At 42.0% G+C, this 235,564-nt stretch overlaps 6 protein-coding genes across 15 annotated transcripts; 4 read left to right on the plus strand and 2 right to left on the minus strand.

Annotated features, from left to right (window-relative positions):
- The first annotated feature begins 57,566 nt into the window (after positions 1 to 57,566).
- Positions 57,567 to 86,677, plus strand: LOC140994879 (tetraspanin-18B-like). Of its 2 annotated transcripts, none has more exons than XM_073464705.1 (9): positions 57,567 to 57,688; positions 69,009 to 69,097; positions 80,637 to 80,732; positions 81,564 to 81,758; positions 82,478 to 82,552; positions 82,638 to 82,736; positions 82,849 to 83,016; positions 84,520 to 84,603; positions 85,142 to 86,677. In XM_073464705.1, exons 2-9 carry the CDS (start codon positions 69,095 to 69,097, stop codon positions 85,187 to 85,189), a joined length of 768 nt encoding a protein of 255 aa, XP_073320806.1. In that variant the 5' UTR covers positions 57,567 to 57,688; positions 69,009 to 69,094; the 3' UTR covers positions 85,190 to 86,677. The 2 variants fall into 2 exon arrangements, with proteins under 2 accessions (XP_073320806.1, XP_073320807.1); XM_073464706.1 differs by having other exon boundaries at positions 69,009 to 69,088.
- An 8,433-nt stretch (positions 86,678 to 95,110) lies between these two features.
- On the plus strand, positions 95,111 to 137,373 carry LOC140994419 (uncharacterized). Of its 8 annotated transcripts, none has more exons than XM_073464034.1 (8): positions 95,111 to 95,262; positions 97,329 to 97,740; positions 99,427 to 99,510; positions 108,533 to 109,008; positions 111,615 to 111,690; positions 126,896 to 126,974; positions 133,420 to 133,534; positions 135,447 to 137,373. In XM_073464034.1, exons 4-8 carry the CDS (start codon positions 108,571 to 108,573, stop codon positions 135,861 to 135,863), a joined length of 1,125 nt encoding a protein of 374 aa, XP_073320135.1. In that variant the 5' UTR covers positions 95,111 to 95,262; positions 97,329 to 97,740; positions 99,427 to 99,510; positions 108,533 to 108,570; the 3' UTR covers positions 135,864 to 137,373. The 8 variants fall into 8 exon arrangements, with proteins under 8 accessions (XP_073320135.1, XP_073320136.1, XP_073320137.1 ...); XM_073464035.1 differs by having other exon boundaries at positions 97,329 to 97,497; XM_073464036.1 differs by lacking the exon at positions 97,329 to 97,740.
- A 367-nt stretch (positions 137,374 to 137,740) lies between these two features.
- Positions 137,741 to 201,003, minus strand: herc1 (HECT and RLD domain containing E3 ubiquitin protein ligase family member 1). Its single transcript, XM_073464037.1, is given in 80 exon segments — positions 137,741 to 138,443; positions 138,862 to 139,167; positions 140,500 to 140,652; positions 144,674 to 144,926; positions 145,046 to 145,122; positions 145,208 to 145,373; positions 145,505 to 145,674; positions 146,027 to 146,196; positions 147,059 to 147,197; positions 148,628 to 148,797; positions 149,165 to 149,267; positions 149,379 to 149,501; positions 149,697 to 149,852; positions 149,949 to 150,130; positions 150,486 to 150,624; positions 150,994 to 151,119; positions 151,232 to 151,297; positions 151,404 to 151,703; positions 152,571 to 152,744; positions 152,836 to 152,937; positions 153,222 to 153,368; positions 154,087 to 154,128; positions 154,131 to 154,188; positions 154,346 to 154,557; positions 154,636 to 154,766; positions 154,848 to 155,048; positions 155,650 to 155,786; positions 156,278 to 156,405; positions 156,495 to 156,703; positions 157,374 to 157,587; positions 158,210 to 158,477; positions 159,088 to 159,262; positions 159,409 to 159,609; positions 159,699 to 159,751; positions 160,881 to 161,149; positions 161,594 to 161,820; positions 161,907 to 162,028; positions 162,241 to 162,496; positions 162,755 to 162,871; positions 163,636 to 163,802; positions 163,917 to 164,154; positions 164,240 to 164,513; positions 164,887 to 165,523; positions 166,737 to 167,293; positions 167,719 to 167,802; positions 168,273 to 168,512; positions 168,655 to 168,825; positions 168,914 to 169,024; positions 169,115 to 169,221; positions 169,308 to 169,463; positions 169,873 to 170,045; positions 170,140 to 170,377; positions 170,624 to 170,744; positions 171,416 to 171,631; positions 172,362 to 172,633; positions 173,669 to 173,720; positions 173,850 to 173,970; positions 176,782 to 177,124; positions 178,450 to 178,621; positions 178,754 to 178,874; positions 178,965 to 179,079; positions 179,165 to 179,338; positions 179,522 to 179,746; positions 181,701 to 181,892; positions 182,202 to 182,334; positions 182,807 to 182,959; positions 184,425 to 184,646; positions 186,224 to 186,349; positions 187,456 to 187,621; positions 187,829 to 187,963; positions 188,975 to 189,146; positions 189,501 to 189,645; positions 189,957 to 190,084; positions 190,324 to 190,467; positions 191,655 to 191,751; positions 192,071 to 192,382; positions 193,497 to 193,691; positions 194,383 to 194,478; positions 195,120 to 196,096; positions 200,824 to 201,003. Coding segments are annotated over 79 exon segments (14,880 nt in total). The 5' UTR covers positions 196,071 to 196,096; positions 200,824 to 201,003; the 3' UTR covers positions 137,741 to 138,257.
- Positions 201,004 to 203,412: 2,409 nt separating this feature from the next.
- On the minus strand, positions 203,413 to 214,111 carry dapk2a (death-associated protein kinase 2a). Of its 2 annotated transcripts, XM_073465239.1 has the most exons (9): positions 214,044 to 214,111; positions 212,053 to 212,274; positions 211,707 to 211,845; positions 209,359 to 209,488; positions 209,100 to 209,175; positions 208,837 to 208,989; positions 208,364 to 208,409; positions 205,226 to 206,691; positions 203,413 to 203,939 (listed from the first exon to the last, which is right to left on the minus strand). In XM_073465239.1, the coding sequence occupies exons 1-8, from the start codon at positions 214,103 to 214,105 to the stop codon at positions 206,038 to 206,040; spliced, it is 1,482 nt and encodes a 493-aa protein (XP_073321340.1). In that variant the 5' UTR covers positions 214,106 to 214,111; the 3' UTR covers positions 203,413 to 203,939; positions 205,226 to 206,037. The 2 variants fall into 2 exon arrangements, with proteins under 2 accessions (XP_073321340.1, XP_073321339.1); XM_073465238.1 differs by lacking the exon at positions 203,413 to 203,939 and having other exon boundaries at positions 204,574 to 206,691; positions 214,044 to 214,105.
- Positions 214,112 to 215,849: 1,738 nt separating this feature from the next.
- sh2d7 (SH2 domain containing 7) lies at positions 215,850 to 221,194 on the plus strand. The gene is made up of 6 exons (XM_073463878.1): positions 215,850 to 216,121; positions 218,055 to 218,144; positions 218,235 to 218,400; positions 219,011 to 219,247; positions 220,371 to 221,024; positions 221,109 to 221,194. Exons 1-6 carry the CDS (start codon positions 215,850 to 215,852, stop codon positions 221,151 to 221,153), a joined length of 1,464 nt encoding a protein of 487 aa, XP_073319979.1. The 3' UTR covers positions 221,154 to 221,194.
- A 4,109-nt stretch (positions 221,195 to 225,303) lies between these two features.
- On the plus strand, positions 225,304 to 234,014 carry rab11a (RAB11a, member RAS oncogene family). Its single transcript, XM_073464154.1, has 5 exons — positions 225,304 to 225,481; positions 227,276 to 227,471; positions 227,880 to 228,073; positions 229,402 to 229,482; positions 231,176 to 234,014. The coding sequence occupies exons 1-5, from the start codon at positions 225,442 to 225,444 to the stop codon at positions 231,310 to 231,312; spliced, it is 648 nt and encodes a 215-aa protein (XP_073320255.1). The 5' UTR covers positions 225,304 to 225,441; the 3' UTR covers positions 231,313 to 234,014.
- Positions 234,015 to 235,564: the final 1,550 nt, after the last annotated feature.

Here is a 235,564-nt window from a genome sequence, read left to right on the forward strand (position 1 = left end):
ATTAAAAAAAGTCAAATTAGTTCAGGCTGCATAACAATGAGAACATCAGCACGACTCAGATAGCAAAATTGTTGCAGCCCAGATCTGGCCTACACCATCTGTGTTCATCCAGCCCACATCCCACCTGGAATGATGGCACTTGGACAGTCCACTCCTGTTTGCCAGATCTGAGCCACGAGCAGGCCATATGAAGGACTACTCCTCGAGTGTAAAACTGACCCTGGTCCGCACAAATATACACACACACCCAGCCATCCGTGGAGAGGGGATCTCTCTTTGAGTTGCCTTTCCCGAGGTTTCTTCCCGTGTCCTTTCAAGGTTGTTCCTTGTCTTCTTAGAGAGCTTGGGCTGGGTACCTGTTCCTGATCCTTCAGTGGCATCCAACACGACCAAGTCATCCTGCAACTATCTTGTTACCCCCAACTCCCTCCATCCTACCGAGATAGCAACACAGTCAAAAAACTGGAACTAGCCCAAGTTTCCGCTCCATTTTTGCTATCTGGGTTTCCCTGAGCTACTATGGGTTTTCTCCGGGTGTTCCGGTTAACCTATTTTCAGCGAAGAAGAAATTCTTCAATGAATTTAAAAAAGTCAAATTAGTTCAGGCTGCATAAAAATGAGAACATCAGCACGACTCAGATAGCAAAATTATTGCAGCCCAGATCTGGCCTACACCATCTGTGTTCATCCAGCCCACATACCACCTGGATCTGAGCCACGAGCAGGCCATATGAAGGACTACTTCTCGAGTGTAAAACTGACCCTGGTCCGCACAAATATACACGCACAAATGCGCATAAACACCCAGCCATCCGTGGAGAGGGGATCTCTCTTTGAATTGCCTTTCCCGAGGTTTCTTCCCGTGTCCTTTCAAGGTTGTTCTGAGGTTCACGGGGAGTTTTTCCTCGTCTTCTTAGAGAGCTTGGGCTGGGTACCTGTTCCTGATCCTTCAGTGGCATCCAACACGACCAAGTCATCCTGCAACTATCTTGTTACCCCCAACTCCCTCCATCCTACCGAGATAGCAACACAGTCAAAAAACTGGAATTGGCCCAAGTTTCCGCTCCATTTTTGCTATCTGGGTTTCCCTGAGCTTCTATGGGTTTTCTCCGGGTGTTCCGGTTAACCTATTTTCAGCGAAGAAGAAATTCTTCAATGAATTAAAAAAAGTTAAATTAGTTCAGGCTGCATAACAATGAGGACATCAGCACGACTCAGATAGCAAAATTGTTGCAGCCCAGATCTGGCCTACACCATCTGTGTTCATCCAGCCCACATCCCACCTGGAACGATGGCGCTTGGACAGTCCACTCCTGTTTGCCAGATCTGAGCCACGAGCAGGCCATATGAAGGACTACTTCTCGAGTGTAAAACTGACCCTGGTCCGCACAAATGTGCATACACACCCAGCCATCCGAGGAGAGGGGATCTCTCTTTGAATTGCCTTTCCCGAGGTTTCTTCCCGTGTCCTTTCAAGGTTGTTCTGAGGTTCACGGGGAGTTTTTCCTCGTCTTCCTAGAGAGCTTGGGCTGGGTACCTGTTCCTGATCCTTCAGTGACATCCAACACACGCTGGAGGTTGAGGATAAAACTCGGGAGACAAAATTGAATGATATGGCGGAGAGGGTCCGCATCCTAGTGGATCAAATGAAGAAGCCGAAAAAACCTTCTGTGTGGAAAAGAGTCAAAGGGTTATTTAAGAGATCCTGAGGACAATTTGCCAGCCTACATCATACACGACCAAGTCATCCTGCAACTACTACTACCCCCAACTCCCTCCATCCTACCGAGATAGCAACACAGTCAAAAAACTGGAACTGGCCCAAGTTTCCGCTCCATTTTTGCTATCTGGGTTTCCCTGAGCTACTATGGGTTTTCTCCGGGTGTTCCGGTTAACCTATTTTCAGCGAAGAAGAAATTCTTCAATGAATTTAAAAAAGTCAAATTAGTTAAGGCTGCATAACAATGAGAACATCAGCACGTCTCAGATAGCAAAATTGTTGCAGCCCAGATCTGGCCTACACCATCTGTGTTCATCCAGCCCACATCCCACCTGGAACAATGGCACTTGGACAGCCCACTCCTGTTTGCCAGATCTGAGCCACGAGCAGGCCATATGAAGGACTACTCCTCGAGTGTAAAACTGACCCTGGTCCGCACAAATATACACACACAAATGCGCATAAACACCCAGCCATCCGTGGAGAGGGGATCTCTCTTTGAATTGCCTTTCCCGAGGTTTCTTCCCGTGTCCTTTCAAGGTTCACGGGGAGTTGTTCCTCGTCTTCTTAGAGAGCTTGGGCTGGGTCCTGGTCTGCAAGGCCTACTGGAACACCATCATCAACAAAAATAATACCATCATTAAGTCGGCATAACAAAAAATAGCATGCAATAAAAGCAAATAAAATTATTAAAATAAATTATAAACAGTTTTAAGTATAACTATCTCACATTCAGTACAGTCTGTTACTGTGTTCTGTCTGTACAGTTAAAAAGAAGACTACTATCTAAAAATGTCTGATCCAACAATATTCTCATCCTTCATGTTTAATTCACAAATCTGACAATGTTCGACATCTTCAATCAAATAAATATTGTGCAAATGATGATTTAAGTGTGTTCTGATGTTCCTTTAACTCAAAGATTTTACTGTTATAACTTTGAGCTGTGGGATTTTTAATCATTTGATCAAGGAGTTAATTACTGTAAATGTGCTCTATTTATATACTTTTCTGTCTGCACTGCAATTGTTTGACTGGTTTGGTGTTTTGTGGCTTATCTTAGTCCTCTGTTGTGGAGAAACAGAAACACTTGACACCGGGTCACATTAGAACATACAAACATTTTATAGGAGCTCCACAGGCTCCTATAGGCTCGGTTCTGAAACGTTCCCGCTGGGTTCTCTCCAATGGTTTTCACAGAGAACACAGACTTGTTCTGTATTCATAGACTCCTCTCCCTCTGCTGGTTTTGTCAGGGGTGCAAATATTTCATGTTTGCTTTCAGTAATGTTCAAGTTTTTTCAGAGATGAGTTTTTCTGACAGTTTAATATTAATAGTAAGTTTGCTATTTATGTTCTAAAACTAAAATGTGACTTTCTGTAAGTGTTTTCAGTGTCTGTTCGGAACATGGCGGCTTATGTTATGTTGGTAATTGTCATGTTTGTGCTGGTTTATAGTTTAACATAAACCATTAGTGAGGCAGCTGTTACATTTCCTGACACCAGCTGTTTTATCCCCCATTGAAGCGAACTCTGCTGGACAAACTATGTCATTACACCAATCTTAAATTAGCCCAAGCATGTTTTTCTGCATTATAGTTTTTAAATATAAGGTTTTCATATCTGTGCGTACCGGACAATATTACGGCGATACCGATATATCTGTGAAAGGCTAATATCGGCCGATAAAATCTGGTCTATCAGAGCTCCTGAGGGCAGCTGTGGATCCTCCAGCAGGGGGCGCTGCTGGACTCTTTCCACTGCAGCCTTGTAGTTGTGCAGGAATGAGACGTCTTCAGCTCTCAGCTCCTCCTCTGTGGCTCTGATTGTGTCTGAAAGCACTGCTGTGTCTTTACCCAGAGCTTCAGTCTTCTTCTTCATCATCATCTGACTCTTCTGCTCCTCCTCCTCCCTCAGAGCAGAGATCCTGGCCTCCTCTTCCTCATGTAGAAACTGATGAAGCTCCTTAAACTGCTCTTTGATCTGACTCTCTGTGTGTCGGGCCTGGACCTTCATGTGTTCTGCTGTTTGATCACAGTTTCCTTTAACTTGTTCAAAGACCTCCAGTTTCTCCTGTAAGAGCTTCAGGGACTTCTGGACCTCTTCTTTAAGATCCTGTGCAGCTTCATCGATGGGTCTGAATCTGTGGTTGTTGTGTGTCTTTGAGTCTCTGCAGACGAGACACACCAGCTGCTGATGGTCCAGACAGAAGAGTTTGAGTTTCTCACCGTGCAGACTGCAGAGATCCTCTTTATCACCAAACCAACAGGTGGTTCAAACCTTCTCTTATAAATGGGACACTCCTGTACAGGTTTACTTCTCCACCAGCTCTGCACACAGTCTTTACAGAAGCTGTGGCTGCATGTCAGGACAACAGGATCTCTGAAGATGTCATAGCACGCAGGACAGGAGACATCAGCCTCTGATTGGGATGAAAAACGGCCTGTGTATCTTTTATAGACAAACAAATGAAGGAATAGGGTTAAATAAATAACCAGTAGAGATCACCATGACGTCCTCAGTTACATTAGGACAATAATCTTTGTATGGAAATATGCAAATCTAATTATACATTGACTGATTTACATGAATGTCCAGATCAGATTTTGAACTACAATTAACACCTAAATGTGTATTTTGGAAGTTTTTTCACCACTAGTCTGAAAGAAGATGTTATGGTCACAAATAAATCACAAAATTAATTATTTTATGAATTGAATGAACTCACATTCAGTGTTTGGAGTTGTAGCAGGTTGACGAGGAGGTGGAGGTTTGCTGTGAAATCTTCCCATCTGTTTGTGTGTCTCTCTGTGGAAAAACAAATCTTTCCTTGTTTGTTCTGATGAGTCAGGTGAAAGCTGGAGCCACTGTTACCTCTGTAACACATCAAGTGTTTGTCTCTCTTTGACAGTTAAGACTGAAAGACATTTATATGTTTCTCATATTTCACATTGAACAATTCATGTGGAACTGATATAAAGTGCGATTGATGGTCATTACGAAGAAATTTAAATGGGGAAAATGATTAAAGACATTTTAATTTGATATTTAAATGTAATTTGTCTTTGTAAGAATTCAAAGTACATATTTAAAGCACACAGATCAAAGCCTTTTTCTATTGTCAGTTGCTGCCTCTGGCCAGCAGGTGTCACTGTTGTCATACGGTTATCTATCTATCTATCTATCTATCTATCTATCTATCTATCTATCTATCTATCTATCTATCTATCTATCTATCAATCAATCAATCACAGGCTCACCAAAACTGTAAACAACCAAAACTGGACAATAGAAGATTGGACAAACGTTGCCTGATGATAGGGTCAGAATTTGGCGTAAACAACATGAAAGCACTGATCCATCCAGCCTTGTACCAACGGTTCAGGCTGGTGCTGGTGGTGTAATGGTGTGGGGGATATTTTCTTGGCACACTTTGGGCCCCTTAGTACCAACTGAGCATCATTTAAACGCCACAGCCTCCCTGAGTATTGCTGCTGACCGTGTCCATCCCTTTATGACCACAGTGTACCCATCTTCTGATGGATACTTCCAGCAGGATAATGCACCATGTCACAAAGCTCAACTCATTTCAAACTGGTTTCTTGAACATGGCAATGAGTTCACTGTAGTCCAATGGCCTCCACAGTCACCGGATCTCAACCCAACAGAGCACCTTTGGGATGTGGTGGAGCAGGAGATTCCCATCATGGATGTGCAGCCGACAAATCTGCAGCAACTGCTGATGCTATCGTGTCAACGTGGACCAAAGTCTCTGAGGAACGTTTCCAGCACCTTGTTGAAAATGTGCCACGAAGAATTAAGGCAGTACTGAAGGATAAATGGGGTCCAACCCGGTACTAGCAAGGTTTACCTAATAAAGTGGCCAGTGAGTGAACACCTGAGTGAATGGACCAACAATACTGAGCTGCACACCTCCTGCAGTTCCTGTCCACACCACCAGAGGTCAGTGTCACTGTGCACAAGAACCACATCAGCAGCAGAAAGAGAGAAAAGAGCCAAAATGGATGAAGAGCTGCTTCTCTGAGTGAAGTGAAGTGAAGTGAAGGGAAGCAGAGCTGTAAGAAGAAGGGTTACAACAACATGTTCAACATCACAATGTGACTTTAAAAGATTTTTAAAAATAATATTAAACAAAGAAGAGTTACCGTGTGAATCTTCTTATAGCTAAATGGAAAACTGGTTTTATTTGACTGTTTATTGACACTTTATAAACAGAGAACGATGTCTCTGTCTCATGTTGTTTATTTTTAGTTGTTGAAAAATTCATGTTGAGGTATTAAAAAAAAAAAATCTCTGATCTGACTCCTAAATTAGGAATCACAGATTTATATAATTGATCAAATGAATCGAGGTGTCAGGAGTGATTGTGGCTGCTGTGAGTCATGAGAGCAGCTCGCTCGTACTATTCAGATGACTGTATCACACACACACACACCACACACACACACACACACACACACACACACACACCACACACACACACTGTGGTCAGAGGGACACTCCCACGACTGTCCAACTGCTGCCGGGAGCGAAGGGATCTTTGGCAAAAACAACTTACACATTTCTTCTGTTTCTGCTCTAATTTTTCACAGGTGGTTGGTTGGTGAAGATGTTTATCAAACATACTAATATTAAAACTGGAATGAGACGCAAATAAAGTCGCCTGAACGAAGAAAAATCATGATAATAAATGACGGATAGTGTTTGAACAGCTCCACTCATTTGGTCGAGGGATAAAGATTCATGTTAAGGCAGTCTCATGAAACATTGTCTCTTCTCACTAAAATATTCACCAAAAATACAAATTTCACCGGAATCCGATGGGGACTGCTGTGTCTCGTTCAGCCAGTATAGGAGCACATTTGGGAGCGATTTCGAGTCAATCGGTCCAAAGACCTGGAAGCTATTGAAAAAATGGGCCACTTTTTTCTCTAAAATATTCACCAAAAATACAAATTTGACCGGAATCTGATGGGGACTGCTGTGTCTCATTCAGCGAGTAGAGGACCACATTCGTGACGAATTTCGAGTCAATCGGTCAAAAGACGACCGTAACCCTAACCCTAGCTCCATAACCCTAACCCTAACCCTAACCCTAATGCCAGCCTTAAGGCAGTCTCATGAAACATTGTCTCTTTTCACTAAAATATTCACCAAAAATACAAATTTGACCGGAATCCGATGGGGACTGCTGTGTCTCGTTCAGCCAGTATAGGAGCACATTTGGGAGCGATTTCGAGTCAATCGGTCCAAAGACCTGGAAGCTATTGAAAAAATGGGCCACTTTTTTATCTAAAATATTCACCACAAATACAAATTTCACCGGAATCCGATGGGGACTGCTGTGTCTCATTCAGCGAGTAGAGGACCACATTCGTGACGAATTTCGAGTCAATCGGTCCAAAGACCTGGAAGCTATTGAAAAAATGGGCCACTTTTTTCTCTAAAATATTCACCAAAAATACAAATTTCACCGGAATCCGATGGGGACTGCTGTGTCTCGTTCAGCCAGTATAGGAGCACATTTGGGAGCGATTTCGAGTCAATCGGTCAAAAGACGACCGTAACCCTAACCCTAGCTCCATAACCCTAACCCTAACCCTAACCCTAACCCTAATGCCAGCCTTAAGGCAGTCTCATGAAACAGTGTCTCTTTTCACTAAAATATTCACCAAAAATACAAATTTCACCGGAATCCGATGGGGACTGCTGTGTCTCATTCAGCAAGTAGAGGACCACATTCGTGACGAATTTCGAGTCAATCGGTCAAAAGACGACCGTAACCCTAACCCTAGCTCCATAACCCTAACCCTAACCCTAACCCTAATGCCAGCCTTAAGGCAGTCTTAATCCGCAGTCCCCATCGGATTCCGGTGAAATTTGTATTTTTGGTGAATATTTTAGTGAAAAGAGACAATGTTTCATGAGACTGCCGTAAGGCTGGCATTAGGGTTAGGGTTAGGGTTAGGGTTATGGAGCTAGGGTTAGGGTTACGGTCGTCTTTTGACCGATTTACTCGAAATTCGTCACGAATGTGGTCCTCTACTCGCTGAATGAGACACAGCAGTCCCCATCGGATTCCGGTGAAATTTGTATTTTTGGTGAATATTTTAAAGAAAAAAGTGGCCCATTTTTTCAATAGCTTCCAGGTCTTTGGACCGATTGACTCGAAATCGCTCCCAAATGTGCTCCTATACTGGCTGAACGAGACACAGCAGTCCCCATCGGATTCCGGTCAAATTTGTATTTTTGGTGAATATTTTAGTGAAAAGAGACAATGTTTCATGAGACTGCCTTAAGGCTGGCATTAGGGTTAGGGATAGGGTTATGGAGCTAGGGTTAGGGTTACGGTCGTCTTTTGACCGATTGACTCGAAATTCGTCACGAATGTGGTCCTCTACTCGCTGAATGAGACACAGCAGTCCCCATCAGATTCCGGTGAAATTTGTATTTTTGGTGAATATTTTAAAGAAAAAAGTGGCCCATTTTTTCAATAGCTTCCAGGTCTTTGGACCGATTGACTCGAAATCGCTCCCAAATGTGCTCCTATACTGGCTGAACGAGACACAGCAGTCCCCATCGGATTCCGGTGAAATTTGTATTTTTGGTGAATATTTTAGAGAAAAAAGTGGCCCATTTTTTCAATAGCTTCCAGGTCTTTGGACCGATTGACTCGAAATCGCTCCCAAATGTGCTCCTATACTGGCTGAACGAGACACAGCAGTCCCCATCGGATTCCGGTGAAATTTGTATTTTTGGTGAATATTTTAGTGAAAAGAGACAATGTTTCATGAGACTGCCTTAACGCTGGCATTAGGGTTAGGGTTAGGGTTAGGGTTATGGAGCTAGGGTTAGGGTTACGGTCGTCTTTTGACCGATTGACTCGAAATTCGTCACGAATGTGGTCCTCTACTCGCTGAATGAGACACAGCAGTCCCCATCGGATTCCGGTGAAATTTGTATTTTTGGTGAATATTTTAAAGAAAAAAGTGGCCCATTTTTTCAATAGCTTCCAGGTCTTTGGACCGATTGACTCGAAATCGCTCCCAAATGTACTCCTATACTGGCTGAACGAGACACAGCAGTCCCCATCGGATTCCGGTGAAATTTGTATTTTTGGTGAATATTTTAGAGAAAAAAGTGGCCCATTTTTTCAATAGCTTCCAGGTCTTTGGACCGATTGACTCGAAATCGCTCCCAAATGTGCTCCGATACTGGATGAACGAGACACAGCAGTCCCCATCGGATTCCGGTGAAATTTGTATTTTTGGTGAATATTTTAGTGAAAAGAGACAATGTTTCATGAGACTGCCTTAAGGCTGGCATTAGGGTTAGGGTTAGGGTTATGGAGCTAGGGTTAGGGTTACGGTCGTCTTTTGACCGATTGACTCGAAATTCGTCACGAATGTAGTCCTCTACTCGCTGAATGAGACACAGCAGTCCGCATCAGATTCCGGTCAAATTTGTATTTTTGGTGAATATTTTAGAGAAAAAAGTGGCCCATTTTTTCAATAGCGTCCAGGTCTTTGGACCGATTGACTCGAAATCGCTCCCAAATGTGCTCCTATACTGGCTGAACGAGACACAGCAGTCCCCATCGGATTCCGGTGAAATTTGTATTTTTGGTGAATATTTTAGTGAAAAGAGACAATGTTTCATGAGACTGCCTTAAGGCTGGCATTAGGGTTAGGGTTAGGGTTAGGGTTATGGAGCTAGGGTTAGGGTTACGGTCGTCTTTTGACCGATTGACTCGAAATTCGTCACGAATGTGGTCCTCTACTCGCTGAATGAGACACAGCAGTCCGCATCAGATTCCGGTGAAATTTGTATTTTTGGTGAATATTTTAGTGAAAAGAGACAATGTTTCATGAGACTGCCTTAAGGCTGGCATTAGGGTTAGGGTTAGGGTTAGGGTTATGGAGCTAGGGTTAGGGTTACGGTCGTCTTTTGACCGATTGACTCGAAATTCGTCACGAATGTGGTCCTCTACTCGCTGAATGAGACACAGCAGTCCGCATCAGATTCCGGTGAAATTTGTATTTTTGGTGAATATTTTAGAGAAAAAAGTGGCCCATTTTTTCAATAGCTTCCAGGTCTTTGGACCGATTGACTCGAAATCGCTCCCAAATGTGCTCCTATACAGGCTGAACGAGACACAGCAGTCCCCATCGGATTCCGGTGAAATTTGTATTTTTGGTGAATATTTTAGAGAAAAAAGTGGCCCATTTTTTCAATAGCTTCCAGGTCTTTGGACCGATTGACTCGAAATCGCTCCCAAATGTGCTCCTATACTGGCTGAACGAGACACAGCAGTCCCCATCGGATTCCGGTGAAATTTGTATTTTTGGTGAATATTTTAGTGAAAAGAGACAATGTTTCATGAGACTGCCTTAAGGCTGGCATTAGGGTTAGGGTTAGGGTTAGGGTTATGGAGCTAGGGTTAGGGTTACGGTCGTCTTTTGACCGATTGACTCGAAATTCGTCACGAATGTGGTCCTCTACTCGCTGAATGAGACACAGCAGTCCGCATCAGATTCCGGTGAAATTTGTATTTTTGGTGAATATTTTAGTGAAAAGAGACAATGTTTCATGAGACTGCCTTAAGGCTGGCATTAGGGTTAGGGTTAGGGTTAGGGTTATGGAGCTAGGGTTAGGGTTACGGTCGTCTTTTGACCGATTGACTCGAAATTCGTCACGAATGTGGTCCTCTACTCGCTGAATGAGACACAGCAGTCCGCATCAGATTCCGGTGAAATTTGTATTTTTGGTGAATATTTTAGAGAAAAAAGTGGCCCATTTTTTCAATAGCTTCCAGGTCTTTGGACCGATTGACTCGAAATCGCTCCCAAATGTGCTCCTATACAGGCTGAACGAGACACAGCAGTCCCCATCGGATTCCGGTGAAATTTGTATTTTTGGTGAATATTTTAGAGAAAAAAGTGGCCCATTTTTTCAATAGCTTCCAGGTCTTTGGACCGATTGACTCGAAATCGCTCCCAAATGTGCTCCTATACTGGCTGAACGAGACACAGCAGTCCCTATCGGATTCCGGTGAAATTTGTATTTTTGGTGAATATTTTAGTGAAAAGAGACAATGTTTCATGAGACTGCCTTAAGGCTGGCATTAGGGTTAGGGTTAGGGTTATGGAGCTAGGGTTAGGGTTACGGTCGTCTTTTGACCGATTGACTCGAAATTCGTCACGAATGTGGTCCTCTACTCGCTGAATGAGACACAGCAGTCCCCATCGGATTCCGGTGAAATTTGTATTTTTGGTGAATATTTTAAAGAAAAAAGTGGCCCATTTTTTCAATAGCTTCCAGGTCTTTGGACCGATTGACTCGAAATCGCTCCCAAATGTGCTCCTATACTGGCTGAACGAGACACAGCAGTCCCCATCGGATTCCGGTGAAATTTGTATTTTTGGTGAATATTTTAGAGAAAAAAGTGGCCCATTTTTTCAATAGCTTCCAGGTCTTTGGACCGATTGACTCGAAATCGCTCCCAAATGTGCTCCTATACTGGCTGAACGAGACACAGCAGTCCCTATCGGATTCCGGTGAAATTTGTATTTTTGGTGAATATTTTAGTGAAAAGAGACAATGTTTCATGAGACTGCCTTAAGGCTGGCATTAGGGTTAGGGTTAGGGTTAGGGTTATGGAGCTAGGGTTAGGGTTAGGGTTGTCTTTTGACCGATTGACTCGAAATTCGTCACGAATGTGGTCCTCTACTCGCTGAATGAGACACAGCAGTCCCCATCGGATTCCGGTGAAATTTGTATTTTTGGTGAATATTTTAGTGAAAAGAGACACTGTTTCATGAGACTGCCTTAACGCTGGCATTAGGGTTAGGGTTAGGCTTATGTAGCTAGGGTTAGGGTTACGGTCGTCTTTTGACCGATTGACTCGAAATTTGTCACGAATGTGGTCCTCTACTCGCTGAATGAGACACAGCAGTCCCCATCAGATTCCGGTCAAATTTGTATTTTTGGTGAATATTTTAGAGAAAAAAGTGGCCCATTTTTTCAATAGCTTCCAGGTCTTTGGACCGATTGACTCGAAATCGCTCCCAAATGTGCTCCTATACTGGCTGAACGAGACACAGCAGTCCCCATCAGATTCCGGTGAAATTTGTATTTTTGGTGAATATTTTAGTGAAAAGAGACAATGTTTCATGAGACTGCCTTAAGGCTGGCATTAGGGTTAGGGTTAGGGTTAGGGTTATGGAGCTAGGGTTAGGGTTAGGGTTGTCTTTTGACCGATTGACTCGAAATTCGTCACGAATGTGGTCCTCTACTCGGTGAATGAGACACAGCAGTCCCCATCGGATTCCGGTGAAATTTGTATTTTTGGTGAATATTTTAGTGAAAAGAGACACTGTTTCATGAGACTGCCTTAACGCTGGCATTAGGGTTAGGGTTAGGGTTATGTAGCTAGGGTTAGGGTTACGGTCGTCTTTTGACCGATTGACTCGAAATTCGTCACGAATGTGGTCCTCTACTTGCTGAATGAGACACAGCAGTCCCCATCGGATTCCGGTGAAATTTGTATTTTTGATGAATATTTTAGTGAAAAGAGACAATGTTTCATGAGACTGCCTTAAGGCTGGCATTAGGGTTAGGGTTAGGGATAGGGTTATGGAGCTAGGGTTAGGGTTGTCTTTTGACCGATTGACTCGAAATTCGTCACGAATGTGGTCCTCTACTCGCTGAATGAGACACAGCAGTCCCCATCGGATTCCGGTGAAATTTGTATTTTTGGTGAATATTTTAGTGAAAAGAGACACTGTTTCATGAGACTGCCTTAAGGCTGGCATTAGGGTTAGGGTTAGGGTTATGTAGCTAGGGTTAGGGTTACGGTCGTCTTTTGACCGATTGACTCGAAATTTGTCACGAATGTGGTCCTCTACTCGCTGAATGAGACACAGAAGTCCCCATCAGATTCTGGTCAAATTTGTATTTTTGGTGAATATTTTAAAGAAAAAAGTCGCCCATTTTTTCAATAGCTTCCAGCTCTTTGGACCGATTGACTCGAAATCGCTCCCAAATGTGCTCCTATACTGGATGAAAGAGACACAGCAGTCCCCATCGGATTCCGGTGAAATTTGTATTTTTGGTGAATATTTTAGAGAAAAAAGTGGCCCATTTTTTCAATAGCTTCCAGGTCTTTGGACCGATTGACTCGAAATCGCTCCCAAATGTGCTCCTATACTGGCTGAACGAGACACAGCAGTCCCCATCGGATTCCGGTGAAATTTGTATTTTTGGTGAATATTTTAGTGAAAAGAGACAATGTTTCATGAGACTGCCTTAAGGCTGGCATTAGGGTTAGGGTTAGGGTTAGGGTTATGGAGCTAGGGTTAGGGTTACGGTCGTCTTTTGACCGATTGACTCGAAATTCGTCACGAATGTGGTCCTCTACTCGCTGAATGAGACACAGCAGTCCCCATCGGATTCCGGTGAAATTTGTATTTTTGGTGAATATTTTAAAGAAAAAAGTGGCCCATTTTTTCAATAGCTTCCAGGTCTTTGGACCGATTGACTCGAAATCGCTCCCAAATGTGCTCCTATACTGGATGAACGAGACACAGCAGTCCCCATCGGATTCCGGTGAAATTTGTATTTTTGGTGAATATTTTAGTGAAAAGAGACAATGTTTCATGAGACTGCCTTAAGGCTGGCATTAGGGTTAGGGTTAGGGTTAGGGTTATGGAGCTAGGGTTAGGGTTAGGGTTGTCTTTTGACCGATTGACTCGAAATTCGTCACGAATGTGGTCCTCTACTCGCTGAATGAGACACAGCAGTCCCCATCGGATTCCGGTGAAATTTGTATTTTTGGTGAATATTTTAGTGAAAAGAGACACTGTTTCATGAGACTGCCTTAACGCTGGCATTAGGGTTAGGGTTAGGCTTATGTAGCTAGGGTTAGGGTTACGGTCGTCTTTTGACCGATTGACTCGAAATTTGTCACGAATGTGGTCCTCTACTCGCTGAATGAGACACAGCAGTCCCCATCAGATTCCGGTCAAATTTGTATTTTTGGTGAATATTTTAGAGAAAAAAGTGGCCCATTTTTTCAATAGCTTCCAGGTCTTTGGACCGATTGACTCGAAATCGCTCCCAAATGTGCTCCTATACTTGCTGAATGAGACACAGCAGTCCCCATCGGATTCCGGTGAAATTTGTATTTTTGATGAATATTTTAGTGAAAAGAGACAATGTTTCATGAGACTGCCTTAAGGCTGGCATTAGGGTTAGGGTTAGGGATAGGGTTATGGAGCTAGGGTTAGGGTTGTCTTTTGACCGATTGACTCGAAATTCGTCACGAATGTGGTCCTCTACTCGCTGAATGAGACACAGCAGTCCCCATCGGATTCCGGTGAAATTTGTATTTTTGGTGAATATTTTAGTGAAAAGAGACACTGTTTCATGAGACTGCCTTAAGGCTGGCATTAGGGTTAGGGTTAGGGTTAGGGTTATGGAGCTAGGGTTAGGGTTACGGTCGTCTTTTGACCGATTGACTCGAAATTTGTCACGAATGTGGTCCTCTACTCGCTGAATGAGACACAGAAGTCCCCATCAGATTCTGGTCAAATTTGTATTTTTGGTGAATATTTTAAAGAAAAAAGTCGCCCATTTTTTCAATAGCTTCCAGCTCTTTGGACCGATTGACTCGAAATCGCTCCCAAATGTGCTCCTATACTGGATGAAAGAGACACAGCAGTCCCCATCGGATTCCGGTGAAATTTGTATTTTTGGTGAATATTTTAGAGAAAAAAGTGGCCCATTTTTTCAATAGCTTCCAGGTCTTTGGACCGATTGACTCGAAATCGCTCCCAAATGTGCTCCTATACTGGCTGAACGAGACACAGCAGTCCCCATCGGATTCCGGTGAAATTTGTATTTTTGGTGAATATTTTAGTGAAAAGAGACAATGTTTCATGAGACTGCCTTAAGGCTGGCATTAGGGTTAGGGTTAGGGTTAGGGTTATGGAGCTAGGGTTAGGGTTACGGTCGTCTTTTGACCGATTGACTCGAAATTCGTCACGAATGTGGTCCTCTACTCGCTGAATGAGACACAGCAGTCCCCATCGGATTCCGGTGAAATTTGTATTTTTGGTGAATATTTTAGTGAAAAGAGACACTGTTTCATGAGACTGCCTTAAGGCTGGCATTAGGGTTAGGGTTAGGGTTATGGAGCTAGGGTTAGGGTTACGGTCGTCTTTTGACCGATTGACTCGAAATTTGTCACGAATGTGGTCCTCTACTCGCTGAATGAGACACAGAAGTCCCCATCAGATTCTGGTCAAATTTGTATTTTTGGTGAATATTTTAAAGAAAAAAGTGGCCCATTTTTTCAATAGCTTCCAGGTCTTTGGACCGATTGACTCGAAATCGCTCCCAAATGTGCTCCTATACTGGCTGAACGAGACACAGCAATCCACATCGGATTCCGGTGAAATTTGTATTTTTGGTGAATATTTTAGAGAAAAAAGTGGCCCATTTTTTCAATAGCTTCCAGGTCTTTGGACCGATTGACTCGAAATCGCTCCCAAATGTGCTCCTATACTGGCTGAACGAGACACAGCAGTCCCCATCGGATTCCGGTGAAATTTGTATTTTTGATGAATATTTTAGTGAAAAGAGACAATGTTTCATGAGACTGCCTTAAGGCTGGCATTAGGGTTAGGGTTAGGGTTAGGGTTATGGAGCTAGGGTTAGGGTTAGGGTTGTCTTTTGACCGATTGACTCGAAATTCGTCACGAATGTGGTCCTCTACTCGCTGAATGAGACACAGCAGTCCCCATCGGATTCCGGTGAAATTTGTATTTTTGGTGAATATTTTAGTGAAAAGAGACACTGTTTCATGAGACTGCCTTAAGGCTGGCATTAGGGTTAGGGTTAGGGTTATGTAGCTAGGGTTAGGGTTACGGTCGTCTTTTGACCGATTGACTCGAAATTTGTCACGAATGTGGTCCTCTACTCGCTGAATGAGACACAGAAGTCCCCATCAGATTCCGGTGAAATTTGTATTTTTGGTGAATATTTTAGAGAAAAAAGTGGCCCATTTTTTCAATAGCTTCCAGCTCTTTGGACCGATTGACTCGAAATCGCTCCCAAATGTGCTCCTATACTGGATGAAAGAGACACAGCAGTCCCCATCGGATTCCGGTGAAATTTGTATTTTTGATGAATATTTTAGTGAAAAGAGACAATGTTTCATGAGACTGCCTTAAGGCTGGCATTAGGGTTAGGGTTAGGGTTAGGGTTATGGAGCTAGGGTTAGGGTTAGGGTTGTCTTTTGACCGATTGACTCGAAATTCGTCACGAATGTGGTCCTCTACTCGCTGAATGAGACACAGCAGTCCCCATCGGATTCCGGTGAAATTTGTATTTTTGGTGAATATTTTAGTGAAAAGAGACACTGTTTCATGAGACTGCCTTAAGGCTGGCATTAGGGTTAGGGTTAGGGTTATGTAGCTAGGGTTAGGGTTACGGTCGTCTTTTGACCGATTGACTCGAAATTTGTCACGAATGTGGTCCTCTACTCGCTGAATGAGACACAGAAGTCCCCATCAGATTCTGGTCAAATTTGTATTTTTGGTGAATATTTTAAAGAAAAAAGTCGCCCATTTTTTCAATAGCTTCCAGGTCTTTGGACCGATTGACTCGAAATCGCTCCCAAATGTGCTCCTATACTGGCTGAACGAGACACAGCAGTCCCCATCGGATTCCGGTGAAATTTGTATTTTTGGTGAATATTTTAGTGAAAAGAGACAATGTTTCATGAGACTGCCTTAAGGCTGGCATTAGGGTTAGGGTTAGGGTTAGGGTTATGGAGCTAGGGTTAGGGTTATGGTCGTCTTTTGACCGATTGACTCGAAATTCGTCACGAATGTGGTCCTCTACTCGCTGAATGAGACACAGCAGTCCCCATCGGATTCCGGTGAAATTTGTATTTTTGGTGAATATTTTAGAGAAAAAAGTGGCCCATTTTTTCAATAGCTTCCAGGTCTTTGGACCGATTGACTCGAAATCGCTCCCAAATGTGCTCCTATACAGGCTGAACGAGACACAGCAGTCCCCATCGGATTCCGGTGAAATTTGTATTTTTGGTGAATATTTTAGTGAAAAGAGACAATGTTTCATGAGACTGCCTTAAGGCTGGCATTAGGGTTAAGGTTAGGGTTAGGGTTATGGAGCTAGGGTTAGGGTTAGGGTTGTCTTTTGACCGATTGACTCGAAATTCGTCACGAATGTGGTCCTCTACTCGCTGAATGAGACACAGCAGTCCCCATCGGATTCCGGTGAAATTTGTATTTTTGGTGAATATTTTAAAGAAAAAAGTCGCCCATTTTTTCAATAGCTTCCAGCTCTTTGGACCGATTGACTCGAAATCGCTCCCAAATGTGCTCCTATACAGGCTGAACGAGACACAGCAGTCCCCATCGGATTCCGGTGAAATTTGTATTTTTGGTGAATATTTTAGAGAAAAAAGTGGCCCATTTTTTCAATAGCTTCCAGGTCTTTGGACCGATTGACTCGAAATCGCTCCCAAATGTGCTCCTATACTGGCTGAACGAGACACAGCAGTCCCCATCGGATTCCGGTGAAATTTGTATTTTTGGTGAATATTTTAGTGAAAAGAGACAATGTTTCATGAGACTGCCTTAAGGCTGGCATTAGGGTTAGGGTTAGGGTTAGGGTTATGGAGCTAGGGTTAGGGTTACGGTCGTCTTTTGACCGATTGACTCGAAATTCGTCACGAATGTGGTCCTCTACTCGCTGAATGAGACACAGCAGTCCCCATCGGATTCCGGTGAAATTTGTATTTTTGGTGAATATTTTAAAGAAAAAAGTGGCCCATTTTTTCAATAGCTTCCAGGTCTTTGGACCGATTGACTCGAAATCGCTCCCAAATGTGCTCCTATACTGGATGAACGAGACACAGCAGTCCCCATCGGATTCCGGTGAAATTTGTATTTTTGGTGAATATTTTAGTGAAAAGAGACAATGTTTCATGAGACTGCCTTAAGGCTGGCATTAGGGTTAGGGTTAGGGTTAGGGTTATGGAGCTAGGGTTAGGGTTAGGGTTGTCTTTTGACCGATTGACTCGAAATTCGTCACGAATGTGGTCCTCTACTCGCTGAATGAGACACAGCAGTCCCCATCGGATTCCGGTGAAATTTGTATTTTTGGTGAATATTTTAGTGAAAAGAGACACTGTTTCATGAGACTGCCTTAACGCTGGCATTAGGGTTAGGGTTAGGGTTATGTAGCTAGGGTTAGGGTTACGGTCGTCTTTTGACCGATTGACTCGAAATTTGTCACGAATGTGGTCCTCTACTCGCTGAATGAGACACAGCAGTCCCCATCAGATTCCGGTCAAATTTGTATTTTTGGTGAATATTTTAGAGAAAAAAGTGGCCCATTTTTTCAATAGCTTCCAGGTCTTTGGACCGATTGACTCGAAATCGCTCCCAAATGTGCTCCTATACTGGCTGAACGAGACACAGCAGTCCCCATCGGATTCCGGTGAAATTTGTATTTTTGGTGAATATTTTAGTGAAAAGAGACAATGTTTCATGAGACTGCCTTAAGGCTGGCATTAGGGTTAGGGTTAGGGTTAGGGTTATGGAGCTAGGGTTAGGGTTAGGGTTGTCTTTTGACCGATTGACTCGAAATTCGTCACGAATGTGGTCCTCTACTCGCTGAATGAGACACAGCAGTCCCCATCGGATTCCGGTGAAATTTGTATTTTTGGTGAATATTTTAAAGAAAAAAGTGGCCCATTTTTTCAATAGCTTCCAGGTCTTTGGACCGATTGACTCGAAATCGCTCCCAAATGTGCTCCTATACTGGCTGAACGAGACACAGCAGTCCCCATCGGATTCCGGTGAAATTTGTATTTTTGGTGAATATTTTAGTGAAAAGAGACAATGTTTCATGAGACTGCCTTAAGGCTGGCATTAGGGTTAGGGTTAGGGTTAGGGTTATGGAGCTAGGGTTAGGGTTACGGTCGTCTTTTGACCGATTGACTCGAAATTCGTCACGAATGTGGTCCTCTACTCGCTGAATGAGACACAGCAGTCCCCATCGGATTCCGGTGAAATTTGTATTTTTGGTGAATATTTTAAAGAAAAAAGTGGCCCATTTTTTCAATAGCTTCCAGGTCTTTGGACCGATTGACTCGAAATCGCTCCCAAATGTGCTCCTATACTGGATGAACGAGACACAGCAGTCCCCATCGGATTCCGGTGAAATTTGTATTTTTGGTGAATATTTTAGTGAAAAGAGACAATGTTTCATGAGACTGCCTTAAGGCTGGCATTAGGGTTAGGGTTAGGGTTAGGGTTATGGAGCTAGGGTTAGGGTTAGGGTTGTCTTTTGACCGATTGACTCGAAATTCGTCACGAATGTGGTCCTCTACTCGCTGAATGAGACACAGCAGTCCCCATCGGATTCCGGTGAAATTTGTATTTTTGGTGAATATTTTAGTGAAAAGAGACACTGTTTCATGAGACTGCCTTAACGCTGGCATTAGGGTTAGGGTTAGGGTTATGTAGCTAGGGTTAGGGTTACGGTCGTCTTTTGACCGATTGACTCGAAATTTGTCACGAATGTGGTCCTCTACTCGCTGAATGAGACACAGCAGTCCCCATCAGATTCCGGTCAAATTTGTATTTTTGGTGAATATTTTAGAGAAAAAAGTGGCCCATTTTTTCAATAGCTTCCAGGTCTTTGGACCGATTGACTCGAAATCGCTCCCAAATGTGCTCCTATACTGGCTGAACGAGACACAGCAGTCCCCATCGGATTCCGGTGAAATTTGTATTTTTGGTGAATATTTTAGTGAAAAGAGACAATGTTTCATGAGACTGCCTTAAGGCTGGCATTAGGGTTAGGGTTAGGGTTAGGGTTATGGAGCTAGGGTTAGGGTTAGGGTTGTCTTTTGACCGATTGACTCGAAATTCGTCACGAATGTGGTCCTCTACTCGGTGAATGAGACACAGCAGTCCCCATCGGATTCCGGTGAAATTTGTATTTTTGGTGAATATTTTAGTGAAAAGAGACACTGTTTCATGAGACTGCCTTAACGCTGGCATTAGGGTTAGGGTTAGGGTTATGTAGCTAGGGTTAGGGTTACGGTCGTCTTTTGACCGATTGACTCGAAATTCGTCACGAATGTGGTCCTCTACTTGCTGAACGAGACACAGCAGTCCCCATCGGATTCCGGTGAAATTTGTATTTTTGGTGAATATTTTAAAGAAAAAAGTGGCCCATTTTTTCAATAGCTTCCAGGTCTTTGGACCGATTGACTCGAAATCGCTCCCAAATGTGCTCCTATACTGGATGAACGAGACACAGCAGTCCCCATCGGATTCCGGTGAAATTTGTATTTTTGGTGAATATTTTAGTGAAAAGAGACAATGTTTCATGAGACTGCCTTAAGGCTGGCATTAGGGTTAGGGTTAGGGTTAGGGTTATGGAGCTAGGGTTAGGGTTAGGGTTGTCTTTTGACCGATTGACTCGAAATTCGTCACGAATGTGGTCCTCTACTCGCTGAATGAGACACAGCAGTCCCCATCGGATTCCGGTGAAATTTGTATTTTTGGTGAATATTTTAAAGAAAAAAGTGGCCCATTTTTTCAATAGCTTCCAGGTCTTTGGACCGATTGACTCGAAATCGCTCCCAAATGTGCTCCTATACTGGATGAACGAGACACAGCAGTCCCCATCGGATTCCGGTGAAATTTGTATTTTTGGTGAATATTTTAGTGAAAAGAGACAATGTTTCATGAGACTGCCTTAAGGCTGGCATTAGGGTTAGGGATAGGGTTAGGGTTATGGAGCTAGGGTTAGGGTTAGGGTTGTCTTTTGACCGATTGACTCGAAATTCGTCACGAATGTGGTCCTCTACTCGCTGAATGAGACACAGCAGTCCCCATCGGATTCCGGTGAAATTTGTATTTTTGGTGAATATTTTAGTGAAAAGAGACACTGTTTCATGAGACTGCCTTAACGCTGGCATTAGGGTTAGGGTTAGGGTTATGTAGCTAGGGTTAGGGTTACGGTCGTCTTTTGACCGATTGACTCGAAATTTGTCACGAATGTGGTCCTCTACTCGCTGAATGAGACACAGCAGTCCCCATCAGATTCTGGTCAAATTTGTATTTTTGGTGAATATTTTAAAGAAAAAAGTCGCCCATTTTTTCAATAGCTTCCAGCTCTTTGGACCGATTGACTCGAAATCGCTCCCAAATGTGCTCCTATACTGGATGAACGAGACACAGCAGTCCCCATCGGATTCCGGTGAAATTTGTATTTTTGGTGAATATTTTAGTGAAAAGAGACAATGTTTCATGAGACTGCCTTAAGGCTGGCATTAGGGTTAGGGTTAGGGTTAGGGTTATGGAGCTAGGGTTAGGGTTAGGGTTGTCTTTTGACCGATTGACTCGAAATTCGTCACGAATGTGGTCCTCTACTCGCTGAATGAGACACAGCAGTCCCCATCGGATTCCGGTGAAATTTGTATTTTTGGTGAATATTTTAGTGAAAAGAGACACTGTTTCATGAGACTGCCTTAACGCTGGCATTAGGGTTAGGGTTAGGGTTATGTAGCTAGGGTTAGGGTTACGGTCGTCTTTTGACCGATTGACTCGAAATTCGTCACGAATGTGGTCCTCTACTTGCTGAATGAGACACAGCAGTCCCCATCGGATTCCGGTCAAATTTGTATTTTTGGTGAATATTTTAAAGAAAAAAGTGGCCCATTTTTTCAATAGCTTCCAGGTCTTTGGACCGATTGACTCGAAATCGCTCCCAAATGTGCTCCTATACTGGCTGAACGAGACACAGCAGTCCCCATCGGATTCCGGTGAAATTTGTATTTTTGGTGAATATTTTAGTGAAAAGAGACAATGTTTCATGAGACTGCCTTAAGGCTGGCATTAGGGTTAGGGTTATGGAGCTAGGGTTAGGGTTACGGTCGTCTTTTGACCGATTGACTCGAAATTCGTCACGAATGTGGTCCTCTACTCGCTGAATGAGACACAGCAGTCCCCATCGGATTCCGGTGAAATTTGTATTTTTGGTGAATATTTTAGAGAAAAAAGTGGCCCATTTTTTCAATAGCTTCCAGGTCTTTGGACCGACTGACTCGAAATCGCTCCCAAATGTGCTCCTATACTGGCTGAACGAGACACAGCAGTCCCCATCGGATTCCGGTGAAATTTGTATTTTTGGTGAATATTTTAGTGAAAAGAGACAATGTTTCATGAGACTGCCTTAAGGCTGGCATTAGGGTTAGGGTTAGGGTTAGGGTTATGGAGCTAGGGTTAGGGTTAGGGTTGTCTTTTGACCGATTGACTCGAAATTCGTCACGAATGTGGTCCTCTACTCGCTGAATGAGACACAGCAGTCCCCATCGGATTCCGGTGAAATTTGTATTTTTGGTGAATATTTTAGTGAAAAGAGACACTGTTTCATGAGACTGCCTTAACGCTGGCATTAGGGTTAGGGTTAGGGTTAGGGTTATGGAGCTAGGGTTAGGGTTACGGTCGTCTTTTGACCGATTGACTCGAAATTCATCACGAATGTGGTCCTCTACTCGCTGAATGAGACACAGCAGTCCCCATCGGATTCCGGTGAAATTTGTATTTTTGGTGAATATTTTAGTGAAAAGAGACAATGTTTCATGAGACTGCCTTAAGGCTGGCATTAGGGTTAGGGTTAGGGTTAGGGTTATGGAGCTAGGGTTAGGGTTACGGTCGTCTTTTGACCGATTGACTCGAAATTCGTCACGAATGTGGTCCTCTACTCGCTGAATGAGACACAGCAGTCCCCATCAGATTCCGGTCAAATTTGTATTTTTGGTGAATATTTTAAAGAAAAAAGTCGCCCATTTTTTCAATAGCTTCCAGCTCTTTGGACCGATTGACTCGAAATCGCTCCCAAATGTGCTCCTATACAGGCTGAACGAGACACAGCAGTTCCCATCGGATTCCGGTGAAATTTGTATTTTTGGTGAATATTTTAGAGAAAAAAGTGGCCCATTTTTTCAATAGCTTCCAGGTCTTTGGACCGATTGACTCGAAATCGCTCCCAAATGTGCTCCTATACTGGCTGAACGAGACACAGCAGTCCCCATCGGATTCCGGTGAAATTTGTATTTTTGGTGAATATTTTAGTGAAAAGAGACAATGTTTCATGAGACTGCCTTAAGGCTGGCATTAGGGTTAGGGTTAGGGTTAGGGTTATGGAGCTAGGGTTAGGGTTACGGTCGTCTTTTGACCGATTGACTCGAAATTCGTCACGAATGTGGTCCTCTACTCGCTGAATGAGACACAGCAGTCCCCATCGGATTCCGGTGAAATTTGTATTTTTGGTGAATATTTTAGATAAAAAAGTGGCCCATTTTTTCAATAGCTTCCAGGTCTTTGGACCGATTGACTCGAAATCGCTCCCAAATGTGCTCCTATACTGGCTGAACGAGACACAGCAGTCCCCATCGGATTCCGGTGAAATTTGTATTTTTGGTGAATATTTTAGTGAAAAGAGACAATGTTTCATGAGACTGCCTTAAGGCTGGCATTAGGGTTAGGGTTAGGGTTAGGGTTATGGAGCTAGGGTTAGGGTTACGGTCGTCTTTTGATCGATTGACTCGAAATTCGTCACAAATGTGGTCCTCTACTTGCTGAATGAGACACAGCAGTCCCCATCGGATTCCGGTGAAATTTGTATTTTTGGTGAATATTTTAGAGAAAAAAGTGGCCCATTTTTTCAATAGCTTCCAGGTCTTTGGACCGATTGACTCGAAATCGCTCCCAAATATGCTCCTATACTGGCTGAACGAGACACAGCAGTCCCCATCGGATTCCGGTGAAATTTGTATTTTTGGTGAATATTTTAGAGAAAAAAGTGGCCCATTTTTTCAATAGCTTCCAGGTCTTTGGACCGACTGACTCGAAATCGCTCCCAAATGTGCTCCTATACTGGCTGAACGAGACACAGCAGTCCCCATCGGATTCCGGTGAAATTTGTATTTTTGGTGAATATTTTAGTGAAAAGAGACAATGTTTCATGAGACTGCCTTAAGGCTGGCATTAGGGTTAGGGTTAGGGTTAGGGTTATGGAGCTAGGGTTAGGGTTAGGGTTGTCTTTTGACCGATTGACTCGAAATTCGTCACGAATGTGGTCCTCTACTCGCTGAATGAGACACAGCAGTCCCCATCGGATTCCGGTGAAATTTGTATTTTTGGTGAATATTTTAGTGAAAAGAGACAATGTTTCATGAGACTGCCGTAAGGCTGGCATTAGGGTTAGGGTTAGGGTTAGGGTTATGTAGCTAGGGTTAGGGTTACGGTCGTCTTTTGACCGATTGACTCGAAATTCGTCACAAATGTGGTCCTCTACTTGCTGAATGAGACACAGCAGTCCCCATCGGATTCCGGTCAAATTTGTATTTTTGGTGAATATTTTAAAGAAAAAAGTGGCCCATTTTTTCAATAGCTTCCAGGTCTTTGGACCGATTGACTCGAAATCGCTCCCAAATGTGCTCCTATACTGGCTGAACGAGACACAGCAATCCCCATCGGATTCCGGTGAAATTTGTATTTTTGGTGAATATTTTAGTGAAAAGAGACAATGTTTCATGAGACTGCCTTAAGGCTGGCATTAGGGTTAGGGTTAGGGTTAGGGTTATGGAGCTAGGGTTAGGGTTAGGGTTGTCTTTTGACCGATTGACTCGAAATTCGTCACGAATGTGGTCCTCTACTCGCTGAATGAGACACAGCAGTCCCCATCGGATTCCGGTGAAATTTGTATTTTTGGTGAATATTTTAGTGAAAAGAGACACTGTTTCATGAGACTGCCTTAAGGCTGGCATTAGGGTTAGGGTTAGGGTTAGGGTTATGGAGCTAGGGTTAGGGTTACGGTCGTCTTTTGACCGATTGACTCGAAATTCGTCACGAATGTGGTCCTCTACTCGCTGAATGAGACACAGCAGTCCCCATCAGATTCCGGTCAAATTTGTATTTTTGGTGAATATTTTAAAGAAAAAAGTCGCCCATTTTTTCAATAGCTTCCAGCTCTTTGGACCGATTGACTCGAAATCGCTCCCAAATGTGCTCCTATACAGGCTGAACGAGACACAGCAGTTCCCATCGGATTCCGGTGAAATTTGTATTTTTGGTGAATATTTTAGAGAAAAAAGTGGCCCATTTTTTCAATAGCTTCCAGGTCTTTGGACCGATTGACTCGAAATCGCTCCCAAATGTGCTCCTATACTGGCTGAACGAGACACAGCAGTCCCCATCGGATTCCGGTGAAATTTGTATTTTTGGTGAATATTTTAGTGAAAAGAGACAATGTTTCATGAGACTGCCTTAAGGCTGGCATTAGGGTTAGGGTTAGGGTTAGGGTTATGGAGCTAGGGTTAGGGTTACGGTCGTCTTTTGACCGATTGACTCGAAATTCGTCACGAATGTGGTCCTCTACTCGCTGAATGAGACACAGCAGTCCCCATCGGATTCCGGTGAAATTTGTATTTTTGGTGAATATTTTAGAGAAAAAAGTGGCCCATTTTTTCAATAGCTTCCAGGTCTTTGGACCGATTGACTCGAAATCGCTCCCAAATGTGCTCCTATACTGGCTGAACGAGACACAGCAGTCCCCATCGGATTCCGGTGAAATTTGTATTTTTGGTGAATATTTTAGAGAAAAAAGTGGCCCATTTTTTCAATAGCTTCCAGGTCTTTGGACCGACTGACTCGAAATCGCTCCCAAATGTGCTCCTATACTGGCTGAACGAGACACAGCAATCCCCATCGGATTCCGGTGAAATTTGTATTTTTGGTGAATATTTTAGTGAAAAGAGACAATGTTTCATGAGACTGCCTTAAGGCTGGCATTAGGGTTAGGGTTATGGAGCTAGGGTTAGGGTTGCGGTCGTCTTTTGACCGATTGACTCGAAATTCGTCACGAATGTGGTCCTCTACTCGCTGAATGAGACACAGCAGTCCGCATCAGATTCCGGTCAAATTTGTATTTTTGGTGAATATTTTAAAGAAAAAAGTCGCCCATTTTTTCAATAGCTTCCAGCTCTTTGGACCGATTGACTCGAAATCGCTCCCAAATGTGCTCCTATACAGGCTGAACGAGACACAGCAGTCCCCATCGGATTCCGGTGAAATTTGTATTTTTGGTGAATATTTTAGAGAAAAAAGTGGCCCATTTTTTCAATAGCTTCCAGGTCTTTGGACCGATTGACTCGAAATCGCTCCCAAATGTGCTCCTATACTGGCTGAACGAGACACAGCAGTCCCCATCGGATTCTGGTCAAATTTGTATTTTTGGTGAATATTTTAAAGAAAAAAGTCGCCCATTTTTTCAATAGCTTCCAGCTCTTTGGACCGATTGACTCGAAATCGCTCCCAAATGTGCTCCTATACAGGCTGAACGAGACACAGCAGTCCCCATCGGATTCCGGTGAAATTTGTATTTTTGGTGAATATTTTAGTGAAAAGAGACAATGTTTCATGAGACTGCCTTAAGGCTGGCATTAGGGTTAGGGTTAGGGTTATGTAGCTAGGGTTAGGGTTACGGTCGTCTTTTGACCGATTGACTCGAAATTCGTCACGAATGTGGTCCTCTACTCGCTGAATGAGACACAGCAGTCCGCATCAGATTCCGGTCAAATTTGTATTTTTGGTGAATATTTTAAAGAAAAAAGTCGCCCATTTTTTCAATAGCTTCCAGCTCTTTGGACCGATTGACTCGAAATCGCTCCCAAATGTGCTCCTATACAGGCTGAACGAGACACAGCAGTCCCCATCGGATTCCGGTGAAATTTGTATTTTTGGTGAATATTTTAGAGAAAAAAGTGGCCCATTTTTTCAATAGCTTCCAGGTCTTTGGACCGATTGACTCGAAATCGCTCCCAAATGTGCTCCTATACTGGCTGAACGAGACACAGCAGTCCCCATCGGATTCTGGTCAAATTTGTATTTTTGGTGAATATTTTAAAGAAAAAAGTCGCCCATTTTTTCAATAGCTTCCAGCTCTTTGGACCGATTGACTCGAAATCGCTCCCAAATGTGCTCCTATACAGGCTGAACGAGACACAGCAGTCCCCATCGGATTCCGGTGAAATTTGTATTTTTGGTGAATATTTTAGTGAAAAGAGACAATGTTTCATGAGACTGCCTTAAGGCTGGCATTAGGGTTAGGGTTAGGGTTAGGGTTAGGGTTATGTAGCTAGGGTTAGGGTTACGGTCGTCTTTTGACCGATTGACTCGAAATTCGTCACGAATGTGGTCCTCTACTTGCTGAATGAGACACAGCAGTCCCCATCGGATTCCGGTGAAATTTGTATTTTTGGTGAATATTTTAGAGAAAAAAGTGGCCCATTTTTTCAATAGCTTCCAGGTCTTTGGACCGATTGACTCGAAATCGCTCCCAAATGTGCTCCTATACTGGCTGAACGAGACACAGCAGTCCCCATCGGATTCCGGTGAAATTTGTATTTTTGGTGAATATTTTAGTGAAAAGAGACAATGTTTCATGAGACTGCCTTAAGGCTGGCATTAGGGTTAGGGTTAGGGTTAGGGTTATGGAGCTAGGGTTAGGGTTAGGGTTGTCTTTTGACCGATTGACTCGAAATTCGTCACGAATGTGGTCCTCTACTCGCTGAATGAGACACAGCAGTCCCCATCGGATTCCGGTGAAATTTGTATTTTTGGTGAATATTTTAGTGAAAAGAGACACTGTTTCATGAGACTGCCTTAACGCTGGCATTAGGGTTAGGGTTAGGCTTATGTAGCTAGGGTTAGGGTTACGGTCGTCTTTTGACCGATTGACTCGAAATTCGTCACGAATGTGGTCCTCTACTTGCTGAATGAGACACAGCAGTCCCCATCGGATTCCGGTCAAATTTGTATTTTTGGTGAATATTTTAAAGAAAAAAGTGGCCCATTTTTTCAATAGCTTCCAGGTCTTTGGACCGATTGACTCGAAATCGCTCCCAAATGTGCTCCTATACTGGCTGAACGAGACACAGCAATCCCCATCGGATTCCGGTGAAATTTGTATTTTTGGTGAATATTTTAGTGAAAAGAGACAATGTTTCATGAGACTGCCTTAAGGCTGGCATTAGGGTTAGGGTTAGGGTTAGGGTTATGGAGCTAGGGTTAGGGTTAGGGTTGTCTTTTGACCGATTGACTCGAAATTCGTCACGAATGTGGTCCTCTACTCGCTGAATGAGACACAGCAGTCCCCATCGGATTCCGGTGAAATTTGTATTTTTGGTGAATATTTTAGTGAAAAGAGACACTGTTTCATGAGACTGCCTTAAGGCTGGCATTAGGGTTAGGGTTAGGGTTAGGGTTATGGAGCTAGGGTTAGGGTTACGGTCGTCTTTTGACCGATTGACTCGAAATTCGTCACGAATGTGGTCCTCTACTCGCTGAATGAGACACAGCAGTCCCCATCAGATTCCGGTCAAATTTGTATTTTTGGTGAATATTTTAAAGAAAAAAGTCGCCCATTTTTTCAATAGCTTCCAGCTCTTTGGACCGATTGACTCGAAATCGCTCCCAAATGTGCTCCTATACAGGCTGAACGAGACACAGCAGTTCCCATCGGATTCCGGTGAAATTTGTATTTTTGGTGAATATTTTAGAGAAAAAAGTGGCCCATTTTTTCAATAGCTTCCAGGTCTTTGGACCGATTGACTCGAAATCGCTCCCAAATGTGCTCCTATACTGGCTGAACGAGACACAGCAGTCCCCATCGGATTCCGGTGAAATTTGTATTTTTGGTGAATATTTTAGTGAAAAGAGACAATGTTTCATGAGACTGCCTTAAGGCTGGCATTAGGGTTAGGGTTAGGGTTAGGGTTATGGAGCTAGGGTTAGGGTTACGGTCGTCTTTTGACCGATTGACTCGAAATTCGTCACGAATGTGGTCCTCTACTCGCTGAATGAGACACAGCAGTCCCCATCGGATTCCGGTGAAATTTGTATTTTTGGTGAATATTTTAGAGAAAAAAGTGGCCCATTTTTTCAATAGCTTCCAGGTCTTTGGACCGATTGACTCGAAATCGCTCCCAAATGTGCTCCTATACTGGCTGAACGAGACACAGCAGTCCCCATCGGATTCCGGTGAAATTTGTATTTTTGGTGAATATTTTAGTGAAAAGAGACAATGTTTCATGAGACTGCCTTAAGGCTGGCATTAGGGTTAGGGTTAGGGTTAGGGTTATGGAGCTAGGGTTAGGGTTAGGGTTGTCTTTTGACCGATTGACTCGAAATTCGTCACGAATGTGGTCCTCTACTCGCTGAATGAGACACAGCAGTCCCCATCGGATTCCGGTGAAATTTGTATTTTTGGTGAATATTTTAGTGAAAAGAGACAATGTTTCATGAGACTGCCGTAAGGCTGGCATTAGGGTTAGGGTTAGGGTTAGGGTTATGTAGCTAGGGTTAGGGTTACGGTCGTCTTTTGACCGATTGACTCGAAATTCGTCACGAATGTGGTCCTCTACTTGCTGAATGAGACACAGCAGTCCCCATCGGATTCCGGTCAAATTTGTATTTTTGGTGAATATTTTAAAGAAAAAAGTGGCCCATTTTTTCAATAGCTTCCAGGTCTTTGGACCGATTGACTCGAAATCGCTCCCAAATGTGCTCCTATACTGGCTGAACGAGACACAGCAATCCCCATCGGATTCCGGTGAAATTTGTATTTTTGGTGAATATTTTAGTGAAAAGAGACAATGTTTCATGAGACTGCCTTAAGGCTGGCATTAGGGTTAGGGTTAGGGTTATGGAGCTAGGGTTAGGGTTACAGTCGTCTTTTGACCGATTGACTCGAAATTCGTCACGAATGTGGTCCTCTACTCGCTGAATGAGACACAGCAGTCCCCATCAGATTCCGGTGAAATTTGTATTTTTGGTGAATATTTTAAAGAAAAAAGTGGCCCATTTTTTCAATAGCTTCCAGGTCTTTGGACCGATTGACTCGAAATCGCTCCCAAATGTGCTCCTATACTGGCTGAACGAGACACAGCAGTCCCCATCGGATTCCGGTGAAATTTGTATTTTTGGTGAATATTTTAGTGAAAAGAGACAATGTTTCATGAGACTGCCTTAAGGCTGGCATTAGGGTTAGGGTTAGGGTTAGGGTTATGGAGCTAGGGTTAGGGTTACGGTCGTCTTTTGACCGATTGACTCGAAATTCGTCACGAATGTGGTCCTCTACTCGCTGAATGAGACACAGCAGTCCCCATCGGATTCCGGTGAAATTTGTATTTTTGGTGAATATTTTAGTGAAAAGAGACACTGTTTCATGAGACTGCCTTAAGGCTGGCATTAGGGTTAGGGTTAGGGTTAGGGTTATGTAGCTAGGGTTAGGGTTACGGTCGTCTTTTGACCGATTGACTCGAAATTCGTCACGAATGTGGTCCTCTACTAGCTGAATGAGACACAGCAGTCCCCATCGGATTCCGGTGAAATTTGTATTTTTGGTGAATATTTTAAAGAAAAAAGTGGCCCATTTTTTCAATAGCTTCCAGGTTTTTGGACCGATTGACTCGAAATCGCTCCCAAATGTGCTCCTATACAGGCTGAACGAGACACAGCAGTCCCCATCGGATTCCGGTGAAATTTGTATTTTTGGTGAATATTTTAGAGAAAAAAGTGGCCCATTTTTTCAATAGCTTCCAGGTCTTTGGACCGATTGACTCGAAATCGCTACCAAATGTGCTCCTATACTGGCTGAACGAGACACAGCAGTCCCCATCGGATTCCGGTGAAATTTGTATTTTTGGTGAATATTTTAGTGAAAAGAGACACTGTTTCATGAGACTGCCTTAAGGCTGGCATTAGGGTTAGGGTTAGGGTTAGGGTTATGTAGCTAGGGTTAGGGTTACGGTCGTCTTTTGACCGATTGACTCGAAATTCGTCACGAATGTGGTCCTCTACTTGCTGAATGAGACACAGCAGTCCCCATCGGATTCCGGTGAAATTTGTATTTTTGGTGAATATTTTAAAGAAAAAAGTGGCCCATTTTTTCAATAGCTTCCAGGTCTTTGGACCGATTGACTCGAAATCGCTCCCAAATGTGCTCCTATACTGGCTGAACGAGACACAGCAGTACCCATCGGATTCCGGTGAAATTTGTATTTTTGGTGAATATTTTAGTGAAAAGAGACAATGTTTCATGAGACTGCCTTAAGGCTGGCATTAGGGTTAGGGTTAGGGTTAGGGTTATGGAGCTAGGGTTAGGGTTACGGTCGTCTTTTGACCGATTGACTCGAAATTCGTCACGAATGTGGTCCTCTACTCGCTGAATGAGACACAGCAGTCCCCATCGGATTCCGGTGAAATTTGTATTTTTGGTGAATATTTTAGTGAAAAGAGACAATGTTTCATGAGACTGCCGTAAGGCTGGCATTAGGGTTAGGGTTAGGGTTAGGGTTATGTAGCTAGGGTTAGGGTTACGGTCGTCTTTTGACCGATTGACTCGAAATTCGTCACGAATGTGGTCCTCTACTTGCTGAATGAGACACAGCACTCCCCATCGGATTCCGGTCAAATTTGTATTTTTGGTGAATATTTTAAAGAAAAAAGTGGCCCATTTTTTCAATAGCTTCCAGGTCTTTGGACCGATTGACTCGAAATCGCTCCCAAATGTGCTCCTATACTGGCTGAACGAGACACAGCAATCCCCATCGGATTCCGGTGAAATTTGTATTTTTGGTGAATATTTTAGTGAAAAGAGACAATGTTTCATGAGACTGCCTTAAGGCTGGCATTAGGGTTAGGGTTAGGGTTAGGGTTATGTAGCTAGGGTTAGGGTTACGGTCGTCTTTTGACCGATTGACTCGAAATTCGTCACGAATGTGGTCCTCTACTTGCTGAATGAGACACAGCAGTCCCCATCGGATTCCGGTGAAATTTGTATTTTTGGTGAATATTTTAGAGAAAAAAGTGGCCCATTTTTTCAATAGCTTCCAGGTCTTTGGACCGATTGACTCGAAATCGCTCCCAAATGTGCTCCTATACAGGCTGAACGAGACACAGCAGGCCCCATCGGATTCTGGTCAAATTTGTATTTTTGGTGAATATTTTAAAGAAAAAAGTCGCCCATTTTTTCAATAGCTTCCAGCTCTTTGGACCGATTGACTCGAAATCGCTCCCAAATGTGCTCCTATACAGGCTGAACGAGACACAGCAGTCCCCATCGGATTCCGGTGAAATTTGTATTTTTGGTGAATATTTTAGTGAAAAGAGACAATGTTTCATGAGACTGCCTTAAGGCTGGCATTAGGGTTAGGGTTAGGGTGAGGGTTATGTAGCTAGGGTTAGGGTTACGGTCGTCTTTTGACCGATTGAATCGAAATTCGTCACGAATGTGGTCCTCTACTTGCTGAATGAAACACAGCAGTCCCCATCGGATTCCGGTCAAATTTGTATTTTTGGTGAATATTTTAAAGAAAAAAGTCGCCCATTTTTTCAATAGCTTCCAGCTCTTTGGACCGATTGACTCGAAATCGCTCCCAAATGTGCTCCTATACAGGCTGAACGAGACACAGCAGTCCCCATCGGATTCCGGTGAAATTTGTATTTTTGGTGAATATTTTAGAGAAAAAAGTGGCCCATTTTTTCAATAGCTTCCAGGTCTTTGGACCGATTGACTCGAAATCGCTCCCAAATGTGCTCCTATACTGGCTGAACGAGACACAGCAGTCCCCATCGGATTCCGGTGAAATTTGTATTTTTGGTGAATATTTTAGTGAAAAGAGACAATGTTTCATGAGACTGCCTTAAGGCTGGCATTAGGGTTAGGGTTAGGGTTATGGAGCTAGGGTTAGGGTTACGGTCGTCTTTTGACCGATTGACTCGAAATTCGTCACGAATGTGGTCCTCTACTCGCTGAATGAGACACAGCAGTCCCCATCGGATTCCGGTGAAATTTGTATTTTTGGTGAATATTTTAGAGAAAAAAGTGGCCCATTTTTTCAATAGCTTCCAGGTCTTTGGACCGATTGACTCGAAATCGCTCCCAAATGTGCTCCTATACTGGCTGAACGAGACACAGCAGTCCCCATCGGATTCCGGTGAAATTTGTATTTTTGGTGAATATTTTAGTGAAAAGAGACAATGTTTCATGAGACTGCCTTAAGGCTGGCATTAGGGTTAGGGTTAGGGTTAGGGTTATGGAGCTAGGGTTAGGGTTACGGTCGTCTTTTGATCGATTGGCTCGAAATTCGTCACGAATGTGGTCCTCTACTTGCTGAATGAGACACAGCAGTCCCCATCGGATTCCGGTGAAATTTGTATTTTTGGTGAATATTTTAGAGAAAAAAGTGGCCCATTTTTTCAATAGCTTCCAGGTCTTTGGACCGATTGACTCGAAATCGCTCCCAAATATGCTCCTATACTGGCTGAACGAGACACAGCAGTCCCCATCGGATTCCGGTGAAATTTGTATTTTTGGTGAATATTTTAGAGAAAAAAGTGGCCCATTTTTTCAATAGCTTCCAGGTCTTTGGACCGACTGACTCGAAATCGCTCCCAAATGTGCTCCTATACTGGCTGAACGAGACACAGCAGTCCCCATCGGATTCCGGTGAAATTTGTATTTTTGGTGAATATTTTAGTGAAAAGAGACAATGTTTCATGAGACTGCCTTAAGGCTGGCATTAGGGTTAGGGTTAGGGTTAGGGTTAGGGTTATGTAGCTAAGGTTAGGGTTACGGTCGTCTTTTGACCGATTGACTCGAAATTCGTCACGAATGTGGTCCTCTACTTGCTGAATGAGACACAGCAGTCCCCATCGGATTCCGGTGAAATTTGTATTTTTGGTGAATATTTTAAAGAAAAAAGTAGCCCATTTTTTCAATAGCTTCCAGGTCTTTGGACCGATTGACTCGAAATCGCTCCCAAATGTGCTCCTATACTGGCTGAACGAGACACAGCAGTCCCCATCGGATTCCGGTGAAATTTGTATTTTTGGTGAACATTTTAGAGAAAAAAGTGGCCCATTTTTTCAATAGCTTCCAGGTCTTTGGACCGATTGACTCGAAATCGCTCCCAAATGTGCTCCTATACTGGCTGAACGAGACACACCAGTCCCCATCGGATTCCGGTGAAATTTGTATTTTTGGTGAATATTTTAGATAAAAAAGTGGCCCATTTTTTCAATAGCTTCCAGGTCTTTGGACCGATTGACTCGAAATCGCTCCCAAATGTGCTCCTATACTGGCTGAACGAGACACAGCAGTCCCCATCGGATTCCGGTGAAATTTGTATTTTTGGTGAATATTTTAGTGAAAAGAGACAATGTTTCATGAGACTGACTTAAGGCTGGCATTAGGGTTAGGGTTAGGGTTATGGAGCTAGGGTTAGGGTTACGGTTGTCTTTTGACCGATTGACTCGAAATTCGTCACGAATGTGGTCCTCTACTCGCTGAATGAGACACAGCAGTCCCCATCGGATTCCGGTGAAATTTGTATTTTTGGTGAATATTTTAGTGAAAAGAGACACTGTTTCATGAGACTGCCTTAAGGCTGGCACTAGGGTTAGGGTTAGGGTTAGGGTTATGGAGCTAGGGTTAGGGTTACGGTCGTCTTTTGACCGATTGACTCGAAATTCGTCACGAATGTGGTCCTCTACTCGCTGAATGAGACACAGCAGTCCCCATCGGATTCCGGTGAAATTTGTATTTTTGGTGAATATTTTAAAGAAAAAAGTGGCCCATTTTTTCAATAGCTTCCAGGTCTTTGGACCGATTGACTCGAAATCGCTCCCAAATGTGCTCCTATACTGGCTGAACGAGACACAGCAGTCCCCATCGGATTCCGGTGAAATTTGTATTTTTGGTGAATATTTTAGAGAAAAAAGTGGCCCATTTTTTCAATAGCTTCCAGGTCTTTGGACCGATTGACTCGAAATCGCTCCCAAATGTGCTCCTATACTGGCTGAACGAGACACACCAGTCCCCATCGGATTCCGGTGAAATTTGTATTTTTGGTGAATAGTTTAGTGAAAAGAGACAATGTTTCATGAGACTGCCTTAAGGCTGGCATTAGGGTTAGGGTTAGGGTTATGGAGCTAGGGTTAGGGTTACGGTTGTCTTTTGACCGATTGACTCGAAATTCGTCACGAATGTGGTCCTCTACTCGCTGAATGAGACACAGCAGTCCCCATCGGATTCCGGTGAAATTTGTATTTTTGGTGAATATTTTAGTGAAAAGAGACAATGTTTCATGAGACTGCCTTAAGGCTGGCATTAGGGTTAGGGTTAGGGTTAGGGTTATGTAGCTAGGGTTAGGGTTACGGTCGTCTTTTGACCGATTGACTCGAAATTCGTCACGAATGTGGTCCTCTACTTGCTGAATGAGACACAGCAGTCCCCATCGGATTCCGGTGAAATTTGTATTTTTGGTGAATATTTTAAAGAAAAAAGTGGCCCATTTTTTCAATAGCTTCCAGGTCTTTGGACCGATTGACTCGAAATCGCTCCCAAATGTGCTCCTATACTGGCTGAACGAGACACAGCAGTCCCCATCGGATTCCGGTGAAATTTGTATTTTTGGTGAATATTTTAGTGAAAAGAGACAATGTTTCATGAGACTGCCTTAAGGCTGGCATTAGGGTTAGGGTTAGGGTTATGGAGCTAGGGTTAGGGTTAGGGTTGTCTTTTGACCGATTGACTCGAAATTCGTCACGAATGTGGTCCTCTACTCGCTGAATGAGACACAGCAGTCCCCATCGGATTCCGGTGAAATTTGTATTTTTGGTGAATATTTTAGTGAAAAGAGACACTGTTTCATGAGACTGCCTTAAGGCTGGCATTAGGGTTAGGGTTAGGGTTAGGGTTATGGAGCTAGGGTTAGGGTTACGGTCGTCTTTTGACCGATTGACTCGAAATTCGTCACGAATGTGGTCCTCTACTCGCTGAATGAGACACAGCAGTCCCCATCGGATTCCGGTGAAATTTGTATTTTTGGTGAATATTTTAGTGAAAAGAGACAATGTTTCATGAGACTGCCTTAAGGCTGGCATTAGGGTTAGGGTTAGGGTTAGGGTTATGGAGCTAGGGTTAGGGTTACGGTCGTCTTTTGACCGATTGACTCGAAATTCGTCACGAATGTGTTCCTCTACTCGCTGAATGAGACACAGCAGTCCCCATCGGATTCCGGTGAAATTTGTATTTTTGGTGAATATTTTAGATAAAAAAGTGGCCCATTTTTTCAATAGCTTCCAGGTCTTTGGACCGATTGACTCGAAATCGCTCCCAAATGTGCTCCTATACTGGCTGAACGAGACACAGCAGTCCCCATCGGATTCCGGTGAAATTTGTATTTTTGGTGAATATTTTAAAGAAAAAAGTGGCCCATTTTTTCAATAGCTTCCAGGTCTTTGGACCGATTGACTCGAAATCGCTCCCAAATGTGCTCCTATACTGGCTGAACGAGACACAGCAGTCCCCATCGGATTCCGGTGAAATTTGTATTTTTGGTGAATATTTTAAAGAAAAAAGTGGCCCATTTTTTCAATAGCTTCCAGGTCTTTGGACCGACTGACTCGAAATCGCTCCCAAATGTGCTCCTATACTGGCTGAACGAGACACAGCAGTCCCCATCGGATTCCGGTGAAATTTGTATTTTTGGTGAATATTTTAGTGAAAAGAGACACTGTTTCATGAGACTGCCTTAAGGCTGGCATTAGGGTTAGGGTTAGGGTTAGGGTTATGTAGCTAGGGTTAGGGTTACGGTCGTCTTTTGACCGATTGACTCGAAATTCGTCACGAATGTGGTCCTCTACTTGCTGAATGAGACACAGCAGTCCCCATCGGATTCCGGTGAAATTTGTATTTTTGGTGAATATTTTAGTGAAAAGAGACACTGTTTCATGAGACTGCCTTAAGGCTGGCATTAGGGTTAGGGTTAGGGTTAGGGTTATGTAGCTAGGGTTAGGGTTACGGTCGTCTTTTGACCGATTGACTCGAAATTCGTCACGAATGTGGTCCTCTACTTGCTGAATGAGACACAGCAGTCCCCATCGGATTCCGGTGAAATTTGTATTTTTGGTGAATATTTTAAAGAAAAAAGTGGCCCATTTTTTCAATAGCTTCCAGGTCTTTGGACCGATTGACTCGAAATCGCTCCCAAATGTGCTCCTATACTGGCTGAACGAGACACAGCAGTCCCCATCGGATTCCGGTGAAATTTGTATTTTTGGTGAATATTTTAGTGAAAAGAGACAATGTTTCATGAGACTGCCTTAAGGCTGGCATTAGGGTTAGGGTTAGGGTTAGGGTTATGGAGCTAGGGTTAGGGTTACGGTTGTCTTTTGACCGATTGACTCGAAATTCGTCACGAATGTGGTCCTCTACTCGCTGAATGAGACACAGCAGTCCCCATCGGATTCCGGTGAAATTTGTATTTTTGGTGAATATTTTAAAGAAAAAAGTGGCCCATTTTTTCAATAGCTTCCAGGTCTTTGGACCGATTGACTCGAAATCGCTCCCAAATGTGCTCCTATACTGGCTGAACGAGACACAGCAGTCCCCATCGGATTCCGGTGAAATTTGTATTTTTGGTGAATATTTTAGTGAAAAGAGACAATGTTTCATGAGACTGCCTTAAGGCTGGCATTAGGGTTAGGGTTAGGGTTAGGGTTATGGAGCTAGGGTTAGGGTTAGGGTTGTCTTTTGACCGATTGACTCGAAATTCGTCACGAATGTGGTCCTCTACTCGCTGAATGAGACACAGCAGTCCCCATCGGATTCCGGTGAAATTTGTATTTTTGGTGAATATTTTAGTGAAAAGAGACACTGTTTCATGAGACTGCCTTAACGCTGGCATTAGGGTTAGGGTTAGGGTTATGTAGCTAGGGTGAGGGTTACGGTCGTCTTTTGACCGATTGACTCGAAATTCGTCACGAATGTGGTCCTCTACTTGCTGAATGAAACACAGCAGTCCCCATCGGATTCCGGTGAAATTTGTATTTTTGGTGAATATTTTAAAGAAAAAAGTGGCCCATTTTTTCAATAGCTTCCAGGTCTTTGGACCGATTGACTCAAAATCGCTCCCAAATGTGCTCCTATACAGGCTGAACGAGACACAGCAGTCCCCATCGGATTCCGGTGAAATTTGTATTTTTGGTGAATATTTTAAAGAAAAAAGTGGCCCATTTTTTCAATAGCTTCCAGGTCTTTGGACCGATTGACTCGAAATCGCTCCCAAATGTGCTCCTATACTGGCTGAACGAGACACAGCAGTCCCCATCGGATTCCGGTGAAATTTGTATTTTTGGTGAATATTTTAGTGAAAAGAGACAATGTTTCATGAGACTGCCTTAAGGCTGGCATTAGGGTTAGGGTTAGGGTTATGGAGCTAGGGTTAGGGTTAGGGTTGTCTTTTGACCGATTGACTCGAAATTCGTCACGAATGTGGTCCTCTACTCGCTGAATGAGACACAGCAGTCCCCATCGGATTCCGGTGAAATTTGTATTTTTGGTGAATATTTTAGTGAAAAGAGACACTGTTTCATGAGACTGCCTTAATGCTGGCATTAGGGTTAGGGTTAGGGTTAGGGTTATGGAGCTAGGGTTAGGGTTACGGTTGTCTTTTGACCGATTGACTCGAAATTCGTCACGAATGTGGTCCTCTACTCGCTGAATGAGACACAGCAGTCCCCATCGGATTCCGGTGAAATTTGTATTTTTGGTGAATATTTTAGATAAAAAAGTGGCCCATTTTTTCAATAGCTTCCAGGTCTTTGGACCGATTGACTCGAAATCGCTCCCAAATGTGCTCCTATACTGGCTGAACGAGACACAGCAGTCCCCATCGGATTCCGGTGAAATTTGTATTTTTGGTGAATATTTTAGTGAAAAGAGACACTGTTTCATGAGACTGCCTTAAGGCTGGCATTAGGGTTAGGGTTAGGGTTAGGGTTATGTAGCTAGGGTTAGGGTTACGGTTGTCTTTTGACCGATTGACTCGAAATTCGTCACGAATGTGGTCCTCTACTCGCTGAATGAGACACAGCAGTCCCCATCGGATTCCGGTGAAATTTGTATTTTTGGTGAATATTTTAGTGAAAAGAGACACTGTTTCATGAGACTGCCTTAAGGCTGGCATTAGGGTTAGGGTTAGGGTTAGGGTTATGTAGCTAGGGTTAGGGTTACGGTCGTCTTTTGACCGATTGACTCGAAATTCGTCACGAATGTGGTCCTCTACTTGCTGAATGAGACACAGCAGTCCCCATCGGATTCCGGTGAAATTTGTATTTTTGGTGAATATTTTAAAGAAAAAAGTGGCCCATTTTTTCAATAGCTTCCAGGTCTTTGGACCGATTGACTCGAAATCGCTCCCAAATGTGCTCCTATACTGGCTGAACGAGACACAGCAGTCCCCATCGGATTCCGGTGAAATTTGTATTTTTGGTGAATATTTTAGAGAAAAAAGTGGCCCATTTTTTCAATAGCTTCCAGGTCTTTGGACCGATTGACTCGAAATCGCTCCCAAATGTGCTCCTATACTGGCTGAACGAGACACAGCAGTCCCCATCGGATTCCGGTCAAATTTGTATTTTTGGTGAATAGTTTAGTGAAAAGAGACAATGTTTCATGAGACTGCCTTAAGGCTGGCATTAGGGTTAGGGTTAGGGTTATGGAGCTAGGGTTAGGGTTACGGTTGTCTTTTGACCGATTGACTCGAAATTCGTCACGAATGTGGTCCTCTACTCGCTGAATGAGACACAGCAGTCCCCATCGGATTCCGGTCAAATTTGTATTTTTGGTGAATATTTTAAAGAAAAAAGTGGCCCATTTTTTCAATAGCTTCCAGGTCTTTGGACCGATTGACTCGAAATCGCTCCCAAATGTGCTCCTATACTGGCTGAACGAGACACAGCAGTCCCCATCAGATTCCGGTGAAATTTGTATTTTTGGTGAATATTTTAGAGAAAAAAGTGGCCCATTTTTTCAATAGCTTCCAGGTCTTTGGACCGATTGACTCGAAATCGCTCCCAAATGTGCTCCTATACTGGCTGAACGAGACACAGCAGTCCCCATCGGATTCCGGTGAAATTTGTATTTTTGGTGAATATTTTAGTGAAAAGAGACAATGTTTCATGAGACTGCCTTAAGGCTGGCATTAGGGTTAGGGTTAGGGTTAGGGTTATGGAGCTAGGGTTAGGGTTAGGGTTGTCTTTTGACCGATTGACTCGAAATTCGTCACGAATGTGGTCCTCTACTCGCTGAATGAGACACAGCAGTCCCCATCGGATTCCGGTGAAATTTGTATTTTTGGTGAATATTTTAGTGAAAAGAGACACTGTTTCATGAGACTGCCTTAACGCTGGCATTAGGGTTAGGGTTAGGGTTATGTAGCTAGGGTGAGGGTTACGGTCGTCTTTTGACCGATTGACTCGAAATTCGTCACGAATGTGGTCCTCTACTTGCTGAATGAAACGCAGCAGTCCCCATCGGATTCCGGTGAAATTTGTATTTTTGGTGAATATTTTAAAGAAAAAAGTGGCCCATTTTTTCAATAGCTTCCAGGTCTTTGGACCGATTGACTCAAAATCGCTCCCAAATGTGCTCCTATACAGGCTGAACGAGACACAGCAGTCCCCATCGGATTCCGGTGAAATTTATATTTTTGGTGAATATTTTAGAGAAAAAAGTGGCCCATTTTTTCAATAGCTTCCAGGTCTTTGGACCGATTGACTCGAAATCGCTCCTAAATGTGCTCCTATACTGGCTGAACGAGACACAGCAGTCCCCATCGGATTCCGGTGAAATTTGTATTTTTGGTGAATATTTTAGTGAAAAGAGACAATGTTTCATGAGACTGCCTTAAGGCTGGCATTAGGGTTAGGGTTAGGGTTATGGAGCTAGGGTTAGGGTTACGGTCGTCTTTTGACCGATTGACTCGAAATTCGTCACGAATGTGGTCCTCTACTCGCTGAATGAGACACAGCAGTCCCCATCGGATTCCGGTGAAATTTGTATTTTTGGTGAATATTTTAGATAAAAAAGTGGCCCATTTTTTCAATAGCTTCCAGGTCTTTGGACCGATTGACTCGAAATCGCTCCCAAATGTGCTCCTATACTGGCTGAACGAGACACAGCAGTCCCCATCGGATTCCGGTGAAATTTGTATTTTTGGTGAATATTTTAGTGAAAAGAGACAATGTTTCATGAGACTGCCTTAAGGCTGGCATTAGGGTTAGGGTTAGGGTTAGGGTTATGGAGCTAGGGTTAGGGTTACGGTTGTCTTTTGACCGATTGACTCGAAATTCGTCACGAATGTGGTCCTCTACTCGCTGAATGAGACAGAGCAGTCCCCATCGGATTCCGGTGAAATTTGTATTTTTGGTGAATATTTTAGTGAAAAGAGACAATGTTTCATGAGACTGCCTTAAGGCTGGCATTAGGATTAGGGTTAGGGTTAGGGTTATGGAGCTAGGGTTAGGGTTAGGGTTGTCTTTTGACCGATTGACTCGAAATTCGTCACGAATGTGGTCCTCTACTCGCTGAATGAGACACAGCAGTCCCCATCGGATTCCGGTGAAATTTGTATTTTTGGTGAATATTTTAGTGAAAAGAGACACTGTTTCATGAGACTGCCTTAAGGCTGGCATTAGGGTTAGGGTTAGGGTTAGGGTTATGTAGCTAGGGTTAGGGTTACGGTCGTCTTTTGACCGATTGACTCGAAATTCGTCACGAATGTGGTCCTCTACTTGCTGAATGAGACACAGCAGTCCCCATCGGATTCCGGTGAAATTTGTATTTTTGGTGAATATTTTAAAGAAAAAAGTGGCCCATTTTTTCAATAGCTTCCAGGTCTTTGGACCGATTGACTCAAAATCGCTCCCAAATGTGCTCCTATACAGGCTGAACGAGACACAGCAGTCCCCATCGGATTCCGGTGAAATTTGTATTTTTGGTGAATATTTTAGAGAAAAAAGTGGCCCATTTTTTCAATAGCTTCCAGGTCTTTGGACCGATTGACTCGAAATCGCTCCTAAATGTGCTCCTATACTGGCTGAACGAGACACAGCAGTCCCCATCGGATTCCGGTGAAATTTGTATTTTTGGTGAATATTTTAGTGAAAAGAGACAATGTTTCATGAGACTGCCTTAAGGCTGGCATTAGGGTTAGGGTTAGGGTTATGGAGCTAGGGTTAGGGTTACGGTCGTCTTTTGACCGATTGACTCGAAATTCGTCACGAATGTGGTCCTCTACTCGCTGAATGAGACACAGCAGTCCCCATCGGATTCCGGTGAAATTTGTATTTTTGGTGAATATTTTAGATAAAAAAGTGGCCCATTTTTTCAATAGCTTCCAGGTCTTTGGACCGATTGACTCGAAATCGCTCCCAAATGTGCTCCTATACTGGCTGAACGAGACACAGCAGTCCCCATCGGATTCCGGTGAAATTTGTATTTTTGGTGAATATTTTAGTGAAAAGAGACAATGTTTCATGAGACTGCCTTAAGGCTGGCATTAGGGTTAGGGTTAGGGTTAGGGTTATGGAGCTAGGGTTAGGGTTACGGTTGTCTTTTGACCGATTGACTCGAAATTCGTCACGAATGTGGTCCTCTACTCGCTGAATGAGACACAGCAGTCCCCATCGGATTCCGGTGAAATTTGTATTTTTGGTGCATATTTTAGTGAAAAGAGACAATGTTTCATGAGACTGCCTTAAGGCTGGCATTAGGGTTAGGGTTAGGGTTATGGAGCTAGGGTTAGGGTTACGGTCGTCTTTTGACCGATTGACTCGAAATTCGTCACGAATGTGGTCCTCTACTCGCTGAATGAGACACAGCAGTCCCCATCGGATTCCGGTGAAATTTGTATTTTTGGTGAATATTTTAGATAAAAAAGTGGCCCATTTTTTCAATAGCTTCCAGGTCTTTGGACCGATTGACTCGAAATCGCTCCCAAATGTGCTCCTATACTGGCTGAACGAGACACAGCAGTCCCCATCGGATTCCGGTGAAATTTGTATTTTTGGTGAATATTTTAGTGAAAAGAGACAATGTTTCATGAGACTGCCTTAAGGCTGGCATTAGGGTTAGGGTTAGGGTTAGGGTTATGGAGCTAGGGTTAGGGTTACGGTTGTCTTTTGACCGATTGACTCGAAATTCGTCACGAATGTGGTCCTCTACTCGCTGAATGAGACACAGCAGTCCCCATCGGATTCCGGTGAAATTTGTATTTTTGGTGCATATTTTAGTGAAAAGAGACACTGTTTCATGAGACTGCCTTAAGGCTGGCATTAGGGTTAGGGTTAGGGTTAGGGTTATGTAGCTAGGGTTAGGGTTACGGTCGTCTTTTGACCGATTGACTCGAAATTCGTCACGAATGTGGTCCTCTACTTTCTGAATGAGACACAGCAGTCCCCATCGGATTCCGGTGAAATTTGTATTTTTGGTGAATATTTTAAAGAAAAAAGTGGCCCATTTTTTCAATAGCTTCCAGGTCTTTGGACCGATTGACTCGAAATCGCTCCCAAATGTGCTCCTATACTGGCTGAACGAGACACAGCAGTCCCCATCGGATTCCGGTGAAATTTGTATTTTTGGTGAATATTTTAGTGAAAAGAGACAATGTTTCATGAGACTGCCTTAAGGCTGGCATTAGGGTTAGGGTTAGGGTTAGGGTTATGGAGCTAGGGTTAGGGTTACGGTTGTCTTTTGACCGATTGACTCGAAATTCGTCACGAATGTGGTCCTCTACTCGCTGAATGAGACACAGCAGTCCCCATCGGATTCCGGTGAAATTTGTATTTTTGGTGAATATTTTAAAGAAAAAAGTGGCCCATTTTTTCAATAGCTTCCAGGTCTTTGGACCGATTGACTCGAAATCGCTCCCAAATGTGCTCCTATACTGGCTGAACGAGACACAGCAGTCCCCATCGGATTCCGGTGAAATTTGTATTTTTGGTGAATATTTTAGTGAAAAGAGACAATGTTTCATGAGACTGCCTTAAGGCTGGCATTAGGATTAGGGTTAGGGTTATGGAGCTAGGGTTAGGGTTAGGGTTGTCTTTTGACCGATTGACTCGAAATTCGTCACGAATGTGGTCCTCTACTCGCTGAATGAGACACAGCAGTCCCCATCGGATTCCGGTGAAATTTGTATTTTTGGTGAATATTTTAGTGAAAAGAGACACTGTTTCATGAGACTGCCTTAACGCTGGCATTAGGGTTAGGGTTAGGGTTATGTAGCTAGGGTTAGGGTTACGGTCGTCTTTTGACCGATTGACTCGAAATTCGTCACGAATGTGGTCCTCTACTTGCTGAATGAAACACAGCAGTCCCCATCGGATTCCGGTGAAATTTGTATTTTTGGTGAATATTTTAAAGAAAAAAGTCGCCCATTTTTTCAATAGCTTCCAGGTCTTTGGACCGATTGACTCGAAATCGCTCCCAAATGTGCTCCTATACTGGCTGAACGAGACACAGCAGTCCCCATCGGATTCCGGTGAAATTTGTATTTTTGGTGAATATTTTAAAGAAAAAAGTGGCCCATTTTTTCAATAGCTTCCAGGTCTTTGGACCGACTGACTCGAAATCGCTCCCAAATGTGCTCCTATACTGGCTGAACGAGACACAGCAGTCCCCATCGGATTCCGGTGAAATTTGTATTTTTGGTGAATATTTTAGTGAAAAGAGACACTGTTTCATGAGACTGCCTTAAGGCTGGCATTAGGGTTAGGGTTAGGGTTAGGGTTATGGAGCTAGGGTTAGGGTTAGGGTTGTCTTTTGACCGATTGACTCGAAATTCGTCACGAATGTGGTCCTCTACTCGCTGAATGAGACACAGCAGTCCCCATCGGATTCCGGTGAAATTTGTATTTTTGGTGAATATTTTAAAGAAAAAAGTGGCCCATTTTTTCAATAGCTTCCAGGTCTTTGGACCGATTGACTCGAAATCGCTCCCAAATGTGCTCCTATACTGGCTGAACGAGACACAGCAGTCCCCATCGGATTCCGGTGAAATTTGTATTTTTGGTGAATATTTTAGTGAAAAGAGACAATGTTTCATGAGACTGCCTTAAGGCTGGCATTAGGATTAGGGTTAGGGTTAGGGTTATGGAGCTAGGGTTAGGGTTAGGGTTGTCTTTTGACCGATTGACTCGAAATTCGTCACGAATGTGGTCCTCTACTCGCTGAATGAGACACAGCAGTCCCCATCGGATTCCGGTGAAATTTGTATTTTTGGTGAATATTTTAGTGAAAAGAGACACTGTTTCATGAGACTGCCTTAACGCTGGCATTAGGGTTAGGGTTAGGGTTATGTAGCTAGGGTTAGGGTTACGGTCGTCTTTTGACCGATTGACTCGAAATTCGTCACGAATGTGGTCCTCTACTTGCTGAATGAAACACAGCAGTCCCCATCGGATTCCGGTGAAATTTGTATTTTTGGTGAATATTTTAAAGAAAAAAGTCGCCCATTTTTTCAATAGCTTCCAGGTCTTTGGACCGATTGACTCGAAATCGCTCCCAAATGTGCTCCTATACTGGCTGAACGAGACACAGCAGTCCCCATCAGATTCCGGTGAAATTTGTATTTTTGGTGAATATTTTAAAGAAAAAAGTGGCCCATTTTTTCAATAGCTTCCAGGTCTTTGGACCGACTGACTCGAAATCGCTCCCAAATGTGCTCCTATACTGGCTGAACGAGACACAGCAGTCCCCATCGGATTCCGGTGAAATTTGTATTTTTGGTGAATATTTTAGTGAAAAGAGACACTGTTTCATGAGACTGCCTTAAGGCTGGCATTAGGGTTAGGGTTAGGGTTAGGGTTATGGAGCTAGGGTTAGGGTTAGGGTTGTCTTTTGACCGATTGACTCGAAATTCGTCACGAATGTGGTCCTCTACTCGCTGAATGAGACACAGCAGTCCCCATCGGATTCCGGTGAAATTTGTATTTTTGGTGAATATTTTAGATAAAAAAGTGGCCCATTTTTTCAATAGCTTCCAGGTCTTTGGACCGATTGACTCGAAATCGCTCCCAATTGTGCTCCTATACTGGCTGAACGAGACACAGCAGTCCCCATCGGATTCCGGTGAAATTTGTATTTTTGGTGAATATTTTAGTGAAAAGAGACAATGTTTCATGAGACTGCCTTAAGGCTGGCATTAGGGTTAGGGTTAGGGTTAGGGTTATGGAGCTAGGGTTAGGGTTAGGGTTGTCTTTTGACCGATTGACTCGAAATTCGTCACGAATGTGGTCCTCTACTCGCTGAATGAGACACAGCAATCCCCATCGGATTCCGGTCAAATTTGTATTTTTGGTGAATATTTTAGTGAAAAGAGACACTGTTTCATGAGACTGCCTTAAGGCTGGCATTAGGGTTAGGGTTAGGGTTAGGGTTATGGAGCTAGGGTTAGGGTTAGGGTTGTCTTTTGACCGATTGACTCGAAATTCGTCACGAATGTGGTCCTCTACTCGCTGAATGACACACAGCAGTCCCCATCGGATTCCGGTGAAATTTGTATTTTTGGTGAATATTTTAGTGAAAAGAGACACTGTTTCATGAGACTGCCTTAACGCTGGCATTAGGGTTAGGGTTAGGGTTATGTAGCTAGGGTTAGGGTTACGGTCGTCTTTTGACCGATTGACTCGAAATTCGTCACGAATGTGGTCCTCTACTTGCTGAATGAAACACAGCAGTCCCCATCGGATTCCGGTGAAATTTGTATTTTTGGTGAATATTTTAAAGAAAAAAGTGGCCCATTTTTTCAATAGCTTCCAGGTCTTTGGACCGATTGACTCGAAATCGCTCCCAAATGTGCTCCTATACAGGCTGAACGAGACACAGCAGTCCCCATCGGGTTCCGGTGAAATTTGTATTTTTGGTGAATATTTTAGTGAAAAGAGACAATGTTTCATGAGACTGCCTTAAGGCTGGCATTAGGGTTAGGGTTAGGGTTATGGAGCTAGGGTTAGGGTTACGGTCGTCTTTTGACCGATTGACTCGAAATTCGTCACGAATGTGGTCCTCTACTCGCTGAATGAGACACAGCAGTCCCCATCGGATTCCGGTGAAATTTGTATTTTTGGTGAATATTTTAAAGAAAAAAGTGGCCCATTTTTTCAATAGCTTCCAGGTCTTTGGACCGATTGACTCGAAATCGCTCCCAAATGTGCTCCTATACTGGCTGAACGAGACACAGCAGTCCCCATCGGATTCCGGTGAAATTTGTATTTTTGGTGAATATTTTAGTGAAAAGAGACAATGTTTCATGAGACTGCCTTAAGGCTGGCATTAGGGTTAGGGTTAGGGTTAGGGTTATGGAGCTAGGGTTAGGGTTAGGGTTGTCTTTTGACCGATTGACTCGAAATTCGTCACGAATGTGGTCCTCTACTCGCTGAATGAGACACAGCAATCCCCATCGGATTCCGGTCAAATTTGTATTTTTGGTGAATATTTTAGTGAAAAGAGACACTGTTTCATGAGACTGCCTTAAGGCTGGCATTAGGGTTAGGGTTAGGGTTATGGAGCTAGGGTTAGGGTTAGGGTTGTCTTTTGACCGATTGACTCGAAATTCGTCACGAATGTGGTCCTCTACTCGCTGAATGACACACAGCAGTCCCCATCGGATTCCGGTGAAATTTGTATTTTTGGTGAATATTTTAGTGAAAAGAGACACTGTTTCATGAGACTGCCTTAACGCTGGCATTAGGGTTAGGGTTAGGGTTATGTAGCTAGGGTTAGGGTTACGGTCGTCTTTTGACCGATTGACTCGAAATTCGTCACGAATGTGGTCCTCTACTCGCTGAATGAGACACAGCAGTCCCCATCGGTTTCCGGTGAAATTTGTATTTTTGGTGAATATTTTAGATAAAAAAGTGGCCCATTTTTTCAATAGCTTCCAGGTCTTTGGACCGATTGACTCGAAATCGCTCCCAAATGTGCTCCTATACTGGCTGAACGAGACACAGCAGTCCCCATCGGATTCCGGTGAAATTTGTATTTTTGGTGAATATTTTAGTGAAAAGAGACAATGTTTCATGAGACTGCCTTAAGGCTGGCATTAGGGTTAGGGTTAGGGTTAGGGTTATGGAGCTAGGGTTAGGGTTAGGGTTGTCTTTTGACCGATTGACTCGAAATTCGTCACGAATGTGGTCCTCTACTCGCTGAATGAGACACAGCAGTCCCCATCGGATTCCGGTGAAATTTGTATTTTTGGTGAATATTTTAGTGAAAAGAGACACTGTTTCATGAGACTGCCTTAAGGCTGGCATTAGGGTTAGGGTTAGGGTTAGGGTTATGTAGCTAGGGTTAGGGTTACGGTCGTCTTTTGACCGATTGACTCGAAATTCGTCACGAATGTGGTCCTCTACTTGTTGAATGAGACACAGCAGTCCCCATCGGATTCCGGTGAAATTTGTATTTTTGGTGAATATTTTAAAGAAAAAAGTGGCCCATTTTTTCAATAGCTTCCAGGTCTTTGGACCGATTGACTCGAAATCGCTCCCAAATGTGCTCCTATACTGGCTGAACGAGACACAGCAGTCCCCATCGGATTCTGGTGAAATTTGTATTTTTGGTGAATATTTTAGTGAAAAGAGACAATGTTTCATGAGACTGCCTTAAGGCTGGCATTAGGGTTAGGGTTAGGGTTAGGGTTATGGAGCTAGGGTTAGGGTTACGGTTGTCTTTTGACCGATTGACTCGAAATTCGTCACGAATGTGGTCCTCTACTCGCTGAATGAGACAGAGCAGTCCCCATCGGATTCCGGTGAAATTTGTATTTTTGGTGAATATTTTAGTGAAAAGAGACAATGTTTCATGAGACTGCCTTAAGGCTGGCATTAGGATTAGGGTTAGGGTTAGGGTTATGGAGCTAGGGTTAGGGTTAGGGTTGTCTTTTGACCGATTGACTCGAAATTCGTCACGAATGTGGTCCTCTACTCGCTGAATGAGACACAGCAGTCCCCATCGGATTCCGGTGAAATTTGTATTTTTGGTGAATATTTTAGTGAAAAGAGACAATGTTTCATGAGACTGCCTTAAGGCTGGCATTAGGATTAGGGTTAGGGTTAGGGTTATGGAGCTAGGGTCAGGGTTAGGGTTGTCCTTTGTCCGATTGACTCGAAATTCGTCACGAATGTGGTCCTCTACTCGCTGAATGAGACACAGCAGTGCCTATCGGATTCCGGTGAAATTTGTATTTTTGGTGAATATTTTAAAGAAAAAAGTGTCCATTTTTCATGAAAACCTCGGCCCATTTTTTCAATAGCTTCCAGGTCTTTGGACCGATTGACTCGAAATCACTCCCAAATGAGACTGGCTTAAGGCAGTCTCATGAAACATTGTCTCTTTTCACTAAAATATTCACCAAAAATACAAATTTCACCGGAATCCGATAGGGATTGCTGTGTCTCATTCAGCGAGTAGAGAACCACATTCGTGACGAATTTCGAGTCAATCGGTCAAAAGACGACCGTAACCCTAACCCTAGCTCCATAACCCTAACCCTAACCCTAACCCTAATGCCAGCCTTAAATTATCCTGAACGTCTAAAAGTTTCTCAGTCCTGCCCAAACTAAATCCTCTTTGAACACAGAGTTATTTATTCATTTTCAAAATAAGCCTACAGATGAGCCGTAACTGCCCCTGTTAGCTGGAAAACACAATGGGTCACATTGCACCTCTCACTACGTGGTCCAAGTTCAAATTTAATAAAAATATCAGCGATAATAAACACAATATTCAGACGCCTGGTTAAAAAAAGCCATTTTGTGAGCTCAGACTCATTAAAGTTCTTTATTTCCTTATTTACACAAACTTAGTGCAAATAAAATAATCAAAAACAAAATGCTGAGGAGGAAAAACAGTCTACTCAAACAGAAACAAGCATAAAGCTACATCAACGCTCACATCTGCTCCACTGAGCTGCCAATCAATAGTTCAGAGGTCGGCAGCCATCTTGGTTCCACCATGTTGCTGTTTATTGCCGTTTTGCTTTGATGTAGTTTGTTTCTGGACGGATAAAAGAGTGAATAATAAGAGAAGACAGCTGTTGTTGGAGTTTGATGCACAACTAAACATCCAGATGCTTCACTGATGAGTTGTCAAAACTTTGTACGTGTTTGTTCCTCAGCTAGTTTGTTTTGTTTGTTGATTGTACCTGATGTGGTTTGTATCTTGAAATAGTTTGCACAAGAATCTGAGCTTTCTAAAGTCAGCCTCGTCCCTTAGCTGTGATTTTATTGTCATATCATTTATCTCAACAGTCTGGAGATCAAATCTGCTGAGTAAAAATATTAATAAACTTTATTCTTGTAGCACTTTTCTGAGCAAAATTACAGATAAAACTAAACATTTGATTAAATCAAAAGTCTGATTTCTTCTTCCACAGTTACCTGTAAGACGCGACGGCCTGACTGGACGCTGGTACCGGTGCCGTGTTGAAGACCGCGGGTCTCACTGGGTGATTGATTATCGGCTGTTTGTTCCAACATGTGAACTCTTCTCCTCCTGTAACGTGTGAAAACATGTTGCTGAGGAAACGACTGAAATGACACTCGATCACATCAGACGTCCTTCAGCACAGACGTGAGAAACAGCAGCTGACAGGAAACAGGCAGGACACACACACACACACACACACACACACACACACACACAGTCCAGGCCGGTGAGATCATCGTCAGCCATGTTGAGCGTAATGTAATTTCACCTCACAATGAGGGGCGTTGAGGAGGAAGTCATCAGTGATGAGAGTCTGTGTGGGGTCCAAGTTTCATTCACAACGTTGGTGAGGAGGTTTAAACTCTGTCGAAGCTTCTCTTTAATTAACTTCTTCAAACTGAAACACTTTGATTAAAGTTTTCACTCAGACATGTTTTGTGTTCGGCTGAGACTCAAATCAAATATATTTAATTTAATGTTTTATCTATTTATATATATATATATTTTAATTCTTATTCTGTGAATTGAGGATTAATTTGGACCAAACCAGAGGAGATTGTGGAAAGACAAACCAACACTGTTTCAGTGAGTTTGATTTAGGTTACGTCCTGTTTGAATAAATTGTGCTTTACGATGAGTTAACCAAGAGGTTGAGCTCGTCTCAGTTCAGTAAAAGAGAGACGCTGGCTTAATATACTTGTTTTGGTCGCCATGGTCACGGATGTAGATGGTCCGACATCCCGTGAAAAGTAGCTGGTTTTGTTGCCACGATGTCGCGTTTGGTACAAAAGTCAACCTGGGATGTATCTGTGGTTTGCAGGAACGTTAACTGCTAACGTTGTGTCCTGGAGACTGAGCTGCAGATCATCAGTCAGAACATTTTAATCATCACCTCCTTTATGGCAACGACACCAGAGTCCAAACACACCTTTACAACAAACCGCAGGTGTATTGCTGTTGTATTACAAATGACATTTTTCTGAACCGATTATCAGGCAGGAAAAACACAAAATGTTTATGATCGCACAATTACAGCGAGTTTCTGTGAATCAAAGTGAAATCAGGGACTAGTTTTGCAAAACAGATGTTTTAAGTGTGTCGTTCTCGTAAAGATTTACTTTGTCTTCAAATTAATAGTTTGAAAACTGGTGTCAAACTTCTTCAGAACCTGCCTGCTTTGATTGGACTCCTTGTGGACTTTGTTGTTTCTTCCTCTAATATCAAGCTAATTAGTAAAACTGTCATCACAAACATAAATGATGGATGCATTTATAAAAAAAAAGAAGCTGCAGGTTGTGAAAACACATCCAGCTCTGGACTTCCTGCTGCTTCACGTAGGTGTGTTTTCATAGATCGGTCCTTGAAATGCTGCGTGAGTCATGTGTTTCGTGTCCTCTGGGCTTTCAGCTCGCTGCTCCTCGTGTCTCCGTCATGTACAGGAGGCCATTGTAGCGTGGAGGAGCTCACCTGGAGTTATTGACATAGCGGTAAATGTCCACAGGACGGTCCCAGGTGTGTTTCCCCAGCAGCAGGCAGCGTGTTTGTTATTCTGCATGTGCTGAGACCCAGGAGCCTTCCTCCTCCTCCTCCTCCTCCTCCTCCTCCTCGTCCTCCTCCTCCTCCTCCTCCTCCTCCTCCTCCTCGTCCTCCTCGTCCTCCTCGTGCAGTATCGCAGATCACAACAAGAGTACTCATTCTCAGTGTGAAGGTTTGAGTTCCTGTATTTTCCCACCACACGCTCAATAATTTACATCCTTAATATTATCAATTATATTATATTTCTATACAGTACAATTCTCCGTCTAAAGATATCTGAAGTGTGTTTTCGTTCCTCCGTCTCGTCAGCCTGAACCTCATCGAGCAGCCGAGCTTCACTTCCCTCCATCACCTGCAGTGAAACATCAACGCTGACGGAGAATTCATTCATTTTTTAAGCCGAGCGTCTCGTAGCATCGCACAGCTCTGATGGCTGTGAATGATTTTTATCAGACAGACGGTGACGGTGCGTTACGTAACAGAGACCTGACCGGAAAACTGACGTAAAAGCAGAGTTATGGGTCCGATTTTTTATCTTTTAACCACCTTAATATATGAATATTGATTCATAAAACAAAGTTATATTCCTTAAAGCTGCATCACTATCATTGTAAGCAGTTGCAGAAAAGCTCTACACAGTGTTTCTTTTAGCGTCTTTTAGCTCATTGTTTTGGTTTTATGGTCAACAGCTTCTCTGTTTTGTAAGTAATATTGTTGTTTTAACCCTTACCACGTTTGTTTCCTAAAAACCTCACCAAACTGTGAGCGTACGGCAAAGATCCAGTCCGCCTGGCGCTGGTACGCCGCAGCAGTCATGTTGTTTTGGGACTCGCAGACAGTCGATCTATTGAGTCGTTCAGGTGTGAGGATGTGTTGGATCGTGACGAGGAATTCAGTGCAGTGATGTGAAGTAAACCCTGACACGTTCTCCCTCTCATTAACATCGGCTTGATGAGTGTACTAAAGAAACGTTCAAGACTCAACAGTTCAAAAGCCATCAAAACATTTCAGCACAACATCAGACCGACTGTTTCCAGCACTCTTTCAATCACAACAGCTCTCAGAGACACAAATCTACCCCCCGCCTGTGTGAAGCCCCAGTGGGCGACCTTTCTTTCCCCAAAGTCCTTCGTGCCTGCAGCTCCTCCGGAGGCCTGTCAGGGTTTATACATCAGGCACCTGCAGCGGGGATCGCTGCGCCCATCACATGTGACAGGGGACCACGCTGAGGTAATGGACAGCGACAGAGCACGAACCGACTCAACTCACAACCCACTGCTCCAACGTCTGCAGCCAACAAGACAGGGAGGGCTTCTGTTATATCTCTGAAAATGTCTTTCTACCGAGGACGACACACAGCAAGAATCTCAATTTCACTGCTGCTCGACGGATTGGTGATGTGAGATGGAGAAGCTGTCAGGCTGGATGGCAGGTGGTGAAATCAGAGGGAAAAAAGAGTGATTTGTATGCAGAGTGTTTTTATTGTTTGACTTCTGAGAGAAGGCTGAAATGTTTTATCTCGTCTGAGCAGTCTGACATTTCTGTTCTTTACACAAAGCAGCTGCTCGGTTTGTCCGCAGCGTATGTGTCTCTGTGTTAACCATATGTTTCTGTGACCTTGACACGGAGACACAGCAGGACGCTTTTCTTCAGTTACAGTCCGTCTCAGAGAGCTGAGTCTGTATCTGGATGTAACTGACTGTAAAAGTGAGTGTCAACAACTATACAACTATAAACATCCAGAGTCTCATCAGGTTCTGCTCTGATCCGACGGGAGGAGAGCTCAGAGATTACTGTTTAACTTCTGGGATTAAAAAGTGGGTTTATCTTCACTCCTGTTTATCAGCCTGACTGCAGCAGTGATCCGGAGGTGACCTCCAGGTTCTGTAATGTTGACTGCTGACTGGAGCTGGAGGGGAAATGTACTTTACTTCATGAACGTAACTTTACAGAGAGGAGACAGAGAACCAGAACCAGAACCACAGTCTCTGCTGAGTGCTGAGTTCAGTCAGAGGTTGACCTGAATTCAAACAAACAGTGTTTGCTGTTGCTCGCTAGTTTAAAATAACATGAAAATGCTCTTTGTTGACTAAAAATGACCATGTTGGAACTTGGAATGGATAATTGATTATTATAATTGATTGTTAAAGCAGTGATCGCCTGGTTAAACAATAGCGCAGCGTTTTGTCTCCAATGTTGCTATGGCTTCTTCTCCATAGCAACATGGGCAGCATCCATCTTAACAAACACGTGGGAAAACAACATCCTTTTTGTGCCTTTATTTCTATTATTTTCCAAATTAGTGTAACTTCTCCACAATCTTTCCACACGTCTTAAGAAGTAACAACCACCAGAGCAAACTGCTGTTGTCTCCCAGCTTCACTGCTTTCTTACGAGCCTTTACATGAAACGGTTGTAATCATGGAGACTGTTATTGGAAACAGATTTCCATCATCATGTTTGCAACTGGTTTTAGCACATTTAGTAACATTCAAAACTTTTTTTTACAAGTGCTTCAGTAAAGTTTCTGTGAAGAAGCCGCCGCAGCCTTTGTGCTCCCAGAGAAAACACCATTGTTATCGGCTGAGATAAATCCCACTGATGTGTTATGGTTCCCCCACTGTGACTGGCTTTCTCACCCACTGTGAGACTGGGAAGTCTGCTGCATTATTTAACAATCAACCTCCCAGATTTTCAGCCTCTAAACCGCTGCATGTTCCCTTTTCTCCGAGATCAGAAAACAAAACTGTTAATCTGTCTTCGCAGACGAGGTGAAGACGGGAGCCGAGCTCAGAACTCAAAATGTGGATGTCAGTCGGACCACCCGTGGAGAAGGAGGTGAGCGGAGGTTTCACTCGTCTTCATCGCCGTTCCTGATTGTGCTGAACAGACTGGAGCTCCCCGGTGTCCTCGACATGCTCTGCCAGATGGTGCTCTTCTGTCAGTGGAGGGAACAGAGGTGCACTGTTCACAGTGCTGCTCTGCAATTACACCGAGCTGTGTGGGACGCGTCCCAAACCCCTTCTCACAAAACACACCAGGCTGGGTGGCTGAAATATGATGTCATTTTCAGGGAGAAACCAGCCACGTTTTCTGCACAAAGCAAAGGAGTAAATAATATTAATAAACTTTATTTGTGTAGCATCTCATACTAACAGTGAATGCAGATCAGAGTGCTTTAAAGTGAATGTATAAAACACATTTAAAAAAGGCCTAGCACAAAAATATAATTAAACAGGGAAGAGTTATAAGAATATTATTTAAAATAATAGAAATAAAGATGAACTTGAGTCATTCTACAGAAACGTCCACCTTTGGTGTCAGCTGAAAGCTTCAAATGAAATCTGGAGCTAAAAGTGAAAATGTCTTATGACTGGAGAGAGACAGTGAACTTCACACTTCTCAGATCTTTATTTCAACATAAAACACCAGTGACGGTGCATGGAATATTAAATAACTGATAAAACCCCCAAATATTTAGAAAGTGATGGCCCAAGAGGCAGTAATAAATCAAATGACCCTTTGTTTTATCATAAAACATGATAAAAGTCTCAGGTATTTTTCAGGTGTCATTTTTCTGTACAGGCTTGAGACAGAAAAATAGACGTCAGAACTGATAAAACGATGTTTTTCTTTTCTGTTTTGAGTTTATTCTCAAATTTATAAATTGCTGTTTGTATGTGGATGGATTATTTATTTTCACTGCATTTCCTTCGGCTCATATTCACATAGAGTTGTTGTGTTCATGAAATAAAAAATAGATAAATAACAGTTTGGGAATGGCTGGATCCAGGCAAATTTTTTAAATTTTTGAGAAAATGAAATGTCCTAAGTACGGAGCTGGAGCTAAAATTATTTTAAAAAATATGCCAACATCACCTCTAAAGACCACTTGAGTGCAGTGACTTCCTGCTTCTAGTCCTCTAGTCATGCTAAGCTAAGCTAATTGTCTCCTGAAGAAAACATCAAACTATTGTTTACAACAAGACAATCTGAGAGACTAAACTTTATACTGTGTCATCGTCTACAGTCTCTCAGTTTCATTTTTATATTTTGTTTCCATTTCTTTAATCAGTGTTTTGTTATTTCCTCATGAAGTGGTTGTGGATTAAACAGCTATATAAGGTGTAAAAAAAGCTAAACAGTGTGCAGCTGCTCCATGAAAGCATCTACTGATCCAGCAGGAGTAGGTCACCTTGCCTCGAGGCATCGCGGCTGCACCGGCCCATCAACCACATCTGCAGCACTCGATTAAAGTGAACCAGCATCAGTGAAACACAAAGCTCCACGTCGTCCTTCTCATCTCTGCCCTCGTTTTATATTCTTCACTTGTTTCGTGCACAGTGAGAGTGATAGCTCCCCACATTTAGCGCCTGCAGATTAGCATATTTATCTGAGTGGAGTACAAAGTGGAGATCAGGAGATGAGAAGGGAAGTCTTTAGAGGTTACTCTGTAGTTTTAATGATCAGAATATGATGCTGGAAAAAGGGATCGGTTTATGGATTATGATGGCAAAAAAGTGAAAATGCTGAGTGACCAACTTCACATCAAAAATTGAAGGCCCGGCGGACCCACATGAGTGTTTTCAGTTATTACAGTTTATTAGACATCTGCTCAGGTTAAAGTCACCAGACGTCACGTACTGATGAAGTCTGCAGAACGGCGCCAGTTTGAGCCCGACGGGCAGCGTTTCTACTTGGCATGCTGTTTATACAGACTTAAACTGATGTCTTTGGGCAGCAAGTAAACAAAATACCAGACGTTCAGCATTTATTATTTATTTGTTTCAAATTATTTCATTTTATTCTGATGTTGCTGTATTTTTATCTTATCTTATCTTATATCTTAGCATTTTTCATGTACCTCTGTCGACACTTAAAAGCTGTAGAAAGAATTTCTTCATTTTTCAAACTTGTGGTCTTCAAACAGTTTTATAAATCTTTTTTCACACAGTGCAGCAGCACTTCGTCTGTAAACAGGTTTTAATGTGAAAAATTGGCGGAGTTCTTCACTTGTTTATCTGGTCGACCCATGAGTCCTGTCCGGCTTGATCTTCTTCAGCGGTGGAAAAAGTACACAGAAAAAAAAAGTAAAAGTAGAAACAGCACAGCACAAACATACTCCTGTCCTGCATTCAAAAGTTTATTTAGGTAAAAGTCGAAGATCTCTGGAAGCAGCAACTGCAGGTGTATTTCTGGACCTGGCAGCTTTGCCGCACCTCCATAACAACACCACATGAAAGCGATTTGCACCTTTATTTTAAAGTTTATTTTAAAGTCTGCTGTTATCGGTCTTTTCTTCGTCCTGCCACGACTGTTAACAGTAACGTTAACCATTTACTCCCAACGCCAGCAGAGACCGGGACAGACCACCGACTCTCTCTAACTGTGCGCCGCTTGTGATGTTTTCCGGAAAAACTCGCCACCGACACCTAGTGTACACCTTTGGTATTACAGCAAACGCAAGGGCTTTCATCAGGGCGCAATCATCATCATCGTGTTACCTCATTCGGCGATAGATAGCGACTTATATCATTTATATTTATTCATTGTTTATTATTTATTTACATGAAAATCTTTAAGGACTTTATCTTTTATTACTTTAAGGACAACACAAGTGATTAAAACAATAGGCTACAGAGTAAAAACTCAGTGTAGTAAATTATAAAGTAGCAACATATTTAAAATGACAGTACGCTGCATGAGTAAAAGTACTTACTGGTCCCGGAAGTAGTTTTATTCTGACAGCGCAGGCCGGAAGCTGCGGGTATATAAGGCGCAGCTTGACTGCGGCTGCAGGTTTGTTCCGGGCGGGTCGGGCAGCGGAGTCAGTCCAGTCCGGCTCAGCTGCTCCACATCCGCACAGTTTGTTGGATTTATTAGTTTGTAGGGAGACTTTGACTTCAGCTCAACTCCGGAACAACGAGACGATAAGGAGAGGCTCATCTGTCCGCGGTGAGTTGCGGGTGTTCGCCGCAGGTCCGGTGCCCCGCACGGAGCTGCTTGCTTAATTATTCACTCTTAATCTGAGTCAGCGACTCGTTTAAAGGTTTAATCCACGTTTTTAACGACAGCTGCGCCCTTTAGTCAACTTCACAGTGTCGGATTCTGGTTTAAAACGTCAGAAAATAGTAAAATAAATAGTTTTACCTTCGTTAAAACAAAACTTAGGACGTGAACCAGGCTGATTAAGATGGAGATTATACAAACTCGTTGTTGAAAACTGCAGCATGTCGTGTTAAATTCAGACTAAAGTTTGTGTCTGAAGATCAAAAACATTCATTTCTTAATAAAAGCGATATTAATGGACTTTATCGAAAAGTAACCTGTTATCTGTGAATGTTTTATGTTAATCAGATGATATTGTTGGACCTATAAATGATGTGATTTATAACATTAGCTCACTGACACATCTGTATGACATTCAGTACATGAATACAGAAATTAAACATATTCTGTATGTTTGAGTTACTTTAGAAACAATATCTAAATATTATATAATCTTATTCTTACACTGTAAATGTTTTCTTTATAACCTTATCAAAAATGTTTGTGTATGTTATGTATGACTGCTGCAACTCACAATTATTTTTATTATCAACAGTGCTTATTCTTTAATCAATTAATATATGTTGTATGTATATATACATATACATATATATACATATATATATATATATATATATATATATATATATATATATATATATGTATAGATTGTTATTAGTTGTGGGTAGAGCCTGTCCGATATGCATTTTTGGGGGCTGATGTCGGTAGTAGTGGGTAAAAAACTCTGATATCAATGTATATACACACATTTTCTGCAGCGATCCTTCAAACACTTGTATCTGTAAATGATATCGGTGAATTGAAACGGTAAACTTCACTCGAATTTAATAGTTATAAATCATCCCAAGCATCATTTTACGTTTACATATCAGCTGATATGTAAACATATATGCATCCGGTACTCATTATTAGAAATCAAGGAGACTGAAAAACGATATTGTGAACAGATATTCATTTGCAGTAAAAATGAAAGTCTTTGTTTCAAACTTTCAAATATTTTTCTCCAAGTACTGTGCTTAAGAACAATTTTGAGGTATTTTACTTACATTTTCTGCCACCTTTCACTTCCTCTCCACTGCATTTATGTGATAACTTTAGCTACGAGTAACTTTGCAGATTCAGATTGTTCAGTGTTTACAGGCTGTTAGTTGTGACGTGTAGCCGATCGGATGGTGTTGTAGGCAGGACGTTGTGTGTGAGGATGCTGCATCAGAGCAAAGAGGCACATTTTAAATTAGCTTAATTTATCAGCAATCTGACAGAAAAATGACTGTTATGATAATCAGAAAAATGGTCTTTAAGATATCAGAACATTGTGAAAAGTGCCTGTTAATATATCCTTAAATCCAGGGGGAACATTTTTAAATTGCTTGTTTTTTCTGACCACCTGTTAAAAACCGAAATGAAGTCAGTTTACTGTCACATGAGACAAAGAGAAGCAGCATCATCACGGTACAGAAGCTAGAACCGGGACATGTTTTGTGTTTTTGCATGAAAAGTGACTCAAATGGTGACTCAGTTATCAAGATCGTTGAGGATTAATTTTAATTACAGAGGATTTCTGTAGTTGTCAGTTGATTGACAGTGTGTGAGGAGGTGGCAGATGACTGAAAACTGAGCCAGTAAACACAAAGGAGGATTTTTAAGTGTATTTTTTAACACTAAGGTGAATTGTTTTCCTTCTGTATGAGTGCAAGATAGAAATCTTCCCCTCTGTTGACGACTCACCAGCAGGCTGTATTTATAGAGCAAAGTAAAGTCTCTAAATGAGAGTCGATTAACTGGCGCGGCGTCCAGTTGAGTAGCCAAACGAGCATTTGGCCGGTGTTTGCTGCTACTTTCACACCTCGTGAGTCTGTGCGACACACACTCACTGACCTTTTCCACCAGTCAGTGTTTCTTCCCGGAGCTTCGGCTGCCAGACGGTTATCAAGAGACTCTCTGAGACTTTACTGGGCAAAGTTTTCTTTGCATTGTGCATAAATCAGTTTGGCACATTAATGCGCACCATCTGCATGACGAAAGTGTTCAGAATAGGATTATATGTACCACCTGAACGACTCGTTGTTCCAGCCAGCAGCGCCAGAAAGACGTCTTTTACATTGTGTTCACGTAATGAGGTGAATGTGAGTAAAAGGGAAAATCGTCCGTTTCCACGAGGCTCATTGTTTCTGGCTCCATGTAGTTGTTTAGTTTATGCCTCAGGGCTGCAATTAATGATTACTTTCATCATTGCTCAATCTGTAATTTAAAAAAAATGACGCGTTTAGTCTGTAAAATGTCAGAAACGATGAATGAGTAATGAATTAATTGAATAAATGTCCCCCTGAGAAGCAGTGAACGTCATTGATCCCTTGGCTTTTCATCCAGCACCATCATCAGGTCAGAACTTCAGTTGGTCCAGTACTTTGGTTGTTGAAACCAATAACATTCCCATCAGCCTCCTCTGTACTTCATGTTGAGTGCAAATTTGCAAATGTTAGCATGTTAAAATAAACACAAAAGTCTGAATTCAAGTAAATTCAAGACGTTTGGCATAGCGGCTCAGAAATACTTTTCTCATAGTCTTTAATTGTGAAAGAAGCTGTTAAATACTCAATGCATTTTTTAATGTGTCACAGCTGGTGTCAACGCGACACTGGAACTTCTAACTTTCATACAATACCTTGAAAAATATCAGTTTTCTAAACCGTGTTTCAAACTGTCAAAAATATTCAGAATCCACATGTATTGATTGATATTTCTGACAACAACTGTGTCACTGTGTGTATGTTAGCATGCTGAGAGTAGCATTTAGCTGTGCCCACAAGTACAACCTCAGAGCCGCTAGCATGGTTGAAGACATTTAGGGCTGGGAAATCGATATTGTATTATTATTATGATATATAAGTCTGAACTCACCAGCCTGTTCTACTTGATCGAATACTTAACTTTACCCACTTCGTCATTATATCCACATTACTGATGATTATTTATCAGAAATCTCAGAGTACTGATAGTCATCCCTACAATATTGTCACAATATCAATATTTGAGGTATTTGGTCAATAATATTGTGATATTTGATTTTAGTGCCAGTCTGAACTTTAATGAAGTGCTTAGAGGAGGTTTCCAGATATTGAAATATACGTATATTGTGTATTTGTGATATTATTTTAAGGTCGTATCACCCAGCAATACAATCACTTGATGGATTTTTGGCCTCAGAACTTGAATTCTTCGTATATTTCCTGTGGCTATAAAAGATTTTGACTCTGAGGTTCTGAATGTTCATGTTAAGCAGTCATGCAGGGATGTCTGCTCTGGTGTCCTGATGGTCGCCGCGTCTGCTACATGAACACAACATCCGCGGTCTGAATCCTGGCCGGAGGACCCGTCTCTCTCTGCTGGCTGTCACACAACAACAAAGAACAATAATCAGTCATCTGGGGATAAATCTACAGACACGTTTTGTTTGGATCTTGCTCGGGATCTTCCCTGATTCTGCTTTTTCCTGGCCTGCCGTTGCTATCTGTGTCCCCACCTCCACATCCAACCTCCACAAGTTCAGGTCGTGTCTCTGGAGGACGTCCACAGGCATTGTGGCGAGGGGAACCACAGGTCCATCTGTCCCTTCCCTTCATGTGCAGCACTGAGGCACTTAGTCTATTTGTGGATCACAGCGTGGTCGCTGCGGCCTGACAAAAGGACTGACGAGCCACGGGGGGGGGGGGGCGATCCTCGAGGACTGGCAGTTACTTTACTTCCCATCCTGCCAACAGAGCGTCTCGGGGGTGAACTGAGGGAGGACGTGTGGAGTCATTCGAGGGAAAATACAAAATATCAGGCTGTCAGTATCAGCCCTGGCAGCTGAGTTCAGATTGTAGTGTTGGTTTATCCTTAATTTAACAAAGTGAAAATGTAGCAAGCAGAAGGGACTGAAGCACTTCGCTCAGTTTTAGTGTTGTAGGGGTGAAAATAATGATTATTATTTTATTACCAGTTGGTTTCTAAATTCATCGGTTACATGTTTAAGCAATAAAATGTCAAAAAATAGTTAAAGTAAGTCACAAGTTCCCAGATCCCAGTGTGACTGTAAACGACTTGTTTTTTGATTATTAAAATTGTTAGAGATGCATTTGTTGCATTATTGTAAATTGAATATATTCCAGTTTTAGTTCTGTTGGTCGTCTTTGGCTCAACGAAATCTCTTTTTAACTCCAAACTTTCTGTCCCAGATTCTTACATTTAAGGTTGTGTTGGGTTAACAGAGATCTATGTAACAATTTGTAGTCATTTACATGTTAATCACTGTTTTATTGACCACGTGTGAGCAGATTGTAACGTGACGGGGAAAATGAGACCTTCCCCGTCTCTCCTGTCTGCACAGGCCTGTGGATGATCTGTTGATCTGTGGTTCAGTCCAGAGGATGTGACTTTATGCACGTTGTCATGCGCCTCGTCTCAGCGCGTCTCTCCGCTCTGCTAACAAAAAACAACAGTTAGCTAACGTTAACATGAACTAACAAGTACAGAAGCTCCTCAGAGGCCCTTTAATATTTTGGGGCTTTTGACTGTTGATTGGACAAAACAAGAAACTGGAACATGTCACCGAGGGGCATCTTTCATTATTTCCTGACATTTTAAACAATTGATTCATTAAATATAAATCAACAGATTATAAATAGATAATCAGTAGTGACAGCCCCACATGATTATGTCCAGAAGAAGCCTTGAAACTACCTTAAATTTGACAGTCTGAACTAGTTTCTTGTTTGTGATTCCTTAAATCTAAGTCATGTGACAGATGAGGACCTGAGTTGTGAGAATTTCCTTCTCAGATTTGTTAAGTTTGGCCAGAACAAGTGAAAGTATCCAGTGAAGACAAAAACTAAAGAAAATATAATGAAAATAAGGATAGATTTCATCCCTTTTAATTATCTGGTGACCCCCCAGATTCCTGTCAATTAATGAAGAAATGTGTATGAGTGAGTCGTGCTGACACCAGGGAAGAAGGAAGAGGGTCGTTTCCTTTATTTGCTGATTAAATTACCAGCCTTTAACACGCTCCTCAAACACGCCGCGGTCACATCATGCTAATGCCCCGGTGCTCTTTCAAAGGTTTCTAGTTTTAACGAGATTAAATTCAGTCAAACTGAGTTAAAAAGCAGATGGTCAGACCTCCACAGGGTGACCTCGTCCCTGAACTCTGCTCTGTCGCAGCACGGGAGCTTTATCAGCTCCTCTTTTCTCTAAACTCATTGTGAGGTCATGTGTTAGTCAGACGTACAAAACATCCACTGTGAGCGTCTTAACTGAAGCTGTGTGAGATATATTTAAGATGAAACACCTTCCACCGTCACGCAGCTTCAGGTTTAAAAATGGAAGATTTGACTAAATATAAATACAAAGAGGAGATTTTACCTTTGAGTGAACAAATGAAACAAAGACAAGTGAGAATGAAAAGCCTCAAAATCAGGACGAGCAGGAGCATCAATAGAGAGACAAAAACAGCTCTTTATATCAGATTTAAATACCCGTCAGAGTTTAGCTGAATGTTAATGAGACAGGAAACATAAACTTTATACAGCTCACAACCAAGAGAGTAATGAGTTCCTCTGAAGACCCGAGGGGCTGATTGGACCTGTGAGGAAACGTCGATGTTGGATCAAAGTTTTGTCAGGGTAGAGAAGTCAGGAAAAGGATTTTAAAGTTTTTAATCAAGCAGTGTGATCGTTTCTAAAAATCACTGAGGGGTCATCTCTACATTTGTTGTTGTTCAGCTCGTCAAAGCAAACCTGCCTGAGGTTTCTGCTGCAGACACAGTTTAGTGACTTCAGTTGTTAATCATTATTCTTTGGGTAATTATTTAAAGACCAACGTACATTTAGATTTCTACTAGGGCTGGGTGATATGGCCTTTAAATAATATTATAATGGTTTTAGGCTGTATCTCAAACAATATCTCCTCAGAAACACTTCATAAATACCAGGACTGGGCGACAAAATGAAATATCACAATCTCTTTTTACCAAATATCTCTAAATTAATATAGCAACAGTATACAGTGGTGCAGGGAGGACATTATTGTGGGCCAACCCAGAAGTTGGCATCCGCAATGTTTACTTTGTGACAGTCCCAAATTTGTCAAGATGAGTTTTTTGCTATGATTTCCCAAATGTAGTAATCCAACACTTTTAAGATATGGAAGCCTGTAATGAATGCAGTATATTTATCCCATGCATCTGTTTCTGCGTTATTATCTTTGAAGAAGAAAAGGTTTTGATATCGGCGCCTAACGGACAACACACTCACCAACACGATGGATCTGTGATTGAATCAATATATCGATCAGGCCTTAATCCGTCCAATAGTTGTTGAGAGATTTGAACCTGGACCAAAGCGTTGGACTTGCTGGCGTCATCCTCCCCAGTGTCCTGCTGCTAACATGGCTGAAATCATGATGCGGTTTTATTTCACTGCTGCAGCGACGAGCATCAAAGCAGCTCGACTTCAGCTGGCTGTTTTATTTGAATGTGGAGTTACTGGCTGCTGCTGGTCTGACTCGTGGTTTGTGGTGTGTTTAAGTCTCAAATGTCTGCATGAGTTGGGTTAGTTGGGAATCACGCAGCACACATTTTGGACTAATAGTAACTTTAGTACATACAAACGTCAAGGTTTGAGTAAACAAAGACAAAGTTGTTGTAGTTTGTGGTGTAATTTTTTAATATTTTGTCAGGTTTGACATGTTTATGGAGATTCAGCAGGGAATCAAAAGTCACTCCACGGTTGACAGTCTGACTTTGGACTACTTCAGCTGAGAACTTGCAGTCTAACCATGTTATCCAACTCTGCGTTCAGCTTGGTAGCTTTTAGTGCTTTGGCAGTCCAGTCGCTGTGGTGGGAGAAGTGGTGCAGCTGTAACACGGTGGCTAAATCACGAGAGCGTTTGGCACCGAGCCACTCGTACAAACACTCAACACGTGGGAGACGCTAATTCAGAACAGAGTCTGAGAGGAACCAGCAGACAGAATTTTTCTCCACGCGCTCCAGTTTATTCTCCCAAACCTGAACCAGATGTCCTCGGCTGTAATGACGTTTCTTTTACACTTCGGTGCAATTACAGCGGGAGGAATCTGCTGCCTGTGTGGTCCCGCTGCGTGGATCATCTGCATGGAAGGTAGCTTTTAGTCACACCTGGTGTATTGATTTCACTCAATAATCAGCAGTCAATAGAAGTATCAGGATGATGAGAAGCAGCAGCAGCAGCAGCAGCTGTCCTCCTCTCCTCCTCTGCAGAGAGTGGGCGCCCTGCTCTCCACCTCTGCATCCACCTCTCAGGGTTTAGGTGTAATTGGGTCTCTGGTGGATTACGTGTCTACCTCTGCGCTCGACATTTTTACTTTCATCTTTTAAAGTTTAGTTTGTCCTCGCCGGCTGACAGCTCAGTGCTCTCAGATGGCACCGAGAGGCTGAAGCGTTGGCAGCAATTGGGAATAATTCTCTTTTCATCACACTTCTATCGGCGGGAGAGCTATTCTTCAGGTTTTAAAGCAGTCAGATAACATCTTTTAGTTTGAAACCAGCTTTTGACAGTGTGCTCTCCTGGCTCCCTGTTGTTGGTGGTTGTCAGTTTTTCATACTCAGGCGCAGCTTTGATGGAGTTTAATAGCAGCTGGTTTCTTGGCGTCAGTCCTTCTACAAGATGTCTCTCTCCTGCTCCCTCTGAAATATCCACTGGAGCAACGAAGTTGTCAGCTGCGACTCTGCCGACGCTCGCAGTAAAAAGTCAGGAGCAGTCGTCTCCTTTGAACTTCATCAGGATGTCTTAGAGTTCAGCTTGAATCTGCAGCTCGAACTGATTATTAAACAGTTTATTCAGGTCTCCCAAAACGTTCAGTTGGTGCAGGATTAGTCACCGTCTCACCTCATCTGCACATGAATGTGGTTTAGTTTTTTTGGAGTGAATAAGAAGCGGGGAGAAGGGCTCCTCGCTGTGTGGGCAGTGCTGCTGTCAACAGATTTGGAAGGTCCTCCACATCCATGAGTCATGTGCCTTCTGTCTGACGGGCCTGCATCATCGGCACAGCTGCCAGCAGCGACCTGTAGCCGTACTAGATAGACCTAAAATAATTATTAAAGCTTTGGGGCTTCGAAGGACGACAGGATCAATTCACATACATTAAAACCATTGCTCATGAAAACTATCATAACTTCCTCAAACTTGCAGTCATTATTTAGTTATACACTTTGCTACTACTGTAAAATGACTGATGACCTAATGAGAGGTGAAGACAAAAATCGGACTTCACATAAAGTAAATATATACAAACCAATGTACTGTAGGTCCAAACAAATAAGTAAATAAATATACTGTAGTCTGTATGCCAACATGTAAAAAGACCAGGCTTTGTTAAGAGCAGTAACTCTTTGATTCACAGAAGTGTCAGGCTAAAAATCTCCTTTTCTGAGAAAAACTAAAGATAATTGATGTGATACGTAATGAATAATGTTGCACTTCTACGGGGTTATTTGGGATTTTTGATGTAATGCATAAAAAACAACACGGACGCTGTTGAATACTGATTCGGGTGTCGATTACCATGGCGACGGTCGTAGCTTCGGAGCATTCGCGTTATATTTACAGCACTTATTTAGGAGTGTAGATCGCTTTTATGCTGAAATTTTTTTAGTAAAAGCAGCTTCTGGTCACATGATTCTTAGCTCATGTGGGATGTACTGTACATGAAGATATGTCCATATTATAGAGTTTCAAAAATGTCATTTAATAATGTAAATACATCATGTAAACAAACATTTCCATTTCCGTTTGCTTTATACTTCCACTCCACTTCCTTTTAGAGACACATATTGTACTTTTTACTCCACTACATCTATTTATTTGTTACTTTGCAGATTACATGCTGCATCAGAGCCAATGTACCAGATTTTTAAATTAATATATTTTATTGGCAATCATATAAAAAAAACAAAAAAAAACACTGATTCCAATGATGAGAAATTGAACGCTGAATTTCAAACTTGATAATCAGCCAGGCCAGTAATCGGTCAGCCTATAATGTGAAGTATAAACATACATGTGAATATACGTATATTTGACTTACTTCATTACATTTAACATCAGATGATGCAAACATCCTGTCGCAGGATTTTAAAAGAACAGTCCGTTAAAAAATGAAAACTCAGTAGTTCCTCACCCTCGTGCTGATGGAAAGTCAGGTGACGTTTCGTAGTCCACAAAACATTTCTGGAGCTTCAGCGTCTCCTAAACGACTGAAGAAGCTGCAGACTTCATCAGAAAACACAATTTTCAGCCGTCAAAGACTTCACACAAGAGATTTCTGCCTTTTGTGCTTTTCTCACTGGTTTAAAGTGGGCGCAGCTCTTCTGAAAGGTGATGTCATCCATATCTGTGCACCAATCAGGATGTAGCGATATTAATTAATATGTGATGACAGGTGGTTGATTGTCAGGCTGTCAATCAAATCTGATCAGACTCAGACACACAGTCCTGATGAAGCAGAGTTTTTGAATGTTAAACTCTTGATTAAAACCGACTCGGGATGTTTTTTAACCTCGATTGTTGCATATTTGTGTTACAGAGAAATACTTCAGATTTGAAACAGAGACATCAACACTGATACAGATCAGTGGCCTAAATCACGTTATAGCTCCATCAAAGCAAAGTCAAACTAAAGCTGAGCGTTGGGTTGTTCTCTGATCCAAACTGGTTCAGTTTTCTCAGCCAGAACGAGCTGGAAACAATCGTCTGGTCACCAGCGCTCACAGATCAATGTACGGTGGCCCACATGGGACAGTAGTCACGCTGAATATGAAACAAAAGCTTTGTCGACAGTGACATGTGAACAAAAGAGCTCCTGAGCACAGACGGATTAGTTTGTCCACTTTTAATCTTGCTGCCGTTTTGTCCGTGCGATGGCACGCTGCTCTGCTCTGTCACGACTCTCTTCGCGTTTGTTTACTGCTCACAAGGCTGCACCGTCGTGACAAATTGATCCGCAGTTTTGAATCACGTATTGAAAACAAACACAAAAACGTGAATCATGAGCTGTGAATCATGAAACACTGTGCATTAACATGATGAATCTGTCTCATTACTGAAGGGATTTTCCTGTTCTTTAACAGGAGCTGTAGGTACCACTGATCATCAATCACGGCCTCATTCCTGCTCGCGAGTGCTTGTTGCTATAGAAACAGCTGTACGTTGGGTCGACTATAAGGCCCGGGTCACAGTGTGAACTCATCTATTATCTAAACTTTTGAATTATGGCTGAAGAAATGTGTTAATTTGTTTGAGACTTACAGGGTTAAATGTGTTTAATGAGGCCAACAGATGCTGCATCTGTTCACATCGTAGCATTGATTATTGATAGCAGGAGTAATAATGGTAATAAACAGGAATCATAGAAGTTAGTGTTGTCTGTCATTTGGTTGAGATAGAAAATGATAATATTAAATTCAACTCAGCTGATGCTAGTGAGTTGTAGTCATAGTGTTTTTGAAGGATCACATTGTTTGTTTGTTTGTTTTGAGAAGGAGGAAACACCTTTCCCAAATAACTTCTGACATTATGAACATTTAAAGTTAAAATATGCAAAGTTTATAGATTCCTGCCTCCTAGTGTCTCCTTGTGGTATTACTTTTGCACAGACAACATTAGCAGCATTAGCTACCACTAGCAGCCTGTCTATTGTCCAGAGTAAAAAACAACCGTAAGAACCCCAGTTTGAGATAGAAACCCTGAAGTCAGCTAAGAAAAGTCAGAGTAAAATAGGCGTTTGTATTAATAAGTAGGCAGGTTTTGTTTCTTACTGAGCGTCTCAGGTCCTGGTGGTGAGAGGAAACACACATCAACAGGGGAACAGACTTTGACACAACACCGGAGCGTGTCCATCCAGTGAACGCCCGTCTTCACCTCCTTCGCCTCCTCCATCAGCAGCTTCTTTGTCTTTTGCCGTGTAGACTTTCCACATTTAGTTACCTGGGGATAGTGACCGGGGAAGACAATGCCTCTTCCTGTTTTGGTTGCACAGTGACAGACACTATTCTTTTCTGCCATAATAACCAGAAACAGTATATCACACATCAGTCATTTAATATATGGTAATAAAGTCCAAGACGAATGATTTCTTCCTGAGTGTGTAAATACTGTACAACTGAAGTCTTCTCTGTTCTCTTCTCTGCAGCTGATGTAAAGCAGAACGAGGTCAAAGGCTCAACACTCCCGTTCTCCTACCTTCACTTAAAGCCAGGAGCCATTAAACAGGTACATATGGTACGCTGCTTCCTGTTGTTACTCAGTCCTGTCCTTTCAGCTTTCCTTTTGGTTTTGCCCATTTTCTTCACACATTTCTTTGTTCTTTTTACTTTCACCCAAGAGCGTGTGCTCTGTTATCAAGGGGGACAAACTAGGTTGAAATTCGGCGTTTTAGACATTTGTAAAGCAACGTTGCAACTTTATTTTTGTTCTGTCTTGTCACAGCGCTGTGCTTATGCTCTGCTTAAGTTTCGGCACAAAAACCACTTGGTTAGGCTTAGAAAAACATCTGGTTTGGCTTAAAATATCTGTTTCGGTTGATCAGACTTCACATGTAAAACAGCTGGAAATGTCTCCAGATCTCCTTATAAATATCCAGTGGGATGACTAAAACTGCAGTCGGCTGTTTGGCATCCTTGTTGGCTGTAATGAAAATGTTCATATCTCAAAAACCAAAATATGTGCATATTTTAAATTAAAATATTTTGTTCATGTTTCTACATTTAGAAATCTTTTGGGTCGATATGTTTTGTGTTTTTTAATCAGTGAAATTGGATGAAAAACATGTCCGATTTTTTTTTTTTAATGACATCATTTCAACACTTTCATAATTTATTGACTTATATAACCTTTTAGTGTCGGTTGTAGAGACTTCAGGGATATGAATCAGTTGAAGATGCTCCAAGAAATGACATCACAATAAGAAAAATACCAGTGTAGGCACTGACGGATCGTTTGTAATGCAGCTGAATTAATCTGCTCCGTTACACAAATCGTCGTCAGCGAGCACAACAAAGATCCATCTGAGCTGTGGGCAGCGACGGAGAGGTCTGCAACCGGGCTACGAGGATATCCATCTGTTACTGAATATTTAAAACAAACATGCTGCTCCTGTTTGGATGAAACAATTTGACTTCACCTCGGTCTGGTTTACATCGTCCGACTGATTGAATTCAAACTGATGTCGCTGCTCGGAGCAGGCAGACAGTAACGGATGTAAACCCCACTGAGGTCAGACTGAAGGCCTGATCACATTAAGTCCAATTAAAAACTAACTTATTTACTCTGTCAGGCGTCTTTGATGTTCAGGAGCTTCATGACTTCAGCAGGAACATGTTAGTCCATCTTGTTTCATGCAAATGTTAATTAATGCAGTTTTACTCTGACTGACTGTCTGAAAGTATCTGTTGATTTATCTTCTCACTGTGTGTCCTGCATCGATTAAATCTCACCCGGTGACACAGACACATGCGGTCGCCCACATACTGATGCACACACACATCAAAGTGTTGTAGTGTGTGACTCGTCTCAGTTTAACTTCACGATGCATTATTTGTTTATAGATGCACGATCGTATTTCTGAGAAAAAGAGAAGCTCGAACGTCTCGTATATGGAACGGACCTGTAGCAGATCACACCGCTGAGGCTTCTGACTGAGGCCGTCTGGACTTCTGATTATTAAAAATAAAGAAGAAATAGATGAATTAAAGTGGCATTGTTCTTTAAAGCTGGCCTTTGTAACAGCAGAACCTGGAGCTCTGACTAAAACATGACACATTTGACAACAGTGAGTCAAGCGGTATTTTAGGTAAGCGTTAAATAATTGAACTCGCTGAATTTCAAACTCTATTTTTAGGTACGTGTTCACAAATGCTGAGTCAGCTGCAGACAGCATTACATCACTTTCACCTCAGTTCAACTGTGAGAAAAAAATGTCTGAACTTGTCAGAGAAGCTTCTTTATTTTACAAAAACTACAATTAAGTTTGTCTGAAATCACATTTAATCACATCACAGCTGCTGTAACAGTGAATATCCCCTCATCTTATCTTAGCTTATCTTATCTTATCTTATCTTAGCTTATCTTAGCTTATCTTATCTTAGCTTATCTTAGCTTATCTTATCTTATCTTAGCTTATCTTAGCTTATCTTATTCATCAGAAGCCTTTGAATAAAATGTGGATCTTCACTTCTGTGTCATATTTGCAACATTTTTTAGGTTACAACATTTTTTAGGTATCTTTACAGCATTTTACAAATGTTTTTCTGCAGATTTAAGAACAGAAATATGAGGCTTGTGTAACTCCCAGTGAAAATGACCTTAATTTAACGACCAGCGATCAATACTTTGAGGGGGATTAGAAGTCGATACTGGGCCTCGACTGTTTAAACAGGTCAGACAGTGGAAAGCTCTGAAATGAGGTCAGAACTTAACCAAACCAGTGATGTAATGTGAGACGAGCCTGATTTATAAGGTGACGCCGACCTTTTCCAACACCTGCTTTTATAAAGAAGACTCTCAGACTAGTCCTGTCGGGTTAGCTCGCCTGAGATGCTGTTTGTCTGAGGAGAAAATAACTTTTGCTGGGAGATCTTACTCACAAGACTCATGAGAACTCCTGTAGGATCATCTGGACTAACAGAACATTGCTCATGCTGATTCACTCTGAAGAATCTCTGTAGACGAGCAGCTTTAAACATTCAAACTACCCATGATGCAACACTTGCAAAACACGCGTAACAGATCTAATTTTGTTGTTTATCCAATATTTATGTTTTCAGCGTCTTTGACATCATTTCTCATGAGCCCTCGACCCTAAACATCAGGGCTCAACAGAAGAGAAGAAGGTCATGAGTGAGTCGAGGGGTCGGGGTTCGCTCTTTCAAAGAGAGCGTTGCTGAGTTTTAAGGATGTGGATGAAACCAAGTCGAGCCCGAGCGATACAGGATTTTTTTTACCAGTATCAATTATCAGCTGATATTCCCTATTTACACAGAATACATAAACACACACTGTATGAAGCCTCACATGTTGTTACCAAACTCTTGTAATGGAGGCAGGATATTAAACTTTATCGTCTCACTGAGAAACCGATACTGACACATCTACGATGGGCCGATAATGGCTGATAATATCGACTGACTGATTTATCAGTCGGGCTCTAAAACCAAGATACAATGACATCGTTCAATTTTATCAGCAGCCGAAAACACTGAAAACGTTTCTGCGTATCTTCACCCTGGACCGAGTTTTCCAGAAGATCAGTTTTCAGCAACCTAAAAGGCCAAGAGGCGTAGAAAAAGCTTTGTACTCTGGACCTGTGGAGATCCGTTGGTGTTTTTTCTCTTCAGGTCTCAAACATCGAGTGTTATAAATGTCTTCCACTGCAGCAACTTCCACATTACAGCTCTTATTAAAAGTGAGACCGTCTTGACCCAAACTGGTTGGAGAGCCTCATTGAAGTCGTTGATAATTTGGATAATTAATGTGAAATTGCAGGTGACCCCCGGAGAGCTTCATCTCTTCCTCCTCTCCTCTTCTATACCGTGTTTAGCATTCAGAGCAGGAACCTGAGTCGGTATGGACTTTCTGAAGAGGCTTACACCACCTCCACCCTCAGGGACGCTCCAGTCTTTATGTATTCTTCATCCACCTGCTTTTATTTGGTATGCATCTCAGGGTCCGTCCAAAAGCAAAGTGTGTGAAAGAAGATAATTTGATGTCTCCCCTGCCTGCCTCTGTGTATGGTTATGAGGCGTGATGGCGGGCCCTCAAAGGGAGAAGCTGTCCATGTGACTGGTTTCATAGGTAGCTTTCAGAGAGGGGAGAGGTAATAATGACCTCTTTGAAATAAACCCCCCTGAGGTTTGCTTTGTCCAAGATTTCTCTTCTCCCTTCTCTTCAAACTAAATAAAATAAAGTCAAAATTGTTCATTCAGTTTGCTGAAGAAACTCTCCAACAGACTGAAGAGAAGATAAGACTCAGTGCCGTCAGTCAGGAATAAAACCAAATCCTCAGTTTATTAAGTCATCAGCTAACAGTCGTCCGCTGTGACGTCACGTCTGGTTTGGTTTCCATCAAACCTCGAGACAAAGACTTCAAGACTAAAACGCTTCTCCACGGGCGAACTGATGGCAGCAATTTTATTCCAGTAACAGATTACTTTCATGAAAAACAAACTAAATAACTGATTACTTGAATTGCAGAACTGACACATTACTGTACTTGGTACAACAAAAAAGTAATCTGAGTACTCTGCATGAAATTTCGAGTACAAGTACAAATACAGAGTAAAATACTGTCTGAACAAACTCGCCTGTCTTTTACTTTCAGTGGTTAAGTCTCCAATCTGATGTCCCGCTCACAGCTGACAGTACGTGGTTTGTTTACATGAAGTAGCAGAATATGTGACGGGTTCGGTGTGGACATCATCACTTTGCATTGGACGTTTGCATTCAGTTAGGACACGGTGTCGTGTTACATTCACAGTCGTTGCGTCACAGTTCATGGTGGCAAAGTATTTGCACACAAACTTGTGTGCGATTGTATTCAGGATACAAAAAGAAAAGCAGCAACAACATTCCTGAGATTCACCAACATCAATACGCGTCTTCTCCCACAGCGGCTGTGTACATTGTCCTCTCATTACTGATGCAGAAACATTAGATCCTCGGGGTTTATCCCACTGTCCCCGTTCACTGCTCTGATGGATGAAGGCAATCAGGTCCGCTGCCTCTCCGGCACCGAGGAGGAAACATGCTTCTGTACACGCTGCACTTCCTCCAGACTCTCTGACTCTGTGATTTATTGGACTGGAGCGTCCTGTCACTGGTGGGTAATCGCTGCAGAAACAGTTACGCACAGTGGCTGTGGGAAGCCGGCAGGATTCATACTGGGATCCTGTTTCACTGCTGCAACATGCTGACGGTGCAGTCCTCGGCTCTGTGGGCTGGTGGTTGTGTTATAAATGATAATAAAGGTGCCGTATGCAATGAGTGTCAGTGTGGACGTGAAATATATTACATCAGCAAAATGAATCTCTTTCTATGGATATTTAAAGGAATAGTTCAGTTAATCTTAATGTGCAGTGTTTCAGTTTGAGTGATCACGCTGCAGGAACTCTGATATCTTCTGATTTCAGGATGTTTTTCGTCTTCATAAGAAAAAAAATATTAGAAAACAAAAAACTGTGAAAATAAATATAATTTTTTTATTCAGAAGAAATATGTTTTTTATTCCTCTTTCCTGTCAATCAATAGACGACAGTGTTGCCAAGTCTCACAAGAGAAACCAGCCTGAGAAAGAAGAGACTTGGCTTAAATACTGATTTTACATTTTTGTTTTTAACTCTGAGGGACTTGAACAAAACCAAGTGGCGAACAAAAAATGAGAAATAGATCAAATAATCAATGAAACAGGGTTGGTAGACGGATCCAGCAGCGTGGCATGCTCAGCATTTTTGCTTTATTAGACAGAAGTTACTGGAGACGAGGCCCAAAGAAGCAACTACAGTTGAGAAACAAACCAGAAGAAGAAACTACCATTGTTAGTAACTTTACAGAGAAACAAGCCTAAAGTCGCTCATCATACAGACACTTGGCGGCCGTGATGCACGATGAGGGTGACGTCACCTGGCAGCGAACACGCCAGCTGAAGAACAAAATTTACTTTGTGCTGAATTACTTTCTTTGAGCTGCACAGATCAATATTTTTTATCTCAACAATGGACTAAATGAGTGCTGTGAATGAGGTCATTTGTAGCGATGAACCCACAGAGAGTCATCCCCAGATCACCGACCTCTGCCCACAAGCTCACTGTTTGGACTCACTCTGTCACTGTGGAAGTAAAACTCAAGTGAAATATATTACATCAGAAAAATGAATCTCTTTATATGGATATTTAAAGGAACAGTTCAGTGAATCTTTTCATTTTGGGTTTTATCAGGGACTCTGATAATCTGTTGATTTCAGGATGTTTTTATGTCTTTTTGATTTAACAAGAAAACAAATTATTAGAAAACAAAAAACCACTGAAAATGACTGTGAAATATGTGTTTTCCTTCATATCCCGTCGATCAATAGGCGACAGTGTTGCCAGATCTCACAAGAGGAACAAGCCGCTCGGTTAGCTTGTGTTAGCTTGTGTTAGCTTGTGTTAGCTTGTGCCATTAAAGAAATAACTTGAATACAATATTGTGTTTTTAATGGTGCAAATGGAGACATTCACGGGCTGCTTCAAGTCTTTCAAAGAGCATTTAAAAAATGAGGGAAAACACTGCAGTTTATATGGATCATGCAGTTTAATAGATTAAGAATAGTTTTATATATTTCTGGACAGATTGCTCACCTCTTCCCACATCCTTACTGTTTTGACTCACTCAGCACTCTTTCAGCAGCAGCCAGCAGTTATTTTTATCAAAACAGTCCTAAAACCCACTGCATGCTACCTGTCCAGCATTAAACGTCAGACAGACACAGTTAGAGACGAGCTGGTGAACGAAGTGTTGCATTTAATAAGTTAAGACAAAGATATTTGTCTCAGAGCTTAAAGGAAGGCTACAAATTAAAGTTAATGTTGACTGCTGGATCTAGAAATGGGCAACTGTTCGCTATAACTTCCAACAAGTCATCGTAATAAGGTGGTAACAGTAGATGAATGCAGGTTTAAAGCTCATTGAACACAACAGAACAGTCGCCCTGTCAGGTGTGTTGATAAAGCTTTAGCAGTGTGATTACATGGGTGCACGCTCCGGCAGGCGAACAGAGAAGCACAGACCAGGTGCTGATACATATATACATTTAATCCTGAATATTCAGACGCAGAGCGAGCTGATCAAACCGAACACCTGAAGGGTCTCCAGTGTCGGCCCACAGGAAACGGCTGCAGGATTATTGAATCCAACCGGAGCGATTCTCCATGACTGCAGAGCAGAGAGGGAATTATTTGTGGCCATTCTCTGTGTGGCTGCGTGAAATTACCCAGCTGCCCCCAGACCTATTTTTGAAAAGAGCCACAGCTGCTAAATGGGACCTGAGCACCACTCTGTGCTGTGTGTGTGTGTGTGTGTGTGTGTGTGTGTGTGTGTGTGTGTGTGTGTGTGTGTGTGTTTTATACACTTGAAACTGGAAGTACAGGAAGAGGAGGACCAGCAGTTTTGTAACAGAAAAACCTTTTTTCACTAATGCACCATAAAACATTTGATCTTGAATCTTTCACCATCAAGTTTAAAACATTTTTTCTAAAGATTTGCATCAGCCTGAACTAAAGGTGCAGTCAGCAGGTAGTTTGTTTCCCATCTGCAGAACTCGGACGACTCAGACACATTTGATTTGATACAGTTCAGAGGAACGGGGGATGAAAGGCCTGTCGGTGAGGAAAAAAAAGTTGTTTTGCATGAAACCAGCTTTCGTGTTATTTTCTGAGAATAGAAATTATGATTGCAAAGAAGACAGACGTCCAAATGCAACAAGCTGTTGTGATTACAAAGAGAGAGACACAGTGATGGTTGTGATTACAAAACAGTTTGAGCAATTTGAGATCGGCAACACTGAAAGAAGTATTGTGATCGTGAAAAGAGCTGTTTTCTTCAGACGAGGACGAGAGACAGAAACACAGAATTAAAAGGATGTTGATGAAAAACTGCAGAACTCAAGTTCCAGTTTTTTAACAGAAGCAGAGCAGACAGGAAGTTTATAGTTTGTTCGAGATCATTTCCAGCCCGTGTTTCAGTTCTGCTTTAGACAACATGCTAATTGAATCAACGCCCAATCTACAGTAACAGCTGTGTCTGACGTATTTTTAAAAAAGACACCAAGAGGACGGAGAGAGTCCAACAGTGTGTGTGATGTGAATGGATTAAGCACTCTGAAGTCGATCTGCATCGTACACCTGTCTCCTGTAGAAAAGGGGCTGATGAATGTTTCCCACCTGCTACTGAGCAGCTGCTCATTCAGATCCTCCGAACGATGAAAGAAAGCAAATTAGTTCAGCTCAACTCCAAAACAAACCGAATGTGTCGTACTCGAACTCACAAGGAGACACGTCAGGTTTCCATCCACTGCTGATATCAGGAGTCGGTTCATGGAGATAAGCAGCAGGTGGTGAGATAACATTAAGATATATCAGAAGAGGGCGCAGCTGATTTAAAAGGACGTTTCATATCGGTCAATATAGATAATTATTGATCATTTCTTACTGTCCTATTTTTATTAATTTTGTTTTTAACCTGGTGAACAAAGGTTGGATTTAACCTCTTTATTATGAATTTTACCACTTTATCAAGACACACAGGTACATTTCATGTTTAGTGGGTTATGTTGGGTCCTTGTACCGTTTGGATGACCCTGCAACCATTAAGTCTATTCACTGATTAGCTGATGAACAGAAAATTTGTTACAAACTATTTCGATAATAGATTTATCATTTCATTTTAAGTAAAAATGTCAAACATCATCTGGTTCCAGCTCCTTAAACGTGAGGATTTGCTGCTCTCTGTGTCGTTTCTGACAGTAAATGAAGCGTCTTTGGGTTTTGGACTGTTAAAGACGTGATTGACGAACAAATCAATAATGAAAATAATCATTAGTTGGAGTCCCCCATCACCTTCACACAGTGAATTATTTGTTGCAGATGTACATGAATGTATCACCTGTGGAGCTTCATTAGTTCTTAAAATGTCTTAAATTCAAATTTAAAAGTATTTAGGCGTTTATTTCTTAAGTTTGAATCCACAGTATCGTGATTTAGTGTTTCGTTTGATGAACTGAAAGAAAAAGACTGAACACATTTCCATGCACATGATTTGCATCAGTCAGTGGGTCCACTTTTCCATTTTTAAACCTTTTTAAGAGCACTCGGCTCAGCGTGGTGAAGACTTTAATAACAGTTACCAGGAGATGTCTGAGAGGAAAATTACAGCCTTACACTTCATACATGTTCTCACTGATGAAGCCTGTCAGGCTGCAGGAGGGTTGGTGTTTAAAAGCAGAAGTCTGAGTCATTAAAACTGCAGCTGGTTTGAATTTTAACAGCGTTCAACAGCTGTTTTTTATTTATTTCAAACGTAATTATAATTATATTAATCTAATTATGATTGATTACATCATGATTACTTTAATTTATGCCCCCTGTTGGTTTAATCAAGACGTCTGTTTCTGCCTTCCTTCTTTGTCACCACGGCAGCAGTGGATGTGTGTGCGTAATCTCGTCCGACATCGTCACAATGCTCGTGTTGTGTTTTTGACAGCTCTTCGTGTTTTCTTGTTTGCTGTTTTTCTCGCCGTCTTCCTTTTGTTCGTCTCACAGTCACACATCTATCTGCGTAATTGTAATCGTGCTGACGTGAGTGATTGACAAAGATGTGCCAATAATGCTGAGTGCGTGTGCAAATTCCCAACGCGCCGTACGTACCCTTATTTTATTAACCCTGACCTCACCCAAAGAGGCAGCAATTACCCAGAGTGCACTGGCAGTGTTTAATTGCAGTGAAAGCGGAGCAACCGGCGTTTTACGTCATTAAACTAAAAGCCTCACACAGAGCGGTCAAATTAGCCGTAAATACACATTAACACAGCTGAGAGCTCAGCACAGATAGACAAAGAGCGAGAAGGTAAATAAGCAGGAATTACTGGTGTTAACTGCTCCGTGGGCCGTGTTAAAGGCAGAATCAGAGGACGGATGTTCGCTTCACTTTTAATCACATCACTGACAACCAGAGGAGTTAACTCAAGATTTAGGCCATTTTCTGTTATTAATTAAAGTAAGACAGTGTTATACTTGGAGGGAATCCCAAATATTTATGTTACTTTATGGTGTATGGTGTAAAATGTATCATTTCACAATCACGTCATTGTGTTTATTACTGCACCAACAGACAAAAACAGACTTGCAAAACATTTTGACATTATGAATATTAACCCACAGCCGTGACCAGGTGCTTCACTGTGGCAGGAGAAATATCGTCGTATGTCTTTAGCAATGAAACTGGCTGTAGATGCTGTGATTATCTTAAACCTTGTCGAGTTGAAAAGGAAGAAATGTTGGATGTCTGAGACTTTTGGTTCGTTCTCTTGCTGCTGCACTAGTAGCCACATACTACTTGTTATTATTTACACGTTACGACATAAAGTCCATCATTAAATGTCCCACAGTTTAATTATAAAGCTCTTCATGTGTTAAAAACAGTTAGCGGTTGCTAACAGGTGTCTAAATGAGACTACAGAGGTTGTCGGGGACATTAAACGTCCTCACAGCAAACGTGGAGACTCATCTACTCACTAGTCACTCACTCTTTATTAAATCTGCAGTTATCAGACCGAACTGCCGGCCGTCTCCTCACATGAGACAGGTGGCTGTATGTTGGTTTTAACTGGTAAACACCATCAGGGACCATAAGTGCACAGTTGGTCCTCTTCACACCCCCACTGATGGCCCCTCTTACGTCGACATGTCCTCGTCAGCACCAGCCAACGTCCGTCCATGTGTCAAACGATCCCACGGGGACAGGCTGTCAGTGTCACGTCCCCACAACTGACAAAAACTGTGACTGCCGATGTGTCATCATGCGTTTCTCTGTCCTGCTGCTTGTGTTCGCTCACATCCACTTCAGAGGAGACGCTGAATACAGTCAGACAGTCTTCAGTGTCTTTGTGTAACGTGCCGGCACAGATACAGTTTATCACCAGAACATTCACATTCGTCCTCTTTTTGTAAATTCCTGTAAAGTCTTGAATTCAACTGAATTAACTCCAGAAGCATCAACATTTTGGATTTGGAGAGCAGTAGAGCTGCGGTTAACGATTATTTCAATTATCAGTTAATCTGCTGGTCGTTTCCTGGATGTATTGATTAATGGTCGGTCTATAAAATGACTCAGAAGAATAATCGGAGTGTTCAGGTCTGCAGGAAGGCTCTGAGCTGCTACATTACAGCAGGAGCTGATTTTGCATTGTTGGTTTTTCTTTTGTTTATAAGTCGTTTAGGTCGTTTAAACCTAAATGAATTTGTTGGCCACTTGGAGGCAGCGCAACAACTGGTAAAAACACAAAATGACACATTATCGCCTTTATGAAGTTGCCTGTTTATTCATCCAGCAGTCACAGAGAAACATTAATTCATATGAAATCGTGTTTGAGTCGCCTGATGAATGTGAACATCTTGTAGCTGTGAGGGAGCTGCTGGAGGGGGTTTGTTGAACAGAGCTGCTGTTCAAGCTGATGAGATTCTTGACAGTAAAGTTGTCGGCTGTGAAAGTTAAACATGGAGCCGATACACATTATAAAGCTTTGTGGACCTGTGGGAAACTGCAGAGAGACGGGAGAAAGCTGTCCGTAGGATCAGACCTTCGTCACGTCATCCTCCCGCTTCTGCTCTCACATACAGAAAGCCGTCAGTGCATTGTTGATATAGAATATTAATTAAAGCAGCTTTCATTTTAATTATGGTTATTTATAGCCCACATTAGGATTACTATCATATCATATATCAAAATATATTTCTCTGCTATTAATCTGTAATAAAATAACTCTGGTGCATCTTATTGTGCAGTAAACACTCTCATGTATTTTTATGTTTTTTTATTAGATTAGAAGTATGTATGTGTGTGAATGTACAGTACAGTATGTATACACAGTATCCTGTATATACTGTATATACTGTATGTATTATAATGTTGATGTTTTTCCTGGAAAATGTATCAATTCTAAAAAAATAACACAATTTTCTTTCAGCTCTAATATAAATGGTGTGTGTGTGTGTGTGTGTGTGTGTGTGTCCAGGGGCAGGGCGAGGTTTCAGCTCGAGGCTCAGCCATGGAGGGAGACTGCCTCAGCTGTATGAAGTACCTCATGTTCATCTTCAACTTCTTCATCTTTGTGAGTTCACTGTCTTCTTCTTCTGCTGTTTAACGTCGTTAACCTTCAGTGTGACTCTGATTTGTGTTTCAATACAGTTTAATGTCAGTTAAACTACCAAAGCAGTGTGTTTCCCTGATCTGAATATATTGAAGCGATGCACCCCGGAGACGTCGCAGAACAATATAAAATACAAAAACAAAAGCAGCTTTACACAACAAACACACACATAAACACACAGATTCACACAGCTCGCCCGCTCTCTCCCACTCACACCCCCTCAGCTGTTGTTAAAGACAAATTTGGATAAGACAAAACAACACAGGACAGAACATTAAAGGAACAGTTCACCCAAAAAGGAACATTCAGTCATTATCTGCCCGTCCCGTCTCCTAACACCACTTTGTAGCTCAAGAGGTGATAGTCTGATGTAGTTTCAGCTGGGAGATGTAAAAGCAGCCAGATCACTACTGAGTCTAACAAGTCAGCAAAATAAACTCACAAAAATACAACCGCACGCCGTCTGAATTCAAGTTTCTCTCTGTGACCGAACTGAGACGAGCTTAATCGCCTCGCTAACTCATCATCATCACTTCTCGTCCCCATAGTCCTGGTCAGAGCCGCTGTAAATCACCTCTGTACTGTAGCGGTGATGCTGCCCTCTATAGTTTTGAAGCTACCTTTGAATTCTGGCAAATTTCTTACAGATTTCACCTTTAAACTCTTTTTTCCTTCAGACGTGTTTCAGACAAACAAAAAAAAAGAGATGAAGTCACTCGTGCATGCTCTCCACCAGTATCTCCTCCGCTCATGATGTCATTCTGACTGAATAATTCACCCTCCCTCTCGCAGCTGGGCGGCTCCTTCCTGCTGGGTGTGGGCATCTGGGTGCTGCTGGACCCGATGGGCTTCAGGGAGATCGTGGCGGCCAACCCCCTCCTGTTCACCGGGGTCTACGTCATCCTGGCCATGGGCGGCATGCTGTTCCTGCTGGGCTTCCTGGGCTGCTGTGGGGCCATCAGGGAGAACAAATGCCTCCTGCTCTTTGTGAGTCACTGCTGATGAGAGGGATTTACTGCTTCACGGTTGGAAAAAGAAGTTCTAACATCAGTTTGTGAGAAATGAAATGTTTGGGTGCTGCTGACGTTTGTTATGTTTCAGTATTGATTGACTCGACGGAGCACGATGACTCTGGAGTGAAGCATCTAACGTCAATGTGTGTTAATTATGTATTTGTTTATCTGTTTGATCTCTTTCAGCTCAGGGCTCATGTGTCGAGGCTTCATACTGAAATCATAATGAAAGCATTTTTAGAAAGAGCACATAGCACGAAGACAAACACACACACATCATATATTTGTTACAAAAACGATCTGATAGAAAGGATCAATAATAGCATAGACTGTGAATAACTGTTACTGTGACTCTTCTTGTGTGTGTTGCATCACATTCGTCCTGTTTAATTTAATAAACACTTTATAATTAAGAGGTCAAAAGTGGAGAAACTGTAACAAGAACGAAGTGAGTGAGAGTTTCTGTCCGTCCTCCATCACGTCCCTGTTTTAAGTTACATAAGAGCAGAGTGGGACAATACAAGAGTGCCCTCTAGAGGAGGTGAACGTAATGACGCATGTCTGCACAACCACAGCAAGATGATTAGTGTTTAATTATTAAACCAGAACATTTTTTATTCTCAGGCAGGAAAATACAACATGTTTAGACAGTTTCTGTAACACTGACTGTGCTTTCTTCTTGTCGTTCTTCAGTTCTTCATGCTCATCCTCTTCATCTTCCTGGCTGAACTGGCTGCTGCCATCCTGGCTTTCCTCTTCAGAGAACATGTGAGTCTGCAGACTGTGTTTGTCATCGTCACCTGGTCAGATCATGACGTCCTCACCTGAGATGTTTTTTTATTTCTCCGTCCAGTTAACCAGAGAGTATTTCAGCCGGGAGCTCAAGCGTCACTACCAAGGTCACAACAACACCGACGTCTTTACATCCACCTGGAACGCCATCATGACCACGGTGACGCATTGATTTTACAATCGCCACTTCTCCTCTTTCCATCCAATAATACCATCCATCAGCGCCCCAGTCCTTCATGCTGCTCTTCCTCCCGTCGTGTTTCTGTGTACAGTTCGACTGCTGTGGCGTCAGCGGCCCCGAGGACTTCGAGGAGAGCCTCTTCAGGCTCCTCAGCCCCAACAAGGTGGTCCCTGAGGCCTGTTGCCAGAGGAACAGTTACCTTGGAGCTGCCAGCGTGGAGCAGTGTGTGAGCGGCAGCGTGGCCTTCAGACACAACAAGGTCGTTACAGGAAACACATTCCTCTCACCAACTCACCGACACGGCTTTAAGACACGTACACACCTTCTGGTTTTTACTAAAAGTTTATTATTATCACTGGTTTTAATTTAACTTCTTCATCGACTGCTCTGACACAAACACTGACCTCGAGAAAAACACTGAGTCAGCGTTTCTCAGGCAGTGGGAGTAATAATTGATTTAGTTATTTGCTGTATTAATGTTTTTACTTAAAGACACAGAAAACTTTATATCGCCTCTTAATCCAACAAAACTTTGCTTGAAAAAATGATTATTTCCGTCCTGTTTTGTATCATATTTTCATGCACATTTAAATTCAAACTAAAAATATTATATAACAGAGAATTGGTCACACTGCTGCAGCTTTTCTGCTGCGCCGAATTGCATTGCACCCACGATGAACTCTACTCCGGAGTGGGTCAAAACTGCGCCCGCCCCACGTCCTACCGGGTCGCTGTGACGTCTTGCGTCGGCAGCGAACCCGTGATGACCCCCGTCGCTCCCTCAGAGGAGACTGTGTTGTTGTGAGGCTCAACTCCTGTCTGTGCAGGAAACCTGAGAAAAGACGTTTATAGTTGAGTTTATCTCCAGTGTCCCTGTTCAGATATCTGCTGTGTGTTACCGTTTCATCATGTTGGCTTTCAGGAGTCGTGTTAACCTGTTCAGCCCGAGCGGAGCCCAGTTGGGCTATTTTTTGAGCACCTATGGTAACATATAAGGGAAATATATAGTTTGTTAACTGAGAAATTTTAAAGTGCTCGGTACTGAAACGTCTCTAAGTTTGTTCTGATCCACTTTATCAGCATCAAAGTTATCAGAGGTAATGTTCAGATGTTTAGCTGTGGTTTGCAGCTGCATCATTCCTCATTCGAAAATTGTGATGTCTTAAAAAAATCTTCCATATATGCTGCGTGTCAACCTAATGTACTCGGACCCAGTGACATATATATACTTCTACTTACACATCTGAACAAACATTTCAAGTCTTCCCTTTATTATGATACCTTGATTACTCAACTAGACCTTGTAGTTGCAGAGATACACTAACAATAGAGGTGAATTCTCAACAGGTGAAGTACCTGCTGCTTCACAATAAAAGCTTTTAAAGGCGTTTTATTGTGAAGAATTTATAGGAAATGAAACCGAACGCCACTGAATCAATGGAGCATTGTTAGTGGGTTTTTCCGATAATGCTGCGGGGAGGACGTGTGTTTACAGCCGCTCCTCCGACCCACCTGCACACCGTCACACCTTCAAGCAGGTAGCCTTGTTGTCATGGAGATGTAAATCCCTGCCGCGTTGGGCTGAGTCAAACCGAGCAGAACCAGGCCGGCAGGTGTAAATGAAAAACACCGTATCACATTAGAATAATTAGCTATAGTTTCATAACCAGGCTGTGTGGTTTCATAACAAAAGTAATATGTCAACATGTTGTTGTTTGTTTGTTTGTTTGTTTGTTCACTCCTGTGTGTTTCCTTCCTGCAGGGCTGTTACTCAGCGATGGTCAACTACTTTGAGACGTATATTTACACAGCAGGAGCTCTGGCCATCGTCGTGCTGACAATCGAAGTGCGTTCTCTGTTTTCTCACTTTATTTAAATGCTGAATAATTTACTGCTGGTTGTTTGTTCATATATTAATGATGATGGCGCAGATTATTTTCTCTGAGGTTAAAGAAACAGAATAACAGTGTGTCTAAAAGTTATTTTAATGAAGACTTTGTGTCACCTGGGTTAACACCAGTTTAGTTTTTAGTTTTTAAGATGAGATGAAGAGTTTTACTGAAACTTTCACGTCCTGCTGCTCCAAACACTCACGTGATGGATCAGTCCGCCGCTGAAAATAGTCCCCAGCTAATATTTCCTCCAGTTTGTTTGATAAAAACTACAGTGAGCAGCTGTTTGAGGAAATTACTGAACCTTTTTAAAATATATATTTGTTTGTTTTTGATGTTTTTAAAGATTTAAGTCTTCGTGCTTTTGATCTTTTTGTGTTTTTGACAAGAAGAAAAAGTTTCATCCGACCTGATTAAAATCCTACCAGCCTGTCCGTCTTCCATCAGGGTTTAAGCTGTCTCTCTCTGATCTGTGTCTCGTTGTCTCTGCAGCTCTTCGCCATGGTGTTCGCGATGTGTTTATTCAGAGGAATCCAGTAACCGATGCGTCCGCACGCCTCCTCACCAGCCGTCACAAAGGCTCAAGAAGAAGGAAAACTGTAAAATATGAAATGTATTTGTACAGTGATAGTTTTTATGTGTCTCATCGGTTTTGTGACATCATTTTGTACTTCACAGCAGCAGCGAGGCGTTTGAGGTACTTTACTTTGGGCACAATAGACACACACAGGAAGCGATCTGTGACCTGAGGAGGAGCTCTGCTCTGCTTTCTCAAAGGTGAAGGATCAGCAGCGATGCTAAGAGGTCCAACAAGCTGAACACTTGGTCCAGGACCAGTCTGTGATCAGGAAACCAACACGTGATTTAAAGCCCGATTTGATCATGATGATTGAGTCCAAACAGTTCAGGGACAATCAGCACACACAGTATTTTGCTACAAAGAGCCTCAGAACAGTCGAAGGATCAGGATTTATCCAAAATGTCTGTTTGGTAAATGTGAAGATGATCACAACACGTCGGGCCTCATGCAACAACATTTTTATATTCTCGCCGTAAAGTAACCGGGCCGCCTGTTCAGCACGACGGGTTTTTAAATCCTGCTCTCAAATCAGCAGACGAAGAACAGAAGAAACACATCAGCTTCATTCAGAGGTGACAGAAGTCCACACGGTCTCTCCTCCAGCAGAAGTTCAGATACTCGTGTACAAACAGACTCTGGTAAAAGTAGAAGTACTGATCCAACTTGTTCACTCCAGTAAAAGTAATAGAGTACAGGCTCTGACATGTACTCAGAGTATCACAGTAAAAAGTCTCCCTCTGAAGGACATTTGTGGTCAAAGCTAACTGAAGTTTTATGGCGCGTTAACATGTTACCAACACCTGTTATGACAGAGAGAGAACAGAAACTAACGGAGAATATTCACACAATATTATGAAATGTGTATAATTAACAATATCAATATTTCATTTTAAAATACCACAGTTATCATCAGTATCTGTATATTGTGACGTCACTCTAATGTGAATAAAATAAATAATACTCCTGATATTCTGCTCATAAACTTCAGTCGTACCTCAGAGAAAAAACTCTAAATCCCAGAAAACTACTGAACGCGACAGTTTGTTTGTTGCATGAGGCTCATCATCGTCGGCACAAATCATAAACCATGAAGCGTCATTAAACGTGACTCAGAGTCTCGTCACGGTCATGTTGCGTGTTTACGTCCGTGCAGGGTTCAGTGTGACATGTTCAGTGTTTAAGTTGGTCACGAGCACCTGTACATGAACACATCTTCACCGTGAGGCTGAACGTGTGTGAACGTGTGTGTGTTTATATGTAAATAAGCGTCAGTAGGACGGATCCGGTGTACAGTGTGTTTCCTCTTCGTGCACAGTGTGATGACGTTCATCCTGTCAGTAGGTAAAAATTAAAACTTAGCTAAAAAACATTTTTCTGTCAGTGTTTGAAAACTCCAGTTGATTTGTATAAACGCCACTGATTGGTTGACATTAAACTGATTTCTGTGATTTTAGCGCTGTGACGTTTAATCTTTCCTTCACACACAAAACATTATTATTATTATTATTATTATTATTATTATTATTATTATTATTTAAAAACAGTTTGTGACCCCTGAAGTGATTCAGAGTTCACAGGTGGTGACGACAGCGAGGACACGACTGGTGAGCAGATTTCTACATTTAAATTATTATTTAAATTATTTTTAGGACCCTGAATACATGAAAGTTTCCAGTAATTCACTGAAACGCAATCATTTTTAGGAACAATCACATAATTTCATGAAGGTTTTAACATTTAGTTTGTGTTCAAACTGTTACAGTTCTTCGATAGCAGTGGGTGGAAGAAAACATCTCAGTGTAACACAACACAATTCATTTAAGTGATAAACTTAGTGTTGTTTTATTAAAGCAAAATATACAGCGAGCTCCAGAAGTCTGCTTGAAAATCTCTAATTTTGTCACGTGAACCTGAAAATGAGCAGAAAATTCGAGGACTCAGAAAGTAAACGAAAGCGTCAGACGTCTGATTGTTATTAAAATAAAAAAGGGTCATTTCACCAGATTAAAGGTTTCTGAGGAACTGAATCATCAGTTGTATCCAAAGCACGATCAGGCAGAGCCAAAGTGATCGCACCATCAGACGATCAATACGTCAGAAGATCAATACGTCAGAAGATCAATACGTCAGAAGATCAATACGTCAGAAGATCAATACGTCAGAGTCCACTGAGAGGTGGAAAAGCAGCCTCGTCACAGACACAAAAAGCTTTTACAGAAGACCAAAGAAGACAGACGAGTCCTGACTCATGGACTTTCCTTCACGGTCAGCTGGGATAACATGAGTCGGCAGGTTTCACACTCACTTGTGGAGTCCGTGCCAGCTCGATGCAGTCTTTAAAGCTGAAGGGGACGAAACAAGTACTAACGAAGATATTCTGACGTTTATGGACATTTTCAACTCTTCACTCAAACTATTTTGAGCGGCTGTCTCAGACCTTTGCAGCTCGATGTTTGTAAGGACTGTTTCTGTTGAGTCACTCTGGAAAACACCCTGCTGACCCGTGTGGCCGGTCATGTGCTGCAGACTTCTCAAACACGGCATCATAAAGAAGAGTGTTGTGGTGCGTTTACAGTCGTGGCTTGTTACCTGATAACTGTGAAAGCAAAAGTTGAAGGAGGCAGCGGTCATCTCTGAACTTTGTGCTCCAGCTTCTTCATCTTGTTGAATAATACAGAAGTGTCTGAATCTGTGGAGTTAATCCATCACCAAATGTGGAGAACAGCTGGGGAACAGACCCGGACGGCCGCTCTGTACTTTGGACTCGTTCTGTCACAGTTTGTTGGAGAAGGTAAGTTTTTCTGTCTCTCCTGGATCAGAGTGACACATTGATTAGATCTCACTCACCTCTGGCACTGAAGGAAAGACGATGTTCGGTGTCGAGGATGTTTTACTCTCCGTCTTAGCTGATGGTTTCTGCACAGTCACTAGTGGTTAAATACCAGAGTTCAATATTGTGTTTCACAGGAAACCGCAGGTTTCATTTTGTTATTTTAAAGAAATGAAACTTCCACCGAACAAAAAAAGGGAAATTCCAAAATTCAGTAAACAAATCCTGCAGGTCTGATTGTATCTTTGAGTCCAGACTCTGGAGGCGCCCACTGGTTTCTTTACTTTTCTGGTCGGTGTGAAAAGTTACACTGTCATCCTGTGTCCGCTTTCACACGGCGGCCATTTTACCCTGATGTCATGCGTCGCTGCGTGAAGCCTGACGCTGGGATGATGTCACTCTGCTGTTTTCTAGGTTACAAGTCATATAAACGAACGTAATCTGAGTAATAACGATCATTTCACCACTTCACAACTGATCCGCAACTGTTAAAACGATGAATAGTGAAAATCTGGAGGGACATCGGGTCGTATTTCAAGGTCAAACAATACAACTGATAACCATTAACTAGCATCTGCTAGACAAAAGCTAACGTTAGCATTCAGGCACTTCCTCGCTAACATTACAGTGTTGCACTACAAGACAGGACGTCAACGCACATCTTGGACATTTATATAAAACACACTGGATGTAGTCAAACGATGAAGAGGCTGAATGCTAACGTTAGCTAACAGGTTATCAAATATGTTGTTTTACTTTTTACTTGGTTAGGGTTGGGAAGACATCATGGTTTGGATTAAAAAACCTGCATTGGTCGCCACAAAAGCAGCTAGCGACGTCCCCACAGACTCAAACTGCGGTCACCAGTTTGGCAGCTTTTTATATATGTGTCATATATACTGTTGTGTCTGCAGGCAGCGTTGTCAGAGTCCTCTGTCAGCCCGGTCAGAGGGTCACGTTGCCGTGTTCCTATCACTATGAGGACCACACGCAGCTCTCCCAGCTGTCGGTGCAGTGGCGGAGTCCGAACAACGAGCTGCTGTGTCACTACATCAAACACAAGTCCTATCAGAACTGCAGCGAGGGCTACAGCATCGCCTACAGCCCCGGCAGCATCGCGCTCACCATCCAGCGGGTCGCGACCGAGGACTTCGGAGCGCACGTCTGCTCCGTGAGCAAACGACACGAGTTCTCCGACTACAGCGTGGAGCTGGACAGGATGTCAGGTGAGTCGGACAGGTGAGGGGCGGGGCCTTAAAGAGCCTGTGAGCTGTGAGGTAACAGGATGTGTTTGTTTCTACAGATTCTGTCACTTCAGCGCCAAACAGCGGATGGAAGCAGTCCGGTACGTTCACGAGGTTTATTTATCCTCACGCAGTCATTTAAAGGGATCTTCCACCACAAAATAAAGGCTTCTGTGTGACAGGAAGTCGTGGCTCTTTAAGTTCGATCCTTTACTTAAAGCAGCAAATCACCAGAATAACCGCTAACTGCTGCTCACTGTAGCTGCCGTTGGCTAGTTGGCTCAGTTAGCCATGCAGCGAGTGGTTCGAAGACCAGGAGGAGTACAGGAGCTTTGGACCAGGGCTAGCTGGTTAGCATGCTAACTTCAGTAGATGTCAGAACGTCAAAATTGCTATTTCTTCAAATTCTGTGTATAATTTCATTTAATTTTTGAACATTTTCAACTAAAATTCCTACAAACTGCCCCTTTAAAATATCTAAAATAAATTCAGTGTTTCTAGAAACACTGAATTATTCATTAATGAATAAAAGACAATAAACTGAACATGATGCGAACAAACTGAGATAATTACTGTGTGACTTTGTCTTCTCAGGTCCCAGCTGGACTCTCTGGATGCTTCTCCACACGTTGGGATTGTTTGTTTGCGTGTAGAAGATCAACAATAGAAAGATAAACAGTCGTCAGTGATTAATAATGCAGCTGCAGACAAACACGCTTCACTTTAGTTTCAAAAAATGACTGTAAATCCACTGAGAAGCTCTGAATAAAACCTCTGATGACATGTGATGTTGTGTGTGTGTGTGTGTGTGTGTGTGTGTGTGTGTGTGTGTGTGTGTGTGTGTGTGTGTGTGTGCGTGTGTGTGCTCATGATGTTTCCAGAGGATGAAGCACAGTTCGGCCTCTCACATGCCTGAACATGCATCATTGTTTCTGCAGCGTGGAAACATCAGGGGAATTCAGAGCTCCGCTTCCTATTGGACAGTCTGTGTGTGTGTGTCTAGGTGTGTGTGTGTGTGTGTGTGTGTGTGTGTGTCTAGGTGTGTATGTGTGTGTGTGTGTGTGTGTCTAGGTGTGCGTGTGCATGCGAGGACGACACTGAAAGCAGGTCCAGCAGCCTCGATGACCTTTTACTGATTTCAAAGCAAAAACGAGACATCTGATTGTTTCTCGCTGGAAGCAGACGAGCGCAGATCCTTCACATCCTCCACAGATCTGAACTGATCGACACACTGTTGGTTAATGTTGTCGTGCACAATTTATATAAATCAAACACCTTCAGTTGCCCTTTTTTGCCAACTGATCGAGCCACAGTTTCACCAACATATCGACTCCTAAATGACTGAACATCGTCAGCGTCTCCCAAAACAACAGCGACATATTAAAGCTCCCAGTCTCACACTGGTTTATAAGTTCGTGCAATACAAAACTGATCTTCAAAGATTCCCCCTTTATATATTTATATTATAGTTAATGTTGTTTTTCTCTTTTTATTCATTGTTTGACAACATCGCTAAAATATAATCTATAAATTATGTTTTAAGTCCTCATCTAAATGATAAATGAGGTAAGATAATCCTTTATTAGTCCCACAACATTTGCATTGTTACAGCAGCGAAATAGAGACGAGCATCTATTAAATCTAAAAAATAATAAATAAAGCAGCAGGAACGATATAAACAAGAAACTAACTCAACAGTTGAATTTTCACCATTACACACAGGAAGACTGAAGTTTCACCGCTGATTGAGTCAAAGAATGATTTTATATTAATATATGTTCAATGAGATGTGTCTTGATTCATGTTAAAGGGGCATTATGTAGATTTAGAGAAGAAATTCAAACTTTAATCTTTAATTTTAATATTTACAATATTAATGAGGCGATAATACAAAATGAGAAATATTCATTATTTCCATCAGTGAGTAAACGAGCTGTTCTCAGAGGAGAATAAGGTCCCAGAACACTGTTTGAAGCTAGAGAGGTGGCAGGGTCCGCCACATATAAACAGAGTAATCAGTCATGAAAACAAAGAGAGATTCAGTCAGTGAAAGATCTTTTCGGACTGCTCCTTTAACCTCACATCTTTACATTTCATCTGTGTTAAAGGCAGACAGGCTGCGACACCAAGAGCTTCCACACGGTGGCGATATTATCACAACATTCAGGTTGAATCTGAAGCAGTCGCACAACAGAAGGTAAAAAAAACAACAACTGAAGATTGAAGTTGAGGATGAAGCAGAATTTAAGCTGCTTTGGGCCGAACAGCCACAGAGGAAACACGATAAAGCAGATAATCCAGCTGACTCAGGAGCTGCGCATGCTGTCTCGTAAAGGTTCAACTGAAGCTAAACCTTTTTAAAACAGTGTTGTCACAAATACATTAAATGATCAGTGATTACATGAACCCAGAGGAAACAGTGCATTTGTTGGGGGACTATTTTCAGCGGCGGATGGATCCACATTTGTTGAAAATCATCAGATATCCTGAAGTTTGAGGCAGCGAACAGAAATCTGTTAAAGCTGCTGATAACCTGAAGATTTACAGTAAATGTGACGACATCACAACTCGTGTTTTTATGAAAGTGACAACTCATTTGAGTGATAATTTTTCTTAAAGGGACAGTTCGTCCAAACTGAAACTCAGCCGTCATCTCCCCCCCGTGCTGATGGAAAGTCAGGTGAAGTTTTGGTCGTCCACGAAACATTTCTGGAGTTTCACAGTAAAACAGACAAAGAAAACATGAGACGGCTCGTCAGGCGTCATTAAAGTCTCCAGATGGACCGACATGTTGTTTACATGTTGTTTACATGGAGCCACTTTACGTTATTGTGTTTTTTGTTTAGCAGAATGCTGCAGCTCTGTTTTACTGTGAAACGTTTTGTTCACCTGACTTTTTCCATCAGCATTTAAAGTTGTGGTTCACTGAGTCTCTAATGTGGGTCGAGCTGCTAAACTCTGGATCTCGGTGTCTTTTTAAACCGTCCCTGCTGGTAAATGTCTTTCAAACTCCTCCAGAGGCACTAAAACCTGTCCCTGAATGAATGTCCTTATTAACTTTCCAACACTGACGTCATGTTTTTACAGTCGGAGCCGCTCAGCTGTGAAACTCTGCCTCCAGAATCATCTTTTAAACCGCTCCGGTTTATTTCCAACGTGTCCTGCCGACCCGTTTTTCTCACAGCACATCACTTCTGTTCTTTTCTTTATCGTCTGGTATCTTATTCCTCTTTCTGTGTCATTTTCAGCATCTGATCTTCTGTTTCAACTGTGAAAAGCTCTTTGTTTGTTAAAGTTCTGCACAGATTCTGTGTGAAACCCGTGAAGCGCCTCTTTAACGACACATCCCGTCTTATCACTCAACATATAAAAACAGAAGTCTGCAGTCGAGCTCGACAACATCTCAGCAGCCGATAAAGTTGCAGCGAGGAGGAAGTGTTGGTTCACACTTCACCGCTGTTACGTGTGTGTTAGTTTAAACACACAACAACCACAAACAGTTAACACACAAACACACAGCGGTCGAAGCAAACGGCAGGAGTGTATCTTGACTAAATTATAGCTGCCGTCTCTGTCTGATGGATCAAGTCTGTTTGTTTCATTTTATCTGCGTCTGCAAAACTCCCGAGCTGTCGGCGGCCCTGAACGCACCATAACCGGCCTTATGTCAGCGGCAGGATGTGAGGTTTCCTGAGGACGAGCTGGACGCCCGCCAGCCCTGCGAGTGGATCCTCATGTTAAACATGAAGCGGGTCGACCACGTGAGCGGCCGCCGCCTATAGCAGCTCACATGAGTCTATAGCACATGAGTCGGTCCTGCACTCTCTGTTTCCCTGCACAACTTAAATGAGGTTAAAGGAAACGTTTCTTTTTTTTAATTCTCTGTAACGTGTCGATGTTCAGACGGCAGCGGCCTCGTGTGACCTGCTGCCGTCTGAACGTTGCTGTGTTTCCACTGACGGCCGGTTCCTGAAGGTGTCAGCGCACAAACCTCCAACTGGATTCATTTCTGTTTGAAGCTCCTTCATGCGTCTACATTTCAGATGCGAAGCTGCATTTTACTGCCCTTCGTTTATAGAAAAGCAGCAGTCAGAAGACTTATAAAACAGTTTGTTGTTCTAGTTCAAACAACCAGAAAGTCTGCAGTCATAATCAGCACAGTGAGGTCCAGTACGTCTTTTCACCAGAATGAATGTTCGCTTCGTACATTTCTGCAGAACCACAGGTGAGTTCAAGCGTTTCCTGATGTTGAACTTTGTGTTTCTCCCGTCGCAGCGCTGTGCTTCTGCTCTGGTTGGGTTTAGGCTCCAGAACCGCCCGGTGAGGGTCAGAAAAGCATCTGGCTTGGCGACGGTCCGACTTCCAGGGAAGAGTAGGTGGTTCTGGTCGCCACAGAAACAGCTGGAAACGTCTCCGGGTCTCCTTCAAAATGTCCAGCGGTGTGACTCAGCGTGCGGTCGGCTGTTTGGCAGCTTCGTTCGCTTCCAAGCCGACCAATGTTTTCAGAACCAGATGTTTTCTAACCCTCACGCAGCGGTTCTTGAGCCTAAACCCGACCGGATCACCAGCACCGCCATGTGACCAGAGAGAAACAGGAAACTGGACCTAAACAAATGTAAAGTTGCAACACAGAGAACATTCACATTCTGTTGATGTTTCTTAAATCTTTACATATTGCACCTTTAATGAGTAAAAGTCCAGTAGACTTGGATCAAACTGAGCCTGTTTCCATGTTCGGACCTCAGCTCGTCCGGCTGGTTCAGGTCAGAACGACGTCGTTTTCTCATTTAATTCAGTTTGTTGTTTATTCATCGTGTCTGTTTTTAACCTGAACTCGTCCTCAGTGTCCTCAGTGTCTCAGTGTCCTCAGTGTCCTCAGTGTCTCTCAGTGTCCTCAGTGTCTCAGTGTCCTCAGTGTCCTCAGTGTCTCTCAGTGTCTCTCAGTGTCCTCAGTGTCTCTCAGTGTCTCTCGGTGTCTCTCGGTGTCTCTCAGTGTCTCTCAGTGTCCTCAGTGTCTCTCGGTGTCTCTCGGTGTCTCTCGGTGTCTCTCAGTGTCTCTCAGTGTCTCTCAGTGTCCTCAGTGTCCTCAGTGTCTCTCAGTGTCTCTCAGTGTCCTCAGTGTCTCTCAGTCTCTCAGTGTCTCTCAGTGTCCTCAGTGTCTCTCAGTGTCTGTCAGTGTCTCAGTGTCTCTCAGTGTCCTCAGTGTCTCTCAGTGTCTCTCAGTGTCCTCAGTGTCTCTCAGTGTCCTCAGTGTCTCTCAGTGTCCTCAGTGTCCTCAGTGTCTCTCAGTGTCTCTCAGTGTCCTCAGTGTCTCTCAGTCTCTCAGTGTCTCTCAGTCTCTCGGTGTCCTCAGTGTCTCTCAGTGTCTCAGTGTCTCTCAGTGTCTCTCAGTGTCCTCAGTGTCTCTCAGTCTCTCAGTGTCTCTCAGTCTCTCGGTGTCTCTCAGTGTCTCTGCTGTAAACAGGTGACTGGTTTAGAAAGTGATCATCACTAACGAGCTGCTGATGAATCATCCTTCATTGATGAATCATCCTTCATTGATGAATCATCCTTCATTGATGAATCATCCTTCCTCTGGTGTAATTAATCAGCTGTGACTGTGAAACATTATTATACAAAGCTGATCGAACACATTGTGTCTGTAAAGACACTCACAGCTCAGCTGGACATCAGGAGTGTTTACAGGCAGGAGAGGCTGAAGCTGAGGACACTGAGGTCTGTCCAACTCTCGCATGACCCTCAAGGGCCTCCGTACAATGTAAACACTGAATCTCAGGTGATGCTGACGAGTATCAGACTAACTTCAGCCCGCTGTGACGCCCCAAACTGACAGCTAGTTAGTGACAACGTGATGGTCGGAAGGAATAACGTTAAATCTGTGGACACACCTTATTAATAGTTCAGCTAAAAGACTGAGAGACACCTGGAGAACCTGAGCAGATGCTGAAGTCACCACCAGGTGAGTTAGCTAACTGAGCTGGAAGTCCGGATGCTAGCTAAACATGGAGGTGGAGCTCTTTCAGTTTGCGGTCAAAAATAATGAATGAATGAGCCTAGCTGCCAGGCTAACGTTAGCTGTGCGTTAGCTAACGGCTTCAGGCTAACGTTAGCTGAGTTAATGTGTTAGCTAACAGCTTCAGGCTAACGTTAGCTGTGCGTTAGCTAACGGCTTCAGGCTAACGTTAGCTGGGTTAATGTGTTAGCTAACAGCTTCAGGCTAACGCTAGCTGGGTTAATGTGTTAGCTAACAGCTTCAGGCTAACGCTAGCTGGGTTAATGTGTTAGCTAACAGCTCCAGGCTAACGTTAGCTGGGTTAATGTGTTAGCTAACAGCTTCAGGCTAACGTTAGCTGGGTTAGTGTGTTAGCTAACAGCTTCAGGCTAACGCTAGCTGGGTTAGTGTGTTAGCTAACAGCTTCAGGCTAACGTTAGCTGGGTTAATGTGTTAGCTAACAGCTCCAGGCTAACGTTAGCTGGGTTAATGTGTTAGCTAACAGCTCCAGGCTAACGTTAGCTGGGTTAATGTGTTAGCTAACAGCTTCAGGCTAACGTTAGCTGGGTTAATGTGTTAGCTAACAGCTTCAGGCTAACGTTAGCTGGGTTAATGTGTTAGCTAACAGCTTCAGGCTAACGTTAGCTGGGTTAATGTGTTAGCTAACGGCTTCAGGCTAACGTTAGCTGGGTTAATGTGTCATTAACCATTAATGATATAACTGTCTGGGACAGTAAACATCCGTCTGCTCTGTTGTAGTGAAACATTTGGCGAAATGCGTCTGAATCAGCATCCTGTGATGAGTAACGAGCAGTGATGCAATGTAACTAAGTACATCTACTTAAGTACTTTTTTGGTACTTGTACTTTACTTGAGTATTTCCATTATCTGCTATTTTATACTTCCACTCCACTTCATTCTGTAGGAGGCAAATACTGTACTTTTTTACTCCACTACATTTATTTTAAAACTTTAGTTACTTTGCAGATTACATGCTGTATCAGAGCCACAGTAGCACATTTTAAAGTGTGTATTATTTAAAGGCAGCTGGTAGTTACTGTCGACTCATCTGCTGTTTCTCAGTTGCAGCTTGTTTGTGAGATATTCGTGTGATTTCTGAGGCGTGTTAATAGTTTCAGCACCAGTGTTGATCAAACTGTCTGACGTGAAGCTGCTGACGATGCACGAGTGAGTTTAAAGAGAAAACATTTTGATTGAAGGTTTAAAGGTCGACTAAATCTAGACGGAGGTCTCGTCCACACTACAGTGGATACAATACGCTGGTCACACGACCTTTTGTTTTACAAAATATCTCACACGAAGATGCAAAAAAACCACGATTAAAACGCTGAACCAGGCCAGTAGGTGGCGATAAAGTCTACATAACTGATGGTTCAAATACAAAAAAGAAAGAACAAGCGTAGTGAAGTTTTCCCTGCAGGGATGGTGACTTAAAGACATAAACAGTCGTAGATGATTATTCATTTATTTGACAAGCAGGCGAAACGTGATTCATTTGTGTGGACCGCTGACGAGGTGAGATGTCATCGTTGTACATGTACACATGGATACTCAGAAACCAAGGTAATAAACAATTAAACATTAAACATAAACATTCAGTCTGAAGACGCAGACTGAATCTGAAGTGGCTGTCAGAGTAACGCTGTGCAGGTCGAGTCCTGTTTGGACCTTTTAACACGTTGCATCTGTAAAGACATTTACAGTGTCTGCAGACACTAACGGCCTCAGACCACTCTTTTCCAATATGAACTGTAAACTCGGTGGAAGTCCCCTTTAACCAAGTCGTTAGTAAAAACCCAAACGTTCCTCACGATCCAGAACCAAACTGTGACCACTGAGGTGTCGGGTCCGTCTTCCTGCTGACGGGTTGAGACCAGAACAGGCTCGCTGTGGAGGCAGTGACGTGTTGTTAACAAGAAACACACAGAGAGACTAATGCAGCGGTGTGTGTGTGTGTGTGTGTGTGTGTGTGTGTGTGTGTGTGTGTGTGTGTGTGTATGTTCTGCTTTCAGGGGGAAAACACATGATGCCTTTAATGGAAACAAAGACAACAACACGTGCAGCTGCGTTAACAACGGTCCCGTGTCGTCGCAGTTTTCTTGGAGTGGCGTCTCGCCGGCGTGTGGATCTCTGACATTTCTGCCGGGAGTTGTTGTTTGTGTGCGGCGGAGACAACAACATGTGAGCGACGCAGCCGAGAGCCGCCGTCCATTTGTTGCCATGGTGAAACGAGGCAGAGCGGCAGAGACGAGCAGAGACGAGCAGAGACGAGCAGACGGCTCAAGGACGCCTCGTATTTAGTCTGAGCTGTCTGATCGTCCGACACAACAAACCAAAGGTTGTGGGGAAAAATCAGCTCGCTGGACGACTTTCACAGCTGCTGGTGGTCCAGAAGATACGATGTTAAACCCTCTAATGATTAAAGTTGAGTACGTTTTAAAGGGTTTTTTAAAAAATTAATCATTTTGCTGGCTGACAGAAAATTAAGATGAGAGATGAAATCAGACTTTATTGATCAGATTCACTCGGTGCAGCGGCCGCAGAGTCGGAGCTGAACGACCGACTGAGAGACAGAAAAGTACGAAACAGAAATAAAATAAAATAAAGACGACGCTCGGTTCAGCGTTCACGTACAGACACGAGATAATCGCAACACACACGTGTGTAATAAGCTGAAAAACATTACATTAATATAATAAGAGACACGAGTTAAAAACAGATCACACAGGATAGTAAAGTAGATAAAACATGATTAAATATATTATGATACAGAACCTTCATTATTATTTACCACCTTTTAGCGAGTCGATCAATATGTAGGCTGATTGATTCATTTGTTTCAGTTTCTTCAAATCAACGATTTGCTGCTTTTATCTTGTTGTGAATTGAACATGTTTCTTGGTGTCGGACTGTTCGTGGTTTAAAGATGCATCCTGTGAATGTTACAGAATAAACGATACATTTATTTAAAGAATAATCAATCGATTAATCGATAATGGAAACGATCAGGAGTTGCATCTCTAATAATGTCGAAGAGGTTTGTTGCTGGAATAAAAGCTATAAATGTTGGAGGTTTCTCCACCAAACACACAGTTAAAGGAAAAGTTTGCATTTTTAGGAAAATGTTTTGAGTCAAATGAAAAGATCTTTAAACATTTTGGTGGAATATTCCTTTACTGGGATTAATAGAGAGCGGTTTAGCGTTGCGTCGCTATGAAACCAGCAGATTCATGAGATTTCTGCAAAATCAGAGCAGAAAATCGCCTTTTTCATCCCAAATATTCTTCTGTCATGTCAAAACCGGGCGCCTACATTACCCACAATGCAATTTGTCGTCAGACGGCGTCAGACGCTGCTCGCTGCCCACGCCGACTCGCTTCCTGAGCGACTCGAGCGTTGTTCTCCACATGGTGACAATTAGTTTTATTGTTTTAGAGTCAAGGAGCGGAGCAAACCTCCAGAGAGCCACAGAAACGGTGTGATGTACGTCTGTATAGCGACCCACATGAGGAAGTCACGCTACCTGAGGTAGGTATTGTTTGTGAAAGGATCGGACCGCGTTTCATCACCGCTGCTGAAGCTGATGTTGCTCAATCCAGAGTCACGTCCCAGTTAGTAAAACAGGTCGAGTGAATGTTTGTGGGAGAAAAACAAGCAACAAGCCAGTCCAGCCCAGTCAGCCGGATATAATGTGAGCAGCTAACACTTCAGGTTCACACGATGTGCTCATTAGCTTCAACACCAGGTGTTTCTGTCAGGAGACCTGTTGACGTGTCCCGACGCTTCTGTTGCGTCAAAATTGGCCGTTTCTCACAGAAAACCCGCGATCGTGGCGACCGAGACGGATATTTTTAGCCAAACCAGATGTTTTTCTAACCCTCACCGAGTGTTTTTGTGCCTAAACCGAAGCAGAGCAGAAGCAAAGTGTTGCTGAACCTGAACAAACAAAGTGTCGACCCGTCTGTGGTTCTGCAGAAACGTTAGCTGCAGCACTTCATCCTGAACAATGACTTGGAAAACCTTTGTTATAATAGTTTGTGTTAATTGTGGTCAGAATTGGGTCGATTTGGTCGTGAATGTTCAAAACCAGCACATTTTTGTGTTTTACAGATGTTTGTCAGGACATCCAGCTTCAAACCGGGACAGTCCTAGAAGAACCAGAACCGGGTCGCCGTATCAAATGTTAACTTTAAGGTAATTACTCATCACAACCGCTAAAACGGTTTTACAGTCAGCGAGACGAATCCGTCGGTCGCTTCTGGCTCGTCGAGGTAAAATACTCCAGCAGCTGATAAACATGAGTCCAGTCTGAGTATCAGCCGCTGCTGCTGCAGGGTTCTGGTTCTGGTTCTGGTTCTGTTCGCTGTAAACCAGCACTGAGCTGTTATTTGCTGTGTTCAGTCGTCAGGCTGCAGCCGACACAAAGTCCTGAGAGGACGCTGACTTCATGTTAATGTTCAGTCTGCGTCCTTCAGCTCTCACAGGCGTCTGCTGCTCATTCAGCCTGAAGGTCGGACAGTTCTGACGATCACAGCTGCGTCTCACGAGACACGAGTCCCCCCAACCGTTTAACTAACGATGCAACCAAGATCCTGTCATGTGGACATTTACTGTCATCATGAGACAGAGACAGAGAGAGAGACAGACAGACAGAGAGAGGACGAGACAGACAGAGAGGACGAGAGAGAGACAGAGAGGACGAGAGAGAGACAGAGAGGACGAGAGAGAGAGAGACAGACAGACCGACAGACAGAGAGGACGAGAGACAGAGAGAGAGAGAGAGAGACAGAGGACGAGACAGACAGAGAGAGAGAGAGAGACAGAGAGAGATAAGAGTTACATAACTGTTGAAATATATCTGGAGTCACATGTTCAGAGTAAAGGCCTGCAGTGAAACACACACACACACACACACACTCTCACACATACACACACTCACAGACACACTCACACACACACACACACACACACACACAGTGTGATGGCGGGCCATGTGAAGAAGTCTGGACTCGGGACAGAAAGCTCCACATGTGACCAGCAGGAGGGGGCGGAGTCATGACATAATACTACTACTACTGCAGTACTACTGGGAGAGGAAGTACTCAGAGCCTGTACCGAAGTAGAAGTACTGACACCGCCATCTAATAAGTATCTCTATTTCCTGCTACATGTTGGAGGAATTACTGCACTTTTTACTCCACTATATTCATTTGATAACTTTAGTTACTAGTTACTTTGCAGATTACATGCCGCACCAGAGCCAAAGAACAGAACCAGAACATTTCAGAATTAATTTAATTTAAAAAAACTCTGATTCCAATAATCAGAAATATGCAGAATAATACGATAATCTGTCGACCCAAAGTACACAGTGTACATAAACAGTACTAGGAAGACTGTGTATAATTTACTTGTAGTTTGGTACGTTATGTTCCTGCTGGATCTGACTAACGGATGCTTCTGGCTCCTGCCGCCTCACATGTTGACGGATCTGGATCGTCACACCCTGAGCTCCGCTGGATCCTCGCTCTCCTTGTATCTGCCTCTTCGCTCTGATCGTCTCTGTGTTCACTGCTGATGATCTTCTTCCAGGTCGCCGCGGTGGAGAGGAGGTCGCGGGGCTCGGGCGCCGCTCGGCGACGCCTCGGCCCGCTCGGTCGTCTCCCGGATCAGCAAAACTTTACACGTGTTGTAATTTGTGTCAGATTTTCTGTCGATGCAACTTGAAAAAACTAAACTGTGATTATGTTGTTCTGGGAGAAGATCCTCCTCTGGCTCCTCCTGAGGTTTCTTCCATCTTTTTTTTTCTCTGTGATTGTGATTTTGGCTTCATAAATAAAACTGATCTGGTTTGATAACACCTGATATTCCAGCTGTGACCCTGACGGCAGATTAGTGCCGATTATAACGCGTTCCTCGCCAAAACAAAGGCGTGACAGTGACGTTACACAACCTGCGAACACACACTAGATGCATCTTGTGTTTTGTGTGAACGAGAAATTAAAACTCTGCTGGAAGGAAACTTGAACGCTTTTAAATCTAGTTTTCTTTCTTGGTTTCACATGTGGAAAAACTTTATTTATTTATTTCTCCTGAAACATTTTTTTTTCCACTTTTCCACAAATATTTTAAAAAACAGTTTTTTTCTGGAATTTATTTTCTTTTAAGGAACTTTTAAATTTTAAGATTATAACAAAACTTTTTTTTTCTGGACCTTAGATTCTCCCAAAATATATTAATACTTTACGTAATACTTCATACACATGTGGTGTTGCTACTTTTACTTAAGTATCTGAATACTTCCTTTACAGCTGCCGACACACACACACACACACTCAACACATGAGTGTGTGTGTGTGTGTGTTTGCACCTCAGGGTCAAACTCCCACACGACTTCACTTTGTGCGTCGTTACACCTGACGAAGCATCGATCGTCGTCTCTTCATCTCCTGGACGCTGCAGGAGGGCGGCAGCTGAAATCCCTTTTAATTACGGATGAGTGAGATTATGTGGTTTGAGTGTTTCACCCCCTCAACACACACACACACACACACACACACACACACACTCGGAGGCTGAGTCATACTGAGATTAGGGTTAAACCGATATATCAGCTTGTCGCTGTGTCAGGCCGTTCATTAAACATCGGGTACCGGCTGGTCTGGACCTCTCGCCCAGTGGATGTGACCGTCTGATCCGTCTGAGCTCGTCTGCAAAATACAACAAAAGTACATTTTGATTTTAGCGTTCGCACACGATGGAAATGATCCGCTCTAGTGTAGTTTTTAATTGAAAAGGCTGCTGTTTAGCGTGCTTCTTTATTCACTTCTTGGTTTATTGAACAGTGTCTTTGCACATTAATGACGTTTCTGTAAATTCAGCAGAATTAGCCAAAAGGCTACAATGCTTTATCAAAGTCAGCACACCTGTGGGCTGCTGTAGCCAATCACACGGTCAAGATTATAAGATTAAACTTTAAAGGGTTATTGAACTTGTTTACATGCATCCAGGTGAATAATGAAGAAGAGAATAGATCATACAAGGTACATTTATTATCTTAATGTCAACTCTTTTCAAGATGACCGGACTTTAGTGAAAAGTATAAAGTTTTGTTTTTCGTCTTTTTGAGCTTCTGTAACATTTAACGCTTGAAAGCAGATGTGCGTTTCAGACGTGATGAATTAAAATGCTTATTTGTGAAACAATATATCTGGATTAAACTCCTTATCGGTGCACTTTGTGGGGTAAAGTGTGTCCCAGCCACGTCATCCTCACAACCACCAGCAGCATTTGGCTTCATGAGCAACAGAGTCGGTGAAAGGTCCATATGTCCGGGTGTTTCCTCTCATCAGATGACTCAGCTGCAGCTAACATCCTCTACGAGCACACAGGCTACGACTAACATATGGACAGCAGCCTCGATTATATCGGCTCCTCGCATTAAATGTGCAGATGTTTCTATTTCCTCTAATATAATGTGCAGAGAGCCAGTGTCTGTCTGCGGATCATAAGGATTAAACTCACAAGAGAACATCCCGACCTCCAGAGTCCAATTCTCTCTGCGAAGAAAGGACCGTTTAAATGAAGCCATTGTTTATTATACTTCAGTGAATGGCTGAATGTAAAGGGCCATTGTTAGAAGATGCGTGCAAAGAGTTCAAGGTTTCCTTTCTTTCCCTCTTATCCAGTATAATGTTATCGCTGAGAGGATATAACACACTTGAACAGTCGTGGTTTCAGCGGTCTAAAGCTGAGTGGAAGTGCAAGTCATTGCCGGGCAAAAGGAGCCGGCGTCGCAGTGGTCAACTGATCTGAGGCTCAGTGTAGATGGAAGTGATGGGCAGGAGGCCAAGAGGGAGCAGAGGCATTAACACAACATGTTACTGAAGCTGTCAGGACTTCGCCTGACTGGTGACCTGAAGAACAGCTGCTTTATTTTTCCTTGTATTTGGTCGATACTGTGACGAAGACGAATCAGTGCTGCTGTGTCCGAACCAGAGGAGGCAAAAGTCCACACTGTGTTTCCCCCAGTAGAAAGTCAGATACTTGTGTACAAACAGACTCTGATTCAGCTTGTTTACTCCAGTGAAAGTAATCGAGTACAGGCTCTGAAATGTAATCAGAGTATCACAGTAAAAAGTCTCCCTCTGAAGGACATCTGTGGTCAAAGCTAACTGAAGCTCACGTCATATTAATATAATTCAAAGACTATTAAAGTTAAAGGTAGAATCAGTAGGATTTGTCCCAGCTGTTCCTGAACGCACCACAAAGATAGTTGATAGTTGAGTCTCATTCCCAGGACGTCAAACAGCCACATGTTGGGTTGGTAAAGCGTCCCGAGCAGCAACAAAGAGAGAAAATAAGAAACTCTCTGCAGATACGAGACACTAACACGCCTTTTCTCCCCATTCCAGCCTCCCTCTCTGTCTGTTTACGTCTTCTTACGTCTTTGTTTCGTCTCGCTGCGTCTGCCGTTGAAATCAGTCTTGTGATGTTGGGAAGGCGGCGTGCGATGATGCCAAATAAAAATAATCCATAATTCACCTCGAATGCATCAAACTAAAGTAACGAGCCTGTTTTGAAGCTGTGAGGAGGAGAAAGTTCAGATGTTTGTGTTCAGGTGTAGAGAGGGAAAGTCAAAAGTACTGTACTCGTACAGGAACAAAGTATTTGTACTTCACAGTAAATAAAAGTAAAACATAGATTGGATTGTTAGCGATTTCTTTTCCAGATTTCTAGAGATATCTGGAAATCTTCATCATGAATTTGTTTGGCCAGGATGATTGTGCAGTGAAAGCATCGTGACAGCCCTCGTTCCCGCGACAAAAGGTGTGACCAGTACCACATCTTTTCATGATGACTCGCACAAAGACTCGAAAAGTGAAAACGTGACCAGCCGATGCTGTCGTGGCTGCAGGGGAGTTTGGATTATCACAACAAGACCATAACAGCAGCAGGTAGCTTCAACTGCGATCAATAAAGATGTGTGACGTAAACGAGTTAAAACACAAACGTGCAGGAAATATTCAATGCAAAGGATCATAACACGTGCCTCATTCACAAATCATGTGCTCGTGAGTCACCGTGCAGAGCAGCTGAAACGGTTCCTCCGTGTATTTATAGTGATGATTGAATAGTTGTAACATTCCTGCAGCTCTCTCGTTTATTACGGACCACTGAGGCTGTGACACAGTTGGCAGGGAGGCCACAAACAGGAAATGGGCCACATCTCCTCCATTCATTCTCCCGTCAGGTTAAAAAAAAAATTGCTCAGTGGGGAGATGAGTCGTCTTTGTGGTGCCGGGGCGAAAACAAAGGGGCGACGCAAAAAAAAACCTTCAATCCAACACGTCAGAGTGAAGCAGCTGGTCGAAACATCCTGCAGGAAACATCTTCTCGCTGTATATACACTGAGTCTGAAAAATCTCCCGTTCCTGCTGATCCTGTAACAACTGAACACTTTGTTCCTTTCATGTCAGAGATCTTCACAGCGTTGGACAGATAATCATGTTGCCTTATTATTAATTAAATTAATTTATCTGGCATGATTTTTAACAGAATCTTAACACCGACGTGATGTAATTATTCTCTTATTCGCTTAAAATAAATGGAGAGACAGTCTCACTTAAGTCTTTGCTCTCAAAGATGATATGAGAAGATCATAAACTGTCTGTGCGGTATGATTAGCTTAGCATAAAGGCTGGAAGCGGATGGAAGCAGCTAGCCACCTGCCAGCTCTGAAGTGAACTGATCAACACGTCGTGTCTCGTTTGTTTTTAATCTGAACACAAACAGAAAACATAAAAACAACTATTGCAGCAACGTCCAGGGACGAAAAATGAAGCCGACGTGGAAGTACCACAAAAACTGCAGTTCCCTCGAATGACCACTTGAGGCTCCAAAAGTGGGTCAATCCCAGGTTTGACCACTGTTACCTCCTCGTCTCCGGCGGTGGAGGAAGTACTCAGATCCTCAATATACTCGAGTAAAAGTAGCAGTACGCCGCTGCAGGAATAAATCCCACGATCACAATTTTACTTTAAAAGTACGAAAATGTTTGCAACAAAATGTACCACTATCAAAAGTAAAAGTACTGTAATTACTCAGATGGATCAATGTAGTGGAGTAAAAAGTATAAAGTTACACACAATGGAAAATACTCTTACGTACAAGTACTTGTATATATGATTTAGCAGTTCTGGAATGTAAATAAGTAGCCTTCATAGTTTACTCGAGTACTTTTAATTAAGTACAATTCTGATGCACTTTACTTGACATGAGTATTCCTGCTTGATACTTCTACTACACTACATTTTACTTTTAGATACATTTAGTTACTTTGTGGATTACATGCTACATCAGAGCCAAAGCAACACTTTTGAATTAATTTATTTTATCAGCAATCAGATTAAAAACAACAAAAATACTGTCGACCTTCACATACGTGTAAATATGTGCATAATTTACTTTCTCTTGTATTTAAAATACATTTAATATCACATAGTTTCACTCAGGTACTATTTTTACAGGTGACTTTCACTTTTACAAAAGTAATATTTTAACTTTACAACACTGATACTTAGTTACTTAGTTACTTTCCACAACTGGTCATCATATTTCCAACAGTGTTGAACGATTAGTTGTGACTCCGTGTCAGTAAATCTTCATTAAAACGTCTGAGTCAGTGTTTGTTTTTGTTTTTTTTAAACTTAAATGTATTTTTAAGGTTATTTGTGTTATTTATGATCAATATGTTCTTCTGTTGACTGTGTGATAATTATTGATTTTCATTAGATATATATTTTCATTCTGTCTTTGAACCTGACACTTCCTGGAGTCCGTGAACGCAGCGTTAATTAGCCCCCGCCGCTCGTCACGTGCCGCAGTCTGACTCTGGGCCAATGGGAGCGCTTAATTGAAGGCGGTGACGTGTTACAGCGTGTCGTCACGGCTCGATCACGTGTGTTCGTGTCGCTTGCTGCCTGTTTTTTTTTATTTGTTTTTCCACGATGACTGTTGATGACGAGGCTGCTTCCTGCCCGTGCGTGTGAGTGCGCGTGTTCCGGGCGGGTGAGCGGCTCCGGACCGGACCGGACCGGACCGGAGCCCCGCCCCTCGCCGACACGTTGCCCAGGGAGCGGCTGCACGGGCTGGACGGGACTCTGCCTCCCGCCCGCCCTCCTGCCGCCCTCCTGCCGCCCTGCGTCCGCTGGTTTCACTCCATCATCACACACACAGACACACACAACCACAGACACACACAGACACACACACACACACAGACACACACACACAGACACACACACACACACAGACACACACACACACAGACACACACACAGAGACACACACAGACACACACACACAGACTCACACGGCGGCTGCGCGTCACCAACTCACCGAGCCGGACGGAGAAACACACGGTTCACTTCTGGTAAGCTGCTGCTGCTCACACACACACACACACACACACACACAGACACACACACACTGCTGCCTCTCAGCTCACCTGGACCTGGACCTGGACCAGGACCTGGAGGTGCTGCTGCGCAAAACATTACAAGCCGGGTTCCGAGGTGATGTTTGCGGGTTGAGACGAGGCTCTGCAGCGCTGAACACTCAGGTCGGGTCCATTTCATCTGCTGCTGTTATTAGTGCATGTTTTCAGTGCAGACAGGTGTGTGTGTGTGTGTGTTTAAGGTGTGTGTGTGTGTGAATGTACACAACAGAGGCAGTCACTTGTACCAGCAGTGTGTGTGTGTGTGTGTGTGTGTGTGTGTGTGTGTGTGTGTGTGTGTGTGTGGACTGAAACAGCTCCATGTGTGTGGATGTGTTTCTTACATAATGCTGGCCGACCTGCCCCTCTGGAAGAAGCAGAGGAGGGTTATTTAATCTGCTGGCCCGCGCGTTGAGTCGGTCCACAGCGCCGTGGTGCTGGTGTCGTGTCTCATGTACTGGTTGTACTGGGAGCTGTTAACCAGTGAGAGCAGCTGGACTGGGCTCGACTCAGTAACTTCACCACTCAGACCTGCACGAGAGCCGGAGATGAGCCTGCGAGGAGCTGATGAAGCTGCTTGTTTGGGCAGAAATGGAAACAGCTGACGGACACGAGCTGCTGAAATGTGAATATTTGCTGGTTTTGTTGCTCTGAACTGAATTTATTTGGGTTGTTTGGAGTTGAGCTCGTCTTCACAGGCGCTGGTCCATCACAGATTCATCGGTGTCGCCTGATAATGTGCCGATTTGTGTTTGTTTCAGAGAACGTAATGTAAAAAGTGATGCTGTTGTGGGTTATAATCACATAATCTCAGTGGAGTTGACTGGTTTTGGTGCTCTGGTGTCATTTTGGGTAACAAAGTGTGTAGTGAAATGTGTTTGACAGCTGCGTTTAAGGGATCACTGTAAAATAAATGTGTGTATCGTCCGATGTAGGACATTTTTCACTATTTTGGACATTTTTCACTATTTTGTGTAAAAAAATAAAATGCTTCTCGGATCTAAACGCTGCCTGGAGCTGGAGAAACAGTTTGTTTTTTGTTTCTCGGTCTCATCACACACGATTACAGAACGTACGTCATCGTCAGTGAGACGTGAAGAAGCCAGAATAAAGAGATAAAACGCGTGAGCGGTCGGTTTAAATGAAGGGAGCTGCAGACCGTTTCCTCGTCGGTCAGTCGAGCCTCAACGATCAATCGATTTGGTGCCAACTATGAAACTGATCACCAACTATTCTGATTAATCGTGTGAGTAATCTGAATTCTTTGATTTCAGCCTCTTGAATGTGAATGTTTTCTGGTTTCCTTCCTCCGTGACAGTAAACTGAATGTTTCTGAGTTGAGGACGAAACACTGAGCGATGTTTTTCACCGTTTTCTGACATTTTATCGACCGAACGACGTCCCGATTAATGTAAAAACGTCGACAGATTGTTGGACAGTGAAAAGAAAAATGAATCTCTTGAACGTTCTCCTTTTATTTCTCCTTTTATTTGTTACGCTCGTGTTATTTCAGCCCCTCTGACAGGATAATTCATCATCTGTATCCGCTTGTTTCAGCTCTTTGCTGAAGCTGAGTGAAACATTCAAACACGTCTTGTTCGGGGCATGTTTGTAAAGTTTTAAATAAAGTTCAGTACTTTTTGAAGAGTGTAATGTTCTGAAGGTCAGTGGGGTTAAAGCGAACAGTGTGTCTGAACTGTCGTTGTGTTTGTGTGTCAGGTCCGGGATGCGCTCTGCTGGCTCAGTCTGACTCCACCATGTCGACCTCGGACTCGGATTACTCCATCGACTGGCTCGCCAGCGATGAGGACGACTACGACAGCCCGAAGACATTAAGTCCCGGGCGGGCGGAGGAGCCGCTGGCACCGCCTTCGCCATCATCATCGTCGCCACCGTTAAGGCGCTCTCCTCCCAGCTGCTTCCACTGTGCAGCGACTCGCAGGAGGCGGAGGAGGTGGAGGAGGAGGAGCGGCAGCTGCTGCGACTGTAAAGATGGAGCCAGCTGTGACTCTCCAGCCTCCCTGCAGACCCCAGCAGTCAGTCCAGTTCAGGGATTTACCTCCGTTTATACTCAGCAGACGCTTCCTGTGGCGTCGGAGCATCAATCAAGCAGGAAGAGAGCTCACAGCGCCGGTCTGGACGGACTCTGTGAAAAACCTCCAGCAGGCACTGAAAACGACCTGTTCACTCAGAAGGTGAGAGGGTTTTTCTTCCTGCAGAGTCACGACCGTTTGAACACATGAAAACACAGAGCGCTGCAGTTTAACGGAGACCAAACCTCAGTCATGTAGAGAACTGGCACAGTGAGCCGTCTGACCTTCAGATATCTGACAGAGCTCGAAATGTTTCAGTCTTCAAAGCATCAGAGAGCGACGACCTCTCTCGCTTTCTGTTTCCACCTACGTTACATGGCCAGAAGTATGTGGACAATCCACGGGCATCAACCCGCTGACTGTGAAAGTCGGTCTGCAAAAAGAGAAAATCATAATCGCAAACAAAAAGTTGCACTGATGATAAAAGTCGCTCCACTTGATTCACTCCTCGCTGAGCTTCAGCAAACTGGAGACAGAAACTGCTAATTAACTGTGATTACTGAGACAAGTTGCTGATTATAAATCTCTAGTTGTTCGTCTCGTCTCTGCACAATAAACCGCTTTAACGCCAACATCACGCTGTGCATGTGCAACTGTCACGTCGCAGGACAACAAACAAAAACACGTCACGATGCATCGTTGCTGCTGCTCGGTCGACCTTTTTAAGTTGTTGTATAAATTCATTTCTGCAGCTGAAATTAGAGATCGAGATTCAACGTTTGAATGAAAACAAATGAATAATTTTCTTTCGGTTTCATTTATATGAAACAGATTATTTCACACAAATTCCTCACGATTAATAACCCAAAAAGGACTAATCTGTTTATCCCGTACCATCCATAGAGTAACCCAGAATATCAGCAGCACCAAATAAACAGATGCTACTCTAACATTTCACTGCAGACAGGAAGGCTTTTGTTCATAACTCGAGAAAGTATTGTCTTTAAATACACAGTATCTAGAAGTTTTAACGTGCAGGACCTTTATAAAAATGATTCATGGATTCACAGTAAGAAGCTTTATTTATTATTCCAACAGCTCTTTTCTGAAGTTTGATTACAGGGTTTATATTTAACTTCAACGCTGAACTAAAAACCCACTAACAGCTGGCTTTTGTCCTCCTTTGGAACGAGTACAGTCGACATTATTGAGTCAGATGACTCTGCTGTCGCCCCGGGTATTTATCAGCTCCAGCTCCAGTCGTCAGAGATGGAAACACAACACCCGGCGGGACGTCTTCATTTTTGCCCCTCGTCCAGCGCGATGCAGTGATGTTTGTTGAAGTTCAGGCTGCTGGCTTGTTAACAATTTTCCATCAGTCTGAAGAGAGACTGAAGTTAAAGATATTAAAAAAGTGACCACCATCCGTGGCTTCATGTCAGTATGAGCATGTGCAACTCTCAACAGAGATCAGAAAACAAGGAAGATGTCTCACTCCTTAGCAGCTTCCATCATCAGATCCAGTAAACATGATAATTCAGGATATTATTAAGACTTTTTAAATCAAGTTTAAAGTCTTCTGGATGGATTCTGATGAGGTATTTGATTTGCTGCGGCACGTTCGTGATGATGAATGTGACACAAAAATATAATACAATACAAATATATTTAAAAACAGAGTAGAACAACTTTATTGTCCAGGCCAGAACAGGAAACCTGTCTCTGGTCCCACCCAGAGAAATATAAACACAAACATGTCCACAAGAATAAAAACAAAAAAGAAGAAACATCACACCAATAAAACAAAGATGTCTCCGTTTTCCAACAGTCAGTGTCCAGCTTACATACGTCATATTTAAGTTTATTGTAGTTCGTACCCTCAAATACGCACCTTTTTTTAGTTAAAATATTCTTGTCTGCAGCCTAAAATGGCCTAAAACACATCGACAACACACAGAAAGTTTCTCCAGAAGAAAAGCGCAGAATGAAACCAGCTGTAAGAGTGATAGTGACACGACTATCAGCTCTCACATCTTCTATCGGTCTCCGCCTGCAGCCGAAGGCCACGAGCTCCTTCCTGCCTCGCAGTTGTAAAACATGTATTCTTAGAAATCAATAACAGAGATGGAGGCAGCGTGGAGAAGGTGGAGGGAAAGTGAGCTACTACTCCAGATGACACAGTAGCTGCAGGGTGGCATCGAACATCAGCCTGCTGATATCAAACGCTGTAAGAGGATCCGATGGTGCCAGCTTTCTTGGCAGTCTGCTGCTGCAGGCGCTCGTGTGTCCGTCTGAGGCGCAGAGTGACGCTCGGGGGACGAAGGCGAGCCACGTGTGAAGTTTCTACATTAGCTGCAGTTAATGGCCGCCTCTTATCGAAGCCCTGCGGACATTTACCTGCAGCGTTTACACGACTAATGGGAGCAAATGGACAAATCAGTCAGTGAGCCGTGAATCGATACGTCCTCGACAAAATGAGAAATTGAAGAAATTCAGATAAGCTGTAAATCATGTAGCTGCAGGCTTCACACACACACACACACACACAACACACACACACACACACACACACACACACACACACACTAATTAAATCAGCTGAGGTCTGGGTGATTATGTAACGTATGTAATCCTGTCTTCAGTTTAAGGAAAGCAATAAGCAGCGCTCGGTGGTGGATGGGTACACTTAAGTGGCTATTAGAAAGCACTCTGCGTGGTGCAGCAGTGATAGCACGGATGCTAACTGGTTTATCTGCTCTGTCTCACAGTGCACGGAGCTGCAGTGCTACATCCAGCCGCTGTCGTCCATCCTGCGGGGCCTGAGATCGGGCAGGTACTCTGAACGTAAGTGTCTAATCCTCCGGCAGCAGCTCGTTAATGCACACGTTTCTGTGCTAAAGATAAACATGATGTCAGGATCGGTTGACGCAGAGCGGCTGATTAGAGAGATCTCACCGGATGTTCTCCTCAATCAAACCATCAGGGCGAATGTTTTTACCGCTGTGCCGTCGGTCAGTCCAACGCTGACGCAGGGAGTCAAGTATTTCATCCCTGTTGGAGGGATTTGATCCAGACATTCATGTTCCACAGAGGATGAATCCTCGAACCACCAACCTCAGCTGTGCTGTGAGAGTAATGTGAATAGTTAAAGGTACAGTTCACCCAAAAATTCAGTCATTAAAGTCTGGTGAAGTTTCGTAGTCCACAAAACATTTCTGGTGAATGTAAGTAGAGGTGAAGGCGCCTATTTCTGCGTTACAGACGACGTCAGAGGTCAGAAACTTCTATCATCCGACCTCAAAGCGTTCCAGGTGCGAAACACCAGAAGTAAACAAAGATCTTGGCTGACTGTGACTAAATGATGCGTCTTTGGCAAGTGTTCACACAGTTGAACCCTCAGATGCCGTTGTTGTGACGTCAGACAGCTGCTCCCTCGTGACGCCCGGGTGGATTAATGTGTCCTGAGTTCACGAGCCGGACTTCTGACTTCGAGTGGCGTTCAGTTGTAATTTTCCTGGTAGGAGGTCGGAAATCTTCAAGTTCCAAGTTGTCTTGAACGCAGCATCAGTCCTGATGAAAGCTGAGTGAAGCCATGACGGGTTCAGGAAGAAAGTATTTTTATTCAAATAGCAGCTTTTAACATCAGAGTTACAAAGAACTGGACAGGACACAGAAACAGCAGGATAAATAATATTACAGAAGCCCTGAGGGGTCAGTGAAGAATTATTTTCTCTCCTGTTTGAAAACTGGTGGAAAAAAAAGTTTTGCCAAGTTGATTTTATTTCCATTAGTGAAAAATGTTTTGAAAAATGTTTTTTATTTTTTATTTGTGAAACGGAAAGTCTCTGCACATATCGCACCTTTAACCCTAATCATGAGGAACTTTCATATAAAGATGATTGATGCTTGAATGAAAGACGCAGGAACACAAACTTTCCTCAGGTTTCCCACAATGCAGCTCAACAGTTGTGATTTCTTTTTTTTTCACTCAGTCTAACACATGAAAAAAAAATCTAGATAAAATGTTTTCAGTCTTGTTTCACACATGGAAAATAAATTCTCCTTAAAATTATGATTCTTTTTTTTTTTTTTTTTTTTTCCCCACTCTGGAAAAGATTTTTCAGATTTTGAGAAATTTAACATGGTAACAAAAAATGGGAATTTTTTTACTTGCATGAAGAAAATTTTTTTTTTGGCTCCACATGAAAAAACAAAACACAAAACAAAAAAGATGGAGAAAAACATTCTGTTGAAAAAAATGTTTCATTCGGTTTCACACATGGAGCAAAAACAAAATCTCTCTCAGGGTTCAAGTTGTAAGTCTTGTTTCACACATGGACATTTTTTATTATTTTATTTTATTTTTCTTGATTCCACATATGATAAAACAATTATCCTGAAAAATGTCATTTTTCAATCTGGAAAAGATTTTTCTGAATTTTTGAAATTTTACATGGAATTTTTTTTTTCACTTTTTTCAAAATTCTCCTGAACTTTCTGTCACTGTTTCACACATGGGGAAAAAAATTCTCTCGAAAAACATGTTTCACTCTGGAAATTATTTTTTAGATTTTCAGAAATTTAACATGGGGAAAAAAATGTTTGTTTTTCAGTCACATGAACAAAAACGTTTCTTGAACATTTCACACATAAAATTAATTCTCCTGAAAAAAAATTTTCAGTCAGGTTCCAACTTGGAAACAAAAAATCTCCTGATTTTTTTCCCCCCCACACACAGCTCAGTTTCACACAATAGAAAAAAAAATCCTCTGAAAATTCTCCCGATTTTATTCTTTTTTTCTTTTACTAAAAAATTGGATTTTTGTTTTTTTTCCACTCACATGGAGAAAAACATTTCGGTTGGAAAAAAGTTTTCACACATGGAACAAAAAAAAATTCTCCTGAACTTCGTCTCACTCAGTTCCACAAAAAAATCTCTCAAATTGTTTTGGAGAAGATTTTTCAGATTTTCTGAAATTTTACATGGAAAAAAAATCGGGAGAATTTTTGTTTTCCATGTTTAAATTTCTGAAAAAAATTCAGGAGAAATGTTTTTCTTCATGTGAGTTACAAAAATTTCTCCTAAAAAAAAAATAAATAATTTAAAAAAAAATCTAGTCCATTTCACGCATGAAAAAAAAAATCCAAAAATGTTTTCCCACCCACATGAAGAAAAAAAATTCTTGAAATTTTTTGTCATTCTGTTTCACACATAAAATAAATTTTCCTGAAAAAAAAAGTTTTTTGACTCGGTTTCACACGTGAGAAACAAAAAAAATTCTTCTGAAAATGTTTTTGTATTCGATTTCACAAATGGGGAACAAAATTCACCTGAAAAAATGTTCAGTCTCAAATGAAGAAAAATCATTTTTCTCTTCAAAATATTTTTCACTTGGTTTCATACATGAAAGAAAAAAAATCCCCTGGAAAATTCTCCCAATTTTTTTCTTCTACTCGGTTACACACACTAAAAAAAGGTTTCCTGAAAAAATTTCCCAGTCAGGTTTCAAGTTGTACATTTTTTCCCCCAACATTTTGAGAAGCTCACCCGAATTTTCCTTCCCTCAGTTTCCCACTCCATTTCCCACATGAAAAAAATGTTTTCTGTCTTGTTTCATACATAAATAAAAAACATTTTGAAGTGAAAAAAACCCAAATCTCCTGAAAATCTCCTGAACTTTGTTTTTCACTCAGTTTCACACATGGAAAAGATTTTTCAGATTTTCAGAAGATTTCATGGAAAAAAATGTCGGGAGAATTTCTTTTTCACTCAAAGATCTCCTGAATTTATTTTTCATTCTGTTTCACACAAGAATTTTTTATTTTTTTTTTCAAAATGAAGAAAGAAAAATTCTCCTGACATTTTATTTTCACTCTGGAAAAGATTTTTCTGATTTTCAGAAATTTTACATGGAAAAAAATCTGGAGAATTTCTTTTTCACGCACATTAAGACTTTTCAGTCTTGTTTCACATGTGGAAAAAATTCTCCCCAATTTTTTTCTCACTCATACGGAGAAAAACATTTCTGTTGAAAAAATGTTTTCATTCGTTTTCACGCATGGAAAAAAACAAATCTCCTGAAAATTCTCCTGAACTTTGTCTTTGACTCAGTTTCACACATGGGGAAAAACAAAAACAAAACAAAACAAAAAAAAATTCAGTCTTGTTTCACACATGGAAAATAAATTCTCCTTAAAATTATGATTCTTTTTTTTTTTCCACTCTGGAAAAGATTTTTCAGATTTCGAGAAATTTCACATGGTAACAAAAAATGGGATTTTTTTTACTTGCATGAAGAAAATTTTTTTTTTGGCTCCACATGAAAAAACAAAACAAAACACAAAACAAAAAAGATGGAGAAAAACATTCTGTTGAAAAAAATGTTTCATTCGGTTTCACACATGGAGCAAAAACAAAATCTCTCTCAGGGTTCAAGTTGTAAGTCTTGTTTCACACATGGACATTTTTTATTATTTTATTTTATTTTTCTTGATTCCACATATGATAAAACAATTATCCTGAAAAATGTCATTTTTCTATCTGGAAAACATTTTTCAGAATTTTCAGAAATTTAACATGGGGAAAAAAAAGTTTGTTTTTCAGTCACATGAACAAAAACGTTTCTTGAACATTTCACACATAAAATTAATTCTCCTGAAAAAAACTTTTTCAGTCAGGTTCCAACTTGGAAACAAAAAATCTCCCCACAAATTTCCCCAACACACATGAAGGAAAAAATATTCTTGAACATTTTCTGTTTCACACACAAAATTTATTTCCCTGAAAAAAATTTTTTCACTCGGTTTCACACAATAGAAAAAAAAATCCTCTGAAAATGCTCCCGATTTTATTCTTTTTTTCTTTTACAAAAAAATTGGATTTTTTTTTTTTTTTTCACTCACATGGAGAAATTCTCCTCAACTTCGTCTCACTCAGTTCCACACAAAAAAAATCTCTCAAATTGTTTTGGAGAAGATTTTTCAGATTTTCTGAAATTTTACATGGAAAAAAAATCGGGAGAATTTTTGTTTTCCATGTTTTTAAATTTCTGAAAAAAATTCAGGAGAAAAGTTTTTCTTCATGTGAGTTACAAAAATTTCTCCTAAAAAAAATAAATAAAAAATTTCCAGTCCATTTCACACATGAAAAAAAGATCCCCAAATGTTTTCCCACCCACATGAAGAAAAAACATTCTTGAAGTTTTTTGTCATTCTGTTTCACACATAAAATTAATTTCCCTGAAAAAAAAGTTTTTTGACTCGGTTTCACACGTGAGAAAAATAAATTCTTCTGAAAATGTTTTTGTATTCGATTTCACAAATGGGGAACAAAATTCACCTGAAAAAAATGTTCAGTCTCAAATGAAGAAAAATCATTTTTCTCTTCAAAATATTTTTCACTTGGTTTCATACATGAAAGAAAAAAAATCCCCTGGAAAATTCTCCCAATTTTTTCCTTCTACTCGGTTACACACTAAAAAAGGTTTCCTGAAAAAATTTCCCAGTCAGGTTTCAAGTTTTGAGACATTTTGAGAAGCTCACCCAAATTTTCTTTCCCTCAGTTTCCCACTCCATTCCCCACATGAAGAAGACGAAGAAAAAAAATCCTGAAAAAAATGTTTTCTGTCTTGTTTCATACATAAATAAAAAACATTTTGAAGTGAAAAAAACCCAAATCTCCTGAAAATCTCCTGAACTTTGTTTTTCACTCAGTTTCACACATGGACAAGATTTTTCAGATTTTCAGAAGATTTCATGGAATAAAATGTCGGGAGAATTTCTTTTTCACTCAAAGATCTCCTGAATTTTCTTTTCTTTCTGTTTCACACGAGAATTTTTTTTTTTTTTTTCAAAATGAAGAAAGAAAAATTCTCCTGAAATTTTATTTTCACTCTGAAAAAGATTTTTCAGATTTTCAGAAATTTTACATGGAAAAAAATCTGGAGAATTTCTTTTTTACGCACATTAAAACTTTTCAGTCTTGTTTCACATGTGGAAAAAATTCTCCCAATTTTTTTTTCTCACTCATACAGAGAAAAACATTTCTGTTGAAAAAATGTTTTCATTCGTTTTCACGCATGGAAAAAAACAAATCTCCTGAAAATTCTCCTGAACTTTGTCTTTGACTCAGTTTCACACATGGGGAAAAACAAAAGCAAAAAACAAACAAAAAAAAAATTCAGTCTTGTTTCACACATGGAAAAAAATTCTCCTTAAAATTATGATTCTTTTTTTTTTTCACTCTGGAAAAGATTTTTCAGATTTTGAGAAATTTAACATGGTAACAAAAAATGGGAATTTTTTTACTTGCATGAAGAAAATTTTTTTTTTGGCTCCACATGAAAAAACAAAACAAAACACAAAACAAAAAAGATGGAGAAAAACATTCTGTTGAAAAAAATGTTTCATTCGGTTTCACACATGGAGCAAAAACAAAATCTCTCTCAGGGTTCAAGTTGTAAGTCTTGTTTCACACATGGACATTTTTTATTATTTTATTTTATTTTTCTTGATTCCACATATGATAAAACAATTATCCTGAAAAATGTCATTTTTCAATCTGGAAAAGATTTTTCAGAATTTTCAGAAATTTAACATGGGGAAAAAAATGTTTGTTTTTCAGTCACATGAACAAAAACGTTTCTTGAACATTTCACACATAAAATTAATTCTCCTGAAAAAAACTTTTTCAGTCAGGTTCCAACTTGGAAACAAGAAATCTCCCCACAAATTTCCCCAACACACACGAAGAAAAAAATATTCTTGAACATTTTCTGTTTCACACACAAAATTTATTTCCCTGAAAAAAAAATTTTCACTCGGTTTCACACAATAGAAAAAAAAATCCTCTGAAAATTCTCCCGATTTTATTCTTTTTTTCTTTTACAAAAAAATTGGATTTTTGTTTTTTTTTCACTCACATGGAGAAATTCTCCTCAACTTCGTCTCACTCAGTTCCACACACAAAAAATCTCTCAAATTGTTTTGGAGAAGATTTTTCAGATTTTCTGAAATTTTACATGGAAAAAAAATCGGGAGAATTTTTGTTTTCCATGTTTAAATTTCTGAACAAAATTCAGGAGAAATGTTTTTCTTCAGGTGAGTTACAAAAATTTCTCCTAAAAAAAAAAAAAAAAAATTCCAGTCCGTTTCACACATGAAAAAAAAATCCCCAAATGTTTTCCCACCCACATGAAGAAAAACATTTCTTGAAATTTTTGTCATTCTGTTTCACATATAAAATTAATTTCCCTGAAAAAAAAGTTTTTTGACTCGGTTTCACACGTGAGAAAAAAAAATTCTTCTGAAAATGTTTTTGTATTCGGTTTCACAAATGGGGGAACAAAATTCACCTGAAAAAAATGTTCAGTCTCAAATGAAGAAAAATCATTTTTCTCTTCAAAATATTTTTCACTTGGTTTCATACATGAAAGAAAAAAAAATCCCCTGGAAAATTCTCCCAATTTTTTTCTTCTACTCGGTTACACACACTAAAAAAAGGTTTCCTGAAAAAAATTTCCCAGTCAGGTTTCAAGTTGTACATTTTTTTTCCCCAACATTTTGAGAAGCTCACCCGAATTTTCTTTCCCTCAGTTTCCCACTCCATTTCCCACATGAAGAAGACGAAGAAAAAAAATCCTGAAAAAAATGTTTTCTGTCTTGTTTCATACATAAATAAAAAACATTTTGAAGTGAAAAAAACCCCAAATCTCCTGAAAATCTCCTGAACTTCGTTTTTCACTCAGTTTCACACATGGAAAAGATTTTTCAGATTTTCAGATTTCATGGAATAAAATGTTGTGAGAATTTCTTTTTCACTCAAAGATCTCTTGAATTTTCTTTTCATTCTGTTTCACACGAGAAATTTTTTTTTTTTTTTTTTTCAAAATGAAGAAAGAAAAATTCTCCTGAAATTTTATTTTCACTCTGGAAATTTTTTTTCAGATTTTCAGAAACTTTACATGGAAAAAATCTGGAGAATTTCTTTTTCACGCACATTAAGACTTTTCAGTCTTGTTTCACACGTGGAAAAAATTCTCCCAAATTTTTTTTTCTCACTCATACAGAGAAAAACATTCTGTTGAAAAAATGTTTTCATTCGGTTTCACACATGGAGCAAAAACAAAATCTCTCTCAGGTTTCAAGTTGTAAGTCTTGTTTCACACATGGACATTTTTTATTATTTTATTTTATTTGTCTTGATTCCACATATGATAAAACAATTGTCCTGAAAAATGTCATTTTTCAATCTGGAAAAGATTTTTCAGAATTTTCAGAAATTTAACATGGGGAAAAAAAAGTTAGTTTTTCAGTCACATGAACAAAAACATTTCTTGAACATTTCACACATAAAATTAATTCTCCTGAAAAAAAATTTTTCAGTCAGGTTCCAACTTGGAAACAAAAAATCTCCCCACAATTTTCCCCACACATGAAGGAAAAAATATTCTTGAACATTTTCTGTTTCACACACAAAATTTATTTCCCTGAAAAAAAATTTTTCACTCGGTTTCACACAATAGAAAAAAAAAATCCTCCCGATTTTATTCTTTTTTTCTTTTACAAAAAAATTGGATTTTTTTTTTTTTTTTTCACTCACATGGAGAAATTCTCCTGAACTTCGTCTCACTCAGTTCCACACAAAAAAAATCTCCCAAATTGTTTTGGAGAAGATTTTTCAGATTTTCTGAAATTTTACATGGAAAAAAAATCGGAGGAGAATTTTTGTTTTCCATGTTTTTAAATTTCTGAAAAAAATTCAGGAGAAAAGTTTTTCTTCATGTGAGTTACAAAAATTTCTCCTAAAAAAAAATTAAAAAAAATTCCAGTCTGTTTCACACATGAAAAAAAATCCCAAAATGTTTTTCCCACTCACATGAAGAAAACAATTTCTTGAAATTTTTTGTCATTCTGTTTCACACATACAATTAATTTCCCTGAAAAAAAAAGTGAGAACACGTGAGAAAAAAAAATTCTTTCACAAATTTCACAAATGGGGGAACAAAATTCACCTGAAAAAAATGTTCAGTCTCAAATGAAGAAAAATCATTTTTCTCTTCAAAATATTTTTCACTTGGTTTCATACATGAAAGAAAAAAAATCCCCTGGAAAATTCTCCCAATTTTTTTCTTCTACTCGGTTACACACACTAAAAAAAAGGTTTCCTGAAAAAAAATTCCCAGTCAGGTTTCAAGTTGTACATTTTTTCCCCCCAACATTTCCACCCGAATTTTCTTTCCCTCAGATTCACACATAAGAAAAAGACTTGTTTCACACATGGACATTTTCTATTATTTTATTTTATTTTTCTTGGTTCCACATATGATAAAACAATTCTCCTAAAAAAAAAAAAAAAAAATCTTTTTCAATCTGGAAATTTTTTTTTCAGATTTTTAGAAATTTTACATGGGGAAAAAAAATTCATCCACATGAAAAAAAAAGAACCGGAGTGAAAAAACCCACTCCATTTCCCACATGAAGAAGACATAGAAAAGAAAATCTGGAAAAAAATGTTTTCTGTCTTGTTTCATACATAAATAAAAAACATTCTGATGTGAAAAAACCCCAAATCTCCTGAAAATCTCCTGAACTTTGTCTTTCACTCAGTTTCACAAATGGAAAAGATTTTTCAGATTTTGAGAAATTTTACATGGAAAAAAAATCTGGAGAATTTCTTTTTCACGCACATTAAGACTTTTCAGTCTTGTTTCACGCGTGGAAAAAATTCTCCCCATTTTTTTTCTTTTTTTTTTCACTCATACGGAGAAAAACATTTCTGTTGAAAAAATGTTTTCATTCGGTTTCACGCATGGAAAAAAAAATATTCTCCTGACTTTCACTCAGTTTCATACATGGGGAAAAACAAAACCCCCCCCAAAAATCAGTCTTATTTCACACATGGAAAAAAAATCTTTTTTTTATTTTACTCGCATGAAGGAAAAAATATCTCCTTTTAAATTATTTTTCACTTGGTTCCACAAAACAATTCTCCTGAATTAATTTTTCAATCTGGAAAAGATTTTTCAGACTTTTAGAAATTTCACATGGAAATTTTTTATGTTTTTTCCACTCACATGAAGAAAAGAAAATCCGGAAAAAAAATGTTTTCAGTCTCGTTTCACACATGGAAAAAAAATCTCCAATTATTAATTTTTGTTCACTCACAAAAAAACCTTTTTCAGTCAGGTTCAAAGTTGGGGGGAAAAAAATCTCCCAAATGTTTTAATCCACTCAAATGAAGAAAAGTAAAATTCTCCTGAAAATTTTTTTTCACTCTTGAAAAGAGTTTTCAGATTTTCAGAAACTTTACATGGAAAAAAAAAATATTTTTCTCTCACCTGAAGAAAAAAATGTCTCCTGAAATCTTTCTTTCACTCAGTTTCACACATGATAAAAAAAATAAAATAAATAAATTAAATAACTATAAATTATGATGTAACATGAAAAGATACATAGTTTTTTTTCAGTTTCACAATCACTGTGAAAAAAATTCTCCTGGAAAAAAAGTTTTTTTTCTCGGTTTTACACATGAGAAAAAAAATGTTTTTTACTTGGTTTCCCTCGAATTTACTCAAATGCACACATTAAAAAAAAAGTTCTCCTGGGGAAATTATTTCCAGTCAGGTTTCAAGGTGGAAAAAAAATTCTCCCACAATTTTGAGGAACTCACCCAACTTTTCTTTCCCTCAGTTTCAGACACGATGAAAAGAAAAAGTCCTAAAAAAATTTTTTCAGTTCAATTTTCACCCCCAAGAAACTTGGTTCCACATACGATAAATCAATTCTCCTGAAATTCTTTTTTCAATCTGGAAAAGATTTTTCAGATCTTTACAGTTTTTACTTGGATAAAAAAATATATATATTTCACTCACATGAAGAAAAAAATTTTCACCCCATATTTTTTTTTTCACTCCGTTTCACACATGGAAAAAAATCTCCCGTTCTTTCTTTTGTTCACTTACAAAAATATTGAGAAATTGTTTTTAAAATTTTTTTTTTTAAAAATCCTGAAAATTCTCCTGAACTTTGTCTTTGACTCAGTTTCACACATGGAAAAAAATTCTCCTGAAAATTTTTTTTTCACTCTGGAAAAGATTTTTCAGAATTTAAGAAATTTTACATGAAAAAAAAAGTTGGGAGATTTTCTATTTTACTCACGTGAACAAAAAAATTCATACATAAAATTAATTCTCCAGAAAAAACCTTTTCAGTCAGGTTCAAAGTTGGAAAAAAAATCTCCAAAATTGTATCCACTCAAATGAAGAAAAAAAAAAACTCTTTTCTCTTTTTTTCACTCAAATTTTACATAGAAATAACTTTTTTTTTTTTTTACTCGCATGAAGGAAAAAATGTCTCCTTTTAAATTATTTTTCACTTGGTTCCACAAATGATAAAACAGTTCTCCTGAATTTAAATTAAATTTTTTTTCAATCTGGAAAAGATTTTTCAGATTTTTAGAAATTTCACATGAAGAAAAAAAAAATCTGGAAATTTTTTTTTTCAGTCTTGTTTCACACATGGAAAAAAAACCTCCGATTATTATTTTTTGTTCACTCACAAAAAACCTTTTTCAGTCAGGTTCAAAGTTTGGGGAAAAAAAATCTCCCAAATGTTTTTATCCACTCAAATGAAGAAAAACAAAATTCTCCTGAAAAATGTTTTTCACTCTTGAAAAGAGTTTTCAGATTTTCAGAAATTTTACATGGAAAAAAAATTCTTCTGAAATTATTTTTATTGGTTTCAAACATGAAAAAAAAAACAAAATCTTTCGAAGTTTTTTTTCACTCCGTCTCACACGTGGAAAAAAAGTTTCTCCTTCACTCACATAAAGAAAAACTTTTCTGTTGAAAATCTTTTTTCACTCAATTTCACATATATAAAAAACATTATTTTGTTTCATGTGTTTTCGCAGATCGAAAAAATTCTCCTTTTTTATTGTATATTATTTTAATTATATGAACATGAAGAAAGTTTATCCAGACAAAACTTTATTTTTCCACCTCTTTACAAATCAAACACAGGAGAGAAAACAATTCAGATCAGACTTCAAAAGCAGAAAAACATTTCCTCAGGGTTTCCATATAATTAACATAACAATTAATGAAACACATTTTACATATATTACAAATCACAATACACGACTGAAATAGTGTAAAATCAGACAACAACATCAAATCAGATCACACCAGTTTTATTCATACAGCCTAAAATCACAATCACATCGCCGAAATAAAGATGGAAGAAGCCTCAGGAGGAGCCTCAGAGGAGGATCTCTCTCCAGGACCTACAGACGTGTTGGAGATGTCACGTGTACAGAACAGAACAACAGAATTACAATATCTGATACAGGTAACATGGCTCAGTTGGTGGAGCGTCCGTCCTGTGTGGAGGCTGCGTCCTCACCACAGCGGCCCGGCGTTCAGATCCGACCGGCGTGTCATCGCTCCTCTCTCAACCTGTTTCCTGTCGCTCTCAAGCCTGTTCAATACAGAAAGCCACAAAAGACCAGAAAACAAAACAAAAGCAGTGTGTGTCCTAAATATTTCCACCTCAGAGAAATGAAAAATAAATACAAACTGCAAAAGATCCGACTCATTTTTGCATCATCACTTTATTTTCTAGAAATCATTTTATTTTTGCGGTGTCTTAGTAAAAAAACAAACCCTGTATAGAAACCAGACGATCAGACGTTGGAACAGTTTCTCCTCCTGATCCGCCCACAAAATGAATCTTCCTCATCTTTCTGCTGCTCCATTGATTTATCGCTCATTATTTATTCCTCCATGACGTCTTGTTTCAGCTCTAATGCTTCACCTTATGAAAGTAAAATGACACCTCACTGATTTTAACATTTATAAGTATGTGCTGTGTGTCTGCTCTGCCCCTCTCCTCGCTCCTCCATCACTCTCAGTGGAGTTGGCTCATGTTCCTGATAACTAAAGATGTTTATATTATAAAATATCTAATTACAATCCAGCATTCATTAGAAGTCTGTTTGAGGGTTATGGAAAGAGATTGGTTTTATTCCTTTGATTCACTGAGTGATTCAAAAATATTCTTTTCTAAATTTAATACGTGTTCATTTGGAAATAATTAAAAGTGAACGTCCATGATGAAAGACTCACGGAGGCTGAGTGAACACTGAAAATTACAGCGGCTGAAAGAAGGATCAAAGGCCTCACGAGTCATTTAACATCCGTCTAAACTCAGACTGCTCCGGAGATGAAAGGCCGGATCAAGGACGCTGCGTCGTGCAGGCGGTGGAGGTGATACGAGCCGAACAGCGGCTGTTTGCACTTCTTCTTCTTCTTCTTCTTCTTCTTCTTCTTCTTCTTCCTCCACGCAAACAACGCTGAGCCAGATCTGAAGCAGTGAAGTCGTAAATCAGAGTCTGACAACACAACATGAGACCAACATGTATCCTGTAACACATCATCAAGACACTTTCACAGTTAAATGTTCACCTGAAATGAACCAAAACTCAACAGTATAGATGAAAATCAAACCACAGCATCAAATCATAGAAGAGTCTGAAAGTCAACAACTGTGAGAATAAAAATGAAAATTCACACCAGATTCTCTTGATTCTACCAGGAAATATTGTTCAGGTCTCGTCTTCAAACGTAAACCTTTTTTAATCTCAAAATAAAGTTTTGGTTTTCATATTAAATCCAGATACACTGAGAGTTTATATCATTCACATACCTGTGAAGTGGCTCTGACCACAAAGTACAGCTGAGGCTGATTGGATGATGTTAGTTTTGCAGGTATTTGTTCATAAATCAAAGTATTGGACACATTCAAATGTTTGAGAAATGTTTATTCACACAGCTGATGCTCCCCTCATGTTTTTATGTTTTCATCTTCCACCGGTCCGTCACCTCCTTAAATGATCTTTTATTGGTTTCACACATGACGAGAAAAAGTTCAGTTTCACACATAAAACACATTTCCCTTAAAAGTTTTTTCGATCGGTTTCACACGAGAAAAAAAAAATCTGAAAATGTTTTTGTACTTGATTTCACAAATTGGGGGAAAACATTCTCCCAAAAAATATTTTCAGTCTCAAATTAATGAACTCCGTTTTTTCACACATGAAAAAGAAAAAAAATCCTCTGGAAATTCTCCCGATTGTTTTTGGAAGTTGGAAAAAAAAGAGAAGAAATTCACTTTTTTCACACATGGAAGAAAAATTCTCACGAAATTTTTTTTCCCACTCTTGAAAACCTTTTTTCACATTTTCAGAAATTGAATGTGGAAAAAAAAAATGGAGAATTTTTTTTTTCACTAACATTAAGAAATATTTTTTCCAAACATTCACTCACAAAATTCTCCTGAAAAAAGCTTTTTCAGCAGGTTCAAACTTGAAAGAAAAAAAAAAGCGAATACTGTGTATTGAAAGAACTGAAATGTTGACCTGATGATGGACTTAAATAAAAAGGTAGAGGGTCAAAAGTTATTTTAATTAATTTATGAATATGACAACGACATGGCCTTCTGTATATGACCACTGAAAGGTGCCAGCGACGGGTTCTGGACCTCTGTTGTTTCCTTGTTAATGTTGCAGTTTGGTTTGATTTAGGCACCAAAAAAAATTGGGAAAAAACTTGTTTTGGGTTAAAATAAGTACGTTTCCCTACTTAGGTCCATTACGTACGTGTCATAAGTCACTTTTGGTCTCACATGCGACACTGACAGCAGTCTTGAGGGGAAAAATTTTGTTGAGAAAAAATATTTTTTTGTTGAGAAAAAATATTTTTTTGTTGAGAAAAAAATATTTTTTTTGTTGAGAAAAAATATTTTCTCTCAACAAATATTTTCTCTCAACAAAATTTTTTGAGAAAAACATTTTTTTTTGCTGAGAAAAAAAAAAATGTTTTTCTTGAGGTGAAAAAAAAATCCTGAGGGGGGGGGAAATTTCTTGAGAAAATTTTTCCCAGGATCTTTCCCCCTTGAGAAAATTTTTTTCCCCAAGAAAAAACATGTGACACCAAAAAAAAAAAAAATTCTTGTGGGAAAAATGTTTGCTTGTGTAAAGAAAAAGTCTGGTGTGCAAAAAATTTTCTGGTGGGGAAAAATTTTCCCAACAACATTTTTCCCCCACGTGAATTTTGTCTCCACAAGAACATTTTTTCCCACAAAGACGATTGTTTTCCATGAAAAAAACAAAAAAATCCACAAGAATTTTTATTTTTTACACGAGACAATTGTTTTCCACGAAAAAATTTTCCACAAGAATTTTTTTTTACACACATGAAAAAAAAACATTCTCGCCGAAAAATCGTCAGAGTCATGAAGGTCCATCATCTGGGGGACATGAACGTCTGAACAAGGTGTCAGACAGATGTTGAGATATTTCAGTTTGGACCCACCAGCACTGCAATCAATAAAGCTGCGTCACAAGTATAACTAAGGAAACAAACATTTTATTGTGAAAAGATCGTTCCTGATTTTCAAAAACGAGCTACTCAAAGGTCCACCTGCTGCTTTTCGTCTGGAGCTTTTGACCACAGCTCAGTGTGTCGAGTTTGTTTTAGACAACAACAGCTGAATGATTGAGGTCGGTGGCTGAAAGCTCTGTAAGGAAGCTGGCAAGAAGACTTTGAGTTCAGATAATAAGTAATAAATATGTTCTGATATTAAATGAACACGTAGAGGAATATTCAGCCCCACGTCACCGTGTGCTCCACTCAGTTTCTGCTCATTCACAATATATTTCTGGTGTTTTTCAAAGTAAAAGCCAACAGCGATGTTCTGTTCCTCTGTTTGACATCACGCCTGGTTTGTGTGATCCGTCAGTGTCGTGCTAGATTTAAATGATGACGCACACGAGGCTCTGCAGAGTGATTACAGGAGGAGGGAGGAGGATGCAGACAAATAAACTGTGACTGATGATGTTCTGTTTTAAGCGCTGCAGTCGGTTTTTGCTTTAGTGTCGTCGAGGCGTCAGAAATATAGACGCGACGAGCTCGACGACACAGCGGAGGTCATGATAACGAGCCTGGTCTCCTCACGCTCACTGCAGATTTCTCTTCTTGTTCTCCTGCAGGTCTCAGCAGTTTTCAGGAGAGCGTCGCGATGGACCGTATCCAGAGAATAATGGGGGTCCTTCAGAATCCGAACATGGGGTAAATACCTGAGAAACACTTAACATCTGCTCGTCGCTACACTGCAGTTAAAAAAAACCGACTGCCTTCTCTGTCCGAGGCAGCCTGATCAGGAAAATGGAGGCCACATGTCAGATAAACAGCAATTAGAGGCATTAGGGGCAGTTAAAGGGCAGCGTGGTGCTGTCAGACGCTCTGCTGACCCGACTGACTCACTGTGTGGTGACGTTCATCAGTACTGGTGGCGTTTCTCGTCATCGACCCGTCACATCGGCAGAACAAGAGACAAACACAACATTCTGAGGAAGCAAGAAGTTAACGAGTTTTAACCAGAACAACTTTATGGACCGAACACGGCTGCACGCTGCTCCTCGGGTCCAGACTGTTCCTCTTTTCTGGGAACGAAAGCGTTCATTCTGAAAATTACATCAGTGATGCTTGAAATTTTTAAGGTTAGCGGAACAAATTAACAAACTTGCTGTAACCTCCAGTCTACCTTTCTCCACCTGTCCTTTAAAAAGTACTGTAGTGAGCGTCAGAGGGCAGTGGCAGGGCAGTTAAAGGAAAAATTCACCCAAAAATTTAAGTCGTCATCTCCTCCCCCCATGCTGATGGAGAGCCAGGTGGAGTTTTAGTGGTCCAAGTAGCTGGAGACTGGTTTTAAAACAGAAAAACAACCAAAACAAGTAATAAAATGGCTCCATGCAGCTCGTCCCAGAAGTCATCCAGAAGCCCCGAGATCCCAAATTCATTTGAAAAGACGTTATTTTAGTCCTTATTTAAAGCTGAAATCTTCACTTCACAAGTTGGTGAACGAGCTGAACCGCTCGTCAAGGGTGTAAATAACATCTTTTCAGGTCAATTTGGGATCTCAGGGCCTTCTGGAGACTTGGATTACAGCAGATGATTTGTATGGAGCCATTTTATGTTTTTTTTTTTTTTTTTCTGTTACATTTTAAAACAAGTCTCCAGCTACTTCAGTTGTTTAGGAGAACGCTGCAACGCTGTTTTGCTGTGAAGCTCCAGAAATGTTTTGTGGACGATGAGACTTCACCTGACTTTCATCAGCCTGGAGGGAGGAGATGATGACTGAGTTTTAAATGTTTTGGCTGAACTTGTCCTTTAATATCAGTCCCCTCTTAATACACGTCGTGTACTTCTGGCTTTCGTAACGAACAGCTTATAAAAATGTCCCGTAAATCCCAAGAGCTCGACTCCACACTGAACTTCTTGGCTTGTCAGCAACACACCCGGTTGTCATGACAGGCGAAAGACGGACGGATGGACGGACGGAGTCTCCTCCCATTTTAGATGTTCAACATCTTAATGTTGACGTGGAGTTCATGCCTCCATCTAAATAAAGGCTGATGGAGTGTGTACACATCATCACGCTGACGCTGACACATGAAAGACTGTGGAGATTAAAATGAGTTTAACGAGCTGTTCATGTAACAAAGAGCTGGTTCTGTTTTTATTCAGTGTAATTAAAAAGACAAACTTCACGTGAACGTATGTCTTCACCGCTGCGTCGTCCTGCACTCTGAACGACCTCCAGTCGCGTCACACACGTGAAGTACGACTCCGACACTTCAAACAAGCTGAACACACACATTTTATTGAGCCGAGTCCAGCTGGCCTCCGTCATCTCTGTTTAAGAGCTGGTTTCGGTCTTTGATGCAGACGGGTGGAGCTCGTCCGTGCAAGAAGTACAATGTGCTCCGTGAAGTGTGTTTGACAATCACAGGAAAACATTTGAAGGTCATTTAATACACTTTTCTGTGATTTACGGCTCACCTGACTCTATCAGGACGCCACAGACGCAGTTTAAAGCAGATTAAGACAAATGGCAGTGAGAATTATTGTGACGTTTAAACTCCTGCGAAGGTCGAAGGGACTTTTACATCCAGTCCACCTCCAGAACAAGTTAGGTTTTAGTAGTTAAACTGAAGTTCCTCTGCTGTCGCTCTGGTTAGTAAATGGTCACCAGGACTAGATCAGATCGAACCGGCTGCACTCTCCAGGCTGTAGCAGCGTCAGTGATGTGAGCTGAGCAGTGATAATAATGTTAGTATTCACTCCGTGATGCAGAGGCCTCGAGGGGCGAGTTACATTTCTTCTGGTGATCTGGTGATGGTGCGGCTGTAGCTCAGGAGGAAGAGCGGGTCATCTAGTATTCGGAAGGTCACTGGTTCGAATCCCCGACTTCCCCAGTTGGATGTTGAAGTCTCCTTGAGCAAGATACTGAACCCCAGGTTGCTCCTGATGAGCAGTTGGCACCTCGCATGGCAGCCTGTCATCAGTGTATGAACGTGTGTGTGAATGTGACAAGTTGTAGTTTGAGCGGTCTGTAGACGGGAAAAGAGCCGCAGAAATCTGAAAAGTTGCACGAGAAAAAAAATTGTTTTCCATGAGATTTTTTTTTCAATTTAAAAAAAACCCAAAATCCTGTGAAAAAAATTTCCCTCATGATTTTTTTTTTTTCATGAGGGAAATTTTTTTTCACAGAATTTTTTTTTTAAGTGAAAAAAAATTTTGAGGGAAATTTTGTTTTTCTCGTCAAAACTTTTTTTTTAAGCGAGTTAAAAAAAAATCCTGTGAAAAAAAATTTCCCTCATGAAAAAAAAAGATCACGAGGGAAATTTTTAATCACAGGATTTTGTTTTTTAAAACTCTGAAAAAAAAATCTGAAGGAAAAAATTTCCACAAGACTTGTCTTGTGGAAATTTTTTTTCTCAAATTTTTTTTTTCAGAGTTTTGAAAAGAAAAACATCCTGTGATTAAAAACTTTCCCTCATGAAAACAAAAAATGAGTGGAAAAGTTTTTTCTTGTGGAAAGATTTTTTTTCACTCGGCTCCACACGTGAAAAAAAAGACATCCTCGTTGAAAAAAAATGTTCACGCATGAAAAAAAAATGTTTTTCATGTGTGAAAATGGATCACCAGAAGAAACATTCTCACCGGCCCGTCGGGGCTTCTGTACCATGAAGTCGCTAATCTTAAACTTCATGGATTATATGGATACTTTAGCAGTGACGATGACGGCTGTTTGTCGACATGATGGATAATCTCCTCGAAGTCATTCTCGGCAGTAGACGCAAAAAATAAATGAAAAAACGACTCACTTCTGCTCAACCACTGAGCGTTAATGTCGGATTGACGCTTTCAAAAAGTTAGAACACGTCAGATGTAAAGTCCGTTTACGTGGTTGTAAATGTGGTTTCAGATGCCGTCAGACAATCAGACAATCACACTGAGGTATTTAACCTTCTATAAAACAGAGCTGGACAGGAGGTCAGCTGTTTCCTCAGTTAGCCAAGAATCTGAGCCGTTTCCTTCAGTAAATCTGAGCACATACTGAACATTTTCTTCTGGTTTACAGTAAATCTGACGTGTGTGCTGCGAAATGAACGTCTATGTTTAAACACTGTGCGTCGGAGCTGGACCACACATGGAGCGCTGCAGCGTAGGAGGCTTCAGATTTGTCCCAATAATGTCAGATTTAACACGCATACGTCCTGCGGTGTGTGTGTGTGTGTGTGTGTGTGTGTGTGTGTGTGTGTGTGTGTGTGTGTGGTGGAAACACATTCCTGTCGTCCACCACCAGAACAAGTTGGACGTCTCTTCAGGCTCCACTGTTTCACATTTGGCAGAATAAATCGTTGGAGTGCAACGACACGGGCGGCAAAACATGGCAGCAAACTCAGAGATGTTGGCAGTCAGAGGCCGTAAAATCAGTTAGCTGAGATTATTTACAGCGATGAAGTCAAAGAGTTTGATGCCTCACTGTTTGTGAAGGTTACAAGTTACAGCAACGAGACACGAGCTCTTCACTTTTACATGGAGGGAAGTTACAGCAGAAAAAAGAAGCAAACAGACGGTCTCTACGGAAGCCCCGAGGGACCAGTGCAGTCTGATCTGGTGTTTTCTGTCCTGTGTTTATAACTCGAGGACTGGTGGGGAAAAAGGTTTAGCAGGAGAATCTGTCCAAGATCCTTTTTTTACATCTGTAAAAACACAGAAAACATTTTTTGGAGGAGAATCTTTTCATTTTTTCCCCCAAAATTTTGAAAAAGTTTTCAGGAGGATTTTTTTTTTCATCTTGGAAAAATCATCAAACATTTGTTTCAGGGGAATTTTTTATATTTTTTTAATTTTTCATGTGTGAAACCATTTTGTTGTTTTCTTCCCAGGAGAAAAAAAAATCACAAGAAAAAAAAATTTCAGGAGAAAAAAAAAAGATAAAAATAAAAATTCACGAGGACAGAATTTTTTTTTCATGTTCGGAACTGCGTGATTTTTTTTTCCCGGAAGATTTTTTTTTTCATGTGTGAAATTAAGTGAAAAACCGTTTTGGCAGGTTTTTTTCCTTCAATCTTCATGTGTGAAATGAAATTAGTTTTGTTTTCTTCTCAGGTGAGAAAATTTTTTTTTTTAAATTTTCATGAGGAAAAAAAAAAGCTTTTTTGAAACTACGTGGAAAAAAAAACTGCGTTTTAAAAAAAAAGTTCTGGAGATCTTCTCGTGTCAAACCGAGTGGATATATTTTTTTTTTCTTCTCAGGAGGAAAAAAACATTTCATGGGGAAATTTTTTTAAAAAACGTTTTCATGAGGGGAAAAAAAAAATTTGCATGTGTGAAACCGATTGATTGATTGAAAAAAAATTCAGGACAAATTTTTTTTTTACATGTTAAACCGAGTGGACTTCTTTGTTGTTTTCTTCCCAGGAGAGAAAAAATTTTCAGGAGAAAAAAAAAATGAAGGAAACATTTTCTGGAGGAAAAAATCGAGGGGACTAATTTTGATTTCTTCTTCTCGGGAGGAAAAAAAAACTTTTCAGGGGAAAATTTTTTTGAAAAAGTTTTCACAAGGGGGGAAAAAAAACTTTTTTTCCTTTTTTTATTTTAATGTGTTAAGCCAAGAAATGTTTTCTCCTTCCAAAACCTTTTTCACGGTTTCACACCGTAGAAAAGTGGGAAAAAAAAATTCCCATGAAAAAGTTTTGTCACTTTTTTTTGTGTCTCATGGAAACAAAAAAGAAAATTCATTCAGTTTCACACGTGAAAAAACAAAACGTCTTCTGGAAAAAATTAAACAAAAAATTTTCGCTCAGTTTCACAAAACAAAGATCCTGACGTTTTCCCGCTCAGTGTCCCACTCTGCTACTAAAACACATGAAGAGATTATAAATGTGTTTTTGTTACACGCTGAACGTCTCGATGTGACGATCACCTGTAGATCAGCGATCGTGCTCGAGGTAACCAAGCTCGTACTTGTAAAGTACCCGAGTACTTCTTCAACCATTTTGTACAATACTTGCCTCGGATGTGGTGGAGTCGAGGTCTAAAATTATAACATGGAAATACTTGATACTTAAGTACAGTACCTGAGTAATTGTACTTAGTTACTTTCCGCTTCTGCCAAATGATTCATAGATTAATTTAATTAATAATCAGTATTTGCAGTCTTAAATTAAGCTGGTGGTTATTACAGTATAGTGTGATGTCAGAGAGGGAGTGTGTGTGTGTGTGTGTGTGTGTGTGTGTGTGTGTGTGTGTGTGTCTGACTCCGCCTCTTGGCTGTGAGCAGTGGGCGGGGCCTCGCCGGCGCTCCAGGGCTTACTGCTCTATTTATAGCCTGTGAATGGAACGAGGGCCTTCCCCCGCTGCTGCCACGTGTGGGCTGCACGGTGTGTGTGTGAGAGTGTGTGTGTGTGTGTGTGTGAGAGTGTGTGTGAGAGTGTGTGTGTGCAGCGTGGTCACATTTCTCATGTGGACCTGAACATGCTCCACTTGTCTTCCTCCGTACACGTCATGTGATGCTCGCATGTGGTCGTGTGTTCAGATAGCATCACAGACAGAGGAATGCAGACACACACACACACACACACACACACACACACACACACAGGCCTTTTGATTTATTCAGTCTTTGTGCTGTTACATGTTGTCCACCAATCAGACGGAGAGTTGGCCGAGGCTTATGTAATGGCCGCTGGCGAGACGTCCCTGAGCTGCAGGGCGTCTCTGAGCCTCGTCCACGTCTGTCCCGACAAACTAATGACTTCACCTTCTCCTGTCAGCATGTGGCTAAAAGTAACTGAGTACATTTACTCAAGTACTTATTTGAGATATTTCAATGCTTCCACTTACATTTTCTGCTACTTTTCACTCCACTGATCTGTTTGATAACTTTGATCTGTCGAACCATCGTAAATATTTAAACACGATATATTTACTTTTACTCAAGTATGACTTCAGACTACATTTATCTGACCGCTTTAGTTTCTTCACAAATTTATATTGTTTGTACACAAAACATATGACGAGCTTATAAAATATGATGTTTCTGTTATAAATGAAACTCGTTGACGCCTGCAGATCAGCGACAGGAACGTGTTCTCACGAGGACCCACTTGTGAAGTATCCGAGTACTTCTTTAACCACTGTGTTCCTCTCTCTCTTCCAGTGGACACTTCCTGAGTATCTTACTGAAAATAGAAGAAATGCTTCAGAGTTGGTTTCCTCACGTCAAACCAAATGTGATGCAGAGCGACGACAGCGCTCCACCGAAGAAACAAAAGGTAAACCCGTCAGAAGTTACTCAACAGGTGAAGAATCTGTGAGGTGTGGAGGGTTAAAGTGTCACTCGGCGCTCTGGGAACTCGTGAGGAGCATTTTGAAGTCTTTTGATTGATGATTGATGAAGTAAATAACAGGTATATGAGTCAATAATGGAAACAGTCATCAGTTGAGGCCGGAGCTAAAGTCAATAAAAGCTAAATCTGCTGCACAGTTCAGTTAATCTGCTGCTGGTGGAGACTCAGTTGTGAGTAATGTGTCTCTGATGGTACCAAGTGTGATTATGTAACTGAACCCTGGAAGAGGACACTGAAGGTTTTCATGTATTTTCACTGGCAGCTCCGTTTCATAAGAAGAGTCGAGGTCAAATAATGAGGGGAAAAACCAGAGCGGCTCACACGAGAACGTATCGACTCCCCGATGAATAAATCCACCGAAAACAAATTAAAACCGAGGACGTAGAACGAGTCACAAATCACTGCTGCTGCTTTTATTCTTTGGACTCAGATTTCTGCTGTTCTCTGTTTCTTAGTTTTGGCTAAAAATGGGCCTGTTGGTCTCAGATCTGCACCAAATAATAAATTAACTGTTCTTGGACCGAGTCCTGAATCAGTTTAGGGTTTAAAGATCCGGCTGCGTCCCAAACTAACAGAATTCATTTACCAGAGCTGTAACGATTCGTTGATTCATCGTGTCTCCACCGGACTCAAATGTCGAAAACTGTTTCCAGATTTTCTGCTTTTCTCGGCTCCATCGTCACTCAGACATCAGAGAGAAGTTAATTCACCAGAAACCAACAGACTTCATTTTGTACTGACAGGAAGTGACACAACGCTGTTCGAGTCCTGAAGGCGTCAGAGTTTTAATATTTACAATATTAATGAGGTAATAATAAAAATCCGTAAGTGAATAAACGAGCTGTTCTCAGAGGAAAATAAGGTCCCAGAACACTGTTTGAAGGTAGACAGGTGGCGGGGTCCGCCACATATAAACAAAGTAAAACAAAGAGAGTTTGTTTATTTAGTTTGTTTAGGCAGAAAAAATTCAGCCAATGAAGATTTATTTCCCAAAACTACAGACTGCTCCTTTAACCTTCTTAGCTGGACAACAGTGTGTTGTTGTTGTTGTTGTTGTTGTTGTCGGAGCTCCAGTGTGAACTCACTACAGACTCGACTGCCTGTTGTCGGCCTGTACTGTGGACCGTGGACTTCCTGTTGAATCTCTGACGGCCTCTGATTGGACAAAATGTTTGAACACAGAAATTTAATTTCAAACAGACATTTTGTTGCGATGCCAAAGCTGCAGCCTCTGAAACCGAGAACTCCTCCTGATTATAATTTATGCATCTGATTTAAAAAGTCTAGCGGCCATCTTGTCCTCTGATCCGCTCCTGTTGTCTGATAGTTTAAACTGAATAAAGTGTTTACAGGCAGCTGACGGTTTCTTCTCTCGGGTTTCTTTTCTCGCTGTAGGAGTTCAACTGGAGGAGAGACTTTAATTTATGAGCTTTTTAAAGGAACCTTATAGCAAAAATATCAAATTTCTTGGCTGACAAGAAATTATCTCAACTTACAGAAAGTACATTTTCGGCTTATATATTTTTTCATTTGTTTATTTATTTAAAATGACTGACAGATGAGCTGCATTTAAAGGAACAGTCGACCCGTGAAGACGTTCTTTACACCCTCGACATGCAGCTGAATGCAACCATTAATGACTGAATGTTCATTTTTGGGTGAACTATTCCTTTAAAGGAGACGTTACAGTAAACAATTTACTGTCTAATTATGATTATACGTACATTTATTTTGCAGGTTGTGTCTGTGACAGCTCTTGGTTGAATATTATTATAAATGTGTGTGCAGACGTGATTTGATGAAGCTGATGTGAAATCTTCTTCTTCTCTCTCTGCAGCAGCAGCAGCAGCAGCAGCAGCAGCAGCAGCAGCATCATTGCAGTGCCTCCCCTCCTCCACCCTCCTCAGACGTGGAGCTTCCTCTCGCAGCCTCGTACTCCTCCACCCACCTCAAATGGCTCCACACGTTGCCCATCTGCTCCCTGAAAACTCCTGAATCGACACTCGGCCAGCGCGCCGCCTCCGCCTCCCCTCTGCCAGCTCGCTGCAGACTCCAGGAAGTGACCCAGGACAACGCCGTGTCCTCCAGCACCGACCTCCACACGGGGCCCCTGCGCCGCCTCGGTGCCGAGCCTCGTCTCATCCGGGGGCCGCTGCCCTTTAAGATCAGCTCGCCGTGTCTGGAAAGACTCCTGCAGGCCAAGGAGAGCATCATCGCTCCGAGGATGGTGGGAGAAGGAGGCTGGTTGTCTTAGCTGCCTGCAGGCACACGGCTTCCTGAAGACACTAAAGGCCTTAAAAAGCATGTTTCAAAGTCTTCTACGTCTTTTTAAAATCTACAGCTGACGAGCGGAACGAGTCCGAATGTGACAAAAAAAATCCAACCTGGTTTAAAACGACAGCGCAGACTGACTGAGAGGAGACGATGGACCTCTGGTTTGAGTTTTCACTTTTTGTTTGAGTTTTCATCTTCTAATGAGTTCAGAGGTTAAAGCGATGTTGGCGGACGGGATCGTGACTGAGATCAGTTTCCTCGACACCGGACTGAAGGCTGAAGGAGTCGAGAACACAGAGTGTGTTTATGGATCTAAAGATGACTGAATGCACAAACCGCTGGTGTGGAGACTTGTGATTTTCATACCTCAACACTTGGACTGTTACCGTGTTTGATCTGCTCCTCTTTAGGTTTTTATTGATTCCTCTACCTCATGCTGACACCACGACACAGACCGACTCTCAGCTCCACTGCTGGGTCAGAACACCAAATATTCTGAACTTCAGAGCTGGAGACAAAATGATCAAGAACATTTTCATCATCATAAGATAACACTGAATAACCATCCAGCTCTGCTTTAACCTCTGTGTGGTTTGCAGTTTGGTAACTTTTCTCAGTCCTCACAGAACAACTTGATCCCTCAGTAACTGAAACTTGGGCGGGTCGGGAGCTCTCGGTGTTCATTTACCAAACTGTTTTCATCTTTCATGTGTCACATGTGACAGTTTCAGGCTGGTGAACATAAAGAAGTTTCAATAACAGCAAATCTGTTTGATCGCAGGGACCCAGAGAAATGTAGAAACATCTCCTGCCACTATTTAAAGGGTATGTTTAGATTTTTTCTAGCGAATCTAAATACAATACTCACATGTACATGAGAAGTGTTACTGGTCGCTTCAGTCTTCGTTCTGTGCAACAACTTGTTCCTCGGGTTCGTCTGAAGCTGATACGAGGCTTCAGCAGTCGTGTGCAGGTTTATTGTTGTTTTGTTCCAGAAACAAACCTACACAAAGACGCTCAGCGGCTGAATGAACAGGAGGAATAACTGCAGCAACTAGAGCCGTAACTTTTAATTTAAAACTCAAAGTACCGTTGAAACGAGGGAAATTCAATCTGTTGAAAATCATAATTCTCGGTGTGAATGTGCTATGCTGCACTCTCACCCAGCGCATTTCACTAGACTCGCCGAGCAAACGAGTGTCTACCATCTGTCGGGCCACCAAACTTTGGTTATCGCATCGTGACCTACACTCACTGCTGTGCCTGAACGCCTCCTGTGTAGAGACAGACGGTCACTAGGACGCAGATTTTCTTGCTTTCAACGTGTTTACGAGATTCTGCACATCAGCAAGATGCAATACGCAGATGATCTGTTGGACCAGTATGAGGACGTGACAGGGTCAGAGGTCATCCGCAGCAGCAGGAACAGTAATGTCAGACTCAGTTCTCTGGTGTGCCATCTAGTGGTGTCCTCCAGTAACACAGGTATCATATCAGCGAGTATGTGATCAACTATGTTCCGACGCGGCCGGTTGTTTGCGACAGCGTGTGATTAAAAGCTGTTATCTCTGTCACCGTTAACTCTCTCAAAGTAAAGATGACATGTGAGTATTGTATTAAGATAAAGATGATAATCTAAACGTGTCCTTGCACCGACAGCTCTCGCCAACATGAACACACTGTTTAGACGTGTAGAGGTTTTTCTTTCTGTAAATAGTTTTTATTTACTCCCTGACGGATGGCCTTTGTGATATTTTGTACTTCTGAAATAAATGTGACGTCTGCTTTCTGAGAGGAACCGTTTGTCTCTTTTTTTTCAGCATGAACAGAAAAAAACTCATCAGACGAACAAACAGATCAATTATGCAGCATTTATTGTTGTTGTTTTTTTGTATGCTTTGGGAAACTCGGCATCGGCAATGAAAACAATAAATATGGATAATATGCAAAACATTTTCCTAATGAAGCATTTTACACAATGTACAATAATCTTTCTTCTCACCACTCGTTTGAATATTCTATACACGTTTCCAAACAAATAAACATACCTCCATGCAGAAACCCTGAAAATGGGATGTGGAGTAATGGAAAAAGAAAATTAACACTAAATGCACTTCTCGTGTGGATTTTTGTGTCATTAAAAACTGCTAATAAACCACAAGGAGAAATGAAAATCTGTGCCGTTTCAAAGTACATAAAATGGTTTAAAAAGTGGCCGTTCTGCTCAGGAGTTTCCTACGACTGGTGCAGTGATGACGATCCGTGTGCGTGTGTGTGTGTGTGTGTGTGTGTGTGTGTGTGGTGTTCAGATGGTCCATGCCCGGTTCCTCCTGGTTTAATAATTTATTGGTGTGTGCGTGTGAGACTGCCTGCTTCAGTAGTCCGTGTCGGAGCCCTCGGCGTTGTCCACGTTTCTGGAGAGCATGTAGTTGTCCATGTCGATGGAGCGGCAGTTGTTGATGGCGTAACGCAGCCGCTCCGCCATGACGGCCTGGCTGGAGTACGGAGGCAGACGGAGCTGGAAGAAACAGGTCTGAGAGGTGGGGAGGCTGTCGTAGGGCTGAGGAGGAGACACAAACAACACAAACGATTTGTCTTCAACTGAGAGGCACAAATCAGGCGTCTGTGTTCGTCCTATCAGATCAAATACTACTTGAAAAGTATCGATATTCGATACCGTACCATGAAAACTGCCCCAAAATTGAGGGAATAAAATTTCAGATTTTCTGAAAAGGTAAATATGATACAGTTTGTGTACCATGTGTTAACTACTACAGTGTTTCAGATTTTTTAGTATCCATATTAATCGATACTTTTGACACTAGATTAAACTTCTCCATTACAACTAGAGGAAGAAAACAAGTGCGATCATGTTCCACAAAGTTCAGAGAGGAGGGAAAAAGTCTACGAACTTTAACACAACAAGTCTTATTAGAGCTTTGAACAGAACTGATCCTGACTTGTTGGGTCCAACTCACCCGGTCCACCTTCATGATCTGAAACCTCTGCGAGATGTCGGCCGTGTTGGCGGGCAGCCTCGAGCGTCCGGAGACGAAGCGCATGAAGAGGACTCGCTCCTCGTTGGAGAACTCCTCCAGAGTCTGCCAGAACCACTGCACCAGCGAGTGCTGCTCGTCCACCTCTCTGTAGCGCACCACCTTCTTCAGCACGTCGCAGCAGATCTCCGGCATCCCGCACACCATCTGCTCCAGCTGCTTGGCCGTCAGCAGAGAGAGCAGCGGCACCGGGACGATCCACGACATGCCCTCACGCACCGCCGCCACCTGAGAGACGAGGACAGAAGAAGAGGATTCATGTTCGACACATGTTGACTCCTCCGTCTGATTACAGTTACAAAGATCTCAGTTATCTTGAACTCAGATGATTTTGTTTTATTTGTGCTGGAGCAGAGTAGAAACGTGTCTGAGGTGTTCAAAATGAAAAGTTATTTACTATCTGAGATGTCGTATGTTGGCTGATATGTTTTCTACAGAATAAGATGCTAAAAAGACACGAAGGTATCAGGCTCTGGTTTTATTTCAAGTTTCAACATGAATGTTTTCAGAAACATTTATTGTTGGTCTATAAAATGTATGAAAAAATGACTCAAAGAAGTTTTATTTAGTATCTCAAAATTAAAGGTATTGTGTGGATTTCTGGGGTTTGGTCTCTGTGTTGTGTCTCTTGTGTATGCAGATGGCACCAATGATCTTCCAGTGATCTACAGGTAAAGGTAACGCACTGCCAGGAAGTAAACATTAATGTAAACAAAATGTTCAGAACAATTTGCTTTGTGTTGTTTCATGAGGAAGTTAATGTGTTTCAGTTACTGAGACCTCAAAGATTCAAACAACGTGTTTCAGTCAAATCTGCTGCCTGAAGAAAAACTCCACAGGGAAACTTTAAGAAGCTGAAATGCAGAAATGCTGCTTTAATGATCAATTTAACTAATACATTCAATTCCAGTAGCTCCTAAACGTTTTACTTTGATCTACTAATTAGTTAATCTACTTTTCTTCCAGCTCCAGTCCTCACACTCAACGGACTTCATCGGAAAATACCTACATTTTACAGAACGAACGGCCCCTGACTGGTTTCTGTGCTGTCGAATGTTTAAAAAGTGATTTTTTGGCGCTTTAAGCAGCCGCTGCTCTGATGAGGTCTGTGTGAGAGTTTTAATGACTCTTCAACTCACAACAAGGTTCATTTAGCAGCTGATCTGGAGCTCTTAAATACATTATACAATGTTCCTCAGCAGATTTTAATAGATCTTAGAATTAGGATAATATTCCATTAATCTCCATTATATCAGACGAGGTCAACTGAGAAACCGTTTTCTGTATTTTGAGTGAACTGACCCTTTAAAGCAGTGATATTTCTGTCGGATAACGTCTTTATGTACTTTATCTGAACGACAACAACAACAAGAGGACAACATGGAGCTGGAGAGCAGCGTTCAGTCTGCTGCAGGATCAGATTCATTCGTCAGATGAGACGATGAAATCTGAGACTCTGACCTCACTTCTGAATCTGATCCTCGGTAATAATCACGCAGCCGAGCGACCTTTTGTAGTCGTTTCTCTGAAGCTCTCAGGTCAGATGAAGGTTTGTCGTACCTGTCGATCGATCTCGTGCAGCCGGTACTCGATGGCTCGCTCCACGTACTCCTTCCTGTTGGAGAACGTGAGCGGGATGCTGTTTCCTCCGGGGATGATGGGAACCATCTTACCGTCCGCACTCTGCCCGACAAACGAATCCAGAGGAATCATCTGCAGAACAAAACCCAGACACATCAGAACAACAAGTCAATGTAACTGTAAAGCCATCGGAGGAGACAACTCCACTACTGGATTTATTTTATCTTGGGCTGAAAGATGTGTCTGACATTTTTATTTACTTCCTTAAAAACAAAAACACATTTACAGTTATGACGCTGGAACAACCCTGAAGTTATTCATCTTTTATTATATGGTAAAGTCTAACAGCAGGCCTGGTAACCAGCGTTTTCTTTATATACATACACATTTATATATATTTATTCATATCTGCACTTTTGGTGTCACCCTAAGGAATCACTCCTGAGAAGTTTTTCTGTTTCCTGTCACAGTGAAGTGAAATATCTGCCAGTCTCTGATAGAGTTCGGTAGATTTGGTTTCAAAGACTCTCAAAGATGTCCATGACCGCCGTGTTTAACTATTCATCTTTAAACGTTACAGTTACGGAAAAACAAGTTTCCAAATTCACAATTCTTCATAATGAAAAATCAAGCGGCAGCTGTTAATCCAGAAGTGACTTGTTGTTGTTGAGGTCACAGTGATTCAGTCTGTTCTCTCCACCGTCAGACACAAAGAGTCAGTGAACCGTCAACGTTACATGAAATTGTTCAGACTGCTTTTATGAATAATTAAGCAGAACATTTATTCTCAGAACTGTTTTATTTCATCGGCTGCTCTGTGAAAGTTTTCCTCTGAATTAATAATAATGCAACCGATCGGATACAAGATCTGAACTGATCTTTTCATTTATTCTCTGACCGATGAAGCAACAACAGGTTATAATCTCGCTCGTCTGACATCGAGTCAAAGCAACAGAAAAAGGCGAACAGGAGACTCTTTCTCTCCGTCCTCTCCTGCCAAAGCAGCAGATGCAGCCCCTTCCTCTCCTCCCCCGGCCTGGCTGACGGAGGCGGCCGTGCAGTGTTGTGGCTCCGACACCAGCCCCCCCCCCTCCGTGGGCTGGGAGCCGGGCCAACGCTCCGCCTGGCAGGATATGCTGCATCAACAGCGGCCCTGGCATTCCTGCAGAGCGGGGCTTTACAGAGCGGGGGTTGTGTGAGGTTGTTTGGACAGAAGAGGGGCTCCGGGACGCTTTCTGCTGCTCGCGCCAGCCTCGCTGTGGGTTTTTTTCTTTGGGTGTGGTGGGAGGGGTGTGTGGTCTGTGTCAGTAATGACCTGAGCCACAGACGTGCTGATGTTTTATCAGCGCTGGGAAAGAACAGAGTGTACCAGCACAGAGAGGAGAGCCCCCCCACAACACCCGGCTAACAGCCACATCACCGTCACTGATTCAGGGTTAATGTTAAACTCTGTTGGCTGTAAATAGGATGAACCTTCTATAAATCACATGGTGTCACTGCCGGGTGTGGCGTGGTGATGGTATGTGACATCATTAGAGGTTTGTTTTGGTTTGCGACTCTTCGGTCCGTCTGTGGGAATAAAAACAGGCTCATGAGGCCGCGAGCCGGCTGCTTATTATCTGTGTGATCCTGCTGAATCAAGCGTTCACATGGCCGAGGAGACGTAAACACGCTGCCCACACTGTCAAAACAATTATCACACATCCTGAGAGTCTGTGGAGATTAATCTTAAATACAGTGCGATGACGCTGCGATCTGCAGCAGGTGAGGATGTGAAGGTAACTGGTGTTTACTGCTGAGCCTTAAAGGATGTGGAATGACGCTGGTTCAGTTTTTATACGCAGTAAAAGTCGCCAGTTTACATTCACAGTCATAAATCCAACCTCGAGATGTTTGGCTTTTCACCGTGTTTCTAACATAATGTACATCATTTTAGTTATTACCTTCAGATTAGTTCTGTGACGTCGCTCTGCTTTATGAATCTCTACACAGAGGTGGAAAGTAACAAAGTACAAATACTTTTTTTTCCTTCATTTTTTCATGTATCTGTACTGTACCTGAGTATCTCTGTGACTTTCCCTCTCTACATCTGAACACAAACATCTGAACTTTCTCCTCCTCACAGCTTCAAAACAGCCTCGTTACTTTAGTTTGATGCATTTGAGGTGAATTATGGATTATTGTTATTTGGCATCATCGCACGCCGCCTTCCCAACATCACAAGACTGATGTCGACCTATCAGAGCACATCACGCATGGCAGACGCAGCGAGACGACACAAAGACGTAAGAAGACGTGAACAGACAGAGAGGGAGGCTGAATGGGGAGAAAAGGCGTGTTAGTGTCTCGTATCTGCAGAGAGTTTCTTATTTTCTCTCTTTGTTGCTGCTCGGGACGCTTTACCAACCCAACATGTGGCTGTTTGACGTCCTGGGAATGAGACTCAACTATCAACTATCTTTGTGGTGCGTTCAGGAACAGCTGGGACAAATCCTACTGACTCTACCTTTAACTTTAATAGTCTTTGAATTATATTAATATGACGTGAGCTTCAGTTAGCTTTGACCACAAATGTCCTTCAGAGGGAGACTTTTTACTGTGATACTCTGAGTACATGTCAGAGCCTGTACTCTATTACTTTTACTGGAGTAAAGAATTTATGTGCTTTTGCCACCTCTGCCTCGGTGGTTCGATGATGCCACTGCAGCTGCAACTAACGATTGTTGTCATTATTGATGAATTTGACGATTATGTTCTCGGTCTATAAAATGCCAAAAAATCAGTTTCAGCCTCAAATGTCTTGTTTTGTCCACAACTCAAAGACATTCAGTTTACTGTCACAGAGGAAGCTGCAATCAGAGAATTTTCATAAAAAATTACTCAAAAAAGTTGGTGATAATTTAATAATTATTTTTTAGGTCACAACTAGCAGTTTAATCGATTAATCCTTGTATCTCCAGATATGATGACTTTTACAATGAGAATTCTACCGTACTGTTCATACTGAGGTATTTATTCTTTATGCTGAGTGATGTGTGTTTTTTTTTTTATTAAATATGAAATAAGATCCCTGAAGTTTGTCTGTTACACACTTTTGATCACGACCTGCAGTAAGTGGAACATTTTACAATAATTAATAAACTGGTCGGTGCTCTCTGGTGGACAAACTCTGTAATGGAGACTCTGTTTCTAAATGACCTCAACAGTTTCTGTTTCTGCTTCTCTGTCATGACATTTTTGTTACTTATCAGGTTACACACACAGCATTACGATATAACTGCATTAAGATAATATCAGCCTCTGTGATCTTTCAGTCGGGCTCTAAAGGAACGACTTTATGACTCCCTGGCAGAGGAGATCTGGTTTCAACGGGACCTTCCTGGCTAAATAAAATAAAAATGTCAATTTGGGATTTTGATATGATTTTTGGTTGCAGACTTCTGATTTCTTCAAAGATTTAAACACTGAAGTTCTGCAGTTTTGCTCATCTAAGGCAGAGTCCCGGTTCATGAAAACAATCGACTGATCAGAGTTTTTGTAGGAAGAATTAAGAATCTTCCAAAATACCTGCAAACCCACATCCATGAAATACAGCAACAGAGGCGGAGAAACCTTTGAGGTAATTTACAAAGATTACTGTATTTAATTGAAGTAAAAAATATTAAGTTAACAGCTCCAGGAAACCACCACTTAATCCTCATCACCCAGATGGTTTCTTACACAGAACCATCTGAAGAGGCGCACCAGAAACTTCTTGGTGAAGGGCAGCCATATTCAAAAAATACTTGGCAGGTGATTGGACGAACCATCTGTCTATCACCGTCTATCACAGCCAATCAGATCAACAGTAGGAGCACGCTACCACCAGCGGGCCAGTTGGTAAGTCGATCTCTTCCAGAAGTCAGTGGAGAGAAGACAGGAAACATCTTCGTTCTTTTTTTTCAATGAAACTCTCCAGTTCTGATAAAACTGATGTTATAGCAGCTACACAGAGTCCGAATTCATTTTTCAGCACATTTACTGTATAACATGCATCAATCTCACACCTCCCATTAAATAAAGAATAAAATGAAATATTAAAAAATAAACCAAACCAAGGCACTAGAAATCTCCCACATAACTCCTTCACCTGATATCAAAACGTTTTTCCCACCTCATGGAAATTATCCTCGGTGATGCCGCTGTCTTCAATGTGAAGAATGCTTTTGAGCGTCTGCACATAAAGCAGGTCCACTTCCTCCAGGTCCTCCAGCAGCAGAGGGATGCAGCACAGCTGTTTCCACACCAGGGGGGCCAGGTGCAGGTCCAGGGGCTTCTTGGTGCGGATGGCCACGCCCATCAGGATGCCCAGGAACTTGAACTGGAGCATGTGCTCGTCCATGCATGCTGACGGGTTGAAGAGGAACCTACACAGATCAGAGCGGACACAGATACTGTTGATACAAATGATGAGTTGAAGATGACGGTGAGGTGATCAGTGAGTTGACAGAGAAAGGCGGGAATGCTGCTTCATGTTTCTCCTCACCTGTCTCTGTTGTAGCCGACCTCTGCGGTGGCGTTGGGGGAGGGGATGAGCAGGTCGACCACGCCCGTCTCCAACTCCTACAAACAGAGAAATATCACTGTATCAGAGGACATCAGCAGCCTCCTGAATGACTAAGAATCATTTTAGATAACATGAGCATACCTGACACATCTCTGTGATGGTGTCATCAAACACGCCCCCTGCGTCGTCAGCGCCCTCTCCCACCAGTTTGACCTTCCAGGCCCTCGAGGGCAGTCGGAGGTCCGAGGCGTTCAGCTTCACAACCTGACGAGCGATCTGCACGAAGATGGGTTTACACTTCCGACCGCTGCACACAGTTACAGGCAAATAAAGGCAGAAAAAACAGAACTGTAAGTTAAACAAAGACGCAGGTTTGTGCAAAAATAAGTAAATCTTAAAAACAAACTTCAATAAGACAAAGTCGGGTGGAGTACCGACCGTGTGGAGATCCGCTTGACGGTGATCTGGGGGCCGTAGTTCTTGCCCTGCACCATGGTCTTGCCGATGGAGCGCACCATGGGCAGAGTGTAGACTCTGGGGGCCAACAGGGGCCTCAACTGGCCCTGAACGATCCCCCAGGTACCAGCGTTGTAGTGGGAAGTACAGCTCTGCAGAGGGACAGATACATTCACCATCATTACTGTGGTACAGTGTGTGACACAGCAGTTTGTTCCCTGCAGTCAGACGTCACATAAAAAATACTGATCTTTTGATATTTTAATCTTCATCTACAGCCTGAAGTGAGGTTTCATTTACTACGTCCGTGTGTAAAATCTTCTTAAAGCAAAAACAAACTTGATTGGTGTTTTACAATCATAAGATACTCGACTGAGTCAGACATCATCACACAGTGTTTTCTTTTTTCTTTGGTAAATCTACAGCTGTAGCTCCACAACAATAATTCATGTTTATCAGGGTTGAGCTAGAAGTTTTCTTTCTGTGTCCTGGTTCTGTGCCGACCTGGTTGTTGGGGCTGAGGTTGAGCAGCCTCCACGATGAGTACATGAGGTCGGAGAAGTGGTAGAGGAGTCGTAGGCGAGCCCTGACCGCCTCGATGCTGACCTCCTTCAGCCCGTTGTACTGCGGAGGCACCGCCACAGGAAGACCCAGCTGGAGAGGAACCGACGAGCCTGAGGAGGAGGAGAGAGAGGAGGGAGGTGTTAAAGGAGGGGCGAGAGGTCAGTACGGTATATAGAGGAAGTGATACAACTATGAATTCAATTTACAAATATAACAAATTCAACTTGGTGAGTTGCCGCCACAAATCACACTGAACTCTACATGTAAAGTGTAAAAACTGTGGTCACAAACCAGGACAACGGGACACAGTGTGTAAGCCGAGCCTTCAGCTCACGTGTATGTGCGAGGTGGATTGGTGTAGACATGGATGTATGTACAGTACACGTGTGCATATATGTACAGATGTGTTTGTATGGATATGAGCACTAATCTACTTTTTTCCCTGTATTGAACTTTTTGATATAATAATAATGCTTTACGCTACAACAGGGAACTTTGTTCCTCTCTTCTAAAACACCGTTTTGTCATGTTGTTCTGTTTCTTTAGGCGTGCTGGTTTGTACCCCTTTGACCTTATGTAATAATAAAATAGCGTACCTACAGTACAAGTCGTAAACATTTAACAACAACATATGTTTGTGCTTTATGGTGAGTGGCAGCCATCCAGAACTCCGTCATAGTTTATGAGGTATTCACACATGTTTTCAGTTTTCCTGTCCAGTTGTTTGGCTGATAGTGAATCTTTATTTCTTTCTGTACATGAAATTCCTCAGTGTTTGTTCTCCAAACATCCCGGTGCTTCATCTGACAACAATGAGCTGAACCAGGTCTGGTATTTACTGTACTTCACCTTCCATCAGCACTGCAGGAAATCTGACCTCCAGGATAAAGTGTCGCCCATCAGGCATCCTGTGGCATGTTAGGACGAGTGTGTGTGTGTGTGTGTGTGTGTGTGTGTGTGTGTGTGTCTCACCTGGTGCTCGAGGCGGCACAGAGGGAGCCGTCCATGCAGCACTGTGGCAGCGTCCAGCAGAGATCTGGTGGATGTGTTTTCCCTGCAGCATCGTCGCCACTGTGGGTTCTCTAACATGGTTGGTGTGACCCAGACCGAGCTAGACGACAAAGAGACAAATAAAAGTCAGGTGAATTAATCATTAATTAATCATATCAACCAAAATTAAACATGAATTCACTGATTCTTTTTGTTCAAACAATTAATCACCTGGTCTGTAAAATGTTTTTTTTCCAAACAAACAGTCAGAAACTCAAAAATATGCAGTTTACAATCATAGAAAACTAAAAAAAACATCATATTTTTTCTTTAAATAAATGACCAAAATTGAAGCTGATTAATTTTCTGACAATCAATTTATGAACAAATTCCTTCAGATCGTTTTTTAGGATTATTTGTAAAATGTTTTAAGATTTTAAACAATCAACTTAGAACAACACGAAACCGACAATACAATGTAGACAGCCTGACCCTAATCCCACTTAAACCCACTAAGATCAGCTTTTGTGTGCAACGGGAATGTGTTAACTCTGCATTTACACCCTGGTCAGTTGACTCTGCAGTAGACAGTGTTTTTCACCTCAGCTTTGATCTAAACGTAAGACCCGAGTGAACACGCTAAATCTCGACGCACTGTCAACATCCGGTGGTGGTGCGTAAATAAAGAAGGATTTTGGGATGCCGTCTATTAAGGACGTTTTATTACTGGACACGGTGTTGGAGGTGGAGCCCCGTTCATTCATATGAAAGCTGCTCAGTGGTGTTTTAAAGACAAAAAGCAACTTCCCGGCTGTGAAAATACCTGAATCGTCGACCGAGCCGGCTAACTTCCGGTGTAGAGCCCGGCTAACTTGAAGGGGGATAAAATAATTTAATCATGTGGCTCTTCGAGACTTTCCAAATGTTATTGGACCGAATGGCTCAAATTATGACATTTCGCAGGGGTCGTGACGCTCAAAAGCATTTATCCGTTTTACAGACGCCTCTTTCACAACGGGTCTATTGTCGTTTTCCCATCTGTTACAACTGTTTCCGGCACGTGTGTGACGTGAAACGTGACGTCAGTGACGTACAACGTAACGCTTCAGATAAACATCAATAGGCGATTTTTAGCGGGTTGACCTGCGTTTAATAAACCTGTGTCGATCTGCTTATGTTGGTAGAAAAGCGGTATAACAAACACTAAAATAAGCAGATGTAAAATAATGCACACCCTGAGAGGATGAAAAAAATTAGGATGCAAGTATTTTTTAAATTTAGTAGCTGTTCTGTGGGCTTGTCTTTTTCTTCGTCCTTTTATTTCACTTTTAAAACAACATGAAGCACATTTAAATCTCAGATTGTGGATCTGAATTTACTGAAATTCATTATTTCCAGAGCCGACGATGAGAAATGTTATGAACAGAGTCTCCTCATTCTGTCATTATTGTTATTGACAGTTTCCCTCTGTTTTGTTTTGTAATATTAATATTATCAATCAGACTGACTGACAGGCTCTCAGCGGGGGGTCAGTGTGTGTCAGCAGGTTACCTGTCCCTCTGAGTTGCTGCCCCAGGTGTAAACGTCTCCTGTGGAGGAGAGCACCAGAGTGTGTTCAGCTCCCACAGCCACATCCTGGATGTGGATCCCTGACAGAGCCGGCACCTGCTGGGGCCGGTTGTGGTTCCTGGCTCGGCCTTCAGGGAGGCCAATTAGACGGTCTGCAGCAGGAAGGAAAACAAATATGTGAACGATACGACAAAGAAAAAAACAACACAAATGATCTTAACATGAACTTTATTGTGAAAATACTGCAGCTGTCTTTTTTGCAGCAGGACAAAAGGTTTTAGATAATTACGGTATATGACTATGATATTTTTTTTACAATAGTAGAACTACAACTAATGACTTGTTTTATCATCAACTCATCTGCTGGTTATAATTATTTTGTCTTCATTGTTTGAAAATAAGAGATCAATTGATTTATCAATTATCAAAATAATCGCTGATTAATGTTCTTCCAACTGGCTAACTGTCGTTCATGTTAAAAATCAGATCAAATGAAATAAACATGAAACCACAGCGTACCTTGACCGAACGTGAAAACTCTGCCATCTTTAGTTAAAGCCACAGAAAACTGAGTCCCACAGGCCACTTTGCTGATGTTGATTCCACACAGCACGTCCACTTTCTGAGGAATTAAAATTTCAAAATAAACCTTCGTTACATTCACACAGTGACAACATCATGTAAAATTAGTTTTAAAGGTGAGACGTGGGCTTCACAGAGCCGCAGCTCCTACCTGAGGGGAGGACTTCGCTGTTGAGTTTCCAAGTCCCAGTTTCCCATAATCTCCATCCCCAAAAGCCCAAACCATCATCCCGTCAGCAGAGACGACTAACGTGTGGTTCAAACCACAAGCCACCTGAAGAGGAACACATGACGAGAGAAACTCTGAGACGTCTTCAACCATCTGTTTACATCAGCCTCCAAACACAGCCAAAAGATTCACGCTTCAGGCTGTAGTCCTGTCTGAACGCCAACAGTAACTGTGGCACACGAACTCAGCATCACCCGTCACCTTTTTCATTTAGTCAGCTCTAATGTTGTTCATTCCCACCTGTCCGACTTGATATCCCTCCAGAGCCGTGACCTTCTCTGGCAGCTTCTTGTTCGATGTGTTTCCCAAACCTAGTCGGCCGTAATCACCGTTACCGAAAGTGAAGAGTTTCCCATCAGCTGTGACCACGGCAGAGTGTTTGAACCCACAGGACATCTGAAGGAAACAGAGCAAAGTTAGTAACCCTGACCCAGAGTCAGAAGGAAAGAAAAAATCAAAAATAGATGTGAATCCACACAAGTTGAGACTGACCTGCACCACCTCCTCTCCCTGCAGCGCTTCAATCTGTCTCGGTCGGCGCTGGCGGTCGCTGTTCCCGTGGCCCAGCTTACCGTAGTCGCCGTCCCCCCAGCTGAAGACCTCACCGCTCTCCGTCAGAGCCATGGAGTGACCGTCACTGCCACATGATGTCACCAGCTGAGTCACAACGAAACCTGAGGGACAAAGAGACGACCAAACAGTCAGGGTACAGGTGAGGAAACATTACAGGTGTATCAGCTTCATAATTCTGCATCTGGACCTCTTGAGTAAAATCTGTAGGCACAAGCTATTACTTCAATGTGTCAGGTAGGTATTTAATCAATATTTCATATCTTCTGCTGTTCATCTCATTTTCAGCTTTTATTATGAATTAATCAGACTCACAACTCTCTCACCACTCATGTCCTTCTTAACTAATCAAATCTGATTACAGTAAGAGAGAAACAAAAGGATTCTGATTGGATACGATGCGATCAAACTTGAACCCGTCAGTATGTTTGGTAAGAACAGCGGATATTTCAGCGGCACCTTGAAGAGCTGAGATGACGGTGAGAACATGCAGGTCGTCAGAGTTGCCCTGCCCCAGGCGGCCGTAGCTGCCCTCCCCGCAGGCCAACACCGTCCCGTTAGGCTGGATCACAAAGGTGCAGTTCTGACCACACACCACCTGACGGAGGAGAGCAGGTGGAGAAGACAGAAGTTAGTAAGCAATAATCACATTTTATGACATTGAACTACAAAAGTGATCAGATGTGAAGCTGGTAAATAAGGTTCTGTACAAAAACTGCAGTTTGATCATGATTCAAACTCAAAAATCCAAAATCAATTCAAACTCCAGCGATTTAAAAAACGGTCAGAATCAAAGCAGCAAATTGTATTTCTTTGCTTTTTTAATGTAAAAATATGCGTGTGCCACCTCTTGTATTAAAGCTTTACAACAATCTCATGTGTCCTTGGGCCTCATGTGATGTAACTGGGTGTGATTACAGGCTACTGGATGGTGTTTTGTGGACGTAAAGAACAGGTATGTGTGTACCTGTTGTGCCTGAGAGAAGGACGGGGCAGTGGTTGGCACCAGGATGTTTCTGCCAGCTTCTGCCAGCTGCCCGTGTCGCCCTGCACCCCACAGATACACATCACACTTCCCCCCGAGGTGCCAGTCCTGCAAAAAGACCAAAAATAAAACGGTTTAAAATAGTGGTTATGACTGTCTGAGGAGGATAAACACAGACAAACCATTTATTAAAGTTAATCCAGGTATCAGTCTAAATTACCTCTGGTCTGGAGGTGGCCCAGGACATGATCTGCTCATCCATACCAGACCCCCATTTACTGTTGTCCTGGACAAACACAGAGCAGAGACTGTTATTACACGCAACGGTAGGTGTTCATTTTATTATAAATGACAGCTCCAGCAGTTAAATCAGCAGCAGTAGCCTCCCTCACCATCAGCAGAGCCATTTCATCTTTAGGCACCGGCTCCAGGTCGGGAACGGAGAACGACTCGGGGAAGGTGGCGCCCCGAGCGAGGGCCTCCGCCGCTTTGACTGTTGTAGAAAAACAGTCCAACCAGGCCCACTCGCTGGCGCACCACACGGCCGTGCCGGACTCTGGAGGGCAGTGTCGGAGGGGCGGCGGCACAGGGGGGCGACAGAGGAGGTGGTCCAGGTGGAGGCCGACAGCAAGGGAGGCCAGGCACTGCATGTAGGGGCTGTGGACGAGCTGCTCCCCACAAACTACGTGAGGCTGGAAGGTAAGAAGAAAAACACAATCAACAACGACCTGCAATGACTTTGAATTTGAAAATGACATCATCCTCATTCTGTTCTTTTCTCAGGTCGCCTGGTCTACCTCTACTGACTTATACGCATTTCCGAGAATGCCCTTCAACGGCCCTCAGAGAAGCAGACATTTAAAAAACATAAACATTTAAACTTTATTCTAAAAGTCTACATTTTAGTACTACACCTCTTATCACCACACCAACAGGACGTAGACACACTTTAGCTCTGTAGCTTTCTGTGCTATTTATTTTGTGACTGTGGGGGAAGAATTCGGTCTCTGTGCTTCATTTCTACTCGCAGTATGTAATCTGCTGAGCTCATTTGCTTTGCCAGATGCGTCTGGTCTATTCCACTGGATTTCTATCCAATCTGGCCTGAATCAGGCCAATCACAACTGCTTAGACCATCACCAGTCAAGATTTGAAAAGACACGTCACACATACGTTCGCTTACAACATATCGACTAAGGCGGGTTGATGTAGCTGAACAAATTATCACGATAAAATGTTTAATTTCAGCCGTTTACTAACAGTTACTGATCATTTTTTGCTCTTAAGATTTTAATGAATGTTGAATTTAACCACATTTCGGTGTTTTGATTATAAAGTTATTTTCTAATTAAAAAATAGAGTAAGAATTTGCTAATTTGCTGCCAAGTTTTAATCAATGTGCAATAAACACCAAGCTGTGATTATGATTATGAAAGATGATTTTTTTGTAATTATCTTTTTATTGATATCAAAATACATAATTCCTTCCACAAATTACATAGATTGTAAAGACTATATTAAAAACATGACTGTGGAGAAGATATTAAATGTCTCTGTACCTTCTCGTAGGCGTACTGCTCCTGCAGCATGACGGGCAGCCTCTCCAGGAAGGCCCTCATGCAGGGCGCCATGTTGAGACCGACGACGCCCTGCTTCTTCAGAGCTGTGCGGCAAGTGGCCAGCACATGGTTGGACGCCATGAACTCTTTGGAACAGTTCACAACCAGCACGTCCTGGAAATGAAGCAGACCAGAGAGTAAATAAATATGAATTTAATTTTAGTGATGCAGCTAGAAACACATGAGTCAGGCCAAGATGTCTTACCTTTGACCTGTTGGAGCAGACGGCGACGCCCACATCTGGGATCCAGACTATGTTCTGGATCGCCCCTGAACCGGCTACCACTGTCTGGAGGACTGAGCCATCCTGTTAGACACACACACACACACACACACACACACACACACACACACACAAAAACACACACAGTGGAAAGGCATTTAGTGTGACAGTAAACAACAGTGTGATCTACAACTGCCAGTAAGACGAGTGTGTGATGAATCATTTGTTCTGTTCACCTCTGTGTTTACACAGTTTGCGTTTCACATACATCTGTTTATCTGTGTTGAACCTGCTGTACTTCTATATATCCTGTGTGGGTGTTTTCACCTCCATCTGTATGTGTGTGTGTGTGTGTGTGTGTGTCTCACCCGCAGGGACCAGATGTTCATGAGGCCTCCCACTCCTCCAGATGCCAGAGCCAGACCGTCGGGGCTGAAGGCCAACGTTCTTACTGGAGTGATGTGACCCTTCAGCTGGAAAACACAAACCGCTCCATCTCCTGACCACCGGGAAGACTGCAACACAGCGACAGCATGTCAATCAAAGAACGCACCGTCTTTACCGAAATAGATTTGTGATCTGTTCAAAACTGTGGCATCTCTCCTCAGACTCTGTGTACGTACAGAGAGAATAACTGGCATGATAACTTGGTCTGAATGTTCAGAGATATTTTTAAGATGAGGCAACATTCATCAAATGTCCAGGGATTTATAATCTACAGCAACTGATGGACTGTCGATTTGCACATATTTATATTAACTGACAGAAGTGTATACAAGCTCTTACTCTATCTTTATCTTTATTTTTAACTGGCAATAGACAACTTTTGAGCTTTAACCTCTCATTCTGAAGTAAATACTGATGTTAAAGTGTAATGGCTATAGAAAAATGACACCGTCCACATATACATTGGTTCCCTATAAACCTCTCTTTCAGCATGATATTCAGTCTGCGTCCCGGAAAAACAAGGACGAATTACGGCACAAAGGAAGCACGTCATTGTGCGACCAAAACAGGATGAGGCATTGTTGCTGATCAAAATGTAATTCTTACGGTTGATTTTTGCTTTGGACAGCAGCCAGGCAGTACCACAGGGAAACACTCCTGAATTTTCCTCTAAGGATTAATGAAGGCTTATTTTATGTTATCTTATCTAATCATAAAAAGCCATGAGCATTTTATCCTGTTTACATGAGTAGTTACTGATTCAAGTACCATGAATTTAGGTTTTGCTTCGTGCTCCCACCATCCCTCTGAGTCAGATGGAGAGGATTCTGGAAATTAGAGATGTCTTGAGGGACGGTCCAGACTGACACCAGGCCGTTCTGACAGCATCTGAAAAACACAGAGACATAAAACCTTTAAAATATTCGTCTATGGATATAAATTAACCTGGGAATGAAAATGTTCCTGGAGATTACAGCTGATAGAAAGTTTCAGACTGGAACTCTTTGAGGAAAAGAGAAACTGTCTGTATCTGAGGACGACCTACACGGCGAACATGCTGAGGGGCTTCGGGCCATGTCCAGGCAGGCTGCACCAGGCCACACCGTTGACCAGGGAGGGGTGTCTCAGACTCTGCAGGCAGCGCCAGCCGGAGCCTGAGTCAGAATCCGGACTGGCCCACAGCTTCACCGTCTCCTCTTTGGCACAGGTCAGCAAGATCTGACCGGTAGGACTCCATTTCATACTGGAGATCGACTCCTGTGGATACAACACGCAGAAAGATTCAGTACAGAGAATTAAAACAACTGATTCTTTATTCATGTGGGACTAGTTTACCTTGTGTGCATCAATGACCACGATGGCTCCTTTTTCTAACGGCTCTTTGGATCCTATCAGCAGCTTGCCATCTGCGTAGCCCACAGCGAACGGCTTGTCTTCACTGTACCAGGCGATGTGCATCACTGCCACTGAAAGAGGAGGAAACGTCACTTTGTTAGACACGTGCACAATTATCAAAGATTTTAGAGACAGATATTTAATCTTCATACCATCTTTCCTGTAGCAGTGCTCCAGCTCGGTGCGGTGCATAGTGGAGGTATCCAGCACCTCGATAAGGCCCAGAGATCCATCCATTCGACCCACCAGCAACATGTCTTTGGGTTCCCCGCACCACAAAGACTCCACCTCCTCCTTAGGCCACGACAACGCCGACACCCAGTGAGGCTGCACATCCAAAAGACCCTTGCCACCTGAGAGGAGAGGAAGGAAGTTCACAGTTAGTCTAGAGCCGTTACCCCGGTCATTTTATCACAGTAAGATTATATATTTATACTGTATACATTATAAGCAGTTTAAGTTCACTGAGAGGCAAAATCATGGACTGTAGCTCGAACGTATCACACAGCAATGCCTACAGAATGATGGTTATACATAGAATGGGTTTAATTTGCTTGTGCAATAAGGACACAGTCACATTTCAACGTCACAAGAAAAAAACGTGCTCATGAAAGCTAACAGGAATGTGATTGTGGACTTTGATCCTCGAGGCGATTGAAAGTGGCCGAGGACAGATGGTGCATGCTGCAGGGTGAGTGGGAGGCAGGAAACAATGATTGGACGGCATTCAGTCCCCGGGCAGATTTATTTTTAATGGGAACCATAAAATCTTAATGCCCTCTCATTCAAATTCTGTGGACCTCACACACCGCTGATGCACGCTGAGCAACATAACACAATTTACACTGACACAGTTCGTCAAAACAACTCAAATGGAGCTCATCATTAACATACTGTATAATAAAGTAAAAACAGACTGAAGACCTCAGAGGAGCTGTAAAAATAAATGCTTACCGTTAACTTGCCAGATGTTGACCATTTTCTCCATGGCTGAGGCCAAATATTTCCCAGTGACACTCCATGCCAGAGGAGACAAGCAGGGGTCGCTGGGAGATCCCAAACCTGACATGGCCTCCTCTGAAGAGCCGTCGCTGAAGAGAGAAAACACAGACCAAACACAAATTAGACCAAAACATAAAGCTGTATTCATTTAAAAACATCTGATATAAGATCAGCTTATAAAGAGTCTGTGGGAATGTGTTTGCAAACTGTTGCCTATTTACACATCCAGCTTTCTTTCATCTTTCTATTTTCTCTTTACTGTCCCGTTTCTCCTCCTGGCATTTTGTTTTCAGGACTGAACTGCATTTCTTTAGTCTAATAAGGCGTGTGCATGTGCATGTGTCTCTCTCTGTCCTCCCAACATCTGTTTTTAACATGGTGTCCTGGTAAGAAACCTTCTCATATTGCAGCTTAACAGTACACTAATATATATATATATATATATATATATATATATATATATATATATTTGAGAAAAATAACATCAGATTTATTGCTCATACTTTGGTCGATACTAACATACTGCTGTATCTGCAGGCTGGACATGGGACTGGTGTGTTTGTGTTTCAGAAAGTCTTACTCCTTGTTGAAGATGCAGGTCTGTTGGAGGGTGTACTGGCTCTTGGTCACGTTCCACATCCTGACCGTCCCATCAGTTCCACTTGTGGCCAACAAGCCTTTTTTACTGCTCCAACCACACGTGATGACCTGAGTGAAACGGAGAAAGTCTTTAATATCAAAAGGTTCTGAGCTGTGAACCAGCCTGGGAACACACTCCTGATCCTGTGCTGACTCACTCTGCTCTGATGAGCCTCCAGTTTGATGAAGGAGCACTTGCGCAGGTCCCCCGCCATGTCGGCAAAGGTCTGCGGCCGGCTCTGGTTGTTGTCGCGGTCGTGGGCGGCCAGCGTGCGGACCAGCTGCTGGGCAGCCCACTGGCGGTGCTGGGAGGAAAGCCTGGAGGACAGGCAGCAGGCCGCCAGAGCGTTGGCCAGCTCCAGAGGCCCTACAGCGGAGGGATTATGGGAAGGATGGGCATACAAATGCGCAATTAGACCTGCTCGACATGGAACACAAGGTGACAAAGTTGCCCGGTGAGTGAAGGAAGGACCATGAATGAAAGAGACAAACATGACAACTCAAAAAGGACAGAAAAAAACAAAAAGTTGACCCAAGAGAGGAAGAGACAAACTGGCACCAGCATGAGTCATGTGTGAATGAAAGCTTAACAAACATTACTGATCAATTACTGCATGAATTACACAAACACATGTTTACAATCATGAGATGATAAACATGTAGGTCAGCATAAAAGACATAGAAAACATTGCCTTGACATCAAACTTGTTGAAAAACACATTATTGAATCCAGTTTGTCGTTTTTAAAAAGGTCAATTTTTTTGAGAAAAAAAAAAGTAATATGTCTTTGTAAGTCAAGGAAGTGTTATCGTCTATTACTCTTACATAAAACATTTCTAATATTTGCAGAAAATAAACAAGCAAAACAAAGCAACAGCCTTTACCATCAGTTTCCACTATCTACTGTCACAAGAACTGACAAATGAAATATGATTCTGAGATATGAAGACAACCGATGAGACGAAGAAAATGCACATAATCAACTACGAACATATTGGATCACACGGGACAGCAGCTCAGTTTTACATCCTACAAACCTCTTTTCTCCATATCAGCCTTGTCATAAGCAGGTCTGAGTCTGGCCCCTTTATCTGCCAGCAGGGCCACCAGAGCCTGAGTGACCACAAAGTTAGGAGAGGTGACGAGTTTGTTCTCCTCGGCTACACCTCGCAGGAAGCTGGGTAGGAATTTCCTCTGGATGGGGTCGTCCACTGTGGTCAGATTCATGCCAGTAGCTGCAGAGATCAGGTTCTGGAAAGGAAAAACATATTGCTTTAATACAAGTTGCAGTTTAACTTTTAAACAGACAAACACAGTAAACTGGGAACAGATCAGAGAACAATAACAATAATAACACCTGCAGCTTACACAGTGATCACTGCTGGCATATAAAGCAGCTTAACAGTCATTTGATTTCAGTATCGAGATTTGTTTGTTGCCTTTATTTGTTTGACACAATAAAAAAATGATTTATTTCTGCTCTTGTATTTATTTTATATGTTATCTGTTGGATAATTTTTACAGGCTGTGAGATTTGGGAATTGTTACATGATGCTTCTGCAGTGGTACACAAATAATGTACAGTGAGAAGAAAGGACTATGTGATGTGATATAACTGAGCAGATTGATGAGTGAAAAATAAAAGGGCGTTCTGACCACGTTAATGTAACATCCCCAGATCAAACCCTTTACTCTCTCCCCTTTTTTCTGTAACCTCTCTATTGTCCTCTATCTGAATAGGAAAAGTGCCCCAAAAATGTAAAGAGTAAAGAAGGTAAAAACACTAACAAACAGACTAGCTCAAATAAAAATGATAAAATAAATAAATCTGTGATATGAATGAAATACCAGTCTGATGAGGAACTTTGTGTACCTGAGTGCAGAGCTGCACCAGCAGCTTGGCAGCGTTGGGACTGTTGGAGGCCAAGCAGCCCACGGCTGTGCTGAGGTAAGCCAGGCAGGAGATGGGTTTGCTCGCCTTGGCGGCCCCTCGAGGCCTTTCAGCGTGACCAGAGCCAGCTGTAGGACTGGTGGAAAGACCTGCTCGGCCCGCCGCCGCCAGGCACATCAGTCTGACCAGAGTCCTGATGTCAGTCAGACCGAGAGACTCCAGACCTGCTGCCAGGCTGCAGCTCGAACCGCTGAGTGGGTGGAAGGAAATGTGAAGAAGAGAGGGAGAGAGGTCTGTTTATGTATAACAGTCAGAAAGCTCTGCTTCCATGACAATGTGCATTTTTTAATGATGAGCAAACAAAGACAAAGGATCCAAATACTGACGAAGAACAGAGGCTCAAATAAACATCATTTAGGAAAACCCACACAGAGAAATTCAATACTAAACCAAAACACACACATCATCTCATCTGAATCATTCATTGTGTCTGAGACATCATTTCCATTTTCATCATTATCGTGTCCATGTTCATCATATCATGTTTTTATAGCATCTTTCAAAATATTCTGATGACCTCAGTTGTTTAAAGAACAGTGCCTTTTTTGATCTCACCACCAGGTGGCACCAAGGGTTCGAATTTGTAAATCCTCCAAATTGTGGCTTTGGAGGACAAATAGATTGACACTGAGGATCACATTTAATTTATTGATTACTCAAGCTGGGTTCCATCTTACTCCTTGAAGACTTGATTTGCAAAGTTGATATTGTTCATGCCAGATCATCAAACTTGACAAAAATCTGAATACAGGCCTTGTAATCCATGCAAACAGAGAGACAGAGTGTGTTGGTGTAATTACCTGACAGACAGCAGGGACAGGGCTCTCATCACCATGGTCCTGGCCAGCAGCACCTGGGCTGCAGCCGTCACCCTCCTCAGAGCCATCACTCGGTCATGAGGGTTCTGGAGGGCTGCCGCCTGCTCGCCGAGGGTCACCCTGCCCGACGAACTCTTATCCACCGAGGTCTGACAGCCTAAACACAAACACATACTCAGTTCAGTACTTAATAACAACTGCTTTACTTCAGTTTGACTGACTGCAAGTCAAAGAGACACACAAAACACAATATATCAAGACATTAAATATGTTTCTAGGAGGGATGTTGAAAGTCCTCCTCACCGATCTGCAGCAGGGTCTCTTCCATACTGTTGGTGGCCGTCACCATGGCAACAGAGGCTCCCAGTGGGTCGCTGTCGGGGAACTGGACAGCCTCGGGGACGATCCTGCGCTCACTGAGACCCAACGGACCGGCCAAAAGCTCAAACTCCTCCTCCCCCGTCAGCTTCTCGTCTTCGTCAACGTCCAGCATGTCCCAGTCCTCTGCAGCGGGACGGACAAAGAAACATTAAATACATCCAATGACACTGAATTCTTGTTCTGTTGTTTGAAATGTCAATAAAACACTTTACCTTCGTAGACACTGTCCTGCTTTCCCAGGAGGTCAGGAGCCTGCCCCTTATACCTGAATACATATCGAAGAATAAAATAACGTAAGAATTTATCAGTTTTATTTCCTTTAAATAACAACATAATGCCAAAGAGTGCAGAAATAAAACAGAATGACTCCAACATGACACCATATACCAGGAGTCCTCAGCTACGTTAGGTGAATGGCCATAATTGTTCTCAGCAGACACAATGGCAGCCAAACATTCAAACTAAAACAATTCAATCTAATCAGGCCTCATTAGCCTATTGTTGTTTATTATTATAATTACTGCAGGAAGCCTGGTGGTGGGTCCAAAGAGTAGAGGGAATTGGAATTGGAGAACAATGATTCTGCAGAACCGGTGATCTATGAGTTGTGGACTTTTTGGCTCGTTGCAAGAGGTTGGCAAGAAGGGGTGGGTAAAAAAAATAATATATATCGATTCTTGATTCTCATCTCCTGTGATTCAGAATCTATTCAGAAAAATCAATTACGTAAATGTTAATTAAAATGATGTTGACAGAACCAAAAAGGCGAAACTGAACCGCGAAGGCAGTGCAGCATCCGACAATATACAGCACACACACCAGAGTTGTCTTGTAATTCATCTTGAAAAGAGGCAGATTTCCCACCATTTCTTTTATTTAATGACCGAATAAGTACCTTTACAAGACTAACCTGAAGTAGGCCACATGTTTGTGGATACTTTTTTCTCCATCACTCACATGCTAACGTTGCAGCAGCATTAAACACCTTAAACAAAACTCTGTGGCATGTAAAATACCTCGATCCTCGGTCTGTTTTACCTCAAAAACCCTGCGCCTGGGCACCATCTTTCACTACTTTGCGAGCCAGATAGGAAGTTAAGAATGTGAGTGGCAAAAACTGCAAATGTTTTGTCTTGTAACAGTCGTCCAAAGGGCAACCTGTCCCTAAAATTATGATAAAATATGTAATACAAAAAGAGACTGTGGAAACTTTTGCTTGAGTCAACCTATCAGACAAACCTAATACAAATCAAAGTGGACACACTGAGCTGACAGTAGTCTGTTACATCCTCTTACATACTGGTAACAAATAAACTGACTGGGCCAAGTAACAGTCACATTCAAATTGTAGTAACATTACTGGATCTTTGAGGCCAATACTCAGGTGTGCGTACCTCTCCACAATGGGCACTTTGGCTTTGCTTTTGATGGCCAGGTACTTCTCTCTGCAGCCACCACACAGCAGGTAGTAGGGGTTTCCACTCCCACACTCCCCTCCGAACCAGCCGTCTACATAGGAGCCATTGCTGCGGTAACCCTGCCGGTTGGCGCTGCGGCCGCAGCCCGGGTGGCTCTTCTTCATGTGTTGATTGAAGTTGGCCACGTTGGCCTCGCACAGCTCACACACCACCACTTCATCTCGATCGTCAGTCTCACATACGTGCTGCGAGGTGTGGTACAATCACACACACACACACACACACACACACACACACACACACACACACACACACACACATACATAAAGACAAACACGACACACACAAACACAATACAGAGATGTTCAGAACAGGAGTTAAGCATCCATGCAATGTGGTGAGTTAGAATATGGATCAATGAAAGCTTTAATGAGTTTCTTTCCCAAGCAGCAGCCAGTTATCAGCAGTGAGAATGATCAGTTAGTGTCCTTTCATTTCATGCCAGTTAGATCAGCTGAGTGGTTGAGCTGTCCGGTGAAGAGTGCTTCAACGAGTGAGAGTGTCTGACTCAGAAATGCCTTCCAACGTGCATGTATAGTATGATTTACTGTGAGTGAGAAGTGATGCAGGGGGGTAAAGAGCAGAATGGTGATGGCAGCCCTCGAGCCATAGCATAAAGTCACACACACCCATGTTGGCCAGTCCAGTACCTCCGGGATCCACATTCCCAGAATGTCGGTGTCACTGGCAAGGTCCTGGCCGAACATGGCCTCCATGGTCTCCTCGTCTAGGTCCATCTCCAGCTCCTCGTCCAGGTTGAAGTCGTAAAGGGCGCCGGGGTCTTGTTGCTGTTGGAGGGATGAGACCTCCCGACGTGACTGGCTGTGGTGGGCCTGCACCGAGCGGTACAGTCCAGCTTAGAAGGAAAGGAAGTTTAAGGTAAAGTGAGGAAGTAGGAGGTGAATCTGAAAAAGTAAAGATGTCTTTGTGAAATATTCTTACCAGCGCGGGCTAACAGTGTGCGTGCAGCCAGGTCAAAGCGGTGTTTCCTACCGACAGCAGAGCGACCTCTGAGCGGAGCGCCGCTGGAGGCTGACGCACTGTCCTGCTCCAGACCCTCAGGACTACAAAGGACACAAATACAGACGTCAGTTTATAAACTTCTACAAATATAAAACTATATGATGATTAAACACAGAAATTTAGACAAAAACTGAAAACAATGTTAATATATCGCTGCTCTTTTTGACCACAGCTGTGTGTTAATTGATAGTGCATAATGTTGCATCATGATGTGTTTCTGAATACACTTTCATTTGAGAATCACTGACTGTACCTCTCACTGAAGCCCTCCTCCATTTCTGAAGCATCTGCACTGGCAATGTCTCCAGGAGAGCACAGGTACGGGCTCCGGTCCAGAGATTTTCCTCCGGTGGAGGCTGTTGCACCCGGACAGGACGAGTCTGACCCTTCACCACCAACACCACTGCCTCTGGTGTGAGGCTCGTCATGCTCGTCCTCTGTACCTGGATGTTCGATCATCCACATGGCCAGCACTGTGATGTTCTGAGCGTCTGCTTCTCCTCGAGCACCTGAGGTAACAGGAACACACACTGGACCTCTTAATATGACAGTTGTATTAGAACATTCATAGTCTGATACTTGCTGTGTTTATTAGGTTAAAACTTCTGATTTCACATTTTTGCACTTTCCCTCGCCCTGTTGTGATGAAGTCGAAGTGTACTGCTGACCTAACTTGTGTTGTTCAGGATAAGAATTCAACATTAAATGCACTGAACTTAAATAAAACAAAATTGTAAAGACGGGCAGAGAACTCGAGTGAGACGTACCGGTGGCCTCCAGAGCTTTGGTGATCTGGCGCAGGGAGAAGCCCATCTCCAGCAGGGGCACAGCGATGGCAGGAGGCGGAGGAGACGTGGACAGCCGGCTGCTGGGGTCTGACAGAGCTGCAGCAAACAACCAACACAATAAGTCAAAGTATTGTGACATCTGTGATACAGGTTTGAATCTCACGCTGAAAAATGTACACCCAATACTAAAGCGTGAGTTCTCCTTATTCTAATCTATACTTATTTGTTTCTTTTGCCCACTTCTTTTAAATTAATCTGAATGGAACGACTCAAACGAAGTGTAAAGAGGGTTTCCCACAATGAAATGTAGAGCGCCTCTCTCAATGCCAGGACATTATTACATATATATGTATTTAGCTTCAGGGAAAACAAGCAGAGGAGCCAATTCATACAGAAAAGGCCACATATGTCAGGACTGAGCCCGCTGTTTAGATGATGATGAGACAATCTATGATTAAACAGATCTTCTCAACTTTTCAACCAGTTTTATATAACTACAATGTTGGTAGTATATACAGCTGAACAGCAGTAAACTTCTCTCCATGTTGACTACACCCAGAGCCCCCCCACTCCTTTACTGGCAAAAATGTGCCAAATGACACAAAACATGTCATCTGATGATTTTTGGGCCGCTGTATGAACCACGGATTGTTGTTCTACATTTTGTCGACAGACACAAAGTAATAGAAATATTGGATGTTTGTGTCGATGACCCCGTATTGTCAATGTCTTATATTGGTCAAGAATTAAAGACAAAAATGCTAAAAACTATGTTTGTATATTTGCTTGTGTTGGCTTATACTGGCGACACACTGTACAAGCTTTTCACCACATCAGTGTTGTTAATCTGTTGTACTTACAGGTGCCGGTTCTGTTCTGTGGTCTGTTGGGCTGGGAGTCAGGAGAGGTGAGACTCTGCCGGCGGCCGACCTCGTCTGAGGGAGATGTTGGCAGAGACGACACCGGAGGAGTCTGAGCTCGACGGGTTGGAACCAGGGTGGTGGTTGGGTAGCTTGAGAACATTTGCCTGTCACATCGCAGAGAAGCATTAAAATAATAATCTCTACTGAATCATACATGAAGAACAAGGCTAATGATTAACACGAGCTGCCTGACAATGTGTGCAGCCATCTGTTCTGACCTGAGGAGGCTCAGAGGCATGACCCCCGGAGACTCTGAGGCAGGGACAGTCTCTGTGTCCGTGACAGGTGTGGTAGCAGTTGTGGTGTCCTCCAGCGAGGAACTCATGAAGGAGGTGGTGCTGGAGGCCGAGGGGCTGGTGGTGACAGGGGTCTGTGCCAACTGCTCACCCTCCGTACCTTCCCCCTCACCTTCTGGTTCACTTCTCACTCCTGAGGGACATGAAGAGACAGACGACGCTGAAGAAGTGATTGTTAATCAAACAGAAAGGAACTCGAGAACTAACAAACAATCTAGATTCATCATATCTCCACATATTCTCACCAGGCTTGGCCTTTCCCCCGCTGGGATCCTCCAGCAGCCCGTTCACAACCAGCTTGTAGATCATGGCCTGTGCCCTCTCCAGGTCTGCCAGGCCCAAGGCCCGCTTGATGGGGGAGCGCATCACTGCCCGCTTCACCATATGGCGCATGAGGAACTGTAGAGCCGCCCGCATCTCCACCTCTTCCTGGCAGACAGGCGAGGTGGCAGCTGTGCTTCCACTGGTGCTGGCATTTAGATCAGCATTGTGCCCGCTGGGTGCTGCTTCAGGTAACACCTTGATGTCAGAAGAGAGAACAGGTTTGCATTAATCTGACAATATTTGACCTGGATGTGTCTCAGGTGTGAGATATTTTCTTGATTTGTTTCCCAAAACCCAAGATGATGTCCTTAACCCAAAGATATTCAGTTAACTGTCATAGAGGAAGAAAGAAAAAAGAAAATATTCACATTTAAGAAGCTGGAAGGAGAGAGTGTTTACAGTTTTTGTCTTAAAAAATGACTCAATCGATTATATGATAGTTCAGGATTAATTTAATAGTGAACAACTAATCAATTAGTTGTTGGAGCTCAGTCACCTTTGTGGACACTGAAGAACCTTTGAGTGATAAAACTGTTGTTGTTTTAGTGAATTTAGCAAGTTGCAGTACCTTTGGTATTAGCAGCAGCTCAGCATACTTGCTGCAGCTCAGCAGGGCGCTGAGGGTCTTCATGGCTCCCAGGTAGAGGTAGGACAGCTGCACAGCGTGGATCTCCGACTGGGTGGCGACAGACGAAGGAGAAGGCTCGTGACTGCGGGAGCCGTGCTCGTGGCCTTTCTTCCTGCTCCCCTCAGCAGGAGTATGAGGAGCTGAGGTGAAGAGGGTCTCATTCCCGCCTACACCGCTAACCACAGAGGAGATCTCACTCTCTGACTTTGAGTTGGGCGCCACGTGTGCTTTCACCTCATCCAGGCTGTGAGACACACGCAGGTCAGAGGTCGTGTTCGGAGCTGCTCCAGATGAGGCTCCAGCGTCCTTCTGTTCATTACGGTTATGCCCCTCACTGTCTGCTTTCTCTTCATTACTGGTCGGCTCGTGGCCGGTCGAGGCAGCGTTGCGATGCTTCTTGTCGTGGCGTCGTGCGCTGAGCTTCGCGGCGTTGTCTTCATGGATGCTGGTAAGGTAGGTGAGGTCCAACAGCAGCGAGGCGGTGAGGCCACGGAAACGTGCCACGTCGAAGGGCAGCGGCTCGCAGGGTTCCAGGTTGTATAGTGGAGTGTCACTAGGTGACCAGAAAGTTGGGAAGCTTTAATAGAAGGGAGTGGAGAGTGAAAAGAGACAAGGGAAGGAAACACAAAGTGAGGGACAGGGCAGGAGAGAAAGAGCACAGCATGCAAGACAAATAAAAAGATGGAATGTGGGTATGACACAAAAAACATGCTGCTCGATGATTTACTGAGCCATGCAGAAGAGTGATGGATTAATAATGAAGCAAAAGGGCGAGTCAATAACAGAAGCATGAATATAATAAAACACAGCGAGGGAACATGGATGGTGATTGAAAAGCAAGAGGCTAAAGCAGAGTGTCAGAGGAATGTTAACACAGGCAGTGAAGAAACAATCTGTGTTTGAAGGTACATTTTATCAGCCAGGTGGTCAAACTGCTGACGACCGTGTGCTCAGACCACAGCACATGTCACTAAGTCCCCAGAATCATGCAAAGCACTGCTGTTGGATCAACAACCGTGTCATTTAAAGAGGGCCTTACCCCACACTGAACTAGTTATTCACAATATACAAGAAGTAGAAGGAGGTTTCAGAGGCCTACAGCTTCCCAACAGCAGTGACAGACAAATCTTTACGTGGCTGGTGTTGTCGAAACAGAAATAAGTATATAACTAGGGGTGTCATGATTTCAATTGTAAAGAGAAAATTGATCGATCAATGAAATCAAAAGCTGGATCCACGATTTTCCCAGTATTTTTTCTCTCCATGCCGCCTCTCCAGGATTTTTTTCTCTCAACAATAATTGAAAAAGGACAAACACGTCCAGTTGCCTACGATATAGCACTTAGAATTACCATGACCTGGATGACTGAGAACCTTCATCAAAAAGGACACAGCTAGCTCAGTGTTAGTCTGCAGCTGCACTCCCAGACATTTATCTGAAGACGATCAATTGACTGGTACCGGAGGAAACTCTCATAGTGTCTGATATGTTTAGTTTCTTTTTCAGAAATTTTTTATTGATCTGTTTGGGAAGAGGGTTCACTCTGGACAGATCTGAAAAACCAAACTCAATGTATGTCTTGTGTTAATTACTGTTGAATCACTGAACTCTTGTTCAATCTTGAATCTAACCGTAAATGTGAGAATCACGACACCCCTTTATATAACTAGCTGACAGTTTGGTATACCTATAAAGGATACCAGTAAATAACAAATATAGCAACATACACAACGAAAAATGTTAAAAAACGGTGACAAAAAGGTGCCACAGAAAATGTTTCACTCAGTACCTGATGGTGATCTCGGCCTCGTCCCACTGCACCTTCGCTGAGGTGCTGCCCTCCTTCACCACGCCCAGCAGAGTAGCATGCCTCCCTGTCTGCTTGTGCACACATCGCCCACCAACACGTAGGCCTGCATCAGCCCCCCCGATGATCGCCAGGACCGGCCACACCTCGGTACAGAGCGTCCTCAGGAGGTGCTCCGACAGCTCCCCGAGGCCATGCTGCCGTCCGTGGCGTCCCCTCTCCTCCTCCGTCCTCGTGGGAGTTTCTTGGCTCTCTCTCTGGGCATCGTGCTCCTCCCGGCTCTGCACCGAGCGACTCTTTTTCAGCCTCTGACCTCCGCTGCCAGACGCACTTGCTGACTCTCTGAAGCAAGGTTTGATCTTGTGCAGCCGCTCGATCATGGTCTTGTTGATACGATGAGTCCAGTGGTCAGTGCGATGTAAGATGCGGATCAGCTGTGTGGTGGCTTCGGCCAGGACTGTGGCCATGGGGCTGCAGACTGGGTCGCCAGGGAGGAGGTCTCGAGGTGTTCCCCTCATCTGCATGTCACAGATCTTAACCTGGAAAAATTCAAAAAGAGTCACATTGCTTATTATCACAGCAGTACTAGTGTAGAGAGGTTTTTTCTACATTAACACAGATGGTTGCAACACGATCTTAAGAGTAATTTGGAAAATGAAAAAAGGTGGGAAGAGGAAATGAATGCAGTAATTTCCATGATTTCTAGTAATTAAAGTAATTTCCAGGAGACCTTGCTGTCTGTCCAAATCTAGAGAAGGATGTTAACAAGGATATTGAACTTATCTTGGATATAAAACTAAACCTCGACCCTAAATTATGTATCCTAGCCATCGTCTCATCTGCATTTTTTCCCTCTTTTTTTTAAATGATTGTTAAGTTAAACAAGGATAAACAAGCAAGCAAACAGAGGTAATAATACTAATAGGTCTTTTTCTCAGACAGGTGAACATTTACGTTCTCTTACCTTCTCTCCAGGGTTACTGCTGTAGAACATCACACAGGGATACAGCTCTGTGGCGTCAACATCCTCGAAGGCTAACTTTGGCTCCTGTGGAATCACAAGTTAGAGGTTAAGGATAGAAACAGGACCCTGAGGTAATACGTTACATTTCTGTGATATCGTTTCTTCAATGGATTATGAAGTTTTTTTACTCAGACTTGTCTCAGCCTTGATGGTTGGTTTTCAACCAAGTAATCTTGATCTTGTGGGTCTTTAGACTCGGCCTCGCCTTTTCGGGCTACACTTTTCACAAATTCACTGGGTGTTTTGACTCAGAGTTTTCTCCTAAATGTTTGGCTCAGCCTCAAACTCTTCTCAGTCTTGTGGTTGTTTAGTGATAACGTGCCATGTGAGATACGTATGTGTATCTGTCTTTTCTTAAAAAAATATAGAAACAGAATATGTATACAAACATAATAAACTGTTGCATGTTGCATGAATATAACCCCAGTCTTTTCATCTGAAGACTGAAGTAAAGCTTGCTACAATTGCTACAGATCTTCAGCTCAGTCTCTCACCTCTCCGTTCTTGCCGAACGAGATGGTTCTGGCCTCCATGTCTAGGACACAGGTGATGAAGTCTCCCTGAGTGAAGCTGCTGAGCGTCAGCGTTTGCTCCCCGTTGTGATAAAGGTTTCCGCTGTACGCTCTGTACAGCCACATATCTGACGTGGTGCGGTGGTTGAAGTCGTGCACAGGCCACCGTGAGACGCCGACACATGTCCCCTCGTTGCCTCGGTTCTCCTTCACGATGTAAAACTGCAAAGGGAAAAAAATCAATCAAAACAGGCAGACAACAAAAAAGCCCAATTTGTACATTCAGCTAACCCTCTAAGAGTTTAAAGTTACTACAACTCAAACTACAACAGCCTGTAATGGACGTCACAGTAAACTACCGTACCTTCCACTGGTAGCATCCAGAGGAGATACCAGTGGAGGCCAGGCCATAGCCTTTACCCCCACTGCCATGCGTCAGCCCCTGGCCATTTTCCACCACACAACACTGAGCCTTCTCTGGGTCAAAGGACACTTCCTGGATGGGAAGGTTCTCGTCCTCCTCCTCTGCCTCTCCCTGTGGATTGAAGAGACTGTCAGTCACTCAAACATATCATGATAATTAAGGACAGGACAGGCATATGATTGGTTGGTTGGTTGCACACCTGTAGTTTGAGCTCCTGAACTTTCTCTTTAATCTGGATTGAGTGTTTGGCCTGAGCAATGGGAGCTTCCCACATGCAGTCAGACAACAGGGAGAAGAGCCGCTCCACAACCTGGAAGAGAACAAATTATATTTATATTAGCTCACTGACTGGCAACGGTCTGTAATAAAGGACTTTTACAAAACAAAGTCAGTGGTTTACCTGTGTCATCTGGTCATCCTCCATATTGGCCTCACAGGCAGGCAGGACGGCCTCCAACACATGAAGAGCCAGGAGCCGAGTTCTCAGGTTTCCCACCAGAGGGACTCCTACAAATAACAACCACAGAGAGTTCATGTCTCAGCTGTGTTCTCATGAGATAGATCAACACACATTTATCTGTGTTGTAATTTACCTGAGCAGCATTTCTGTGCAGCAATGTTGAGCAGCACTTCGGTCCATTTTGGGGAGGCCATCTTGGACTGGATGGCCTTGGAGGACACCACCCTCCTGAGGAAGACGAGGAAGTCTCCGAGGTGAAGCTCAGCAGTGTGCTGCTTACGGATCAAAGCTGAAAAACAATACAACACAAATACAGGACGCATTATATTTCATGGGATAGAAAACTTAAACCACTTTCACTGTAGGTACAGTTAATACTGCTGATACCAGAGAACCTATTACTGACAAGTTATGACGTTCACTTTGGCAGCAGATTCTATTTTATTTTTCTATTTTAAAAAAACAAACAAAATATTCCTATTTAACTTCTAATCATGAAGCCTCATTTATATTTATCATTCAGCTGTTATCATAGAAAAAACATTGTTGGAAAATGTGTAAGGTCACGTAAGAAACAGCACTGTTCACATGAATACACTAATGGTCACTGACACAGTGTACTGCAGGTATTACTGAACATGCAAGACAACGTGACGTCCTCTCCGTTAAAGGGTAACAAACGAAAACTCCTTTATCACCTCTGAAGTCTTTCTTTTCAGAGTCGGCACTGTCCTCATTTTTGTTGTCTTCTTGGTCACTTCCAGCAGAGAGGAGACTAACTCCGGCCTGAGACAGCAGGTTCTTCAGCTGACTGCACAGCAGGTCCAGCAGTGATTGGACAACTTTGGGACTTAACTTGTCTGCATACGTCCTGCAAATCCAAGAAAAGACACAGCTGTTGATGTCATCTTTTTTTGTATTGGATCATGCTCACTGATGTTTTTTTTCCCTCCTTGAGCCCTTACCCAGTGCTGATGGCCAGTATCTGCAGCAGGCGTGTGGAGGCCACCTTGAGGGCGGTGCTCAGCTGGGACACTCCAGGTTTCTGCAGCAGCTGCAGCGGCTGGCCCAGCATGGTCTCTGTCCCGCAGAGCTGAGACAGGACATTGAGGAGTCCACTGGAGATGGCCAAGGAGACGTCCACTGGCTGGTAGCGAACACTCAGTGCAAACACAGTCACCAGTAGGAGGCGCTGCTGGGCTTCTAGGATGGACAAGGAACAAGAGAAAGAGTTAAAGGCATCAGGCAGGGTGTCAGCAAAACTCCTCTGAGACCGACTGCTCTCAGGTTTCTGTGTTTTCAGGTCACTGTAGCAAGTTCAACCTGTTCTGAACGTTGCCCTGATTTTGCCTCTGGTCAGACTCATGAACCACTTTGACAGAACAAGTGAGAACAGATCGCAGCTTCTTATAAACTGCCTACTTAAAGATTTAATGAGTAAATTATTACCTATGTGGTGCTTGTTTGCCTGCAGTGCCCTCTCCAGTGTGACAGACAGCTGCTGGTAGATCTTATGAACAGCTGTCTGGATTTCCATCTGGATGCTCCTCTTAGCTGCTTTGACACCATCCTGCCAAAATAAAAGTATGCGCTTGTAAGCTAAAGCAACAGTTCACACAAAACTAAAAATTCAGTCATTATGCCCCCCCCCCCATGCTGATGGAAAGTCGGGTGAAGTTTCAGAGTCCACAGAAAATTCCTGGAGCTTCGCAGTGCTCCAACAGTGTTGCAGCATTCTCCAAAACAACTGAAGTAGACTGAAGCTGGGGGGACTTGTTTTAGATAGTGAAAAAGCAAAGGAGAAACAAAATGGCTCCATACAGCTCGTCCGGTGTAATCCAAGTCTCTGGAAGCTCTGAGAGACCAAATTGATTTGCAAAGACGTTATTTACACCATCAGTAAGCTTGTACATCCACCTCAGACGGGATGTACGCTAACGCTTTTAGCTCAGCTGCTACAGTGAAGAAAAAAAGGATGTAAAAAACTTCTGCTTCTAGCAGCTTGGATTACACCAGAGGAGCCATTTTAGGTTTTTGTTCAGTTGTTAATTATGTTTTAAAACAAGTCTCCAGCTACTTCAGTTGTTTAGGAGAATGATGCAACACTGTTTTGCTGTGAAGCTCCAGAAATGTTTTGTGGATACTGAGCCCGATTTTCCTTCCGCATGGGGGTGAGTAGATATTACTCTTGATTATTAATCACCAAAACCCACAGATGGAAGTATTTGACCAGCCTCATACCTGATAGTGATGGAGCTGCACGCTCTCCCTCTTCAGCCCTCCGGTGCCGACCGTACCAAGGCCAAAACAACCAGCCAGGAACTGCAGCCTGACGGAGGTGAGCAGGGAGGAGGACTGGAAGGCGCCGCAGGATCGATCTGCATTCCCGGGCTGGCTGCCCTTCTCCTCCATGCCAGAGATCAACACCACAATCTGGTGGAGTGCCTCCAACCGCAGCTGGACATGAAATATCAAAACAGCGTCATGAGTAGATCTTGGACTGCATTTTTTCCAGATTTCTTGGTGATAGTATTATCAGTAAGAAGTTGCTATTTTCAGAAAATCAACCTCATTTGTTGGACCACTACATAGTTTTGGTTTGAAGGATAATATTCAGTATATTGTTGCCAACAAATCCCAAGAAAAGACCAATGAATGTAAACACACTGTAGTTTATTTTCACTCAATCCCACACATACCGTCCTGCTGCAGTAAATATTCAGTCCTAAAATATCCTCAAACAAATGCAAGATGTCCTCCTGTTTGAGAAACGTTTGATAGAAGTTACAGGGAGCAGCTGTTTTAGGGAATTATTTTAACTTTTTTTTAAAGATGCAAGTATATACTTATTTGGGAAATATTTATGTCTTCAGAGGGAATTAAAAGTCTTGTGGCTGAGAGCCACAGACAGGACAGAAAAGAGACGGATTAATGCATGTTGTCATGGGATTTTTTTACAACAAGAAAACTAAAGACGTCTCTGCCTCATTTTTTACGCGGTGCTCTTCTGAACAGATGTTACAGAATATTCTCTACTGAAGCCTGAAACTCCTCACGTGAAGTAAAAACATGAGAAGCACTACAAGTTATTATACAACACAAAATCACTATTTCACCCGGTGTCTGCTGTCAAAATAAATTTCAAGTTAGTGTTTGGTGCCTCACTTAGTGTAACAAAGCCCCTCACCTCTGCCCGGCTCTGCTGCTGTTCCATGGCCAGGATAGTCGCCTGCGGGCTGGTGGACATACTTTCTTCTGGCTCCTTGAAGGCTGGAGCCAGGCCCACATCACCGCTGATGAAGCTGACCATGTTGTCGATGAGAGCGTGGATACCCAGCGAGCGGCTCAGGTCCAGATCCGATTCTTCGTAGGAGTGAGCCGAGCTGTAGCTCCGCTGGCGGCTCAGTTTGGCCCTGAACCAGGACTCAGCCAGGGAGTCTGGGGAGCTGTGGAGTAAACCTGCAGACAGGAGGAGAGGCAGAGGAGCCTTCAGATGCATAAATGCACCAGATAACTCTTTGGATGGATGGACCATGTTGCTTTGAAGCACTTAAGATCTATGCGGTGCAATGCATTATTACTCTATAAGAGTTCATCAAATGGCCAAATGCTGATTCTTCATGCGGGCACAGCCATTATGGATTCATCTATAATGGGCACGCTGGGATTTCAAACCCACTGAGGAACAAATGCTGCAGTTGAGAAGTGAGATGGTAACCAGAGCTAAAGTTTCCATATATCAACTGAAAGCACTTAAAGAGACAGTTCACCCCCAAATCAAAAATACATATTTTCCTTTTACCTGTAGTGCTGTTTATCCATCTAGATAGTTTTGCTCCGAGTTGTTGAGTTTTAGAGATATGAGCCGCAGTGATGTCTGCCTTCTCTCCGATATAATGGAACTAGAAGGCACTCAGCTCTCTTAAACCCGGCAACTCACACATAAAACCATCTAGATGGATGAATGGAAATAATTCAAAATATGTCATTTTGATCTGGAGGTGAACTGTCCCTTTAAGTTAAGGTGTCGGGCTGATGATTTCGTTAAAAGTGCGACTGGTATCTCCATGAAACCTCTTCACGAGGAATGAGCCGTCACTGTACAAAAGAACAAACATTCCAACAGAAGAATGAGCTGTTATTTGTACAACGGGCAGATCTGTGTGCTCTTTATTTCTTTTTGCCGTCTATCACAGAGTGTAGGATATGAAGTGTCTCGAGGTGAAGCTCAAAACAAGGCCCTCATCATGAGAGATGAATGAGGCATCGCAGTCATGGAGGTATGAGCTAACAAGAGGAAGAAACATGCCATCGTTTACTTGCTTGGAGCTCCTCTTGTGTTTGGGGCTCAACTGCCCCAAAAGAAGCAAATAAACTATCCACACGAGAATCAAAAGACAGAGAGACAAGAGTAACTCATGATTGACGACACTAAAAAACCTGGATCATCCTTACTCGCAACATTACACAGATCTTTGTAAGGGGGATCTTTACCTCGCTTCTTGTGAGAGAACGCCAAGTCCAGGTCAACATTTCTCCTTCCACTCTGAAAATGAAAACAAAGTCTGATGAGGCTTTTTAAACTACAGAGCTCATCTCTTGGTCTGCAGCTCATAAACACAGAAATGCTCATGTAGTGAGATGAGATGTATGTGCATAAGAGAGTGTCTTCTACCAGGGTGTAGCCCTCTTCGTCTGACTCGGGCTGGGAGAGGTCAGACTCGCTCCTGGACTTCATCAGTCTGTAGCTCGGGCTGCTCTGCACTGAGCGGCTCTCTGCACTCAGACTCTCACTCCTACGAACACATCACAGGAAGAAATTAATCATCTATGTTACTGCAACACCTACAGAAGCCCGGAGAGGCAAACATTTCATGTGATCCATTTTCTAAGTCTGTTATAAATAGTTTTCTGAGTATTAAGTATTACAAAAACACACACACAGGAGTGTTTCTGTAATACTCATGTAAGATGATAGATATTATTGTACAGTGTCACTAGCAGCAGATTAGCAACAATCGTAAAACTTTCCTAGCTAAAACAAAGACATGACGGTTATCCTTTTACATCCTATTTACAACATGGGGTAGTGGTGCACTCCAGCCTCTTGTGGCTGAATTGAATACTACAAAAACTACAAACTCGCTAGCCAGACCTCCACAGCACTCTGTAGCGCTGGAGAAAGGCCTGGCTGCACCAACTCTCATTCTGGTAGAGTGACAAAAAACAGTCTGGCTTGTTTCCATGTCTTTAAAACAATTGCAATCATCTTTGGCAACACTCAACCCAGGATGCAGTGATGCTGCCCCTGCAAAAACAGTGTCGGGGGAAACTCGCACGTGGGAAGGTGATCTCTGGTGTTAAAATGGTTAAATCCCTGCAAAAGAAAAGGCAACAGCTACAAGCTTGTTAATGTTCATGCTGTTTGCGAACAGGTTAGGGTTGGAGCAATTTGCCAGTTTCAGTGTTTAGGTTAATAGCTCGGAGGTCATTGTAGTTGTTTTTTGTAGCGTTGGGGATTTTGAAAAAGTATATGGAAGGAAGGAAGGGGGAAACATGTGCCCAATGACCGGCTTTATACCAACAGTCTACATCCGGTAGCTGGTAGGTACGGTAAGTCAGATTGTAAAAAAAAGTGTTTTCACAAAAGAAAAAAATGTAGAGAAATTATCCTGTTTTTTCTTACACTTGGCAAAACATTTCCCTCCCACCCGTTTCACAGATTGAAAATAAATGAAGGAACTTGGAAAAACCTTTTTTCTCACCTGTTGTTAATTTATAAACGCAGAGAAAACGACTCAGATCAGACTTAAAAAATGGATCGCCAGAATTTTTGTTCTAATATAACTGAACTAAACAAGATATAAAAAATAAAAACGATTTTAACCACAAAAATGACATATAAAGCCATAAAGCATCAAATCACTCCTTGCCAACCACACAGGGCTCTAAATACAGTGTGTCTGGTACAAAAAAAGTTGAGCAACATGTTCCCTATGACAGATATTATTCAGCCCAGTGTAACAGTCGCCTGATGCCATCAGGTTCAAAGTGCTCCGGGGGAAATGTGGAGTATAAATACACTGAAGGTAAACGTTCAGATCAAACTTGTTGAAACAAGTGAAAAGTAGGTTAAGAATTTCCAGGTGATCTGCAGAAGTCTGCATCAGCAAATTCTGACAGAAAGAGTGAGACACACCTTCCTGTGGCTGCCTCTGGGTGGACACGGCTCAGTAACTGATGTAACTATACACCAATAGCAAATACAAAGGTTTACAGTGTAGTTTTAGTTTTATTACCGTCATTATCACAATAGCCAAGAAGAAGAAGAAGAAGACGCCTCTCCACGGATTTGTGGACATACAAACAAACACATTTTTTGGCAGTATCTGCAGATTTTAATCTAATTTTAGTGGCTATTGTATCCCGAGCCAGTGCTGGCTGAGACAAAGGTACTATTAAACTTTCCAATTGGATTAAGCCTTGTTGGCCAATTAGTTTGTTTTTTCCCATTATGTTCAAGCTCACATACTAAAGAATAGGTTTCAAGTGTCTCGTAAAAACAGCAGTCAACACACTTGCCCTTAAAGTATGCACACAGAAAGAAGATTTTGGGTGCTGTAATGATTCTCCTCTGCAAAGACATTCCTTCTCAAAGTGATTCCAGTGTTAAAGATCTGGGACTCAGTCCATTGTCATTGTTCCGTGCAAAAATGCAGTCTGAGTTTGCAGAATTAAATGGGTGTCTTCCAAAGTTAGTCTTTTTTGAAAACAATCTCCTCTTCGACTGCAGCTCAGCAAAAACTGTCTGGTGAACAACTTCTCAAAGCACATACTGGATTTTTCTAACTTTTCCACTAACACATTTTTTTTAAGCACTGACGGCTCTGCCATTGTTAAACTCTCACATCTGGATTAGAAAAGACCAACAGATCATTGGTTTTATGCCCTGACAACTGTCATTTCCATTTTCAAATTCTTAAAAGATATGGGTACTTTAAAACAACAGCTGACTTTATCCTGGAGGCTTTTGTTCAAGTTCAGTTTCTCAAATCTGTGCAGAGTCTTCTCAGAAAAATCAATAAAGGATCTCTGAAAAGAAAATTAACCCAACACCTCCGATAGCAGTCAGCTGATCGCCTCTGTGCACACACGTTAAGTGTCTGGAAGTGAAGCTGTAGGCTAATGCTAAGCTAACAGTGTTGTCTCTGAAGTGGTGTTTTGTCCCTCTTTCAAACACGTGCAAGTAGGCGGGATGGAGAAAAAAAATACTTGGAGAGTCGCTGATCCAGGTTTTGATTCCTGAAATTGAAATGTTATTTTGATTGATTTTAAATTTAGAACTGAAACACTCTCTGGCACTAGATTCACAAGATGGGATCTCTTCATAGTATGTACAGTGGGAAAAATTGCAATGTTAAACATTCATATAGGAAATATGAGTGTTTAAGATATATTTCTAAAAATGTGAAACCATCCTTTAATACTTTGCCTGTGGACAAGGTTACACTGAAAACAAACAAGTTGTTCTTCCCTCTTAATCTGTCAGTACATATTGTTTTGAGTGTTGTTTTATCAGACTGTACGGAGGTGTGCAGCGCTCTGACCTGGTCATGAAGCTCAGACACTCCTGTGTTCCTGTGGCTGACTGGGTCTGACCCTCCTCCTGGTTCTGTTTGGTCAGCTCGCCCAGTACAGGGCTCACTCCCAGCAGCAGCAGGGCACAGCGGTGGATCACTGAGTTACAGGCCGCTGTGTACAGGTCCTGGCCCTCTGGTAGACCCGTACTGCCCCTCCTCCCCTCCTGAGACAGGATGGTGTCGTCCTCTCCGCCTCCACCACCTCCGCTCCTGGAGACGGAACCGGAGCCCAGTCCTGTGCTACTGCTGGCCCGCTCTCTGTCCCGACTGCGAGCTACCTCCCGCGCTGAGAGGAAACATTGAAAGATTTCTGTGTTGTGCAAATGCACAGACACACACACGAATCAAACACACACACAAGATGCTGGGTTAGAGGACAAGCAGCAGCCACAGAGTACTAAGTTCACGAAGCTCATGCGAACGCAGCTTTTTAAAATTAATTTTCTAAAAATTATATTGTATAATTATTAACCAGCACCTTTAATGCATCTATTGTATTTTTATCAATGTGTCCTCCTGTGTTTCCATCAGTGTATTTTATGTGCATTTTGAAGTATCACATTAGAAATGTTTGATGGAAATGACATAACTGGGAAAAAAACGCCTCCATTTTTTGCGAAAGCTTTTACACTCGCTTGAGGTGGTTTCTGTGGTTTATGTGCTCGTGGAAGCCGGAAACACTTTTTTAGGATAAGTTCAGACGTAGTGAACATTTACCACATATGACTGATCACCTGTTCAAGTTCTGAGAGAAGAGGAAGAAGAAGAAGAAGAAAAAGCGAGAAAAAGACGAAGATGATAAAGACAAAGAAGACAAAGGCGAAGAAGAAGAAGCAGTAGATGACAAAGAAGAGCTGTGTCCCCATAAGACTCTTATTCTCATTCATTCCGACATTCGAAGATGGTTTGTGACCTCTACTTCTTCAACTACTACTTCAACTTCTTTAACAATGTAGGCTGAACCACCATCTTCTACTGACACTGCACTTTGCGTAGCCTCGTTTATTCGCTCCAAACGCGTTGATGGAAACAACATTATTTCTTTCATTTTTTTGAGAAGTTTGCTTCAAAGTCATTTGATAATTAGATGGAAAAACAGCTAGTGTGACGGTCCTCTCATTACTGTATGTCAGGGGCCACACTGAGCAAATTACACTAACCAATCCGGACAGATTATATGTTTGAAACACCTTTCTTTCTATGAAGCTAGCTGGCGAACTCCCTCACATTCGTTTGGCTACTTTAGCTTCCCAGAACTGCATAAAATCAACTTCTTATTACAGTAAGAGTCACGTAGATAATTTGGTTACGTAGCTGCAACGCTTTGTCAAATCAGAAACAGTTAGGATTAAAACTGTATTTAGAATTAAACTGTGTGTAGGTTATTGAATAAATACCCAAACCATTAAAACTCCTGACACAACGTCTGATTAGAACCCTGACTGACCACGATCAGAACCAACAACAAGCAGGATAGAGAGCAGAGCAAATCCTTTTTTCTTTTTTTCATAAAGCAGGGAGGTAAATGAATGGGAGCCAGCAGGATAAAAACTAATTTATCAAATATACCCAATGTTACTACTGCTTAGCACACTGAAAGCATATAAACATACAACTCCAGGCAGGTGTACTCACTTCCAGCCGTCATGACCTCGTGCTCCCTGTCCTCCTCTTCATCGTCTTGTTCCTGATGACCCTCCTCTCTCTCGCGGTCGGCTCTCTCTTCCAGCTCTGCCTCTTCATCGATGGTGCGTGTGAACGAGTGCTCCTGAGGGTCCATGTCCAGAGAGTCTTGATTGTCTGAAATCTGAACAAGATTGATCTTTTAGTTTCATGAATAAACCATCCAATTAGTACGGAAAACCTTGAAAAGCAGTTTAAGAAACCAAATGCAATTTACTGAATGATTAGAGATGTGATTTAAAGGTTGTTTACTTACCCTCCTCTCACGCGAAGAAGATCTCGTCTGGATGAAATCCATGTTCTTACAGGCCAGCAGGCGGTTTCGTACCTTATAAACACTGCGATAGACCTCAGCAAGGGACTTTGATGGTTGGTACCTGATGGGAAAATACAGATATACTTGTGACATGCGATGCTAACAGTGTGGAAACCTTTAAACCGACACATCACACATCCCGTTACAGTACCTGCCCTCTCCACAGCCTTGGCCCAGCAGTCCCGTGTGCTTCAGTAAGGCTGCCAGCACAAACCTGGACACAGTGTCCAACAGGGACTCATTACTGAGAGATGCATTGTCCCAGTCTGCAACAGAATAAACAGTGCAGTCAGTACACTGTCACCTGTAAGAGACAACAGAATTGATTAGACGTCGAGACAAAAGGCAGACCTTTGCTGATGGCATAGTCCTGCATGTTGATCCAGAGGCTGTTGGCAGGTTCTTTAGAGGTGCCCAGAGCCAAATCCACCATGACACTCAAGTCAGGACGCAGCGTGCAGTCAAAGGGCTTCTGCTCTTCATTACCAGACAGTGCTGCCTCCAATAATGAGCTGATGCAGGTGTCTGAGGAGAGTGAACAAACATTCATCAGCTCAACAAGTCACAGCGGAAATGACAAATGGATGATGGAATAGATGGACTAGACATTGATGAGACAGTCCAACAAAGTTCAAGATGTCCTGCCGGGATCTAAATCCACAACAGTTATAAAAACTTCAATCACAGTAGAATCTGTCCGCTCCCTACCCAGCTGTGGGATTTCCATTTCCAAGCCGTTGCTGAAAAGCGGCGTTTTGAGCCAGTACGCAGTGTCCTGTTCCTCCAGCGAGGTGGGAGCTCCCTGCAACATCCCACCAAGGCAGCGGCCAACCAGCAGGGCCACTGTCCGCTCCAGATCCACGAGCCACACCCAGGAGAGCGCTGGCGGCGGCAGGGACATTCCTGAGGCTGGCTCAGCAAAGTCAGATGTACCTGGAGAGTTGGGTGGAAGAAGGTCAGCATAAATCCAACTGGCCAGAAACATTAAGGTTTCCAAAAAGCATCAATAAGATATTGAGAGCTCTATAATTCTTTGTACGGTGAAAATGTTGCAACGGACATGTCACTTGGACACATTTAACAGCCTGAGTGGGAGCCCTTACCTGTACACAGAGTTACAGCCATGAAGGAAAACACTTAAAATGAGTCCTAAATTATATTTATGCCTTCAAGGGCTCAGACATGAAAATGTCTTGAGGACAAATGTGCAAGTGATGAAATCAAGATACTAAATCTTTGAGTAGAGCCAGTGAGACGTACACAACAAGCTAGCTTTAATGCACATCCACTACTGTTAACAGTCAGGAGGGTTTGAAGCTGAGCTGGCTCGGTACAGTCTGTATTAAAGGGGTCATATTATGCAAATTTTCAGGTTCATACTTTTATTTTGGGGTCCTTGTAGAACAGGTTTACATACTTTAATTTTCAAAAAACACATTATTTTTCTCATATGTTGCATCACTGCAGCATCCCTTTTCACATTGTGTCCTGAACGCTCCGTTTTAGCTACGGAGTGTGACATCTCGCCTCTGTTCAATCTTTGGTTCGAGTTAAACATGTGCATTACTTAACGAGCAGGATGTAGCCAATCAGAGGCAGAGTAGGGCGGGTCATGCCGAGCAAGGTAGTGTGAGCCAAGGATGTTATAATTGATCCAAAACAACGCCACTACAGCTGGTAAGCATGGCTGCAGTATATTTTATAATATATAAATAAATATATATTTATATAATGCCTGTTACACTGTGACTAAAATAAGTTATGGAAGTAAAGGCTCGACTCCAAACCAGGCGTTTCTGGCAGTGCAGGAGTGTTTACTGTGGGAGAGAGTAACTTCCTTTGGCGTGGACTTTGGGCTTTTTCACTCTGCAGAACTTCAACATGCACAAAAATGCTTCAGGACACAATAAAGAAAAGGCAAAAACCCAAAAAGCAGAATATGATCTCTTTAGGTTTACAGTGCGTGGCATTCAAATGTTTCAAATCTGTTCACCACAGACAGCATCGTAAGAATTCTGACTTAATAAGGAATAAAGTCGGACTAAACATCCAAATGAACATAACAAAATGAACAGAAACCACATGCATTATTGTGTTGTAACTGAGTTTTCTATAGCGATCGCTAGTAATATAATTAGACTTGGACAGACAGACAGACATAAATAACAGTAGCCTACGATCCCCTGTGTATTCATTATTATTACTACTATAATTAGAGCTGGTTATTGCCTCTGATTTGCAATAATGCACCCTCTTACCTGGTGCATTATCAAAAATATTAATATTTACTTCAAGAATTGAGTTAAATAGTTTCAGGAATTTGTGGTTCAAATCTGCCTGTGAAAGAAATATATGGGATATTGTTAAATTTCAGCATCTAATTATTAAAAATGCTGTTGTGAAAGAACAAGAAAGTAATGACAGATTTAAGGCAATGTTTTTCAACAAAGGAAAATAAGAAAAAAATAGAAATTTCCACATTTAATCAACCTTCGTGGCCATTCGAGTACAGATTGAAGTGCACTTGAATGCACTATGTAGTCCCTGTCAAAAGCATGATGCCAAAACACCGTAGAGACTCTCAGCATAGCTTTTAATTACATGTTTTTTTGGTACAAACATTTAACCACCAGTGTGGCAGAAAGCCTTCAGAGATTTACTCACCAAATGGAAAATGTACCCACTTTCGGCACTTGGTGGGTGTTCATTTTGCACTGTGAGACACTTCCATAGATTTCGGAGCACTTACATGAAGATCAATTTGAATCGGAAAATAAGTATTTGGATTTGGTATTTTGGAAAAAGCAACAACTAAGCCCTAAATTAGGACTGTGCAGCACATAATTTGATGATTTGATGTTTGTGTAGCTTCTTGTTTCGTGCTCACCATGAAGAGGCCACTGCAGCTCCTGGTCCTCCAGAGGGGAGGCAGCAGGCAGCAGTCTGTTGAGGCGGTCCAGAGGAGGCAGCAGGTCCAGCAGGTGGCTCAGCAGAGGCCTCGCCACCGACACCGGCAGCAGCAGTAAGGAGTTGATTATCTGGCACAGCATGCTGCCTGCCGCTGACACGTAGATCACATCTGGAGATGACAGAGACATGATCAGTGTTTTGAGGAAAAATCTTTTCAGGTTATTGGGAGTCATGTCCGCTGTAAAAGCATATAAGCAAAGTGAAAAGATACTCTTTAATTTTTGTTACCCTGAATAAACCATCCTATAGTCTACTATTAAAATATAGAACCATGATTATATCTTTACTCTTTTTAATGTAGTTTATACTTCAGTGTGTTAAAGAGAATTAGGGAAAATGTGAAAAGGCCAGTAAACAGGAGGAGGATAAGAGGGTCAACAGGTCAGGGTAGCAACAGAGATTCATTGATCCTCTCTACCTTGTAGCTTCTCTCGTATGCTGCCATTCCAGGAACTCTCTTTAATCAAAGTAGCTGAACGGGAGAAGATATCTGTGGCATGAGGCAGCAGCAGCTGCAGATGCTTGTGAAGTAAAGCCACACTGCTGGAGTTCTGCACAAAAACAAAAGAACATAATGTTTGAAAACTCAACTTTTCAAGACTTTTCTAGCCTGAGCACTCATTTTGTCAAGAATTGGCGTGTGTGCGAGTGTTTTCTTTCGAGATAAGCATGTTAATGTCATTTTCCGCCTCTTTATAAGACCATGTGAGTCCTGAAGTTACATAATGTGCAATGAGAGTAAATAACTTCAACAAACTGAACATCATGAGGCATCTGCCTTTCAAATCTGCATGCTCCATAACTTTGTGCAATCCAAACTGAAACATTATGTTGTAACCAGTGTCGCAAGAAGACATTAGTCACATGAGCCTAATGGCACCAGACCAAGAAGTTCAAATAACTCCAAGAAGCTGTTTGTACTGTGTAAACACTGTTTTCCCCATAGTAAAACTCCTATCTGTGGAAGAGAGAGTAGGTATGTTTGAACAGGCTGTACATCAACAAACAGTTCAGCGTCCATACCTCGGTGACAGAGTTAATGTGGCAGTATGCTAACAGTTGCTTCTGCAGGGAGCACAGGAGTTGGTGGAGGTGAGCGGGTTGGCTGCTGTCAGAGGAGGACATGCCCTGCTGCAGCTTATCACTGTTCTTCTCCAGCTCACCAAAGGCCTGATCCTGCACAACACAAACACACACAAAACAGATATGAAACCATGGCTGTTAGCTTCTCGCTTATTAAAACTGAAGTGGAAATATCAGATGGGTCCAGAACAGGGTCAGGCCGATGATCAAGGATGATGGCTGACAGTCATCGACCTCTGAGCCCTTGACCGTCATAACGCTGTGATTTAAAAGGCCCAGGCAGAAAATGTGGTGTTTGAACTGACAGCAAGAATTTCACTTTTAGTTAGGTTTCAAAATACCAGAGTTGCCTTTTAAACCTGACCAGTTTGGCAAACCCAAGGCATCAGTTACATTGTTGGCTGCAGTGTTTTCTTCACTCGTACCGTTGACAACTGCACTATTGTTTTCTTAGCTTAGCTTTCTCAGTACAGCTAACCAGCCGACTTTGTTTCAGGCTTCAGAGGCTGACAATCACAAAGTTACTGTACATGCATGTGGTTTGGAAGTAAAGACACTTCTACACCCAGCACAGGGACGTATGTCGGACCAGCAGGGACGTAAGGCTTTACTCGCCCCAAACAGCCAGAACACTGTACAGTACATTAGCTGTAAGCTAGCGGGCAGCGGCAGGCGTGGAGGGGGTGTGTGTCTGTGAGCCTCTCAGCTGAATTCAGTGCTCACCATCAACTCCTGACCTGTTACCTGGCTTCTTTTTATAGAATTTCTATTTATACATCATTAATGTTACATGTTCTACGAATTGCGCCCATGAGCTAATTATAGAGGCTGAAAATTGCATTAGACTCTCTTATGAGACACGCAGAATCATTGCTTCGTTCTACTCTCCCTTTTGTAATCTGGATTCTCGGTATGTTCAAATTTAGACCACCAAACTTTCATTTTATCCGAGTGATTACTGATTTTATTTAATTATACTTCTTTATCTAGATGGGTTTTTCCATCTGTGATCCCCCTAAAAACAGAAAGCAGCTTACGAGATTAAGAAATGAGGAAGAAAAGCAAAAAGGAAAAAATACAGCAAGAGGCAACAGATTCAAACGTAGTGACTCAAATGCAGAAAAGCTTGCAGTCTAATCATCATTCATTGCTCAGACCTGCATAATCACACACACGCTTGAAAACAGCCTGTGTGTGTGTGTTTAAATCAATAAGATGCTGTCTTAGAGAGCGAGGGACTGCTGTGCCAGGAAAAAAGGCAGCAGGTGATAATAACAAAGGATTATATGAGTCATGCTCTGCCTCCAGCACTCAAATATTGAGAGGAGCCGGGGAGATGGAGAGACGGCGGAGTGTAACAACGGTGCTCAATTTGTTGACTTCACTGATGACTTCCTTCCTGAGTAATGTCTGCCTTTGTTGAATTTCAATACATCATAATGATCCCACAAATAATGGTTTGTTGTGGAGGAACACACACACACACACTGAAATCAATGAGAGTAAACTCTCTGCTCTCTGATAGATTTATACAGAACATCATCCGACATCTACTTACAGTATAAAAGCCCAGGTTCCTGAGCAGCGTCTTCATGAGGATCTCAGCCAGGTGGGTGTCAGGGTGGCCCGCTGTGGCGCTGTATGTGGGGTCTGGGGTTGCTGTGAAGGCCGGGCCAGAAGGAAGCACCTCGGGTCCGTCAGCAGGAGAGCTGTAACCCAGGAGCGAGGCCACGTGGGTGTGGTCCTGCAGGCTGGTCAGGATGATGTCGAGCTGCATCCTCTGTGGCACAAACACACACACTTTGACAAGACTGCTGAGCAGACTTCAAAAATGACTCTGTAACAGAACCAGACAAACTGAATTAGCTGCACATGCAGAAATGTTTCAATAGATGAACAGCATTTAATCCTGTTAAAGGAATAATTTGACATTTTGGAAAAAAACACATTCGCCCTTGATGAGTAGACTGATATGACTCTTACAGTATCTGTTACTTAATTATGAAGATACAGCCTGTTGCTAGTTAACTTAACTAGAAAGAGCAAAGCTAAGCTTGCTTTCTTTTTTGTAAAGATTAAACAAAAAAGACCTTTACCTTTGGGGTAAGTACTATATTATATCGTTACCGTAATATGATGATGTGATATGTCATAAGTGTGGTCTTTTCCTGGTTTTAAAGGCTGCATTACAGTAAAGTGATGTCATTTTTTTAACTTACCAGACTTGTCTTTACCCACTTAATCATTATATCCACAATAGTGATGATTGTTTCTCCATAGACATCCTTACAGTATTGTTACAATATAGTTATTGAGGAATTAGTCAAAAATATTGTGATATTTAATTTTTGTTGCTCAGTCCTAGCAATGAAGAGCTTTAGAGAAGATTTCAAAATATTCAGATATATATTGTGAATTGGGATATAGGGTCATATCATCCACCCAGCCCTACTATGGACAGAGCAAGGCCAGCTGTTTCCAGTCTTTATGCTAAGCTAAACTAATCAGCAGTAGCTTAATTTTTACCGTACAGACATGAGAGAGGTATCAACCTTCTCATCTGACTCCTGGCAAGAAAAAGCAAACAGTGTTTTTTTTCCAAAATGTCAAATTATTCCAGATCAAAATTCAAATCATGTTGGGGAAAGTAAACATGCATAAATCTTTCTGAATCTGAAACTGGCATTTTTACTCAAGTATCACCATCTGTTGTATTAATCTGGACTCTTTTATTTGAAAGCCTGCAAGAGTTAACATTAGAAACAGTTCCTGGAAGCAGCTGCTTCCATTGTTGAGGTCAGTGGAATCGTCGAGACATTTTAATGCCGGACTGCCAAGCAGGCATTAACACTGGGAACACAAAGTCCCGTACACACTGATTGATTGTTGAAATGCATATTGGGAAGACTGCTCAAATCATTGTGGCTGTAAGAGACCACATACACAGCCTTTTACTCCATCCACACAACCAACGAACCAAAATGACCCCATTAACTAAGAAGCTCCCGGTATAAAAGCTGCATTCATCTTCCTTCACTGACCGAACTTACTTTGAAAACCTGTCAGTGTACAGCTGCAACAAATGAGGCATTGGTTAATGCATACAGACCTTAGGTATACTGATTCATATCAGTGGTGACCTAAATTTAGTGGCCAACAATGAGATTAATAGGATAAGAAAAAACAACGTCTACTACAGAAATAGACCAATCATTATCCACACAAGTGAAAAAAGGGACCATCACGCTTCAATTGAAGTGTTCACTGTTCTTAATGTGCATCCAGTTCATTGATCAGTGCAGGCTGGTTGTGACAGGTTGAAAAGTTCAGATCTGTGTGTTAGGTGGCAGAGGGTACCTGTCCTTTGGAGAGACTCTCCCATCTGTCAGGGCCCTGAGGCAGCAAGGAGTGAAGCAGCTCCATCCTCTCTCTCAGTGGAGGCAGCAGCATGGTCGCCCCCACAGACAGAGTCTCAATCACCGCCTGGCGGGACAAACACACACCCACATATTGTCACTGCCTCAGGTGATGTAACAGATCCAGGACTTGTTGACAATTAAAGAAATGACTGCCTTCATTTCCTCTATGCTAATCAAAAACAGAACAAGGTTTTTCAAGGCGACATAAAATGAAAAGCAAAAGACATGAAAAAATGTTCCACAGTGATTCATACAGAACAGCCAATGAGTGATGACTCACACTCTAATTATTTATTCAAAGGACATTTGTAAGGAAATAATGATCATGGTTTGGAGGAAACAAAGAGCCGAGTCTGACAGTGTGAATGCACAGACGAGTATGTATGATGTGCTGGATTTGTTCTGTCTTTGCCAGTTAGGAATCCTACAGTGTTTTTTGGTGCTTTTCTGTATCATATCATTGTAAACTGAATATCGTTAGATTTTAGACTGTTGGTCTGATGAAGCAAATCATTCGCTGTCAGCTTGGGCTTCACCATTTTTTAATGTTAAAGATGCTTAAAGGAATTTTCATTTTGTTGATTCTGGCGCCCCCTGTGGATAAAAGCAATATGAGCATCACCACATGCTGTCATAAGGATATTGATCTGGCTAGCATGTGCATTTTGTCTTTCCAGTTTGCTGGAGTCATGACGATGAGGTAATGTATCCATTTGTGGCTGTCAGATCAATAACTGTAATATGACGATGGTAAAACAAAGTGCCTGATACGCCTATGTTAGCCTACATGTAGCCTAAAGCTAACAGATATGGTTGCTTGGTAATAGTAAATTGTTTAGAAAGCTAAAGTTATCAACATCCTCGAGTAATGATAATGATTTTGCAGGGAATCAGTGAGAGACATTAACTATATTGAAACAGCCCATCTTCTCCCTGATGGTCTCATTTTCTTATGTAGGTCATATAGAGGCATCATTATTAAAATGAGACTGCTTCATAAGCAGTAAGATGCTCCTTGAAGTACATTTAAGAGGGAAAATAACTGTTAGTTGCAGCCTCATTTATGTTTAAGTGAGACATTTAAAGTGAATCTCAGATTTACAATCTGAAGAGCCATCATTAATCTTGAAATTCCCTTCACGATCCACAGTTCATCTACTTCTTTCTCACCTCCTGAATCTCATCTGGCACGGACGAGTCCATCAGTCTGAAGAGGAGGTTCCTCAGTGGCCTGGCCTGCCGACCTAAGATACTGGTGGCCACGCCCCCGGCCAAAGCCAGAGCCAGATGATTGGACAAAAGCCGAAGGCACAGCTTGAGGAAATTATGATGCTCCCTGCAAATACATCCAAAACATTATTCAGAACTTGCAGGGGTTATATTTAATATCACTATAGATCTTGAAATATTTATAATTTGGCTCCAATTTAAAGGTGTACTGGCATTACAACATGTACAACAAGCAAATGCAATGTAAATCTCCCTCCTTTTTACACAGATGTAGCTAACAGTGAGGGTGGCTTGCAGACAGGAGTGTACTCACCTGGATGAGGGGAACGGGAGAGGAGGAACTTCACTGTTGATGCCGTCACAGTAGCGCTCAAGGAAGGAGCGTAAGTGGGAGAAGGTGCTTTCTTCTAGGTCGACACAGTAGGGCCTGTGCCAAGCCACCACTTGCCTAAAGAGCCACAGTGAGTAAATATTAACAAGTGCTTGAGTGAGAGGATGAAGAAATATTTATCACTGAATTAATCTGTTTAGGGTCATGAAGTCGGGGCGCTAGTACAACACTGGCTGGCACTTGAGCAGCAGAACTGCAGATATTGTGACTTTTAGGCCTTAGTATGGGTCAAGTTTCAAATAGTCTGGATCCTTCATTTCCCATAATGCAACTCATCTGTCATTCATTCAAGCCCCCTGGCCTTCTAAATGCCCACTTCTTTCCAACTACAGTTTTTCTTCAAGGCTTTCTGGTAACTTTAATTAAAATCTAATCAGTTAATCTTTGCTTTCCTTCAAGGCGTTCTTGAGATATCGCGTTCACAAGAATGGGATGGACGGACGGAAAACTGCAAACATGAAGCCTCCAGCCATGGCTAGCACCGGCGAGGAGGCGTAAAGATGTGTAGTTAGCTCAAACTGAAATAACCCTGGTGACGTCATCAGGGATGTGTTTTTTTTACTTTGGAGAGCTCCATGTAGAGCCACAGAAGATGTTATACAACTGTTCCAACAGGCTCCTCAGGATAAGTAAACTTTATGACTTCACGTATAAAGTCAGTGAAATGCCCTGAAACCACATCAACTCTCAGATGAATGTAATGAGTAATTTTACAACAAATAAATCCCCTCGAACGAAAAGTGAATATATAAATTACTTTAGAAAAATCATCTGCTGTCACCTTCTCTCTGTTACAAAACAGCAGCGTGTCTGTGTTGTAACTGAAAGCATTGGACTCTAACAGACTTCTGTAGTCACTGAGTAACACAGAAGGGAAACACTGCTGTACATTTCACATGCAGGCACTGACCTTTGACTTATGTCACGAAATCCCTGTTAAGCACAGAAGCCCAGGGGTGTTGTGACATCAGCCCCTACCTTCACCCTCCCACCCCACTCTGTGAATTTATCTTTACGATCAACGTTCCCTTCACTACTGTCAGTGTATTCACTGTGACGGTCGCTGACCTGTCTCTGGGCAGGGCTGTCCACGCCAGGCTGTGGGACGTGCCGGCAGAGATCTGCTGGATAGCGACTCCGTCCAGCCCCACCACCTTCTTGGGCTTGGTGATCGGCCCTGTGGAGTTCCCCTGGCCACACTGGCCCATGGAGTTGTTGCCCCATGCATACACTTCATTGTCTAGATGGTGGGTTGAGTAGAAGAACAGTACGAAAATATGAGATATGGCTGAAATTACACTAAATAATAATGGATAATGGATAATCGGTGCTGCACTGAGCTGTAATATGAACACATTTTATGACAAGCTTGAGTTAAGAAATAGCTTAAACAAATTTGGTCTATGTATTTGCTATTACATCATGCTCCTTGCGACAGGTTTAACGAACACAAAATCTAACTGTGTCTCCTGTGACTAGCAGACTAGCAGAATATTGATCCCTGACAGCATGCAAATGTGTTTCAGCCAATGCAGCATCAGCCGTTTATAATTAACCGCCTACAGACGAGCTTGAAAAGGGAAGAGACACCTACCATGCGACAAGGCCAGGCAGTGGCTGTCCCCTATGGAGATGTCCACCACCCTGGTGGTAGCCAGCTCCTCGATCAGTTTGGGTCTGAGCGCTGTGGCCTCAGAAGAACCACACCCCAGGCAAGCACCACAGCCCCACGCATACACCTAAAAGCAACATGAATCAACATTAGCAGGCGATTTTATTTTTGTTTTGTTTTTTTCCAGACCAAAAAAAAACTATCCTGATGAGAAAACAGTGAGACTATATCTTTGAGGCAAAGCCATGAAAGAAGAGCTTTGTTACGTAAGCCTTGACCTTGAAATACATCACTGTCATCGTCCAAACAGCTGTCGGTAAGAATGCATAAACAGCTGCATGAAACTCCATCTTTGGAAAAAAAAATCTAAAGAAATTCAAGGCTCCACTTTTTCTCAACAAACCGCAGCTTTTACTCTGTGTAGAAATGATGTCTCACCTGTCCGGTCGAGGTTAAGGCAAGTGACGACTGGCTTCCTGCACACACTTTCCTGATGAACATGCCTTGCAGGGCTTCCACTACCTTTGGCTTGTAGACTCGATTAGTATCACCGTGACCTAGTTTTCCTGCAGGACAACACATGGTTCTTCTTTAGACTGATTTGTTAACAGTATGAGCATATACTCACATTTGAGTGATGACAATCAATTTGATATTTTGACAGTAAATCCAGAGCATATACAGAACTGCAAGAATTATGTGTATATTGTAAAAGAAAGGCTCCTATTCAAAACATACTTAATTATACTTTAAAGACTTTTAAAAATAGGCATTTAAAGTTAGTCCTGGTGAAAGGTTTACACACCGTTGTCTCCTCCTCCAAAGGACCACACTGTGCGTCCATCCTTTGAAAGTGCAATTGTATGGGAGCTACCACACGACACCTCTCCCACGTTGCTGATGTCTTTAACCAGAGTAGGAATGTTTCGGCTGTTGCTGTCACCGTGACCTGCAATCCCAAACAATAAAAACATCAGGCTGTTTACATATGGAAATCACAAAACCTCAATGAGGAGTTTTATCTTGTCAGAGTCAAGGTTTGAATGAGCAACATGAGTCATGTGGATGTGACGCCCATAAAACACCCAGACTCATTGTTGTCTTCAGTGTGTGAACCTGCTCATCAGAGACCTGTTGACGGGCATCAATCTGTCAGGTTACACCACAGTTCAAATACCAAGAGTTGAAACTTGTTGACTCGTTAAGAGGATCAAAACATTTGTCACACTCATATAACCACATCCAACTACTCTACAACTAACTTGCTTTGTTACGACACGGTGTGCAGTGTGTGCTAGTAGTGTTGATTAACATGCCTCAAACAGGCTCCACAAGACGCAGACGCTAAATTCGCTTAAGGACAGAGCGTGTGTGACGTCCAATACAAACAGTATTAAGATCACAATCTGTTCAACTATGTGAGAGGGCCCCGATTATCAGACCCAGAATCACAAAGAACATCTATAGCCCATGGCAGGAAGGAAGATGAACACTTTCTACATAATTCCCCTGCGGCCCAAAAACATTTTCCCCATAGAGCAACATTATAACAGAGAGGCCTGTTACTGCAAACAAGGTTAATTATGACTCTTTTTATTGAGGATTTTTGATCCATGGGGGTTTTATATTTGTAAAACTTTCCTAAAGCCGACAAAAGCGTTGTAGTAGCGTGTACAAATCTGTGACAGCATCACGATTTAACCACAGAAGTGTAGAAATGCTAAATTATTTCCAGGTTTTAAGACTTTTGGCTCTGTTCTCATTGGACTGAATAGATAGCATCTTTGAATCCCCTCTATTATACAATGTCACTGTTTCACAGGGTGAAGAGAAGTATGATTCAGGATGAGCTCTGGAGAAGGTAACACATACTGTAAAATGACAAAGCTGCCAGGCTGAATCAAAACCCCCCAGACTGATTGACAGCTAACAACTAAAAACAGGCAGCAACGAAGGCTCTCCAGTCATGATATCAGTGTGACCTTGTATTTCTCAAGAATGTGTTTCTGTAAAGCAGTGTACTGTACATCACACTGAAATTTTAAATGTGTTGCAGAGTTACCTGATTTAACCCTCAAAAAATGAGCAGACCTCTTTTTCTGGGATGTTTTGTGTGTGTAAAGTTCAGCAACTTACCCAATCGTCCAAAATCTCCTTCTCCCCATGTGTACAGCTCTCCATCCTCACTGACTGCAGCACTGTGTCTGTAGCCAGCAGACACACAAACCACCACCTGACACAAAACAAAAGCCACACACATTATCACACTTTATTCAAGCCAGTAAACACACAAGCAAAAATACATCGATCGAGTTTCTCATCAGAGAAATCTGTAACAAGATTGCAAAATCTAGCAGCAGCTAAACTACCATTACACCATCAAAGTTTCTGGTGCCATATCACCGTGTGAAGAGGTCAAAAAGGTGGTCATACTTCTACTCACGGCAGCTTCTAATTAAATACTGGATTAAAAGAATAAAAAGCTGGAATATGCATCATGTCAGTAAATGACCATGTGTGAAGTTGTGCTCAGATGCTGGGTGAAACCATACCTTCCCCTGAAGTGGCCCCTGGATAAGTTTAGGGTATTTCTGTGTTGAGCTGTTCCCGTGACCCAGTTTGCCATAATCACCGTCACCCCAGCTGAACACCTCACCCTCCGTAGTGAAGGCCAGCGTGTGACCATCGGAGCCCTTGGATGACGACACCTTCTTGATGGCACGGTGGGGCTCAAAGGTCAGCTTCTTGAGGGTCGACTGGTTGTTAGAGTCCCCGAGGCCCAAGCGGCCGTAGCTGCCCTTCCCGCAGGCCCGAACAGAGCCGTCAGAGGAGATTACAAAAGTGCAGTACTGACCTGCTTCAATCTGCAGAGACAGGAGGAGAAGATGTGTGTTTGTGTGTAGACACAAAAACTGCAGGCTGACTCAGCATTCTTACACAATCGTCTTACTGTCACTGAGTGAGTGACTGAGACCAACAAGCAAAATACTATGGAGTGACCCGACAGTATATCATAAGACAACAAAACATACGGCCCTTCATCAGCTGTATGACAGCTTCTGATCATTTATCATACTTAGATACAGTTCACACACAACTCAGTCACCATCTCCCCCCTCCATGCTGAGGGAAAGTCAGGTGAAGTTTCATAGTCCACATAACATTTCTGGAGCTTCACAGGAAAACAGTGTTGCAATTGCAATTGTGGATCTCGGGGCTTCCAGAGACTTGGATCACGCCAGATGAGACGCATGAAGCCATTTTACATATTGATTTTAAGTTGTTTTGTTACTTTTAAAACAAGTCCCCAGCTACTTGCTGCTGCAACACTGTTTAGCTGTGAAGCTCCAGAAATATTTCGTTTTGTGGGGTTGAGTAGATAATGACTGGATGAATTTTTGAGTGAACATTTTTCAATTTCCTGCATATTTCTTGTGATTTTTCCCTTAATTCATGGCATCAGCACATTAGGGTAAAATTATCTTGTGCAAACTCGCTCAACAAAAATGCTCCACAAGTCACAACACACATTAATCACCAAGGCTTCCTGATATTGTGTAAAGAAATGAAGTGCAGATACAGCTTGAATTACACGATTTATAACTGTTATCTTCATGTTGGGGTTTCCTTTCAATCCCAACAAAATAAGAGGAGACACTGCACTCCTCCATCTTAAAAGAGCACAAGTGTCTGTCTCAGGATATCTCAAGCTAACAAATACAGCATGTCATATGCTTTGACCTACAGCTGTTGTTTCCCTGAGGGAGAACCAGTGTAATCTGCATTTGAATGCATTATCACCATGTCACCATGTCTACATAACAACCTTCTTTGATAATGATCAGGACAATTCATGCCTTGAGGTCAATAACACACTCACGACAGCTTCTCCACTTCTAAAAATGAACACAGGATGTTTCTTCTCTCAACATGTGCAGACAAACGGCTCTACAGCAGAGGTGTGAACTCTTTTCTTACTGTCTGTGCATCGGCGAAGCTGGCGGCCAGCTTGGGCTGCAGGATCTTCTCCTGTGTCCCCTCAACGAGCTGGTGGCTGCTGTTACTGCCCCACACGTAAACCTCACAGGTTTCAGACACCACGGGGGCCTCGCCAGTCTGAATGCTGTCTGGACTGACACAGGTGCGAGAGTAGTCTGATGCCATCCGACATACCTGGAACAAAAGGACGTGATTAAAGAACCGGTCGAGACATTTTTACTCTCTTTGGGATCATTTGTGTGTCTGATGTTTCTTCTTAAAAAGACCGATTACCAGGTAAGACATCCTTCTAATTACTTCTACTCATTCTCCTCCCAAGGTACGATTAAATAACATTTTTAGTGGAGGGTGACTTTGAGGAAATTCATTTCATTTTAAAAATGTCTCTTTAGGTGACGGGTAACAGTTCTGAGATTTTCCAACACACAGGAGTTTTTTTTACAGCCTTTTGGGGTCTATACATTATGTTTATGGATATTTGGTATGCTGTAAGTGTGTAAGCTGTTTGTGTCATCTCATCTCTTGTTGTTTCACTGCTTCATTAACTTCACCTGGTACGTTTATCTGGATCATGTGGATGCCTCCTATTGGCTGTGGGCACTACACTGGTGGAGCCACATGGTGTTGTCTGTTTGGAGCCCTGATAAAGACCTGATGGTCGATACAACTTTTTAAATATTTTAAGCAATAACAATAAGGCTTTTTCAATATTTCCTTTCTTTCTTGATATTTTTTGCCTGGACTGCCTTTGGAAACAAACAAGACTTACTTGTATGACAGTTTTGCTCAGATAAAGGTAAAGGAATAAAGTTGGATGTTGACATGTTATGTACATACACTGTAATGAAACAATTAATGTTCTTACTTCTTCAAACAGACACAGTGCTGCCTCATACAATGAGCACAGGCCGTCAGAGGTCCGTGTGGGTTCTCTCCACTGGCTGCGATCTGCTGACGAGCCCTGAGACAACCACATAAACATAACAATGTTAAGACCATACATGGCTTCAAACCAATACACGTACAAACATTACACTCAATACTATCAGGCCTTTAACTGGCTCTAATAAAGAAACAATAAATAACCCACAGTCAGCACAATTAAAGCTGCTATTTGTAAGAAAAATTGATTTTTGAGTCTCACTCCTACCTCGTCAAAAACTGACGCTTTGGGATGCAGCCAACCTAACCTACAATCCCAAAGCGTCAGTTTTTGACGACGTAGGAGTGAGATTCAAAAATCAACTTTTCTTACAAATAGGACCTTTAAATCACATCCTCATGATACATTTTAGAGAACCAATACTTCCTGAAAAAACTTAAAACCTATAAACCAAATGGTTTCAGTTATCACACTTGAACATCATAACAACTAACCCTGACCCAATAATATCAGCCAACCAAAACATCCGTCAGGCTCTTCTAGAAAGCATGTAGATGAATAAATGTTTTTGTTCATTGTCCTCAACATGTTTTGTATCAAGTCTCTTGTTTCTAAAGCCTGACATTTTTAGGTCCATTTGACAGCTCAGAGAAATAAAAGCTGGTTTCTGTACCACTAAGAAAACTTCCCATCATTCACTGTTGTTAATGTTTACTTACCAAAGAGCGTCTCATCTGCATGAGGATGTTCATGAAACAATCATAGCCGATGAGCCCCTCCTGATTCTGTAGCACCTTATTCTCCTCCATCGTGCTGACCACAGCTGATGCAGCCAAGGCCATCTCAATCCACTCCAGCAGGTAGCGCAGGGAGCCCCGCTGAGAGGCGAGCCCTAGCAGAAGCTCTGAGGCAAGCCGACGCCCTAAAATATCCGCCCCGGAGTTTGGCATGGTCACTCCCTTCAGGAAAGTGGTGACCTGGGCCAGGCAGTCCAGGCCCATCGGTGGGATCTTGCTCTCGTTGGCCAGAGAGAGGGGCGGCAGGGAGCTGACCACGTCAATGGCTGTGTGAATTACATCATTACACAAGTTTATGTTGCCCCCGGGACCTCCACCAGGGCTAGGTGGAGGAGGCATCATCCAGCTCTGGCGCAGCAGAGCAAACAGAAGGCTGAGGCCCGTGCGAACACCCATCTCAATGAGGGCATCAGTGCTGGAGCGCGGCCGCTCGCTGACAGAGTGCAGATCAGCTGAGCCCGAGTTGTTCTCTGGAGAGTGCTGCTGCTGCTTGACCTTCCCCTTGTCGTGGTACTTGTTGGACAGTGCGTAGAAGATGCGCTGCAGCACCAGCACACGTTTGCGCAGAGCGGCAGCGAAGGGAGAGTCAGAGCAGACCATCTTGGCCAAAGCCAACTGGCTGCTGAGGAGAGCATCCAGGTAGTGCTCCTGCTCATCGCTGGAGAGGGATTCACGCTCGAAGTCTGGAAGTTGGGGGCCCTTCAGACACAGCACCTGCTGGGGCAGCAGCACAGCCTCTTTGTTGGCCAGCAGCTTTGAGTAGAGCACTGACACTCCCTCCCGTGTGGCTATCGACTCGCTGTCCTCCGTGATCCATGAGCTGTTTAGGTGCTCCAGCCATTTCAGTTTCACCGGGGGGATCATTAAAGCCATTGCATGTCACTCTGGAGCCATCAGTCCTGAAAACAGTGAGTCAACATCATACACAATGCTAATATCAAGCTCGTGAAAAGTAATTTCTTCCTCAAACACGTGGGCCGGATAATATGTTTTTTCTCAAAGGGCCACATGAAACAAAATAACCTTCAGGTTGAGGTTATTATAGTTTCAGGTCTGCAGATATCTTCCAGGTGCCAACCTCAGTAAACTTAGCATCTTTTTTCTCATTGTATAATCATGTGATCTAAGATGACGAACATTTTCCCTAAATGTTGATGAAGGTTCTCAGTCAACGACGATACAGCTCTAAAATGTTCACGTGCCGTCGATGCAGACGAAGTAATAAAGGTAAATATGACCCAGTAAATATATAGTCCAGGTCATCTCTATGAACAGGGCCGTCTGCTGACTGAAACATTTGTGGTTTTAATGGGAACTTAACATGTGGTTAGGCTCATAATTTATTCACGTTGCTCTTCCTTGAAAATCTCTGCTCAAATCTATACCGTATATAAAACCAGCACAATTTTATCATCATCTTTTAAATGTGTATCGATTATGGTTTGCTTGAATTCACTGTCTACAGAAGTACGAATGCATTGAACTGAAACTCGATCATGACTGAGAGACTTTCACTAAAGTGAAGTTTGATTTATTCCATGTAGGAGCAATTCTGTAAAGTGCTTCGTCATGCTTTGTTAATTCAAGAATACACCGGCCGGGCTGCAACTCTATGAGCAACGAGTGCACAGGGAATAACGGCTATAAAGAGGGTCAGACCTCAGAATGTTACACTGACTTGCTCCTTTTAAACCGGCAACATTATTGTGTGTCAGTTTGACCCGTTGGACCTTTTTAGAAGAAGAAACGCGTAGTTAACATTTCTGTAACTACATGAAATACTGTTTATTATTTTCTCATCATTTAGGAACATGAACAACAATTTCTTGTGAAGTGATATTTTTATGGGTTGAATTTAATAGAAAGTGCTCCCTCCTGATGTTAAGATTAAAGTAGACTGCAGTGATTCTGATTCTGCTCATCAGTTGGATCTGATGGATCCCATCTATGTTTGTGTCGAGTATGATAAGAAACTAAAAAAAATAACAAATCTTGCAGTTGCATGCTAATATCTTCTCATTCAGAGGCAATATAAAAACAGCTACGGACGTCAGAAATGGTCCACTCTTGCCGTGCTAAAAAACACTGTTCTCGACCAAACTTAACCAAGTGCTGGTTCTGCACTGGTGCTACCTGCTAACCTTTAAAGAACTGAAGGGTCACATCATTCAGTCGCCGTATACATCTCCAATTTCCCAGCACAGCTAGGAACAACTATGGTGGACTAAGTGTTGCTCCTGAGCTTTTCCAAACGTGAGCGATCCTCGGACCACTGTTGCCTCAACTTGGCGCCCGTTGTAAAAAGCAGAACGCTCCACACGAGCTCTGGTTTTTGAAAATGGTGATCATAAGCAGTTTTAGTTGGTCCTTGGTCACAATGACCTCGTCCCCAGCCCCTGACGTAAGCAGTTCCTTGTTCTAGACCAGCAAAGTGCTGCTGCCACTCTGGACCCAGTTTTCCTGGCCCAGAGCCAGATCTTTGGCTGTCCAAACGCAAAGTACTGGTTCCAGCGAGGTACTGGCACCTGAACCGCTTGGTCGGGAAAAACTACCCTGATTTAATAAAGGTTTGTCATGTTACATTACATTTAATCACTACTGTCATTTCTGACGTTTAGCTGTTCTTTCGAGGACTAACTCCAGTCTACCACACTGTAAACACAACACATGCTGACCTTTACACAACAGGTCGGAGAAGTCCAAACTGCGCTCTGAAGAATCGTTACAGGACAACAAAAAGCTGCTTTTTAACTCAAGTAAAATGAGACACCAGCTGTAACCAACCATACTGCTCCCGCTGCCTGTAAGTTAATCTTGACATAAGCAACACCAGATAAGCTAAGTGTGTGTTGTGGGTCAATCCACATTTATATAAAAACACACTGACTGGCATTCTCATGGCGGTGATAATCAGTAAACTGAACCGATGATGACAAGGTTCAGATTCAAGTGTAGGTCACACTGCTGGCAGTATGTGTGTTTTGGGGCCAGAAGACATGCAGCTGATAAGAGAGGTTATACTGCATTAGATTACATTTCACTGACAGCTGCTTCCAATATCAGTCCCCATCACGTACTGTATGCACATTAGGGCTGAACCTTCCTAAACGCCACCATGAACTATAGACTCTGATCGACACCTCCTTGGGGTGGAGTCAACAACAACTAACCATTAAAGATTATCTGCAGGGTTTATATGACCAATCAATGATGAGATCTGTTATAGACAACACCATCCAGACCAGAGGTGTGGAAACTTCTCGATTATAAGATGCATCGCGACGCGGATGTGGAAGATTCTGCATCGATGCAGAGACGGAGCATAATCAAGAGTCTGCAGCTTATGCTGATTGTTGATTGTCCGGCCTCAGCTGGACAATAAAGTTGGGAGGCAGAGATCATCTGCAAGTGATGAAAAAAAACTCAGTATTTTTTAAAACGGACGTCTTGGAGCATGTGTCGGATGTTAGGAACTCGCTGTGAAGCACGAACTGGACGAGACTTCTGCCTCACAACAATCACTAATCACGTTAGCCATTCTCACCTGAACGTCTGCAGCCACAAATAATAACTGTTACAGCAGCTGAGGAGGTCTGAGATCTGAGGAGGTGCTGTCAACTCTGAGAGAGGTGTGTGCAGCAGAGTCAATAAATGCCTTATCTTAAAGCTGCCATGTGAAAACAATATCACAGTAGATTACGACAAACATGTACGACACTGCAGATGGAGTGTATTTTACCGGAAAACCAAATTAGGGCCCATTTTGTTTGATAAATTCATCAAGAATGATTGTGGTTGGTGGTTCGCTGTGCATAAAGAGAGTGCATGTCACTCTCGAGCATCAAAGTCACATTATTTATTTAAGAGCCCTTAAAAGGTGCAGTATGTAAGGATTGGCTACCTGTCAAATTCAAACAAACCCTGCAGCGAGTGGGTTGTGTTAGCCGACTCTGCTCGGAGCAGCGGGCGATTGTTGGGGCTGTTTACTGTCTGACTATCACCTCTTGACGTACAGTGTGGCTAAAGGCTAGCTGGTCGTTTCACATTCTTTAAAAAATAAAAAAAAAGTTAATTTTTGAAGGTTTTAAACTAAATTTTTTACACATTGCACCTTTAAATTGGACTAAATCACACAGACATCATTGCAAGCATTGCTCCTGAGTCAAGCAGCAAAAAAGTAGCAGCACGATGCATTTGAGTTAATTATCATTACTTGGCATTTTACCTGTACTTGACATATATTGTGCAGCCCTACTTACAATACTGTTATTACAGCTTTTTACTGAGTGAGTGTCCCAATGCCAATAAGTGACGCTAAACTCTACAACCTGAGCACAGCATGCTTTTCTGGCATTGTAGATTTGATTGTGGGGGGGAAATGGTTGGAAATTCAAATGGCAAAGAAACAGAAGGGTTATTTTTGATCTCCACGCTGTCGCCAAGCCTCACAAGTACAAACGCAAAGTCTACCGAGAGCATTGCCTCACCTATCCAGAAGGGTCATGTCAGCAGAACAGACATGACGGAGACTTTATCCACGTGTGTGTGAACTACAGAAATACATCTTCGTCTACTCTGGCTGATGTGACAACGCTGCAGCAGACTGTGAGCATATTGCACCCATTTACCCCGTGCATCCCAAGCATCTGATCAAAGTCACGTCTCCTGAAGCTGTGGTTTGTGTATGAGCCTTGTGAATGTCCACCATCATCCTGACCCCTGTTATCTAAACACACATACTGTTTATCACTCAGCCTGTGCTTTGCTCCCAAAGGTCCACTCTTGATCTTTTTTTCTGGCCCAGGTTATTGTGAAGGTGAGTGACACTAATTAGGTTACAGGCAGCAGTAGAGATGTCCAGGTACGATTACAGTATGACTATAAGCAGTTAGCACCTAGCTAGCTAACTGGAGAAGTCACCTGCAGCAACGGCCCATGCTAACACTGGTTTAATACTGGCTGTAGCTGAGGTTGGTAGCACGCAGCTAACCTGCAGACAGCCAGTATCGTGACACAGCTAACCTGCAGACAGCCAGTATCGTGACACAGCTAACCTGCAGACAGCCAGTATCGTGACACAGCTGGCCTGACAGCAGCAAGGTTTGCTAACGAGCTCGTTGTGTCAGATCTGAAAGGCAGTGTCCCCCGTGATGATGGTCACCAGCAGCTAACAGCCTCCAAATCACCGGGAAAACATTTCAGATTGTTGCATTACACACACGTAACGTAACCAGTTGCCTAACAGGCAGCAAACCGAAGCTATCGCGTTACATGTCGTGCGGGTGGGCAGTTTGTTTTGGAGCAGACCACAAAGACGACTGTCAACTGACGCTACTGTTTACGTTAGCTAGCGTTAGCCGAGTTTCCTCACGTCACTCAGCTAGCAAAGCACAGAAATACCTAAACACAGAGATAACGCACACAAGTGCGGGCACGACAGGGAGACAGCAAGTAGGCTAAGTAGTCGGAGCGACATGCATACCTGTCCGAAAGGCTCACCTCCGTACAGCGCGAGCTATTTTGGCCAGCATTAGGTTGGCTTATCTGCTGTATCACAGCGCCGGGCGGGTTAGCCTGCTAGCTGCACTTTCCAACGTTAGCAGGAATAATAAAACAGCTCGCTCACCAGCAACTGTCAGCGGCCTCCTCGTCTCCGCGTCGCGATCAGACAGGAGCCGAGCAGTTCAGTCGACGTCCGAGCGCTTGGATGCGGTTATTGTGAAAGGAGACAGAGCCATGCGTGCGTTTCCCTGCCTCCGCCCGCCTCTCCCGCACCTTCCACTGCGATTAGCTCCGCTCCGCTCGGCCGGTCCCAGCCCCTCACTGAGCCCCAGCCCAGGGCGGTGACGTCGGGACCTGTCTGTCTGCCTGTCTGTCTGCCTGTCTGTCTGTCTGTCTGTCTGTCTGCCTGTCTGTCTGTCTGTCTGCACACATCTCCCTATATGCTGTGTATGTGCACGCAGGCTCGTCCTCTCTGTCACGCACGCCCACAGAGACAAAGGAGAGCAGGACAGTGATGCTCACATGTCACCTGACTGATGCATGTTATTTATTACATCCTGTTTGTCTTGTAACTGTTGCATCACATTTAAATATACGCTTAATATAAATGTGAATAAAGGACACGTTTATGTTTTTATAGTTGCAACAATAAAGATGTTTATGTCAGCAGTAAAGGTGCATTATGTAGTTTTGGGGGGGAAGAAATGTTAATCAGAAGAGAAAAATCATTTTCTGCTTAAATAAACTAAATAAACATCTCCCTGAATAATCTGCATAAACAAACTGACCTTAGAGGGGCGCTGTGTGGTTTTGGAAAAGAAATTCAAACTCAGCATTTAAATATTTACAATATTAATGAGGTAATAATAAAAAAAAAAAACACAGAAATACTATTTTTTTCTCAGAGGAAAATAAGGTCCCAGAACACTGTTTGATGCTAGAAAGGTGGCAGGGTCCGCCACATGTAAACAAAGTCAAACAGTATACATTGTGTTGTCCTTTAAGGTCAGTTTGTTTATTCAGTTTATTCAGACATGAAAGCAAAGAGAGTTTGTTTATTTAGTTTGTTCAGGCAGTAAAAAACAAGGACAACACACCTTCATACTGTTTTACTTTGTTTATATTCATTCGTTCGTTCGTTTCCCCTCATTTTCAATGATGTTTAGAGCACAAATAAACAGAATAGGTGCAAAAATGTGATAACAAACAGAAACAACAAACATAACACAGAACAAATAAACAGAATATGTAGTTAAAAAATGATAACAGATAAGAAACAAACATGACAAAACACAAATATAGCAGAAAAAGTGCACAAAAGATAAACTGTGAACAACCATACATGACAGCCAGAAGACGTTAAACTGGCCTACAGGTAAAACTGTATCAAGTTTAAAATGTTTCAAGTGTTTGAAGCACAGAAACTGAAAGATAGTTTCCCAGGTGGCAGGTATGTGGCGGACCCTGCCACCTTTCTAGCTTCAAACAGTGTTCTGGGAGAACAGCTTGTTTATTCACTGATGGAAAAGATGAATATTTCTCAGTTTGTATTATTAACTCATTAATATTGTGAATATTAAAACTCTGAGTTTGAATTTCTTCTACAAAACTACATAATGCCCCTTTAAATGACAGCATATGAACCGATTTGTTTGATAATCATTATTGTAAACGATTATGTTGAACTGAAAGTCTCGACGTCACGTGGTGTCTAAAGTGGTTTTGTGGTTATCTTGACGGCGCAGACGTGGAGCAGCCCAGCCTGACTTCCACTTCCTTCTTTATCTCACAGCAGATCCTCTGTGGGTTTACAGCAGCTGTCTCTGGAGAGGAGACGCACATGAAGGAGGACATTAAAACAAGCGCTCCCAGCCTCACTTGAACAGGTGACACATGTCGACACCTTTATCCTCAAACCTCTTGTCCTCCAGGGCGCCACCTATCTGCTGCTAAACACGTTTTAAAATTAAAAAATCTAATTTAAAGGGAATCTCCAACAATTGTACACATTGAAGTGTGTTTACAGGTCTTAGAGAGAACGACTGCATATGTGAAATAAGTAGTATAAAGCCTCTTGTTTCTCCAGAGGAAGCTGCATGTAATCTGATAAACTGCCTCCAGTGATGTCACTCAGTGGCTAAGATGCATTGTGGGTAATGTAGGCAGCAGGTTTTAAAAAGGAAGAAGAATGAGTGGAATAAAAAAGGCGATATCTCTGATTCTCCTGTATCGAGTCAGAAAAAAGTTAAGTATTTTAACTAGTGGACTGCTTCTCAAAACAGCATTTACATTACCCACAATGCAACGTATCCACTGAGTGACATCACTGGAGGCAGTTTATTAGATATAAGCAAAAATAGATATCAATCAATCAATAGATGTCTGCAACACAGAAGCCATTTAACATAATATCAATACTGTTATTTCTACAATCTCTGTACATAATTTTTGTTAATTTTGTATATTTTTTAAACTAATAATTTGAACTAAAATCTCACATACTGCACCTTTAAGCCTAAAATTGATCTGAGTTGATCTGATGTTGTTAAATTTCTTCTTTTCACAGATCAGCCTCAGAACTGAGCTTCAGATCAATGTCTTTGATCACAAGAGTAAGAAAACTATTTACATTTATTATAAACTTAAATGAATAAACTTCAGTCAATACGGATATCGACACATTTTATCCATTCATAGCCTACTCATACCCCAGAAAAGTTATTATTTGTAGTGGATACTTGTTTAAGCCGAGTACTCACTAATCCCCCGTACACAGCCTGGATGTTTGTGTGCTGATCCGTCTTCATGCTGCATCTTTCGACCCAAATCACATCTTTTATGTGCTGAAATGAATAATGAGTTTGATACGAGGGAAAAGAGTGAATTTACATACTGTTTAATACCTTGGTAAGAATATTTATTTAAAAGTTATGCTGAGATTCAGTCTAAAAATGAGCCCTCCCTGCATACACAGACCTCTGAGCTCTCAGAATAGCAGGAACCATCTACATATGGTGTGGAGGCTCTCTCTCTCTCGCTCTCTCTCTCTCTCTCTGGGTGTTGATTTCAGGAGCCTCCTGGTCTGAAGTCTCGCTCGTGTCCCAGCTGGTCATAATTTCTGATCCGTTCCACATATCCCTGCAGGCAGCACCTCGCATCACTGCCATCGTTACTAACGCCCCATGGCTGACACACTTGTTAGCTCCGTGATTCAGCAGCTGGCCCAGAGAGTCTGCAAGTCTGATGTTTACCATTTTCACCACAAACAAAAAAAACAAACAGTTATGTAACTTCTTCTGCATGACTTCTGATGAATTACGCATCAGAAAACGCTGCATCGTTCTTCTTAAACTGCACTGAAGAAGTTCATATCATCAATTTGAAATAATCAAGACTTCAGTTTGTATATTTTTATAGTTAAAGTGAAGTTTTTTTTTTTTGCTTTTCATGATCTGCAAGAACCTTTAATGCCCAAAATGCAGATTTGGATCCAGTTGCCCTTCAGAAAAAAAAAAAGAAGCTTTGATTGACAATAAAAATTCGGTCAATGACGTCATCAATGGACTCGAGTGAACACTGTGCTGATCTTCTGTACGTCCTGATCCAAACATATATATTTATAATATGTCTACTAGACTTCTGAAACAGCATTCATGTTATGGCTGCTAGGGTCTAGTACAAACATGCAGAACAAACAATATTGTGTAAGTGCTCTTGTGCAAACATCAGCTGGCTGCATTGATCAATCTGAACTCATGAGTAACCTGCTTTTCAGTGTTTGACTGAAGCTAATGTCATTTTTTTTTTTTTAGACCTTTATTTATTCAGGGAGAGTTCACGGAGAGCGATGCTCTTTTTTACACAAACTCGTCTCACGTGAATCACGTTCACACAGTTACACCTGAGAGCTGCTCATATCAGTACATACAGCAGCCAATGAGCAGCTCCACTCAGAGGGGCAAGCGGCCTTTCTCTTTCCCAACCCAGACGACTGCCGACCCTCTGGTGACACGCTCGCCTCTCTCAAACTCCGATCATTTACACTCCAGTGACTTTGTCAATAGTCTATATGCTCACTGGCAGAATATTGGACACCGAACACATTCACACATCCATAGTACCAAAACAAGTATTTATACTGTTTCTATATTAAGCCTTTATCAACAAAATACACATGAAAAAGTCATCACCTGTCTGATCTCCAACACACAACCCAACAGGCTGACATTAGTGACTAAAAACCAAAAATAGTGACATGCTTTTTTTTTTAACATCCCGCTGAATGTGAAGACAGTTTATAAACTAAAATGACTGTTTTCAGCATTAAAATGTACCGTTTTTATACAGAAATGTTACATTATGAACATGTCTATTATATATATACTATACTATACTATACTATATACTATTTTCCTGCCTGTAAGTGTCACAATTTCAATTCTAAATCAAAAACTGGAAATAAACATTCAACTTCAGTTGGCGAATCAAAAGCCAGATGTGTGATTCTCCCAGTTTTCAGTCCTCACCTTCGTACACGCAGCCGCTGAGCATCCAGCATGTATCCAACACTTTGTTCTTGTAGCTGCACACACACACATTGCAAAACCCGCCAGGATTAGAAATGATACTACTGATGGGTTTCTGTGGGTGAAAGGTTAAATAGCTCTTCTGCCATCTAGCGACTCTTATTTTTTGATTTGTATGTTTGTTCCTAACTGACTGGTGAAATATCGATTCTGGCAGCTGCTGTGGACAAAAGATGATGATGGTGCAACAAAGTAAACTTTGTTTCAGTGCCGTACAACCAGACTCCTCAATTCATCCTCAGCACTTCACCATAAAAAAAAGTTTTAATTTATGACTTATCCGACCAGGATCATCGTAATTTGACCTGAGGACAGAGAAGAATAACTATAACTATACAGAAATAGCCAATCTTCTTGCTGATTGGCTAATCTAGGTCATGTAGAGGCATCAGTATTAAACTGAGACTGTTTCGTAACCAGTTAAAAGATCCTTGTAGTAAAAGTACGGCAGTTAGATCTCATGGGACACCATGTAGCCTATCTCTGAATAAGGATGTGAAAATGTAAATGACAGCTGTTGGGCCATGAACCAATGATCTGTTGATCTTTACCGATCAGGACTCAATGGTCTAACAGAACCACAGCTGTCAGTGCTGTAAAAAGTTTAAGTTGTGGATTTGGAGACCTGTGACACCCCAGACTCCATCCTCCAGGGCCTTCCTATAGCAGCCTCCTGTGACTCTGGATCTCTACTCGTCACTGTGGAGATTTTTAATGGTTTTATAAAAACGGTGAAGCGCTACAGTGAGTATTTATCTTTGCTGTCCAGTTTCAAAGTCCAGATTGATCCCGGACAGCAGCTCTCCTCCACAGGAGCGGTTCAGCAGCTCTTTCAGGGCTTCGTTCACGTCGTTGTTGAAGACGGTGGAGAAGCTGCAGTTGGGGTATCCTCCACCACCTCCATCCCTGGGAAATGAACCCATCACCTCCTGCACCCACTTCAGCTCATTGCTAAGCTCCAGACGCAGTGCATCGAAGTGGTTCTGTCTCTCCTGGTAGCGGCTGCTGACGGCCCCGAGGCTGGAGCTGAACACCTGCATGTCGTCCTGCAGGCTCCTCTTGAAGGCCTCCACCTTACGGAACTCGTAGCGGATCTGCGAGAGCTCGTGGCGCACGCCTTCACTCTCCTCCTTGTACCACGCCTCCTTTTCATTGTATACAGACACCATGGCATCGATGTCTTCTTGCAGGGAGTCGTGGGCCGCTGCCAGGCTGACGAACGAGCTCTCCATCTGGTCGATGTCCTCCACCACCTGGGCGAAGCGCTCAAAGTTTACATAGGTGTTGTTGGGAGGCATGCTGGAGTGAGACTTGATGGTGTACTCCCTCAGGCGCTTCGTCTTCAGCTGGCGGCGCTCCCGTTTCTTCGGCTCCTTGGCTTTATTCTCCTCCTTGTGCTCGTTGGACTTCAGGGTTTAAAGAAGGAACAGTTAGAACAGGAACAGATACAGACAGCTCAGGAAATTCTGCTAATGCATCAGGTAGACTTGCGTCAAAGGTGCACGACACACACAGATTTTTCCCTCTCTGGTATCTTGTGTAAAACACAGGCTTGTTCACAATGAGGCTACAGGGAAATTAGCAATTATTACTTGATGCAGTGAAAGAAGTCCAAGACACGACTCGCCTACCATGTCAGAGTGAACAGGTGACCATGTGGTCACCCAGTACACCATTTGGATTTGAGTTTGTTTATTTGTTTGCACACATTAAAAGATTACATTTGTAAGAATTGGTAAGAATTCAAAGAAGAAGAATTCAAAACTATAATCTGGCTGAGGGAGTCTACCTTGCCATGTGTTGTGCAGAAACTACATTAACTTTGGCTCGTTTTGACACACAGGGAAGTGAGAGCTAAAATACTCATTTGCTTTTCTACTTTGAGTTCTTGACTCAACATAAAATCTTGTTTTCTCAGGTGCTCAGCTTGTGATCAGTTTGTCTTCCTCTATCTTGAGAATATAAAAGGCAGATTTCTTGAAATAAGAAGATCATTTATCACGAGAAAATTAAGTTATAGGATCCATAAGAGTGCACCGTCACATAGACGCACTGCTCTGTTGGGTGAGTTTGTCATTTATGCATGCTGGCACGGCTCTGCTGATCCCTGACATTGTTAGTAGTGTCATGTGATAATAGGTTGATATGATTTCTTGAGATGACGAGACACAAATATCAAGAGTAAACAAGGTAATACAGTCATAAACTTAAGATAATGGTCGTTCATTTCAATAATTTGTGGTGTTTCTGGCTGAAATCTGCTGGGATAAAGATTGCATTAAAATATATTTCTCTCCACAGAAAAACTGAATTTAAATGAAGAATCAAGGTCAATAAAAGTCGTCTCCAATATAAATATACTTTCAGAAAATCCCTTTTCTTATCTGGAGCTGGATGAGAGATTCGTCCGGGTGCATGGGGACCTCTCGGAGCGTGAATCACGGCTCCAACAGTCTGGCAGCCTGCAGCAGGTTTGCCTCAGGACTTTGTTTGCTCTTGGCTCAATTCATTATTCAGCACATGATCAGTGTTCAGGTCGCCGCTACTGAATTAAGCCTTCACACTGCATGATGCTGCTACGCTCTACATGTGATGAGCGATGAGCTGACGCCCTGAGGGGCAAGTGAGGATGTTTTTGTGATGATCCATTTTCAAAGTCCGACCTGAATCGTTTTCTCTCCTGTGTTTGTGACTTTTGCCAGAATAATCTTTTGTAATGTTATTTTCACAAGTAACCTGATGAAGGTCGAAGTACCGAAACATTGTTGTCATTAAACTTTATTGGAAGTGAAGTGGACAGTGTGCGGGAGTCGTTTTCCTGATTTTGTCGGCCTTCGGTCTTCTCCTACGCACCTGTCGATCTTAAGGTGTAGCTTTCAGGAGGAAATTTTATTTTTTTCACAGGTGGAAAAAATTGAATGGGGTGCAGTTCAGCCTCTTGTCGTCAAAATGAGTATTACAAAAAGAAACACTTGAGCCTTCCAAAATGTTTTTTTTCTGCCAAAACTTTTTTGTACACGTCTATCCTTTAGACAAAGTAAAAATAAATAAATAAATAATTGAAAATTAAAGTTTTACCTTGATCCATGGGTGATTTAGAGCATCTTGGATTGTTAATCTTTTCCTGGAAGAGAAAACAGAAAATGTCACCAACCCCTTAATGTCAATTTTCCCATTTAAATAGATTTGAGGTTGATAAATGATTTTATTATCACACTACAGTATTTTATCTCTCTACACTGAATGAAATCTTCAAACTTAAGACTTTTCATGGTTGCACAATTGCAAGAAATGGGAACATTCTCAAAGTCTTATGAGTCATTTTTATACACATCTCCCTTAAATTCAGCCCGACATATCCAACATCTTTAGAGACTTTGTCATATCAGATAACATTAAAAAAAAGATCTTTGGATTAGAACAATGTTTGGCTGCGCAGCGTGAGTTTGTAACGACTGACCAGCCAACAGGTCAGCTGAGTTCAAGAAGCTAAACTACAGATGAACTTTGAGTGATATGACATTTTCCTCCGGGCGTGCTCGAGCTCTTACTTCTTATCCTTCTCCAACAACTGGCTGATGAACTTCTTGGCCAGCTCGCTGGTGTGACAGAAGAACTCCTCATCGAACTCATAATTAATGGCTGAAATGTTCCTCAGTGTGTCCTGTTTGGTCTCCCCGAGGAAAGGTGAAGCTCCACTCAACCTGGAAGGGAAAATTAAAAAAAAAAGCAGTTTATCACCCTGTTTGAAAGAGCTGCAGTACGATGAGGAGTTTACTGTAAGTCACATTATTTGATTTGGGGGTTCACTTGCAGGATGTAGGTGATGACCCCGATGCTCCACATGTCTGCTTCTAACCCCAGAGGCTCATAGTTGACGATCTCCGGTGCTTCAAAGGAAACAGATGCATCACTGTTAAAGGGTCACTTCAGATGGACAGCAGCTTTGGACCCTGGAGCTACATCTTAACATGCATGTGCATCCATTTCTTCTTTTGTTTTTGTATATCCCTCTTAAAAAGTTCAAAATAAAATAATAATATAAGAAGAACTAACCAACAAACTCGTCTTACCGACAAACTCAGGCGTTCCAAAGATGTTTTTGAACTCGACCCCGGCTTCAATCTTGTGGGCGAGACCGAAATCGATGAGTTTGATTCTGGGTAACGGCACGTTCTTGTCCAGCAGCATGATGTTTTCAGGCTGCAGAGGACAGAGAGACAGAAACACCTGCCTGAATAACAAATACAAAAACTACAAATTATATGAACTATTACATAGTTTCCCTCCCTCAACTGTCTGTGTCTTCATTTTTATACAAAACAATCACTAGAGATCTGAGAGGAATTCACAAAGTTACTGTGAATATCAGTCAATTCATATTTCCTACATTACACACGGTTAATTGCTCCACCTAGTGGAACAAACTAATTAAATTCATTGTGCCGTCCACCTGATAAGACCGGAGGCTGCAGTCACTAAACTCTATCATATCACAATAAAACATCTATAATCAGCGTCAGAGTCTCACAGAAATAAAGTTATAAATAGAGTTTTCTCCACTACTATCTGGCAAACCAGTTACAGCACCTGATTAAATGGATCCACCCTGGTGTCGCTCATGAACATTAGATTGAATTAAACAAGCAGAATGCAACAGCATCACAGTATCAGCTCTCACAGCCTGCCGGAAAATCCTTGAAATCAGCAAATCACAAATAATCCCTCAACTCTCAGATCAACAGATTCCTCCTTCACTTCAACACATGGGAACAAAAATAATCCCAGATCTAAAACACCTACTGAAGGACAACTCATTCATCTCCTTTAAGACCTGATTCAGAGGCACGAGGTCAGAGAGGGGCACCTTCCAAAAAAAGTATTAAAAATAAAGTCAATATAATGAATAATCCAGTCCACACACCAACATGTAGAAGATATCATGAGAACATCTAAACTTTAGCTCATATTAAATATCTTTACATTGAACGCTGCTCCTCTGCTCTTCACATAGAGCGTCTTTATAACAAACATCATGAGTTCATAAGGCCTTTCAATGAGTACGGTTTAGACCTGCTCAATTTGGAAAGTGTAACGAGATGACTTTTGTTGTGCGCTATACAAATAAAGATGGATTGATTGATTTCATGTCTTAATTCCTGTATAAACAGGATGCTGCTTCTTCTGCAACAATTAAGTTAAAAGGACCGCAGACTTGTGTGATGATCTGTGGGGAGGGTTTTTTATGCCTGCATCCTGTTTTCTGCACATGTCTGTGGAATAAATACAGGAAAACACAATCACAAACAGCACTGACACTTTGCAAGTTACAAGTTTCATCCACATTCAGAGGCAAACTGAACGGGGGATTGAGCGAGCCCAGGGACGAGTGACAAACGTCAGGCAGGGTCGTTTGCACACGCTCATCTCTGCCTCTGAGTTGGGTTGCCAGGTACCACAGCTTATATCCCGCACAGAAACTGAGAAACACTTTATTTTAATATTCATTTGAATCGCCATGAAATCAGGAGATTAACGTGAGGAATTACCAGCCAGGAACACGGAGGAGAAAAGGAGAAAAAATAGGGAGACTCCTGCGAAAATCAGGAGTGTTAGCAGGTATGCTTTTAGGCTTTATAGATATGTATCTGATATTTTGAAACCCCCTTCAAAGCACTTCAAAAATGTCAGGACTGGGCGACAAAATCAAATATCATGATATTTTTGACCAAACACCTTGAGATGACTGTTCGTACTTTCACAAAATACTAACACAATGAGATTTCTGATGAGTCATCACCAGTGATGTGGATATTATGACTGAGTGTTTAAAGACCACAGTTAACTCTCTTTGTTTCTTTAATGATAAAAAATTGTTATAATCTTTCGAGGAAAGTTTTCCTTCTTGGTCTCAAGAAGTACAAGTTTTTATCTTCTATCATGGTGAAGAAGCAGCTTCACCGGAAAATAAAGAAACACCAGAGGAGGGATTTTTATTTGTAAAAGGTGAAATGAATCACCTTCAGATCCAAACACCACATTTTTACTGTTTCTTTACCAGTAAGAAGAACGTAAACTGTCACACGGTCAACAGCTGGTCGTCACAGACATGACCTCCAACTGGAGAATCAGGTCTTAAGACGATAAGTTGCTGATTTTTGGTCACAATCATCGTTATTTAAGCAGTATTTCCTGTTCGGTCTGCTGATAGCTTAAACTGTGATGACTGTACTTCTGACAAAGAGGCCTTACAGACCATGCTGAGTCATCCTGAGCAGCAAAATCTGAGCATGAAACAAGCTTTTTGTCGCTTTGACAAAATGTCACGGCTGAACTGACAAAGTTCAGGAGGTCATGAGGTGCATCTCAGTGAGGTCTCCTACATGTCGTCACAACAGAATATGGTCTCGTGTGGACGAACCTTGAGGTCAAAGTGGGCGATCTTTCTGGCGTGGAGGTAGTTCACCCCCTCCAGGATCTGCTTGATGAACTGAGTGGCCTCCTCCTCGCTCAGAGACTCCTTCTGTGCCAGGAAGTCGAACAGCTCCCCTCCAGAGACCCTGAAACACAAACGCCCATCACTCACCGATCATCAGAAGTCACTTTGGATAAACATGTCAGCTAAATCAATGCAACATCGCTAAATCAGTGCAGAGTAAGACTTTCTTAACCTTTGATCTGAAAACTGACACGGACACAAATTAAACTTTCATTATGTCCGTTATTATTTCCGTGTTTTTCGGGACACCTGGTCCTCTGTGACTCACAGCTCCAGGATGAGCACCACATCCGTCCGGTTCTCGTAGACGTCGTGCAGCGTGACGATGTTGGGGTGCTGAATCTGCTGCAGGATGTCCACCTCCCGCTCGATCTCCTCCCGCCTCACTCCTCGAGAGCTCGCCATGCTCTGACGCTTCTTGATGAACTTGGCGGCAAATTCCAGACCTGTGCTCTTCTCTCTGCACTGTTTGACGATGGCAAACTGCCCGCTGAAATACAGAAGGGGAGAAAAAAACATTTAAAAAACACAATTTAAGGGCTCTTTATCAAATGTTTGTCTTTCGTGTGTGTTTTACCTTAATTAGAAGTAGCGTCCTCATGAGACACACCGTTATTTTGAGTAAACTTGTGGATTTTGTTCACAACTTAACAATATGTATAACAAACGTTTAGCCGTTTTGTTTTAAAGCATAATTTCCTACATTTTATGTTTAAATGTGACTTTTTGAGTATTTTCAATACTTTAAGTACATTTTCCAAATTTTTGTTTTAATGTAGTTTTGTAGAATACATTTCAATATTTACAATATTAATGAGGTAATAATTACAAACTCAGAAATATTTAATTTTTTATTAACACTGAACACTGTTTGAAGCTAGAAATCTGGCAGGGTCCGCCACATATAAACAAAGTAGAACAGTATAAATTGTGTTGTCCTTGAAGGTCAGTTTGTTTATTCAGTTTATTCTGTCATGAAAACAAAGAGTTTGTTTGTTTGGTTTGTTCAGGCAGAAAAAGATCTTTCTCTTCCCCTAAACTACAGAGTGCACCTTTAAATACTCCCTTCACCTCTACAAAGTCTCAACATCCATAACTCTGCAGTCACCACCGACAATATTTTTTTGCTCTGGTATCTGAAGCCGGTTGATCCTTGAATGTTGCACTTCAAATGCATTTATGTCGTTTTCCCACCACTTCAGTTTATTCATAGTGTCACACACATTCTGCTGCCTGTCACTCTTATATACTCACATTACAACACAAGCAAACGCTCAATTTCATGCTGAGCTCGACGTGGTTCAGTGTTTAAAATCAAAAGGTTATACGACTGTACAGCTGCGTCTATTTTTTCCTGGTTCACTCGAACGGTCTGTAAGCGAACACTTCACTTCCTCATCTGCAGCCGGTCTGGGATCAGATATAGCCTCAGCTAAAGATAGAAGACGGCTTTAAAAAGCAGCCTGACACGCAGAACAGTTGTCTGACAACACACAGCAACAACGAGGACTCAAATACAAACAGCTTCATCTCCATTTTATTGACATTTATACACTCCGGTTTATTGAACCGCTTTGTACTGATGATAATTTGACAGCAGTCAAACAGTAAACACACAATTTGACTCTTGTTTAAGCATTAAAGGAATAAAAATACATCACTGAGTTGTGCAGGGGGCATTTTCAACACGCAGTTAATGATTCAGTATAATTTCCATATTATTATAGCGCAGCAATAACTGCTGGGTGCAGTGACCTACATGCTTGTCAGTGCCCTTGAGCAAAGCAACCTCGGTTTACTTCCAGAAATGTGTGTTTTGTTCTGCTACAAAAGACTCTGAAAACGTTACTGCAGATAACTTTTACAAGCTCAACACCAACACTGATTTTTATTAATGATCATCAAACTTATATATTCATATTACTGATGTCTGAGTCACTATTAAAGTACAATTCTGAAATGATGATATAATGAAAATAAACATTAGAAAGGTTTTCCTGACTGTCACTGAAATAAATGAATATATAAAATTAGAGTACAGTCATAGTTTTTATTCGTATTTGGATTGTTTTTATTTAATTATCTTATTGTCTGTTCATTTCTTATCTACATATTTGAGTGTTCTCACGTTGTTTTGTTATTCATATGTGTGGTTGAGCTGCTGCAGCTGTGCAGTCCCCTTTTGGGAATAATATCCTCCATTTAAAGAAGTTGATAAAAGATGCAAATATTATATCCTGCATGCATGCATGTCTGTACCTTCCCAGCTCTTCACCAATTTCATAGAAATCCTCCACCTTCTGCTGTTTGAATAAATCCATGTCTGCAGTCCTCTCTGGTGTTTGTAGTTCTGATAACTCCTCTGGTTCACTTCTCATCTCTCTTTACCTGAAAGTTAAAAACAGACCACATATTATTATCATCATATAATTATTTCACTTAATAAGTTTTTTAAAAAACATAGCAAGTAAGACTGTTAAATGTGATTACCTTGACAGTTGGGACAGTCAACGACGTCTTAGTGGACACTGAAGTAACTTAAGATATTGCAAATGTGTAATATTACACAAGATATGAGCAATAATATGAGTGATTAGAAATGTCTCACCGTGTTAAAGTTAAAGTCTCGGCGGTGAACACCTTGTCCTGCTCCTGTCCTGCGTGTCCGTCCAGTGTTGTGTTCAGGCCATGTGCCTCGACACATGCCGCTCTCTCGCAGGAGACAGCGTCACACTGAACTCCCTTCAGAAAACTACACATTTAATGCGGCAGTGCTCACAACAAACCAGAAACTAGTACATTTTTTTAATATTTCACATGTGAATATAATAGTTAACGGTGGCTCGAGCAAAGCAGGTCGTTCGAGCTGAATGTAAACTTTAACTTATTTAACGTCACATTGCCCTTCACACCATTATACTGACACAAAAGTGCGAAATCTTGTTTTTAAAAGATGATTTGAGGGTTTTTTATTTTATGCCGAATTGAAAACTAAAATGTTGTAAGTCCGCAGATGTTTTCAAAAATCCTGAATCAGTCACGTATCTTAGAATATATTTAAGTGAACTTTTTCTTCGCAGTAATATGAATGGGCTTCGGCGCGTCGTGTCTCAAAAAACACAAAACGACACAGCTGTGCGCGCGCTCTGCCTCTTGGCTCGACCATCTGTTCGGCTCGCGCGCGATACTATGACACCTGTTGTCTCGCGCGCTCAGGCACAGTGTAAAGTCTGAAAATCAATTGATCTTCATAGATTTTTGCTATAATAACAATGATTAATTGAATTATTTACTATGAAGAATCAGATTTTTCATCAAGCAGCATCATGACGTTGACATTCACCATTCCGAGCAAAATATCAGTAAATATTTGAGGGATTACTACGGATTCATGTTCCCTAGAGGATGAATCCTAATGACTTTTGCAATCCTGTCACTTTTCAAGTTATGCCACCATGTGACTGACAGTTTGGGGATTTTAGTGAAATATCTTGACAACTACCGGATGGATTGTCACCGAATCTGCTCGAGATATTCAAGGTTCCAGGAGGATGAACACTGACTTTGGAAAGACTCTGACTCTTCATCTGGTACCACCAGGAGTTTGACATTCAGCATTTTGAGCAAGATATCTTGATAGATATTGGATGTACTGCTCTGGAATTTGGCTTCGATATTCACGGTCCCCAGAGGATGAATCCAGGTAACTTTGGCAATCCTTTGACTTTTAAGTTACAGTATGTTTCTACCTTGCTGGGATGGGCTGGTGGTCCCCAGATGGGATGTGAGTCCATGTAATGAAACAGTTCAGTCAGGTTTTTGTCCTCACACTGTGATCGAATCAAGTGCTCACACAAATACACTCTATTTCTCTTGTCCATACGAGATCCTCCGTTTTTTTCACACAGCACAAAATAAAAACAAACAAAATGAAACATTTACAATGCGACCAGGCCATTAAAGTTCAATCTGGGAAGAGGAACACCGATAGTAAAATGAAACAGGCAGCCTGGTGACAGGTAGAGGAGTCATTGGTAGATTAGCTGAAACAACACCACTATTCAGATGAGAGAGATATCCAACGGAAACAGTCAAATGAGGCACCTCGTCTTCCTTTTCGGCGTCATCGGAGCAGAGAGTATGCGTGGCAGCACAGCTCTGTCAGCTCCTGACAGACGTGTGAGGATGGAGAAGAAGTCAGGTGTTGACCTGCACATGGAGCCATCAGAAGGAGGCCTGAAGGAGCTGGTGCTGAGGTGGTTCACTGAGACACAGGCGCAGCTCATCCTCAACAACGGGAACTTCCCTGACTGGTTTCAAGGCTTCGCTGCACGAAAGTAAGAGACACAGAAACGAGTTATATTACAGATCTGAGGTGAAGAAGAGAAGACTTGTGGATTCTCGTATAAACTGTCTTTATTTGAATAGATTCCTGAAGGAGACTGTCGATGCGTCTGACATCAACATGATGTTTTTCCTCATGTTTCTTTATCTGTTAGTTGCAGTGACGTAGCTTCAGCAGCACTGCGGACAATAAGGCCATGCAGTGATCGAATGTAACTAAGTAGATATGTATAAGTACTCTACTCAATTACAAATTTGAGTCACTGTTACTTTGATAACTTCTCTAAAAACGTATATTTCCTAATATTTCCATTTCACGCAACTTTATATTCCATCACATTTCAGAAGTAAGTACTCTACTGTACTCCACTACATCTATTCGACAGCTTTAGTTACTAGTTACTTTAGTTACACTGTAGTATATAACACATTGTGGTAGATTAGCTCCACCTCGCCCAGCTGCAACAGTAAAATGCTGTTTACGTACAAATGCATCTGTTGTAATCATTTATATAACATATAATAGTTTAACATCCACAGGAGCCATTTCTCTGCATGATGAGTACTTTTACTTTTGATACTTTGAGTACATTACTTATTAGAAAGTTTCTCAAGACATTTTGTATGTGTCTGATAACTGTGTCTGTCTGTGAGAGAGAGAGAGGGACAACATGGCCGACAGGAAAGGACATTTGAAAGGAGTTTCTGGCTTGAGAAATAAATGAGCCGATAATAAAATATACATTTTTGGAAAAGTGGTAAAGAAGTAAGCTATAGAAAATATACTCTGTGTGTTATTTGATTGTATGCGTTACCTCCCAAACTCCTGCTCGTATTGAAAACACCGTAACACCAACGTTTAAGTCCTGAGCGACTGGAGAAGAAGCTGAACGCGTTGATGTCGATTGGGACTGATGAGGTAATGACAGCGAGTTAGAAACTCTGTCACTGTCTCCTTTCCTGCAGACATTTGGGCAAAAAATTAAACATGGGAGCTTTCATGATTACATGCCTGCAACCAGCACAACATTTCCTACTGATTCGATATATAGATAATGTGTACGGAGTGAAAATTGTGGGATCTTAATCAAGATTCAGAGAAATGATCGAGAATTTTTTCCCGCTCCTCTTCATTCTAGCTTCTCCAATACAGACCCATTATAAAATCTGAAACGTGTCGAAAAATTCCTGAAACGTAAACTGCGATTGCTCATAAACAGTTCAAGCTATCAAAGTGTGCATTCAGGCCATTAAAGTCCCAACTCTGGTGACTTGTTTAAACTTTGAATAACTTTCCTATGTTAAGGTATGACGAGACAACAAGGCCCCAAAGAGGGGCGAGTTTGAGCTCATTTCACGATGACTGAAATCTAATAAAAAGAGGCGTGTCTCATTCAACCGGTGCAGGAAGACAATTTGGTTTTGATTTTGAGTCAAAGAGTCACATCACCTGGAGAATATTGAAAAAAAGGACAATTTTCCATTAAAATAAAAAAAAAAATAGGAAGAATTTTCAGAAATATTTTTTAAAAACTGAAACAATACTAAAATCTAATAAAAAGAGGTGCGTCTCATTCAACCTCTACAGGAGCCACCGGTGGTCAGACCAGGCTGTGGCTGAGTCAGACTGTGTTTTATTTCTAAGTTTCATACTTTTTAAGACTAAGTGTGTTTTTCTTTTTACTTCAAAAGTTACGTTGTCTCGTTTAAATCGACTTGATTCCAGATATAAATGTGGCGTCTGCAGTATGAAAGATCTTTGTATTTGACAGGAACAATGACTGTAACAGGAACAGATGTACCATCGGGGGATTTTTGTTTTCTCTGACTGATGCACGGAGATATGACTTGGACAGAGGTCTCATAAAATTTTAAATCTAATTTGCCTGTAAGTCTGTTAAACTGGTTCTGTCGTGCTCTCTGCAGGGACACAGAAGATCTACTGAGAGATAAAGCTCTGGGCTGTTTTCTTATCCGCCTCAGCGAAAAAGCCATCGGTTACATCCTGTCCTACAAGTGAGGCCAATCAAGTGTGTTCGACATTGTTCAGTTGCTTCTTTGCCGCCTTTCTGAATTCATATCACCTGTCGTGCATTTCCTCCAAAGGGGACACGACAGGTGCCGCCATTTTGTCATCACCCAGAATCAAGAGGGACAGTTCTTCATATCAGGAGACTGCCAGACATACGGCAGCCTGACGGAGCTGATCGAGTATTACAAAGTCAGCCCCATCCAGCCCTTCGGAGAATACCTGACCTCCAGTTGTAATGAGGTGAGGAGGGTCCAGACGAGGCAGTGTGGGTCCGTCTGTCAGCCATTGCTCAGACTGAAATCACAACAACCATTCAACAAAAACACAACATTTGGTTCAGATATTCATGGCCTCTCTGGCCATCTGTCCTCAGCCTCAGCTGTACTTTGTGTCTACAGAGAATGTTGTCATGCTAACATGCTCAGCTGAGGCTAACAAGTGTCTGCTAACATAGTTGTATGTAGTTCCCTCATACAAAGACCAGAGATGATGCTGCAAATCAGGTTTTAAGTTGTTGCCATGAAATAATTAAAGAGGCACTCATCCATCTGTTTGTGTGCCAGGTGATTTACTGTTGGACTGATTTTTTTTGCCTCGGCACAGTGCGTGATTGTATTTGTAAAAAAGTTTGTTCAATGCTCTATAACAGATTAAATCAGCTGCATTGCAAATTTCTGAGATTAAATTTGAAAGACAATGTTTGGAGAGGACAACGCTGCAGTTTCTGAATCCTAAGGGCCACTGCTCTAATTTGACTGCTGCCTGCATCATTTACATGTCCCACCTGTTTTCCCTGTTGCCGTCAGAACTGGAGCTGAAGAGAATCAGTAACACATGTTGTTGTTTGCAGGTAGACACAGGTGAGCTGTATGATGTGGTGAACACCAGAGGGACGTCTGGGGTGAGTGTCCAGGCTCTGCGGACCCTGTGGGACCAGAAACACGATCATCACAGCGACCCTGGCAACAATCAAAGGGTTCAGCAGCAGAGTGAGCCTCCTACAGCTCATCTGCCTGCACTGCCACTCAAATCCAAGAGCAGGAAGCTGACGGGAGCCGTGTCTGTAGACACAGTGTCCCTCTCACAGGTATCATTAGAACTGATTGAGTATTTGTTTGTTTGTTGTACAGTTGTGCTGCACGCAAAGACACTTCAAGAGTTCATTAAAAGATTCTTTTAGGTCCAAGGTGTGTCTGACACCTTCGATATGACCTCAGACCAAACTGTCATAATATATTTATAGATAATATAGTTTACAACCCTGCTTCCAAAAAAAGTTGGGACACTTTGGTTGGTTTGGTTGCAGGCTTCAAATTCACTAAGTCTAGTTGCAAGTCATCAAAACAGTGAGTCCAGCAGTCCAGTCACCAACAGCGCCAACGTTCTGCTTACCATGGATACGTTCACATCTGTACATGTTATAAGCTAGGTACTATATTGACATGTCTACAAAACGCACCATCACATTCATGACCCAACGGACTTTATGTAATCCTGAATCCACTAAATATTTTTGACGAGGTTAACATTTGTACGGGTGAAACCGTGTTTGTGGTGACAATTTTTGAATTTTTTTATCCTTTTATCCTTCTCAAACACTACTCTTCAGTCTGCTCAGTGGTCGTGGTCTCCTCTTTGTTTTTTGTCTTTTTATTCTTATTTCAGGAGCAGACATGTTTCTCTTGCTGTTTACGGTCAGCTCTGTCAGAAAACAGTTTGTGAGGCTGGGGTACAGAAGCCCATATTTTGAAACGCGTCCGAGTTTTCTTTAAGGTCTAAGCATTTGAATTGTGTCAACAGGTTTTTGAATACGCTAAAATATTGCAACGCCGACACTTTTCAAAGAGCTGACTGAACGAATGAAGGACGGAGGTTGTGCTCCTTAATCTGAGTGTACACAGCTGCATGTAAACAGGAATATTAGTAGAATATTCATTGTCATGAGCCGTGTACACTGGCTGTCAGGAATGTTGTATTTTTTTGTTGTCTATTATTGTGTGCATGTAAACGCAGTCACTTGCTCAAGTTTACATCTCTGCAAAAAAAAAAAAGAAGAATCAACAAAAAGAAGAAAGAGAAAATGAACATTTCAACATCAACAGTTCTAAAACAAAACAATCTGCTGAGGAGGATCATGTGATCCACTTGCTATCAGCAGCTATCATCTAAAGTCATCCATGTCGTCACTGTTCTGCTGTTGTTTGTTTCAGGGTTTACCTCCAGTCCCAAAGAGAGGCCTTCCTCTGAGCTTCTCCCTCAGTGGATCTTTGCCGGACACGACACCACACCCAACTGAAGTCCACACCGAGCCAAACAGATCAGAGAGACCCAGAGAGAACGCAGGGCTGACTTCTGACTCATTTAACAGCACTGACACAAGCTATCCAGGTGATCTGTGTCCACCAGGCATCACATACTCTGAGCTGACACAGGTGGAGAGCAGGAGTAAATCTCTCCCCAGACTCAACCACGAGGAGGAGGAGGAGCAGGAGTACTCCAACCGGCTCAGTTCTCCCTCCTTCACTTCATCATCATCTCACTCACCCACTCCACTGAAGAGGCCCACCTGTCACACCTTCTCCCTCCAGGATCCCAGAGACACTGTGAGGCTGAGCAGGTCAGAGCAGCAGAGCGATGAGGTGGAGATGTTGAGGTCCAACCCGCTGTACCAGGCCTCCGAGGGGCCCGCAGGCAGTTCAGCACAGCAGGAAGGTGACATGTACGCCGAGGTTCCCCCGAGGCCGACGCATGACGGAGGGTCCGATGACACGTACGAACAGATCCCTGCAGAGGAACGGGGAAACACCTACGAGTCCCTGGAGGATCTGAAGACCAAGAAGTCCAAATCCACCTGGGGGAAAAACGTAAGTCAGACAGAATGATCACAACTACTGATTGATTTCTAAGAGCAGATATGTGACTTAAAGTTTTTTTCTTTCCGTTTGCAGAATATGAAATGGAAGAATTTTCTCCCCGATTACATGAAGAAATAAACCTGACTGACTGTTTGATATCAAGACTGACAGGAAATAAGTATTTGAATTAAATCACTTTTATAAAATAAGTATGTACATTCTCGTCACTTCCATTCAAATTTGAAATGTTTTGTATCTCATGAATTTTTTTAAATAATTTTTAGTAAACAAGATTAATTTAGACACATTTTCTGTCTTGCTTTTATCATCATCATCATCATCATCATCATCATCAGTAGTAGTAGTAGCAGTATTACTAGCATTTTAGCACTTGTAGCACTGGTGATAGTAAAACTTGCTCAGTATTTAGTCATTTGATTTATAATTGAACCTTTTCAAACATATTTAGTTTTACATTTTTTACATTTTAGGACATTTAACAGATGCTTTTGTCCAAAGTGACTTACAGTAATTCATACATTCATACACTGATGGTGGTGGCTGCTGTGCAAGGTGCCGACCAGCACATCAGGAGCAGTTTGGGGTTCAGCGACCTTCCGATACCAGGCCGCTGGCTCTACCCCTGAGCCACAGCCCAGTTTCTTATGTAGACGAACTTAAAAAAAGTTTTTTCATTTACTTCTGTACAAAAACTCACAGAGAGGTTCATGTCTCTGTTTGTCGTGAGTTCATATTTGATTTTATTTGATTTTATTTGATTTATGAAGCTGTAAAAAAATGGTAATCCAATAAATAACATTTCCAACATGGAAAAAATAAAATGACACCAGTGAAAACTAGATGAGTTAAAGGGAAACTCCACCAGTTTTACAAATTAAAGTGTGTTTCCTACATGGTTTGATTTTAAATGAAGTATTTTTTAGATTGTTGTATTGGCACATTTTCTTAAGTGAAGGAACTCAGTGTTTCTTCCACCACTGTGCTGTTGAGCTGATGATACCATAGTAAGACACTGTGTGCTCAAAGTGAGCCTGAATGTGCACTAGTGAGCAAAGTTTAACTATACATTTGCTGTTTTAATTATATAGAAATGTTTATTGTAATGATATGATAGACATTATAAAGTCTTATCAAATATATATATGTATTAAGATATCAACGACCCAGAAATAAATAGCGAGGACGTGACCTCAGGGGCCTCAGTGGCAGCTCCGGCCCGGCCACACTTCAGCTGCTGAGCCTCAGTTTCTCTGATGTCTCTGATGTGTTCATTCAGTCGGCCAGTAGGAGGCGCATCAGCCTTTCACTGAATACACAGAGCGGTGGGAATCAGGCAATACGACTAATATACAGTAAGAACAACTATACAACAATAAACTCTGAACTTCCCGTTATCACAGTCCCATTACATTATAAATTACTTCTAAACTTGGATAACTGAAAGATAAAAGTTTTAAAATCATCAGATGAAATCGTCCCAGTTCATTTTGGAACGAAAGCTTCACACATTAATCCTACGTTCATGCAGTTTCTCACTCTATGCTTTAGAAATGTGTTATTTATATTAAAACAACTAAGGAATGAGCTCCATCATGTGCAGTATAGGTCATCGTATAAATCTTTGTGAACGTCCCCTGTGGCTTACATAGAGAAGGTCCCTCAGTTAATACGCTACAGAGAAGTGCTTCTCAAGCTTCTTTTAAAAGTGTCACATCCTCCTGACACATGCGATATATCTGCTTGTTTTATACCTGATGTAAGTAATGTGAGAATTTGGTGTGTGAGAAAACCAGATCCTCAACAGGATTAGTTCGACCCCTAAATGAGATCAGTACCAGAACATTTGGGGGGCATCTGAGGTGGACAAAATAACGTGTACACCTTACAATATGATACAATTAAGAAACAATTAAAAAGCTACAGCCTCTAACTTTTTCCTTATCAGAAATTCAACATTCAAAGCTTCACTAAGGCAGAAACTAATGTTTCCTGAATGATTCCCTCGAGTCACGTATTGAGATATACAGATAGTTGCATGGAAAAACTAAGTGTGTCTGTGAGTGAAGCCAACACATTTAGTTGAACTTCACCGATTCTGTCAAGATGAGTGGTTACAAATTCAGCCAGAGGACGACCAGAAGCTTGTGAATGGCTATAAAAAGCACCTAATTGAGTTGAAAATGACCTAAAGGGACATTTAACCAAATATTATAATTACTGTATGTATATTTCTGAGCAGGCAGGTCAGATTTTTCAGAAGACCAACAATAAATTCATGGTTGCAAAGACATCATGTGATATTATTATTGCTTCCATCTGTCAAAACAAATCTAATACCATCCACTGGCTGGTCGCAGGGCTGCTGCAGATGATTTTGCCCAGGATGATATTTTATCTACACTGCAACTCCCCCAAATAAACTTAAGTTTTGAAATCCCAGGGAAGGAAAACGTTTGCTGTTGTTACTCCAACAGTGGTTTACTGCTACAACTCTCTGTGCAGTGGAGAGGCAGCAGGAGAAGTTCGTCTCCTGGAGGTCGACCAGCCAGTTTACAGGTGTAGCAGGCCTACCTCCACCTACTGGACTACGACACTGGTACTGAAATAAACTGGAACAACACTGATCATGCCTTTAAAGATTTCTAGCAATATCATATTCTGATATTTCATGATGCTGCTAGTTTCTCCAGGGGCCATTTTTTTATACACACTGAATGTCACCAGTCTCGCCCTTAAAGAGATATTCTTTCAGGGCAGTTCCTGTCTCTTGTTAAGTTTGGTTAAGGTTTGGTTAAGGTTTGTGATTAGAGTTTGACAACCTCAAGTTGTGCACTTGGGAGCCGAGGGCTGAAGGCACATACCACGACTACAACGTTCTTGGTTTAATTCCAGCTGTGGACCTTTTTGTTACCAGTCATAAACGCTGCTGTGGAATCATGAAGATTAATGTTAGAGATGAAGATGAAGGTGACCACTGCTGCAACCTTTACAATTCAAAATCCACCATTCGAAGACAAGATCAGAGCTTTGCAGTCCACATTTCTACCACATATTATTGGGAATAAAACTTCTGACATGTTGAATGTGATGAAGTTGTTTAATTAACTACCAGCTATAATAACTAATCCATATAGGTGTATATTTAAACAATGATGGTTAAAATCATTTATCAAGAAAAAACATCCAAGCATTTGCTCAAATTTGAGGATTTGCTGTTTATACCTGGCATTTTTCACAACTTTCTGATATTTTATTGACTAAAAAAATAAACAGAGTAATTGATAGATAAAATAGAATATAAAAAAAAGTCTCAACACTCTGGCCTCTGTCTTCTTTACTGTACAGGTGGGTGTGTTTCTACAGAAGCAAACAAAGAGCAAATACAATATGAAAATAGCTTACTTGACTAAAAGTGACTTGAGATGTAAGAATATATATAAGAAAGAATATAAACAATGTAAACACAATTTACTTCTGTCGCAGTAGCAATTCACAAAACTCACAATAACACACAATATAAATAACAGACACAAGAAAGGTAAAAATAACACAATATTTACAAATATATACATACACACACTTATACAAAGGACAGATAAAATAAACAATCAAATTTGAATATTAATCTAAAATGTGCAAAATAAGAGCATTCACATGGGGAACACTTTATATAACCGTCAGTAATAAATGGTGAATTTACAGTTCAGTATTTTTACTGTTAAGAAACAATAAAATGGGTCATAAAACATTTATTAAGTAATTGTAAAAGTTAAAAATCATCAGTTCCAACTCATCCAAGTAATGTTTATAAATGAACCACACAGTATTTATTATTATGAACATCAATTGCAACTTAAACAATTGCTAATAAGTCGTTTATAAAGCATTTTATTGCTTGATAGCAGTGAAATAACTGTTATTTTCTGTCATTCTGTTTCTGTCATTTATTTTATACAGCGCTTTTTAAAAAAGAGAAGTTTTACATTAAAAGCAGTTTTTTAAAAAGGTGAGTTTTGGTGAGTGTTTTGAAATAAAGAAAGTTTAATTAACTATAAATGTGCAGTTTTTCATTAGATGTAATTGTTTATTTTAATGATATGATGGATATTATAAAGTCTTACCAAATATATATGTATGTATTAAGATATCAAAGACAGACACAGACACCGAGGACATGCAGCAGCACCAGGGCTGGACTGTGCGGGACGCTTCTCTCTCCTGACCACTAGGTGTCAGACTTCTCTCTGCGGGCTGCCAACAAGCTGCTGGAGAAGAAGAAGAAGAAGAAGAAACTACGGAAGTACTGCTCCCAAACAGATTCCCGTTGGAAGAGTAAAATACAGTAGATCGCCTTCCTTTCATTAAATCAAATTAAATCTTGGACTAACCATTTCTCAGTAAGACGATGGGCACTAGAGATGACGAATATGATTATTTGTTCAAAGGTAAAACGAAGGTTTTTCTCGTTATTGTTGCAGCTCTCCAGTCCTGTTAGCTGACAGGCTAAACAGGCCAGCTGATTAACTGTCAGGCTATGCTAACTTAGCCGCCGTCAACCTTTGTGCTCCGATTGCTTTTCATCGAGCTTTCCGGGAAATGTCAGCAAGTTTGATCAACTTCCGTGACATAAAACGACCCTTCTCTACGCGCTGGGAGTGAAATTTGTAGTCGGTTCATCACGTTATGATAGTTATCGGTGAACGACAGGGCGTATTGAACGGTGGCTAGCGTTAGCTGTTAGCCGATGTTAGCTTGTATCAGTGGGCGCGGACCACAGTCACGTCGGACACACCTAACGTTTACCGTTATCACATCATCTGCCGAGCAGCCGAGCAGCCGAGCGAGCAGCAGAAATATTAAAACACACACAGGAAAATCGTTTAGTCGTTAGTTTACAGTAAAAATGCAGCTAGCTAGCTAGCTAGGCTCAGTGTTGGCTATTATTTATTAACTGCACTAAACGTTGATTTGGCGAAAATAAGATCAGTGAAGATGTAAACAAACTGGTGTCTAGTTAGATTTTAACAGAAGCTGGTCTTCTATATTGCTTTTGGGTTTGTGGAGCTTCGTTTTGAAGAAGATATTAGTGAAATTATTTATTAATGTTGGCAAATAAAAAAGTCTTGTAAATTTAACATCCTAAAAAGTCTCCACAGCGAAGTGTTTATGTCGTTTTACAAGTTTAACATTGTGTGTCTGATCATACTGACGGTGGTTGTGTATTATGTTTACTTCAGCACCACGTACTTGTACTACAAGTGCAAAATTACTATATACAAATACATAAATACATTTCCAAAGACATGCAGGTTAGATGAAGAGGAGACTCAGTTATTGTAGATGTGAGTTTGATTCTGCCATTAACAGTATACGCATGTTCACATGTCAGGCTGTAGACTGAATGAGCAGGAATAGATGTATGAAAGTAAATAAATACAGTATCACTTTATACCCGACATATACGAGTCAGGAGGGTTCAGAAGTCTGCTATATGTTGTACGATACTCTGGCAGCTGCAAGGCAATAAATACAACAATAAGGAGCCGTTATAGAAGATTACAGTAAATAATTAACTGACATTTAGTACAAGTATGAAAAAAACGTGCACAGACTGTATGATGCTTGGAAATAACATGATAACATGCTGCCAACTGAAAAACAACTGTGACTTATCAGACACTCGGCTGATGTTGAGTGATGTTTTATTGTATGTTGAGGTGTCATCAGAATGATCAAAATAGCGAGACTCATCGATTCGAAATATTTGAAACCGTTCAGTAATCGGTTTTCTGCAGTGTCAGCTGTGCTTTCTCGCTCTCTTCTCCGACAGCAAGTCGACACACAGGCTTAATCCAAAGTGTGATATTTAATGCTAAGTACAGTCTTCTTGCGGCTCTCTTCTACTAGCCAAGAAGAGAAAAGTCATATCTTGTTGTGATGTTATAGCCTTTTTATATTTATCTTTTAATAATAATCAAACATCATAGTTTTTCCTTATGGTATCGAAAATTGATCTTTTTCGAGGTATTGTAACAAAGCTAGACATTCCAGTATCGTGACAGCTCTACATAATGGAGCGTCGCTAACGAGCAGCATAAAGTGAGATCAGTGCGCTCGTGTAATTTGTATGAAACCTGTTAGAAAGTGGCCGTTATAAATGTAACGTAATTGTACATTTTCTAATATATATTTGTCTTAAAGGTTGTATTAACATGTGTTTCCTCTGTCCTGTGTTACAGTGGTGCTTATCGGTGACTCGGGCGTGGGAAAAAGTAACCTGCTGTCCCGTTTCACCCGAAATGAGTTCAACCTGGAGAGTAAGAGTACCATCGGAGTGGAGTTTGCCACACGCAGCATCCAAGTGGACGGCAAGACGGTGAAGGCTCAAATCTGGGATACAGCTGGTCAGGAGCGCTACCGTGCCATCACATCAGCGTGAGTATAAAGGAGGAGGCCATCAGAGCAGATCATGAACTCCTGTTGACCTTTTGTTTGACCCCAGCAGGTCTGTTTTTTGATGTAAAAGGGAGTAAGTCTCCATGTGGTATCATTCCATCTCCCATATCGCTAAACTCTCCTCAGCAATCTCCAGCTGTTAAAAAATGGCAGTTAGATTAGTTAGTTTTGTTTATTTTTGTCTGAAAAGATAACCTAAACTAACTAATCATCTAAAACTCAACTGAGCAGCTCATGTATCCAGCTAGACTAATATAAAACCATGACACGTTAAAGGCTGGAATCAGATTACCAGAGCGCTCCCACCAAATCACATCTTTATTTTGCTCTGACGATGAATGTATGATGACGACGGTGATGCTAAGTGTGCATGCGTCCCTGCTTCAGGTACTACCGCGGGGCTGTGGGCGCTCTTCTGGTCTATGACATCGCCAAGCATCTAACCTATGAGAACGTGGAGCGCTGGCTGAAGGAGCTGAGAGATCACGCTGACAGCAACATCGTCATCATGCTGGTGGGCAACAAGAGCGACCTGCGCCACCTCCGGGCTGTTCCCACCGATGAGGCACGGGCTTTCGCTGGTAAGAATGTCATTTTCTATTCTTACATCTTTTAACCTTCATTGAACCGTAAAACATCATCTGTAAAACAGTTTTCATGGGGACAGAAAATACAAAATATGCCACAAAATTAGAAGTAAATGAGACCATTTCTGATACAATCATGTAAAGAATTCATCCTAAAACACCTAAATGACACCTTAAATCACAAGAGTTCCCTAAAAGCATGAAAATATCCAAAACAATAACCCACAAAACATCAAGAGCTCGCAGGGCTGATACCAGTAACGATAATTATCTTTCAGATATTTGGAACTGAAATACATTTGCAGTACATATTTGAAGTACTGTATTTAAGTACAATTTCGAGATACTTTACTTGAGTATTTCCATCTTCTGCTTCTTCATAATTCAACTCCATTACATTTCATAACTTTAGTTACTAGTTTCTTTGCTGATATTATACATATATATTATTACTCATGACATTTAACCAATCAGATAGTTTTGTGGGCGGGACACTGAGTGAGGACAGAGTGGTGACTACAAAAAGTAGCACATTATTAAATTAGGCAGTTTTATCGGCAGTCAGACAAAAAAAACACAGATAATCGAAAAAATAATGAATATCGGAGCTGATAACCGGCCTATCCCTAATTTGTAGGGCTGCCCCCTAAACATCAGCGATTCAGTTCGTTAATCCTTCCAGTCGAAACTCATTTTTAATATTTAACAGCTTGAACCACAAACACGACAAATTAAAATAATGACGTTCCCGGTAGGGATGGGAATTACAGGGTAACTCATGTTGCAATACTATCATGAGTTGTTGCCGATGACAACAGTCTGATGGCAATACAAGGATCCTGCAGTGATTGATAGATTGTAAGACAAACATCTGAAGAAGAAAAAACACCCCTGAAGAGGCAAAAAGCTGAATTATTATTCACTGTGATGTGTCGGTTTCATAGAGATTGAAAAGATAAAACAGTTGCAGAGTTTTTGCTTCGTGTCTGCATGTTTTAATAAGAATAGCAATATTTGGTGCCAGTGGCAATACGATATTATTGTGTTCACCATTTAGAGTCGACTTGGAAAATCCTGCCTCAGGTGCAGCCTTAATGATTAGTAAATTAAATAGAGACTTTACTTTGTATCTTTGAATCTTCTGCTGATTCTAGCTGAATGCATTAACGTGCTACTGGAGATGAAATGTTTCTCTCAGTTATGGTGTGATTATGTTTCAGCTGTGGTTGTTGCTCAGTCACACGGGTCAAACTGCTCTGCTATCTGAGGAATGTGACATATTTGAAAAACGGTTAACGTGTTGCTTCAACTTTGCCCTGCAGAGAAGAATGGTTTATCTTTTCTGGAGACGTCGGCTCTGGACTCCACCAACGTTGAGACGGCCTTCCAGACCATTCTGACAGGTTCGTTCTGCGTTTTCAGCCTTTAGAGGCATCACATGTCCACATTCACCCATCAGACAGTCCCCACAGTGAGGAATGAGCTCATTTACTAAAGTAACCACTTCCTTGACGTGTGACAGCATTCTTAACATTTATTGAGGAAATGATCCACAGTTCAGTTCTTGTTACAGGTGTTTTTATTATCAGAGCTCAGAGGTTTTATGAGGCTGATCACAGCGAGAGGGAAGTCAGCTGTTGAATGAACTTGTGTTGCCGGGCAGAGACACAAACAGACCAGAGCTACACAGCGACACTGGCCTATCTTTGTTATATAATGTTGTCTGAAGGACTTATCTTTCAGGAGTGGCAAACCTTCCATTATCACGAGTGAGATGAGCGACAGCAGAGATAAAACTGTTCCTGCTCGTGTCAGTCTGGCTGAAACTGTACGAGACAGCCTCAACAGACCGAAAGGATAAAGTTAGTAAACACGGTGCCTTCATGTGGTTAAACTGATCAGGATGGTGATTGATATCAAAACTAATATAAAGTTGGCTCAGTGACATCAATGCGTTTTTATTTTAGTTCCAGTAAATCTCATAAAAAGAGCAAAACCAATAATGTTTCAGTCCGTCTCTAAATACTTTCTGACATTTTTCCGATTGAAATCTAAATTCTTTAAAAAACTAAAATATATATTCGATTTTTTTTTCTTCAAAAGGCTCAATAACCAACAGCTGGCCGCAATCAGGAGAAATAATGCATTTGTTGGGGACTATTTTCAGCGGCGGATTAATCCACATTTGGTGCTCTGGTTAAATAAACTACAGTCTGTGTTCATGGTGATGAAGGAACAACAGTGGAGCTCATTGATGTTTTTTGGACAACAGTGGAGCTCTGTTGGGACGCATTTCAGGGTTTAGGGCTGGGCAGTCTTTGCCAAAACAATAAGGACTCTCTTCACCTCCCCATACTTATATTTTAAGAGTGATTAATTTGCCCAATAAATGACAAAGCCGACAATAAAAGAAGATAAAGATGAATTTGTCAGAGCTGTTTATGCTCCAATAATCACGAACATTCTGAAATCATCTGAGCTCGACCTGAAACCTCTGATTTCAGTGATAGATATTGAAGATCTTGCAGGATTGTAAATCTTCACTGTGACTCTTTGTGATGTTGCAGTCTGCTTCCTGTCACCTGACACCCACAGGAAGAAATGGAAATCTCGTCTAGAGCAAAAACAGTTTTCTAGCTTCCAGGTTCAGGTCATGGTTTTGCAGACTGCAAATAGCTCTCCTCATCTCAGGGAAAGTTTTGCAAATATAAAACCTCCATGGATCAAAAATTCATAATAGAAAGAGTCATAATTGAGCCTGTTTGCAGTTCGAGGTGTCCTGTCAGCAGTTTGACTGACGTCTCTTTTATAATGTTGCTGTGAGGAAAATGCTTTCAGGGCCACAGGAGAATGTTTCGCTGTAATAGTGGCGACTGGGTGAAAGTGGCTGATCGGTGCTCGAGTATCCAGGTCTAAATTATAGATTCATGCGTCCGTCACATCGTTTGTATTTAAAGTTAAATTGACATTTTAAGCTGTTCTGGAAACGAGCATGAACTACGATCTGTCTCTGCGGCAGGATGGTAAATAGGCATCGGCAGTCTGTTCCTCAAATGACGCCGTTATTCTCCTCCCCCCTCCTTCCTCCCCCATCAGAGATCTACCGTATCGTCTCCCAGAAGCAGATGTCGGAGCGTCAGGAGAGCGACATGTCCCCCAGCAACAACGTGGTCAACATCCAGGTGCAGCCCACCGAGAACAAACCAAAGATGCAGTGCTGTCAGAACATCTAGCCCCGCCGCGGATCTGCTGCTACCCCTCCTCCCCCCTTTTCTCCCCCTCTTCTCTCTCTCTCTCTCTGCAGTCCTTGCCTCCCTCCCTCCCCCCCCACCCCGCTCACAGCTCCTCAGACCCCGCCCTCAGAGAATAGACTGCCTCGGTGTACTGCGTGGTGTGGGAGGGACGAGCCGCAGCTTCGAGGCTGTGACCCGAACTCTGCACCTACCTGTACCTGCCTCCCCCACCCAGACCCCGCCTCCCCCCCCCCGCCCCAGGTTAAATAATCCCAGTATAAGAAGTCACCGCGTGGGGTGGCCCCCCAAGCAGAGCCCCTCTGTTGTTAGGCTACTGCAGGACAGCAGGCAGCAGGCATTTCATATCACTTTAGATTTCATTACTGTAGATGCGCTGACATGTCACAAAAATGTCTTAATATATGAATGTGATTTGTTTTCTTCTCTCTTCTTCTTCTTCTTCTTCTTCTTCATCCTTTGTGCTCCTGTTGATTTCTCCACTTTTTTTATGATCTTTGTCTGTCTTGTATCATATATCTACTCCAAGGTATATATGAATTTAAAGCACATCGAAGTTGCTCTGAAGTGTATTCCTATAAACAAGCTTCTCCTCTGTCATTTTAGCCCGCCCCCCCCCCTCTCCTCTTTAGTGCAATGTACTGTTTTGGAAACCATGTGGATGTATCGAGCACCGTGTAGACGTGCGTGCTTCGGTAGTGTCATGCCATTTGATCTGATTGCTGTGAATACGACGCTAGTGAAACGTAGAAACTTTTTTGCATTGGCCGAGCTTCAGTGTGCGCAGCGGACAGGTCGGGTGTGAGCTTGCATGTAGCGCGCAGCCTCGTGAGCGTTGTCGTCAGAGCAGGTGGCAGGTTCGGACCAGCTTTGCATGTCGTTTAAAAGATGGCACTCTGCTGTGCTGCATGTTTAATCAGGGGACAGACTCAACCTGGACTCTATGTGGAACACTATCATTGCCTCGAGGGTTTGTGATTTTAGGCCGCGGAAGCTGAACACGACTCGCGTACGTTTGGATCCTCACGTTGTCCCACTTTAAGTCTCAGTGAGGCGTCACGCTTCGACTGAGGAGGATTTTCTGATTGAAGACGCGTCAGTCCATCGGGCTTTTCCTGCTCCAACATTAGGAGAACAGTATGCATTCATTTTTGACATATTTGACTACAACTATGCAGAAACTAGCACATGGCTGTTTGGAGTTTTTTCTTAGTGCACTTCTATAGCAAATGAAGGAATCATAAAACAGTTAAAGTATGAGTAACCGAGGTAGTATTCTTGTGACCTTCTCAATAATATTTAATCAAAACTCTCCTGACGTCGAGCGAATTATGCTTTGCATGCAACCACAGAACTGTAGTTAGGACGCACTGAGAAAGTAAGAAACGGAAAATGTCTTTCACCCACTTGGTTGGATTTCATGAGCGTGTCAAACTGTTGCACTGAACCTTAGTAGTTGATCTAGTAAACATGCTTTCTTGTCTAGGATTAGATTTGTACTGCACATCGAGAATCTGGACCTCTCTCCTCAGATTGGACGTACTGTATTTAAGACGGTGCCACTTTTCAAAAACCAAAACATAACATTCAACAACACCGGCAGAGTCTCAAAAGTCTTTCCTCAAGTCCTCAGGTCTCCAACCGACAGACGAGTTTCTCCTCTGTTGAGCTTTATAATCCAGACACAAGGAATAAAAAGGAAAAACTGTTGGAATTCAGCCACACTCTGCAGGTCACAGTGCCTCCTTCACCGTGCGTACCTGTCCCAGAACGCCTCCCATTCACCCGCCAACAACTCACCATCATACCCGCCTCCTCCTTAACCAATAACCTTGCTTCGTCTGTCTGTCTGTCGAGGAGACAGACGGCCGTGTTGCCCCCCCGTCACATTAAGCCTACGTACACCGAGCTGCCTCTGACTTCAACACAATGCATGGCTTTCTGTACGACTGCAACTCCACGTCGTATCGCCTTATGTAGCTAACATTGTCATTACTGTCCATGAAATCTGCTAAAGGGTCAGGCTTGGCTAGCTAGGATGACATGCTTAACAAGCTAACTGTTGTGCCCAGTCCAGTCTGTGAACTGACAGATGCCTCGCTAACAACCCTCCTGCTAAAACTCCCGAGTGTGTGTTCTGTTCAATCTCCAGGTTCTAGCCGTGTCAGTGTGTGATGGTGTTAGCAGACATATACAATGCCTGAACTCGGTGTGTGTGTATGTGCGCTTAGAGGCAGAGGGTAGATCGGTAGCTCTGGAGTGAGCGAGCCTGGCTGGAAGTGCCAATGGCGTTTTTTTGTTCTAACAGACGGCGCCGCCAGCCGAGCCTCTCCACACTCACTAGCTGGCAATCTGTCGAAGAAGTGATTCCTTTTTTTTTCTGAAAATATGATTTCTGATCCTGATTCATGTACCTCCATTGTTCTGTGTTTTTTTAAGAAGTGTGTTTTTGATTTTTTTTCTTTGATTTTTTTTACTATATTGAATTCTATAACTGACTGTAATTCCAGTGTAAACGTGTAAGAGTGAAATGATGTCATTTCAATGAATTTGGAGGGTTAAATGTGAGAGGGGGGTCAAAATGAATGGTTTTATGTTTTGTACAGATTGATAAATTGTACAATTGTGTCTATATCTTAAGTTATCAGTTCATCTTAATAAAGCGCACCAGTCATAAACCTTTACATGAGCTTGTGTTTTACTTTTGCTATTGCTACATCTTCTCATTAACGGTAGAAATTTGGTATTTACAGGCAAAAATAAAGTGTTAAGTTAATGTGTCTTTTCTGTGTGGTTCTAATTCAGAAAAGTATATTAATTGAACAAAATGTCCAATATTAAATAAGTATCTGGTTTAAATGGATGTGTCAGTTTGAGACAGAACGATCTGGAAAGGAAACAGTTTGGAAAAGAGCAGGCGCTGTCAATACTCGGCCGGTGATTGGACGAACCATCTGTCTATCGCAAGTTCAGCGAATCAGATCGACAGTAGCAGAGCGCTGCCACCAGCGGAGCCAGATGGTAAATCAAACTTAATAAAGTCAAAACATCTTTTCCATCGAGAAAATCCTTCAGTTCACTTGATGACTGATGCTACAGCAGCTACACTCAGCTCTTGTTGTTTTCAGACTAACAATCACTTCTCTTGCTGGTCGTCACCATGAATGTTAAAATTGGTCTTTGAGATCAGAGCTGAAACAATTAGCCGCTGTAATAATGAATTTCTTGACAGAATATTAGTTAATATTAGTTATTAATATATTAATATTATTACTACATCTTAGCTGTTCTGACCCTCAGGTGTGCAGAAACTACAGGTTATGGTAATCATCTTTATCACCTGATAAAAAAAAATCCATATCGTGCATCCCTAATTTAATTTTAAATTCAATAAACAATTCAAAGATCATAAACTGTGATGGACATTTTTCCACCATGTTTGTACTTTTTGTGGATTAAAAAAATTAACAGAAAAAAATTCTAATTAAACTTTAACGTCAGTATGTGTAAATAAAACTGCAGATAAAAACCCCAGTGAACTCTATCGACTGTGTTCACTTCAATATAATTGGCTTTTTTCTTTCTCACAAACTCAAATTAAAGAGTTGGTACTTACTCTGCGTTCTGTCTCTGTCTTTATTTTCTCTTTAATGAGCGCCAAATTACAAAGTCCTCTCCAGGAAATTAGAGAAAGTTCAGCACCCATGGGATTAAGCGTCAGCATGTTTTTAGCTGCTCAGGTTGAAGCACAGCAGAGGTTTGATGCACAGACTTCTTGATTTCTCTAATCAGACCAAAGAAGTTAAAACACCTGTGCAGGTGCACCCAGGATGAACACGACCTCTTTTACTCGTCGCAGTAGGAAAAGCTTAACTGTAGGTTACGACAATGTGACAGCCAGCTCTGTAATGGCTGCCTCTCTGGATTAATTAATTGTTTTGTGTGATTTGATTTTATTCTGATTATTAAAGCTGCTGTGTAAAGAGACATGACAACACTCCCCTGAGCTATGACAACTTTATTGAGTTTAGGGCTCGAAACAAAAAGAACTAACAAGCAGCACTCATCACATCTACTGTCGCTGAAACTACCATTTGGATCAAAGCTGAAGAAAAGACGAGCGAGAGAAAGTCGGAGCAAACGGAACAAAAGTAGGAAACTAAACATGGGAGAACGAAGCTGCTCACATCTGATTGTCAACATGTCCTGTTATTGCTGTTTGACAAGTGTAATT

Source organism: Pagrus major, chromosome 4 (assembly GCF_040436345.1).
Source record: "Pagrus major chromosome 4, Pma_NU_1.0".
NCBI lineage: Eukaryota > Metazoa > Chordata > Actinopteri > Spariformes > Sparidae > Pagrus > Pagrus major.

Bases quoted from the DNA above. Each gene is read 5' to 3' on its own strand.
- LOC140994419 (XM_073464028.1), top strand. From the start codon at position 107,381: ATGAAGCTGCTTGTTTGGGCAGAAATGGAAACAGCTGACGGACACGAG. The intron at 109,009-111,614 runs GTGAGAGGGTTT...TCTGTCTCACAG, and splicing joins ACGACCTGTTCACTCAGAAG to TGCACGGAGCTGCAGTGCTA. The intron at 126,975-133,419 runs GTAAATACCTGA...TCTCTCTTCCAG, and splicing joins CTTCAGAATCCGAACATGGG to TGGACACTTCCTGAGTATCT.
- LOC140994879 (XM_073464705.1), top strand. The intron at 80,733-81,563 runs GTGAGTTCACTG...TCCCTCTCGCAG, and splicing joins TCTTCAACTTCTTCATCTTT to CTGGGCGGCTCCTTCCTGCT. The intron at 83,017-84,519 runs GTCGTTACAGGA...TCCTTCCTGCAG, and splicing joins TGGCCTTCAGACACAACAAG to GGCTGTTACTCAGCGATGGT.
- sh2d7 (XM_073463878.1), top strand. From the start codon at position 215,850: ATGAGAGAGATATCCAACGGAAACAGTCAAATGAGGCACCTCGTCTTC. The intron at 216,122-218,054 runs GTAAGAGACACA...TGCTCTCTGCAG, and splicing joins CAAGGCTTCGCTGCACGAAA to GGACACAGAAGATCTACTGA. The intron at 221,025-221,108 runs GTAAGTCAGACA...TTCCGTTTGCAG, and splicing joins AATCCACCTGGGGGAAAAAC to AATATGAAATGGAAGAATTT.
- rab11a (XM_073464154.1), top strand. From the start codon at position 225,442: ATGGGCACTAGAGATGACGAATATGATTATTTGTTCAAAG. The intron at 227,472-227,879 runs GTGAGTATAAAG...TCCCTGCTTCAG, and splicing joins TACCGTGCCATCACATCAGC to GTACTACCGCGGGGCTGTGG. The intron at 229,483-231,175 runs GTTCGTTCTGCG...CTCCCCCATCAG, and splicing joins CTTCCAGACCATTCTGACAG to AGATCTACCGTATCGTCTCC.
- dapk2a (XM_073465239.1), bottom strand. From the start codon at position 214,105: ATGGATTTATTCAAACAGCAGAAGGTGGAGGATTTCTATGAAATTGGT. The intron at 209,489-211,706 runs GTTCGTCCACAC...TGTCCTCTGCAG, and splicing joins TCGCCCACTTTGACCTCAAG to CCTGAAAACATCATGCTGCT. The intron at 209,176-209,358 runs GTAAGACGAGTT...TTTCCTTTGAAG, and splicing joins TGGAACGCCTGAGTTTGTCG to CACCGGAGATCGTCAACTAT.